The sequence below is a fragment of the Cryptomeria japonica genome, chromosome 7 (assembly GCF_030272615.1).
Source record: "Cryptomeria japonica chromosome 7, Sugi_1.0, whole genome shotgun sequence".
Taxonomy (NCBI): Eukaryota; Viridiplantae; Streptophyta; class Pinopsida; order Cupressales; family Cupressaceae; genus Cryptomeria; species Cryptomeria japonica.
The window spans coordinates 567,111,334-567,399,691 of NC_081411.1; the positions used below are offsets into that span (position 1 = coordinate 567,111,334).

The 288,358-nt window shown below is 36.1% G+C and overlaps 2 protein-coding genes across 6 annotated transcripts; both read left to right on the forward strand.

Annotated features, from left to right (window-relative positions):
* Window positions 1-15,363: 15,363 nt before the first annotated feature.
* On the forward strand, window positions 15,364-203,853 carry LOC131036328 (uncharacterized). Of its 5 annotated transcripts, XM_057968180.2 has the most exons (9): window positions 15,387-15,712; window positions 58,407-61,379; window positions 61,467-61,570; window positions 71,223-71,292; window positions 89,394-90,164; window positions 137,708-137,910; window positions 138,103-138,223; window positions 177,982-178,188; window positions 203,395-203,853. In XM_057968180.2, the coding sequence occupies exons 1-9, from the start codon at window positions 15,566-15,568 to the stop codon at window positions 203,533-203,535; spliced, it is 4,737 nt and encodes a 1,578-aa protein (XP_057824163.2). In that variant the 5' UTR covers window positions 15,387-15,565; the 3' UTR covers window positions 203,536-203,853. The 5 variants fall into 5 exon arrangements, with proteins under 5 accessions (XP_057824165.2, XP_059065392.1, XP_057824166.2 ...); XM_057968181.2 differs by lacking the exon at window positions 177,982-178,188 and having other exon boundaries at window positions 15,374-15,712; XM_059209409.1 differs by lacking the exons at window positions 138,103-138,223; window positions 177,982-178,188; window positions 203,395-203,853 and adding an exon at window positions 101,089-101,235 and having other exon boundaries at window positions 15,365-15,712; window positions 137,703-137,791.
* On the forward strand, window positions 157,174-160,102 carry LOC131036330 (uncharacterized). The gene is made up of 5 exons (XM_057968184.2): window positions 157,174-157,921; window positions 158,034-158,332; window positions 158,442-158,839; window positions 158,963-159,374; window positions 159,485-160,102. The coding sequence occupies exons 1-5, from the start codon at window positions 157,191-157,193 to the stop codon at window positions 160,081-160,083; spliced, it is 2,439 nt and encodes an 812-aa protein (XP_057824167.2). The 5' UTR covers window positions 157,174-157,190; the 3' UTR covers window positions 160,084-160,102.
* Window positions 203,854-288,358: the final 84,505 nt, after the last annotated feature.

A 288,358-nucleotide genomic window follows, 5' to 3' on the forward strand; every position in this document is an offset into this window, starting at 1 on the left:
TTGGGAATGGGAGAAAAGCAAAATTATGGCATGACTCTTGGAATGGTCATGAAAGTATAAAAAGTTGCTTTGAAGAATAAGATTGGATAGAAGAACTGGAGGGAATTTATGGTATTTATGTGGCAGGCTATATTGAGGAAGCTCCATCAGGGTGTGGAAGACATGTGTGGAAAGATATAAGAACCATGGGCATGAGTAGAGAAACTTAGGAGAAACTGGTTGAAATTCTAAACCAAAGAAAGATTTCACTAAACAGGGATGAAGATGAGATCATTTTGTGTGCTACTCGATCAGGGGAATATATGGAAAAGCTAGGTTATCAACTGCATTCATTTGAACAAAATAGGTGTGAATGGTCTACAAGATTATGCTGGGACAAACTAGTGGCACCACGAGCTGGGGAATTTTTATGGACAACCATGCATGGAAGAATACTCATAGGGGAAAGGCTGAAAAATTACGAAATAAATGGTCCCTCGAGGTGTGTACTGTGTAAAGCAGAGGAAGAAACCACCAAACATCTACTATATGATTGCAGTTTTGCAAGAAAATGTTGGAATTGGTTTCACTCAAATTTGGATTGGTAGAGTGCTTCGGATGAAGATTTTAGGAATCATATTAAAGGATGGCCTCTAATATGCAAAAGTTCATTATGGGGTTCTCTATGGTTAATTACCCCATCGACAGTGGTGTGGAAAATTTGGAAGGAATCCAACAGAAGGATTTTTGAGGATAAGGAAATGAGTGTGGAGCAAGTCATAGAAAAAACCAAAAAAAATGATATCAGAGCTAGCCACCACCAAGGCATACAGAAGGAAAATAGAATGTATCACAAAATGGGATAGAGAAATACAGGCAAAATGGGACTTGAAACCCCCCAATATAATCATCAGTCCAAGTCATAACAAAAGGAAGAATGTCAGATGGAATGTCCCGGAGTTAGGGCATTTCAAGCTGAACTTTGACGGAGCAGCCAAAGGGAACCCTGGAGAGGCTGGATACATATGTATAATTAGGGATAGTAAGGGTGAGATAGTGACTAGTATTGATGGATACCTCGGAATGGCAAGCAACAATATAGCTGAATTTTCATCGCTTGAAAGAGGGCTGAGATTTTGTGTGGAGAAAAAGATTTACCCTTTGGAGATCGAAGGCGAATCACAAATTGCAATTAATGCAGTCCAAAATGGTCACACACACAATTGGAAACTGGGAAGAAATCTAAAATCTATATTAGAACTGTTAAAACAAATACCAGAGTACAAGTTAAACCACATCTTTTGGGAAGCTAACCATGGTGCGAACTTTTTGGCGAATGCAGGTGTCAATTGAAAATGTGAAAATGAAAGTATCATATACGAAGCACAGGAAGAGGATCTTGTGAGGATTCTATGGAATGATAGGGCATATGATCTGCAGAACAACAGAACTGGCATCGACTAAGGGTGATGGAACAACTCATTGTCGACCGTAGGGGAAATACAATTGATTCATGCCCAAAATCTTTCCTTTTTCATCTCGAACTTAGAGATGAAGCAGTTTTAAGTTTTTTTTAAATGAAATCACTTGCCAAGTACAATGCGGTGGCTCAACAAAGATCAAGTAATGGATTTGCTCAAGATAGTAAGTACTGGAACAGATTGGATGTCAGATTTTGACATATCAATACAAGAGATCATCATAGAAAAATCAGAATTATTCTATATAAAGGGAGGCTTGGTAGAAGAAAGAAGGAATGCAAGGCATTTTGCTTCACTTGTAGGCATGGTGCATCATTTTGGCTTAAGCTGCATGTGCAAAGATGAGACCTTCCAAGTGCAATGTAGGAGGTTATTTCATGCAGACAATAGAGCAAGTGATGCGGTATGGAGGCTGGCTTTAGCATGCCTTGGTGGAGGCAGGCATTGGTGCGATGGTTTCATATATGAGGTAGTGATATGCCCTATGGTGGATGTCTTGGATTTTAAGGAGATGTGTATCCAAAAAATTGGTGGATTTATTCACACCGTAGATGGGCAGGTGGTTGCAAATGAAATTCTCAATCTAGAATCCGGCAAGTGGGCAAGTTTACTGGGCTTGTATTTCAAAGCCGCCAACTACATCTCCTCAGAGTCTGAAGAGGAATCTGACCAGGAGAATATGGGGGAGAACTGAAAAAGATAGAAAAGGAGAAGAAGAAGTCTTTCATCGAGGAGGCTTGTGAGGTGTACTATATCGGGGTCATCAATAAGGATTTTTCCCCTTTCCAAAGGCTGCTAAACTTGGATGAATGCTGGCTCTCAGCTGCCTCTGCGACAAAAGTAATGGAAATTGGTGAGAGGCTGGCGGTAATCCTTCAGACACTCTAGGTTTAGTCTTCCTATTAAGGTTTCTACAAAAATGTATCAGGCTAGTACTTTCTTTGGTATGGCCGAATGTAAGGGAGCTAACCCTCTTCTGGTTAGTACTTATCAATAAAAAAAAATTATAGTTAGGATTAATGTTAAAGTTAGGTTTAAGGGTTATTTAAAATTAAGGTTTTCATTCTAAGATAAAGTTTCAGGTTAGGGTTACAATTTAACTAGGGTTAGGGTTATCATTAGGATTGAATTTAGTGTTCCTAATATTTAAATTAGGGTTAAAGATAGAGTTAAGATTAGGTTTCAATTAGTACCAAGTTACAATTAGTATTATGGTTAGAGTTAATGTGTGTTATGAAGGATCTTAGGGAGCTTATGAGGAGGATCTCAACTATTGGTGTGTGTAGATTACTAACCAAGGCAACTACCCAAAGTAAAGATGCACACATCTTTTTGAACTACAATATATCATATCAACAGTTGATATTTTTGGCTTTGGCTAATCACTCATATTATTATGGTTGGACAATCGTAGTCAATGAACATAGCTTGCTAGACAACATACTTAAAATTTCATTTGATGCATGGACATATTGATGCAATGTGAGTATGAAAGACAACACAAGGAATTTAATCAAGCCACTCCTAATTTTTTGGCTACACTCTTACACAAATATCATTTTTTATTATACTCACTATAACATTCTTAGGGATGCCAGTCACTACCATTGTTGATGATCATACTCTTGAATATAGCACATGATTTTTTTCCAGCAATAGACTTATTTTCAACTACAATCAAGTATTTGTTCAACATCTTTCATTGAAAAAGAAAAAAAATAGGGAGAAAAACTACATATCCTTGAAGTAAATAACAATATTTTTTTTCTTTCCCAAATTGTGACAGTTGTATATAAGATATCTTAGCAACCAACGATAAATCTACTCAATGTAATCAATATATTAAGTTAACCGTTTTCATACATCATGTTGGTTCCTCCACTTTCTTCTTCAAATTCTCTTAAGAATTAGTCCTCTTCTATCACCGGGAATTTGAAACAAGTGGCCAATTAACAAGAATTTCTTATAGAGCAAGCAATTCTCCTACTCTTCGGGCTCTGCAAGACCCGAGTAGGTAAACCTATACAATATTGTCAAATTTGGACCATATAATAACACATATTGCTTGTAAATAGATGGCTCACAATAGTATAATCCAAAACACATGTAAATACATTCATAATCTGCTCCATTCTGAGTACAGACCATTAGATTAATCACTGAGAGAAAAACCTTCTACCCAAAACACTAACAAAATAAACTAATAAAGAGATAAGATATTATGATTTTAATTGGTTATTGAAAGTGTATATAACAAGACCACTACATTATCTAGTGGAACAGAGTCACAAATCTGATAGATTTCACACAAGTTGTACGCACAATTCTGGATACACATGCCTTATAAATGTATCCCATTGAGATAGACATAAATCATACTTATTAAATCACCCAATCATCCCAAAGCTACTGTAATACATAATCAGTATTTAATTTCCTCCTTGAAGAAAACCCAATTAATGTATCACACATCTACAAGAAATTCGTAAAGATAATTTCATTTATCCTAAATAAATGAAATCATATAACCAAAGGAGAACAAATTGTGAGACAATCCATGGTAATGCTTTCATTAATTTTCTGTGCCTGTAACAATACAATTCACCAAAAATAGACTCTATCAAAACTCAGTATACGACGAACATTCTATTTTATTACTATGTCCATACAAAACATTTCAAAACCCTTTGCAAATGACCCTAAATTCCCTTTTATAGAAACAAGGGAGCAACAAAGCTTTAGGTTGATTTGCCACTTGGTAAAATTCAACTTACAAAAATAGAAGAATGTACGAGGGACATCACATGATACAAGATGCATGAGAGAAAGTAGAAATAACTCACAACTAACAATGATTCTTCTTAAACCACTTCCTTGGTTGTTACAATTTTTGCTGAGTTGGAGAAGAGAACAAATATGATGTCAAGGTGGCATCTAAAGATTATGTTAGAAATGATATGTAAATAAAACAAAAATCTTTGGTTAAGAATGACCAAGGCACTGAAACTTCTCCCCATTTCATTCATTTACTTCTCCTTGAGTAAAAGTTGATGACAGGCATCAAAATGAGCGCTATACGCTGGGCTTATTAAAGAGGGATTCAACCTATTTAAAGAATTTAACAAAGTATTCTAGCTCGTATAAACTACTCAGTTGCATCTGCAAATTTTTCTTCTAATTTATCCACATCATTGGTTATTATATCAATTATGTTGTGCCAAATATGTTTCCCGATCTCCTTCTCCATTCATGCTCTATTTTATATTCCCTATTGTCCTTTATGAATGAAGGAGGAGGAGTACCTTGCAATTGATCAAACCTGTACAGATCCTTTCCTACTTGCCCATGATATTTGCGATGCTCAACCAATCATGCATCAAATTTAGATATTGCAGTGTCCAATTCATTCAACATATTTTCCCAAGGCTCCTTTCCTCCATCCTCAACAACCTCATAAAAAATTTGTAAGTAATAGGGTAGTTGCTTCTTTTTGGACAAATATTTGATTACAATCTTTAGATGAATATCTACTTCTCTTTGTCTCTGCATAACTTGAATAATCTCTCGATTCCTTGTCAATAAAACTTACATATGAGGTAACATTTTCTCAAATTTGGCCTTAATGAGATTTTGAACCAACCTAAACTTATTCATCTTGAGCTCCCTCTTCAATGATACTATTTCCTGTTGCACCTTGACCAGTTGTCTCTTTGCTTCTTCTCTTTTACCCTTCTCAAGGATAATATGTGTTTACAATTTTGATGTTGTAGCTTCTTCTTCGAACAAAAGGCCCTTTCTTGCAGACACTCCCAATGCCTCTCTCAAGTCATTATTCTCCTTCATGATTTGTGCAATCATTTCCTCTTTCTCTTCCCATTGTCACAAAGATTTGCACTCGAGTACTAAGCATGATGCTCAACAATCTTGTGAAACATTAGAACATCTTCGATCCTATGGGTTGCTCATGGAGCTAACTTTTGTGTATTCTATCTTCAAACATGCATTCTATTCCATGAGAGCTCTGGTTTGTGTCTTTCACAAATGTCACATGGCTCTTTTCTCTTGACTGTGCTGCAAAAAGTCCAATGACTATACTTGAATTGTTGTAGAGTCTTTAGCTTGCTGTCATTAGATTGTGAAAAACCTCATCTCTATTATATTATTGGAAGATAGTTTCTCTATTAGTGACACCTATTATTGATGCAACAAGGTCATTGTTTTTGCACTAACGATTCCTAAGGCTTTCATTCATTGCGACACCATCCTCATGCTTCTATGACTATCTTTATCATTGGTGTCAAACAAGCCTTTTGAAGATTTCTCATCCTCTCAGATCTGAAATGTGTTTATTAGGGGCATCTTTTGTTCATGATAGTCATTAAATGGTGTTTTGATTGTATATTGTGATATCATGACTGCTTCCTAACGTTAAGACTGACACTATATTGCCTTTGTATTCTCAGATTTTAGATCTTCTTTTCTCTGCCTTTGATTTGCTTAGGGTTTTGAGAAGGTTTTGTAAATGATTTATTTTTGTTCAAACTCCTCTTATTTGAGATTTTGAAAGAGAACATATTAAAAGAAAATCACTACTCAAAACAAGAAAACTAACACAAGGCCCATTCAACTCCATATTCATCAAGATATCATTATTCATAGGCAAATTCTTCAAATAAGCGAAAGATGGGCATTGAAAACCTCTCTTATGTGTGGAGTTTAAATCTGAAATACCCTTGAATACTACTCAACATGTGGAATTTAACTACTACACCTTCTTCAACACTCCTTTTGTGCATGCAATGTGTTGTTAATCTTGAATCTTTTTCGTTCAAGGCTGCCATAACAACATCAAACTGCAACTTACAAGAGAACCCAATAGCTTGGGGTTTAGTTACTCTACAAAATAGTATCTTTCATAACATGGAAGTTTGCACTCTTCATGTAATGTGGAGGTCAATCTAATGACTTAGCATGTTACATGTTAGAGGTAACTTAAGCTATTGATGTCTCCATGCAATGTGGAAATTCTTGCCCTCTTTTTTTAATTTTTTTTTTATAAACCTCCCTTCAAAAGAAACTATGCATGGGCTTTATTGACTTACTTCAACATGGGAACACGTGATTTTGGAAAGCTTGACAAGTTTGAACTATCAAAAGGAGAAAAAAGATGCTTTAGAACTTAAATATTTTAAACCAAAGGCATTTTATTTAAATCCCCTCTAAAATTTGACTAATAATACCAAGGACCCTAGGTGAGACTACTTTTGACCTGAAGGGTAAAACATAGGTAACACTTCCACATTTGCTTTGTTGAAGAGAGTTGTGTTTACATTTAACTTTGCTACCTCAGTAGCTAAAATATCTTTGAGTCTATAAACCATAAACTACCCCAAGATTTGTTGTGGACCAATAATTGTTACTAGCCTCTTACCTTCTAGATATAGGCACCATATTGATAAAGTTTTATTTGAAGGTCTGAACTTTGATCCAAAACATAGCTTGTCAAGTCCTTCATCCGTGAGACGACAATCAAATCTTTGGCTTCTTCTCAAGTTGTAAAAAAAAATACAAGAAGAAATGTCCATCCTTGGAATAATCAAACAACCAACTTATTTTAACAATTCTCTCCCCTTCTCTAGTGTCATGCTCTCTAATTCTTCCTTTACACCTTCATAAAATTTCTTGTTATATTCTTCACATTGCTCATTGGGGACGTCAAATTTTTTGTTTATTAACACTCTTCCTTTCCTTTTGTATCAGAACAATTTTAATTCCATAGAATTTATAAATTCATCATCAAATAAGAAGGCCTCAAAATCCTTTCTTCTTAAATCCTCACCTAGGCAATTACTTATTTCAACAACGTCATCATTTTGGTCACTAGGCAAGATGTAAGGCTGCAACCTCACTTCTTGTTTCACCTCCTCTTCTTCTTGTTGCTCTACTCTTTCATCAATTCCTTATGGCATTGCAACATTAGAGGATGGGGCTAGAGACATTTGTGCTAATGGTGGGGCTACCACCAGTCCTCCTACTACAAATATTGATGGACTTAGGGATTAAGGTGAAGGAGTGGACAAGTTGGCCAAAATAGTAGGGGCACTTTGAATGAACAACTCTATTTTATTGACCCTATCAAGTTCTTCTTTAAATATACCTTTATAGGATGGATCCTCCAACCTTCGTCCACTTTCAATCTTCTGCACTTTAAAATATACTGACGTTCTTGCCTTGAATTCTTCATATGACTGACAATTCCTGGTTAGTTCTTCACTCAACACAAACTCATGCTCAACTTTCCCCAATGTAACCACCTTCTTAGTAGAAGAATAATATCCTTATGGCTCAAACTTTTTGGTTGTTAACCCAATTGGTAAATGGAGATAATTAAGCAATTCAATCATTTCCTCATAACCTTTATTAGAGTTAATAATAAAATCATTAATCTCAAGATACAAGGGAAGGAAGGATCCCTTGGATTGCATCCTAAATGGAGAAAATGCCAAAAATATCTTCCAAACTATCTCTAGAGCAACCGTTCTATTTGACACAACGAATGGTAAAATGGGTGGCATCCCACTGAATCCATACATTTTGATGTAAGTGTAATCCTCAGCCATATACCAGTCTGCCCAATTGTGGTCAATGTTGACTTTAAGTTCTTGCTCCTTTTCCTTTGGTCTCAAAAAATTCATTACTTATTTTGTTAACCTTGGGAGCTCTACACCACATGAAACATAAATTCTTTTAACATAATGTTGCTTGAATATGAGGGCCAATGAGTACTCATATCCACTATCCCAAATTGAAGTCCACAATTGGACTAGTTTCTTGATACCATTTTGGTCAAGCACTTTTTCATGGAGGGATGGACACTTTAAACTTTTGTCCTTGGTACAATAACATATGCATTAATAGAGAATACCATTTGAATGTCACTATGGCACCACCTTGTTGGATTTTGACCAACACATCATGAATTGTATTTGCAACAAATTAGGGATAATCATGTCCTATAGCCAGTACCACTTTGAATATCGCAGGCTAGCAACATTATTTCTTTAGGCATGAGATGATCTCCTTCATATCCTTTGACAAATTGCATAGTATGTCATTTCAAAATATCTGCAAAATAATCTACTTTATAGGGAGGTTTCTTTGTTCTAGCAAATTGATGCAGGTTACCTCTATATCTAGGTTTGTGCATAGGATAACATTTTCCTTTGTAGAAACCCTTCGTACCATCATATTTTGCTTTTAAACTCACCAAGTTAATTCTTGTGGTGTAATCTCTATAGTCCTCCACGCCAAAAACTTCCAAACTCTTCTCTTTGCTAATATCAAGCAAACTTCCATTTATGACTCTAATGTACCTATCAATAGGGTTATAGCACTAGGCCAAGGCTTTGATTAAATCTAGGTTGACAAAAACATTTGGAACTTCCAACCTTGCAAGCCCTGGCCTCAAAGGATTACACTTTGGGATAGCAGACTTTGACTTCAAGAAGAAATACTTGAAAATATGATGTCCCTTAACCTTAAAATAACTCTCTCTACACCCTGTTTATCAAAAAAATTTGGGACACAAACCCCTATCTTTGGCCTATTCGATGACCCAAAATAAAGCAATTAGATCACCATGAAGGTTCTTTTCCCTTTTTTGCTTTTTTGCTCTGGGCTCATTTGACTGTGAAGCTTTTGAAGAAGTGGATATCTTGTTCGCATTTTGAATATCCCTCTCAAATTCTATAGATAAGTTGACGTAGGGTTATGGCTAATTACCCTACTCTGCTTTAGAAAGAACTCAAAATGACAACAAAGAATGCAAAAAAAAGGACTTACTGGCTTTTGACGAATAGGCTGAAAACTTTGGGGTGGTCAAATTTCTTTGCAGTAACCCTAACTTTTCACTTTCTCTACTCCGAAATCTGCTCTAGACTTTGAAAATGAAAAAACAACACAGACAACAACTTTTAATCTATGATCTTTTCTTCATAAATGTAAATCATGTGAACTTTGGTGGCATAAACAAACATTAACCAAGGGGGCCACTTTTGACCCTTCAATTTACTTATCACTGACTTTACTTTTACTCCTCGGATGCTCATTGAATTCCCTCAGACTGTCTCGGTGCATCCTGAGTTGACATGTTGGATCCTTTTCATCCACTGACAAAGCATTCTATCTTTACCTACTTGGAAACTCACCCAAGAGAAGGAAAGCCTTTTAACAAGTGCCAAGTTACCTTTACAGATCACTTTGCAATCATTCTTCCTTGGACAATTTCCCAACAACAAATAAATAATTCATCGAGCTCCGAGTAAAATAACACTTGCACCCGTGGCATGACTTAGGACTCGACAAGAGCTACAAAACAACTCATTGTGTTTGAGTTGCAAATACTTTGAGATCTTGCATAAATAAAACCACTCGAGACTCGGTAGAATAAGAGGAAAGGTCTCATAGAGTCCCGATTTCCCTTTTGGAACACTGCAAAGCTGCCACATTAGATAACACTCGAAAGCTCGGTGATGCATATAGAACCTCTCAACGAGTACCAAGGGATTTTAAAGACCAGGGCCCACACAAAAACAACTTAAAGCATGTATGTTAAGTTATGTCCCTTGAAGGTCATGCGGAAGGGGCCAAAAACCTAAGGCCCATTAAAACAAGAGGGGCATAATAGACTCAAGACTTTAGAATTATCGGCCAAAGAAGAAACATTAGGACCTTGAGTCGGTTTTGAATGACATTAAATCCTCGAGGGACGAACTTAAGCAAAGGTCAATCGAGAAAACAAGTCACTACTAGAAAAGAATACCCGCCAATATAATTCAAACAAGAGCATTCTAGGGCCAAAGCAAGACAAAATCCCAACCTTAGAAAATTCAAAAAATAGTCCTAACACATCATGAAAGCATTTTGTATTACAAAAACATTTTGCACAACTTGTTTGTTTAAACTATAAGTTTCATCCATTTATATTTAGTTTTCTTCCACATTTCAAGATCAATTCAATTGTATTCTAAATAATTACTCCTAGCAAAGGTAATGTTCGTTTCTTCCAACTTTTGCTTGCACTCCAATATATTACTCAAAGGATGTCTTGCTATCAGTGTAACCATTGCACCTCATTGAGGTGCAAGTGCTAGTTTTTAATCACATAGCTAAATATATCTTGTTTTCTTATATATTTTTATATATATGTATTTTTAATTTTCTTCTATAATTACATATATAAATATATCTTAAATAAAAAATAATAATCCGTGAGGTGTAATGCATTGTATACAAAGTAAAACCAAATTCTTAAAATAAAAAGCTTCACATACCAACCTTAAATTGTTTAAACTTGCTTAACACTCGAAGAAACATTTGAAAGGTGGAGGTGATTAACCACATAGATATAAGTCAGAAAGGTGTCAATGATCAAATTTCCAATTTAACATTCAATTCCTTACACATTTTATATGATCATTCAAAACCATTATTCTATAATATTTTTTTTAATAAATTAGACCCAAACTATTAAATTTAAGTCATTAACTTTTAAACAAGATAATATAAATATTTCAATCATTAAAATTATTATAGAATGAATGAATAAAATATTTTAATAAAATCTATCAAATCAAAAGCATCAATTAAACAAGAGCTGTGAGACAGCATGAGTCTCTGCCTTTAGCTAAAAACATGCTAGCAATGAGTGAAGTGTTGAGAACAATTAAGTAGTTGTTTATCTAGCAATAGTAAATTGATAACAAAGAACTAATATAAAATTTTCATCTTTAATTCTAAAGTTAAGTATATCTATCTCCCCATTTATTTATTTTTATTTTTCAATTATCTATGCAAATATTTATTTCTAAATTACTTATTTTTTAATTCATTATATTTATTTACTTAACCAAAATATCAAAAAAACAATAAAAAACCTTACCTTTTCTTTTTTAAATTTTCAGAACATTAGATTTCTAGATTAAATACAAACATTTTGATGAAATTCTACTTATACATTTGTAAGACATTTTTTAAAATAAAGAAATTATTATTTTTAAATAATTGAATCATATATTTCTTAAATAATAAATATTTTCATAATATTTAAATAATACAATTCCACTCTCATACAAATACTAGCTAAATAGTCTTAAAATTAGTTTCCTTTATTGCACCCATAACTTTTTAAGGAAGTTTTGCATAATGTCAAGGAAAGAATGCGATAAAAACATTTTAATTTTAATTGCAAAAGATTCGCTCAAAGAAAATAACATTAATAAAATTATCATCATTCATTTAACATGAATGGTAAACCAGGTAATGGTTTACCATTTTAACATTCTGCCAATGACAAATAAAAAAATTAATAATTTTAAAAATAGTTTAATAAGAACAAAAATGAAACTTTGATATAAGATTAAATTTTTCATTTTGCACAGTTATCAAAGCATACTAATGTTGGAGATGAAAACATTAGTTCCCTTAAGGCAGGGACTAAAAATGGAGTATGTTTATATCATTTTATTTTATTTTATAATATTATATGTTAACAAAATTATATTTCATAATAAAAAATTAAATTTTGAAAAGTATAAGAATATAAATTATTGATATTATAAACAATAATAACATTAATCAAAAGATAAATTCAATATTAACAAATAATTTTTTATTATAAAATTGAACATACATACAGTTAAATTCTTAAATAAATTAAATTTAAAAAATGAAAACCGTCATTCAAGTAAAAAATTAAAAATAAAATAAACTATTTTAAAGTTGATACATTAAAATTTTTACTTTTACATTAAAAATTACAAGTAAAATCATAGTAAAAAAGCTAAAAATACAAAGAAACATATTAACAAGGTTTTAAAAAAATAATTTTGTTTAGATAATCTCAAATATTATTTAAGTTTTTCTAAATTTTATAATCAACGTTTTATTTTAAAAAAAATATAATAATTAATATTAGTTTTTTTAAAATATAATAATAATTTAAATTTTTAGTGCTACTTAAATTAATACAAAAAATTGAATTAATAGAAGATCAAAATTTAAAATCAATGATAATGAAAACAAACTAAAATTATTTAATATTTCTATTTCAATTTTCTAACTTTTTTTATCTAAATTATTTTATATAGTTAATATCATTAGTGTATGTTAAATTTGTTAATAAAGTTCAATTTTTTATTAATGATAAATAAATTTTGTGTTATAAAGAAATATCATATAGTAATTTGTGAGAAATAGAAGTAATGATTTGTTTGACATTTGTATTCATGGTACTAATTCTATTCAAAGGGTATTTGTTTCTAATCACTACATCTACTATGTAATATTCTGGCTTTGGATGGCAATTTTTACACATCAACTTATTCAATAATAGAAGATAAATTTGGACAAGTAAAAGTGAAATAATTATATACTTTTTGAAAATAATAGTAACAAGAGCTGTGAGGCAGCATGAGTCCCTGCCTAGTGCCAAATTAAACTATATTAAAATTGATACAATTTACATTTTAACTTTTACATTAAAAAATACAAATAAAATTAAATTGCAGGTAATTAAAAAAAACATTTTATACACATTTAATGCAAAACAACACGAGTTTTTTCAGTCAGCCCATGGGTTTTCCGTTTTTGCCTATAAAGCTCATTAAACCAGGGATGTTGCCTCCTCCGAATCGAAGCTCTTTACGTACGCACATCATGGTCTTGTAGATCGATAGTCTTGGTGAGGCCGCTGGTTGTAGATAGCGTGTAAATTCTTTTCAGAAACATAGGTAAAAAAATTTAGAATTGTGAAATTAATCATAGTTTCGAAAAAAAAAATTAACGGCAACAACCAATGATAAAAGCAAAAACTAATTTCATTTTAATTATTAATTCTATTAAATAGCAAAACATTAGAAAATGTGAGAAAAGCCAAAAAATAATTAAATGTGATTGGTTGTCACGGATTTCAAAGCAAATTAATAGGCAGAGATGAAAACATTAGTTTCCGCCTATAGATAGGCGGGACTAATAAAATAAAACTTTAATAAACAAATTAGTTAAAATATCTATACTAGTTTAATGGAATCAAATCAGAATTACAAAATATAGCAACATTTTTTTCAATGAATATTCCTATTAAACAGTGAACATATATTTGCATGCATTTGAAATTGTTCGGAATTATCATAAGGGAATCGCAATCCAGTAGACATTTTAGATCCTCCGGAAAATATTTGATTAGCTCTATAGATTATTAACAAGGTTTTTTGGAGTTTTCTGAACGGGAATGTCAATATGATAGGAAACCCTGAAAGACCTTCAGCTGTAGCAGCATGATGGAAAATGCGGACGCAAACATTACTCCATTCTACAATATACCGAAGCAAGGATTTTTTCCTCCACTACCCACTGATCAAAATGTTTCAAATTTACATATCATTTATTCAAGAGCAAAACTACTGTACTGTCAACAACAATACATCTCAATACCTGCAGAAAAGACAGTTTCGCCCATCGGGAAATGGGCTCCTCAGCTTAACACAAAGTGCTGTATGCAGAAACCGTAGGTATTTCATTTGTGGTTTTCCCCCTTTTGATGGAAGTATTTCGGTACTACATTTGAGGAGTTTTTCTGGTTATTTAGATACAAATTCCAAGCAATGCTCTGTTATCAGGGCAGTCTCTTCAGTTGGGTCAGACTCTCAGGATGGGTCAAAACCAGAGGATGATGCCAACGAGCATACTGTCGCTGGTAATTAATCATAGTTTCGAAAAAAAAAATTAACGACAACCACCAATGATAAAAGAAAAAACTAATTTCATTTTAATTATTAATTCTATTAAATAGCAAAACATTAGAAAATGTGAGAAAAGTCAAAAAAAATTAAATATGATTGGTTGTCACGGATTTCAAAGCAAATTAATAGGCAGAGATGAAAACATTAGTTTCCGCCTATAGATAGGCGGGACTAAAAAACATTAAGAACCATCTTTCAAATAAATGTGATGAATGAAATAAAGACTTTAAGAAATTATGAACTTTCCATATCAATTCATTAAATTTTTTTAACTACTCTGAATTTCTCACAAAATTATAAGAAGAATTTATATAAATTTTTTTAAAAAAATTCTACAATTTTAAAATTATTTTAATAAAAGTTAAAAAATTATAATTAATATAAAAATGTTTTTTTATTTTTAACATAATATATAATTTAATTAAATTTAATAATTTGTAAAAATATAAAATAAAATTGAAGTCTAATGGTAAAGGAATGTTTACTTTATAAATGATTGAAATGTATTTTTAAGGGAATTTTTTTTTAATAGGGCAGTATTTTCTTTTGGAAAATTTATTTTCAATATGGTTAAATATTTGACTATTATTAAAATTCAGTTATCCTTCAATATAGTAATGAATATCTCTTTTAGTTCAGCCTGGAAGCAAAGGCGGTGAGAAAACTTAAAATGAAAGACTCATAAATGCGTATGTCTAATGTTGTCAATTTATGGTGTACAGTTAAAATTTTCTATAAGAGATTAGGAATTCATCTAATTTTTTGCTCTGTCACATTTGATTGGTCATCTCTTTTTAATTAAAAAAAAAAAAAAAAAAAAACCCAGTAAAAAATATACCAGCCAATAGAAAATTGTAAAAATGGAGAGAGAAATTGATATTAATAAATAAATCAGAGCAAACTATAGAATAACCTATAAGATAAATATTCAGCACAGCGTCCAAAGCAAAACTAATTGAAAGAGGTGAAAACATTAGTCTCCGCCTATAGATAGGCGGGACTAATAAAAAAAAACAAACCCAAACTTTACTAATCTCCCTTTGATGTGAGCTCTTGTACAATGAATGATTTACCCGAACTTACCTCCTCCACTAATTGTTCGAATTAAATAAGCCTAAATAGCTGATATGCAGATTGGCTCTTCCTTCGTTTATATAGCTGATATGCATATTGGCTCTTCCCTCGTTTATATATATATATAAAGAGAACACATAAACTATACTTCCGCACCAACACTGCAAAGAAAATTCATCTTTCCAGAATTTGCATTGCCATGGCAGTTATTTGAAGATTGGGCAATTCAGCATGCGATGCGAGTCTGTACAGGCCTTATGGGCCTCCTCTCCTCCTCTCCATCACGTTGTGGACACTGCAGTGCTTAACCACCCTCCAAGTCTCTACACCGGCGGATCAGATGGAGCCATCGTCTGGTGGAAGCTCTCTTCCCAACAGGTATCCATTTAGAAATAAAACAGAAAATCTCTAATACAATTTCGAGCTGCATATAAGGTTCTGGAGGTTTTAATTGCCAGCAAATAAATTTAATAACTGCACAGTTTTCGCAGCTACGACTGTTATTTGCCCAACCTGCAATTGCAGTAAAATTTTGTTGTGGAGATGTAGTGGGAGCCCTTGCGGCAATATAAATCTGCTGCATACTATTTATCTAAGAGGCCGAAATAAGTGATCTTTGTTCTTTTGAAATAAGTTTGTGAACCTGTTTCCCGCTCGTATTATGTCAAAGTATTGCAGAAAATATAAAGTGGATCGATCAACGATAATTTTAGAACAGTGAAAAAATTCATTGGCTCGTGGATCTCTAAAGATTTAACAAAAAGGATAAAACCCATTAAGTATTTTGTACTAAGCATTCCTTTTTCGTTAAATTGGGGGTCTTTCTGGATCTTGCACCCCTAAAATATAATTCCCCAATCAAATAAAGGAGCTGCATTCACAAAATGGATATCATTAATTCTGGAGCTTTTACAATCAGTATTCTTGGAATAATGACTACCCAATAATCCTTCCACATAAACTGAACTGAAGACTTACCATTAATTCCTCTATCTCAGCTGGCCGGTACTACAACAAAACTTGAAAGACTTCCACCTTACAGCTCTGTCAGTGAGTACCAGAACACATCATCTTGCCATACAATGTCAAGGGCTTCTATGCCTTCCAAAGACAACAACTTAGAGACCATAAACATAATTAAAGGAGGAAAGCAGAATCAGTTGCAAGTGCCCACATCAATTCTGTGCTAGCAGCACGCCCTTCCGTAAAACCTTAATGATCTTTGTCCAACGCCTAATGATAGCCTAAAAAATCCAGACACTAATAACAACAACAAATATCTCAAATGCCATAGGAAATAATATCTCGGAAGGAGCCATGTTTGACATGACTGTTTGTTTGTACCTTATAATCATTTTTGTATGACCGTATTCCAGTGTATCTGGATGAATCGGATATTTCAGTGACTGGTCAATCATATTTATATTTTCCATACAATGCTTACTGTTTCCTTTATTAAGGATCGACAGGATGCACTTTTTTCCATAAAAATATGATTTTCATTAAGAATCAAATTCACTTGTCTTCCCTCACAAGCTAAGCCAAGAGATCATTGAGGAAGAGGGCCATCCCACCCATCATCATTAACAGGATATATGTACTAGGGGCTTGCGTGACTACCGCATTTGCTAATAGTTCCACCAGTTTATTAGCGTCTTTGGAGCATTATGTGAACTGTAGCATTGGAAACTTAGGAAGGGGGTTCCTTCCTTCCTGAAGGATGCTTTTTTGATTCGAATTGGGGTCCTCCCTTTGACCATTGCATTTATAGTGATTTGAAACTCACCTATTATGATTCAGATTAGGGAATCCACAACTTTTGAAATTGCCATTGCAACCCTTTAACATGGCCTATTGCTTTTCCACTTTGTTATCTGTGCCAGCTTCCAATGAGGGGTCATCCATTTGACCATTTGTAATGATTCGAGAATCAGCTTTTATGATTGGGGAATCTGCATCTTTGGAGATTACCATTTCTGACCCTTCTACAAGGACCATGGCTTCCACTTGATTATTTTGCCCAGGAGTATGAAGATATTTGAGCCTCCATAAATATCCCATTACCATCTCTTATAAGGCATCAAGCCCTGCCATCTTCATCGGTAAGCTTTTTTGTGTCTTTTGTAGCAAGGTAAGCCACTTCGTCAGCACTATGACTTCAGCAGCATACCGACAAGATAAATTTGAAAGGCTATTAGTTTAGATTGCATATATTCTTAAAAGGGTGCTACAGGGTGTAATGTGGATCAATTATCATTACACAGTCAATGACAGGATGAACGAGCAGCAGACTGAATGGAAACAACAGCTGGATGATGTGTCTTCTGCGATCTTCAACCAAGATTTTGGGACAGGGATGGCAGGGGATGGAATGGATTTATTTAGGCCATTTTAGGGGACGGTAGGGGATGGCAAAAGGGACAGCTATATAAAAAATAGGGAAATTTCAAATGTTCATTTGATAACATTGATAAGGCATTCATCAAATACATTAAAATCCTTAAACACAACATTAGAGCTGAATTAAGAGTTAACATGAGAGTCGAACAAATTAATAAATTTCAAAATTAATTGCTTCTATAATTCATTGTCAATGTGCATATGATGTAAAATCAAGGTAACCGGTAGATCGGTACTGTACTAGTACGGGAGACTGGTACCAGTACCAGTATCAGTATGTCTATTTTTGAAAAATAGGAGACAGGGATACTTGGAGATGCCATTTTTTAAATAAAATTTAATAATTGATAAATTTGCATAGTTGCAGGGAGATCAATATAATTTAATAAGCTATTATATATCCCTAGTTGCATGAATAAATACTATTGATAGGTGAAAATAAGCTCGCCTGATGGAAATAAACTTGCACAACAAGCAAACACGGATGAATGTGCCATAATTTAGGTTTTTTTTTCTGTTTTTTGTTTTAGGTTTAAGTTTCATGGATCTTGAGATGTCTTTGGTATAGGAAACACATCCCACTCCTCGAGACACGTTTCCCTACAACTATATGTAAAATTAAAAAATACAACCAAATGCCCAAAGGCAAGTTTGAACTACAAAATAAAAAAAGTCACAAAAACATTGTGCTATAAATTATGAGGTTGCCCCTAATTTGCATCTGTCAACACTGCATCAAAACTGGAGTCTACCTTTGAGCCACTACCACTATGAGGGATTGCCTCATCCAAAGAACTCTAACCAATCCATTTTGTGTCTCCTCATCAATTTGGGTGGTGTCTTCAAGATCAACATCCCTTTGTAAAGTTGGAGTTTGCTAATACTTTGAGGTTTGATGATCTTAGTGTTGGTGTTGGAAATAAGCCACACCCGGACTGATGATGGACTGGTCCAAGAGGGGCCAGTAGCTCAGTGGTAGAGCACTCCAGCAGCGTATGGAAGGTCCTAGGTTTGAGTCCTAGCTGGTCCATGTCTCAACATGGTATCAGAGCTCTAGGTGTTACTAACTTCTGATTTTAGCAGATCAATTGTTGCATATAGCTGTTGTTTGTGTTCAGATTAAAGATGTCAGGTTGGTATCAGAGCTCTAGGTGTTACTAACTTCTAATTTTAGCAGATCAATTGTTGCATATAGCTGTTGTTTGTGTTCAGATTAAAGATGTCAGGTTTAAAGGCTGAAGATAGGCTTGAGGGAGCCATTGACTTTGCTGCTTGGAAAGTTCGTATTCTGTTGATCCTTGAAGAAAATGACCTACTGAAATTTGTAGAAGAAGAAAGGCTGTCTCCTTCAGAAGATGCTGAAGAGCTGAAACTGTTCAAGAAATATTCCCTCAAGGCTAGAAGGATCATAATTGAGTCTGTCAAGAATCATCTTGTCACTGTCATATCAAAGTTTACATCTGCCAGAGAAATGATCAAACACTTGGAAGGGATCTATGAAGTCAACAATCTCAGCAGGGCTCTTGCCCTAAGACAACAACTTCTACACATGAAAATGAAAGAAGAAGACTCAATCATAGCCTACTTCATGAAGATCAATGAACTAAAGGACAAGCTAAGCACTCTTGATTGCCAAATCTCAGATAAAGACCTTGTTATGATTGCATTAAATGGTCTACCAGATGAATGGGAACCATTCATTCGTAGCATTGGTGGAAGAGCTGATCGTCCCAACTTTGAGCGTCTTCAATTTGATTGCATCGAAGAGGAATCTCGAATTGAGGTAAGAGGAAAACTCAAAAACTCTCTCAAAGATAATCATGTTCTCTTATCTAAATCTAGGAAAGGTGGTCATTGGAAGAAAGAAAAGAGAAGCAAAGATTTTAGATCCTCCTTCTATGATCCAAGGAAAAAGTCAAGAGATTCCTCTCACATTCGTTGCTTCAGATGTGATAAGTATGGTCACTATGCCAGAGATTGTCAAAATGACCCAAAGGAAAGGGAAGCTAACTTAAATGAGGTTGCCGAACAAAGTGAAGACTACCTTCTTATCTCTACTCTTTCCAGCAATGTTCCTACGGATAGCAATTCGTGGATACTTGACAGTGGTGCCTCCAGACACATCTCAGGATTTCGTGAGCATCTCTCAGATCTGATTGAAAAAGACACCAATCTTCATGTTGTAATCGGTGATGATGCTTGATACTCGGTAAAAGGTTCTGGTACTACCTCTCTAAAACTAGATTCTGGTATTTCCTTACAACTCTGTGATATTCTATTTGTACCTGGTATTAAAGAAATCTTATTTCTATTTCGGCTTTAGAAGATAAGGGTTTGCAAATAGCATTTTCTGAAGGGAAAGTACTCGCTTGGTCTAAGAAATCTAACTTCAAATCTGCTCGTATTATTGGAAATAGATGTGATAGTTTATATAAGCTTGCAGCCAATCCAATTCAAGCTCTCATTCATGAGACCCCTGAATCATGTGAGCTATGGCATAGAAGATTGGGTCATCTTCACTTTCAAGCTCTTCCCACTCTCGGTAAAATGGTCAAAGGTATGCCTAATCTCAGTTTATCTCATGATGATGCTTGTAAAGGTTGTGCAATGGGTAAGAATGTAAAGAATCCCTTTCATAAAAGTGATAGTAGGGCTAAAGAAAGGTTAGAGCTTATTCATTCAGATTTATGTGGTCCCATGTTAGTAGCATCTCCTAGCGGGTTCTTATATTATGTTATCTTCATAGATGATTTCTCTAGGAAAACATGGATCTATTTTCTTAAAACTAAAGAGTCTGAAGAAGTCCTAAACAGATTTAAAGAATTCAAAGCCTTAGTTGAAAATACTACAGGAAATCGAATTAAATGTTTGAGGTCTGACAATGGAGGTGAATACACCTTAGGTAGCTTCTATGACTTTTGTGTTAAAGCAGGAATTAAGAGGGAGTTCTGTGTTCCCTACAACCCTCAGCAAAATGGAGTTGCTGAAAGAAAGAACAGGACCATTGTTGAATCTGCAAGAGCCATGATTCATGATCAAGACTTGCAACCTTTTCTATGGGTAGAAGCATCCAAAACCGCAGTTTATATTCAGAATAGATGTCCTCATCAAGTCCTAAAAGATGTAACACCTGAAGAAGCATTTTCAGGAATCAAACCTGACATCAGTCACCTAAGGATATTTGGAAGCCCTGTGTATGTTCATGTGCCTAAAGAAAAACGAACCAAGCTAGATCCATCTGGAAAGAAAGGCATCCTAGTAGGATACAGCGAATCTTCCAAAGCTTTCAGGATCTACATTTCAGGTCAAAGGTATGTTGAGGTAAGTAGAGATGTAACTTTTGAAGAAGATATTGCTTTCAAAAGATCTAAAGGTTCATTAATCAACAATGATGATATGATGATGGAAAAACAAGATTCAATTGTTGATGCTAACCCTGAGTTACAGGAGGAGTCTACTGATCTCCCAGATCAGGAAGTTCAGAATGACTCATCAGAACCCATGCAATCTACCGATATACCTCAGGATATTGTGGTTTGCAAGAAGAGACCACTCTGGGTTAGAAATACAATTCAAGATGCTGAAGGGTTTGCTGCTCCCAGAGGAACCTTCAGAAACAACAAGAGTGTCTAAAATCACGCCAACTACATTTCTGTGATGTGCAATATAATTGAGTCTGAACCCCACAATATCGGAGAAGCTATGTCCATCATGCTTGGAAATTAGCCATGGATGAAGAGTATGGGTCTATCATCAAGAATGATGTCTGGGGCATTGTACCCAGACCCAAAGGTAAGTGTGTCGTTTCCTCTAAATTGTTGTTTAAAATTAAACATAATGCTGATGGTAGTATTGAAAAATATAAAGCTAGGTTTGTAGCTCGTAGCTTTTCTCAAAAGGAAGGAATAGATTATGAAGAAACCTTTGCCCCTGTTGCTAGATATACCTCTATTAGGTCTATAATAGCTATTGCTGCAGCCAAAGGTTGGGAGCTGCATCAAATGGACGTTAAGACAGTCTTCCTCAATGGAGTCATTGAGGAGGAAGTCTATATTGAGCAACCAAAAGGTTATGTAATCCATAAAAGAGATTCTCATGTTTGCAGGTTGAAGAAAGCTTTATATGGGCTCAAACAGGCTCCTCGCGCTTGGTATGAAAGAATTGATAAGTACTTACTAAGTTTAGGGTTTTCCAAGAATGATGCTGATGCTAACATTTACTTGAAAATTTATAATAATGAGATGCTTATTTTAGTTTTGTATGTAGATGATTTATTTCTCACGGGTGAAAATAAATTAATCATAAGATGTAAAAAGGAATTAGCCTCAGAATTTGAAATGAAAGATTTAGGTCTAATGCACTACTTCCCAGGGTTAGAAGTATGGCAAAGAGCTAATGAAATCTTTCTAAGTCAGGGAAAATACACTATTGATATTTTGAAAAGATTTAGAATGATAGATTGTAAACCTATGCGTACTCCTATGGAATCTAACTTAAAGAAGTTAAGTGTTTCTGCAGCTAACTCAGATTTTGTAGATCCTTCTGAGTACAGGCAGTTGATTGGCTCCCTAATGTACCTAGTCAACACTAGGCCAGATATCTGTTATGCTGTGAATGCTCTCAGTCAGTTCATGAGCTCACCGAAACATGTTCACCTGGTTGCTGCCAAGCACATTCTAAGATATCTACGTGGCACGATTGGTTATGGGCTGAAGCATACACTTAATACCCCAATCCTCCTGAAAGGCTACTCAGATTCAGATTGGGCAGGAAGTGTCAAGGACAGGAAAAGCACTTCAGGCATCTGCTTCAACTTGGGCTCTGCAGTAATCTCTTGGGCATGCAGGAAGCAATCTTCGGTAGCATCAAGCACTGCAGAAGCTGAGTACATTGCCGCATCTGTTGCATCCAGAGAAGCAGTGTGGCTCCGTAAGCTTCTTGTTGGATTATTTGGTCAAGTCAATGATCCTACCACCATTCATTGTGATAATCAAAGCTGTATAAAGATGTCAGTAAATCCTGTATTTCATGATCGGTCCAAACATGTGGAAACACACTATCATTACATTCGGGATATGATGTAGAGAGGCGCCATTCATCTAAAGTACATTAGCACAGATGAACATATTGCTGACATCCTCACCAAACCCTTATCCAGAGTGAAGTTCGAGTACTTCAGAGATAGACTCGGTGTCATGGAAAACGGAACCCTGATTGAGAGGGAGCTTCAATCTCAGTGACTATTGGTAGCACTTTGAATCATTCTTTGCTTGTGTGCAAGAATGAATTTCATCCAATCAATGCTTGTGTGCTAGATGGATAGTTGTAATAATGTAAAGACCCACTGATGTATTACACTTTCTATGCTTGTGTGCTAGAACCATCCTATGCTTGTGTGCTAGGTGGAAGATGTAATTCTATGCTTGTGTGCTAGATGGAACGTAAAAGGTTCAGATTATGTATTCTCCTCCTCCCTAGTTAAGAGGGAGTGTTGATTGTAACTAGGGGTATAGGGGTTCGGATTGCCTTAAGGCAACATCCGAACCCCTTTAGGACCAGGTCATACCCTAACGTGACCCTATCTTAAATGCCACGCTAAAACACACCACAATTAAATATTAGCCCCAAAATAACATTAGCGCCACAAATATCAAGGAGGCCGACTTACAAGGAGGCCGACTTTAATAGAGTAAAGAGGCATATAAGTAAAGGTCATTTTGCAAGTCAACATCATCAAGTTCAATTAAAATCAGAATGCGAATTAGCTCTGCTGTGCGAACCTAAGGAAGAGGGCGAATTATTCAGTTTGGTGTAATATTGTCCAAGGGGACATAGCATATCTTGAGGCAAGTCATTGAAGCATACAAGGACAGATCTGATATGTGAAGATCAGATTCGAGCTAAGTATTGTACTGTTATTTAGAGGAGAATATATAATCTGACCTGTGGGTCTTTCATGTTGGGTTTTTCCTCCTTGGAGGTTTTCCCAGGGTATGCTTGTTTGTCTTCTATTATATTTTTGATTTATGTTGTCTTACTAAGTACTGCAAATCTGATTACAATCTAGGGCACAATTTAATGCATGTTGGTTCACTAAACTACTGCAAATCTAATACAACCTAGGGCATAATTAAATAAGATAAATCTGGTTATCATACCTAGGGTTTAAATTAACGTGGTATCAGAGCTAGGTCCAGGCTAGGAGCCCCAAGCACACGAGAGGTGTGGCTTAAGGGGGTGTGTTGGTGTTGGAAATAAGCCACACCCGGACCGATGATGGACTGGTCCAAGATGGGCCAGTAGCTCAGTGGTAGAGCACTCCAGCAGCGTATGGAAGGTCCTAGGTTTGAGTCCTAGTTGGTCCATGTCTCAACACTTAAGAGTCACAAAGCACTATGCATGATCACCAACTTCTTTGCTCATCTAGAGGTAAGCCTTTTCATCTTAATAGAGTAGATGAAGTTGTATGTGGACCAATTCCTCTCAGCAATAGAGATATAGGCGACCTCTGAAAGGAGGTGAATAGCAAGCATCCTTAACTTTGGTGTAACCTTCTTGTTCCCTGTCCACCATCCAATAGGATTAGTTTGAGCTAATGTAGCTCTATCTGTCTTCGCCTATGTTTTGTGTAAGAACCACAAAAGGCCCTCAACTGAGACAACTAACGTTTTGCTGAACTTGTTGCGTTTCAAGTATGTTCTTTGCAAATAATGACAGCAAATAGAATTTTGACAATCTTAAGCACAAAAAGCAACTAATGGTATTTGCTGGAAATCAATTTATATTCAACAACACTGATCACAACCTCATTATATTCGTTCATCATTTATTAATACTCAAATAAAAAATAACAAGAAGCTAGAGAAGAACTGATAAATACCATTATATTCTGTTAAAACCCTTATTTTCCTATTGCTGGTCATACACAGATTTTATGACAGCAAGCTGCAATTTATTTTAAATTGACCCGAAATACTTGCATGTTAGCCCGATGGAAAGACATTGGCAAGGCGTCCCTTCTGGCATTTGTTTCGAAATTTTTGGACTCCTCCTCAACAAAAATCGTACCCTTTCAAGGAAGAAAGGTACGGCAGACCAGCAAGCTGTACATGCACAAAACCCCCATTTGTCACACACTTATCCCTGCCTCTGTTCTGACTCTGCGGCTGCAATCAATCTTTTGCATAAAAAATTAATAAACCTCTTTCCAATTTGTCCAATCTTGGTTTCTGGATAAAACCAACTGAAAGAGCAAGATCAGTTGATATTTCACAACCTCTGATGCTGTTGCACAAGAATCCCATGTTTTCCTGTATCGATACCTCTGATCACTACAGAAGAATCTTCTGCTGAAACCCTAGGCGAAAACTCCTCTCAGAGCTCCAAAGCAAATTATCCAAAACTCAGCATAATGAAAGAAGACCTAAAATCTTCTTTAATCATCTCCATTTAGGGTTGGCGCGATTCCCAAGAAAGGTGCGATTTGGCCTTTAATAATGTTTTAACTTTTATTATATATTTTTGACTATTGAAGTGTCAAAAAAATAAATCTTTTTCCATTTAATATAAAACTGGCCCCATCTGATGAGAAATAGACCCTCACTTAAGTCATAACTTAAAGTGACTTTTAAAACATTAAAACATTAAAGTTCGCCATTTAATATTTAATTAAAATAATTAAATATTAATCTCTCTAAGTATTCATCAGAAATGCCTGCTGTCTGAACTAGAGATTGCTAAACCATAATCTGTCCTTGCCCAACCTACTGGCTATAAATAGCAGGACTGCTAAAAATAGAAAGTATCTCAAACGAAGTCCTGGAGACCTCAAACGAAAACCAGACCTGGAGTGCTCGCTCTGAAGATGGTGAATCAAACTCTGGAGGACCCTCTACCCAACCTCATCAGCCTACAAGGGTCAGTGATAGGCTAATCTACTCAACTGACAGATGTCAACTAGAAGGGGACATCACAGTCCGCCCCTCCTGAAATTGCTTGTCCTCAAGCAATCTCAACTCCGGATGCTGTAAAATTTCCTCGCTTTCCCAAGTAGCATCGTCTACCGGCAAATCCTTCCATTTCACTAGGTATTCTGTGATAGTTCGTCTCTTGAAATTCCTCTCCCTGAACTCAATGATAGCCTCAGGTACGAGTATCAACTTCCCCTCATCATCCAGGGGTGGTAAGACCGTGGAAGGAACAATACGGTGTCCCAACACCTTTTTGAGATGTGACACATGAAACACATTGTGTACTCTGCTATCTGCCGGTAAATCCAACTCATAAGCCACCTTACCTATACGCTGGGTTACTCTGAAAGGGCCATAATATCGAGGCTTGAGCTTCTCTGCTCCACTCCTCTTGAGAGTAGATTGTCGATAAGGCTGCAACATTAAATACACCATGTCTCCTACCTCAAATGACCTTTCTGTCCTTTTCTGATCAGCATATTGTTTTTGCTGATTTTGTGCCTTGGCTATATTTTCCTTAAGAGTCTTCACAATGTCCTGACTCTCCTGTAACATGTCTCCCGCACTAGGCACCCTACTGTCACTCAGCAATAAGTCAATGAAACTGGGAGGTTCATACCCGTACAGTGTTGTAAATGGAGTCATCTGAATGGACATGTGGTGAGTGGTATTGTAACAGTACTCACAGAGGTAAATCCACTTCACCCACGCCTTTTGCTGCCCTGAAATATAGTTCCTGAGGTATCCCTCCACCCATTTGTTAACTATCTCAGTTTGGCCATCAGTCTGAGGGTGGTAACTGGTGCGCGGTGTAATCTCGGTCCCACAGAATCTGAAAAGCTCCTGCCAAAATTGGCTCAAAAACCGCGTGTCCCTATCACTGACAATAGTCTGAGGCAACCCATGTAATCTGAATACCTCTCTGAAGAATAACTTTGCTACCTGAATAGCTGAATAAGTGGTGGTGATCGGATAGAAGTGAGCATACTTTGTCAAACGATCCACAACCACAAATATGCAATCACGTCCCTGCGCTCTCGGTAACCCTGTGATGAAATCCATAGACAAACATTCCCACTTCCTGTCAGGAATTGGAAGTGGCTGAAGTAAACCAGCAGGGTATGTATGCTCCTGTTTATTCTGTTGACAAATAGGGCACTCTCTAACATACTGTAGAACATCCGCCTTGAGCCCTTTCCATGTGAAGCGCTCACGAACTTGTCTGTAGGTTTTGAAAAACCCGGGATGTCCAACTATCGGTTCATTATGACAAAACCGTAGTATCCTACTCCTCAACTCCGATCCTGGGATCAAGTACACTCTCCCCTTGTAAATGATCAATTCATTTACAACTGTATACCTGCTGTCCACTACTAACCCCTCTATCACACCTGCAGCCCAGCTATCTTTGGCGTACTCTGCCACTATAATATGCCGCCAATCCTCTGCTATCTGGACCATAGAATTCAAGTGGGGACGACGTGACAAGGCATCTGCAACTACATTCTGTGTGCCTTTGATATAGGAAATATCAAAGTTGTAAGCCTGAAGTTTGCTGACCCACTTTTGTTGCCTGTCATTTAAGTCACGCTGCCCAAAGAAATGTCTCAAACTATTGTGGTCAGTCTTAATGCAGAACTTGCTGCCCACTAAGTACTGTCTAAACTTGGCCAGTGCATGCATTATGGCCAACATTTCCTTATCATAAATGCTGTAAATTCTCTCAGGTCCACAGAGTTTCCTACTTTCATAAGCAATAGGGTGCTTGTACTGCATAAGCATCGCCCCAATGCCCTCACCAGAGGCATCACATTGTAACTCAAATGACTTCGAGAAGTCAGGTGTAGCAAGTACTGGACATGAAGTCATGAGCTCCTTGAACCTCTCAAAACACTCATGGGCCTCAGGAGTCCATAAGAAGGCACCCTTTTTCATCAAATCTGTCAAAGGTGCTGCATGGCGCGAATAACCGTTAACAAAACGGTGGTAGAAACCACATAGGCCCAAGAACCCACGCAACTGAGTGAGGTTCACTGGAGTAGGCCAATCTACAATAGCACAGATCTTCTCGGGATCCATCCGCACTCTCTCTGCACTGATAATATGGCCCAAGTACAATAACTCAGTCATTCCAAGATCACATTTGGATTCCTTGGCATACAAGGACTCCCTGCTCAGAATGCTCAGAACTGTATCTAAGTGACTGAGGTGCTCCTCCCAAGTACGACTGTAAACCAATATATCATCAAAGAACACCAGTACTGATTTCCTCAGCTGATGTCTGAAGACTTTGTTCATTGTGGACTGGAAAGTAGCAGGAGCATTGGTTAGCCCAAATGGCATAACCACAAACTCAAAATGTCCATAATGACAACGAAAAGCAGTCTTCTCAATATCCTGCTCACGAACACTGATCTGGTGATAGCCTGATCTCAAATCAATCTTTGAAAAATAACAGGCCCCATGTAATTCATCTATGAGCTCATCAATACGCGGAATGGGATATCTGTTTTTGATCGTCCGCTTATTAAAGACCTTGTAATCAATACACATCCGCAAAGTGCCATCCTTCTTCACCAAAACAACTGAAGAAGCAAAGGGGGACTTACTAGGCTGAATATGTCCCATGGCCAGAAGCTCCTGTGTGGTTTTCTCTATTTCATCTTTTAGGCGCTTCGGATGTCTATATGGAGTAATCATCATTGGCTCCGCTCCCTCCTCTAGCTCAATGATGTGCTCAAAACCCCTATCTAGTGGCCTCCTTGATGGTATGTCACTGAAAACCTTGCTATGTTTGGTTCTGAGTATCTGAATGTCAGGATGATATTCAACTTTTTGAGCATCCTGCTATATGGGCATGATCATACACTCTGCTGCCCACTCAGTCTGATCATGGCGTACAAGCCTTTCCATCCGCCTGAGTGTAATCATTCTGAAATTGCTGTCCTTAATCGCTTTCAGCACATGTGTTTTCTTGTCAATGGTGAAAGACATCTCCATCTCCTGCAAGTCAAGTGTAAACTTGCCTAGTTCATGCAACCACTTCATATCAAGGACCAAATCTGTGTCTCCCATCTGAACCACATAGAAATCAGTCTTGAATTCATAATTGTTTACACGTAATGGGAGTTGTGTAATCATCCTATTACACTTTAAAGTGTAACCATCTGCCACCCTCACACGAATGCCCTCAAACTCCTTTGTTTGGATTCCTCTCTTCTCCACCAACTTGGCATCAATAAAGTTATGTGTGGCTCCGGTATCTAGCAGTGTAATAACTTTCTGACCAGCAAGTACTCCTCTCATTCTAAATGACCCTTCCTGCTGAATACTTGTGAAAAGTGCCTCCTTAAGGTGCTCATCACCTTCTACATCCATTTTGTCAAGTCTCGGAGGACCCTATGTGTCATCTTCAGCCTCTAAATTCTCATAACCAGCAGGCTGACCTTTATGATCAGATTTAGAATCTTCATAATATGCTCACATTACTCTGTTTTCCCTGCCCTTAGGCCTCAAAGGATAGTCATGGTTGGCATCATATGGACCTTTGCAATAAAAACAGAGTTTCTTTTGCCTTAGATCGTTAAATGTCTCTTGATCTAAGGGAGGGGCTGCTGGCTTTGGCTTGTAACCATTTCTAAAGTCTGATTTTTCTTTCCCTTTGCTGAAATTCCTATTATCTTTGAAAGATGTTGACCCTTTTGTCCCAAATTTATTATGAGTGGCTGTCACATCCATACTCCGTGCCTTTTTATTGGCGAGTAGAAGTGTTGGGGGATCAAATGCCTTTACCCAGCCTCTCAAAGGCTCCATGAGTCCCTCTATAAACAAAACTACTAATCGCTGATTTGACATGTTATTCACCATGCATGACAACTTCAAAAACTCGGAAACATACACCTCCAAGTTCCCTGTTTGTTTCAGCTGTGCTAACTCCCAAAAGTATGACTCGAGGTCTTTCTTATCAAACCTCTCTACTAACAAATCAGCGAACTCCTGGTAGGTGGTAATCTCATCATGTTGGAGAGTGATGAGTCCATTATGCTCATGTGCAATATCGTCCAAGTGTAAGGTTGCAAACTTAATTGCATCCCTTTCAATCATGGGTCTCAGTGTGAAGTATGTATCCAGTTTATGGATCCAAGATCTAGCTGTAACTGCACCGCTGCCATCATAATAAGGTAGAGTGAGCTTGCTTGTGGCAAACTCAAGATCTCTATGTTGGAAACGAGGCCTCTTCTCTTGCTTGTTTCTCTCTACCTCCCGTTTTTGCCTCATGAACTGATCGAAATTCAGATTCTACCTCACATCAGGTGGAAGAAGACTCCACTCATCATGTACCGTCATAACATTATCAACAAAGATAGGCTCTGCCTCAGCTTTGGCAACATCCTCAGGTTCTTTTGCCAAGAAATTAGGCCTTGAAGGCCTGTCAACTGTACGTGTAGCTACCCTGTGAGGTCTAGGAATATTGGCTACACTCCTATTGTCCTCTGGTTCTTGATTGTTTCGGTTTGGAGGATTCATACGCTCCATCATGGTGGTGAGTGCCTATAAAGCCTGAGCAACTTGCTGCTGCCCCATAGCCATAGTCCTAAAAAATTCTCTTGTCTCCTCATCCTCAGCTCTGTGACCTCTGGTTGGGCTGCCTGTATGCCTTTCACCCATGGTATTTGACTGCCTGTTAAGACTCTGTTCTCCTTCACAAAAGGCTCTGCTGCGTGTGTAATACCTGTGTGAACCCGTTTCCTGCGACTGCATGTAATTGCTAAACCCTTAGGATGGCAGGATTTAGCTCTGATACCACTGTAAGAACCACAAAAGGCCCTCAACTGAGACAACTAACGTTTTGTTGAACCTGTTGCGTTTCAAGTATGTTCTTTGCAAATAATGACAGCAAATAGAATTTTGACAATCTTAAGCACAAAAAGCAACTAATGGTATTTGCTGGAAATCAATTTATATTCAACAACACTGATCACACCCTCATTATATCCGTTCATCATTTATTAATACTCAAATAAAAAATAACAAGAAGCTAGAGAAGAACTGATAAATACCATTATATTCTGTTAAAACCCTTATTTTCCTATTGCTGGTCATACACAGATTTTATGACAGCAAGCTGCAATTTATTTTAAACTGACCCGAAATACTCGCATGTTAGCCCGATGGAAAGACATTGGCAAGGCGTCCCTTCTGGCATTTGTTTCGGAATTTTTGGACTCCTCCTTAGCAAAAATCGTACCCTTTCAAGGAAGAAAGGTACGGCAGACCAGCAAGTTGCACATGCACAAAACCCCCATCTGTCACACACTTATCCCTGCCTCTGTTTTGACTCTGCGGCTGCAATCAATCTTTTGCATAAAAAATTAATAAACCCTTTTCAATCTATCCAATCTTGGTTTTTGGATAAAACCAATTGAAAGAGCAAGATTAGCTGATATTTCACAACCTTTGATGCTGTTGCACAAGAATCCCACGTTTTCCTGTACCGATACCTCTAATCACTGCAGAAGAATCTTCTGCTGAAACCCTAGGCCAAAACTCCTCTCAGAGCTCCAAAGAAAATTATCCAAAACTCAACATAATGAAAGAAGACCTAAAATCTTCTTTAATCATCTCCATTTAAGGTTGGCGTGATTCCCAAGAAAGGTGCGATTTGGCCTTTAATAATGTTTTAACTTTTATTATTTATTTTTGACTATTGAAGTGTCAAAAAAAAAATCTTTTTCCATTTAATATAAAACTGGCCCCATCTGATGAGAAATAAACCCTCACTTAAGTCATAACTTAAAGTGACTTTTAAAACATTAAAACATTAAAGTTCGCCATTTAATATTTAATTAAAATAATTAAATATTAATATCTCTCTAAGTATTCATCAGAAATGCCTGCCGTCTGAACTGGAGACTGCTAAACCATAATCTGTCCTTGCCCAACCTATTTGCTATAAATAGCAGGACTGCTAAAAATAGAAAGTATCTCAAACAGAGTCCTGGAGACCTCAAACGAAAACCAGACCTGGAGTGCTCACTCTGAAGATGGTGAATCAAACTCTGGAGGACCCTCTACCCAACCTCATCAGCCTACGAGGGTCAGTGATAGGCTAATCTACTCAGCTGACAAATGTCAACTAGAAGGGGACATCACATTTTGCTAAATGTTGGACCACAAAGATTAGTAAATGCAAGCCATTGTGTGTGAAGTATAGTTGACTCATCACTTGAATATATTTGTTCAAAGGGGCTTCATTAACTCTTCTTTCATCTCTTTGTTGTGACAAGAAGGCAACCTACTAGCCTTTGGTGCATCCCATTTGGGATTTAGAGCAAAGGTTGCCATATGAAGCAAGGTGTTCATAGTGTTCCACCACCACATCACAATGTCTATTATATGTTGCTCATATAATCCCAAATCAAGACCCCTATTACAAATTGCTTGCTTCATTTGTCCAAGCATGCTATCAAATGTCTCATAAATCTCTCAAAAACTAGGAGAGTGTGTATCAACATATCTAATGACATTTACAATAGGCAAAATGAAGGAGCAAACATATCCGCAATTTTTTTTTTCAAGAAAGATAGGTTAGAAAATTAGAATCAGAATTTTGATAACAAAGTTACCAAGTTATCAAGAATCAACAATTTCTTACCTCATAGTGGACCACTAGTCATCATCAAGGATCTTTTGTTTGACACTTTTTCCTTTAGTGATGTTTGCAACAAGCCATCTACTCCACTCTAAATTAACCATCATTAACTGCAGATTTTCTTGCACCTCAAGAATCCTCTCTAACAAAATAAAATAACTAGCATACCTTGTCTCAATAGGTTTGAGGAATTCATTTAAAAAAGTCTTGAAAAGAGCAAGTGATGTGTGATGGTTGCAAACGAACATCTAAATATCTCTAGCTTCTGCCACCACTTTTTGCACCCAATCTATCTTTCCTATGTCTTTCAATGTATTTCAATGCATGAACACAATAGGGGGTCCAAAAGATGTGCTTGGAAGCACCCTCTACCATCACACTAGCTAATTTGCACACATGTGCCAAATTACTGACCACTTGCACGACATTTGAGACCCAAATCTCTTGTATGACATTTCACAAAATATGAAATTGGAAGTTCACATCTTTGCACTCCCCAACACAATCAATAGCTCTAAAACAATAGAAGCCAACTAAACATGTTCTATGACGTCAATGGGTGACCGATGTCCAATATCAATTCACCCATTAATGACAATAGAGCAGCACATCCTGATCAAGTTTTCCTCATGTCCTCCATCACCAAGCTCACCTTATAATATTTTTTATGAAGGAGGGTAGGGCGTAGTTTATATTCTCTATGGGGGCAAATGAGGGACCAATAGAAGCTATAGCTTTGAACATTTGTTTGAAGTAAGGAGAAGGTGCTATATGGAATGGGATGGCATGGGCATAGAAAAAATTGGCAATGGAAGAAACTACCACATCCCATGCTTGCATATTGAACATACCTACAATTGCCCTTGCCTTCTCCCTCACCTTCTCACTAGCAATAGTCTTTCTCTTCCTCTTGTAGTAACAACATCACTACCACTACCAACTATATAGGGCATGTGCATAGGTGATAATGCGGATTGTGTTAGCATTGTCACACCCTTAGACTTATCTTCTACCTCCATATGTAATCAATGAATCTCTACCTTCTCATCCTCTATTTTTGAACAGTCTTTAATCCCATGTCTTGGAAGGCCCGATAGATGAGCATATTCTTTTGTGTAGCTCCCTCTAAAATTTGTTTTACAAATGTGACACAAGCATATGCTACAACCCCCCAAAATTTTCTTTCTATCTTTGTCTAGAGATGTCACTAATTGAAGAAGAGGACTTTTGGAATTGAAAGAGCCCATTGCATAAGGTTTTCAAATGGATTTTGTGGCTGTACCCCTTCACCCACAACACTCGCACACCTTGATGAACACCCAACTAAGCTTGAAATTCTCACATTTTGCTGTCTTTTTCCTATCTTATGTTCACTATTCTTATTAGAATAAGTAATTCTTTTAGTCAGTTACCTTTTTAGTGGTTCTATTAATGGTCATTTAGTTAGTCATTTAGCTTTTTAGTTCGTCATTTTAGTTGTCGACTTATTTAGCTTTTTAGTTCGTTTAGTCTTTTAAGTGCAACTATTGCTTCTTTTATAAGAACGCATTAGTTTTCTTTTTAGTGTTTAGCTTTTTAGTTTTATTTAGCGTTTAAGGCATTTTAGCTTCATGTTGAAGCTTTAGTTTAACGGTCCGTTCTTTTTAGAACACCGTCTTGTAATTCCATTATATACGGTTGTATGCTCGTAATTAATTTATCCGATTATTTATTCAATTTTTTTTCTTGGTATCAGAGTGGGTCGATGGGATTTTTCAGAGTTTGGTGAATTTTTTAATAAAAATTCTAGCCTCTACCTGGAATTTATTTCCAAAATTTAAAAAATTGTTCACAGGTTTTATAATTTTTGCCCCTTCAAAAATTATTTTCAGGTTTTCCTCTTCTAGGTTATTTGATTTTTCTCCACAAAAAATCATGGGAGGGTTTTGCTTGATTTTTTCTTCAAAAATCAGGGTTTTGCCGTGTGATGTCTGGTGTTTTGCCGTGCGATGTTTTAGGGTTTTCATGATTTTTTCCTCTTGTTTGTGGGTTTTCACGATTTTTTCCTCAAAAATTGTTTGTGGGTTTTCACAATTTTTCCTCAAAAATTGTTCGTAGGGTTTATAAATTTTCCTTAAAAATTATGATCTGTAATTCGTGATGTTCACATGGGATTTTGTTATTTTAGGGTTTTACCATTTTTTTCCACAAAAACGATGATTTGTAACCTCAAATTTATTGGTTTCTCGATTTTGTCCTAAAATATCGTGGTTTGTTGTAGTCAATTTTGGGTCGCACCTGGAGTTGCTAGAGCAAATAGTGCTTAGTACTCTTCTGCAAAAGTTTTTGTGGTTTTTTGCTAAAATCATGTTTGTTGTTGGTCTTTGGAGGGTTTGCCGATTTTTCCTCAAAATCATGGTTTCAGGCTTTAGTAATTCCCGTGTGAGGGTTACATTAGTCATCCAGAATCAGCTATTCTTGGTCATTAACACTTTGCAGATCTTGGGAGGGTATCCGCAGCAGCAGAGTGTTCTTGCGTTTGTGATCAAAAGACCCGAGGTGTCTTCTGTTGGGTACTTAGTTGATACAATGACCATTAAGGGAGGGTATTAAAATAATTAATTCTTTTAGTCAGTTGCCTTTTTAGTGGTTCTATTAATGGTCATTTAGTTAGTCATTTAGCGTTTTAGTTCGTTTAGTCTTTTAAGTGCAACTATTGCTTCTTTAATAAGAATGCATAGTTTGCTTTTTAGTGTTTAGCTTTTTAGCTTTATTTAGCGTTTTAAGTATTTTATTTTAGCTTCATATTGAAGCTTTAGTTTAATGGTTCGTTCTTTTTAGAACACCGTCTTGTAATTCCTTTATATACGGTTGTATATTCGTAATTAATTTATCCGATTATTTATTCATTTATTTTTCAATTCTCATTGTTGTTGCTTGTGTTGTTTTATGAAACAAATGCAAGTGCAAATTGAAAATAGAAAAAGAAAATCACACATTTCTTCCTCTAAACTTTGGAAAAAAAAAAGAAAAAGAAAATAAATGGAAGAATCACTTACCTCTTCCACTTCTCTTGCTACCTCACTCATTGCTCACTAATGCTGATTTTTTCAATTGCACCTTCTAAACTAGTTCAAAATGGATTTTTTGGCTCCAACTTGGCTGTAATTGTATATGCCATGTAAAAATGAGTTAGAAGGAGATAGGGTAGCCTTTTTTGGATTTTTTAGGATTAAAAGTGTTGTGGGGGTATAGTTAAGATAAGAAAAGTAAAGCTTTGCAAATGGAGCAAAAAAAAAGCAGGTGAGGGTGAAAGACAGGGTGGCAGGTCATACTGCCAGCAAAACCGGTCAACATTTTCAGAAATTACAAAATTTGCCACGGGGGCAAATACAATTCCACTCGGGAATCGCCAGGCACAAACAAACAATGGTGACGAAGGCAGAAGATATGGGGGAAATATGGGAGGAAAAATTTGGGGAAGAAGGTGCCAAAACTACAAAACGATCCGAAAGAATTTACCTGGTCCTAATGCAAAACCTGATCGCTGCCCTTGATAAATCTGAGTCGGCCCTTATACTTAATATCCGAGGCCGGCTCATAATATTGAATGCCTACTCAATTGCTAGCACTTATACTTTATTTCTAGGGTTGGCCTCCATATCATTGCCTTGGGTTGGCCTTTATTTAAATAATTGTTGCTAGCATTATTATTTATATATATATATATTTTTAATGTCTTTAATACTGGTCGACCATATCCATTTAGCTGCCTAGGAACTATTATTTATAAGCTGCGTTTATTGCTGTGAGGGCTGCGATTTGTATTTGTAAGGGCAGTAAGGCTGCGACCTCTTTCAGATTGGCGGGGGCATGAAATGAGTGAGGAGGATTGGTGAAGGCGCTTCATCGATGTCTTTAGAATGGTTGCTATGATCAACTCTTGTAGTGCTCCACCCTTTGTTTGGATTGATGTAATAGTGGGGTGGGAATGCTTGAATATTGCATTAAGTTTCATTCCATTAGATTAGATTAAATAAATAAAGATTAGTGTTTAGTCAATAAAATAAATAGTTAATAGTTGGTTGTTTTGGGAGTTATTCTTGTAAGGGAATTTGGGGTGGTTATTCACAGGTGAATAATATAAAGCTGATGTATTGAAATGTAAAATCAAGTTGTGATCCCGAAAAATCAACATATATTTTATGTTTTAATTTTGTTGTGCAACAATGGTGTGAAGTAATTTTGTTTATGTCCCATGGTCTTGTTTTATCATTTTTGTATCATTATAAATCAAAATGTCATGTTTTCGGCAGTCATAAAAGGTACACATAAGTGACCCAACCGAATGAATTACTAACTAACCACCAATTAGCCATAAATTACCAATAACTTTTTGTTTTCATAACATAGTACACAACGTGATAAGAAAGGATATGTATGAATCATATCATGTGGTCACTAACAATTTCAATATTCTTTACCAAATTCATTCATGCATCAATAAGTAACATCACAAAGTAGTAATCATAGCAGCTTATATTATCATAGTCATCATATTCTGAATGCACACCTTTGTATGTGTAAAATTGTAATTCCCTTCATATAGTCTTTCTAACAAGTAATTCATTTGATGGCATACATGTCACAAATGTGGATGACTAGTACACATCACAAATGCACATAAACAATGCTCCCCACACATCATCCATACCCACATCACAAGTGTCGCATCACAAATACAATAATCAGCTCAATGATCAAGTACACTAATACTATATATTTCCACTCCATGGGACAATTGAAGTCAATGATCATGCATCTTATACTACACGGTCACCTTCCCTTCCCATACTTGGTTAACATAGTTTGGCTACATTGGGTTGGCTCCACAAAAGGATTTGGCAACATTCCTTTGACTACAATGAGTCAGGACCACAATGCTCTGGCCCAAAATTTATTAACTGCACATTTCCTCAACGGTTTATTATTAAAGCATTCCCTCTTAATTATTATAAATAACGCATACCTCGAGGCATCCCCTCCACAGGTCAAAGTATGGATAAAATGTATTCTCTTGCAAGTCACACAACTTGCAATACATGTACTCTCCAGCTTTCCACAAGTTCAATATTGACATCAGTAAATTTGTGTTGAGATTTCACAAATGGGTATGCAACACAATTCACCTATAAATTGATTCAGGAACCCAATTCTAAAAATAAATATAAAACACAACACAATATTGTTGACATGGAACAAATAGAATTAACACCTATCCAATCCAACACAATAATCCAATAACACCGTTCATTTCTTTCACACAGCATTACTAACTCACTTTTCATCATACAGATAACATGATATTAGTCATCATCCATTCATTACTATTCAATAATTTCATTTAGGGTTTTCATATAATCCAAACCAGTTTTTGAAATTTAGTGTCTTATTTTAGTTTCAGATGTAGGAACTAGGTTAAATGGATTATGGTTAGGATTAGCTTGGGTCCATTATTTTGGGCTACCTACATATCCATGTTAGAAATGAGGGCATGTAATTCTCCTAATTACAACATGTGTTATGATACAACTCCTCAAAAAAAGCATCAAACATGTCATAAAATAGCACATACAGTGTCTGATAAGCAATTCACACAATTATAGAAAATTACAGGTTCATCATCATCATGTAGAGGAGACCATGGGTTATCAAAAAATTCTATGGTCCAGGTCATGATCAGATTATTGATTTTCAGTCTTTGGCCTTAGTAGACCACCGATTTTCAAGAATATGCACAGCTTGAGCCAAAAAGGACCAGACCATGGGTTATCATAAAAATCTGTGGATTTTTGGGATAGGGGTAATCTAGTAGAGTACCAAACCTTTGGTTTTTGGAAAAAGTGGCAGTCTGGGTGTTTTTGACAAAAAGCAAGGTTCCAGAAGCCAAGGAAACTTTTTTTAGGTGTAATCTTAATTTTTCTGTGTCATATAGTATCACAAATGGTTGACACACCCAAAATTTCAAGCTTAGTGTTGTCACACAGACTTGCATCCTTCACTGAGCTATCAAGTCAGCAGCCTTGTGATACATGGAAACACCCCTGGACTTGTGGGTTGCCTGTAAGTTGGAGTGGATCTCCAAAGAGGGCTGGTTCACTTGGATTCTCACCTAAAACTACTACTCGCTGGGAAAAGGGAAAGAATGCTGAAATGTGGCGACTGATCAGCAAAGTACTGTACACTCAGCATATATCCTCGCCGGGGTCCGGGGGTTCGGAGGCGGCAGCCTTTGAGAATTTCTTTTTTGTCGTTTTTTGTTGATGAAAACCGACATTGTAATAAAACCCTAAAAAGGCCGACTTTGTTTTTGCCCTAAAAACACATGTTATAAGCGGCTGGGATGCTTAAGGCATTGTAAGGTTGATGTACTATTTTTGCTGGATAATAAGAAAGATTGGACGGCTATGTATGGTGGACGTAACCCATTTTGGGTGAACCACGTTAAATCTCTGTGTTATCTGTGTCCTGTTTTATTTCTTTATCTTTTGTATTTAAATCTGCATATAATTGTTAGTTCATATTTGCTTCGGATCTGCATGAAACCCTAACAATTGGTATCAGAGCGAGGTTTTCTGTAAATTGGCAGGACTTTCAGATTTGAGTGGGAGCAATGGAGGATTCCAAATTCAAGGTCGAAAAGTTTAACGGCCAGAATTATCAGTTATGGAAAATGCAGATGGAGGATTACCTGTATCAAAAGGATTTGTGGCGGCCATTGGAAGGAAAGGCAAAGAAACCGACCACAATGTCAGATGAAGAGTGGGACATTTTAGATAGAAAGGCACTGGGATCCATTTGATTGTGCCTTGCGCCTTCTGTAGCATTCAATATAACAGAAGCAAAAACGGCTGTAGATTTGATGGCAACATTGGCTAAGTTGTATGAGAAACCCTCGGCTTCAAATAAGGTATTTTTTATGAAGCGTTTGTTTAATTTGAAAATGAGTGAGGGAGGATCTGTAGCGGAGCACTTAAATGAATTTAATACAATTACCAGTCAATTGTCTTCAGTAAAAATTACCTTTGCAGAAGAGGTTAGGGCTCTCTTGATTTTATGTTCTTTGCCAGAAAGCTGGAATAGCTTGGTTATGGCTGTAAGTAACTCTGTCTCTGGTAAAAATACTTTGGTATTTGATGATATTGTTGGTATTATCCTAAGCGAGGAAATGCGAAGGAAAAACACAGGTGAGACTCCAACATCATTGGGTAGTGTTTTGAATGTGGAGAACAGAGGAAGATCAAAGGAAAGAGGAAAAGGCCCTAGGAATGAGAAGTCACGAGGGAAGTCAAATAAAGGACGCTCTAAATTTAGAGGAAAGAAAGATTGCTGGTACTGCGGAAAGCCTGGTCATCTAAAGAAAGACTGTTGGTCTCGGAAAAACAAAGAAGGAGACAAAAATGAAAATGACAGTAAGGAAGCTAATATTGCAAGTAATACTTTACAAGATGCTTTAATCTTATGTTTGGATAATGTTAATGATTCCTGGGTAATAGATTCTGGGGCTTCATTTTATGCCACACCCCATAGAAAATATTTTCTAAATTATGTTCAAGGTGATTTTGGACAGGTATATTTGGGTGATGATGAACCTTGTCAAATTGTTGGAAAAGGAAAGATAAAGATCAAGTTGCAGAATGGTAATGACTGGTTTCTGCAGGAGGTAAGACATGTTCCTAATTTAAGAAGAAATTTAATTTCTGTAGGGCAACTAGGTAGTGAAGGTTGCATAGTTACCTTTTCAGACAGTATGTGGAAGGTCACTAAAGGATCATTAGTAGTAGCTAAAGGTGCGAAGGTAGGCACATTATATCTGTGTACTGGTAACACTTACTCTACCTTAGCTGCTACAGATAAAGTTACTGCAGGGACAACAACAGTAATGTTGCAAGAACAGATTTGATAATGTGGCACTATAGGCTTGGGCACATGAGTGAGAAAGGGATGAAAATCCTTCACTCCAAAAATCTATTGCCAGGACTAAAGAAGATTGATTTAGAGTTTTGTGAAAACTGTGTTTATGGTAAACAGAAAAGAGTCAGATTTCTCAAGGTTGGGAAAGAGAAGAGAAGTGAGAAGTTAGAGCTTGTACATTCAGATGTATGGGGACCGGCTCAGGTATCATCTCTTGGTGGCTCTTGTTATTATGTTATTTTTATTGATGACTCAACCAAAAAAACATGGGTATATTTCCTAAAACAAAAATCAGATTTTTTTGAAACTTTTAAGAAATGGAAAGCTTTGGTTGAGAATGAGACAGGAAAAAAGTTGAAGTGTCTCAGATTGGATAATGGAGGTGAGTATTGCAGCAAAGCATTTGAAGATTACTGTTCCTTAAATGGGATTCCAAAGCAGAAGACAGTTCCAGGAACTCCACAGGAAAATGGTGTGTCAGAGAGAATGAATAGGACCATCATGGAATGTGCGAGGAGCATGAGATTGCATGCTGGATTGCCCTTACATTTTTGGGCAGATGCTGTACATACTGCTATCTATTTGATAAATAGAGAACCTTCAACCCCTTTGGATGGTGGTATTCCAGAGGAGGCATGGACTGGTAAAAAGGTAAATTATTCTTTTCTAAAAACTTTTGGTTGCGAAGCTTTTGTCCATGTTGATAAAGAAAATAGAACCAAGCTTGATGCTAAATCTCAGAAATGTACCTTCATTGGATATGGGATAGATGAATATGGCTATCGGTTATGAGATTTTGAAAATAAGAAAATAATTAGAAGTAGAGATGTTATATTCAATGAGAAGGTTATGTATAAAGAACAGATGCAGGAAAAGAAGCATGAACAGGACAAACAAGAATATGTGGTGTTGGATGAGATTCCTTAAAATGAAAGGCCACAGGTATCTGATGCTCAACAACAACAGATTGTCCCACAAACTCCTACAAGTGTTAGACGTTCTACGAGGACAAGTAGACCCCCTGAAAGATTTTCTCTTTCTTTGTATTTTATTTTATTAACGGATTCTGGTGAACCAGAAGAATATGAAGAAGCAATGCAGGTAGATGCCAAACAACAGTGGGAGCTAGGCATGAAAAAGGAGATGGACTCCTTGATGAAAAATAAGACTTGGGACTTAGTCCCTTTACCTGTAGAAAAAAGAGCCTTGCCTAACAAATGGGTTTATCAGTTGAAGGAGGAGGAAGGAGGTCAGAAAAGATATAAGGCCAGACTTGTGGTAAAAGGTTTTGCACAGAAAAAGGGTATAGATTATGATGAAATATTTTCTCCAGTTGTAAAAATGACTTCAATTAGAACTGTACTTAGTCTTGTGGCTGTAGATGATTTACATCTTGAACAATTAGATGTCAAAACAATTTTTCTCCATGGAGATTTGGAGGACGAAATTTTCATGTTGCAACCACAGGGATATGAGGTCAAAGGTAAGGAGAACTTGGTGTGCAGGTTGAAGAAAAGTCTGTATGGCTTAAAGCAAGCACCCCGACAATGGTATTTAAAATTTGATAGTTTCATGGTTGAACACGGTTATCATAGATGTCATTCTGATCATTGTGTATATTTTAAGAGATTTGATAATGGCAGTTATATTATCCTGTTGCTTTATGTTGATGACATGCTTGTTGTTGGGTTTAACATGCAACATATAAATGATCTTAAACAAAAATTAGCTAGGTCATTTGCTATTAAGGATTTGGGTGCAGCTAAGCACGGTATGAGGATTACACGGGACAGGAAAAATAGAACCTTGAATTTGTCCCAAAGTGAGTATATAAAAAAGGTGTTGAAAAGATTTAACATGCAGGATGCAAAAGCAGTTAGTACACCTTTGGCTAGTCATTTCAAATTGACTAAGGAGATGTGCCCAAAGACACAGGAAGAGGTTAATAAAATGTCTAACATCCCGTATTCATCAGCTGTTGGCAGTCTGATGTATGCAATGGTATGCACAAGGCCAGATATTGCACATGCAGTGGGAGTTGTGAGCAGGTTTATGAGTAATCCGGGTATGGAACATATGCTGCTCTGAGTGGATTTGTTGACTCTGATCTGGCGGGTGATATTGATTCACGGAGGAGTACTACAGGGTATGTTTTTACTATAGGGGGAACTGCAGTCAGTTGGATTTCTAGGTTGCAAAAGGTTGTTGCACTTTCAACCATTGAAGTTGAGTATGTTGCTGCTACAGAAGCCAGCAAGGAGATGATTTGGTTGCAATGATTTTTGAAGGAATTGGGTCAGACACAAGAGGATAGCCCATTGTATACTGATAGCCAGAGTGCCATTCATCTTGCAAAGAACTTTGCTTTTCATTCAAGGACAAAGCACATTCAACTCAGGTACCACTTCATCCGGACTGTTTTGGAGGAGGGTCAGTTATGACTTGAGAAGATTCACACAAGTGAGAATCCTGTCGATATGTTCACAAAGGCAGTTCCACAGGAGAAGCTGATTTCTTCATCAGTTTTTGTTGGTCCTCTTGATTGATAATTGTGGAATTTATACCAATCAAGTCCTAATGTTTTATCCAGTGGATGTTGCATGTATAGTAGTGTCATGTAGAATCAGTCTCCAAGTGGGAGATTGTTCGGTGTGGAGCTTGATCAGTCTCCAAGTGGGAGATTGTTGAAATATGGCGACTGATCAACAAAGTACTATACACTCAGCACGTATCCTCGCCGGGGTCTGGGGCCGGGCCGGGCCCTAGGTAGGGGTTCGGGGGCGGCAGCCCCTGAGAAAAGCGGGGGTTTGGGGGTGGCAGCCCTCGAGAAAATTTTTTTTTGCAGTTTTTCGTTGATGAAAACCGACATTGTAATAAAACCCTAAAAAGGCCGACTTTGTTTTTGCCCTAAAAACACATGTTATAAGCGGCTGGGATGCTTAAGGCATTGTAAGGTTGATGTACTGTTTTTGCTGGATAATAAGAAAGATTGGACGGCTATGTATGGTGGACGTAACCCATTCTGGGTGAACCACGTTAAATCTCTGTGTTATCTATGTCCTGTTTTATTTCTTTATCTTTTGTATTTAAATCTGCATATAATTGTTAGTTCATATTTGCTTCGGATCTGCTTGAAACCCTAACAAAGAAGGAATGAAATCTATGCTTTACTAATGTGATACACCAAATACTTCTGTGACTTATATTGCTGTGTTAAACACTCAAACTCCCAATGATTCAATTGTTCGTGCACAACTCAAGTTTCTGCATACTCATATATTAGTGTTTCATAGAAAAGTTAAGTTTTGACAGTCCTAAAAGGAAGGAAATGAAATATTCTTCACAAATAGAAGCTGTTTGCATGCTAACACTAACTATAACCTACACAAAATACACTTTTTTTTTCAAAGGTGTTTGAGATAAGACATTTAATTGAGGATTCATGAAATGAAATCACAGAAATAACATCAACTATCAAGTTACACACAATAGAACAAGCTGTTGAAGGCCAACATGCTGAATTTTATTGATAGACAGGTGCTACAGTAGCAATACAAGCCTGAAAACTTTTGAGAAATTGTAAATACATTGTTATTTCAGTCACAAAATGATTGATATCTTGAGTTACATCTAGTATTTCTGCTAAGAAAGAGCTGCAAGCTACAATACTCAGCAAAAAGAAAGCAAGGACTAATTTGAAAATTGAGCCAAAATTGTGCGTTATAGCTTACAATCATTCTCCACATGGGAGAGAATCTAGAGCATGAATTGAATGCTTAGGAGCTGAGTAAACCTACTTTGAGTGCTCAGCTGGAGTATTTATTGACGTGTCTTCAATTGCCTTGTCTTGGTGAAACTCCTTCCACTTGATGACCTGCTACTTTGATTGCTAGATGCTTGGAGTATTCTGGGACTGAGTCAAAAGTTTCCAAACTGCCCCTAGATCTGCTCCCTCAATCCTATATTCTTGTTCCACCTCGCCAAACTGCCTTACCATCTTTCCAAAGAAATAGGACATGCGTTTTCCCTTTCTTTTGAAGTTGGGAAAGAGCTTAGGGTCGGATTGAACTGAAATAGGTCATTTATGACCTCTTGGACTGCTTCAAAATATGTTATTATAGCTCCCAACTGCTGCCCACATGTATACCTATCCATAGAGGAACCCTTGCACATGTGAAAATGACACCTAAGAGTCCTAAAATTTCTCTTTAACACCAAACGTTAAACCTCTGCCTCTGTCAACTTCATGGTACTTGTCTTGATGTGCTCATGTCACTGTCTACTATGCATTTTCCAGTGTCACATAGACATAACAACCTTTCTTTTGCTGTTGTATCCTTCACTCATAACTTCTTTTACTAGCTAACATTCTCTCAATCATTTCATTGCCTTCTTTGTGACTTCACCATGTTTGGTATCATATCTGTAATATCTTCTTCATATTGCGTTCCATGATTCTTCATGAATCTCATGCTTGCTGGTGTGTGATGGAGGCAGATGACTGTCATAGAAGTCACTGTCATCATCCTTTCGCTTCATTGGTTATCATTTTATAGGCTTCACAGTTTATCCTTTTTGGACTGTCCCTTTCCCCTTTGGGTCTTTCCTCTCCATTTATGACATCTTTTACATATATATTGGACTTCCACTTCCACAAAAATCTCTGCCTTCAGCCCGCTCAAGACATAGCTCATGATACCCTTAAAATACACAAAAGACTTCTTTATAGGCCTGCTACTTCCTTTCACTGTAACCCTTCAAAACACCATCTTTGTACTGCTATTTTCTTCACAATCCATGAGATATCTCACACTAGACTTTCTCCATGAAGTTTTGAACTGTCCACTTCTTGTCTTAGATCTTCTATGCAAATTCCTAGTAGAACCATGTACCATTTTTATGGATTATTATATAACCACATCTACCCAACATTGCTTTGTGTCCTTGGATATTATTATGAGTTATGGATGCAAACCTTCACAAAAGTTGCTAATACTGACACCCTCTCATAAAGTTTCTTCTATGACTCGTAATTATTCATTCACAAGGCATATCATTGCTTCTTTGCTCTTAACTGTCTTCATCAAACATCTTGACTGATTTTGGATATTATGAGCAGCACTCTAATCTCTTTCCACTTTCATACCTTTTGTCTTTTAACTGTTTGGAAAAAGATCCGTCTTTTAGCCTTTTAGCCGAGGCTGGTATCTTTCAAATCATGCCATTTGACCTTCATATCCTTTCAAGCAACCTTTGCTATGTCACCGATCTTTTCAAGGTCTGTCTCATCATCACTCCATTCACCATTCCAGACTCTTTAGCCCCTTTTTTATGTATCTATGTTATAGGTCTTTGCTTCTTGCTTAGACTCCTGTGATTGTCATTATGCTATCTTTCCATGGAGGGTTCAAATATCACTGTTATGCCGGATTTCTCATTGTTTACTGTCATGTGTCACTTGGTTCAAGGCAGAGACACACCAATTCAGGAAGAAAAAACTAAGAAATAAAACCCCAAAAGTTAAAACAACAGTATAGAGATTCTTGTAAGAGGCATTAAAATCTGTTACAAATACCATCCCTGCATAAAATGCAAATTTCTATATCTCTTATGATGCCTCCTTAAACAGTCTTTCCTTCCAACTACAAATAACATGAAGCTAAATCAAGTACCCAAATCTTAAAGTAACAAATATGCTTAACTTTGCACTATGGATCGTTTCGTCATCATAGACATGAAAAATAACAAGACAGGGTGAATCTTGATAAATCCCTTTTGCATTTTTATTCTCCTCACGCTGTGATTTCTATGACACAAATGAAAAGGTTTGTGTCATAATGACTGTCTTTTCTCACTGGCTCTTCATTATCTTCCACATACCCTATGATTCATGAGCTGGAAATCACTACTTTCTTGATCCGAAAACCTTCTGAAAAAAACTTGACCATTTTATCATGAAAACCTTAGCTTAAGAAGAAACTTTCCTTACCTTGCAACAGTCACATGGATCTGTTGTCATTTTCCATAGACAGAAACCCTTTGTAATCCTTCACAAACCCCTCTCTGCTCTTCTCTTTAGACTTCTACCTTGCTGTCCTGCGAACATTGTAATCATTTTAAAGACATTGTCACAAAACTCTCAGAGCTATCATATTGTGCCATTCTTTTATTACTGTAGCAAACCATTGTGACCTTTTGTCTCTTGGACATTATCCTATGCTCTACCTCTTAGTCCTTAACTGTACAGAAAAATGCTTAGAGGTTTCATGCTAAGAAGCTTGCCCTTGATATCTGCTTGTTCACTATCTTCTTCTTTCCATAGTTTCGAACCTTATAACTTCCATTTTAATGAACTGTCATTACTATGCTCTCATTATGAGTTCTTGACATTGTTTGGTGGCTTTTCTCCTTTATAAGACTGTCTTTTTGGACTATCATCATTGCCTTTGCTTTCAGCACAATGCCATACCAATGAATCTACTGCCCATCACAGCCACTGCTTATCCTGACATCTTGATGACTGTCACCAGTTGCCACTTGGTCTATAAAACCCTGATATTTTCATCTCATTGCTTGCATTGTCGTAAAACTACCGTTGCATGTAACTCTTCATTTACTTGACAATTACAGCTATCTTTCCTCGACTGCAAACTGCCCTTTTGTTGGTTTTATGACAGTCCCTTTATGACTGTGAGCTCTTTTGATGTTTGTCCAATGTGCTTGTAAGGCTTGTCCATGGTCTCTTCTCCACTTCAAGAAATCTGCTCTTTTACCTTTGTTTTCCTGTCTTCAACTCCTTGTCATAGGCTTTGATCTTATTCTCCAAAAGGAGCTATATCTTTTCCACTGTCATTCATATTTCTTCTTATGCCTTTATTGCATGGTTGCTGTCCATATCTCTATAACTGTAGCTTTCATATTTCTGTTTTGGCTGTCATGAAATTTACTGCCATCATGTATTTGTTTGCTTAAACCCTCATAGCTGTGCCTTATTCTTTCATTCAGGCTTTCTTCTTCCCTTGTAATTTATGTATTAAAAGCATAAAATATGGATGCACATACCAAGAACACATAAATATTTTCTATTCACATACATCTGTCATTACAAACACTTAAAAACTCTTTCAAATAGCAATGTCTATCTCATGATTATTACCATTTTTGTTACTCAAACTGGGATTGTTACATATCAGGTCTTAATAGGATACTCATGTGGGGTATTGTCAATTAATACAAGAGTTTTAGAACTTACTCCTACACCCAATATTAACGGTTATTAATGGATGTTTGTGATAAGGAAAAAGTGTTAAGAATGAAAGCTATAGACCTGTCATTCAAGCTCCCACGTTTATAAGGTATATGGATCGAGAGAACACATCTTTGATACTTCTTCATATTCTCCCCAAAAATCTGCAATGTGGGTTTGAGTGAAAACCCCCATTTGCTATTCTTATGCCAGGGTTGGAGCTTTTCTCTAAACCAAAACATCATCTCTCTTCTTAGCTGTGTGAGTGCAAGACAAAAACCTAAAATCTCCCCTCCTTTTTTGGCATGGGAAGAGGTCAAATGGCAAAACGTGCGAAAAATTTAGAGATGAAACAGGCTTGCAGAAAAACCAAGACCTACACTCAATAATATGCAACAAAACAAAAGAAATGGGTAGCAGTTATTTAATGTTTCCATTGGTTTTAAGACTATTATTCAAAGTTTGCCACATCAAAACCCAATGCTCAGATCAGATGACAGAACTACTGACCTGATAAAAAGAAGTATTTGGGTTTGGTAGTTTTTCCTTTTAGAATATTTGTATTTCCTTTCTTTTTGAGTTTGCTTCTATTTTTTTCCCCTCTTCCTTCCTTTTCTTCTCTTTCTTCTAAATATTTACTTGTCAATAGTTGGCCTACTTTCTCTCCCCTCTCCATTTATAAGCTTCTAAATTCCCTAAGGAGGTGGATTACACTATTCTATACTAAGATTAAGTCCACCAACTTAGAACAGACAATTTAAAAAAAAAAAAACTCAGTACATTTAGCTATTTTTAAGAATGACATTCAAATTAAAAGGGGTGATGGTCAGTTGACAGTCACGTGCCATAATTAACTCAACATACTGCCCATCAAATTTAAGCTTAAATGTTTACCTATGTAGAAGGCTCCAAAAGTTCTAAACTTTCAACTGGAGCTTGCTAAGGCGTATTCCATCCTTCCATAAAGTGTTTAGCCCAAAATATCATTTTTTTCTATTTATTTCAATCTCATATTTTTCCTACTTTGTAACATTTATTTTAGCATATCTATAAAAGATCAAACACTTTTCTTGCACTCTTTACAATTAATTTCAACCATAGAAAGGCACTTATGTTAATTATGGCATTGGATGTCTAGTTTTTTACTTTATTAGTTTTTACCTGCTATTCTATTGTTTAATTTTGCACTTTGATTTTAACCCACATAGGAAATTAGCAATACGAAAGAATCAAATAATACTGGTTTATACCAGGGTCATAATTTAATTAAAACCATAATTTGAGAGGCATTACACTTTCATCATTGAAAATTTTCCAAGGATTCTCTTCCTTTTCCTTCCCTAGTGCTTTTCTGGTTTTCTTGGTTGATATCATAGAAGTTTCTGGCTCATCAAGATTGGTAGCACACTCAAGCTCCATCTTTGGGGCCATCATAACTGAGGGTTTCTATGACTTCTCACAGCAAGAGCTTCAAACCAAGTTACTGGTTCGGGTTTGGGCACGTGAAACTGGTTTATGGATTCAGGCAAAATGTTTTTGCCCTTTGGGTTTGTGTGCCGGGTTCGTCCGTATATATATACAAAAATTTAAAGAAATATACAGAATTATAAAACTAAATACATTTGATGGTACTTCATCATTGATCAATGCTAGATGGCAATTGATAGTTCAAAATTGAACTGGACAATGGAACAATGCAAAATGGCAGAAGAAAAAACAACAGAGAGCAGTTGGAATGCCTGGGGTGAACCTGAACCCGGATGAACCCGGTTCGGGTGCATGGACTTAAACTGGCGAACCCGGTAACTAAGGCTTCAAAAGTTCAAACTTTCAAATCCAACAAACTATAGGGATTCAAATATCTACGTCAAGCACCTGGTTGCTCACCTTAAATTTGCTGTAATTTCCTGGTTTTGTTTGTCCTTTGTGTTCCAATCACTAAACTAAGCTTTCTGATTGCTCTGAAATGCTCGAGCTTGTTTGGAATGAATTTGCAAATGGCATGGTGAGAAATGCAAATGATTTTTAGGTTTTATCAAGCCTTCCCAGTAAGGGTACACTGATGGTGGGGGCATTTAATTCGGACTGCATAAATTTGTCAATTACCTATTGAAATTCAGATTGGCTTCACTCATTTTGGCTTTTCTTTTTGGGGATGGACATTGATTCAGTGATAGTTGATTGGTTAGATCAACATTTCATGTGCCATCTGTCAGACAGTAGTTGTTGGCTGAGTCATTGGCCTTGTTTTATCTGCCTAGCTTGACCATTTGATCAAGCAACTTCTTGTCTATTCTAGGACCTGTTGTGACCTTTTCACACATTGCCCCATTGCAAATGGGGACCCCTAGTTTTTTCTTTTTAGGGTTCTTAGCCGCCAATCTTTGAGAGTTTGGAGTTCGAGTTTTTGAGAGCTCATCTAGGTCAGTCAAGGAAATCATGCTTAAAACAATGTTTGGACATCATCAAAGTGCTTAGAAGGCCTGTAGGATGAAAAACGCAACTGCTTAGGGTTAATTCTGACACCTTCCTATTTTTGTGGGATTATGCGTTTTTTGCTTTTTTGCTTTTTTTCCAGCTTTTTTCGAAAGTTGACCTAGGATTGGGTCACTTAGGCCATGGCAACAGGGTTCTTGTCTTCAAAATAAAAAATTTGTATCTCTAAGTGTGAAAAGCAAGGTAAAATCTCTAGACAGGGCATTGATCTAGATGTTCTAGACAAACATGAATGGCTAAACAAAAGAAAACCATCTAAGTTCTCATGGCATGAAAACGTTCTAAATGGAGATGGCCATGTCTCAGGCCAATATAAGATCCGCCATGGCAAAGTTGGACGTATCTTGGGCAATGGCAAAGTCTGCCATGCCATATGATTGAAAATGTCTTGCCATGGTTAAAGTCCGCCAAGGCTAAACTCAAAATGGCCAACCTATAATCAACTCCACCTTGGCAAAATGGCAATGCTTTAGGAGGTGTCAAGTCCGCCCAAGGTAGAAAGTGAAGTTGGCTTGCTAAGCATGAAGTCTGCCCAAGGGGAGATGGCAATGTCGAAGCCATGTTCAAGTCCGCCAAAACATGGCCAGCCAATGATAAAGTCCGCCAAGGCCAAAATGTGGCATGACAATCAGCAGTTCGCCCAAGGCTAAAATGGCTTAAACCAAGCAAAGTCCGCCATGACATGTGTGGCATATGTCCAAGCAATGATGAACTCCACCTCGACACTTTTGGAAGAGTAGTAAATCTGCCAAAGAAAAATGTGAAATGGCATAACACATGGCAAAGTCCGCCATGGTTAGAGGTATGACCAGGTTTGGAATGTTAAAAGGAAAATTCATCCAATACAGAAAATTTTAAAAAAAATTTTTGCCCAACACTTGGAAAATTTTCGAATACAAGAAGAATCTAGAAGATTCCTTGCCAACTCATTCACGTACATGGACAAAGAGAAGATATTTTGGCTAAGTATGAAGTGGCGCCATAAGTAAAAATAGAAACTTTCTTTCAAAATCTTTCAATGAAGATTAAGTTGCCATTTTGGAGGAAATGAAAGAGACTTGGTTCAATGAATCTCTAAAAAAACATGAAGTTGCCAAAAGGATCGAATTTCTTCAGCCTTATATCAATTCGACTTGTCATTTTCACTTCATTCTTCTTCAAGTTTGAAAATTGAAGAGCTCTCTCTCAAGGTTAAGAAAGGTGGAGTTTTGAAAGAAAGATTTTGAAAGGATAAAGGGAATCTTCTGAGTAAAGGCCAGAATTTATCAAGAATTTTCAGAAGAAAGGACATATTTTCACCAAAATCAGTCAAAAGTAAATTTGAGAAGTTCAAAAATCCAAATTTTTGACTGATTTCTTTTGTTCTTTTTCTGTCCTATTTGTGTATTTCATGAATTTTACCAAGTTGTACAGATTTCTTTCACTTTTACAGTCTGCTTTTTCACAGATTTTTAATCTTATGACAGGCCGAAGGTGAAATTCTAAGGCAAAAGGTCCAAAATCAGGGTTAAACTTTAAGTTTCCTTGAAAATAATGTTAATTTTCCATGTTTCTTTCAGGTTGATGACCACTCAAGGGGGACTCTTGAGAAAAGTCCAGATGAAGTTCGCTGAGAAAAGTCCAGATGAAGTTCGCCAGCAAAGGGTTGCAGCTTGAATCCAAAATCAATACCAAGTGGAAAAAGGTTGGAGACACCAACCTTGGTCACGTAGACTTCAAGGATTTTAAAAGAAGAATGTATGGGCAAGATGGACTCTTACCCACACTGATTGCTCGATGAATGATGAGAAATGGCCTCGTCTAGGCAGTTGGATTCCCACCAGCTATGGAATGCGCTGAGCTGATAGTTGAATGTGCTATGCATTATAAATGCTCAAGAAAGACAAATTATTGTGTCGGATGGGAGAGTGTTGACTTATCTCGGGGAACTGGCCATCTAGGAAGCATTTGGGATCCCAAGTTACAATCGAACTTCATTCAAAACCAAGGAGGAAACCAAGAGAATTTATGAGGACCAGCTTGAGCCTTGTGCGGCAACTGTCAATAAGCTGTGGCTGGAAAAACCAAAGCCCACCCTCAAGAAGGTGCCAAAGAAGTTGCTTCGCACTGATTTCAAGGAGGATTATGCGGACATCATTTTGTTATTGAACAGATTTATGGGCAGCCCTTAGGGTGCGCCATTTGAAACTTGGATGTACTATTTTATTGACGAGATCACCCCAGGTGTCAAAATGTTCAATTGGTCTCGGATAATCAGCGAAAACCTAGATGAACAACTGAGAAATCTGGAAAGGACAAGGTCCTTTTACATGAGCTCCTACATTATTTACCTACTGACAAGAAACTACAGATATACAAGGCTGATTTGCAAATGCATAGTAGGTAATGGCGAGAATGAGTTCAAAGCCTATGACTGTTACACACAGCTACAACTTCACAAAAAATACCATTTCAAACGGGTGAATGATGCATTTTTAATGTACATCACTAGGATAATGCAAGGATGAACCCATCAGAGGCTCACTCAGGAGGCCAAGAGCTTGATAAGCAAGGAGCCCATCATAGGCTCACTCAGGAGGCCAAGAGCTTGATAAGCAAGGAGCCCATCATAGGCTCACTCAGGAGGCCAAGAGCTTGATAAGAAAGTATGGATCCTGGTTTATCCAGTATGCAAGATTCACATATGTAAGAGTCCAGGGATTTACCGAATGTCCTTATCGGCTTCCGATTTATCCCACCAACAGAATGATCTTGCTTGAAGTTTTGAGGCAATTAGAAACATATGAGGGCTTCCAAAGAGCAAAAACGAAGATTGCCATTTCCTTTCCATTTTTCATTTGAAATATGTTGGAGTCTTGTCCATTAACACATGCAGCTGAAGGTCCTAGGTTGGAGATGCAATGGTATCCCTTCATTTTCAACTGATCCAGAGCTAATTTTGACCCTCACAATCACATTGGATTGGTGAATGCAGAGGAGTACAGGCATAGAGTGGATCTCGAGGACTTTTGGGCAAATGCTGCGGATGAATTTGATTTTAGGAAAAAACTATGGTCCAGATTACCTATAAGTTTGATCAAAATAACTGAGCTTTTCCGTGTACCTAAACAACTAGAGGATGATGGAGAGTACACTCAGCCACGCTTTGATGAGAATAGGTCTCTTCCTCCTGTGAGACGGTCGAAACCAAAACTCGTAGATTTAGCCACCTTGATGCGGCCAATTGTTAAGTATTCACAATGGTGGGTTGATCAGCAAGTCCAAGAGCTAAAGCGAAAGAATATGAATCTCACTTATAACTTGATGGGCGTAGTAGAATCATATTCTTCAAATGAAGGAGCGTCTCAAAGTGCTAGGCCAATTGAAAGCATTAATTCGAGGAAAAGAAAGGAAGCAGTTGAGGGCTCTACAAGGTCAAAAGAGAAGAAAATTATGAATGAGGAACCTTCTCAAAAGAAACAGAGGTCAGAGCCATCCCATTTTGCCACATCCAGGAATGTGAACAATGTATTAACTATTGAGGATGAGTCAATAGCTGAAATAAAGATTCCTTCCCCAATCCATGTGGGAAATGTGGAATCAATCTAGGAGAAGGATCAAGATCCCCCATCTCCTACAGACATGGAGATACTTGAGTTAGACAATGAGATGGATGTTCTGGATGAAGGATTCCAAGAGGGAATGATTCCCGCTCTTTGAGGGTTCGGGGATAATTTGTGTGAAGAAAGTAATCAGGAAGAAGAAGGTATTGAACAGTCCACAATTCCTGATTGGTTAAAAGAAAGAATGAAAATAAAAACGCCTATGGAAGTTCAGGAAGAAGATGACATAGCTGATTTTTTGTCTAGATTAGAGAGGGTGGCAGTAAAGAAGACAACAAGAGGTTTTCCACAATTTAGAGGGATGAAACGGGCTGCCGTTTAGTTCAGATTGCTGTGCCGAAGGTTGATAGGGCAAAGGAAGACATTACTCCTTAGGAGTATGTAATCACTGCTATCAACTTGGGACCAACCACAAAGGGTCAAGAAGTTGAGTACTTGGACAATTTAGTCACTTCCATCAAGGTGAGGTTGGATAAGGAAATAGGGAAGAAAAGAGAATACAAGAAAGAAATTGAGCGCTTGAAGAAGTATATTCAGCATTTGACCAAGCCTCTTGATCAAGGGAATACATCAACCCCTCCACTTTTGACGCTTCCTCAGGAAACAATTCGAGCTTCGAAGAGGGAAAGGTGACGGCTACAAAGGCCAAAGAATGGATGGTAAGCAGCAGTGAAGAAGTTGCTACATTTGTGGAAAAGCTAATGTTGACATATGGACAGATTTCTTCTTTACTCTCCAGAATTGTAAACTTGGCAGAAACTTGAGATGACCTTCATGATATTCGGGATAAAATAATCCCGTGCCTTAGGGTGTTAGAAGGAATTCCTAAGCATGAATTGATTGATGGAAAGATAATTGCAGCAAGGGCTGCATATGATTTCAACACATGGTATTGGGCATTGGTTGCATGAAGTGAGGTCCTAGAAAAGTTGAAGGTTGATGGTATCAAAGTTGAGGAACAGATTAGAGAAATTCAAAACAAGATTTTCCTTTGTAGTTGCTGATGTACTTGGGAAAGAGACTATTCGAGAAAATGACATGCAGGTGGAAAATCTAAAGCTCAGGACCCAGGAGAATTTCTTCGCCATCACTAGGCCAATCCTGAAACAAAATTTGACTAAGGCATCGAATTTCTTGTCCATCCGGGATGCCTTCTAGAAATAGGAGTTGGAGTGGAAGAGTGCTTTTGCCATGCATGTAGATGATTTGGATGGAATGGAATTCAAGGTGAATATGCTGCCACATGTCACGATGAAAGTGGTTAGCCCAATCGTGTCCAGGTTCATTGAACATATTGCCACTCAAGAGGATAAGGATGCACCTTCCTAGAAGATAGCTCCTCGTGCCACTTGTCCTTCATGGATTTGTTCTTGTTGCTATTATGGGAAACCCTAATTAGGGTAGTTGTGTGTTGATCTCGACCGTTGATCTATAATTGATCTCAGCCTTTCATTTGTTTTTTGGAACTCTATATAAACTCCTTTGCTCTGATTTTGTTGTGTGGAGAGATTTATGAAATTTTTGCTAGGAGCTACTTCGATAATGAAAGTTCATTTGCAATTTGCTTGGAAACCTCGTTATTTTCACGTGGTTTTATGGTTGCATACTTTCTTCAACATAGAATAGATTTGCTTTACTAAGTTGTTAGATGAATGAAGGATTTGATAGTATAGATTGGTGAAACTGTTGCTCATTCTTTTTTTGCCAAATGATTTTTGTTCATTGTGTAAAGTTAGCCTGACCTTATATTGTGGATGCTTTAACTTCTACTTTGGATAAATATTGTTCGTTTGATGGTATTTTTCATAGTATGAAAATCTTTAGCACAACCCTGGAAGATTGCACTTACTTTGTGTAGTTGACCTTAGTGTGGCGAAGCAAAGTGTTGTTGTTAGTTTCACCTAATCTTTACCATCTCTCGAGTTCTTAAACTTTTCTCCTTTTTATCCTTTTTTTTGAAATCTAAAAGTAAAAATCCCCCCCAAAAAAGATAGCATTTATTTTCAAATTCGTCTAAGTCCTAACTTGTGGATGATATAAGTTGAGTGTAAGTCCCCCTTGTATTTCAGCAAACATCACCAAGGAAGCTATCCAACATAAAGTCGCTTGTTCGCATATATAAACCTTGGAGTTGCCGTGTGATCTTCACACAATCTTAGCACATGTAGTGATTTTGTTCAAGAGAGGGTGGAGTGTCCTTGGACCTTCTATTCTAATGTTCGGTGAATGATAAAATGTACACCAACAAGACCCATGGTACATGTAGGATCATCCTAGTTGTGGATTGTGTATTTGGTCTTTAACTTAAAAATCTAAAACTCAATCCAGTGATTGAGGCTTCTTTATGTTACAGATTTGATAAAAACTGAAACCCTGAACTCCCCTAAAGAGCAAATCACTTTCAAAAACACAAAAACACTTTATCACCATTGGGAATTTTCAACTGGGACATTCTATGAACCAATACAAATATGCATTTTGATGCAACTTATTCAATATTTCCATCAACTTATTCTTGATAAGTGATTTCTGAGTCTAAGCACATCCCTTTTAGCATCGTTGACAGTGGTTGGTCAAGCTACAATTAATTAATTGATATTTATTAAGTCGAATCTGGTTTAGGTTCGATCTAGTCCACACTTGCCAGTTAAAACAAATAAAATATTTGCCAAAATTCCTCTGGATGAAATGCATAAAAGTTTATCTGTGGAAGTTTAATTTAAAACAAATAAAATATTTGCTAAAACTCCTCTGGATGATCATCTACACACTTACTTTTGTCTAACAGAGTTTTGGCAGATGTTTAATTGTGGAAGTTCAATTTAAAACAGAAAGATGTCTTATGGAATCATCTTGGAATTTGTGTAAACATGAATCTCATAATTCCAAGGTGTGGTAAGATTTTAATCAACAGATCTGGTCCCTTTGGATGGACAAATAATTAAAGGAGGAATTCAGGTGTTCCAGTAGTGAGCGCTTCTAGATCCCATTAGTTGTAAAAATAAATTAAAGTCCTGTAAAGGTGTGTTCTTTTAATGTCAGTGAAAGTGGGGCTGGTTTGCGTCTTGTGATGATCACTGTTGACACCCAAAACAATGTAAAGGGTACAAAATGTGCTGGAGCAACCCCTGCACTTTTTCAATATTGTTATGGTGCACAAACAATGAAAATATTTATGATCAAGTCCTTTTTATTCCTAGGAATGAACTACTTCTAGTTGGTGGTATTGACATTAATAAGTAGATCAAATTTGCTGTGGAATGGTTTGAAGAATATTTAATTGTTTTCCAATTATGAGGGTTAGCAAGTAGAACAATATGATTGGTCTATGGTTCTAATATAATGGATCTTCTTTCTTCACCGACTTGTGAAACTTAGCCACTTCATTATTCCTTGATCTTCCTTCCAGGCAAACCTTGACACTGAACATCAATACACCATATTTTGCTATGCTCTCACCATTCTCCACTGCTGCCTCTTGACCAAATTTACCACTATGCTCATGGTCCTTCATGTTTTTTTCTCAATCCCACCTTTTCCAAAAGTTGTGCCTTGTTTAACATATACATTGCAGTGAGTTTTTTCTGCCAACCTTGCTTGGTCTGCAGTTTGGCAATGATTCATTCTTATAGACTATATTCTGCCATTCTAAGCTCAGGAGAAATTCCTCTTTCTTTCATATGTTTCCAAACATGTTCCCTGAAAATAGTGTGGAAGGATTTTCTGAAATCAACAAAGCAAACAAAGAAATCTTTGTTATTACAAGAGTGTTTAGCAATCATCCTATGTGTGAGCATATTATATCTATGAAATATTGACTTCTGAATTCCATGACACTTAACTCTTAGTCTGTTGTCATCTAACCATTTCTCCTATTTCCTCTTTGAAAATGATTCTAAAAGGTTTAGTGAGGAAAGAGAAATGATTATTGCACTGTAATTAGAGGGATTGCCCACCTGCTTTATATATAGTTACAATAGAGTTGTCGAGTCCCTTGATTGGGAAAGCCTTATTTGAGTGCAATTTTAAATATCATCTGAGTATGTGGGGTGAGTATAGCATCTGCAGCCTTAAGAATTTCGACATGATATCTTTCACCATTTTTCTGTTCATATATGAAAGTTTCTTTATCTTATTTTTGAATAATTGGATGAATTGTTTTTGAATATAAAAGAATTAGCGAAGAAGAAACTATGGAAGCAAAAAATAAGAACTTTATGATATGTTTATTGGTATAATATTTTATCTATTCCATTAGCAAACATTTAATGATAGTTTTCTGAGATTGGCAACAATTTCAATGATTTTTGGAAAAATGCACCTTCTCTATTTGCGATTGCATCTCTAATTAAGGAATAGAGAAAATGACATAAAAAGGAATTTGTTGTTCAACAATTTTCTTACAGTTCAACTTTGACAAAGAGGATTTTAAACAACATTCTATATCAGAAAAGCTTGTGACATGTTTTCTATCGTTTATTGGTCTTCCTCTCTTATGCTGCAGGAAATACTTCTAGACAAATTAGTGAAACTACAATTTTATGCTAGCTATAACATTCTATTGCTACCATAGCATATCAGGCATTTATTAAGATTATTAAATGCACAGATTTGATTTGTGACATAAATATAATCAGTATTCATAAACTTTTAAAGATTCAATGAGAGGACTTATATATGCTGTGTATGTCAAAACTTGTCTCTTACCAGAAATTTTCATGATGACATCTTGATTACCACTTTTATGTAACAGGAAATTTGGCCAGTAGCAATGCTTTGTGGCCATACTGTATCTATAGCTGGTTTAGCAATATGCACACCAGGTAATGATCACAAAGAGACACACAGCTTGGTAGATAAATCTTCACCCTCTGAAATCAGTGAAGCTTTGATCAGCGCATGTGTTGATGGTGTCTTGTGTACTTGGAGCAGCCTTTCTGGGCACTGTAGGCGTAGGCGGAAAATGCCTCCATGGGTTGGTAGTGTATCTGTATTGTCTTGTCTTCCTAGTTCTCGGAGGTATGTTTGCATTGCTTGCACTTGTGTAAATGCAGGGCAAGCACAAACATGGCATGCCAGTGAGGTTATTGCAGATAGAAATGCAGGAGCAAGCACCAAAGAAGCTACCCTTGATGGAGAAGGTATCTTGAAAAAGATGGCAAAATGTGCTATTGTGATCATTGACTCATTGAATCTCAATATAGTGAAAGTTATATTTCATGGATTTTTGTCAATAGGGACAGTAAATTCAATGGCTATTGTCCCTGATATGATGACAGAAAGAACCGAATTGGTCATGGTGTCTGATCTTTTTGGAAGGATACAATACTTTGAACTTAATGAGGAAAATATTACAGCCACTGAAGCAGCAAAGAATTCAGAAAAAAGTGATCACACACATGTTTCAACCATAGATTCAACAAATGCCAATCTTGATGGAGCAAGTATTGTATCGATTGCACCAAATGGGAAGCTTGTACTCTTGATATATAAGAGTCAATGGATAGTTAAATCCTCCAAAGGAGGTGTTTTAATAGATGAGTCTTGTGTTGATAGCCTGCTTTGTAGGAAATGTCCTTCAGGTCCACCTTTCTTGATAGGAGGTATGTTCCTAACTGAAGGTAACTACAAGTGTAATGAGTTAAAAGTGTCAGAGACAGAATATAACATTGTAACCAATGTTGTCATTTGGAACAATCAAGGGGCAGCAGTTATATATGGCATTTTGCAGTTGGGGCATTCATCTTATGCCAGGGCTCTATTTCAGGTACCCCCAATTTCTTCTGTTCCTGAAGGGGATTTATGTATTAAATTTGATCTGATGCAAGATTATCTCATCCGTATAGAATCTGTGAGGTCAGACTTTGGACTGTCTACATTTCGAGAAACACACATTACTATTTGGTTGCCTTTGCATGCTGCAAGTTGCGTCCAAAGCCAGGGAGATTTAGATGCATGCTCAAAAGTAAGCACATATAATATCCATTTAGATGGGTGTTGCATGGCAGTTATGCTCGGGCAAGGTGGGTTTTGGGGTGATTGGTCAAAAACTTCTTCCTCATCTTATGGTGACATAAGTCCAATAAACAATTGTAAAGAAATGACTGATTCTTTTGAAGAGAATCTACAGAAGGTTGTGAAAGTGGGCTCTAGCGATGCTGAATATTCAGGTTGTTTAGGGAGGGAGACCAATTTCATTGATTGTTTTAGCGGAAATGAAACAAAATTAATAGAAAGAAACCAGATTATTACATCTTCCATGATTTTGTCAGGGAAATTCTCTGTTCCTTTGGCTCTAGTATACGGGTTTTGTAGTGGTGAGATAAAAATTGTAAGGTTTGAATGTCTTTGTCCAAGTATTTTTACTGGAGAGGATAAATTACAAAATAAACATAACCCAAGTATGGCATTGCAATCTTTTAGAGGCCATACAGGTCCTATACTTTGCTTAGCTGCACATAAAATGCTAGTTACTACAACAGAGAGCAGTAGACACATACTAGTATCAGGAAGTATGGATTGTACCATACGTCTGTGGGATTTGGAGGGTGGCAGTTTGATTTCAATAATGCATCAGCATATTGCTCCCGTGCGCCAGATTTTGTTGCCAGCACCTTGGACGGACCGCCCTTGGGCAGAATGTTTTCTTAGCATTTCTGATGATGCATGTGTGTCCCTTTCATCCTTTGAAACATTAAATGTTGAAAGAATGTTTCCAGGACACCCTAGCTATCCAAAGATGGTGGCTTGGGATTCTCTGAGAGGATACATTGCTTGCTTATGTGTGCAGTATACTACTCATGGTGGCCATAATGATATTCTGTATATTTGGGATGTAAAATCAGGTGCTCGTGAACGAATTCTTAAGGGTGCTGCAGCACATTCTATGTTTGACCATTTTTTAAGATGTATTCATATTAATTCTACTACAAGCAAAGTACTTGATTTATCAACGTCTATGTCATCATTGATGTTTCATTCTAATGAAGAAGCAAATCTTGATCTTCATGGGACTATAAAGCCTGAGAAGGGGTTGGGTTCAGCTGGCTCCAAAAGTTTCAGCAGAGGAACTGGATCAACTGAACTGGTTGATCTGACTACAAAAAAAAGTGAAGGGAATTTTGAGAAGCTTTCGTCTAAAATGGTACAGGTTTTTGGTCAAGGTGTGAAGGCAGCATCATCTGCATCTTCTTCTGGAGATGCTAATAGTAGCAACTACTTAAGTCAAATTTCCTCACAGCAGATCTATAATAACAAGCAACGGCTGATCAAGGGAGCTTGCCCTTATCCTGGTGTAGCTGCTTTGCAATTCGATCTTTCCTCCTTGATGGCTTCTGATTTAATACAGCTACCAGTTTTTGAGAAACATGAGACAAAAAATAATCAGCCTGATTTATCACTAGGATCTTCACACACATCCAGAATAGAAAGTCAAACCCAAAATACCTGTAACACAGCATCTAAGGATTCCCAAGTTGTGATCAAAGATTCAGAGCATCATTTAAACTGTTGGGATGAAAATGCATGGCTGGGAACAATTGAAGGCCATTTACTTCGCATGAGCTTGTCATTTCTACATTTGTGGGGTGCTGATGATCATCTTGATAAATTACTCATAGAGGAAATGAATATTTCTAAACCTGAAAATGTCGGTGTAGCTGCAGGATTGCCTGGTGATAGAGGTTCACTTACATTGCTCCTTCCTGGTTGGCGAGCTACATTTGAGGTAGATGATCAGGACATGAATGGAGAGTGAACTTACGTTATCTGACATTTGAATTGTTTTCTGATGCATGAATCTGGTGGTTTGCAGCTGTGGAAATCTTCTGCAGAGTTCTGTGCAATGAGGTCACTGACAATGGTGTCTCTTGCTCAACGCATTATCAAATTATCTAGACCCAGTTCTGCTGCCAGCAGGTAAACATTGTATATCATCCCATTAGATATTGGATGTTTGTATGCATACACATAGAATATGTGAAAATTAGATGATAATGATTTAAAATTTTAAAGCTCAGTTAAGTCAAAAGGGGCAACTGATATCAAGTTCCTATAAAGGGTTGGGACTCATTTGTCATTTTGATCAGTTTTCAATAATAGAGTGGTAGGCATTTCTACTCTTGTTAGGTCAATACAAAAAACAATGCTTTGATCCCATTATGGGGATACTCATACAACCTAGATGTGAGAGGTGTCAGGTGTGAGTCTAAAGTATTTTTTTGATAATATCAAAGAGCTGTAGGAGCTCTCATCATTGCAGCAAAAAGTGGCACTAAAACCAAAATGAACTAATTGTTCCATAGAGAAGGACCTGAAATAAAATTCCAAACATAAAAGTTTTTCACAGCGAATTAGATAAAAGGCTGGAAATAGTCCATAGTGCAAATTTATAACACCTCAATCACCCACCCCACCAGAAAGGAACTGCCTCTAGGAACATAAGTCACTTGGACCAAGCCACATGATCTGCAACACCTAGAGTGAGCTGAGAGAAATTGATGCCATGAATAACCTTTGGCTTGTGAATATCCTGACACAAACTATCATCTAGACAAGAAAGTGGTTATGTGCTAGAAACCTCTAGGGTATCCCTAGAGTGAATAACCAAGAGGTTATTTTACTACCATCTTGAAATCAACACAGAAGGCCTGAATATCATTGAGCTGATGAAAGACTGCAAGAAGCTCCTTGTTCCAAGACCCTTATATCACCCATTGTAGCTATTTGATTCAAATTGCCACAAGTCACCAACAAAGAGTCACCAATGTCCTCTTGCATTGGGCCAAGGGATGGAACTTTAGAGAGCAAGAAATGAGACTCATGCTTGCTTAAGCCATCTTTCTTTAAACCACATTTCACTAGACTCATGACTTTGTGGTTTGAACAATTAAAAAACACCTTAAGGTGCCTATTTGAAGCAACTCCTTGATAATGTGGGTCATTGGTCTTAGAGCATTTGCAAGCCATAACAGTGTAAGCCATGGGACCCACTCACACCAACACTAGCAAAAATAGGTCATCTAAGAGAACATATGATCGAGGAAATGTTGCTCTACTATAGTCCTGTAGGCACGATACAATACCATCACTCTCATAGATAGAATGAAGCAGAGATTGAAGAGCTTTACATCCCACATGTAATGAACCCATATTATGATAATCTTAACAAAGATTTTCCACCTCCCACAAGATCAATAGAGAAGTGAGGAGTAATCATTAAACAAGATGCTTGGGAAATCTCACAAGCATGGTGATACACTTAAAAAGAGGGGTTGTGCCATAAGGGTGATTTAATCCTAAATTCACTAATCCCAAAACAACTTCCCAAAAGAACAAAACAAGTAGAATACAGAGGTAAATCAAGCACCAAAAGAGTTTCTAGATTTGTCAAAGAGTTAACACTATATGCAATGATAGCTTAGAAAGGTACTTGTTCAATCCCATCATTAATCATCATTTTTGCACCTTATTACATTAATGAGAGCATTGAACAAGAATACCTCATCAAAAAACTTACACATAGCAAGGGCTTCCTCCAAAACCTTGATGCTTTCCAACTAGGTAAGGACTTATTGAAAGGCTCAAAATAACCATTGATGAGTCCCTTTCAACGTTAAGCTTTTTCCAACTAGCCACTTTGGTTAATGCAAGATCTTGCGAGAATGCCAACCACTCAGGATCAGTATTGGAACGGTTTCCTAAGAAAAAGTCACAAACCTTCACCAAGCCACTTTGTTCATCATGCAAAACCACACCTGCAATAGAAGACCCTGGATTGCCTCTAGAAGCACTATCGTTGTCAAGTTTATGAGAACCAAGAGAGGCCTCCTCCACACAACCATTTAATGAATATCCTGTTTAATAATCAGTGCTTTAATGTTGGCAAGAGGGGAATGTTCAAGACTTCTAGAAGAGAGAGCTCACATTGGGAAAGATTACCTTCATGCTTTGCCACTACTGAGTATAAGCTATTATAGAGTATTCAATTTTCAGCCAACATTTCTCCAAAGAACAAGATTAGTCTCTTAAGATCTTGCTGTTACTTTTTAGTGAAATACCCAAAAAGAACAAACCAAAGAGATCTACTAAATACGGAATAGATTCTTAGTACCTTTAGCTCAACAAAAAATATGTTTGTGAATAGAATCAAGAAACACCTAGTCCATTCCTAATCTCTGGGCCAGTCTAAATCAAATAGTAGAGAAGTCACACTGAAGCAACAATGGTTGATAAACTCTACATTTTTATATAGATTACATTGAGACTGCGGGAGTCATTCTTCCTGAAATTGTTGGAAGTGAGAATTTTGTTTAGAGCTGGTAACTAGACAAAGACATTGCATCTAGGTAGAGTAGACGTACTCCAAATCACATAGATTGACAAGTTAGCCAAGGGGGAAGTAGTTGTTGCTGCTCAGAGAATAATCAGATTTACTTTTTAAGAATGTGATAGATCACTAATCCACCTAACTTCATCATTCCTATCCACGTGATGAATAAAGATGTCCATCTCATGAGAACTTAAAGAAACCTTTTCTTCTCAAGGAAAAGGAAGAGAAGCAAAAGATATCCAACACTGTTGGAGCTTCCCATGCATCCACAACAATTCCCAATAGTTGTAGACTTTTGAGCCCCACTTTGTACTCAAACAAGATTGAGCCTCATCCAAATTAGTATGATTGCAAGGAGCCAGAAGTCTGCTCTAGAATCATCTTCTCAATCTTGTGAAAGCCTGGACCCAATTAACTCATAGAATTCCCCTTGAAATTGCAGATGAAGCTGTCACTAAATATATCTTTGTACAAGAAGAGGCACAATGGATCCAAATTATTGAGGCATTCATTGCTCAATACTGAACTTCCACCAGAAAAGATGATGCTAGTTTAGCACCTAAAGATACATTGTGCAATTCCAAACTCTTGTGCCAGCACTTTCTTAAAGTTTGCTTGTACACACCTTCAGCCAATTAAGCAAAGTGAACTTCTTATCATCTGCACTTTCTTGGCATGGAAAATGTCTACAAGTTCCTTAAGTAATGGAACAAGAGGTTTTTAAATAGAGAGAATTGATAAAAGATAAATCAGGATCACCCAGAGAACACTTTAATCTTAGTAAGGCAGCCCACAAGGATAAGTCATTTTGCTTTCTAGGTGGTCAACTTGGCCTGAATCATAGTGATTGTTTACTCCCACAATTTTTCCTGACGACTACCTAAAAAAGGGGAACTCCAAGATACTTTCAGGGTAGAGAAGCTGCTTGAAAACCCACAACTGCACATTCTACACCCTAGGAGTCACATTAAATAAATATATCTTAGATTTGTTGGTATTCTTAAATTGACCTGAAACATGTGTATAGAGTCTAGACATCCAAAATATATTTAAAGACACGCTTTTGTCACAGAAGCTTCCTCAAAGAGAGTAGATTTATTAACAAATTGGAGATGGGTTAAAGGATGCATATTAGGAGCAAGAGAAATACCCTTGATCCGGCCAGCCTTACAATGCTAAGTTATACATCTATTTAAGGATTCCACCATAATGATAAACAAGAAAGGGCAAGGAGCAAGAGAAATACCCTTGATCCGACCAGCCTTACAATGCTAAGTTATAAATCTATTTAAGTATTCCACCATAATGATAAACAAGAAAGGGGAAGGGGGGTCCCCTTGCCTGACACCCTTTGAGTGGCTAATGAAACCCAAAAGACACTCGTTAAGAAAAGCTAAAAACTGTTAAAATAATATTAATATCTTCTATAGTGGTCATCTTCTATTTTTAGCAATCATCTTAGTTGTCGACTTATTTAGCTCTTTAGCTTTTTAGTATTTAGCCTTTTAAGCTATATTTAGCTTTTTAAGCTTTTTAGCTTATTTGATTTCACTTTAACGACTAGTTCTATTTATAGAACATCGTCTTGTAACCTCTATATATACGTGTGTATATCATTCAATGTAATTATCCGATTATTGAATCATTCATTCAATTTATTTTTCATGGTATCAGAGCATGAAAATTAAAAATTTCGAAAGTTTTTGTTATTAAATTTTTTTGAGTTTTTACTGAAGAGATTTTAAAAAAAAAAAGAGCAGGTTCTTTTTCTCTTTTTTTTTTTTTTTTTTGCAGGTTAAAAATTTTCCTAGGGTTTTTGCAATTTTCGACTAGGGTTTTGACCCTTCAGTTCAAGTCGAAATTTTATTCTGGTTGCAGATTCTTGGTGGGTTTTTCGAGACCTCAATTGGGTCGTCGTCATATTTTTATGGGTGCATCGTTTTCTATGCCTCAATTTTTGATCGATCAGATCTGCATTTTGTTTTCAGATTCTTGGTGGGTTTTTCGAGAGCTTTTCTAGGTTGGTCTCATATTTTTATGGGTGCCTCATTTTCCATGCCTCAAATTTTGTGCTAGCGAATTAGCCTTGGAATTTAAAAACAGTCCGCGATTTCTACTAATTTTGTGGATATCAGGTATTTTGGTGTTTTCTGGGCGTTGTTTATGCTGTACATCCTACCTAGGGTTTTAAGTTTGCAGAAATTTTTAATTTTTGGGTTTCTTCCAAACCTTGAAATTCGTGGCTTGGAATTTGTGCCAGAATTCTTCTCCAGGGTTTCAGTTTTTTCAGCAGCTGCTTCTATTCTGATTTTGTTGACCTCATGGAACAAAGTCAGAATTTCAGTGGCCTCAACTACAACACCTGGAAACAATGCATGTTATCGATATTTGAATATCGTTGCCTTGATCAGATTGTTCTTGGTAAGGTTTCTCAGGAATAGGAGCAGGCTCATGTCGCAGAGCATTCAATAGAGGAGTCAGCCTTCTATGCTTTGTGATAAGCAAATTTCCTGTTTGGTTGGTTTTCACATTTTTTTCCTCAAAAATTGTTCGTAGGGTTTAGAATTTTTTCCTTAAAAATTATTATCTGTCATCAGTAAAGCTTGCGTGGAATTTCTAGGTTTTCATGATTTTTTCTTCAAAAATTGTTTGCTGCTTTTTATGATTTTTTCCTCAAAAATCATCTGTAATACACGAAGTTCGCGTGGGATTTGTGATACGCAAAGTTCGCGTGGGATTTGTGATACGCGAAGTTTGCGTGGTATTTGTGATTCACGAAGTTCTCTAGTTTTGATCAATTTTTCTCCTCAAAAATTGTGCTTTGTTGCAATTAGTTTTGGGTTGCACTGTCAGGGCTAACATGGAGCAAACATCGCTCGGTACTCTTCTGCAAAAGGGTTTGCTGATTTTTTCCTCAAAATCATGGTTTCAGGTTTTAGTAATTCGCGTGTGCCAGATCTCTAATTTGCATGTGAAGGCTACATTTGATTGGATGGCTTGGTCATTTACATTCTGCAGATCCTGGGAGGGTCTCTGTAGCAGTAGAGTATTCTTTGCATTTGTGATCATAACACCTGTAGTGTCTTCTGTAGGGTATTGAGTACGATGACCATTAGGGAGGGTGTTAAAATAATATTAATATCTTCTATAATGGTCATCTTCTATTTTTAGCAGCCATCTTAGTTGTCGACTTATTTAGCTTTTTAGTCGACTTATTTAGCTTTTTATTATTTAGCCTTTTAAGCTATATTTAGCTTTTAAAGCTTTTCAACTTATTTGATTTCACTTTAACGACTAGTTCTATTTATAGAACATCGTCTTGTAACCTCTATATATACGTATGTATATCGTTCAATGTAATTATCCGATTATTGAATCATTCATTCAATTTATTTTTCAAAAACCACATACCTGATGTCACATTAAGAGCCCAACCAATTCATTTTGCATCAAAACCAAAGGAGACAAAAACTGCTTTAAGAAATGATCAGCTAACCTTGTCAAAGGACTCAGCTATATTCAATTTGACTGCAATACCTTATAACTTACTAATAAAAAGTGAGTGGGAATCATCACAGGTTCAAAGAAAACCATCCGACAACATACGCCCCTTGCTCAAGAGAGATAATTTTAGGGATAATAAGCTTAAGTATTTCGTCAATAGTCTTAATTCACTTTACTAACCATGTTATAGAGTGCAATGAGACAAAAATCCAAGAACAAGGCTGGATTAGCTTTCTTTAGAATGAGAGCAAGGAGTGTGCAGTAAGTACGTTTGAAAAATTTCAACTCTCCTAAATAACCTTGATTCATTAACAACATAAAGCAACTCCTTTCCAATCAAATCCCAAAATGTCTGGAAGAAAAGATGAAACTTGTTTGGGCCAATGGTTTGATCACCTTAAAGAACACTTCAAACCTCATCCATGGAGAAGGGCCGCATGAGCATCACAATTTGGGTCTCATCTGCTGACTGTGGGATATACTTCAAGAGGGGGACAAAGGAGTCACTATTAGATTATTTTGACGTCAAGTTGAGGTCCCTAAATAAGCGAATTGCCTTAGAAGTAATCTCCTCTAGATTGGTCAAACTAACACCAGAGCTAGATAATATGGAAGAGATATGGTGAGCATTTTTTTTCTAGCAAGCCACAGAGTGAAAATGCCTAGTGTTGTGATCCCCCTCCAAAATCCAACAGCCATAAGATTGTTGATTCCAAAATATGTCTTCATGGATTAAAACCTTCTCCAACTGCAAGTGCAACAAGGCTTCTTGCCCCAAAAGTTTAGCTGTGATACCAAACAATTGGGTATCCATGCATGCTTTTGGGAGATGTGAGACCAAATGATTGGATATCCAAACCCTGAGGCATTTCTTAACATGCCTCTTCAAAAAGACATAGGACACAGGAGCTGAATTGCCCCATTCTTCCATCGCAATGGTCAGGTCTTTATGCTGCAACCAAATAATCTCAAATATAAATGGGCATCTAGGTGGGGGAATGACTAGACGATACTTATAGCAGAATAGCAAAGTGATTAAAACCAGCCACTGAGATAATAGAAGAGACCAATAACAAAGAGTTGCTCATCCATTCTGCTGAGCTAAAAATTTCTCTACCCTTTTTGCTATAAAGCAAAGACTATGCACTTTTGATTCCAGAACCCACCAGATTTAGGGATCACATCAAACAGATTTTTCGGAGAGTAATTTCATTAAAGTCCAGTTCTAATCTAGAGAATGAGGAACACCCCATCTGGCTTCAACACTGAAATAGCATTAAAATCAACTTCTAAAAGCACATTCTGATCCTGGAGAGACTCGAGCTGAGAAAAGATCTCACTGCATACATTTTGTTTGCGAATGGGACTATTAGGCCATATACATTGAAAAGGAAAATCAAGATCTATTCTGAACAAGAGAAAAAGGAACAAAGAATCCAATTTGAATCCTTTGCTAAAACATGAATATTTATTTTCCAGCCTTCTAAAGAATACATAAGCCCCTAGACCTGCCAGTAGCATCAAAAGTAACCCCTGGCTAAAGTTTTCAAAAGAAGGAGAGAATAAATTCAAGCTTAGAAGATATTGGTTTCATTTCTTCCAACAACACCACATCCATAGGAAAAGAGGCTAGATAGTTCTTGACTACTAGCCTTTTTTAGGGGTGTTAAGGTCCCTCATGTTCCGAGAAAGGACTTTCATTTTTAGCTTGGAGGGTCTATCCCCCTGTACCCTGGAATAAAAGCATCTAATGTTTGTTGAGCACCAGCACCAATATTTTCAAAAGTAGCTTCCTTGAGCCATTCCACCTAACTTAGTTTCTCTGTTTTTCTTTCTACTCAGATGAGAAGATTGTTTGAGAAAATTAGTGCTGGAAATTCCACCTAGAGCTTTCAAAACCTACTCAATCTAAGTATCTGAACTACTCACTATCATCTTCCTCTAACATATTGATAAAGGGAGAAGAATATGCAACATAAAAAAAAATACGAGGCACATCCAGATCAACAGATGAGGAGGCTGGAGACAGACCATAGAGGACTCATCTCCCTTGTTGGATAGTTGAGCTGAGAAATGCATAAGTGGCTTCCTGTTCCTTGTTTGGAAGAGGAAAAAACTGGAGTGTCAGGAAGACAGATGGGAAGGCAGTTAATTGATGGGTCAGATGCAAAACCCTCAGCCTCTTAGGGATCAATTCCATCACATTGAAGATCTGCTGTCGAGATTGTTCCACATAATCCAGAACTGCAATTTGTACACAAATTTGAGTTTTTCATGCAACTTATAAACCGTAACATGGCTGTATTCCAAAATTTCAACGATAACCAAAATCAATTTATTGAAATTCTTCAAAAAAATCTGAACAGAGAGTGAGAAGATTCATCCAATCCTAAGGGTTCTCAAGGGAACCAAATTTTCCATTAGTAGCAATGGGACTGATTCCAACACTAATGACTGAGCTTTAAAATTTCAACATCTCCTATTAGTTTCTTGCCTACTTTTTCACATACAATCAATATGCACTTCTGTTCTAAAAATAGCAAACCAGTTGATGCTGATTGTCCAGAAGCAGACTAAATGATTACTAGTCGGTTCTTTCCTACAGAGATCTACTTCTGACATGCAAACTTCAATGCTATTAATAATTGATGGTTCTACATGCATTTGGTTTTCATAACCCATAGCGAGTCAGAATGTCACATTTTGTATGCCTTTGTTTGATAATGTCTAAACCTTTTTGACAAAATCTAGTAACTCAATAGTATAATGTGTTTTAGCTTGTTTTCTCATAATAATAGCAAAGTTGCCGTGTATTCTTCATATTAATAGGAGTGGTCTTTTCTGGTAAAAAAATATAACATACACTTATCCTGTTCATCTCCTATGAATGGACCTAATGTTAAGATAGGTAGATTAATTATCTTTTTAATATCTGTGAACTTGAAAGAATACAAGCTTAAGCTTACCAAAAGATAATATACTGATAAAAATATGAGCACATAAAATTATGTCAAAAAAGGCATGAAATAACTCTCAATTATGCAACACATGACTAAAACTATTGAGGAAAAACAAAAAAGACTATTTTAAAAATATTTAATTAGATAAAAACTAGTGTTTGTTTGAGTATTGGGGATGACAAATTTTTTTCCAGCTTCTAGGGATGGCAGGAGAACATCTAATAAATTAACGTAGAAAACTAATATTTGTAATTTTGAAAATAATTATATATGACTTTTAAATAATTCATCTATCATAATATGATTTTAAAATTTTATGTCACAATGAAAAGTACAAAGTATAGACAAGCTGAGAATCACAATTGACAATCATTAGAAGGACAGAATAGTAAATCAAGATATGCATAGCTGGTTTGAAGAACAGGCTCAGAAATTAGAGTAATTGTCCTGCCAAACCCAGCCATACCTAACCCGGAGGAAAAAATACTGCAAAACTGCTGAACCCAACCCCAAATTTAAGCCAGCAACAAAGTTTTTGCTTAGGTCCTGTTCTTTTATAAGTGTTTTATCCAAGTTAAGTGCTTATACTTATTTTAATAATGTTTATAGTTTATACCAATTTCTTATTTCATATTGTGTTGTTGAGATTTTGATTTAAAGATGCTGGAGCGCCTTTTGTACGTTTATAGTGCTATTTTGCTTTTCCTAGCTAGTCCAAAGCTTCTTTGATATTGTACTATATAACATATTTTCCTTGGTGCCAAGTAAATGACAGTGCCCTAGCAGCTTTTTACACGAGGAGCTTTGTGGAGAAATTTCCTGATATAAAACCACCATTGCTTGAGGTTCGACATTGTGCATTAAGAAATATTTTTTAGGTTTTCCATTCCTATTGAATTCATTGAAATTAATAGCCATCTTGTTGTAGTTGATTACTTTGCTGAACATAGAAAAATCTGATATGTTTTCCAGAATTGAAATGTTTTAGTTGGTACTCATTTTTATCAGCATTAATATCCAATTCCTTTATTACAAATGTTTGTGTTCAGTTTGGTTCCGTTTCATTATATTTCATGTTTGGGTAAATTTTCTTTAAATTGCAAGTTGAACTATAAAATATTATTATGTTCTGCAAGGAATCTTAAAGATATTATTGAATGCAAAATGGGGGCTTGATTTTTTATGTTGCTAAACAATGTAGAAAATGTGAAATAGTACGTTGGTGCCACGAAAAACTAGAATCATATCCTGAAACATAAGACTAGCCTGGTGATTTTATGGGAGCAGTTTTCTCCAGTACTAGTGAAATTGTCATCTCAATCGGATACTTTCAACCTCTCTTCACCTTTCTAATATTTCAACGATTTGGTCCCTGAAAAGAAGGAAAGGTAGATAGACTCCCAACAATATAGGCAAAGACAGCGACCATTATGTTTACAAGAATAAAAACCTCACCATTTCTAGACTTGGAACATAGCTTCTGCTACAGACAGAATTTGAATGAATTCACAATTACATGGATTTAGTTATTAATTCTTGATCCTGAGACTTGATCGATCAGAATGGTGTTTGTACAGCGAGCATGTGCATTGTTTTAATCTGTAATCCCGTATAGCTAAATTATTTACCACATCTACTTGATTTGATTTACTTCTTTGATCTTGTTTGATGGTTCTGTTTAGACTAGAACTATTAATTCATAGTGAATGTTTAATGTATGAAATCCAGAAGTTATATCTTAAGGATATAATGTACTTTATAAAATTAAGCCATAATTTTGGATCTCCCTACTTGTTATACCTTATATGATGAATTGCTTTTTAGTCACACTGATCACTTCTGGTAATCTGGAACCATTCACAATTTCAGTTTTACATCCTGTTCAATTTGTGTGCTTTGCCTTCAATACATTGAGCTTTTTGAATTTTCCAAGATAACTTGATGGGCTTATGCCAATTGAACGCTGGTTTTCCTTTTACTATATTATGACATGTCATACAAATCTTGATCAAGGTGAATTGCATGCTTGGATTTTCATACCTACTTGTTAAGCACGTTTATTTGTTTTGAATGGGCCAATCTCAAATCCATTTTAATTATCTTGGACATGCAATCAACTATCCTTGTGTGGAAGTAAGACAATGGTGAAAATTGATTTTTAGAGGCCATCTCTTGAATTTTGTTTTGCATCTTTTTGGAAAGAGTATCTATACAATTGCAAGTAATGTTCAAACATAAGATGCAAATCCAATAGAAATGTTTGGTGTGCCTACAAACATTCCCTACATTTTGTATACTCTTTGTTCATGGAGATCATTGACAAAGCAAAACAATACAATCTTGGGGTCTCCATTATCATAGAAACAACCAACAATCAAACTGCAATCAAACCTGCAAGAACACCGTTTTGCCCAAGCTGAGACTCTGAGCGAATCCCATGACATCAACCCTGGTGGATCTTTCACCACCATAGCCAATCTTCTTCAGAAGGGTTTATGTCCTTCAGAAGGCTGAAACAATCAATTCTTCAAACCCCAAGGGTTTTCTTCAGAGACAAAATATCATAATCTTTCCCATAGAAATGAGCTCCAAAAGTGCTTTTAAATAAGCTCCTCAAGCCCATCACTATAATTAGGGTTTGCACTTTTTAATTTGAATTTAAATAAATCTTGACTCCTTGGGCACCGATATTATAAGTTACTTTATAAAATCACTTTATTAAATTAAATAATATAAAGTTAAATATTTAATTTAATTTTAATATTTAAATGTTACTTAAAATAATATCCTTTAACACCTTTAATCGCCAATAAATTAACAATTTATGCAGTTGCTGACTATTTAGAAATAGCAGTACTGCGAACTGACCTAATTGATGACTCGACTAACACTTACTATAAATAATAAGTATGAACAAGCTGTCTGAAATCACTCCAAAAAGTGTTGTTCCTCTCCTTTAATCCATCTAAATTCACTAACAACATCGAAAAACTCCTCAGAACTGGTTGACACAAACCTTGTAAGTCAACTCCAGCTGCACTGCAAGAGACCCCAAAAATTGGGACATTACGGTCTGCTCTTCCCAAAGATTGCTTGTCCTCAAGCAATGCCAAAACAATCCAACAATCGTTGGACTGACCCAAACTGAAACTAGGAATGATCTGAGGGTCTCAAGTCAACCTAGGAAGTTTGCAACACCATCTACTGAAGGCACTGTCCTGCAAAGTGCCCAAACCAGATGCCTCCGGATAAGCTCCTGTAAGAAGAGAAATCAAATACCGCATAAAGTCAATCATTTCCTCAGGAAACTACTCTGTGAAAGGCCCAAACTGAAATTCCATAGGAGCAAAATCGGGAAAGGCAACATAGGTTCTCACATTCCTATCCACTGATGAGCTGCAAACCCAAGTGAACCTAGGGTTACATATCAAACTCAGAAAGAAACCACCATGTTGCCGCTGCGCCACTCTGATCACAACTGTTAAATCATCATGCAACAACAACACTCTCCTCTCCTTGAACCCAAAAATGTAATCACTGAAATACTTGCATAGGCTGAAATCTATACCATGAAATAGGTATCTTAGAAAAGACTGTATCAACAATCTCACTGGCAAACTTGATCTTGGGTAGTGGAAAAAACAATCCACTCAACCATAAACCATAAATCTTAGCCTCTACCCTCATGAAGTCCCAAACACGAAATTGATCTATCATTGTTGAGGGACTGGAATAGAAAAAGTCAGCATAACCAACCCTAAAATCAGCTAACCAAGTAGTGCCTCTGTGGTCAACAACTGGAATAATACAACCAACACTTAACCTCCAAGTGTCAAAGGAAGAAACTTGAGCACAACAACAAACCCAACTTGCTGCAATCAACCAATCATCATCTGGAAGCGTGCATACTAACACCATGAAACGACCACAGTGACCAATTCTCTCCTAAGTGGAAGTGGAAAATAACTGAACTATACCTAGAGGATCTCCCACAAGTAGTTGCATTGAAGCCTGCAAATACTCAAAATCAAACTGCCTTAAGACTGAAGTCACCATAAACAATGTGAAAAATCTAGGGCAACAGTAAACAATCTGAAATCTCACTAAATACATAGGAGTCGTGAGTAAGGGAGTAGCTGAAAAGTCATCTCCTTTGATCAAATCATCTCTACTAACCAGCCTCAACCATAAAGTACTCAATTGCTGTTCTGAAGAAAAAATCCAACATGTCTGCCGTCCAAGAACTGAATGACGAACCAAAACATGCGGAAGCTCACTGTCCTGTGCTAACACTGAAAGAAGACTACACAAGTTTACATCCCAAACCTTCATGATATGAACTCTCTGAGTTTAGAAGGTTTGAGATAAACAATAAACACTGCTGTTCATGACTGAAATCAGTGAAGTAAATTCTGATCTAAGTGCTCTACACAGAGGAAAACAGCAGTACCAATGTATAAGGATGCATGAAAAACATAGGGCTGCCCCAAATTCAACTCAGAAGTGCTTGGAAAACACCTCCAAGCAATCACCAACTGAAAATCCTAATAGTGTGCCAACGCCCCTGAATGAGAGCAAACCATGATGTAAAATGACTAATTTGCAAACAATCAGCAAGCTCAAATTTGAAAATCTAATCCATTGTTTGTCAAAGAGCTCTCCCAAGAGTATCCATTTGATCAATGCTCCAATCTTTACTTAAGATCTCTCTCCAGTCCACTTGTAGATGGACCAATGGAATCACATAATGGCTGGTAAGAAAAGGAACAGTTCTCTTAAGTCTGAAATTTTGATCCTTATCACTCCAAAGATCACTCTTACCATCCCCAATAAACTCCATCAATTCTTGTTGAAGATCCCAAACATGGATAACCAACCAAGAATGTTCTGCAACATATTTAGAGAGGTACACATCAAGACTCCAAGTGCCATCAAAAACAAAAACATCATTACTCCAAGTGCCATAAAAAACAAAAATATAATAATCAAGATGGAAGTTTGTGACCTCCTTGCTACTCTCGTGTAACCCATCCATGAAAGCATCAACAATTGAGGTGCAAGGAGCAATTGTTATCTTCAAAACCATCCCCAAAGAAAGATTAGTATAATACATATCATCACTCAATCCAAAGGATGGATTGTCAAACATGTAGATGTCATGTTTAAATACTTCTTTCTTTAGAACTATATGAATATCAAGTTGGTAGCCACCTTTCCTTGCTGCTGTTTTTAAAATTCCAGCAAGCTCTAAAACCTTGAAGAAGTCTCCATGAATCAATGCATCCCATGAAGCTACTACATCTTCTAGTGTCATAACACTCTCTATGCAATCTTCATTTGATTCCTCCTTAGCACATTTCATAAATGGTCTCCGAGGAGGGTAGCCAATTACCTCATAATGTTCTTGTATTGTTCATGCTTATGTGATAGAATACGCAAATTGGAATGAACATAAACCAAGTCTTCTGCTTTTATTGCAGCCAACTGGTTACGTCTCATAAGTGGATAGAGGAGTATGTACTCCAATTCCGTTTAGTGGAAGAAGAATTTGCAACCTATTGAAATTGGAGAGAAAACCAACATAACTTAAAAAAAAAGGAAAATAAATTAAAGAATGTTAAGTACTAAAGTCTACAATATAAATGTAAGAAAATAAAAAATACTTGTGACAGAATCTTGATTGCAAGAGGTTGGAGGAACAAATAATCTTGTCCATGGAGGTACCACCATGTACAAGCATCTACAGTGTATTGGTCATTAAGAGCACAGGGACTATGATCTCGTCTTGAGAAGATTCTTTTGAATGCTCGCTTGTACCTATTAGCAACTTCACTATCTCTATATGGCGGAGTTCTCCCTGGCAAAGCAAGTATTTGAGAGCTATAATATTTGGGAGATAATGCATATGCATGGAGGCGCAATGGTGTGTTCATCTTGTTCCAATGACGATGAATGATTTTTTTCCACGCTTTGGAAAAATGTTTCTTTGGGGTCATTCTCTTTTTGTGCTATTATGCCTTTTATATTTTCTATCACAGAGTCCATGCCATCATAGATTTCCCCCAAACATGGCTGATCTGTATAAGAAAACCTGATCATACTCATGATAGGCTTGGTGAAATTCAAGAAATATTCCACATGAGCCCAACAATCATCATTTAGGATCAATGACCTAACCTTTTGGGCCCTCTTTGAATTTGATTGCTTCCATACACTCCATTAGTTACTAAAAATCATGGCACCCAATACCTCTCACACCTTCACAAGTTGTCTCAAAACTATTTTGTGTGATGCAAATCAAGTCTCAACAACCTAGGATCATGTAAAAATATGTTAATAACACATTAAAAAATATTGTATACATATTAAATATGACATAAATAAAATTAAAAAATAAATTAAATTTACCTTCAACAATTCCAACCTTGAGAAAGTTGTAAAATTGTCTTGTGGCATATGGTGGTTTGTCAAAAATATTTGGATCTCCTCACTCTCTTGGTATATAACTTTCACTCACTCTATTTGAGTGCCAATTGCTTGCATCAAGATAGGTGTCCAAAAAATGTGGTCATATCTTTCCTCAACCAAAGCACCTGCAGCCCTGGAATATTTTGCATTGTTTAAAAGATTTGGACAACATTTTTAGGACCCACCATCTCTATGGACTCAATGAGGATTTTAAAAATGGATTTTGCATCTTTGATTTGCCCCTCATAATCAATTGCCTTTAAAAATATTACTCCTTTTGGGGACACTGCAATAACATTTATTAAAGGATGTTTTTTGCTATCTTTTCATCCATCAGAAACAATAGAAACTCATGTTTCAATCCAAGAATCTCTAATAGGTTTGAGTGATGTATCTACAAAATTCTTTTCTCTTGCCAATAAGGTAGTGCATACCTTTTCATAACCAGGACCTGTGAAACCAGGTGCATTATTGACTGCCGACACCATTTTCCATCAATATGGTGATTTCACCAAGTTGAGAGGAAGACCATCGACATAAATACAACATGCAACTTTTTCCTCTACAATGTCTCTTGCTTCATGTTGTGCGTATTGCACACACACCCTTGTTTTAGGGGACCACCCCCCCCATTTTCACCCAGAGAAAGAGAAATGTTTAGGCATTTAAACAAAAAACTAACTTTGCACATTTCACGAAAGATGGCCGAATTTCCACTTAAGGCATCGAGCGATTAGAGCAAAAGTTCGTTGAAAAGCATATCGCGGGGAGAGCAAAGTCGCATGAAATCACATTTTAACCCAAGCAGCCGAGTTCAGCTATTTTGCCAGCTAGCAGAAGCTCAACATGCCAGAATCGCAATTCGGCCTTTTAGGCTGAAATTTGAAGGCCTAAGGCAAACAATTCACAATCGCTTCAAAGGCCGAAAATGAGACCATCTAAAGTCGCGCATTCTAACCATATAGGCCGTAAAAGAGAAGCAAAACTAAATCATGAAAAGGGGGCTCATCTAGCCGAAAACTTCTGCGAAGTCCAAGGCCAAATGACTGAAGAAGCCAAAACTAAACTTCAAAGGGTAAATTCGCAAAATCCTCTCATTTGCTCGAAATTTGTAAAAACTTTCAAAATCCCCTTCTAAGCCGAAAAGTGAAGGCTTCTGAATCACTCAAAAGCTTCATTCGCCCGAAAGCAAAAGCAAGTGTAAGTTCACAAATACCTCATTTTGGCCGAAATAACTTAAGCCTCCAAATCGTGCAATTTTGACCAGAAGGCCGAAATGTAACAAAAAAATCTCAAAGCTTCCAAATCGGCCTAAAAGGCCGAAGTGTGAAGAAAAGCTTCCAAATCATGCAAAACAACTTATTAAGCCGAAAAAGAAGAAAAAGAGCTTAGATTTCTCAAAGTAACCAAAAATGACCGAATTTTATGAACAAGTAAGAAGACACTTTGTTTTCAAAAGTGGCATCTCACATTTTAGGTGAAATGTTCGAAATTCAAGAAGAGGTTTTTTTTTAACGTAGCTAAAAATCTTTCATTTTGGCTCAAGAGCCCGAAGTTAGCAAAAAGGAGACGTTTAACTAAAATCGCACATTTCACCTAAATTAACCCAGTTTGCTAGACCGAGTCGCTTAAATTGGAATCACAAATTTAAATTGAAATAGCCGAATTTTATCATAAGACAAAGGGCGTTCAAAACAAAATTTCGGCCTTTGATTATATTTTGGGGGAAAGGAAACAAAGTTCACTCAGTCGAATTTCACTATCAGAGAGGAGGCGTTTAAACAACAAAGCCCGACATTGCCTAAGATGGATTTAATATTTGTTAAATTAATTTTTCAAAATGATTAATCTAGGTTGAAATTGATTGTTTGCAGATTGACGATAACCTGAAGTGCAAAGTGAAGCCTCGATTGTGATTGACGCCAAGAAGCGGAAATGCAAAGCGAAAGATTAAAAACGATAATCTAGAGCACTGCTAAAGCAGAGCGCATCGAAGAGCGCAGGGTCGAAGCAACGAAGCATGGGGAAGCTCGCCACCACTAAACCGGCCAGACCAAAGGCAAAGAAGACTCAGAATGCAACAAAAATATGCATTCTCAGAAACATAGCTGGAATTAATTCCAGAAAATCAATTGCAAAACTGAAATGCTTTATTGTACATGACTACTTGTGGGCCCCATCTAATGAATTTAAAACAAAGGGACAAGTCAGTTATTTCCAACTACCAGATTGACCTAAATTGATGTCAAACAGTTGTAGGTAGTTGAAAATATGGTTGGGAGGATAACTGAGGATTAAATGGGCATGGGTTAAGGCTGCCAAGTTCTAGAAGGCAGATCGGGATTGTTGGATGTAGTCAATCCTGGCCCTTGGTTTGAATTGTAAAATCTATAAAAGTCAGGAGCCTTTCTCTTGTAAAGTGTTGGATTTTTTAGAGTTAGACAGTTAGAACAGGTTAGAGTTTTTGTAGAAGGTTAGAATTTAGTAGTTAGGAATAGAGTAGAACTGTTGTAGAAATTGTTGTAATGACAACCAAAATCAATATATGAATATTGAAGTATGGTGTTTGTTATCTTGGTTTTCTTTTGTTTGCATGGTTTCCTTCAGCAGGTTTAGATAGATCCTTTCTGGTATGTAGGTATTTGATGGATTTGGGTTCATACCATTGGGGATATGCTGATTGTGTATCCCTGTGTATGGTTAGTTTGAGCCTTTAAAATCATGCTTAGCTCAATTGCAGGTGTCCTTCTGAGCTGCGCCAAAATTGGGTGCTTAGGCATGCACCTGCAGTCTGAAAATCTTCTAAGTCTCCCTTGAAGATTGCACCGTTCTTGTGAGGTTGTGAGTTATTCTGGCCAAGTAGGGATTGGTTATGTCGAATCCGTCTACTCGCACACCAGTCTTGTTAATTTTAGGTCTCCTAACCCTTCTTTTTTGCTTTTATTTCACAGTTTGAGAATCGCAGCAGACCAGCTTGTTGTAAATGTAAGGCCCCTTGTGCTCCCAACAAAACACATCAACCGTTGAGTTATCCCACAGTCATGACCTGACATTTGGAACCTTGAGGTTGTCCCCGTTGATCAATTCAAAACAACATTAGGGATTCCTTATACAAGAGAGGATAGGATACTCATCGAGAACATTCTATTCTGCGTTGGCCGGATAGAGTTGTAGCAATACGATTTTAGCCATAGATGGAACACTCGCAGATAGAGTTGTAGCAATACGATTTTTGAGCTTTGTGAGTTTTTACGACTTTAACTTGCAGCAAAAACTCGACTAGACTAAAAAAAGAGGCCCAAACATGTCAAAAAATTATCAATTTTTGTTTTTTCAGGTCAATTTCATTCTCTTCATCAGAATATACACATGAAATATAACATTTAAGTATAAGTGGTGCATAGTTTTAAGACTTGTGGACTCACCACGGACTCCCGAGTCCATGGGAGCCACGAGTCGACTCGCCAAGGACTCGCGCGAGTGTTTTGCACGGACTCGTGAGTCTTTTAGATGGACTCGCGCGACCCAGAAAAAAACGTCATGCAAGCTTTAAAAGTGATTTTAAAAATTTTTGTTTTGCCTTCATTTGGCATAACTGAGGGAGTGAAAAATAAAAGAAAAATAACACTCGACGCCTTTATAAAATAATAAAAGTATTTTTGGCCTCGCACAAGGGGCGATGCCCCTTGACCCCAACTTGGGGGCATTGCCCCCAAACCCTCGTCGAAAAATATAGGAGGAAACTGCGCTGATGGAAGTAGGGAAATTTAAACCTCCGAGTCTGATTAGGCTCCATATAACAACATAATTAGCATTGAAGAAATCTTGGTATTATACATTTTAGAGTTGAAAGTTTGAAACTATGAGTATGAATGATGAAATTTCAAATATTGCGCGTTTGTAAATCATATGACATGTGTAATGTTTCAATTATGGCTCTTATGTTCTTTAAATGCATTAATTTCTTTATGCTTTTAAAATTTTTTGTAAAACTCCGGTTTTTTTTTGTCGAGTCTTTCGCGAGTCTTTCATGAGTTCGAGTCCGAGTCCAAATTTTTGGTTTGCCGAGTCTGTGGCAAGTCCGAGTTTTAAAACTTTGATTTCATGTATATATTGTCAGGATGTTTGAGATCTCTAGGAGTTATAATGCAAATTCTAGGTTTTAGAAGATCCTTTAATTTTTCAGACAGTCAAATTTCAGTAATCATTATGCTCCTATCAACATTCTCTCGCTCTCTCTATCTCACTCACTTTATCTGCCTCGAATTTTAGACCTATCTATCTCCCTATCACTCTTCCTCTATCCCCCTCTCTACCACATTCCATCTCACTCTCTCCTCTCTCCACCAAGATCTAGACCTATCTCTCTACCCCTCTTTTTCTCACCCTCAGACCCCGACGAGCGGTGCTACTTTCAACCTAATTTTAATTTGCAGATGCTTGGTGGCAGAGTTGGGGTGGAAATACCCCAAATCTAAAAAAATTTGCCCTTAGAATCTTATGTCAACCTTGTAGTTCATCCAGTTGTGAGCACAATTAGAGCTTTGTTTGAAGCCATCGACACGAAGAAGAGGAGCAAGCTAGCTCAAAAACACCCCAATGACCTTGTCTTTGTGCAATATAATCTTCGATTGCGCGTAAGGAAGGTAGAGGAAGTAGCAGGTGGTCCACTTGACTTGGATGATATAGATCCTTACAGTGATTGGACATCACAGAAGCAACCTCCATTGTTTTCTGAGGATGACAACATTGATTGAGGATGACAACACTGGATGACATTGAGGAGGAAGAGGATGAGGATGAGGAGTCATTGCCAGTGCCACAAGTAGGTGGAGACATAGCTTCATCCAGGATGGAGGATGAGCCAGCCATACCGAGCGAGGAGGCATAGTCACGCCCACTGCAGACTTCTAGGACTAGACCCTCTAGTTTTACCTCTCCCCTAGTTTTAGCTAGAGCTGGGAAGAGGAAGTTGTAATTGTAATTTGTAATGATGTATTTACTTTTGGTTTTACAAAAACTATTTACTATTTTGCTTCCAGCCATCAGCATTCCTCATGAGGATGCGATTTTGTAGACACTTTACATTTAAATATATCTAGAATCAGCTTGTTTCTTTTGTGTTATCATTTATTGACTCATTGGATGCATCTTCTCATTAAATTTTGCAAAAAAAATGCATTTTTTATTAAAATTAAGCGTGTTTTTCGCCAAGTTTTTCTGAGTTTTTGCCGAGTTTTTTTCTCAGGGGCTTGGCGAGTCGAGTCGAGTCGCGAGTAGTCCAACTATGATTTTAGCCACGTCAACACTTCATCTTAAAATGCCTTGTCCAATGTGCCTCTTTTGTGGGAAGGAGTAAGACCTTCTACTTGGATAGAGGGTGTCTCCAAGAAAGGATGTTGGGAGGCCATTATTGGTTGAGAGTCTGTTGGTAAAATAATTGATTTTTTCTTTGCTGAAAGATGAGATCTTAGTTTTTCTCTTTCAACTATAGTATTAGCTTCTTCTTGTTCTCTAATGAATGCCACAATTTTTCCACTTGACAACTTCTTCTTATTTGTTCCTTCACATACTCTAATCCCAGTCCCCACTTATGCCACAATTGTGAAGTCGCACTCGATAATACGATCTCTTAAAGTTGGTTTTACACTCACTACGATTCCAAAGGTAACCTCTTGGAAGTTGTTCAAGCATCATAGTATGTCTCCATAAAGGAGATGCTTTATCAATTTTAAATTTTTTGTTTGCATCCACACCCATTGAACTTGAACTACTAGCCATTCTTGCAATCTGATTTTGCTATCACAAGAAATTATACAATTTTAATTAGAAAAAAAATGCAAACCTACAATATTTACAAAGTAATAAAAGTTCAAAACAAAGATAAAAAACGTTATAGTAAATACTGAACTTGTTTCTTTTCTTCTAAAAAAATAAAAAAATAGAAAAAAATGTTAAGATACTATAGAATAGGGTATTTTCTTACCTTAAATGATTAGATCTTCTTTGTGGAAGCTATCTTTCCTCCTTTAGCACTCCTCGATCGATCATCTTCGGAAAAAAACAATTGCCCTTCAAAATGCCAAGATTCGAAAATAGAGAATGAAGACAAATAAAATGCTCTTTGTGTTGGGCGAAATGATCACTTTATTGGTGTTTTAGGGTTTTGGATGTGGAAAAAAATTAAAAAGGCTTTTTTTTGCACTTTTTGTCGCTCAACGCCTATGAGTGCGCCCGAGTATGCCTGGGTGCACCTAGGGTACACCTCAGACGCCTTGGGTTCATTGTGGGTACACGGCCCACCCGAGCGTAGCTGTATCCAAACGCACTGGGTATGGGTGGATGACACCTCAAGGGCAGGGCATAAAATTAGCTGAAAATACCTCCAAAGGGTCACCCAACACCAAACACAAATCGAACACTTTGTCACATTCTCAAAATGATAGGAATGTCAAGTTTTCAGATCTGCTATGAGTTTCAGTCATTCCCAACATAGAAGTGGTGCTAGAAATAGGGTGGCCAACAACCCAAAACTGCAAAACACCTCCAATTACTTGCTCTATAAAATATTGTTTGATATGATCAATACTCACTTAGGTGCCACTAAACAAGCAAGGAACCTGTCAAAAATGCAAGCAACTAGTCTTTGGAGTCTCATGCCAAGTTCCATGAGTGCCTGCAACATGTATGACCTTGAATAGAAATCCATGCCATCCACAACAAGTTAGAAAATCCTTCAAAATTGAGTCGCCCAACCTTCAATAAGCATAACCAGATCAGTTTTGGTTAATTTTAATCACGATTTACAACTCCACAAGCATTTATAGACGGTACAGCCTTGTTAAGGCATCACCTAGTAATTTCATTTTGTACGACCAGCAATGAAAACTCTAGAAACACCTTCAAACACTACCAAAACTTTGCGAAAAATAACAAACTCCATCAAAGCATTAATTCTGAAGTGAAATCAACATAAACCACTTAGGGAGGATCTTTCACCACCAAAACTAGCAACTCAAGAGGGTTTTCATCCTCAAGGTTTTTTTGAGAAGAACACAAGTTCTTTCCAAAATGCAGAAGCTACATCAAATTCATCGATAACCAACAATGAGCCCTTAACCTCCTTTTATAACTTTTTGAAGCAATAAAAATATTACTTGTTTCCTTATTTGCTCCAAAACTCTTTTTATTAAATAAATAATTAAGTTCATGGAGCACTTTTCACTTCTTGGGGGAATAATAATGTTTTCTCACGAATAAAGGCCCGTTTTCAAGTTGTCCATTAGAAATAACTTTTCAATACCTTTAAAATGAGCTTTTACACTTAGTTGTCTCTTTTATTTTTTCCAACGTTAGACAACTTAAGTGAAATATTAATTAAATAACTCAATATTATCTCAAAGTTGCGGAAAGAACCCAATGATCCAATTTCACAATATTCATCATACCAAAGTGATATTGAAGACTGAAAAATTGATTGCTCAACATGATGTTGGTCAAAGATGCCATCATGAAAATCGAGGTTGAACAAGATCAACCTAGTGAAGGCACGAGATAGAAGAATCTGATTTAAAAAACCAGAATAGAAGCAGCTGCGGAAAAAAAATGAAACCTTGGAGTGGAATTCTTGGCACGAAAAAACCCAGAAATTAAAATTTCCTGCAGATTTGAACCTTTAAATTTTTTTGAAAAAATCAGAAAAATAAAATAATTTACAGAAAAAACACATCTGAACTGGCTTGAAAAAAAAATAGGGAAAACCCTAGCCGCTGGAAAAACCTCTGTTGCAAAAAAACTCGCTGAATAAAATGCCGAGTGTAGAAAACTTGGCAGAGAGGCGTCGTAGAAAATACCAAATCCGCCCAAAAAATCGCGCAAATCATAGAAATAGATCGCAGGAAAATCACGCATATTGCTGGAAAAAAAAATCACGGAAGGCACGAAATAAAGAAACCCAGATAACGACCACTGAAAACCAGACGATTTTGCAAAATTGGTAGAGAAACCCACGCAGGTCTGTCGCCAAAAAAACCTAGATCGTAGAAACATCCCACGAAATTCGCGGAGGTGGCTGAAAAACCCTAAATCGCAAACAGAAAATCCTGCAAATCCTGTCAGAGAAGGCAGAGACAGGTTGCGGAAAAAACGTGAGATCTGTAGTCTTTCGTGTCTGAATCCCATCGTGTTGGAAGAAACAACGTCGCCCAGCAGACAAAATTGTGCTGCAAAAGCCCTTGAAAATCCCGACAAAAGTCTCGAAAAAAAACATAGGCGTCCAACAGAAAATTGCTGCCTCAGCGAAAATCGCACGCCACGAAAAAGACATCGCTGGTAAACTTCGCACAAAAAAATAAATCTGCCATCACTGCTGGAAAAATGTGAAAATCGCGTCGGTTTGAGAAAACCCTTCCTTTTTTTTGTTTCCAGACCCGAAAATCGCAAAAACGTGGGCAGAGTGGTGTGAATCACAAACTCGAAAAATCACCCCCCAAAAATGACGCAGGTTTCTACACCCAAAAAACGGTGCTCAGAATAAAAATTGTAATTTGCGAAAATTCTCAAACCCTAGCGCCCAAACACAAATGGCTTCCAAAAACGCGATTCAGACCTGAAAAAATCCGTGAACCAGAAACCCTCAAAACCCTCGAATAAAAAGCTTTTCAAAAAAACAATTAAAAAAATCTGGAAATTAAATCCAGGTAGAAGGGCCTACGAATTTTTTATTATTAAAAAATTTGCCAAATCCTGACAAACCCCATCGACCCGCTCTGATACCATGAAAAATTGATTGCTCAAATAATTGGATAATTCATTCAACAATATACAAGCGTATATATAGAGATTACAAGACAACTTTCTAAATTAAGAACAAGTCGTTTAAGTGAAAACTAATAAGCGAAAAAGTTTATAAAGCTAAATAAAGATTAATATTAAAAAGTTAACTATGCGTCTTTAATAAGAAGCAATAGTTTCACTTAACGCGCTAAAAAAGCTAAATAAGTCGACTAAAAAGCTAAATAGCTAAACAAGTCGACAACTAAGATGACCACTAAATATAGAAGATGAGCATTACAAAAGATATTAATATTATTTTAACAAAGACTAGGGACAATGATTGGAGGTAACCGGGTAACTTTTTAAAAATAGCCCACTCCTCCAAGAAGTTTGGAGAGCACCCAAAAGGTCAAAAATTCATTCTAAAAGTATCGAAGGGCTCCATCTAGCCAATTAGACTTAAACACAAGGACAATTTCTCTACAAGATTGGTCAAAAGCTTCTTCAAGAATGTTGGAGTTCTCGCTAACTAACTAGTTAGCCTTTGGAAGACTTGGGAACTGGCTAAATGTGTGCGAATTGGCTATAAACCAAAAGGGGACATTACAATTGTAATCATTTTTATTTATCCTTCAAATGATACTCAACATAATCAAATTGTCTATCTAATTGTTTTCTCTTAAACAATTAATACACAATAATTCAATAATTGAACTAGGCTAATTAAATGGGTTGTGATGTCCTTCCCTTGTAAGGATAGTCATCGTCTTGATGATTATATGAGGAATGATCATCACAACGTTAGGCATTCAAAATCAATTTTATTCTACATCATAAAAAAAATACAAGATTCATACTTCTGTTTATCATATCTTTACAACTTGATTAAGTGATCATATTGCTAGGTATTTCTCGACAATGTAACCAATATTCTTTAGTTCTAATTTCCAATTAAACAATTTCACTGCTGTTAGCTAATTACAAAAGACAAAATAGCTTACAAGATCTCAAGAGTGAATCATTTCAATATGCAACATTATTAAATGTTTAGGCAACCACATATATATTTCAAATAAATCACTTCCAGAGTCACACAACTGAAAGTATCATTAAGCTAGATCATAATTTGATCATATATCCTTCATAAAATACATGTACTCTCACTCTAAATTATTTATAATGTCTGTAGGCAGCATTAAATTTTCACAACTGGAAAGTATGCTACACAAAACTGAATTAATATGATATACTCGTTCGTACCATGTGAATGGAACTTTTGAGATTCAACTTGCATTCAAATCTTGGGATCACCATTTTGCTTATCTCTTTAAGCATGGTTAGTTGTTATACAACCAGTTTATCATCTCAATACATGCCTTCCTTTTACAATAGAGTGGAAAAATAAAGTACTTAACTTTCATTAGATGAGAATCAAGCTATCCCATTCAAAGAAATTCATGCAATTTCACAGAAAAGAATAAGTTCTTATCATGAATACCTTCTCATATGTGGCACTATAAATGTGTTCATGTATCATTCGTGACTACTCACATGTGATTTGAAGAGTTAGTGAATAAATATGTTCATCTCTTCAACCATGTGACCTGGATAATATGTTGATCTCATCATTCATGCCTACTTACATGTGACCTGAACAATATGTCCATGTCTCATGAAATCTGTGCTATCACAAAGTAGTTGACTGTTGCAACTTATTTAATGCTTTCTAGCACAAATATGTATGCAAATGCCCTTTACTCTTGAAGTGATTCAAACTTTGGCGAAAGCAATTTGTGCTTTATTTACTCCCTTAGGTACAACTTGGGAGCCACTTAGCACTTTCTTGACACATGCCTTTTTTTTTGGAATTTAGTTACCCAAGACTATCATTATATCTTGGTAGCATTGTTATTACCTTGATTTTTATATTTAATGATTAATTGTTCAATTGATTTATCATCCTTATTTGAATAATAACATGGCTATATTTCTAGTTATCATACCAAGTCTATTAGCCAATAGATTACACAAAATGGTATACCTTAAACAAATGATGATCACACAGTTTAAGTACAAAATCACTCATTGCAGAAGATTTAATCAGATTGTAGCCTCAAAAATGAACTCAGCCTATTCAAAAGTTCACATGAAAAAATCAAAAGTATTACTGGAATAATTTCCTACTCATATCAAAACAGATCCTGTACTTTTGTAGCGTGAGTTGATTGCAATAGTGTCTGTTACCTGTGTGGAATAACAATTCCTAAATGTGCATTCTAGAGTTTCTAAGAGCAAGGAACAATGTAATTAAGCATGTAACTACAAGCAAAGAGCACAAAAACAGTAATAAGAATGAGAGATTGTGGCCATATGACCTGGAGAAACACAAAATGGAGATTTTTATTGAAGATTAAGGTGTTGTTATTTCTCAAGTCACTATCTCATGAGCTGTTACTATCGTTTCATTCCTGAAACAAGGTTTTTATGGATTCTTCTTTGCCTAAGAAAGTAATATCCCACACCATACTAGGTCTCCAGTGTTTCATACTCCTCAAAATCTCTGCTCCAACTCCCTAGGAATATAGCCTAAAGCAACATAACCCTCTACAACCAACTAGATATGAACACTAAGGAAAAAATAGTTACAATTACCTCTCTTGGAAGTTGTTAATAAGATAAGTTAAAAAGAGGAGTTGAAGAGGAAGCCCAGGCATCCTTGTAACTAAAGAGGAATCCTTAGACATGTTCTAAATCCTTCACACTCTGCAGCCTTTCTTTGTTGTCTTCTATGATGTGTTTGACTATGGTTGAATCCACTCTGCTTGTCTAGTTATGGCAGGGATTCAACCCTTACCCAATTACTGAAATGTGTTAAGTTGCAGTCGAATTCATCATGTCTGCCTCCTTTCCTTGTCAGGTCCAGTAACTTTGAGCAATCAGATTTTCCAGTTCATCTTCCTCTATTTCGTTCAACAGGCATTTTCCTAATACTCAATTAATGTGTCATTTTTCAATAATAAGCCTTCAAGTTGTTTAACATAAAGGATTGGCTTCCATGACAACATTAAGTGATCAAGTTAGCTAACTTGACTTGCTTAACTGATCAAATTTTGGATCAGACTGATTGCTTCTGATATTGGAGTTGGGATTGTATGTGGTGTTTGTGTCATGCAGTGTCTTGTTCATACTATGTAGTATTAGCTGCATTGGGTGTCTTTCATCCCTACTTATTTAATTTTTTGACATGCTATAACTAATAAATCTCTGGTCTTATAAAGCTGGTTTATGTTTCAAACAGCTGCTTCAAGTTTTCCAATAGCTTAGTGTGTGCATTGTATCCAATATAATATAAATTTAAAAATAAATAAATAAAACTCTTCCTTAAGTGTCAGATACAAGAAAAATTAGAAAATTGTTTTTTTCAACTAAAAAATGCAAAGCTATGTGGTATTCAGTAAATTGCAATACAAGGCTGCCATTATGACTTAAGTTTCATAGACCAAATTAGTTGTAAAAGAGATTGTTGTACTTCATAGGCAGGTTCTAGGAGGAAACTGCAGCTTTATATTTTCTCTTCTTAGAGCCAACTGGTGCATAAGTGTATGAAAGACAGAGATGGAGCAAGGGTTGTCATCTGATTGTGTTGACAGTGAAATCATTTTTAAGTTGTTTGACTTCTAAAAATATCTTTTTGTTTCTGCAGCTTTATGCATGTTTCTGGCAAGATCCAAGTGAGCATGTTCGGATGGCTGCACGTACCTTGTTTCACTGCGCAGCTGCAAGAGCAATTCCTATTATTCTCCGTTGTGAGAGATTAAATATAATCAACTCTCCAGAACGCGAAGGGACAACTCTTGTTGCTAATTCAGATTTAAAGATGGACTCAGGACAAAGTTCTCTATCTGAACTGACTGAAATTTTGAACTGGTTGGATTCATATGAGGCTGAAGATTGGATCCCTATGATTGGAGGAACAGATGGAGATGCAAAGGCTTCACGCATTATTGTAGGTGCAGCATTAGCAGTCTGGTATCCCAGCTTGGTCAAATCAAATTTGGCTATAGCAGTTGCTTCTCAGCTTGTCAAGTTAGTCATGACTGTGAATGGTAGACATAGCCCAACTGCAGCAGAACTCCTAGCAGAAGGGATGGATACTACATGGCACTCACATATTGCTTCAGATATACCACATTTAATTCGTGATGTTTTTCTTCTAATTGAGTGCCTAAGTGGAAGTGCATCTGGAAATGCAGGTTCTATACAAAATCCAGTGATTGCCATGACAATACGAGAAACTCTGACTGGAATTCTCCTTCCAAGTTTGGCAATGGCAGATGTATTAGGATATTTGCATGTTGTTGAAAATCAAATATGGACTACAGGTTCTGATTCACCTGTCCACTTAGTGTCACTGATGACTCTTGTAAGAATTATACGAGGTGCCCCAAAAGCAATGGTTCCCTACTTGGACAAGGTATGCCTACTTTTCATATAGGAAAATCAGTACAACGGATTGAGCATGTCTAGAATGTGGCTGTGCTTTTTTTTGTAGTCAACTTTACCCAAAAATATCCATATCTTTGTTATATAGTAATCATTATTTGAGCTGTGGTTTTATTTGCATGTGTTAACAAGCAGAACTCTGAAAATTTACTGTTGATTATTCCTGAGTTTTGACATTCGATATTGTTGAACTGATATCTGTTACTTGTGACTATTATTTGGACAATATCTCCATACACTGGTCTTGGCCAATTGCATGGAGAATATGGAAGAAACATTATCGTTCTATCTTATTCTTGCTTTTATCCAATTCACTAGGGACCCTGTATCTTATTTGGAATATCACAATCAGTTCCTTGCTTTTTTCAGCACTCATCGAGTCATTTGTTGATGCCTTCATATTTTTCTTACTCAAATTTGCAACTCATTAGATGTTTGAAAATAAATTGAAAATCTGGTTTTTGTAGTTAAAAATACTACTTAATCTAAAACCAAAATTACGAACTAATTTTCTCAAGGGCCTTTGCAAAAATCTAAATATGCATAGAAATCCAAAAACCAGTCTTTTATGGATGTTGAATTTGTTTCATTGGAAAGCTACACTCTTAAAGGAGATTACGGGTAACTTAACACATTTTTATCTTTACTGTAAGAAAGCAATGCCTGCTTCTCTGAGGTCTTTTTTGTACTGTTTTTATATGATAAGTTATTAAGTCGCAGACTCACTTGGTGTTGATATTTTGAACACCTTTTATATTCTTGCAAAATATAAGATCTGGCTAGGCAGATTAATAATAAGCATACCCATAATTACACTTAGCTACCTCCGTATCGTTGATCACAATTAAATATTTGGGTGACAATAGAATATATTGATGTTAAATAGTCATATCCAGAAATAGTAAGTAAATTTTTATTTGAAATATGGTGTCTAAGGGTAACGGAGCCTTAATTTTTATTAGACATATGCTACAGGTAGTAAATGATATTAACAAAATTTTATAGAGCTTCATACTAAACTAATCTACAACTGCATGAATCATAAACAATCAGACTCAGGGCGACATTAAGATATCAGAAATCCAAAAATAAGTTCATAGAGCTTGATAAAATGGATATTTTGTTTCTTGATCCTTCTCAGGCATGAACTTCTTTGATTGGATGTATCTCAAACTATTCTCTCAAAAAGTAAACAAAGATGCATACACTGCAAGAGAGAGATTGAAATTATTTTGATGTCCAGGAATGACAATTGTAGATCAATTGGGATAAATATGACATTCAGTTACATAGAGACATAAAAGGGTAAAAGGACCCTATGTTATGAAAAGTAACTAAACACTAAAAACTAAGAAATTAAACAAAACAAAATGAGTTGAAGTTAAAGATATAAAACCCTGAACCATAATAACCAAGTTGAAATAGAAATACCCATGTAAGGGAAGAGCATTCAATGAAGAATGAAACTGATGAAGATCAAGTGGTAATTCATGACAGGAGACCAGCTCTGCTACATGTCTGTAACAATGCTTGGGCCATAAGAACCAACTTAACATAATTATAAAAAAATATAATCTTCTTTGAAATGGGTTATGAACTGCTCTTTCTTTTCAAACTTTTTTGGTCAATATATTGATACAAGGCAATACTGACCTAATACTCCTTAAATGGCTGACAAATGACAATTCAATTAGACATTATCCATGAACACCCATTCCTAAATGTTTGTTTGAAATAACAGTGAAACTAATTAAATATTATAATTGAATCCCCCATTCCTAAATGTTTGTCTGGAATAATGTAGAACCTTTGTACAACCAATGTTTTCCTGTTTGGTCCACTCATGTACACATATTTGTGAGATATGGAAAAATTTCTGGCCACTCTTTAAAAGCGTGATCTAGTTTGTTCAACTTAAAACTAGCCATCGTATACAAACGTATCATCATATCATCTCTGCGGCTGCATCAATGATAAATTGGGATGATAAACTATAAAACTAATAGCAACAGCAGTTCTTATGAGTTATATTGACTTTGTACCTAACTTCATGTCAGCTGTAGCTACTTACATTAGATGAAATTACTTAGTAAGATGTAACACTCCATCCCTAGGGGTTTGGGTGATGTCTGGGACATCTTGGGGACATGGAGACTTGGAGGGGATGTCCTCTATTTTCAAGACTGGACAGCCTGATTCATTTGATGCATGAAAATTAAAAAGAGGAGTAACTTCTTAAAGAAAATAATGCTAAACCCCTCACAAGTAACACAGGGAAGATTGTCATTGCAAATTTAGCACATTGTATTTACTGTTTAAAATCTCAGTTTCTTTTAATTTGTTTTAGTTAGTTTTAGCCACTCCCCTCACTTTCCCCAAAATTTAGCACATCGTGTTTACTGTTAAAAATTAGTTGGATTATAATAAGAACACTGCCTATCTATGAAGATCTCTATTGCAAAATAAAGATCATTTTATTGGAGAGGATCTATTTGCACCAGTATTCCAAGGTAGATAGTATCATCTATAGTCCATAACTATAATACTCCTATATTTTGCATTTTGGATAAGTGGGAAGGAAGACAAGCATTAATAGAAAACATCACATTGGTTCTTACACAAATGAGTCAATCAATGGCTGATCGGAAATTCACCTACAAGATTGTTTGGGCTAATAAAAGTCAAATTAAAACTACACAACAATCTAATCACAATCAGCCAATGTGATGAGGCTAAAATGGAATGCCTAAAGATGGCAAAAGGATTTAGGGAAAGTAAATCAAAATTTCTCATACAAATCAATATTTATACAAATGTGGGCTGACCAATTGACAAATTTTTGTTTGAGTTTGTCCATATCAATTTTCTTTGGTTTCAAACTATGCTATTGCAAGATGTCCTTTGTTTCTTCTCTTTGAGGATAAGAGAAAACTTATCTTAAATTACGGACCTTGCAAATTTCCAATTTTTGGTTATGTTATTGAGAGTTATTGGGATAACTCACTTTTTGAATGAAAGACAAAAACATATCCTGGTTCAAGTTTTGCAACTTGTGATAATATCAGAGTAGTGCAGCAGTAGTCGAACTGTGAAATAGATCTTCATAAAAAAGAATTCCCAAGAAAGTGACCAAACCATTAGCAGAGTTAGGTATGACTCAAGAAGTTTTGCAAAGCAAAAAGGGAAGTCAAGTGAAACTATTTGAAGATGAAAAAGACAAAGTTGTCCAGCAAGACTCAACAACAAATAGCTAGTTGAAGAAAGACACTGCAAGATTCATTGTATTTCCCAAGATTGATTTGGGATCCTGGTTACTTTAGAAAGATTAAATCAAGAATAAATGGAATTAAATGAAAGGGGTTGAATGAAGAATTGGTGAATGAAACAACCTACTCTTGCAACATACTAGAAAGCTTTCATCCATCAACAAATTCATTGAGCTGGGTGTTGCTGGGAAATAAATAGGTTCACTACCAAAAATTGTGAAGAGCAATCTCTATCCAATAAACCAATCAAAGGATGAGATACAAGGCCTGGACAGCTACAACATGAATATCTGAAACTTATATGCAAATCTGAAAATTAAGCTACCTTAATGTGGAAAACCATGATTAGATCCTTCTTCTTAAAGATGCCAAAAATCAGCCTACATATCATGCTTAATAATTCTGTCTTATCTGAACTTATAACAACAATTAATAAAGAATAACATCACTGTAAGATAGTAGCAATGAGAGAGGCCAAGTATGCATTATCAACAAAGAAATGTGATTACAGTATATTCATTTCTGTTCTCTTTGCCTCCAACATAGCAGTAGTTGTGTACCTATGAAGTTGAAATATTTATTGGTCCATTGGGAACAATTGAGTGCTCCCTAATAGAACATTCCAAGGAGATGTTCCTTTTACAGTGGGGGTGTCCTTCAAATCCCCATTTTCTAACAAAAACTTGGAATGGCGGGGAGACATTTTGTCCCTGTCTCGCGTCCTTGGTGTTCTCATTTTTGGAAGTAGCAAAAAACTAGGGGGGAGGCATCCTCAAAGACCCTTTAATAAAAGTTTTCTAAGATATATTAATTTTAACTATTAGAAATATTGCAAGTTGCATTCATTTGTGCGTGGTAAGTGGTCATATTATCAATAAGTGATGATAATATCATAAGTCGTATTTATAAAGGGCAATAGTAATATTTATAAAACTATTAAATTATCACTAACATGAGATATCTATAAATCATAAATGCATCATGAATGGAATTAAATTAGTATATGTTTTACTTTAGCTATATGTATAGATATTTATAATTTATATATAATAAAATGTAATTTTATTTAAATATGTTAGTATATTTTATTTCAAATTTGTAATATTTATTGTAGTTTTGCTTGGCAAATGCATGATATGTGGTATTCAGAATTTTATTCTTGTTTTTAGGCTGCAAATATGGATATATGCATGATTTTTATATAATTTTTGAATGGATGTACCTTGAACATACCCAACCCCACAATTATGTACCTTACCCACATACCCATACTTGATTTTGATTCCGACTCAGCAATTCAGAATGATATTCTAGCTCTCTTATGCTTTTTAGTTGCTGTTTTGAAAACAAAAGACCATATCAATGATAATGTCAACATAAAATGTGTGAAGGAAATGGAACCTTCACTTTTTTATCACAAAATTTGTAGCCTCATTTAAAATATTCTCATTGTTCATCATAACAAGGAAACTTGGAAACTAAGAAGATACAATTAGGAATCTATTGATGTGTGTTCTGACATGCCAACATGTGGAACAGATTTTCTCCCTACTTGAATGTACGTGACCTCTCTAATGTCCCCAATGTGTCTTAATTAAATTAATTAATTAAGTTGTCCAAAAAATTAAAATTTATTTCACGAGGATGACTTAAATTCATTATTCTTTTTCTTTTTTGCTTGGTAATGTGCAACGAAGCTTTGGTAAAAAATAAATTGAAACCAAAAATGATTACATAGGGCATTCGCCCAAGTCAAATTGGTTATTGTAGCAACATATATTAATATAACCAATGCTAATGTAAAGGTAAGCAAAAAGCATACACAAATTTGCTTGCATAAGGCTTGCAAAACACCCAGCCAGATGGCTGAGCATAAATAATTACATATCCACCTTTCCCCCATTCTTAGTAGACCTCGAGATCATTAATTGCTAAGGATGTTACTTCCTCCTCTTTACTTCTATCCATCCATAATCATTTTGATGGGAGCTCTCCAAATCTGAACCAACACGAGTCTCCGTCAGTGAGTGATTTCGTAGCGGTTTTGGAAAACAAGCCAATGTGCCGTCAATTAGTGTGGGAGTCCTTTTGTGAGATTTGAGATTCCATTGTAAGCCCATTATCATGGTGAATAATCAAAGGGGAAGGAGGACGATCTCCTGGTGGGGAAGAACAAGCCTTTGTATTTTCATGAGCATGAGAAGGATTTGAATCTTGACAGGTAGAAGGAATGCCGTGACGGTGAGGCTCAGCCCCAGCCCAACAAGAGGGTTTGCCAGAAGCTGTTAAATTGCCCACAACACGTTGTTTTTGACTTTGGGATGTGAGTTGATCTATAGAGAAGCATCTTCTACATCTAAAGGCATATTTCTCATGGTCCATCGGTTGCTTCCATCCTCTACTACCCATCCTTCAGCAGTACTTTAAGAGGGAGACCTTTGGACAACTCCAATTTAACACAAATTTGAACATAGATTGTGTTTTGGAAGTCAATAGTTTCCTTGGAGGTGCAATGATATTTCCCCAAACTATTCTCGATGGCTCAAAAACAATGAAGTCCCCAAAATTGTAGAGGTAGATAGGGTAGCCGCACCCAAAGGTAAGCTATGGTAAAGATTTTTGTGTGCGAATCAAAGGAAGGGAACTGTGGTTTCATACACAAGAAATCGCCCTAGTAGATCCATGGATTGTTCTCTAGTATCAACTTTCTATCCTCTTGAGAGTCAAATTCTAGAATAAAAAACCCTTGGCACAACAATAAATCCAGATTTCTTCCTCCATGAATGGTTTCCACTTCTCAGTAATCCAAGAATGCAGATCACAAAGTTTGGGCCACACCTCTGTGAATCTGCAAATAAGGGCATAGTCCTGCAAGAATTCTTCCAGCTCCATGGCCAAAACCCCAAACATACCTTGGGAATTGAGGATGAAGGATGAAGAGCGCACAATTGGGAAGCATACCTAAAGCTCGACGAATCGAGTCCATTATGGGAGTAGTGAGCACCACTGCCCCCAATACATGGCAAAGCCTTGTGGTTCCAAGCAGTTGCTGCAGCATTACTCATCTTTGAATGCACAAAACTGGTAATCCCACATGTAGAGACTGGGGGCATAGTGTTACAACCCCCATCTACACAGCGTGGGGCTTGATTGGAGAGTCGTGGGCAGGGGAGATGGCGTCGAGTTAAAGGAGGTAGATTCTCACAAACCCTAGGCCTAAGACACACCAGATCTACAAATTACTACCCACCGTTTGGTAAAGAAGCCTTCTTAGAGGATGGCAAGGATTCCATCCCACCTCATCCACAATCCCAGACGCCTTGGTTGGAGCTTCAAGGGTAGGAGTCATGGGGCATTGAATGTTGTAGGGGGGCTCTGCAAGCCTAAACACTAGACTGTGAAACCCTATCTTCCATTTTTTTGTCTCCAACTTTTGTCTTAGAGTCCACACAAGTAGGGGCAATGAAATGTAAGTTATCATTGCAACCACAAACGTCAACAAATTCACAGGCGCCACCATTGTTGGGAAGTGCAGGAGCTACGCAAGGCAGAGTAGACCGGAAAATTTCGAAGTAGAATGAAAAATATCTTACAAACCATGATAATTCATTAATTTAACTAAAATAAAGTGAAAATAATAAAATAATACAAAATGTCACTTTACTAAAATAAGGCTCTCCAAATATGATAAAATTTAAAGTCGGCTAAGTCGGTCTAATGTTCTAGATCCTTCCAAGAGTTCTTTATAAGGAGGCTGGCTGGGTGAAGTGAGGTATGCTGGTGAATTTTATATGTTGAGAATTAAAGGACAAAAACCTTCAATTGATCAGAAGGGTTGGACAAAAACCTAGCTCCTCCAAAAGGGGTGGATTTGTAATAGAGTCTACATTTGTGCAAATTTGTGAAGTCTCCTTTGGGGTCCTTTGGAGACAAATTTGTAAGGGTTCATTTCAGAAATAAAGATTATTTGCATATGTTTCTTATTTAGGGAAAAATAAATTAAGTTTTGCATTACCTTAGATTGGTGTAATATTTGAGACTAAGCTATTCTATTGGTTGCCGATATGATTCATATTTGTTGTCTAAAGCTCCATAATAGCTAGATGTTAAGGCTGCGGCGATTCCTAATTATTTGAGTTTTAACATTTGATGTGAATATTTAATATGTGGGTGATCTATATTGCAAAATTGTGGAATTGAGGGATTGTGCAAAGGAAAAAATAGAAAACATTTTATTCAGGCGGAATCCAAATAAGAGGAAATATTAAATCGCGGCTAATGTTTATTTGACAGTTATTTTGAAAGCTCTGTCATTTGCGATTAAGCTAAACTTCACATTTATTGTGGCATCAAAGATAATAAGCGGAAGACTTAATCTATCGAAGACTGGCTTTTGAGCGCAGGTTTCACTATTTGTATCACAAAGTTGTTCTGGGCGTAGTAATAAACATTCCATCCACTGGGGATATTATATTCATGCGAGCTTTGCACATTCAGATTGCTTCACAGCTGGTCAAAGTTTGCTTAGACCCAAAGCCGTTTGAGTTGAAAGTTGCCCTGGAAACTGAAGAACAACTTCCTTCAAGACCTGGACATTCCTAGTCTGGCGAGGCCTTCTGTAATCCTTCTAGAGCATGAAACATTGCTGAAGACAGGTTTTTAATTATTGTATAGGGACTTCCAATGCTATACATGGAGTAATTGATTCAAGACAGGTCTGATTACCGGCCAACTATTTTATCCTTGCTTCAATCCGTAATAGGGATCAGAATTGTTAATATCTGGCATTTGTATTGAAACCATTGTTGGTTTATGCTTCTATATATCAAATTGGAAAAGACATTGCATTTCTAAGCTTTGTATACAAGGTGAATTTGTTAATTGTTGCACTCAAGTAATTCTTTTGTAGTAGGTTACCATAATATGTAATGAGTCCATGATATTATACCTATCTGATCTAAAAGAGCAACAATTACCAGAAAATCGGTACAGTTCCAATTTTGGTACACTTTCCGGTTTATTAATTGTGAACAGCAGAATCTAAGTCAATACTTGAACAACAAATGGAATTCAAAACTAAATGTGCCTAACTGTGAAAGGAAATAAAAGAGCAAGGAAAGGAAAATTAATCCAAGAAAGTTTATGATGAAGTAATTGTTACCATGAGAAAAGCAAAGACCTTAGAGCATCACCCAAATGTGAAGAAGGAGGCACAAGAACTTTTGAAAGGGGAAAAGCAAAGAAAAACCCCTTGTGATATTATGAATGAGGCAATGCCTAAAAATGAGTGAGAGAGAGAGAGAGAGCAAGAAGCTCTTTACAATATTGTCATTAAGAAGAAATGAGAGAGGAGGCATCTCTTAAATAGAGATGAGGAGAGGAGTTACAAAGTAACTCCCAAATCTATGAATGCCACCATTCATAAAATGTGTGTGCCATGTGTCCACATCCTCTTATGGAGGAAATCTAATATTCCTTAATAAAGGAAAATAAAAGAAATGACTTGTCCTCACACATGTACTAGAGGACAAATTACATGTAGGAATTCCAAAGGAATATCCTAAACTAAATAAAAATAAACCTAAGCTAAGTAAAGATTAAATATTCTAACACCCCCCCTTAAGCTTTACTTGGGGAGCTTACATCAAACCCTTCAATGGGTTGTAATCCAAGATTTTTACAATGAAATTGGAACTTTTCTTTACAAAGTGGCTTGGTCAAAATATCTGCAACTTGGTCTTCCACCTTGCAATAGAGGAGTGAAACTTGCTTGTCTTCAATTTGTTCTCTAATAAAGTGGTGTTGGAGAGCAATGTGTTTTGTCCTTGCATGGAAAACTGGATTTTTAGCCAAGGCAATGGCACTTTGGTTGTCACAATACAATGGAGTTGGTTCATGTTGAGGTAGACCCAAATCTTCTAGTAGTCTTCTAAGCCACAAGACTTCTTTGGAAGCATTAGTGCATCCTTTGTACTCAGCTTCAGTGGATCCAAGAGAGGTAGATTGTTGCTTTTTACTATTCCAAGAAATTGCTCCTGAACCAACAAAAAAACAATAACCACAAGTAGATTTCCCATCATTGGGATCTCCACCTAGATCGGAATCAGTAAAACCTTTTAAAGTAAAGTCAGAATTTACATCATAAAACAAACCTACATTAATTGTTCCTTTAATATATCTTAAAATTCTTTTAGCAACTTTAAAGTGTGTTTGTTGAGGTTTAGACATGAATCTTGAAACCAAACCAACACTATAAGCAATATCTGGCCTAGTAAGAGTTAAATAATTTAAACTTCCAACTAATTGTCTATACAAAGTAGCATCAACAAGAGGAGTTTGCATATCAAGCATTAACTTAGTGCCTAATTCAATAGGAATTGAAACATGATGAGCATCATTCATTTTAAACTTATCTATGAGATCTTGAGCATATTTACTTTGAAATAAGAAAATTCCTTTAGAGGTTTGCCAAATTTGCATTCCTAAGAAATAATGTAAAAGACCTAAATCAGTCATTTGAAATTTTTGATTAAGTTGAAACTTAATATCAGAAATCAAAGTATTGGAACTTGAAGTAAGAATCAAATCATCTACATACAAGATAATAATTATAATATCATCTTCACTATGTTTAATATACAAGTTAGGATCATTTTTACTTCTAATAAAGCCTTGAGAAAGAAAGAATTCATTAATCTTTGAATACCACTCCCTAGGAGATTGCTTTAATCCATAAATTGATTTCTTTAATTTACAAACTAAGTGTGCATTACCTTCTTTAATAAAACCAGGAGGTTGAGACATATAAATTTCCTCATGTAAATCACCATTAAGAAAAGCACTTTTAACATCCATTTGGTGAATAGGCCAATTCATTCTAGAAGCTAAAGCAAGCACAAGTTTAATTGTAGGCATTTTAGCAACAGGAGCAAAAGTTTCAGTATAATCTAAGCCTTCAATTTGAGAAAAACCTCTAGCAACTAATCTAGCTTTAAATTTACTAACTTGATTATTAGCATTCAATTTAGTTTTATAAAGCCACTTGCAAGAAACAAGATTTTTACCATGAGGCAAGGGAACTAAATCCCAAGTTTGGTTAGAAGTTAAAGTATCATATTCTTCCTTCATTGCTTTTTGCCAATGTGGTTGATTTTTAGCTTGATCAAATGTTTTAGGATCATTAGAATTCATAATAGTAGTCATTAAAGCATAATTACAATAATTAACTCTTCTAGCTTGAAGTTTATCCATTCTAGCTAAGTATTCATCACTATCTTGAATTAAAGATTTAAACCATTTAGGTCTTCTTTTAGAAGTAATGGATTCATCACTAGAAGAAGAGTCATGAGGAGTAGAGTTATTATTATCATCATCACTATCACTAGAAGGAATAGAAAGAGATGCATTAGGAGTAGGGTTAAGAGAAGGAGGTTGGTCCTCCACAAGCACAACTTTGGTTTGACCAAGTTCATCATCCTCCACTTTAGAACAATCATGAATGCCTCCTTCTTCACATTTGGGTGATGCTCTAAGGTCTTTGCTTTTCTCATGGTAACAATTACTTCATCATAAACTTTCTTGGATTAATTTTCCTTTCCTTGCCCTAAAATTGGGTGGTAAATATGACAGGGAGCTCGAGATTGCAAGGAGAGAAGATTTTCAAGACCAAATGTGCACAGTGTCATACAGTTGACAAGGGCGCTGGTCACAAGCAAGGGCCAAATCTTAACGGGCTAAGAAGAACGTTGAAACGGCACAATGACCAGAAAAGATAATGTGCGGTAAACCAAAATGCAAATGAACAGAAAAAATAATGTTGAACGATTTCCAGGAATAGATCAAAGCAATGTTGTGTTTAATTTAACTGTTATCTGCAGTGATAAAATCAAATTTCTTATGATATGCAAGGTTTCGATTTATATGTGTGAATGTGTTATATTGCTCAGGTTCATGAGCACAGAAAACATCTAGTTCATAGTGAGGGTTTTTTTATATTAATTGACTGTTCATGAACCTATATGCCCTTAAAAAAAAATTGTATCGTATTAAGGTAACTAACTTAAAAAAAATTTCTTTCAGAATACAAAACTTTGACAAATAGAACAAGGACTGTTTTTTTTTTTTTTTTATAATAACTTTGCAGACAAGCATTCGAGTTGTCACAATAAATACATGCAAAAAAAACAGAACCTGTGCAGGGGTAAACAATTTTTGGTGTTGATTATCAATACGCTGCAAATTCCAGCAGTGAATGCAAACTTAACCCACACAAGAATGTAAGCCAAGCTTACCCAGAATTGTAAACAGGACTTATAGACGCACTCAAGAGCTACTGAAAACGAAATGGTTTCTAGATACACAAAAATGTAAGATTTATTATGTAAAGTAAACCAGGCTGAAATAAGCACAAACGAAGATTGAAATAGATCAATAGATATTAAAAAAAGAGTTAGTATTCTGAGAAAGAGGTTAGAAACTGAGAAAATTTGATAACAAAACCCTGCAAGGAAGCTTAAATTTCTTTTTTTTTAATCAAAAAAAGCTTGCAAGTAAACAAAATGTGAGAACCTGCAATATGAATCAGAGAAACAACTTTATAATGAAACTGTTTTGGCGGCAAGCCTTCCAAAACAAATGAATACGAAATCTAAAGTATGCAGGAAAGGAAGTTAGCACCGGAGTTTTGGCGGCAAGCCTTCCAAGACTTTAAAAATAATTAAATTTAAACTAGAAAGAAGGAACTTTGGCGGCAAGCCTTCCAAAGCCCTTTTTTTAATAAAAACTAACTAGAATAGGAGATTAAACCTGCAGGCAAACTTGTTAACAAGTTTGAAAAAAAAAGGTTAAAATTTGAAACCAAAACCTGCACAATAGAAAATATTAGAAAAGAACTTCTTCTCCTCTCAAGAATGCCTCCAACAAGGTGAACTCCACAGAATGGTAACCTTCATCAATGTCAACTTAAAACAAGGATTAGAAACCTGCTCTGATACCATGAAAAGAAATAAAAGAGCAAGGAAAGGAAAATTAATCCAAGAAAGTTTATGATGAAGTAATTGTTACCATGAGAAAAGCAAAGACCTTAGAGCATCACCCAAATGTGAAGAAGGAGGCACAAGAACTTTTGAAAGGGGAAAAGCAAAGAAAAACCCCTTGTGATATTATGAATGAGGCAATGCCTAAAAATGAGTGAGAGAGAGAGAGAGAGCAAGAAGCTCTTTACAATATTGTCATTAAGAAGAAATGAGAGAGGAGGCATCTCTTAAATAGAGATGAGGAGAGGAGTTACAAAGTAACTCCCAAATCTATGAATGCCACCATTCATAAAATGTGTGTGCCATGTGTCCACATCCTCTTATGGAGGAAATCTAATATTCCTTAATAAAGGAAAATAAAAGAAATGACTTGTCCTCACACATGTACTAGAGGACAAATTACATGTAGGAATTCCAAAGGAATATCCTAAACTAAATAAAAATAAACCTAAGCTAAGTAAAGATTAAATATTCTAACATTTGAGTGTGATATTGACAAGGGACATTGCAGTGGTATTAGAGCAGTGAATCTGCCAGCCTGAGGGAAATTTGATGAGTGAAAGGGAACTGCGATACCAATAGAGGGAAAAGTAGAAGGGAACCACCGTGTGGGACAACGAAGATAACACTGTTGAAGCATTCTTCAAAAGGACTTGAGAGTTCCACAATAATATGTCTAAGACATTAAGGGAAACGGTTTAGTTACTGAGAGGCTTAAATCAGCAACTAAGTGTTGACAAGCTTGCACATAATAGAACCAAAGGTAGTACTTCTGATGGGAATAAAACTTCTGCTGAAGGAGAAAGAGCCTCAGTATACACCAGATCCTCTAGGGTTAAGTTCTTGTAGAAAGATATAAAGGAAGAGCAGTCTAATCAGGTTAATGAAATGAACAAATTTCATGATGAATGTAACGCTTTGAGTGCTGCAGTTTTCAATGATATGACTTTCATGGATTTTTATGAACTGAAAACAAAAGGTGGGCATAGGAGGAGGTATGATGAAAGAAAGGATATCCAACACCATTTGGGGAAGATTACAATCCCCAACTTTGATGGGATAGGTAGTACATCAGCAAGGTCGTACATACAAAATTTAGATACATATTTCTCCTTGAACCCAATGTTCAAAGAAGCAATAAAATTTGTCACCTTGCACTTGGAGGGGATAGCTCACGAATGGTGGTACCATGGCATGATAACTCAAGGGCATGACTCTATCACCACTATGGAAGATTTCAGCCAATGATTGACTGAAAGATTCGACAGGAAGGATCTAGAAATCCACTTCAGAGATTTAGCACAACTGAAGCAAGAGGGTAAAGTGGAGGATAATGTAGCAGAATTTCAAGGGTTTGTAGTAATGCTTCCGAATGTAAAAGAAAAAAGACTCATTGTCCTATTTGTTGAAGGCTTAGCTGAACCTCTCAAGGGTTTAGTAAGGGCATTCAACCCAAATATCTTGCAAGACGCCATCACAAGAGCCCTTAATTTGGAGGATTCGGAGACTAAGAATAGCTATATCTCTAAGGGAAAACACATTCACGAGGACACTAGCACCAAGAACAAAATGATATCACAAGAGGAGCCCAAAGTCCCATCCAAGCCTAGTAAGGAAGATGATAAGAAGTTGAGATCAAGAATGAGCTGCGTAGGAAGAAGTTGTGCTTCACTTGTAAGGAACCATGGGTGCCCAGTCATAGATGTCATGGGAAAGGTCAATTGTATTATATTAAAGTTACATTCGATGTTGATGATGCTATTGATGATACTTCAGAAAGTGACAATGAGGAGCAAGATACTATGGCCTTAGCACATGATGCCACAGTTTTACTTCCAGATACTCCCAAACATCAGCCATTTAGTGTAAGAGGAATGGTTAATGGACAACAAGTGACATGTTTGGTTGATAGTGGTGCAACTCACAATTTTGTGAGTATAGTTTGATAACAAGAGAAGGGTTGCCATTGGAAGACTTTTTAGGATTTCATGTCATGATGGCTGATGGGTTTACGAGGTGGTGCAACAAGAGGGTACCACAAATGAGCATTGAGTTTGATGACTACACAATCACCGATAATTTCTACGTGATTGGGATTGTTGATTCTGATATCATACTAGGATTCAATGGTTGCATTCTCTTGGACATTCAGGACTTCCAGCAGATGGAGTTGGAGTTCATGGAGGATGGAAAGGAGATAATACTCAAGGCCTTGGTGAATGAAGCACCACAAGTAATAGCAGCAAGGATGACCAAAATGAATAGCCCTACCAGTGGATCTTCCAAGGAGTGGAGGTGATATTGATGCGAGAGATTTTTCAGGTATGACATTTCATGATGAATTGCCTATGTCTTATGCATCTATAATGCACAGATTTGAGTATATTTAATGGATGAGTATACAAACACTCATGAGTATGCAACACATTGTTAATCAATTTTTAGTCTACACGAGTATGGGGTGGTGGTATTATGATGAGACATTTTTGGTTGAAGAAGGAATAAGACCATTGATCAATATAATGATAGGAATACTCCAACATGACAGAGTTGTAGGTTTCAGTAATGCTGATTGCATTGAAGTGAAGCAATAGATAGATATAGTGTTCATACGGCTAGTTTGGGATCTTGGTGGTGCAACAAAGAATTGCTTGAGGGCAAGCAATGTTTGGGCTGGGAGGACTGTAATGCCCCGAAATTTTCATAATGTGATTTAATTAGATTAATTAATTTAGTTGTCCAAAAATTAAATTTATTTCATGAGGATGACTTGATGAATTAATTTAGTTAAAATAAAGTGAAAATAACAAAATAATACAAAAAGTCACTAGATGCTTCTGGGAGTTCTTTATAAAGAGGTTGGCTGGGTGGAGTGAGGTAGTGAATTTGATATGTTGATGAGAAGTTGAGGAGGGAAGCTTTCAGTTGATCAGAAGGGTTGGCTGAAAACCTAGCTCTTCCAAATGGGCTGGATTTGTGACGGAGTCTACTTCTGTGCAAATTGGTGAAGTCTCCTTTGGAGACAAATTTGTAAGGGTTCGGTTTCAAAACTAAAGATATTGCATATGTTTCTTATTTAGGGAAAAATAAATTAAGTTTTGCATTACTTTAGATTGGCGTAATATTTGAGACTGAGCTATTCTATTGGTTGCTGATATGATTCATATTTGCTGTCTAAAGCTCCGTAATAGCTAATGTTAAGGCTGCGGCAATTCCTAATCGAAATACATCAGTTTTAACAATTGATGTGAATCTTTTATATGTGGGCGATCTATACTGCAAAATCGTGGAATTGAGGGATGATGTAAAGGAAATATTAGTAATCGCGGCTAATATTTATTTGGCGATTATTTTGAAAGCTCTGTCATTTGCGATTAAGTGAAATGAGGGATTGATTTCCAGCAAAGTGAAATTTCATATTTATTGCGGCATCCAAGATATTAAGTGGAAGACTTAATCTTTGAAGGCCGGCTCTTGAGTGCAGGATCGCAAAGTTGTTCTGGGCGTAGTAATAAACATTCCATCCACAAGGGATATTATATTCATGTGAGCTTGGCACATTCAGATCGCTTCACAGCTGGCGAAAGTTTAATCAGAGCCAAAGTTGTTTGAGTTCAAAGTTGCCTTGGAAATTAAAGAACGACTTCGTTCAAGACCTGGACATTCCTAGTCTGTCGAGGCCTTCTATAATCCTTTCAGAGCATGAAACTTCTCTGAAGATGGGGTTTTTATTATTGTATAGTGACTTTCAACTCTATACATGGAGTAATCAATTCATGACAGGTCTGGTTACCGGCGCACTATTTTATCCTTACTTCAATCTGTATTAGGGATCAGACTGTTAATATATGGCATTTGTATTGAAACCATTGTCGGTTTGTGCTGCTATATATCGAATTGGAAAAGACATTGTATTTCTAAGCTCTATATATAAGGTGAATCTGTTAATTGCTGCACTCAAGTAATTCCTTTGTAGTAGGTTGCTGTAATGTGTAATGAGTCCATGATATTACACCTATCGGATATAAAAGAGCAATAGCCACCAGCAAATTGCTAGAATTCCAGTTTTGGTACACTTTCTTGTTTATTAATTGTGAACTGCAGAATCTGAGTCATGCTTGAACCGCAAATAGAATTCAGAACTAAATGTGCCTAACTGTGAAAATTTGAGTCCATGATATTACACCTATCTGATATAAAAGAGTAACAGTTACCAGCGAATTGCTAGAGTTCCAGTTTTGGTACACTTTCTTGTTTATTAATTGTGAACTACAGAATCTGAGTCAGTACTTGAACAGCAAATGGAATTCAGAACTAAATGTGCCTAACTGTGAAAATTTGAGTGTGATATTGACAAGGCACATTGCAATCTCCAAGGTTCATATCTGAGTTTTGAAAGCACTTGAGTAACCCAGCAGGTGAGCATTTTGATTGTTTGGTTCAAGGGGCTGCAATAGACTCCTGATGAAAAACTACAGGTTGTTTGCTTCTTTCATTGTAAAGGTGTTCATTACTTGTTTAAGAATATGTACAATTTGACAAAATTCCTTTCTCAATTGTCAATTATAAATACAGATTTCAAACTTGCAAATCAAAGTTGATTCTCCAAATTGTACATGACATGTAAAATCGGAAATTTAATTCTCAATTAATTCTAAGCTAAACTTAATCTCATGAATGCGATAAATATTGCAAAAGGCAAGTGAGAACAAAAGGGAAGAATGACCCTAGTAAGTCTTGTCCTATAAACAACACTCCGCAAGTAGAAAAATTTAGATTGTAACCACTACTGTGCTTGCCTCAATAATTCACAACTAACATAGAATAGGGTACTTCTTTTAAGGGTTTGTGAGTAGTGACATATATAGTCACAAACCACCCTATATTTGGTGTAGATTGCAGGTATAGCTGCCACAGTCATTGTGCGAGATGTGTTTCATTTTAGGACTGAACACCGATGTTCAGTTTGACAACACAAAGTGCCTCACAATCAGAAAAAATAGCAGTGATGTGAAACATCTTTCAAATTCATCCGATGCTCATGAATTTAATGTGAAGAGTTTAAGAAATTGCGACCCATGATTGAAAACCAGAGAAAGGAAAGAACAAAAATAAAATTGAATTTTATTTAGAGAAACAAATGCTTTGGTTCCCGATTCCTTGAAAGTTGAATTTTGGTAACAATAAATAGTTGTGAGAATGAGAAGTTGAAAGAACTTCCCTCCTAAACGACTATGTAGGACAAAAATGAATTTAAAAATTACAAATAGCCCATTTATGAGAGGAAGGCAGTTATGACTCTCACTTCATAAAATGACAAAAATACCTCTAATAGCCATTTTAAATTCCCCAGGTCATGTAGCACCACTACTGTCCTCTTAAACATCATACAACTAGGGCCTGCATAATTTGTCTTCAGCTTCAATCCTACACTATGGCAGTTTCTATCATTCAGGTAAAGCTGGTCATCTCTAACCTCATCTGTTTGTGGTTCAACACACAACTATTTGTTGAAGTGTAAAGTTGGTAGCATGAACCAAACCCTTGCAGAGTAAAAAGAAAACAAAGTATCTATATTGATTTTAATCACTGATATGAATCATCAACACTTTGCAGCATACATGTGAATATGGGCATGTACTGTTAATTATCATGTTCATTCAAGCATCTAAATTTCCATGCCATGGTATAAATATCAAACTTCACAAAGCCATAATGGTGCTGAAATCTTATCTTAATACAGGCTTGCAGGTTTCAAAAGTGCATGCGCATGGTAAGCTTTGTATGGACTCACAAGGAGCACATGCATATATAATATGGGTTGTGAAGTTGCAGAATATAGAGGCACATGAGTTTCAACGATTTGAAGTGCATGGTTGCATCACAAATCCACCCTCTCACTAATTAGTATTAAACTGCTTGGCTGAAGATTTGCTTTTGCACATCAAAATCCTACACAGAAAATGTGGTCAGGTTTGTGGGTTTCAGTTGCAAGTTAGTGATTATTGCAAATGGACAATGCAAGTGCACTTCTATGTGTAGAGGCAGGTTTGCAGGGATTAGATTCATGTTAGTAGTTGGTAGTTTGCAAAGTTGCAGAGGAGGTCTGCAAGTCCGAAAAGTATAGGTTTAGTGGGATCACGGAACAAGAGACAGTTGCATTTTGCCAGAGATGTGCAAAGTTGCACAAGAAATCTGCAAGTTTGCCAAGTGGATGGGTTGTGTGCATGCATGTTGCAAGCAGAGGGATCAAGTTCGTAGGATATAATATTATAAAGCAACTCAAGGTCATAAGATTGGGTGGCTGGCCAACACATGAAAGTTATGCAATGCTGCAAATGAATTTCATCTTGTCATCTGTATAGAGCTTGTGGAATTATAGGAAGTGGAAGCAAACAAGCAATTTGCAAGTTTTTGCAATTTTGTGATTGGAATCCAAAAATCCATAGTATATGAGCGTTATGGGGTCATTGGTTTCAGAGGTAAGCTAGCTGTTTGCAAGCTTTTGCAATTGTGGAAATAGATTCTGAAGGCATATTAGTATTTTAGAGTCAGGGGGTTTGGAGGCAGGTTTGTAGTTTGCAAGTTTCATTAAATTGGAAATAAAATGTGCAAGCCTATCATTAGCGGGATGTTGAAAGTGGAAAGAAAATTGCAGTTTGCATGCAAATGGAGGGTTGCATCCTGAGTCTTGAAGCCTGCAAAGAAGGGTTTGTGAGAAAATGTGGGGATGAAACACATGAAAGCATTCACATGCAAAGATGCAATGTTGGAACTGAAGTCTACCACTTGCTTTATAATTCTACTGGGTTGCAGGATTAGGAAACATGTTTGCACGTCTTTCAAATATGTAATTGGACTCTGCCGCTTCAAAAGGATGAAAACTTGAAATTTTTGTTGAGCTTTTGGTTCAATTTAGAAACAAAATTTTCCTTGAATCACTTTGACTGATTTCAATGTATAGTTTGGCATAAATTGGACTGGACGTTGAAGGGTTTGCAATCACTACAGAAGATTATTACTAAGTCCACTCAAAACAGTATATCTTCAATCTCTAGGACCAAAATCATTGGTAATTTTGAAAACAAGGGTCCTCGATTTTGGTAGAATGGGAGTGGGGGTGAAGAGGGAGATGATAGGGAGAATGTAAAATGCTGAAAGAAAAAATCTAAAATGACTGCCAATCAATGAACTCAATTAGCTGAAAATAAATATTTTATAAGCTTTCATGCATAGGTGGAAACCCTTGGAAGATCAACCTGCAGAAAAATCTGATGGAATCTTTCTAGGACTGCCACCTTGGTTACCTTCAAAATAAGAGAACTACTCGAGATATCACAATCTATTTATGAGCATAACCAAGAACAAAGAAGTGCAATCATAACCAAGTTAGTACGGTCCAATCATCAAACAAAATTTAGCATAATTTTAACCATAATGTCTGCACTTGGATTCTTAACCTTCTTTAATTTGCTAGGCTTGATTATCATAGCTCAGGTGTCAAGTTATGATAGTACATTTGCCTTATAATAGGCAGAGGTCTTCTGAAAGCATGAGAATCTTTGGACATGTTTTTTGATTACCTAAACATTGCTCCACTACCATCTAGGCATCCATAAACTAACATAGTTAATTTTTTTTCTCACCGTGAGTAGCTCTATTGCCAGCCAGGCATATATATCCCTAGTAGAGGATACCTGAATTATCTAGTTATATTGAGATTTTTTATTTTCTTTTCTTGCTCTTTACACTTTCAAAAGTTTTTTTTTCTCCTTTTTAAGCTCAATTGGCGTTGAAATCTATTTCTAGGCTGGGAACCGCTATAGATTGTTATGATATTAACTTGATGTCTCAACTATGATCATCTTGCCTTGTCAAATTCAAGAATTATTAATGTGGAAATGGTGAGGTTGAAAATGATGAAAAATACAAGTTCTTGCTGCTTTGATTGTAAAGATGTTCCTGGCTTATTCTTGAATACATACAATTTGACAAAATTCCATTTTCAACTGCCAATTAAATAGTAAACTCAAATTTCAAACTTGCAAATTAAATTTGATTCACCAATTCATACATAACACATGCATAAAATTCAAAATTTAAACCTAAATTAAATCTAAGCTAAACCTAATCTAATGTATGTGATAAAAATTGCAAAAGGCTAGAATGAGCCTTGTAAGTCTTGTCTTCCAAACATTGTTCAACGAGCAGACAAATTCAAGTTGTAATTACTCCTATGCTTCACTTGATTCTTTGCAACCAACATAGAAGATGGTGCATCTTCTAAGGATTCGTGAACTATGAAAGAAATATTGGCAAACACCCTATCGAAGGCACATATTACAGGTACAACTCCCTCAATCGTTGTGTGAGAAATGTTTTTATTTTAGGACTAACAAAGATGTTCAAGTTGACTGTTCTCACAAAAGTTTGCACCCTTGCTAAGCTATCAACTCAACAACCTTATGAAACATGGAAACAACCCCGAAGTGTGGGACCTTACGCAAGGGGGTTGAATCTTCGAAGAAGGCTGATTTCCTTCTCAATCCAAATGTAGGTGTTGAACCAACTCAACACTCCAAATTCTACTTCTAAGCCTATCCTAATAGCTTGCAGAGGAAAAGGGAAGAAGGAAATGCTAAAATGAAAGGAGGTGATGCACCAAGATAAGAGATGTTTCTCTCCCAACCCAGAAACGACACAAAGAATCAATTGAAATACACAGGAGATGCACAAACTTCAGTTGCATGAACGACCCTGAACACATGTATGGAGGTTAGAATTTGCTGAATGTCAAAGGGGAGGTTTCCCACAGGTCACACTCAGAAGCAAGTTAACACGGCATATACATAAGAGAAAGCCACAAAACATACACTTACAATGAATGTAAGAAAACATACACAAGGTCGGACGTCGGGTCTTGCCGCAAGGGGAGAGGAGTCTTGGAACCTGGGGGTTTTGGGATTCCGGGTTCAAGGAAGGAAAAAGGTTTGAGAACTTAGAATTTCGGGATTTCGGGTTCAAGTAAGGAAAAAGGCTTGAGAATTGGGAATTTTGGGATTCTGGGATTCTGGTTTCAAGGAAAGAAAAAGGTTTGAGAACTGGGAATTTCAGGATTCCGGGTTCAAGGAAGGAAAAAGGCTTGAGAACTTCCACCTCCTTACAAGACAACACTTAACATTTCATGATTCCATTGGTCTATCCACCTTGATCAACTAGGGCAGCGTTGGTCCATGGAGCATATCTTTGATCGGTTCTCACTGATGGACCAAGGATGTCATAAAATGACAACATTGACCACACAAAGTGTCTTACAATTGACAAAATAGTGGTGATGTGAAACATCTTTCAAATTCACTAAATGCTCATGAATTTAATGGAAATAGTGCAAGATAGTGCAACTCATGCTTGGAAAACAGAGAAAAGGAAATGAAAGCTCAAAAAGAAAATTCAATTTTATTTAGAGAAGCAAATGTTTTGGTTTCCAATAATTTGAAAGTAGAGTTTTGATACATAAATATAATTTTGTTACATAAATAATACTTTGTGATAATAGGAAGTTAAATTGACTTCCCTCCTAAATGACTGTATAAGATAAAAATGAATTTAAAATTTATAAATTGCCCAATTTTGATAGGAGGGCAGTTATGAATTTAATCAAACATAATGAAAATAATGCTTCAAGAGCCTCTTCAAACTCACTAGGTCATGTACCAACACTACTCCATCAGCATCATAGAACTAGGACCTGCATAGTCTTTGTCTTCAATGACAACCTTAAACTATAGCAGTTTCTAGTATCCAAGTAAAGCAAGTCATCGTCAAATGCCTTTGTTTATGGTTCAAAATGTACATTTCTTTGTGCAGATGTTCACATGCTAGCACATGAATCTGTAATGCCCCTTACTGGGATATTCCTAATTTTTGCCCTAAAACAACAATTCCAAATTAAGATGAGGATTGCAATATATTTATACATATAATTTTATCAAAAATGAAGAAATTTATTATAATATTCAACTTATAATTGTATGACTACAAAAGATAGAACTTATCTTGATGTTCTGCAATAAGTCTCCTTCAGACTGTCATGTCAAAGATCAATAATACTCGGATCAATAAATCGTAGCATATTCCTCGCAGCCAATCACATTGTGAACTCCTTGGAAATGCTATCAAATGGCAATTATTAAGGTTGTCGTCCTTGACTTGCCAAAATTATGGAAGTTGGGCCGCCCTTCCATCTTTCAGTCCACCTTGGAGGATTTCCATCCTCCCTGATCAAGCCCAAGAGCATGGAAAGCTGGCTGTCCTTCCAACTCCTGTTCAACTTGATAGGAGCATGAATGGGGGGCCATCCTTTCATCTCTTGTGGACTTGGAAGGGATTTCGTTCTTCCTATTTGCAAGACTCTTAAATTCAAAATTGATTTCTCAAGGAATTTGCTAGATTATTGCTGATTGCTTGATTTCTCTTTATTGTCATTTCTTGAAGGATTGATGAGTGGATGCTAAAATGGTTGGAATGGATTGATTGATCGATTCAATGAATTCCTTTGTTTGATGATTTGAGGTATTGGTGAGTGATGATTAAGTGATTATTTATTAGATAATTGATGAGTGATGATGTAATGAATGCTGGTTGAATATATTGGTAAATGATGATTGAATTTATGCTGATTTGATGGAGCAATGATTGAATCCTTGCAATGATCTCTCCTTTATAATTTATTGGTGAAAGAGTCACCACCTTTCACAAGAATTGAGTCACCACCCTTCATTGCTGCCTTTTGAGAATAGTAAATTATTTTCCAAATTCATTCTTCCATATTGATATGCTTCCTTCATTAATCCTTCCTTAGTTGATATATCCATTTCAAATGAACTCTTCTCCCTTTTATATCTTCCAATATCAGGGAGAAGTCACACCTCTTCATCATTTCTGCCCTTCAAAAGAGTCACAACTCTTCCTCTGAATTAATGGCTTGAACCTTAATTATATTCTAGTTAAATATCTTTTATTCTAGGAGATCGCTGCCCCACTTTTTAATTTCCTTAGCCTTGGTTGGTCTCTCACATGGAATAGCTTTTATCATTTATTCCATCACCTATGTTTGATATATTAAGGCTTCGATCTGTTATGGAAAAACTATGATCTCATGGCAGGAGCATGATAGAAGCAAATCCCTACAACCGCAAAACAAAGCAGAGTATATATATTCTTTTAAAACACCTCTATGAAATATCATCTTGCAGCATACATCTGAAAAAGGGCAGGCACTTTGAATCATTATGTGCATTTGGGCATCTAAATTTCCATGCTTTAGTATAAACATTTCTCTTCAAAAAACCCTAACGGTGCTCATGTCTTATCTAAATATAGGCTTATAGGTTTCAAAGGTGCATGCATATGCTAGCTCTGCATTGACTTACAAGAAGCACATGCACATATAATGTGTTACAAAGTTGCAAAATTTGGAAGCACATGACAGTCAAGCATTTGAAGTTGTACCACAAATCTGCCCTCCCATTAATTAGTAGTAAATAGTCATGCTTAGGACTTGCTTTTGCACATCAGAATCCAGCGAAGCATGTGCATTCAAGCTTGTGGGTTTTGTTTCAATTTAGCAATATTTGCAAATGGTTGATGTAATTCTGCTTATATGTAGAGATGCAGGCTTGTATGTTTCGGATTCCTCTTAAAAGTTGGTAGCTTGCAAGGCTGCAAAGGTGGCTTGCAAGTTTGAAAAGTATAGGTGTAATGGGGTTGTGGGAATGGGAGATAATGTTTCATTTCATAAGAGATGTGCGAAGGACATGTGAATTTCACAAGTACTAGGCTTGTGGGATTGGGATGTAGGCAGACATGTTGCATGGAGGAGCATCACGTCACAAGGTATAAAGCAACATAGGTTTGCAAGATCAGGAGGTAGGCTAACAGTTTTCAATTTACATGGAAGTTATGTGATGTTGCAAATGAATTCCACCCCACACATTGCATAAAGCTTGTGTAATTGTAGGAAGTGGGAGTAGAGAAGGAATTTGTATGTTTTCGCAATTGTGTGAATGGAGTCTGAAAATCTGTTGTATAGGAGTGTTGTGGGGTCATGGGTTTCAAGAGGCAATTTAGAGTTTTCAGTTTTTTGCAATTGTGTAAATGGAGTCTGAAAGTATATTAGTATTGTGAAATAGTGGGGTTTGGAGGTAGGTTTGTATTTTGCAAGTTTTGTAAAAGTGCTTATAGGCTTTGGAACTCCACAAGCCTATTAGTAGTAGGATGTAGGAAGTGCAAAGAAAATTGTAATTTGCATGCAGATGGAGGGTTGCATCTTCAGTCACAAAGTTTGCAAAGAAGGGTTAGCACAGGAATGCTGGGATGAAATGCATGAAAGCAATTGCATGTAATGATGCAATGTTGCAAATGAAGTCCACTACATGCTTTAATGATGCTATGGGGTTATGGGATTAGGAAGAAAGTTTTATGTATTGCAAATATGTAAATGGACTCCACCATTAACAAGGGTGAAGAGCTTGCAATTTTCCTTGAGCTTTTGCTCCAACTTGGAAAGTAAATCCTCCCTAGAATCACTTTACTCATTTCAATACATAATTTGGCTTAAGTTGTATCGAACATTGAAAGATTTGCAATCGAAATGTAGAGGAAAAATTATTGCCAAGCCAATTAAAACTAGCACATCATCAACTTTAGGACTGAAATCATGGGTAAGTTTAAACACAAGGTTCCTAACTCTGGAAGAATAAGGGTGTGTTGTGGAGATGACAATAAAGCCCAACCATCCATCCCTTACTTTTTGATTGAAATATATGATGTTTTAAGACTGAACATTTCAGTTATTCTTACTGTTTAAATCTGTTGATATATGTTTAAAGTCAGCACATTGTAAGGTGTAGAGTAGTAGCAGAAATCACACTTTTTTGCCATTCAGCCAGTTTGCTGATTTTTTCAACTTGACAATTGCAATTTCCACAAAAAGTCGCCCTGGCTGAGCTTTTGGCAATAGATTGGTGAAAATTATTATTTTAACTGATTTAAATGCCCAAAGTCACACAAAATGATTATTTTGTCAGTCATTTTTTGGTTCAAATTTCATGTTGAGTTTGATTGCTTGATTGAAGCAGTGCACCTTCTATTTTATTTCTTCACTTACCTGATCTAATTTTCAGTTGACATTGAAAAATTCCACTTTGTGTTACTCTAGTGTTATTTTGGCTAGCAAAATGATAGAGGACTCCATAGGGGCAGTTTGAAGATTATTGGAGCCATTTTTGTAGTGATTTTGGCCTTCTAGCATGATTTTATCATACTTCGGCACCTTATGAACTACCTACGTGTCGTTTCTTGGCATAAAATTGGCTTGTAGTATCTTTCTCTTTGTTGAGACAACTCTTTGAAACCTTGCCATTTATTTTCCTATCTTAGCACTTCACTACCTTTCCTTTCTTTAATTGTTTTAATCTAAGTTGCCGGTTCAGGGTCAAAGAACCGGTACGCCGGTACGGCAAAATTTTGAAAAGGGATTTGGGTTCATTAGTACAAAAACATGTAAATTATATATATATATATATATACATGCAGACTATAAGCATGAATTAAGATTAGCATGTCACATAGCATCATATAAACAACAAAACCAACATAAACTTGTAATCATAGCATCATGATCATACCATAACAACATCATATACATCAAGTTTAATATCAAAATGATAAAATATTCAAGTATCATTGTTTCAACTTTCAACAATTTAATGTTTGATCATCAAATGGATTCTCTAATTCATCATCCTCATTCTCCTCCTCCTCATCATTGACATTGGCATTAGATGAATCAATGCCAATGCCAATGCCACTTACACTTGCACTTGCACTTTAAGTTTGCTCGCTATCTGAGTCATCAAATGCAACAAGCTGGGAAGTGAAAGCATCCAAATTAGTATGCTTTGGCTCCATATCCCACATCTTCGTTTCCCCTTGTTTGTAGTCATGTTGCTTGTGTGAAATGAGCCAAGGTAATGCTTTAAAACTTACTTTTAGGGTTATATTTTAATTTTTTATGTGGTGGAATTAAAAAATAAATAAATTTTGCAAAAAAAATGCCATTTATGGGTTGTCAGACCCCTAGGTTCGACCTGGGTCCTCTTGGGTTTGATCTGGTCCGAACCAAACCTATGAATCACGAACCTTGTCTTGACCACAAGTGAACCGGACCAGAACTGGACTGGACCAGTACCAGGGGTCTAGGGGGCCGGACCCGGTAACCTAGGTTTTAATTTGTCTTTTGGAAGACACCACAAAATGTAATAACTACAAGCCAAAAGGGAAAGATCCTTGAGACCTAAACTAAACCTAAACCTAACCTAAACGTACTCAAAACATGAAACTATAGATAAGATATACAAATATACACACCATACAATATTCACTGGGGGGGATTTACATAAATGAAAACAACTACTGGCATATATTTTTCCTTGGACACATGCATTGGATCATTCATAGTCATGCCTTTCAAACAAGATTTTGAGATATTGAAAGAAAGAAATTGCTGCTATAAACACATGCACATGACACCTTAAACTTAAAACAAAGACCAGCTATTCAGTGCAAACAAGATTAAGAAGGAATATGACATGATTTGAAAATTTAATAGGTAAGTTGTATTCAAAGCCACTAATTAGATAGATGTCATCAGTTCAAAGCTCGACTGTGTAAAACCTAATTTTATTTTACTTCATGAAATAATTAACACAGTAAATGCAGACACAAAATAATCAACTTGAATAATAGTTTCTGCAACATAGGAGTAGCCTCAACTATTATATATGCTCAAAGCACTTACTTATAGGTTGCAAATGCCCAATCGTTGAGGCTTCAAAATTTATTTTGAACCCAAAAAGTGAATTTTAAAGTGAAATGCTTAAAGGCTATTGAAAAGATGGAAATAAAGGAACTTGGAAGAAAATACTGGTACGGGTCTCCAGGGGTAGGAGACGGGTCTCCTGGTAACATAGGTTAACACATATTGAAGATCAATCATGTTGTCTAATAGGAAAAGGTGAGTATATACATTGAGTTTCGTAGGGATGTAACACATTGTATCTTGTTAATGCATTAATATCTTCTTACATGTTTGAAAAACCTTCTTATCTTAATTCCTGTATATGTGTTAGTGCAAATTTGACCATGATGACTTAACACTTATTGACAACAAGTCCTTAGAAACAACTTATTGGTGATAATTAAACAAATTTTATGCTTCAAGATGACTCGTGAACTAGACAAGGTGACTTGTGTTTCGCAACTTGACCTAGTACAATTTTTTTCTTTTGTTTTGTTTGGATACAACATTTTGTTGTGCAGTTACTGCAACTCAACAACTAACTTTTGTGTTCTTGACTCGAAATTTCAAGAACAAAAAAGAAACAGATTAATCAATGTTAGTAACAGAGATTATATAACTTAGTTCTTTGACTGAAGCTCAAATTATGTTGGAAGTAATCCCAACTACCCTGTTTGTATTGTGTCCTCCATATCATCCGTACACTGAAGCAAATCCCTCTGCATTAAAGACAAAGATCAAAGCAAATCTTCACTAGATTCAAATGGACTTCTTTCTCATTACCTTGTCACATCAGCGTCTCACACATTTTGTGGACAGTATGAAATATAATTTTATATTGCTATTCTAGATCCTTCTTGTATACTTCTTCATGCATACCCCTTTCGGTGTATTCCAGAAACTTCTAAAGACCTAATTAAAAAGGATTTTGTAATCATTTTGATGAATGAAAAATATGGATTGATAATTTGTCTTTCTTGTATTTTGCCTTGTTTTGTGGCTCCTCTGTTTTATTTTTGCTCCCCTGTTTTCTATCAGTGGTATCAGAGCCTATGGGAAGTGATTCTGGAGAGGTAGTTTGAAATCTGGGTATATAAAGCTGCAAGTTATGAGCTAGCAGAAGATTGTGTTTAGGGAGAGATTGTTAAATCATTTTGGAAAGGCCTATATATGCATAGAAAATATTGCAGTGTCTGTTGTTGCCAAAGAAAAGCAAGAAGAAAAGGAGGTCGTTAAGGAAGCAGAGCAGCAGGCTAAGGATGTAGATATTACACTTCGGTTGGAAGACTAGTTTGGCAAGCATGATGGTTTGAATGATAATCATTTTTTTTTTAAGTTGCTTGGTAGAAGAGCCCAAGGAGTTCAAGATCGATGATTCTAAAGACAAAAGGTGCAAAGTAAAAGAAAGTGCAGGTAGAGCACTTGCAAAAAGATGCAGCTAAAGAAAAGATGAAGTTGTTCAAGTTGTTCAAGCCACAGCTGAAGTAAAGAAAGCTATCTAGTTAGCAAGATAAGTGAAATAAGAAATGCAAATTGGTATGGAATTGTTCTTAGTTGTTCGATAATGAAGTTTATTTTTTGGGTGAAAGATACAAGTCTGAAAGTTGTTTTGATAAAGAAGGAGGCTTGTCCGTAGTATTAAGAAGGTGTCATAGTACATTTATGTTTATGTTGTCTGTTGATTTTTTTAAGTTGGTTTATGAGATTAAGAAGTGTGGCAGTTTTCTAGAAACAAATAATCAAGTGTATAAGTAGGGTACATTAAAAATTTGTGTCAATGGGAAAGATAGGAAAGAAGGTGAAAAAAGAAAATGGAAATTTAATCAATGAAATAGATGTTTTAAATAAAGAATTAATGGAAATGAAGAAATCCAAATCAGAAATGATAGCAATCATAAAAGAGAGGCAAACTGAAAAATGCAAACTCTTGGATGAGAATTATGAGCTTGAAAAGGAATTGAACAAAGTAAAAAAGGAAAATAAAGAGTTGGAAGAAAAATTAAAGTTGTTTGATGAATTAGAAGAGAAACTGAAAAAAGTAGAAGAAGAAAACAGTTTACAGAAAAGGGAACTCTTAAATCTGAAACAAGAGAATGAATGTTTGAAGTTAAAACCACTAGTTAGTAATGCTTCATGTGACACAAAAGATTTGTGTTCATCATTTAGTGAAGGTGATTTAGTTGAAACTATTTGTGATAAAGAATGCAAGAAAGAAGATGAGAATATTGGTTTAAAAATCATGAAGAAAATGGGTTATAAAGGGGTCAAGGATTGGGAAAACAATGTTAATGCATGGTAGCTTATGCAAGATAAGATCTTCCTAACCTTCCTTGTTCTGTTATTTATCTACATGCTTCATGTCTGATTTATATTGCATATGATTATCGGATTGTACAAACATTACTTATCATTATGCTATCGGGCTCTGATTTATATTGCATATGATTATCGGATTGTACAAACATTACTTATCATTATGCTATCGGGCTAACAACCCGATAGCATATTAATGTCAATTGTTAATTGGCATTAATATGCTATCGGGGTATTAACCCAATAGCATATTAAATGCTATAAGTTATCGGGTTAAATTCGCCGATACATACTTGCTATCGGATGCATAAACATTGGCACCGATTCACATCTATTATCGGGCTTAATTATATCGAGCATATTTGTTATCGGGTTTAATGAATAGACCGCTTCATTTGGCATTAACATTGGTTAACAAATGCACTGGTTGGATTATATTCATCGTGCACTTTGAATCATCGGTGTTTATATGAACTGATTCATTAAATTGATCAGTCATTATATTATGATATTACAATATGCTATTGGGGTTTTTGAACCGATAATCAGCATTGTGTTAATGGTATAATTGTAAAGGCACCGATCAATGGGTGCATTGATCGGTCATGCCTAAAAGGCATGACCGGTCAATACACCAATTGACCGGTTGCCTAAATAATATATATGCCAATTGAATTCATTTGGAGAAGACATAGAAAATATTAAATGATCTCTCTCCTTCAGACCTGTAGATAAAAAGCAGAATTATTCGACATTGACATAATTCTTCATATCCATATATAGCATTCATAGTTCATAACTTGTTCTTTAATTAAAATTGAAATAACTTTACATGGTATCAGAGCCAAGGTAATCGAACCTAAGGCTATTCAATTTTGATAAAATTCAAGGACTAAGTTACAAACTACATCACATTTCCATAATGGCCAACGCTATCAGATTCGAAGATAGACTCGGAGGTAGCGAAGATTTTTCAGCTTGGAAGTTTAGAATCAAAATGATTTTAAGAGAAAACAAAGTTAATTCATATGTCCAAACTGAAAGTGCACAACCAGAAGATGAAACCGAGAAATCCACATGGATCGAGGGAAATGATAAGGCTATTAAAATAATAGTGGATGGGGTAAGAAATAATATAATGCCCATCATTAGAAAGCAGGAGACAGCTTATAAAATGTTCAAGGCACTTGAAAGGACATTTGAGATATCAAATGCAAGTCGTACTCTGGCATTAAAACAAGAGATCAACCATATCAGTATGAACAAAGGGGAGACAATTAACTCCTACTTCATGAGGATATCAAGCCTAAGAGATGACCTAGCTTCCCTTGGATACGACATCCAAAGCAAAGAGTTAACACTCATTGCTCTAGATGGATTGCCTAGTGGATGGAACACATTCGTCCAAGGCATCAGTGCTAGGTCCAAATATCCTAAGTTTGAAAGACTAAGAGATGACTATCTACAAGAAGAATCCCGATTGAACAAGGTAGGAATAAAATAGAAGAATATAGATGAAGACTTGCAAGTCCTAAATACAAACATCAATAAGAAGCACAAAAAGAAGCAATTTAGGAAAAGAAAAACTAAACAAGGCAAGAACACTTCTAAGAAAGACCTATCACATGTTCAATGTTATAGGTGTGACAAATTCGGACACTATGTTGCAAACTGTCTGGAGAAAGGGAAGCAAGCCACATTTGCAAAAGTGAGGAAATCTAGAAGAGAAAATGACTCCGAGAACTATGTCCTCTACTCAACACTTACAAGCCATGCTTCAAACAAATCTAACTCATGGGTGATCGACAGTGGTTCATCTAGACACATCACCGGCTTTAGAGAAATACTAGACTCCATGATAGAGAAAGATGATGAGGAAGTAACCATCGGAGACGATTCTTCACATCCAGTCAGAGGAATTGGAACCTGCACCATCAAACTGAAGACAGGCATGTCACTACGACTTGAAGAAGTACTATATGTTCCAGGCATCAAAAGAAATCTAATCTCCATATCAGCACTAGAAGATCAAGGATATAGAGTGACCTTCATGGAAAACAAGGTGTTGGCTTGGCCAAAGAGATCCTCCATCAAAGACGCTAAGGTCATTGGTCGAAGACAAGGCTATTTGTATGAGCTATGTACAAAGCCCAATCTAGCATTGATCCATGAAGCAACTAATGCAAATGAAGTATGGCACAGGAGATTAGGCCATCTGAATTATAGAGCTTTGTCAACCATGGGAAACCTTGTCACAGGTCTACCTAAGTTGAAGCAATATCATTCAGAGGCATGCAAAGGGTGTGCCTTAGGTAAAAATACCAAAAATGCATTTCAGAATAGTACTAGGAAAACTAGCATAGTTTTGGAGTTAATTCATTCTGATGTATGTGGACCTATGTCCGTACCCTCGCTAGGGGGATTTTTGTACTATGTAATTTCTGTTCATGACTACTCTAGGAAGACGTGGATCTACTTTCCGAAATGTAAAGAATCAGAAGAGATCCTAAGTAGGTTTAAAGAGTTTAAAACATTAACAGAAAATCTCTCTGAAAACAAAATTAAAACCTTAAGAACTGACAATGGGGGGGAATACACATCAGGACTATTTAAAGACTTTTGTAAAAATTCTGGGATTAAGAGGGAGTTGACAATACCTTATAATCCACAACAAAATGGAGTAGCTGAAAGGAAAAATAGGACCATAGTAGAAGCTGCCAAAGCCATGATACTAGATCAAAATCTAAACTTGAACCTTTGGGCAAAAGCAACTAACACTGCTGTGTACATACAAAATAGATGTCCTCATTCACACCTTGAAGATAAAACTCCTGAGGAAGTCTTTATCAAGACAAAACCAGATATCAGCTATCTTAGGATATTTGGGTGTCCGGTCTATATTCATGTACCTAAAGAGAAAAGACTAAAACTAGAACCCTCTGGAAAAAGGGGAATACTTGTAGGATACAGTGAAACTTCTAAAGCCTACAGAATCTATGTACAAGGGCAGAGAAATATTGAACTCAGTAGGGATGTAATCTTCGAAGAAGATTTAGCCTTCAAAATGGCCCAAAATACAATAGAACCTGAAATTCATAATCCTACTCCTAACCTAGAAGAAGAACCTACTCCTGAGCTTCAGAGGGAGTATCTTGAGCAAACTATAAGTGAAACACAAGACCCACCTATAGATAATCGCAAGAAAAGACCACTATGGGCCACCAAAACTATAGCAGAAGCTCAGAAGTTCGTTGCTCCTTCAGGAACCTTCAGGGAAAACAAGAGGCCTAATAAATTCATCAACTATGTTGCACTTATGAATGATCTCTCTAAAGCTGAACCTAACAATGTTTCAAATGCACTCAAACATCAAGTATGGATAGATGCCATGACTGAAGAATATCAGTCCATTATGAAGAATGATGTTTGGGAGATTGTTCCTAGGCCAATCAAGAAGTCTGTCGTGTCTTCTAAATGGCTGTTTATAATCAAGCATGTTGTAGATGGCAGTATTGAAAAACACAAGGCCAAATTTGTAGCTAGAGGGTTCTCACAGAAGGAAGGAATAGATTACGAAGAAACATTTGCACCTGTTGCCAGGTACACATCAGTAAGAGCTGTCCTAGCCATTGCAGTAGCAAAGGGGTGGAAGGTACATCAGATGGATGTTAAGACAACATTCCTAAATGGCGAGATCGTGGAAGAAGTCTACTTAGAGCAACCTGAAGGGTTTGAAATTCATGATGCAAAGTCTTATGTGTGTAGACTCAAGAAAGCTCTTTATGGGCTCAAACAGGCTCCCAGAGTTTGGTATGAAAGAATTGACACCTATCTCTCAAAGCTGGGTTTCTCTAAGAATGATGCAGATCCTAATCTCTACCTCAAAAGAAATAAAGGTGATATGTTAATATTAATTTTATATGTTAATGACTTATTAATTACAAGAGATGATCACCTAATAGATCAATGCAAGAAAGATCGATCCACAGAATTTGATATGAAAGACTTGGGGCTTCTTCATTACTTCCTAGGATTGGAAGTATGGCAGAATTCTGATAATATTGTACTGAACCAAGGGAAGTACACCTTGGACATATTGACAAGATTTGGAATGCTAAACTGCAGACCCATGACCTCTCCTATGGAAACCAACTTCCATAAACTTAAAGAAGCAGCAGCAGAATCAAGACCTACTGACCCCAGTCAATACAGGCAGATGATTGGGTCCCTGATGTATCTAGTAAATACAAGGCCAGATATCTGCTATGCTGTTAATGCCTTAAGTCAGTTCATGTGTGAACCTAAGGAGATACACCTGGTTGCAGTAAAGCATATAATGAGATATCTACAGGGTACCCTAAAGCTTGGTCTTAAATATGAGAAGGTTGACATAGATCTACATGGATTTACAGATTTAGATTGGGCTGGCAGTGTGACTGACAGAAAGAGCACTTCAGGGTGCTGCTTCAGTTTAGGGTCAGCCATGATATCCTGGATCAGCAGAAAACAATCTTCAGTAGCTTAGAGTTCCACAAAGGCTGAATATATTGCAGCTTCAATGGCTGCCCGAGAAGCAGTATGGCTAAGGAAATTGCTCGTGGGATTATTTGGAGAACCTATGAAACCTACAGTCATTCAGTGTGATAATCAAAGCTGTATAAAACTCTCTGTAAATCCAGTATTTCATGACAGGTCCAAACATATTGAGATTCCATATCACTATGTACGAGATATGGTTGACAGGAATGTGATAAAGTTAGAATATGTGTGTACAGGAGATCAGACTGCAGATATTCTGACCAAACCACTTCCCAGAGTGAAGGTTGATCACTTCAGAAAGGTTTTAGGTATGATAGAAAGGTAATCTGCTTTGTAATCTATACTTACATATATTTAAGATGTTTAAGGTGTAAACTTCTTTTTGGACTACCTCTTGGCTTCTTGCCACCTGTGTTCATACCTAAGAGGTGACGATCTCTCAGATACTGAACACTTGTATGTAGACATCATAAGGTGACGATCTTATGATAGTCAAACCAGTAATCATGTTGGATCACTGGTAAGTCATGGATGTGCCATGACTATGTTGTGATACAACATTTGTACAAATGTTATTGCATTATCACAACATGGATATCATGAGAACTTAAGCACTTCTCATATGGTTATCCTTGTATTGCGTGTTAGGCAATACTGATATCACGTGTAGGTGATATCTCAACCATTGATCATGTTGGATCTCTGGTAAGTCATGGATGTGCCATGACTATGTTGTGATAAACATTTATAAATGTTATTGAACTTATCACAACTTGGATATGATGAGAAACTAACCTTTCTCATAGACTTATCCTTAAGTATTGCGTGTTAGGCAATACTGATATCATGTGTTAGGTGATATCTTGATGAATCTTACAGATCACATGTTTTGGTGATTTCTCACATGGTCAGGTGATGATTCTCTTACTTTTATCACATGTTAAAATAATACTTTATGTCACATGCTCAAGTGATGTTCTTCTATTTCGTATCATATGTCTTGATGGTACTTCTCATGTATAAATGATTTTTGCTGACTGACATTATCTTAGTTATGAAAAGGAAATGTGATGCAGGTTGCCTTATCTTCCAAAGCTAAGAGGCAGTGTTAATGGATGGTAGCTTATGCAAGATAAGATCTTCCTAACCTTCCTTGTTCTGTTATTTATCTACATGCTTCATGTCCGATTTATATTGCATATGATTATCGGATTGTACAAACATTGCTTATCATTATGCTATCGGGTTAACAACCCGATAGCATATTAATGTCAATTGTTAATTGGCATTAATATGCTATCGGGGTATTAACCCAATAGCATATTAAATGCTATAAGTTATTGGGTTAAATTCGCCGATACATACTTGCTATCGGATGCATAAACATTGGCACCGATTCACATCTGTTATCGGGCTTAATTATATCGAGCATATTTGTTATCGGGTTTAATGAATAGACCGCTTCATTTGGCATTAACATTGGTTAACAAATGCACCGGTTGGATTATATTCATCGTGCACTTTGAATCATCGGTGTTTATATGAACCGATTCATTAAATTGATCAGTCATTATATTATGATATTACAATATGCTATTGGGGTTTTTGAACCGATAATCAGCATTGTGTTAATGGTATAATTGTAAAGGCACCGATCAATGGGTGCATTGATCGGTCATGCCTAAAAGGCATGACCGGTCAATACACCAATTGACCGGTTGCCTAAATAATATATATGCTAATTGAATTCATTTGGAGAAGACAGAGAAAATATTAAATGATCTCTCTCCTTCAGACCTGCAGATAAAAATCAGAATTATTCGACATTGACATAATTCCTCATATCCATATATAGCATTCATAGTTCATAACTTGTTCTTTAATTAAAATTGAAATAACTTTACAAACAAGAACAAAGAATTAGAGAGCCTATTGAGCCTATAATGAGGCCAAAGTATGAAGGTCTTGGATATGTCACAGGAAAAGATAATGATGCTACTAGTTCAAGCAAAACAGCCCATAAAAGGCATTGTATTAGGTGTTCTCATTGCAATAGAGAAGGACACACAAAAGAAATGTGTTGGGACTTACATCCATGTAAAATTTGTGGTCTGAGAAATCATTCTGAAAAAATGTGTTGGAAGAAAGAATCAATACCAGGTTGTATAAAAATGGATTGTGGATGGACCTATGGACCTAGTTGGCAAAAGCTCACAGGCATGTTCAAAAGATTGTACAAATGTTCATATGTGAAGAACAATAGAAGTAATGAAAACTTTGAATGTCCAAAAGGAATTAAAAATGTTTTCAGCCAAAAGAAATCATTGTCTAGCAAGGCAACTACTGATTGTATGATGTTTTGAAGACTTCAAACCAAAGAGATTGAGAGACTACAACAGCAGTTGAAGCAAATTGGAGCTCAAGAAAGAAAGAGAAGTTGATAAAAGAAATCAGAAAATCAGAGGAGGATATCAGTTAAAGAGAAGACATTGTGAATGCTAAAAATTGTAGCAGCTGTAGCAAGAGCAAGTTAGCAAGAAAACCAAAGAAGAGATCACAAACAAAAAGGGAAGGTAGTTGAAGAAAGCTGGAAAGAACAAAAGAATGGATAGGATATTAGTAGTTGTGATTAAGGGGGAGTGTTGGAAGTAATCCCAACTACCCTGTCTGTATTGTGTCCTCCATATCATCCGTACACTGAAGGAAATCCCTCTGCATTAAAGACAAAGATCAAAGCAAATCTTCATTAGATTCAAATGGACTTCTTTCTCATTTCCCTGTCACATCAGCGTCTCACACATTTTGTGGACAGTATGAAATATAATTTTATATTGCTATTCTAGATCCTTCTTGTATACTTCTTCATGCATACCCCTTTCGGTGTATTCCAGAAACTTCTAAAGACCTGATTAAAAAGGATTTTGTAATCATTTTGATGAATGAAAAATATGGATTGATAATTTGTCTTTCTTGTATTTTGCCCTGTTCTGTGGCTCCTCTGTTTTATTTTTGCTCCCCTGTTTTCTTTCAAATTATTCAATTTGCAATACAATATAGTTTTATGTCCCAGACCACTAATGATTCTTTTAAAGTCTCCCATACATATGCTATCAGTAATATAGTTAATAAAACATGAGATAGAGTCTATCAGTAATAGGGTTATTTTTTTAGATACTTATCAGTTGAGTCAAGGCAGTGAAATGCACCGTCACTGACTCAATTCAGAACTCTGCAACCTTTGGACAGACTCTCAGAGTCTCAATACCATGCTTTGATGTCATCAAATTTAATGACAGACTATATAACCAATAATCATTTCTTTAAAAGAGAGATTGAAACAGAACTGTTTGGAAATACTTCTAAAATTTCCCACAAACTACTAAGATAAAGGTCTTCTAGAACTTGATAAACTGAATTGTTAAGTGCATGAAACATATCAATGTGCATCATTCTGGATGATGCTTTTTAACTCCTTGACATCATTCTGTTCTTGTGATGTTGATGCTTAATTCATGTCTAGTGTGATAAACATGCTGATGAATTTTTGGTTAAGTAGGAGTGCAAAATGTCTCTATTTAGGGTTGATACAATAAGAGTTGCTAATATACGTACATGCTAGCACACAAATCATTACAGGAGAATTTATCAAATCTCTTTGGATTGTGACGAGGTATATCCCTACGATATCCATCACTAACAAAAAAGTTGGCACAGCAGAAAAAAACCTCTATGCAGTAGCATTCCTCTTGTACAGGATTATCGTGGAATGGCTTATGTTGTGGCTAAGTTATCTGGTGATCCATGTTAGAACACATGCAGGCTCTCGAATATAAATGCTAGGATAGTTATACTAGTTTCTTCTCTTGCTACCGTAATAAGAAAAAAATTGACTTGCACTTATGGGTTTTCCAAGTCTTGTGATGCAGTTGCTGGGTCTCAAAGATGGAACTGGTAGGATGTTTGATTAATTTTGGTCATATTCATAAGTAGATGGTGTTGGTGTTGGAAATAAGCCACACCCGAACTGATGATGGACTGGTCCAAGAGGGGCCAGTAGCTCAGTGGTAGAGTACTCCAGCAGCATATGGAAGGTCCTAGGTTCGAGTCTTAGCTGGTCCATGTCTCAACATGGTATTGGAGCCAGGTCCAGGCTAGGAGCCCCAAGCACATGGGAGGTGTGGCTTAAGGGGGGGTGTTGGTGTTGGAAATAAGCCACACCTGGACCGACGATGGACTGGTCCAAGAGGGGGCAATAGCTCAGTGGTAGAGCACTCCAGCAGCGTATGGAAGGTCCTAGGTTCGAGTCCTAGCTGGTCCATGTCTCAACAGATGGTAGGATATTTTTCTATCAAAACTGGCAGATAATTCGATTGAAGGATATTTAGTTACTATGGTTCACAATATTCATTTTTGAAGTCTATGTCAAGAGGTAGAAGCAGGGGTACATGTATGCCCTTCCATTCGTTATTGTTATTGCACTTTATTAGAGTCCTTTCCAAGGCTCCACCTTTCTTCACTGAATTTTGAATCTTATTGCATTCTCATTTCCAATCTGTCTGATCTTCTCCAGTTTGTATGCTGTTTTATTCATCATCTGTATATCTATCTGTCTCTCCTTAGTTGTCTAGATCAGTCCTTGAGTGTTTTTATATGACAATATCTTCTAAATTTGTGTACCGCATATAATGATAGCAGTATAACTTTATATTTTTTGAACTTGTTAAAAAGAAGATACATGTTTCCTCCAAGGATAAAATTGCTGATTTAGAATTTTTATATTGATCTAGTGAATGCTATTGTTTCTGTACCATGTAGAGGTAGATTTAATACATTTTGGTATATATTACAGTGACAAATTAATTGTGGAAAACATATGTTACCGAGCTAAAATTTATAGGTTTGTAATTATTGAAAAGTAATTGAATGATTATATTTACGAATATACAACGTATATATAGAGGTTTACAAGATGATGTTCTCTAAAAAGAACAAATCATTTATGTGAAACTAAAATAACCAAAAAGCTAAAAAGCTTACAAAGTAAAACAACTAAAAAGCTAACTCTGTCTTCTAATAAAAGAAGTTGTAGTTAAACTTAATTAAACAAACTAAAAGAATTAAATGACGAACTAAATGACCATTAATAGAACAACTAAAAAGGTAACTAACTAAAAGAATTAATTATTCTAATAGCCTCCCTTAATGGTCATTGTATCAACCAAGGAAGCAAAAATCATTTGGGGAATTAATCGGCAAATCAAAATTATATGATTTTTTCAAAAAATTGGGAAAAAATCGGATTTACAAAAAAACGTAAAAAATTGTAGAAAAACAATAAAAAACTACTTTTTTTATATATATTAAGGTATTTCCATAGCATAGAGATATTGTAGGCAAATAAAATAGACACTTGAACACATGAATTGCAGGAAATGGATTTCCGTTGTTTATATTCATATCACCGATTACGTTGCACAAAATATACTACACCATAAATAATATCTAGATGGTGATAGATTGCAAAATGTCAATTACAATATAGTTTGTGACTTTGAACAAACTCAACTTGTAAACTAAGTACAAAATTCCAAAATATCAAATGTAGGCAATGACATGCTAGAGGGCAGGAGGCTCTGATGATGAAGCTCCGGGGTGAGAGCCTGTCCTAATTCAATCAATCCATTGAGGAGCAAAGTTGGCTTGCCTCATGATATCAAAATTGTCAGTCTCAAGTGGATGATCAACAACAACATCATCATCATCATAAACATCATCATCATCATCATCAACATCTTCAACAGCAATCAACTCACACTCTGGATATATCTCATCGAGGTCAATTGGCAAGCCATCCTCAATAGTTCCTGATTTTGCCCATGTAGAAATTAGTGTTTCCCTTACAAGTGAAAAACACAATGAATAGTGAATAGTGAATAGAATTTCAAAAACTGCAACTATATTTTAATATTCTCACCTTGAGCTTTCCTTATCTTCAAGCGAAGGTTGTGATGAACAAATACCAAGTCATTCATCCGTTGTTGTGATAGGCGGTTGCGTTTTTTGGAATGTATGTGTTCAAAAACACTCCAATTACGCTCACAAGCTGATGAGCTGCACGGTTGGCTCAAAATGCGCACTGCCATCCACCTTAAATTTGGTATTTCATCTCCAAAAGAAGCCCACCATGCAGCTGAAAAACACATCAGATGGAGATGATATTGTAAGACTAATAATATCTTATAATCTTAACAAGCTTAATGAGCATGTTGGCAAAATAAAGAGATTCTTAAAAGTTTATAGTCTACCTGATTGAATAGTCTTTCTGCTTTGTATAGCAGCCCTAGAAGAGAGAAAACCATTAGCATGCTTGTACACTTCCAACTCTACTGTAGCCGCATCAAATTTTTCCAAGTCAGGAAACATTTTTTCCAAGCACTTGAAAAATCCTCATTTGATCTTAGCATCAATTTCCAAGAAGTCAGTCTTATAGAATAACAAAGGATTGAGAAAGTATCCTGTAGCATAGAGAGGAGTGTGCATCTGTCCATCCCATCTCCTATCAATTATGTCCCACAATGGCATATACCTATCCCTGTTATTTTCCAGCTTACTCCTTATCACCTCCTTGGCCCTATCCATGGCCTCATACACATATCCCATGGGGGGTTTTTCCCCATCCACTAGTCTCAAGACTTTTACTAAAGGCTCTGAAAATTCTACAATCTGCTCAATTGATTCCCAAAAGGTGGTAGAATACATATACTCTGCCACTGCTATGCCATTTGCTTGAGTTGTGAAGCCAGACTCCATCCACTCAGCTGAAACAAACATTCGCCTCAAATTACCTTTCTGTTCACATAATGTTTGTAATGCGAGGAAATATGTTGCAAATCTTGTCACCACTGGTCGAACTAGCTCCTTGCCTCCTGTGAAAGAGCACATTATAGCCAAAACCCTCGTGTGATTATAAACAAATTTGGTAACCTTGTGAACCTTCTGAAAGGCCGCCTTAACCCATTCTATTTTTCCAATGTCCTCTAGGGTTAGATCAAGGCAATGTGCTACAAATGGTGTAAAAAACACAGAAGGGTATTTATCTGTCAGAAGTCTCCCTGTAGCAACACAAGCAACAACATTGTCTGTGATAAATTGAACCACATTTTGTGGCTCTACATCCATAACTACCACATCATACATCTCAAACAATGCATTTGTGGATTTCATCATATGAGATGCATCCACAGATTTTAGAAAAACAGTGCCAATCTCACAAGAGACAAGGAAGTTAATGAGAGTTTGGTTCCTTCTATCTGTCCAACCATCTGACATGATACTGCAACCAGTTCTAGCCCACTGTAACCAATGTTGTTTAACAACATCTTGAACATCGTCTACTGGATCATTCAACATACCAACCCTCAATGACTCATAAGATGGGGCTTGAAACCCAGGTCCTACAGCTGCAATAGCATCCACCATGGGTTGCCAATATGGATTTCTCGAAGCATGGAATGCCATGTGAGAGGAGTACCAAAAATTACCAATTGCCTTCTTTGCTTGTTCAGTGACAGTTTTCCTCCATCCTGTACTCTCCAAAGTGGTTTGTGATCCTGGTGTAGTACGAGGTTGGAAGAAAGTATTAATGTTTCCTCCACCTGTGTTTGGTCCACGTGCTATAGAATTAGGAGTTGACCCACATTCCCTGAAACTCCCATCTTCGCCATCCTCCTCACCCAAATGCTTCGTCTTGGGATCTATAGAACTAGAACCTAGTTCAACCCCAATTCTTGCCTTTTTGGCCCTACTCTCAGCAATCCCGTCAAGAGATTGCTTTGCCTGATACGAGACATCTGCAGGGCATGCTTTGCATATCACGGTGTTATTTCCTCGTTCTTTGGACAAATGCCATTTGAAATGATAAATTCCACCACTGATCTCTTCTAGACACCAATTGCACTTGACCATCATGCTACCAGGAACTATTGTGCAATGTGTCCACGCAAAGTCTTTTTGATTCGGCATTCTGATCAAGAATTAGATCTGTAAAAACATTACACTCAGTCTTAAACTTTTGAGGGATCTAGGGTTGGGCTTGTGTATAATAATTGCATTTTAATTACATTGACATGGGAAATTGGAAATCTAATTGTAATTGAATTTCAAGCTTACACCAATGGTATACTTCAATCATTGCTCAATACATAATCTAGTAGATGACCACAAACAACTGTGACATTAATTCATAAATTTACGACATCAAGACAAAGAACTAATAGTAGAAGTCACACACAGTTATATGGGCACCTATATTAGACCTTCGACACTTAATCAATGATATGTAAGGTAGATGTAAGAGCAATGTCTGTGACAATGTTAAGAGCAGTGTTAAGAAGAGTAAAATGACTATTGAAGGAGGATGCCATGCAAAGTTATATCAAAATCAAGATCAAATAGAATATTAGTTGGGCAAAGCTAAGACTTCATATTGTCACAAGTCATAATAAAGACACAATTTCATAAGCATGTTAAGTAGACTGGTTTCTAAATGCCCTATGACAAGTAATTCCCCATCCTTTGTCAGGATTGATGATTAGGAAATAAGGATTGGGGCTTAAGTCTAATAACTGCCAAATGTATTATGAATCCTAATTGTTCCTTCACTTATGAATTGTTTTCTATCACAAAAAACCAAAACAAGGAAATTCTTAAGAGATATGGTTGAGCAGTAGGGTTTCTGTGGTAGTCTACCCAATTTTATAAAAAATATATCTCTATTTTCTGTACAATTTAAACTGTATAAATTAATAAAGAAAATGGAGTTTAATATGATTTTTATTATATAGAAAATAGAGCAAAAATATATATACAAAAAACATATACATAAATTTAAAAAAAATATTTTATGTATAAATTTCCTATATATACTTTATTTTCTGTAAAAATTTATACAGAAAATATAGCCACTGTATAAATTACAGTGGCTATATTTTCTGTATAAACTTTTTATAGTGGCTACATTTTCTGTATAAATTTATACAGAAAATAGAGTATATATTTTCTGCATTAATCTATGATTCTATACTAATACAAAAAATATATAATTACTTCTGTATACAGCCATTAATATAGAAAATTAATACAAAAAAAATATAAAGAAAAATTAATACTATATTAAATAAAGAAATATACAGAAAAATACTCAGTTTTTAAAATTAATTTTCTATAAAATACATAAAATTAATATAGGAAAATTAATACTCTATTAATACAGAAAATCACATTAAAAAATTCTATTTAATATAATCTATTTTTCTGCATATAAATACTCTATTTTTTGTATTAATTTTCTATAAAATACATAAAATTAATATAGGAAAATTAATAATCTATTAATACAGAAAATCACATAAAAAAATTAATAATCTATTAATACCTAAAATTAATAATCTATTAATACAGAAAATTAATAATATAGTAATACATAAAATTAATGTAGTAAAATTAATAATCTATTAATATTTATTTCTGTATATTTCTGGCAAATCACATAAAAAATACAGAAAATCACATAAAACTTTGGATGTCATTCAATATAAAAAAATTCGTGTAAAAACCTGGCAATGGCGGAAGACCTCTTCCCGTTTTCGTCGAGCTCCCGTGCCTCTTCTCTTCCCGTCGAGCTATTCCATGACCCTGCAATGGCTTCCGTCTTCTCTTCCGATCAAGCTATTAAGCGACCCCGCAGTGGCTTCCGTTGTTAATTTACAAAAACCTTCCGCGTATTTATAAATATTATCACATTTTCTAACATTTCGCGGCATGTTTAGGGTTTTCGTGGGGATTTTTAGGGTTTTCGCGGGTTATTATTCCACGTTGGCGATTTTTACCGATTAATCGTGTCTAATATGTTTGTTTTTTTGTCGATTATTCCTGAAAAAATCGTTGACCGCGTTGATCGATTAAAACGCAATTTTTAGGGGGAATTAATCGGCCAGACACCCAATCAACGATTAATCGGGTATAATCGTGTTTTTTTCCAGATTGTTGCTTCTATGGTATCAACTAAGTACTCGATAGAAGACACTGTAGGTCTTTTGCTCACAAACGCAAGAACACTCTGCTGCTGCGGAGACCCTCCCAGGATCTGCAAAGTGTTAATGACCAAGAATAGCTGATTTCGTCCGACTGATGTACCTTCACACATGAATTATAGAACTGTCACATGCGAATTATTGAGCTAAAAACCACGATTTTGAGGAAAAATCAACAAACCCTCCAATGAGCAAAAAACACGATTTTAGCAAAAACCGCAAATTTTTTTGCAGAAGAGTACTGAGCACTGTTTGCTTGAGCAACTCCAAAACAAACTGCAAGATACCACTGTTGCAGATGTTCACCCCAACAACTCTAGGTGCGAACCAAAACAAACTGCAACAAACCACGATTTTTGTGGAAAAATCCATCAAACCCTGAAAACTAGGTTTACAAATCATTGTTTTTGTGGATATAAACGACAAAACCCAGATAACCAAACTCCCACGTGAACATCGCGATTTACAAATGATTTTTGAGGAAAAAATTGAAAAAACCAACAAACAATTTTTGAGGAAAAAATTGTAAAAACCTACGAACAATTTTTCAAGAAAAAATCGTGAAAACCCTCAAACAATTTTTGAGGAAAAAATCGTGAAAACCCTGCAAACAATTTTTGACGAAAAAATTGTGAAACTGCAAACAATTTTTGAGGAAAAAATCGTGAAAACCCTGAATAATTTTTCAAGGGAAAAATTTATAAACCCCAAAAATAAATTGTGGAAAAAATTATTAAAACCCTCCCATGATTTTTTATGGCTAAAAATCAGAAAACCCAGAATTTTTTTTAAGGAGAAAAATAATAAAAACCATAAATATAATTTTTTCTGTCATTGGATTTGTCAAACCCATCACTATTTGCAAGTCGTAGGAGAAATCCCAATTTGTGTGTTTGAATAACAGATCCTTCGCATGCACCGCCATGATTCTGCGCCTTTTAGTGAGCACAATCGGATTGCGCGAAAAGCGAAGGTCACGCGGGATGCAAAGGTCGCACGAAGAAAGAAACCCGTGTGACTAGAAAATCCACGGAAAAAAAAATAGAAACCGAAATGTCACACAGAGAAAAAATGTGGGCGTAGGAGAAATTGTTGCCACAAAAAAATCGCGAATAAATCGCGATTCAGGTTTGCAGAGAATCGAAAAAAAAATCCATCGATCGTGCTTAGAACCCAAGTCACTGCATTCGCCAATTTCTGGCTTCAGGTTTGGAATTCGGCAAATGTATAAAAACTTAATGAAGTTCGGAAAAATTCGGTCAAAATTCATAAGGAAGCCCAGCCGCCGCTTTTCTTGTGCTCTTGACCAGCCGCGACTTTCTCCTTGGCCTCTATTCCCATGCCCTTGCCCAACTGTGATTTTCCCCTCTCGTAGTGCACTACCGCCGTGGGGTTTTTGCTTTTTGTTTTTCGTAAAGACATTCTCAAGCGTTCGACTATTGAATTTTCCAGCCTGTTTATGCATTTGGAAAGCTCTTGTGTAAACTCCATTCTCATCCTCCATTCGAACGTTAGAGGGCTGAATTTCCCAAAACATGGGGACAATTGGAGCCCTAGTTTGAATAATGAGAAGGAGCTCATCCAAATACCATTCAGATTGAGCATATTTGGAAGAACTACGTATTGCTGATGTTATAGCTTGGGGTGTGTATAGTCTTGGACGTATAGAACATTTGTCCAAAAACACTTTGAATCCTCTATTCTCAAGATTATGATATGCGAAACTGGCAAGGGATTCATGAAATCCCCATTCTCGCTCCCCTATAAATGGCCCTTAATACCTATCTCGATGTCCTTTAAGCCTATCTCGCATCCCCGTTTAGCTGTTAGCCATGACAAAGAGGGACAAGCATGCATTTATGTGCTTCTCGAAGAGCTCGGCTACTTTTATTTTCGACCAAGATTAATGTTATTTTAATATAGTTTTAGTTATTAATATTAAATAGAATAGATTTATTTATTGTTTTATAATTATAATTTATATTAAATTTTTATTAAAAAGTTAATATTTAATATATTTTATTTATTATTGTTTTAATTTATTTTTAATCTGTTTATAAAATGCTTTCAAATCTAGTTTGCAATCTTAAACTATTTTGATAAAATATTAGATATATTATTTACATTTAAAAAAAATTATATAAGGCGAATTTAATGTCGATTTTTTTTTCTGAGTTTTTTGCCTTTGCCGAATTTCATCCGTATCTTATGGTTACCGAACTCGAATTCGAATTTGAACGCGGTGACTTAGCTCAGAACCCTTCGCGTGGAGAAAAAGTCCCAAAAAAAACAAATATTGCGTGGAATTTACGCCATCACGATTTTTCCGAGGTCGCGAGTCATAGGAAAAAGCGGGCAAAAAAAAACTAGGCCGTGACGAAATAATACACGAAACCCTCGCACTCAAATGAAATCTGCCCAGTAATAAAACGACCAAAATCCGCCCACGAACTGCTTGACAAAACAAAAACTCATGCAGCAGGAACCCACAGGTCCACGGAAAAGGAGCTAGACGTGCCAAAAACAGCCCACGATTGCAGACTAAACCCAGATCGCGCACAGCAGAAACCCCCCAAAAAAATCACGAAATTTGACCCATGAAAATCTGCCTCTAAAAAGAACTTCCAATTACATCTTAAGAAAAAGCCCATGAACCACCAACGATTTTTCAAAAAAAGCGATTAAAAAAATTCTGGAAAAAAGTTCTAGAAAGGGTTCTACAAATTTTAAAAAAATTTGCCGAATTCTAAAAAATCCTATCGACCCGCTTTGATACCATGAAAAATAGTTGAATGATTATATTTACAAATATACAACATATATATAGAGGTTTACAAGATGATGTTCTATAAAAATAACAAACCGTTTAAGTGAAACTAAAAAGCTTACAAAGTAAGACAACTAAAAAGCTAACTCTGTCTTCTAATAAAAGAAGTAGTAGTTAAACTTAATTAAACAAACTAAAAGAATTAAATGACGAACTAAATGACTATTAATAGAACAACTAAAAAGGTAACTGACTAAAACAATTAATTATTCTAATAATTATTGGAAGAAATTTGTAGACATTAGAATATATGAAGCTTGACATAATCTGTTCTTGCCATATACTCAAACAACGTAACTAGTAACCTTAATATTTGGGGTAGTACTCTTACCACATCTGTTTAATCCCTAACATCTCTGTATAATACTCTAGAATTTGGTGTTGAGAATCATCTTTCAGTGCAGGAGACAATTACAACTCCACTTTATTTGAATTTCGCCAGCTTAGTTCCACCTTTTGCATTTTTCCGATTTAAGCAGAAACTTTATTTCCCAATATCATTTAAAAAATCAATTTTTTTTTGTTTTTTGTGAAAATTAAAATCCTAATTATTTTAGGTTAACATGTATACTGTACAGTGCAGGTGACAAATTATATCTTACAGACTATGGATACTGGAAATTCTGTACTGCGTAAGTCTTGCTTACAGAGTGCTATGGCAGCATTAAGGGAGATGGTACGCATCTTTCCAATGGTTGCTTTGAACCAAAGTTCTACAAGGTTAGCTGCTGGTGATGCGGTTGGAGATATTCGCACCCTTTCCATTCAAATTTATGACTTGCAGAGGTAAGTTTGATACCATTTAGGTAAGATTATCTGGGTCTAAAGGTGACCTAGTTTTTTGATGAAGAATTTGGAGATAACTGGATTTTCTTCCTTCCAATTATTTGCTAGAAATTGAAGTAAATCTCATTGCTATAGCCTCACCACAATTCTCCTGTCCATCGGAATATTAACTTGTTTTTTTGTTTATTATAGTGTAACAAAACTGAAGGTTCTTGATGCAAGTGGACCACCAGGTCTTCCAACTTTACTAGCAGGAAACACAGCTTTAAGTACTGGAGGAATTTCAGCATTAAGCTTTTCCCCAGATGGAGAGGTATGGAGCTTAAGTCATTTACGAAAAAATGCTTACAGACTCATTTCATGCAAGAAAGATGAGTAAGGCATTGCAAATAAGCTTATATTTTTTGTGTGTCTGAGATAATAATCAGTGACTCAGAGATAATTTTGATAGTCAAAAACTTGTTTATGATTCCTTTGCTTGTATGTTAACTGTTTTGATAATTTTTTTTGTCAGAATCACTGTCTTTTGACAGAAAATTGATTGCAATAAGGCTCTTGGGTTTCAAAATCCATATAGAAGGATATAGTTTCTTAATGACATGAGTAAATTCAATTTCTATAGTTTATAAATGGCATACACACATTTAATAACTTAGCAGTCTGTGTTTGGTGGCGTCTATTGTTGGTTGAATTTGGTCCCTGTGCAGGTATGGTGTTCGCGGGCCTTTTGGCCTCTTTTGTGTTCTTGGGTGCGCTCTTGATGACTTGTTCTGGTTCTTTGTGTCCTCGATGCGGTTTGGCATCCTTGGATTTTTTTCTTTGTTTTGGTTCCTGGACTCAAACCAGGTTATATATAGCAAAAGAACTTACACTTGGGAGGTATGTTCATTTATCTGTCTTTTATTGTGAACCCTGTCTCCCAATCATGTGTTTGCAAGGAATATGCACCATCTTGTTTCTTGGAGCACCAAGGTGCCTTCAGATAGCCTTTAAGGATACCCCTTATGAAATGTGCCTAATTGGTGCAATTATCAGCCACAAAAGTCATAATAGGTCAAAGGATTTCGGCCTTAGTTTGGAAATGCATTGGCTGTGTTCATATTGAGAGCATTCAAACTATCACTCTTCAATGTACGATTCCTTGCAAACAGAGGGTCTTACAATGAATTGTTAAATCCAGGTTTTCCTTCCATCCACATTTCTCTAAGAGTATCTTATGGCATACTTTCTATCTTCACCAACACTAATCCCTAGGTGATTGTGCAACATACCTGTTAGTATTCAGATCACGGTAAGCAGATTCTTCACTCAGAAGATTAAATCCTAAAACGAGGCAGATTAAACACAAAAAATTAAATCAAAACAATAGTCTCTGAATATGCTAACATAGAAACACATGGTATTGAAGCCTCAACCCTGCAACTCTCTTCTCATTGAATCTGAAAAAAAAAATGCACTGAACTGCAATTTTATAAAAGAGACTTGTGGGCTTAGTGGTTCCTTCTGTTCACCTTCCATATGGATCATAATTAAAATTGGGATATGTGACCTTTAAATAGACAAGTGCACTAAGAATGTAACTAAGATACACTAGATGAGTTGTCAAGAAAATCTTCAAGTTAAGTTTACAACTCACTGGAGTGACACTCAGATTCACTAATCAATCAACTAGTTTGACTAGTCAATCAAATACTAACTCCCAATCAAATTTGTTGAGACTAAGTTGCATCCACAAATCCAACATTTTTCAAATGGTTAACTAGGTGCTAAACTCAAGCAAGGCTTCTTACATACCTGGGCCTTATATCCTATATAACTAGCTGATCTTTCTGCTGCACACAGATCCAAATGTGCTGCTGTCACTGTTGTGCCATCATGTGAGAACTTTAGCTGAGCAACTCAAGGTATAAACTCTAACAATAATACTTTGTTCTTCAGAGTCAATTGCCTCTTTCAACCCCAATGGGTATCAATGTTGTGGTTACTTTGAGACTATTTTGCTCTTTGAATTTTTTGACATATTCATTGATTGATTTCCTTACATTTATGTACTACTTGGATGCCCCTCCACACCTTGCACTCTAGAAGAAGAACGTTTGTATAGTTCTTAGAGAGGATGTTTGTTGGCAAAACATTCGGTTCACTTCATCTTCATAGCCATGCATCTCCTGATTGGCATCCCATCCTATATCAAGCATTTCTTACAGATTGTGGTTGGCACTATCATTTGACTTGACTATATCTAGCATTATGGGTTGTACAATAGAGAATAAATTTTGGCTAGTTGATGCTAAGTTCCCACTAGTTATGGGTTTAAACTGAACACTTTTTTCCAGGATGGTAATTCTGTTTTCTTTATTCCTCCAAGAATTAAAGAGTGGAAGGCACCTTATGTTTCATATTTTTCTGCCTATCCACTTTTTTCTACTATGGTGATTAGAGGTGCTTGGTCATTTTTTTTGAAGATGTTGTCATGCTTAGGTTTAGGCTTGAGATCCTTAGAGCTATCAGGGTGATTACCTCCTCCTTTGATCCAACTGCAAGCATTGGAGGCATCGAGTACCTTTACATTCTACCTATTCACATAGATGGGGGATAGATTAGTGAGGCAGTGCTCTTAGTTGCACACATTCACTATGTCTCCAAATATTGTCACTTTCACTTTAGGCACTATGGATCTGCTTTGTTTCAGTGTGAAGGGCCCACTTGTACTCAGGCCACAAGAGAACACACATTGCTATCTTTTGTTCCAGCTCCAAAGATTCATTAGCCTTTTGCATTAGGAAAGGTTCTACAGAGAGATTCCATAGACAGTGACTTGCTTCCCCCTTGGATTGTTTAGCTAGGTCCCCTTAGCCCTGGATACTTGGTAATGGGTGTTATAAGGTTCTTCATTGACCCTCTTGCGCAAGTGGATGATGATGTTGTTGATTGTTCAGACTTGAGTCTTGCTGCAAATAGTTATCCAGCTTTGTTCTTGTTTAGCTTTTTCTTCCATTTTATTGAAGAATCAGTTTCTTGAAAAAGTATTTGTCCTTTTATTTGGATCATATGATTTAGGGTTTAGAACAATTTAGGCTTACCCTCTTCTGTCACATTTTTCTAAGCCTCTTCTGTCACGTTTTTCTAAGCCTCTTCTGTCACATTTTTCTATTTAGTTATTTGTCATTGTTGGTGCCAAGAGTGCAGGAAAACTGAAAAAAAATTACATTGCAAATGCACTTATGAACATTATTAATTCTTTTATATGGGATTACAGATTATAATGATTACTGTAGATTTTAAATCCATTATTTTTCTTGTGAAATCAATAAACTAGCATTCCTGACATTCAAATTAACCCACTAATACTAACACAACATATTATTCACTAATCTAATATTAAAGTATCAAAAGCAATATAGAACAATAGGATATATTTGCAACCTATGTTCTAACACAAAAAATTAACACAATAACAAACATCTTTATATCACAAACTCTAGCAAACTCCCTTGACCCAAAGGGCTTAAATCGTTATGATCTAGAGCATCTGATAGCTGTTCTACAATTCTGTAAATCCTGGTCTTCTGCATTGGTATTGGTTAACCTATGTCTCTAACCCTGATACAATCATGTTGAAGTATCATTCATTCAACATGCCTTTGACCATCTATACTTGCATGCATTGTAAACAGCATACACCTTACTTAGCCACAATGATCCTGGCTTGCTGATTGACATCATCGAATAACATCCTAAGATTATTTGACCCCTTTGTGCCCCATTCTTTTGTGAGCAACACTTGTCAACCTGTATCAATCACCATGAATGACTGATCATCAAAACCTCCCCTGCTAGCAGTTGTAAGGGAAAAAAATTATAGCATGCGACTGCATTCACTCCTCATCAGAGCTCAAGAACTGAACCAAAATAAAATGCTTGAACATTGGTGGAATGAATAAAATTACAAGAGAGTGCATTGGCAAGAGGTCTAGAGTTGATATTAGAGGTTGTGAAATTGGGAAAGGAAGTCATTGAATGGGACAAATGATGAGAAAGAATATAAATTATAAGGTGCGAAGTAGGCAGATCAAACTAAAAGAGACAAAAGTTGTTTCTAATAAAGCAACAAAATTTGAGATGGAGCTGATTGAATTTATGCACAGGGAAGTTGAGCTTGAAAAAAAGATGGCCAAATAATTGGAAAGATATGAGGGCAATATATGAGCTAGGTGACTTGGGTGTATTGCTTGTAGATGTCCATTCTAGCAGCTTTGGCAATGGTCTCCTTTGAAGGAAGGAGTGAAGGAGTATCCAAGGAATACATGAAAGGAGGTAGTTTGTCAATAGAGATGTTGATGGAAAGGAGTGAGCTAGTCTTAGAGTACCAACAATGCCATTGCTAAATTTGGCGTAATGAAGCAATCCTCTTAGAAGGATGAAGAGTTATGTATGGATATTTGTCACAACCGGAAGCAAGATCTTTAATGAGTCTAAGATTGTGCATGTAGAAAGTAAATTGGATGATAGTCTTGAAACATAGCAGCTACTCAGCAAATTCAGCCTAGACAATATTTCAAGGAACAGTTTGCTTGCATCTAATAATGTGCTGCAACATGAGAGTCTAAACCCTCTCAATAGAGGCCTAATGAATAGATCCCAAAGTAGGCCCCCAAACCTCAGTGTCACACATAATGGTAGGTTTAGCAATGGTATCAAAAAGATGTATCTTGGAAGTGGATTTGGAAACATTCACATTTTAACACAGAGAGGCATACCCCTTATGAAGGTGTCAATGTGAGGCAGGCTTCATCTTGAAGGAGAAATAAAAATTAGACCCTCAAATATGTGTAAGTAGATGTGATCTCCAAACTTTTCTGCTTGTAAAAGAAGTGGAATCTAGAAAGGTGTTTGGAGATGTTGAAAATAATGACCTTAGTTTTACTAAGGTTGACCACAAACTAATAAAGCTCACAAAAGCGAACAAGGGCATCAAGTTGCCAATGTAATCCTTTGGCAAAATGAGAAAGAACACCATAATAAAAAAAAGTAGTGTAATGTCGCCATTTTCAAGTTCTCTATCAATGTAGTTGTCATTAACGTTTAGGGTTTGTGTCAGCTTGATTGGAGAAGTATATCTATGTCGCCAGTGAGCTTAGAGGATTTATTGGTGTTGTCTGACACTTTCTAGATGGATTTCAAACAAATTGTCCTTACTTACTATTTGTAGTAAGTGTCAGTTTGGACACCGATTTGGCCTATTGGCAAAGTTGCTATTTCTAGATTGTCGGTGATTGTTTAGATTGATGATATCTTGGCAACATATGGTGTTTTGAGATATTATTTTAAATAACATTAAAATATTAATGTTAAATTAAATATTTAACTTTACGTTGTTTAATTTAATAAAGTGACTTAACCCATGCCTTTTGCTACCTAGAAACATAGTTTTTGAGGTACCCTTCCACCCATTTATTCACAATCTTTGTTTGTCCATCAGTCTATGGGTGCTAACTAGTACATGGAGTGAGCTCAATCCCACTCAACTTGAAAAGTTCCTACCAAAAGATGCCCAAGAACCTGCTATCCCTATTGCTAATAACTAGTACATGGAGTGAGCTCAGTCCCACTTAACTTGAAAAGTTCCTACCAAAAGATGCTTAAGAACCTGCTATCCCTATTGCTAACGATGTTATTAGGCATCCCATGCAACCTGAATATCTCCTTGAGAAATAGTTCTGCTACTTGAGCTACTATATAGGTGGTTGAGATGGCAAAGAAATGTGCAAACTTAGTTAAGCTGTCCACCATCACATAAATACAGCTCTTCTTCTGGACCTTCAGTAGCCCTATAATGAAGTCAATAGAGATCGATTAGGCTTCTAGTTGGGAATGGGTAGAGGCTGAAGTGAACCAGCTGGATAGGTGTGCTCATTCTTATTCTACTGGCAAACAAGACACTCCTTGACATACTTAAGGACTTCATTCTTAAGCCCTTTCCAAGTGAACCTCTCATTAATTTGCCTGTATGTCTTGAAAAACCTCAGTTGTCCAGCCATGGGTACATCATGGAAAGTTCTCAATATCTTCTCCTTCATTTGAGAAGAAGGCAACAAGAAGATTTTGTCCTTGTAGATGATCAAATCATTAACCACAGTGTATCTATCATCATGCGCTAATCTGCTTACAACTCTTGCAGCCCACAGATCCTTAGCATATTTTGCTGCAATCAACTCCCTCTAATCAGTAGATACCTCAACCAGAGAACATAAATGTGGTCTCCTTGAGAGTGCATCAGCAACAATGTTCTTCCCTTTGACATTGTTCAATGTCAAAGTCATATGCCTGCAACTTACTGACCCCCTTCTGCTGTCTATCATTAAGGTCCTTCTGATTCATGAAATATTTAATGCTATTATGACCTATTTTAATCACAAATCTGCTCCCAACTAAGTATGATCTGAATTTGGCCAAGGCATGCATAATGGCCAACATCTCTCTGTCATAGATAGAGTAACTTTTCTCTACTCCTCTCAACTTCCTACTCTCAAATGCTATCAAGCGTTTGTCCTGCATCAACACTGCACCAATTCCTTCTCCTGACGCATCACACTCCAACATAAAAGAGTTTGGAAAAATCTGGAAGGGCTAGCACTGGACAAGATGACGTCACTTGCTTGAAGTGCTCAAAACACTTGTTTGTCCTATCTGACCATTGGAAAGCCCCTTTCTTTGTCAAGTCTATGAGTGGAGCTGCTATTTGTGAAAATCCTTTGACGAGCCTCCTATAGAAACCAAAAAGCCCAAAGAATCCCTTAAGCTATGTGAGATTGGTAGGAGTGGGCCATTTAATTATTGCCCTGATCTTCTCAAGATCCACTCTCACTCCCTCTACACTGATGATGTGACCCAAATAAAGAAGCTCAGTCATCCCAAAGTCACACTTGGACAACTTGGCATAAAGATACTCACTCTCTAGGATGCTCAAAACCTCCTCCAAATGCTACATGTGCTCCTCCCAAGTCTTGCTAAAAATCAACATATCATCAAAGAATTTCAATACAATTTTTCTCAATTGTCTCCTGAAGATCTGATTCATGCAACTCTGGAAAGTAGCAGGTGCATTGGTTAACCCAAATGGCATCATTAGAAACTCAAAGTGACCATAGTGACATCTGAAAGTAGTCTTCTCAATATCCTTTGCTCGCATTCGTATCTGGTGGTACCTGTTGTGACCTAATTCACACATCGCCCCACCGCAGATGGGGACCCCCAGTTTTTCGCTTTTTAGGGTTTTGTCCTAGCTCTACAGTTTCATAAGTCCATTTTCTGAGAGAGTTTTGAGTTTGAGTTTTTGAGGTCATCCGGAGCCAAGTTGAGAAATCATGTTCATAATCATGTATGCGTGGTGTCAAAGTGCTTAGAGGGTATGAAGGACAAGGATTGCAATTGCTTTGGGTCATTTTTGACAACTTTCTATTTTTAGGAATTTATGCTTTTTTGCTTTTTTTTTGCTTTTTTGAAAGTGGAATCTGGGTTTTGTTGCTCAGGTCATTTATCTCTGCCCATGTTGTCAGAATTTGAAAATCTTGTCTTTAGGTATAAAAAGTAGGGCTTCAAAATTTTTGCTTTTTTTTGAGAAAAGGGTTTTGTTCTTTTGGCCATATTATCAGTGCCCATGTCTTCAGATTAGAGAAATTTTGCTTCTGAGTATAAAAAGCAAGGGTTTGTTTTTTGCTTTTTTTTTGAGATTAGGGTTTTGATCTTCATTGCAAATTATTACTACCCATGTTCTCAGAATTGAAAAATTGTCTTTAAGGGTAAAAAGCAAAATGCAAACCCTAATTAGGGTTTTGTTCCGAAAGATCAGCCATATGATCAGTGCCCATGTTCTCAAATTTCGAAAATTAGGTCTCCAAGTGTAAAAAAGAAAGAGGAAACCCTAATTGGGGTTTCGTTCCAGATGAACTGCTGATCAAGTATAAAGGTAACAATGGGAGATGGCATATTGAAAATTTCGTCTAAGTTGAAGAAATGAAAATGGCAGATGATCAGTCAAGTCCGCACAAGAATGTCAAGCATGGAAGATGTCTAAGCATGATCAAGGTTCGCAAGGCATAAGGAAGTTGTCCAAGTGAAAATGTCCGACACTTGATAAACTTTTACCAAGGGTTAACGAACTCATGGCAGTGGTGAATCAAACTCCTACCAGAGGTTAAGCTCATTCACACACAAGGATGTCTGATAGTCTTCAAGGTTCACCTCATGATCAAGCAAAAATGTCCGACACTTGATAAACTCCTATCATCAGTTAACCAACTCATGACAAGAGTTAGTCAAACTCCTACTCAAGGTTAAGCAAGCAAAATCAAGTTGAAAATAAACTAAGGCATGAAAGTGTGAAGCAAGTTGGGAAGATGATTGTCCAAGTTCGCTCAAGGCATCAAGACATAAAGACATGGCAAAGCCTTTGCCAACTCTGCCCTATCTTGTCTAGGCAAACATGGTAAGAGTTATGCCAACTCCGCCTTGTCTAAGGCTCATCCAAGTCCACCGAGAAGCCTTCCAAGTTGGCAATGACATGTTTAAAGCAAATTGGTGACATGGCACTCAAGAATTCGATTGGCACAAAGTTAAAAGAAAGTGGACATGTCTAAAAAACTTTCTAAGTTGGAATAAAACATGATGACATGGCACTTAAAAAGGAAAGGATAGCAAATTGAATAAAGCCAAGCAAAGTTCGCATTCTAGAAGAAAGCAAATCAAGCTTTTTTAAAGTTCACATTCTAGAAGAAAACAAATAAAGCCTTCCAATTTCCCTCAAATTGAATAAAGCCAAAGCAAGACTTCATAAAGCTGCAAGTTCGCCCTCTAGAAGAAAGCATAGAGCATGGAAGCTTCTAAGACACCAAGGAGGTATAAAACATGGTTTCACTTCATCAAAGTTCTATCAAATTGGCAAGGCTTCTTTATTGCCAAAGGAGAAATCAAGCAAGCAAGCTTGGAAGAAATCAAAGCCAAACAAAGCTGTCTAACTACTGTCCAAGTCCGCCATGAACAGAAATCAAAGCAAGTTAAGGTTAAAAGATTGAAGATTCACTGAGCACACAGAGAAATGAAAGGCAATCAAACATCAAACTCCGCCTAAGGTATATCAAGGTTGCCACAAGACTCTCCAACTCCGCCCTATCCAAGGAAGTTCCAAGTTTGCTCAAAACATGAAGCATAAAACTTGTCCAAACAGCTTCATACTTCGCCCTCAAGAAGAAATGAAGAAAGTTGGCATAACACCTCCAAACCTGCCTACCAAAGAAACCTCAAACTCTGCTCTCTAGAAGAAAGCACAAACACTTGGAAAAGAAATAAAACTTGGCCTATGGAGATCAGAATTTGCCTAAGGCTGATAAAGCATCATGAAAGCGTGATAAGAGCATAAAGAGAAGCATGATAAAACTTGATCAGAATATGGTGGTCAGACTTTCAAATCAGATCCATGAAGACAGAGATAGCAAGATTCGCATGGAGAAAAGAAATAAAGCAAAAACTAATTGTCCAAACTCCTTCCAACCCTGCCAAGCACAATGAAAGACATGGAAAGAATAAATGAAGCTTGCCAAGGCATGGTAAGAAAGAATCCAAGTCCACCTTGGGACAGGGTGATCCAAGCCCGCCATGGAGAAGGTTGAACAAATTTGTCATAGAAAACATGGATAAAGAAAACACAAGGTGGTAATCAAACCTTCCTAGAAGACATGTTAAAATCTGCCAAGCACACGAAGAATGATGTCCAAACAGAAGCAAACTCCGATCTGCAGTTAATGAAGATGGTATGAGTCAATCAAACTCCTAGCTAGGGTTTAAGACAGCAACTTGATTAAAGGCATAAGGACGAGTTTGATCAAAACACAAGTTACACACATGTATAAAGAAACTTGTCCAAGCTTCTTACTTTCTTTGGCAGATTTAACATAAATTGACAAGAGGCCTAAAATTTACTCATTGATCAAGCATGAAGACAATCAAGCTGAGATGCCAAGATAAAAATATAAGTTGGCAAGTAAAACCCAAGGTATCCATAATCAAGACATAAGACAGAAAATTGAAGCAAACCCTCGTCCAAGCATCATGAAAATTTGATCAGACTTGGACATTCCAAAATATCCAGGCATAAATGGAATATGTGAAGATGCTTGACCAGAGACCTAAAATTGATCCATTAATCAGATATGAGGGCAATTAATTTGCCATGCCATGAAGAAAGACAACTTTTGACAAATCCACATGAAATCAGACCAGCAAGTTGGAAAATAAATTTGGCATGAAATAAATTAAAATTATTTTCCAAAATTAAAAATTATTTTCATGAAAACAATTTTCAACACTCGGAATTTTTTTTTATTAAATTCAAGAATTTTGGAAGATTCTAGAAGATTCTTTGCTTTTTGGCAAAGGATGGAATTTTGAGAGGAAAATAAAAACTTTCCATTTTAGAAAGATTAAAACAAAAAAAACACAAAAAAATAATAAAATAATTAAAAAACAAAAAAAAAACGAAAATAGAACTTCTAAGTTTAAGAACCCTAGACTATATATTTTCAACCAATTCATTTCACAATTCATTACTCAGGTTGAGAATTTCGAGAACATTGAAGAGAAGTTTTCTCTCAAAATTTGTGAATTTTGAATTTTTGAAGAGAAATTTTCTAGAATAAAATTCTTCCAAGTGTTGAAATTAAGAAAATAGGTGCTTTTTTTAGATTTTAAGACAAAATTTCAGAGTTGAAGGTAAATTTTAGTCATTCAAAGTTTCAATCCGACTAAATTTTCTTACCTTTCTGTCTTATTTCTCTCAATTTTATCGATTTCTTGGCCAAACCCTTCACTTTCAGTCTGCTTTTTGGCAGAAACTTAACCTTTTATATTTAACAGGCTGAAAGTGAAATTTTCAGAAAAGAGGATTAAAAATCAGAATTAAAATCTGAAAATAACATTAAGTTGTTGGTTGAAAATTTTGTACACCTGGGTGATGTACAAAATTGTGGTTTCAGCCATAGTTTAAAAACTCGTGGACTCGCCACGTACTCACGAGTCCATGGGAGCCACAAGTCGACTTGCCAAGGACTCGCGAGGTGAGTCCATTTGAAAGAATCACGAGTCTTTTGCACGGACTTGCGAGTCTTTCAGATGGACTCGCGCGACCTAGAAAAACCATCAAGCAAGCTTTAAAATGAGTTTTTTTCGTTTTTTTTTACCTTCATTTGGCGTAACTCCCCCCCTTTTTGACTTTTTTTGCCTTCATTTGGCACTGCCCCCAAACCCCCGTCAAAAAATATAGGGGGAAACTGCGCTGATGGAAGTAGGGAAAATTTAACCTCCGAGTCTGATTAGGCTCCATATAACAACATAATTAGCATTGAAGAAATCTTGGTATTATACATTTTAGAGTTGAAAGTTTGAAACTATCAGTATAAATGATGAAATTTCAAATATTGCGCGTTTGTTGATCATATGGCATGTGTAATGTTTCAATTATGGCTCTTATGTTCTCTAAATGCATTAATTTCTTTATGTTTTTTTGTAAAACTACGTTTTTTTTTTGCTGAGTCCTTGCCGAGTCTTTCACGAGTCCAAGTCCGAGTCCAAATTTTTGGTTTGCCAAGTCCGAGTTTTTCAACTATGGTTTCAGCCATAGTGTGTGAGTATGATACTCTTCTAATTTAGGGAAGGCTCCCCCTATCTACAAACTAAACTAATCTAATATGGGTGGGACAACAATCTTTCTTCTTCTTTCAAGAAAAACTATACTCTTTTCTCTTCACAAAAAAGTAATAGCAATTGGAAATAAATAATAGCAAATACATAAATGAGACTTTTTTAGGCTTTTTGGAACATAAAGGGAAGCAAAGTTTCCATGAAGGCACAAAGACCTCCGTCACTTCCCCGGGACGGGAAAACAGAAAGAAAGCTCAAAGTCTTCAACTATCTATTCCCCTATCAACCTTTTTAGATGATTTTCTGCTAACTAAGCACAATATGTAGCAATTCAAAGTCTAACTACATGATGCACTTCACCTTACATGCACAAGTCTTAAAAATAGAAGCAACACAAAGTCTACAAGCTATCTTCTCACTTTAGCTTTCCACACTAGTTTCAAATATGATAAGCAGCTCAAAGTCTGCAAGACCAAATCTGAAAACCAAACATATAACTCTAAATACAATTAGCAGCTCAAAGTCTGCAAGATTGAATTTAAATCCCTCTTTCACAATAGAGCAAAACTCACAGTCAACTCCAGAAAATGTCGTCACATAACAACTTGAATTGACACAAAGTGTTAACGCAACTTGCCTCTTTTATTGAAAGAAATCTGACTTACATCTAAGCTCAAAGTCTTAGAGTGCACATACAAACTGACAGAATTTTGTTGCATTGCCAAAAGATAAAAATTACAATAGACCCCCTCAAGTATTTATAGGAGAGGAGCCTTGAGAAAAAGGTGGGAGGATCCTAACTAACTTGAGAAATTCTCTCAACCACCAAGACTTATTCAACAACTAACTATGACTTATTCCAACTACAATCCTAATTGAACTGAACTTGTAGTTGCTTTACATGTAATTAAAAAAGTGCAAGTGATGAGTTAACTTGCAATTACAAAGTTATTTTTACATGTAGCTTGTCAAAACAAAATTACAAATGCATAATTAAAACTATTCATTGTCCAAAAACATGACTCTAATTGCATCATCCTTTGTCTGTGATGATCTTTATGCCGCTTGAGGATGCTAGAACTTGAAGTATTCTAGATCAGTGAAGACATCTTGAACCGGAACAGGAATTTGCATCCTTAATGATCTTTGTGTCCTTGGCCAACGAACTTCAACCTTATCTTCTTGCTTGGGGTTGTACTTGCTTTTCAGGAGGGAAAGGGCTGCCTTCCTTTTTTCATGTCATGACCATCTCTGTCTTGAAAGCATTCTATGCTCTCAACCATGAATTGTTGTTGTATCTCCTCTTTGCATCATCCTCCAATCTTGAAATCTGCTTGCAAAATAAGGCCCATGCCTTAATCCATTGATTTGGTGGATCGTGTGTGCAAACCAGATTGACAAGGGAATTTCGGGTTCTGGAAGCTGCATTACATGTGTGGGAAAAACAAGAGCATTAACTTTCAATTGTGGAAAACAAATGTGCAACTTCATAAGTGTAATGGGTAAACACAAGTTTGCACTTGTAATTGAACCTTTAAAACTCATTTTCAAATGTTTTTTGAGTGCCTTTTGGACCAATTTCGGGTTCTGGATGGCTAACTGCAAGTGAAGACTTTAAATGGGAAAAATGATTGAAGGTGTGAAATGAGTGGATGAAATGGTGGCAATGGTATGTACGGATGATGGAAATGAATATGAGCGAAAATGAAAAGATTTTGGGAAGATCATCTTTATGAAAATGGGAAGAACTTTCAACATGTAATTCGGTTCTAAAAACCTGATTTTGAAAGGATGAATATTTTCCCATTTAGAAATTTGGAGTTTCACCAAAAGATGGTTAAGATTTTCCAACCAAAGGGGAAGATCAACTATTTTTCATCTTACATGCAATCGGTTTTTTTAAATCCCGAATGCAAGTAAAGAGGGAAAATGGGAAAAGACAATGCAATTCACAAATTGCCTTGCAAACTTGGAACAAAAGGGAAAATCTCTCACAAAACTGATTTTAGGCAAAACCAACATATATACAAATTTACAAATTGACCAAGGAAAACCAAACAAACAAGAAATAAAAACAAAAAAGAAAGGAAAGAAACATACCTTGATCAATCAAAATGTCCTCCAAAATACAAGAAGCAATCCTTGAAATGGAAGATTGAAACTTTTAAATAGATACAAGGAGGAGATTCAAACCCTAGCCACTTTTTTCCAAAATACCATGTGCAGCAAAAACAACTATCAAAATGGCACAATAAATGGTCAAATCTCCATCCAAACCCCACACCTAGTTGAAGGAAGCAAAAACAACTTAGGAAAGAAAGGATTCGTGGCAAATTTCAAAGGCAAATTGTGGCTTTTCTCAAACACGTTTTTGCTATTAAAACACCATAAAACCAGCAACAATGTCTTCCAAATGGCGTGAAGAGAGTTTCAAAATGCATGAAATCAAAACGCCTTCCTCCTCCTTGAATTTCTCCATACAAGTTTTAAACAACTCAACAAAAGATTAGTAAAGGGAAAATAAAATTCCTTTTACAAGTCATAAAAACAATTTGTAATAGGGAAATAAAATCCCTATTACAACTAAAAGTGACTTTATAAAACTTGTAATGGAGGAGAAAAACCCCTACCATAACTTAAAATCACTTAAGTGGAACTTTTTAAATGAATTACAAGTTTTATTTAAACTTTATAATTTAAAGTTCACTTGTAATATGTCTAAAAAGTTCCTACAATGACTTAAAAAGCCAAAAAGCAACAAGGGGGAAATAAAAAGTAAGTTACAAGTTCTATTTTTCATAAAGTCCACTTGTAATTAACTGAAAATTTCTCTAGAACACTAAAACAAAGGGAAAATTAAAACTTGCAACTTAAGGAAAATCTCCCACCTGCAGTTAGGAAGAAAAAACCCGAAATTGAAGGAAAAACATAGCAAACAAACCCAAAATGCGATGAAATTTGAAACGTGGTTTGAGAATGGACTGAGGATTAGTCCAGTCCAGGGGTAAGGCGAAATTATGCCTCGGGAAGTGTGCCATAGAGTAAAATTTTCATTTTTTGACAATAAATTTACGTAATGGTCCATCATTTTTTAAAACAAAAATGAGGACAACATAAGTTTTGATGTGTTTTTCAGGTGGATGACCAAGGAAGCACCATGTATTTTTTAGGTGGATGACCAAGGAAGCACCAATGAAGTTTGCCAACAAGGGAGCACAATCGAAGTCCAATATCAAATCAAAATGGAAGAGCATCATTGACATAGACCTCAAACATGTTGATTTGGAGGAATTTAAGAAAAGAATGTATGGACATGGTGGACACATTCCTACACCTATTGCTTGCAAAATGATGCAGAGTGGAATTGTCTAGGTAGCTGGATTTCCATCAGCCAAGGAGTGTGCTAAGCTGATAGTTGAATGTGCCTTGCACCATAACGCACAATCAAGAGAGATAATTGCACCAGATGGAAGAGTCTTGGCTAATCTTTCAGAATTATCCATTCAAGAGACATTTGGCATACCAAGCCATAGTAAGACCACATACAAGACTAAGGAGCAAACCAAGAGGGTCTATGATAGTCAGTCTGAACACTGTGCTGTGAATGTTAACAAGTCTTGTTTAGAAAAGAAAAGACCTCAAGGGAAAGTGCCAAAGCATCTGCTGCGTTTTTACTTCAAGGAAGAGTATGGTGATATCATCCTGCTATTGAACATAATAATGGGCAGCCCTGAGGGTGCACCATCCAAACATGGATGTATTACTTCATAGATGAAATCACCTCACGAACCAAGTTATTTAATTGGTCCCGCATAATCAGCGATAACTTTCATGAATAGTTGATGGACTTGGAGAGGATGAAGACATTTTACATGAGTTCTTACATAGTCTATCTATTGGCTGCAACTTATAGATATTCAAGACTGATTTGCAAAGGCACAATTGGAGGTGGTGAGAATGAATTCCGGTCATATGATTGTTATCCATAGCTGCAGCTCAAGGAGAAAAGTCATTTCAAACAAGTGAATGATGCATTCCTCATGTATATCACAAAAACATTGCAAGGAGGTACTCATAAGAGACTTTCTCTTGAATCAAAAAGTCTAATCAACAAGTACGGATCTTGGTTTATCCAGTTTCCAAAGCTCACTTATATCAGAATCCAAGGTTTCACTGGCTGTCCTTACCGATTGCCAATCTATCCAACTAACAAGATGGTCCTGTTAGAAGTTCTCAGATAGTTAGAAACATATTAGAGCTTCAAGCAGAAGGCTGCTATCTTTTTTCCATTCTTTATTGGAAACATGCTAGAATCTTGTCCTTTAGCACAAGCAACTGAAACAGCTAGATTGGAGATGCAATCGTACTCTTTTACCTTTTACCAATCCAGGGCAAACTTTGATCCTCGCGGCAATATTGAATCAGTGAATGGAGAAAGATTTGGACATAGAGTGGATATAGAAGACTACTGGGTAGATGCTGTTGATGAGTATGCTATTAGGAAAAGGATGTGGTCTAGGTTGCCAATTTGTTTGGTCAGGATCACTGAACTCTTCCCTGTGCCAGATCAAGTGGAAGAAAGTGAAGAGTGCACTCAACCATGCTTTGATGGGAATGCGCCTCTCCGTCCTATCATATGGTCAGAACATGAACATGTTGACTTAGCTACCTTGATGCGACCAGTAGAAAACTATTCCTATTGGTGGGTTGATCAACAAATCCAAAGGCTGAAAAGAAGAAATGTAAACTTGACATATGACTTTATGGGAGAAGTAGAGGAATGTTCCTCAAATGCTGAAACTTCTCAAGGTGCCAGACAAATTGAAAGTGCAAAACAAAAAGTAGGAAGTTCTTCAAAAACTAAAGGAAAGGCAATTGTGACTGAAGGACCTGTTCAAAAGAAACAAAGGGTGGAACCATCTCGTTCTGCTGCATCCGCAAACATAGATGTATTGGCCATTGATCAGTCATTGGCAGAGATGGAAATTCCTTACCCAGTCCATGAGGAGAATGTAGAATCAGTCCATCAAGAAGATGAACAACCACCGTCTCTTACTGCACAAAAATTCTAGAATCAGAAAATGAAATGGATGTTGAAGAAGGAGAGTTTCAAGAGGGAATGATTATGCTCTCTGGGGTATTGCACGTAAAGAAAGCAACCAAGAAATAGAAGGCAACCAAGAAGTAGAAGGCATTAATCAACTCACTGTTCCTGATTGGCTGAGGGAGAGATTGAAAATAAAAACACAAGTAGTAGAAGAACAAGAAGAAGATGACATGGCTGATTTCTTGGCCAGATTAGAGCAAACTACTGTGAAGAAGCCAGCCAAAAAGTTCACCATCTAGAGAGATGAAATAGGATGCAGGACAGTACAAATTGCAGTGCCAAAAGTAGACAAGGCAAAGGGAGATATTGGTCCTCATGAATACAAAATCACTACATTCAATTTGGGACCTGTTGTCCTCATTTTTGTTTTAAAAAATGGACCATTACATAAAAATTGTCATAAAATGAAAATTTTACTCTATGGCACGCTTGTCGAGGCATAATTTATCCTTACCCTTGGACTAGAGTAATCCTCACTCCATCCACAAATCACGTTTCAAATTTCATCGCATTCTGGTTTCGTTTGCTATGTTTTTCCTTCAATTTCGGGTTTTTTCTCCCTGACTGCAGGTGGGAAATTTTCCCTAAGTTGCAAGTTTTATGTTTTCCTTTGTTTTAGTCTTTGTAGGGAAATTTTTAGTTAATTACAAGTTCACTTTATATGAAAATAGAACTTGTAACTTACTTTTTATTTCCCCCTTGTTGCTTTTTGGCTTTTTAAGTCATTGTAGGAACTTTTTAGACATATTACAAGTGAACTTTAAATTATAAAGTTTAAATAAACTTGTAATTCATTTAAAAAGTTCCACTTAAGTGATTTTAAGTTATGGTAGGGGTTTCGCTAGACAACCTTGATAGTCATCCTTTGACATTAATGACAAAATATCCAACAATTTCTGCCTCCCAAACCCCAATCATCCCCTTCTAAACTCAAGCGTCAAGCTCCTAGCTTGAAATCAATAACCAAACATGGTGCGACCAGCCAAAAGGGTACAACCAGCAATCAAGGAACAACAACTAATAATCTCTGTGAAATGTCTTTTCAAGTGGACCTCCTCCTTGACTGATATGCAGAGCAAACTCCTCTAAACTTGAACTTGGATTGATCAATATATGCAGCTGTACTTCTTGTATGAAAGCACTAAGTGATTCTCCAGACTGTATCTTCCAACAGTGTGAAGAATGTTGCTCATGAGGGTTTTCATCCTCATAAAGCTCTGAGAAATGATCTCTAGCAAACAAACTATAAATCTCCAACCAAGCATAAGGAATGAGCTCCACAAAATTGCTTTTTATATCATACCCAAGAAGTTCAACCCTCTTCACCAGGCCATGTGGGATTAAATAAAGTCAATTTTTTAAGTTTCCCAATGTGGAGTCCAAAATATTAAAGGTCTCATTCTTTTTTAAAATAAAACATCTTTCACTTTATAACTGGCCCTTATAATCCCTTTATTAAAATAACGGTAAAATATTTAATTTAACTTTATAAATCAATAACACATCGTTATTTAATCTAATAACTCCAGACAATATTGCATCTCGGATAAACATCAAAAGCAACTCTGCTGACATTACTAAAATTATCAATTGACTCTGTCAGTGCACATCACTGACATTAAAAATTGTAAGTGTAGGAGAAAGTGCCCGATAAGGCTCCAGAAAAAGGCGTTGCGCTCCTTATACCTATCTGAACAAGAAATTGCTTCTGTCAACACCTTCAAGATTCCCTAAACCCACTCATTAGCCTACGGGAATCTCATGAATAGGCTAATGGTCTCTTTGCACCAAATTGGCTTAGGAAGGGGACATTACAGAGGACCATAGATGACACACTCGCCGAAAACTCGGCGAGTGACAAAAACTCGCCGAGTTTTTGGGCCTGGCGAGTAGTAACGACTTCTACTCGCCAGGGAAACGCGGGCGAGTTTTTGGCAAAAACTCGTCGAGTTTTTGGCGAGTTTTTGCCAAAAACTCGCCCGCGTTTCCTTTACAGCCGAAAACGGCTTAAAAATTCATTTATTTTTTGTTTTCCAATTATGTTTTGGGCTGAGAAGGGGGAAATTCATTTGGAAGGCTTGGAAGGTGATTTGGGGTGGTTATTGAGTGATTCCAAGTGGATTTGAAGGGAAAATCAGATTCCAGGTAAGTTTTTTAATTTTTTTTTCTATGCTTTTTTAAAACAATTTGTTTATTTTTTGTTGCATTTAGATTGATTACAAATGATTCCTAGGTAGTCTAAATCATTTCTAAGTTATTTACACAAGATTTAACACAAGTCTTGTTGAATTTTCACAATTTTTTTGAAGAATCTAGTTTTCAAAAAAAAATTCAAACCCTACTTTTAAAAAAAAAAAACTTCGAATGATGTCTAAATTTACTTAAACTAATGTAGATAGTTTGCTTAGTGCTAAATTGTTTAACTAAAATGTTAAATTTTTTTTGCACTTTGTATGTGTAGGTTAAGTAAGCATTAATCATGGCAAGGGAGCAATGGCCACTAGATCCATGCCCATCTGGATTTATAGGCACCCGTCCTAGAGGTGCTAGAGATGGGGCATGGAGGTATGCCTATGAGGGACCCGATCCTGGGTCAATTATATGCATAAAGTGTGAGAGAATACTTCATGGAGGCATCAACCGCCTCAAATACCACCTTGCAGGAATAGATAGGCATGATGCTAGAGCATGCCCTGGGACCAATGAAGAAATAAAAAGACAAATGAATGCCCTACTTGCAGCTGGGGAAGAGAAGAAATTGCAAAGGGAGAGGGCAAAGCTAGCCATGAGATCAGCCATAGCTGAATCTCAAGGTGTTTCTATTGACCTTGAAGAGGAAGAAGAAGCACTTGAGGGCATAGTGGGCTCTCGGCATTGCCCACGTATCTGCAAACCCACCATCAGCTCGCCCATTGCTTTTGCTTCCTCTAGTAGAGTACCTGGCCCTGTTCCACTTCCATCACAACGATCAGGGTCGATAGGTGATTATTTTGTGCCCAGAAACACACCTGGAGCACAACCATCATTAGAGGCTAGTGGATGGAATAAGGAGGTACATGAGAAAACTGACATTGCAGTTGCTGATTTTTGGTACTTCAACAACATTGCATTCAGTGTGGCGGAGAATGCTTATTGGCTGAATTTGGTGATTGCTATGACAGTTTTAGGAAAGGGGTACAAGGCCCCTTCTCGCAGGGATTTGAGTGGGAGGTTAGTAAATTACTACATAGTCCACTTGATTTCATTTTTAATTATTTTTTAGATTTCTTGTTTATTAAATCAAAATTGTGTACTAATACCTAATTTCACTTTGCACTTACAGGTTGCTCACAAATGCAGTTGCTAGGGCAAGAGAAGTGATGGAGGATCAAAAAATTGATTGGGCAAATTATGGCTGCACCATTCTTTCTGATGGGTGGATAGATGGCAAGAACCGCACCATCATCAATTTTTTGGTCGCTTGCAAGGACAATGTAGTGTTCTTGAAATCTGTTGATGCCTCCAACAAGGTGAAAAATGCAGAAACATTGGCTGGAATGTTGGAGCGTGTCATCATGGAGGTGGGGGTAGAGAATGTGGTGCAAATCATCACAGATAATGCAGCAGCATATGTGTCAGCAGGTAGAATCCTTTTGAATTATCACCTTTAGGCATTAGCAATATTCTCATTTGTTGTGGGCTTTGTTTTACTTGGTTGCATATTTCTTAAGAATAAATTCTTCTTTTGCAGGAAGAATCCTCCAAGAGAGGCACCCCACTCTTTTTTGGACACCTTGTGCAACACATGTCCTTGACCTTCTTTTGGAGGACATAGGAAAACTTGAGTGGGTGACTCCAGTTGTGGAAGATGCAAGGAGGATCACCAAATATATCTACAATCACCCTTGGGTCCTAAATTTGATGAGACAACACACGCAAGGGAAAGATTTGGTGAGAGCTGGTGTCACAAGGTTTGCAACGATTTTCTTGACGTTGCAAAGCATTCTTGCTGCATTGACTTCTTTGAAACAAATGTTTGTGAGTGGAGAATGTCTTAACTCACCTTATTCAAAGAAGCCTGAAGGAGAGGCTGTCGCATGCATAGTCTTCGACAACCAATTTGCACAAAGGGCTGCAGAGATTGTGAAGGTTGTTACTTCAAAACTTTAATTATTAAATTTTAGTTATTCTTGATTCAAGTCTCTCATTACTAATTTGTAACTTCATTATTTAAATTTTGATCTTTTTGTAATTTGTATTTTTCAATTGTAGGTGTCAGAGCCCTTGGTTCGAGTTCTTCACTTGGTGGATGGGGATAAAACCCCAATGGGATATCTTTATGAGGCCATGGATAGGGCCAAAGAGTCTATCAAAAATTACTACAAGGGGGATAGGCTCAAATTTGATCCCATTTGGGAAATTGTTGATAGGAGGTGGAACAATCAGCTCCACCAACCCATTCATGCAGCAGGGTACTTCCTCAACCCTCGTTTTAGGTTCGGGGGTTCTTACTCAGATTCGAATGGAGAAGTCATGGAGGGCCTCAGTACATGCATTGAGAGGATGGTACTTGATGTTGAGGAGAGAGACCTCATTGTGAGTGAGCTCCAAAATTATGAGGGAGGAAGGGGTAAGCTATTCTCTTCAGAGCTGGCTAGGAGAGGAAGAACCACTCAAACCCTAGGTATAACATTTGCCATTTGGATTTTGGGATCTAAAGACTAAAATGATTGATAAATTATGTTTTCTTTTTTCTCTTTGCTTTCTAACTTTTCCATTTTATTTATTTTGCAGATGCTTGGTGGCAAAATTGGGGTGGAAACACCCCACATCTCAAAAAATTTGCCCTCAGAGTCTTATGTCAGCCTTGCAGTTCATCCAATTGTGAGCGCAATTGGAGCTTGTTTGAAGCAATCCACACAAAGAAGAGGAGCAAGTTAGCGCAGAAACGGCTCAATGACCTTGTCTACGTGCAATATAATCTTCGATTGCGCGTAAAGAAGGTAGAGGAACTAGAAGGTGGTCCAATTGACTTGGATGATATAGATCCTTACAGTGATTTGACATCACAGGAGCAGCCTCCATTGTTTTCCGACACTGACATCACTGATTTGGAGAGGCAAGCTATGGAGGAGGGGGGTGGATTTGGTTTCAGGCTGGATGACATTGAGGAGGATGAGGATGAGGATGAGGATGAGGATTCATTGCCAGTGCCAGAGGCAGGTGGAGACATAGCTTCATCCAAGATGGAGGATGAGTCTCAATCAACCATACCGAGGGAGGAGGTACAGTCACACCCAGTCCCACAGCAGACTTATACGACTAGACAGTCTAGACCCTCTAGTTCTACCTCTCCCCATGTTTTTGCTAGAGCTGGGAAGAGGAAGTTGTAATTGTAATTTGTAATGATGTATTTACTTTTGGTTTTACAAAAACTATTTAGTAATTTACTATTTTGCTTCAGGCTTCCAGCCATCAGCATTCCTCATGAGGATGCAATTTTGTAGACACTTTGCATTTAAATATATCTAGAATCAGCTTGTTTCTTTTGTGTTATCATTTATTGACTCATTGGATGCATCTTCTCATTAAAAATTGCAAAAAAAATGCGTTTTTTACTAAGTTTAAGCGTGTTTTTAAGTTGCCGAGTTTTGTCGAGTTTTTCTCGAGTTTTCGCCGAGTTTTTTTCCCAGGGGCTTGGCGAGTCGAGCCGAGTTGCGAGTAGTTCAACTATGCAGAGGACAACCTTGTTTAACCACAATGGTACTCTTCACCAAGTTGAAGAGATTGTGAGAAGTACTATTAGCAAGAAAAGTGGGTAGACACAAATTGGAGTTTTAAGCCCCAAGTAATCTTTGAGTTTGTATTTATACCCCAAACTTGGTAATAGCAGAGGGATAGGAGGTTAATGCATAATGTGGAATAGACAGGTTAATAGAATAACACATTAACTAAACTTAAATAACCCTCATATTGTGACACATATAATAACCAACTTTGTTGTATTCATATAGATGTCTATTCATCTTATACATTATCTCTATACAGTTCTCCTTTCTATTATATTGTCTTCCTTACATATCCTTTATATCTTATTTCTTACATCTATCTCCTCCTTTTGTTACTTATTATCCTACCTTATGCATATATTTGCATAATGGGACGTGTCCCTTACAATCTACAACTTATCTAAGGGCTGTCTTTCTAGCTAGGAGCTTTGCAATCTCCATGTGGTGATTTGCTATAGAATATTCACCTCTATTCTATTCATCGGCATATTTCCTACTAACATCACCCCCCTTCAAAACTTTGTCTTGTCCTCAAGGCAACTCTATCTTGGATTATTCTGAAAGATTGATTTCTATATGTCCTTAAGATTGGCAATATTTTTGTCCCAATGTACCTTAGCTTGCTGAAGAAGCTGATTCTAGACATCAATTTGTATAAGCCATGTTAGTTTCTGTGCATCCTTTAGTAGCACTATGACATGTGCTAATCTCAAGCTAATGGCCTCTCTTAGTTGTTGAAATTTGTCCAAAGTATACTCATGCTGATCTTGTAGTTGTTGGAACTGTGCATGCAAGGCTTCCATATGTGCTCTAGTTTTCCCATTTGTATCTATCTTTGCATCATAAGATGTGGCCACTTGAAGGATATGGATCTCAATATGATCCATCTATGCTTTGGTCTTTGCAGTGACTGTGGAACATTGGAAGCAAAATTAGTATAATGCATTGATATCACTTTTAGTATTGTTTAAGGTATTGATATGTCCAATGTAGAGTGAGTAGTTGCACACTTCTTTTTTCAATTCTACATGTGTGTTGTGTCGTATATTAGTAACTTGTAATTATGTATCCTTCATTACCTCTTAAACTAAGATTTCAATTTGTGCCGCATGGTGTTGAGAAGAATCCCCTTGCACATGAGGGCTCTTAGTCTAGGACTCTAGATATCCTTGATAATGTCTTCTAGCTATTTTCTAATAGCTACATGCTGTTTTAGAATATCCCCCAATTGGAACTTTTGTAAAGGGGGAATGCTAGATTGATTAACCTAGGAACCAACTAAGGGTAGTTGGAGCAACTCTGGAGTGGCTACTAGTTGAAGCTGCTTTTTCTTGGTCAAGAAGTCCTTAATGGATTACATGGGGGAAGTTGCAGTAGAGGAGGATGGATTATTTGGGGATGGCGAAGGAGAAGGTACTTGTTGATGTGTTTTTTAGGACCTCAAACACAAAATAAAATACCAAGTATTCTATCTTCTCTTGAACAAAGAAACCTCATGTGCTAAACTTCATGATCAAATGAGACAACTCCAAGGTTTACAATGCGAACAATGCGACTTTATGCTTGGGATAGACTTAGTGAATATAATGTGATAATGCCGGTAATCACAAAGGAACTTACGCTTATGAACACTGCTGAAACACAGAATTTTACTAACTTGCTTGGAAAATAAAGACAAAAGGATTATGGGTTGAGAGATCTAATCTAATCTTAGAAATGTAAGAGATGATTGTTGACTTGGTTCAACCAAACCAAGCGTTGCTTCACCATGGGGAAACAACTACACAAAGATGGTGCAATCTCCTAAGGATGAGCAGTTGATTTTCATATCACCTTATGCACACCAACATTATGAACAATGAGCATTAAGTAATTGAAGTTAAGCTTTTAATCAAGTTTAGTCTAATCACGCATTGCAACTTGCAATCAACAAATTCCAAGTGTTATGAACATTAGGCTTCACCATTCATCAACAATAAAATCTTCCATTCATCTACACATCTAAATTATGAGAAGTAGAGACCATGCAACAAGTTGAAATAGCAGACAAGATCCACCATGCCTTCAATGAAAATAGTATGTTTATTACAACGAACCTTGGCAACAATCTCCTTCCTCCTACTCTTCTTCTAGCTTCTAACTACTATTGATCAACTACTTGCTATCTCTAACAACTATTAACCTTTACAAATGAGAAGGTAATGCCTTATATAGGCATCCTTATTACAATGAAGAACCCAGATTGATTCAAGATCAATGGCCGAGATTACATGACAAAACCCTAATGAGGGTTACTTGTAACTAACACCTTCTTGACTAATGAGATCATTACAATGTTTAGGACACATGTCCATCTTGAAGTTCCAACCAATGAAACATGAGGTTAGGTACATCAACGTTTGTTCCCTCCACATGTGTGATTGTAGATGAATCTGGTTCAATGCACTTGGACACACTGATGTGGCACCTCTTGATAGGTTGAATGTGACTAAATGCCACCTCAGATTGCACATCTTGTAGATCATCACAAAGAAGTCCTTGTGTTTGAGCAATATCTCTTGATATTAAACATTTCCAATTGCTTGTTGTGATTGGGACATATTCCCAAATTGCGTCATCGTGATCAAGCTTCTAACTTTGATTAACTTTTTTGAAACTATCCTTCCTTGATCACATTTTCATTTTCATTTCCATACTTGGAAATTTACCTTCTTGTGATGCATTCCCAATCTCAAACTTGGAATCTTGAAATATTTCCTCGGTGCTTGAATTCCTTGGTGGAGTTCTTGACTTCTTGTTGCAACAGTCGTAACTTCTTGATGTCGTACTTGTGACAACCTTACTTTGCATTTCTAAAATGTGGAGCTTGACCTCTTGTTGTTGTTGAAACATGCTTTGATATTGTTCGTGTTTCACCATCATTTTCTTGATATTTTGGATACTCCTGACTTTGATCTTGGACTTCCTTCAAGATTGTTGTAAAATTTCTTCTTCATTCTTGCGATGTCCTTGAATTACTTCTCCTTCATTATGTGAACTTTTTTGTTCCATGTCCATAATCTTTGATGCCTTTGTCATGTCCCCATGACAAATGTACAAAATAAAAATACGTATTCAGTCTTTTAATCAGACTACGGATGTTGGTTGTCTTAGCTTTCTCCTCAAATGCTACCAATGAGTATTAATTCAAATAAATATTTCCCAAATTTGTTAATGACTGAAGTTAGTAATTAATTAATATAATATTTATAATAATATTAATTATTTATGTAAAAAAAAAACATAATAATAATATCGATATTAATAATCAATTATCAATATTAACAAGGATTTCCTAAGTCTATTGGGCAACGACCCTTTCTAAAGTAATATTAATAACAAATGTTAATATTAACAAATAGTTGTTATGCGACGGCTCTTGGAGTCGCTTACCATGGGCAGTGAGGACTGATGGTAAGACACGACTCTTGTCAGCGGTGCCTCTCCTCAGGAGTCGCGTCTGTATAGCTGACTATCCCAGAGTATTTAGGGATGGGGATAGGGAGAATAAGGGAGATTGGGAAGAATTCAGATGGGATATTTTATAAAATATTAAACATTCAGCAGTCCGGTCAAACTAAGACTGGAAAGGCAGTCGGCAATTTTTATTGGGATGTGTTTAACACGTATGCTTGATATGTGAAGCTTGATAATGTTTTATGCAGAATTTGATAGTAATATTAGTATAGACTGCAATACATATGTGTTGACGTGTATTTTGTACACAATCAAACACAGAATAAAATACCTAAGGGTACCTTATCCTCTCTTGAATAAAGCCTCTGATTGCTGAAGATATCGCGAAAAAGGATCAATCAGGATGACTCCAAGGTTCTTGTATGTAGGGTCTCTACGTGTGGATAAGCTCTCTGTGGTATGATGCGATTTGCTGGAATCACAAGGGGACTTACATTTGATGATTGAACGTCTGATCTGCTTTGAATACTGCTGGAACATAGGCTCTTACTGGCTTTGACTTGAAAAAAAGGAAAAAAGATGAGGGCGAAGAGAGGATCTAATCCTAATACTAAGAATGTAGGAGCAATGATTGATCTTTGATGAAACTCTAACTAGGTCTTGTTTTGACATCGCAGGACCATCTCCACAAGGCTAGTGCGATCTTCGAAGGGAAGCTTTATGATGTTCAAATCATCACTGCAGGCATAGACACCATCAGGTTGATGCATATCAATGAAGAAGCGACAATTGAAGTTAAGCTTAGCCTGAACGATTCCAGTTGACTACACAAGGCAAGTCTGCAATCAACAAACTGCTAGTAGTATGGATATGCGAATTTCACCATCAATCAAGCATATTTCTTCCACTCATCTAATAACATGAAATCAAATATGAGAAGTATAAAGACCATGCAAATTGTCGAATTGACCCATAAATTTCACCATTTCTTCAATGAAGTTACAAGTCTTTTACAACAACCTCTTGGCAACAATCTTTGCCTTCTCTCTCTACTCTACTCTAATTGCTATTCTAATCACCTTCTAACTACTTTCTATCTTCTAACTGCTTCAACTATTTACATACTATCTCTCATTGCCTTTACAAAATGAAGAGTCGGGGTTTATATAGTGCCCTCAATACAATTCGATGGCTAAGATCAATTCGAGATCAATGGCCAAGATTTTACAATGAAAACCCTAATTAGGGTTTGTTACAATCATTACATAACATTTAATGCTTGACCAATGAAATAATTGTATTGCTTGGACACATGTCCTCTCTGAAAAAATCGACCAATGGATAGCCGGGGTAGGTACATTGGAGTTCGTGCCACCTTCCATGAGTTAGGTACATTGAATCTGGAAATGCTGAGGTGGACCACACTGACTGGAGAAGTGATGACTAGGATGCCACCTTGTCTGACACTTGTAACTTGGTAAATATTCAACTTGGTGTTGTTGAGAAGCTAGCTTTAATTAATTCATCTGGAACTATTTGCTTCTTCAACGAACCCTTGTTCTGACTTCTTGTGTCCTTGATTTGCAGGATGATGATGTACCTCGCCTTGGAATGCTGGATTTGGAAGAGGTCGCCCTTGATGACATTAGTCCAAAGAAGATCGTCCTTGTCGATGCTAGGTTGGATCGAAGAAGGTCGTCCTTGTCCTTGCTTGATCGTCCTTGATCTGGCTTGATTTTCCTTGAGGAGAGTCTTCCGACTCGTAGATCTTTCGAGCTTGGAGTCGCCATCTTGATACCTACACAACATTTCAAAATTAGTAATATATCTTGAAATCTAAAAATTAAACTTTAAAAGGAATATTCAAGATTTTAATTAGGAAACTTCATGATAAATCTTGAGTTATCATTTCCTAATTAACCATGTAATACTTAGATTTTTCCCAAAAATGCTTAAAAAAATCAAACCTTGAATAAGGGTGTCAAGATGATTTTGCCATACCTCTTCTTGAGAATTAACTCTAAAAAAATAGATGAATTTTGGCTAGGCAAAGTGTAGATCAAAGCTCTCCCTTGGATAAAATGCACCTCCTTTGGCTTGGAAAAGAACTCCACCTTCCTCTTCAAAAAATCTAGAAATTCGCCTTCAAATACCTTCAAAACATCTGGATTTTATCCTCCAATCTAGCAAGAAATACGCCTCTCCAATAGCCTTCAAGATGAATTTCGCCTTCCTTAGTATCCACACTTGGTAGAAATTCGCTCCACACAAGCTAGATTTCGCACTTCTTCTTTGTCCTTCCAAATCGCATTTGAAATGATGAGTGAATGATGGATTAAAATCGCTCAACACACCTCTCTTATATAAGCGCTCCCCATTTCATTTCCCATAGGCCGACTTGAAAAATAGGCCAAAAGATAAATAAAAATTAAATAAAAGGAGAGGCCGACTTGAAAAATAACATTAAATAATACCCCAAGCGCTCCCATTTTATTTTTAAAATAATAATAATTAATTTTAAATGCCTTTATAATTAAAAAATTCGATTTTTAGGCTCAAAATTAATTATTAAATGTTAGGCGCACTTATTAAATGTCAATTTAATTTTTAAAATATCTCAAGGTTTCATCGAAATTGGCATTTAATGTGTCATAGATGATATTGGTGCCTAGGCATGGCAAGATAATGGACATCAACAAGATCGCTCTGGTCCCTTGGAGAGGGACAGGAGCGCCTTTTCATCTTAGCCTTACAATTTCTTGTTTTTCACATTCAACACTTCATCCTGGACGCTAAAAATGGGATTTTCATTCGTAACTTTGAGTTTGATCAATTCAATCTTTGGAATGAATGCTCCTTAGAACCATTTTCGCCCTGGTCCCTTGGTGAGGGACAGGAGCGATTTCACCTTTTGCCCTTGGTTTTTGTCTTTCAAATCGCCACTTCAAGTTTGGAGGCAAACAATGATCTTCGTTCGTCCTTTAATGCATGTTCAACCCGCTTCTTCAAGGCAAAAACGTGCTTTCCCAAGATTTTCGCCCTGGTCCTTGAGTGAAGGACAGGAGCGCCTTTTGCCAATTGTCATCAAAATTCGTGGTCCTTGTAACTCCTTTCCACCTCGAGGCATTTTAAACATCATTTCAAATTCGCGCCTTTGCTTAGATTTGTCCAAACTTGGCGAGAAGGACTGGATATTAAGTTTTTCGCCCTGGTCCCTTGGAGAGGGACAGGAGCTATTTTGCAAATCCAAGCTTATCCGTCCTTTGTTAGCCTTCCAAATTATATTCAATGGATAAATCATGTTTTCCTTGGTCTCTTCAAATCATAAAATTGTCTTGATCCTGCAAGAACAGTGCAAATTTGAAATTCAAGCTCCGGTCCTTCAGTGAGGGACGGGAGCACTTTTGCAATTACAAGCCAATTCGTCCTTTGCTAGCTTCGAAAATTATCTTCAATGGATCGATTGTGTCTTCCTCCACCCACCTCAAACGCGAAACTTGCTTTCCTTTTGCCAAAAACTTGCCTTGAGGGAAAATCGCTCTGGTCCCTTGGAGAGGGACAGGAGCGCCCTTTGAAAATAGCCCTGGTCCCTGGGTGAGGGACAAGAGCGAACTTGTCATTTAGGTTGGTTTTCTCCTTTGTGGCCCACTTAAATTATATTCAACGGACAGAGCACACTCCCCTTGGCCTCTTCCAATCGCAAAATTATTTAAGTCTTGTGAGGATAATGCAAATTTGGGATTCAAGCTCCGGTCCTTCAGTGAGGGACAGGAGCGAATTTTGCTCTCTAGGCCAAATCGTTACAATTTTCATCAAAAAATGTCTTGGCTAAGGAAGATATCATCTTACTTCATGCTATGAATAAAAGTTAATGTCCAAAAAAGGTCTAAAATTGTGCATATAAAGAAAAGCGCTCTGGTCCTTTAGTGAGGGACAGGAGCGAATTTGACCTTCTAGGCAAAAACTTCATCATTTCATTGTTTTTGATCAAGTCTGGATGCTCTATCATGCTCATTTCGTCCTTCACCATGCTTTTGATGTCTCAATTTAACCAAACAAGGCCAGGAATGGCTCAAATAAGTATTTTCGCCCTGGTCCCTTGGTGAGGGACAGGAGCGCTTTGCCTTGGTCCCTTGGAGAAGGACAGGAGCGAAATTCGCTCTGGATCCTCAGTGAAGGACAGGAGCGAAATTTTGACTTTTTGAACTCTCTATCAGGATAATTTTTATGGAATATAACATTTAAGTATAAGTGACATTTCACTTATACTTTAAGTTATATTCCATATATACTTTCAGGATGTTTGAGAGTGGTTTCAGACCTCCAGGAGTTATATTGCAAAATCTAGTTTTTTGAGGTTTTTCAATTTCCAGACTCAGTCAAATTCAAGATCAGGACATTCCAGACTTAGCCAAATTTCAGGATCAGGACTTTCAGACTTAGCCAAATTTCAAGATCAGGACATCACTCAAGCCAGACTTGCTATCCTATTGATCTCCCCGACAGCACTCAAAATGCAAAGGCTAACTAACAAAACCCTAAAAGACCCAAAAACAAACCCTAAAAAGCAAAAAAAAGCAAGGGTCCCCATTTGCAATGGGGCGATGTGTGAAAACGTCACAACAATATGACAGTCATATTTAGTATATAGTGGCAGACCAGATCTGACGCATGTCAGATTTGTCTGCCTTTACAGTCACAATTATACTAACAATTAATGTTTATTTGGCAGCATCCCATAAACCTTGAGGGCATGGTCCCAAGATAGGTAAGGGCTTGGATCTGTAAACTTATTATGGACGTATCTATCCTAACATGAATCAAATCAGTGATATTCCATAGTTCAATCACTTTACTTATTAATAAATTAAAGTGATTGAACTATGGAATATCACTGATTTGATTCATGTTAGGATAGATTTGTTTCCTAACCAATTTGGTTGAAATCATAAGTACATGGAAATAGATTAATTATGGTTATAACAGGTCTAAACCTAGTAGGGGACATTACAGCCTTTGTCATTGACCCGGATCTTCTTGTTGTTCTTGGATCCGACCTTTGTCTTGAAGTTGTGAAGTTCCAATTTCCACACTCCATATTCTCCCTCTTGAAATTATTGATCTTGTCCTTTGTCTTGATGTCTTCTTTCCTTGTTCATCCTTAGTTTTCCTTGCAAAAGATATGATACCTTGAGTTATAAACAGAATTGGAATTCTAATTTGAAATAGAATGCATCATAAAAGGATATAATAATTCCTTGACTTGCACCTTAACCTTTTTCCAAGAACTGAAAGATATTTGTGGTAATTAATCCTCAAGTAGAATTTGTAAGAAGAGATTGATAAACTTTTAAAATCTTTTACTTCTTATGTTTCACTTCAAAATTTCCAGAATTTAAACCTGATTTGCTTCTGATTTTACCTTATAAATGTGAAATTTCACTCCTAAAATCATAATTCTGAACATAACTTGCAAATCCTGGAAATGGAATCCAAAATTCTGCTCCTCATTTGTATCTGATCTGCTCTCTAAATGGTTTTGAAATGAGTTGAATTTAATTTGATTGCACTTCCCTTATGTATGCATTCAAAACATGGATCACACCTCTTCCTCTACCAAGCCAACTTGAAGATCTCTTTCCTTGGGTGGGTTTAAGAGGGCTTAAGGACAAAGCAAAGTGCTTTTGGAGTGTCCTTAAGGATCCTTAAGGACAAATTAGAGCGTTAACCCCATTAATGCAAATCTGCAGGCATGGATTTAATTTTCTTCCTCTTGTCTAGGTCGGCTGGCCTATTGACTTAATTTTCTTCCTCTTGAATGCATATAAAAATAAGTCCAGCACCTAGCATCAAAGCATCAATTCGTCCCTTACATCCAAGTCAATGAAGTGTGCTCCATTAACAGGTCTGCACTTTTTGATTTGATCTTGGCTGAATTTGCAGGTCTGATTTTCCATCTCTGACTGCTGGGCGCATTAGGCAGGTGGTCAAGGAATGATCCCAAGGCAAGGCGGGATTAAGGTGGTGTCAAGGACAAACGCTTATGGACCAAGTGAAGGGCACAATTTCATATAATGCAAGGATAAATGCAGATCGGCAATCCAAGGTTTGAATGGACAAAGCAAGGGCGCAAATCCTTGGTGTGAAGGGATAAAACAAAGCTGGGTGCAATTCCACCTAGGTCAAGGACAAAATTAAGCACAGGTTTTCATGTTGTGCAAGGACACTTGATCAAGAAATTCCTTCTTGGAGGTGAGCGCATTTGAAATAGCCTCAAGGACAATTGCAAGGGTGGAATTTTCTAAGTGGTCAAGGACAAACTTCAAGAGTCATGGGTGTAAATTCCATAGTCCCATGGACAAAACCTTGGATGCAAATTCGAGATGTCCAAGGACAAGGACCAATGATGAGTGAATTTTCCATGTGCTAAGGGAGTAATCCCAATGTGCAAGGTGCTTATGAGGTGAGAAGAAGAACAAGTCCTAGGTGCATATGAGATGTGCTCAAGGACAATGCAAGGTAGATTCCATGTTGATCAAGGACAATGATGAGCGATTGCTTGGATTGTGCAAGGTTTTGCAAGCGCATCAAGGAGTTTTGTAAGGACTATCAAGAGCGTATGTGAGGAGTCTCTAAGGACAAGATGACACACCCCTAAACAAGGACAATTTAATGAGTGATCTTAGGTGCATTCCTTATGAAGTCAAGAATTTGAATTCAAATTTTGAAATTTTTTACTTAGACAAAGACAATATACAAAATTCCCCTTATTTCCATCATGTCAAGGTCGGAAAATCTGACCTTGGCAAGAAATTCTCCTTGTCAAAACATCTCATCCCTAGACCTCATCACCCTCAACACTTAGTATTTTCAAACATCAATCCTCATGACAACCTTGCAACATTTTTTGCAATTTTGACAACTATGACAACATTTTGCAACCTTGACAATATTGATAACATTTTGCAACTTTGACAATATTGACAACATTGACAACTTTGACAACATTTGAAAATTTTTACAACCTTTAGCAATTTGTCCTCAAACCCAATCTTGACATTCGCACAACATACCTCTCACTAGTAAAGGTTAACAACTATGACTGAGAAGCTATTGCCAAGCTAAAGACGACCAACTAAGACACATAAACCAAACAAGAGTGGGGGTCCCCATTTGCAATGGGGCGATGTGTGAAGACATCACAATAGTTGCTTTTTACATATGGATGGATTTGCTTCTAAGGGGGAAGATGGCATCTCTTCATATTTTTCTTCTTCCTTGCAGATCTCCTTCCAAGCCTTCTTTGTAGCCTCTTGATTTCTTCTTGAATTTGTGTTGTTGTCCTTGGCTTCTTGAGCATTAATTTATCCAATCTTTGTTTTGACTGGAGTTCTCTTTTTTGTATTTCAGAAAGTTTTTTCTTTTGGGATGTGGTGGTTGAGGGGACTACCTCCACAATAGCTGCTTCTTTTAGTTTTTCTTCCTCCTATGCAACTTGTTCCCACTTTTGACGTAATGTGGTAGCTAATGGTGTGGGAATCGTTCGATTAGGGATTCCAATGTGGTAATGGAGGCCGCCATGTATCTAATATGAGCTTCTTTTGTTATGGCTCTATTTGGTGTTCCCATCTCCTCATATACCTATAAAGTATGTTGCACAACTCCTTTCTTGAATAACCCACTATATAAAGTATCCTCATCCATTAGTACCTCTTATTGTTCTCTTGTTGATTTCTATTTTTTCGTGCTTTCCTCTTCTGATGGAGAGGTGTCCTTGTGTGCTTTCCTCTTTTTCTCTACACTCATCTTTAAATTACCTAGAATGGCCATAACAGAGGAACAAAATAGTTAAGGGGAAATTTAGTTAAAAAAGGAGGAAGGCAATACATATGAATTTTCTTCATTATTCCCTAGAGGAATGTGAAAAGCTTTGGTATCATCCACAAAAGATATTTCTTCCTTCTTAGAGTCTTCCACTCCATTTGCATCGACGAACCATAATAGCCCAAGTAAAGCCTAGAATGTATTGAAGGGTTATTTCATGGCTACTACTTCAAAATTAACTATTACCTTGAGTGTGAAACCTTGTACATTGACCTTGACATTCTTCCATGTGCCCATTGTCTGCATCCCTCATTTGCTAGACTGTTATTGTAGGGAATGTTTGTTAGCTTTGGGCTTCCAAGTTTCTCCCTTGTCTTTTGTGATATGATATTAATGTCTACACCTAGGTCTACCATGATTTGTTTTACCTTTCAGTGATTATATTGTGCAGTTATCATCAATGGCCTATTTTTCCAATCCTGATCTCTTTATATATTGTGGATTTGTAGGTAGATGTTTGTTTATTCAAGTATTTACCAAATTGCTCTAGTGTCACCAAAAGATTCTTCTATTGGGACAAGGTGGTCAACTTCTTTAATGCAATTACTTCTTTTGAAAAGCATCCACTTTCTTTGTTTTATTGTTGGATGATTGTTTGTTTTGTGTTTTCAACAACTTATCATGTTTTTTCTTTGTAGGTTGGAAATAATCCGTTTCTTCATCCTCATCTAATTCTTGACTATTTTCATCATTTATAATCTTCTTATTTTTAGCAGTATCAGTCCCTTGGCAGGTGATTAGGGCAGATTTATTTTTCTTTTTTTTTTTGATATTATATTTTTGTTTTTCTGAAATTTTGTCCTCCTAGTACTCTTCTTCGAAGGTATTTTCACTAGTGGATTTGTCGAATGACGAATTATCTTGCTTTTGATACCTTCTAGCTCCTTGTGAAGGTAATTTCCTTGTAACTCTAGCCCCTCTACTTGGCCCTTGAAGTTCATCACTGTTGGATTTGGGCCGGGTGTTTTGAAAAATACTATCGTGCCCTTACAACTATAAAGGTCATGATCCAAATTACCATAAAATGCATACTTTTTCCTTTTGTCTAACCAGCATTCTATGACGTAATGTCTAGGCTTAACGCATTTATAGCTATTTGTATCATCTCTTTTGTGGTTGCCACCTCTGTAATTAAATGATCTGTTATCCTCCTGATAATTCTACAAAGGAGTATTTTGCAATGTGTTAGCATTTCTCGTCTCTCCATGGTGGTAGCCTATATCTAGTGTCTTTTGTATACAAGGAAGGTTCCACAAGGCCTTTTACATATGCCTTTGTTTGATCAATTTCTTTCTTATTGCCTTTGGTTTAGTGGACATTTGGATCTTGGTGTGTTTCTAGACTTCTAAGTTGGAAGCCTTTTGATGGACAGTCATTTGTCTCATGATCATCCCATTCGCCGCAAAGCCAACAAAATACTGATTGGAGCTTTTGCGATACTATTAGAAGTTCCACTTTTAGTGCTGCAACTCTCTTCTCACCTCGTGCCTTCAAGCTTTCATTTCTTAAACGGGCCCTTGAATAGTAGGAGCACCATATGTTCTGTTTTCCTTTGTTGGACTCTTCTCTTGCCATTATGTCGTGGCATAAAGTGAGTTGTTCAACTGCCAGTTGTAATTTCTCTATACCTCACTTTCCCTATCTTTATTTGCCTTCCTCCATGGTTGTGCCTTGATGCATTATGCCAAGGTTACTGCATCTACATATGTATCAAAGATTCTACCATGTAGTGCTGCCCATATATCTTTTTGAAGTCCGCTGATGAACCATTCTACTTTTTTCTTTTTTGTCAATGGTTCCTTCAATTTGTAGGATGCTACCTTGAACCTCTTATTATATTATTTTACTGATTCTCCTTTTCTATATGCCAATTCTCTTATCTTGCTTATACTCTTGGACAGTACTTCGAAAGTGTTAAAGTTCACTAAGAAGTCTTTTTTTACTACCTCCTAATCCTTATCATGCTTGGGGCAAGTTTTCTTGTACCATTCTAATGTGTCTTTTCTCAATGATGTGACAAAGTAGAGCAACTTAATTTTATCTTCATTGACATCTTTCCTTTGCCAGAGTGACTCTGGCAAAATATGTGTTCTACGGCCTCAACAGTATCCTTACTGAATACTGGGAGTTTGATTGATGGCTCCATTGTGTATCAGGCTTTCTCTTGTTTTAGTTTGCAAAGGGATTGAATCTCTTTATCCTCCGTTTAGTACTTCTTACTATTGCACGTTTGTTTTCTCTACCCTTATCTCTTGCTAGTTTGGTATCAAAGTACTCTTTACCCAAAATCTCTTCACAATATATTATAATTTTCTCTTGCAGACTCTTTTCTTTTACCTGCGATTCTCCTTCAATTGATATTCTTCTTGTTTTATACGTCATTGGGGATGTGTCCTATTCTATGGGTTGTTCCTTTTCATGACACTGTTTCATTTCCGGTGATGTTTTCTTGTTTATAAATGGCATTTCATTAGTTAGTGTTGACACTTCTTTCCCTATATTCAACATTGATTTATGTTCTTTCTCTATTCCTTGTTCCTCACACTTTTATTGAATAATTGTTCCAAATATTCTCCCTCAACTGATAAAATCTTTTCCATGGTTTTTAGAAATTCCAAGAATCTATTATCTAATTTTATTGTACTGTTTGATAAAAATGGTCTGATTAGCAGACTTTTATTGAAATGTATAGAGGTCTGGAGCCTCATTATTTCCATAGCCACCTACCAATAACTTCTTAAATTCCCCATATTCTTCTATACTCATTTTTAGGTTTGTCAAAAATTTTCCTAGTTCTTTAAAGTTTGAAGTCATTTGTCCCAAGGTCTTACATTCCTCTTCATGAATTTCTTTTCCCTTTTTTCTCTCAGCAGCACTCACATTAGCGCACTCAACAATACCCACCTTGGGACACTCACTCTTTCTCTTTTATGCATTTTCCAATCTCTTGCGGCCACTATTTTTCTTCCCTTACAGCATCCTGTCTTTTCCTTCTTTCCTCAATGTTTGGACTTGCCATGTTAACTTCTTTTGTCAATATAATCTCCTGTAGTCTCTCTTAATTTCTTGCTGTCTCCTTTTGCCATAGGAGTTTTTGATTTGGTGTTGTTAGATTACTCCTTTATTCCATCCCATGGCAATTATTTTGTTCATATCCTTTCAGGGATTCCTTTCAAAGATCCCCCCTTTCCATTCTCCATATCTTTGATGCCTAATCCCCTCTCACAAGGCTAACACCAAGGAGATAGTGTCGTGATTTATAAAAAAAAATTCATCTCTTTTTCTAGTATTCCTGTCCCGATTAGAATTTAAATTTTTCCCCTTAATCTACTCTATGCTACCTAACCAATTAGCAAGAAAAATGGGGAGACACACATGTGAGTTTTGAACCCCATGTATTCTCTCTGAGTTGTATTTATACCCCAAACTCGATAGTAATAGAGGGGTAGGAGGTAATGAATAATGCAGAATAGACAAGTTAATATAATAACATAAACAGAAATTAAATGACCTTCATATCCAGACACATGTAATAACCAACATCCCTATATTCATATAGATATCAATTCATCATATACACTATCTATACAATTCTCCTTTCTATTATATTGTCTTCCTTACATATCCTTTATATCTTAATTCTTACATAGCTTTTCACATCTATCTCCATCTACTTTTGTTACATATTATTCTGCCTTATACATATATGTGCATAATGGGATGTGTCCCTTACAATCTACAACTATCTAAGAGGTGTCTTTCCAACTAGGAGCTCCACAAACTCCATGCGGTGGTTTGCATTAGGATATTCGCCTTTGTTTTGTTCACTTGAATATTTCCTTCTAACAAGTACAAAGCTTCCCAATAACTGTCTCCTAAAGCCTCCAAGGAGTGGTAATGAGAACATCAGAGATACTAACATTGCACTTATACTGGGAAAGCAGGTGTCTCAAAACTGAGTCAAAGGCATTCCCGAAGTTTATGAAACAACGAAAAACCATGAGCCTCCTCAATAATGGCCCGAAGATTAAAGATGTGACCACAGGTTTGATAATCTCCTTTGAAGCGGGCCTGCCCTTGAGCTCAAAAATTACAAGTTCACTAAGAGAATTAAGGCATAAAGATTAGAGAAAGATATGTAAGGGTGGTGATATTCTTTTTTACTGGTCAACCTGTTTACACTAGCAAGCTGAAAGCATTCATCACCTTCAAAAGAGTCATGGAAACTTTGTAAATTGCCTTTGCTACATTATCCACAATCTAAGAGTTTGCAAAGCTAATCTGAGGCAGTTGAGACCATTCTTACCTCCAATAAACAGAAATCCCAGCTTGTGGAGGCTATGTAACAAACTACGTATGAAAACAACAGACAATAAATTCTCTCACCTTTGCCATGGACCAACAGAAGCATGAGGGGAAATGTTGACAAAGTCTCTTTAAACCTTCTCCAAGGCCAGAAAATTCCTTTGTTGTGTGATTACAAGAAATAAAGATGGACAGGCTATAGATGCTAGTGCCTCAAGGGACCCACAACGTAACTGCTGCACACAACTCGTCTCTTTGTTTGCTCACTTTACTTTAGAACTTTTTGTTGTAAATCTTTGTTTCAATTGGCTGATTGATGGTGCTTATACCTATGTTTAACTCTGACTTGTTATAGACTTGTAGTATTCTCTGTTTCATACCAGTTACTGTACTTTGATATTCACATTTTTTGTACTTTTGTTAAGGCCTATTGTTTTTCTGTGAAGGGCCAGATTCTGTTGATATAGTATATTGTCTTCTTATCTACCCTATACTTTATATAGGTGTAGAAAGAAGGAAATTGGGTCAAGCAGTGTGCAACACAATTGTACACAAAACTGTTAGGTTATGATGATTAACCATCCAAACGAAACCTATTGCCAAACCTTTTGTCAAGATAAGCACCATTTACTGTATTGGTTGGTGTTCAAGCTTATTCATGGCTACAACCGGAGTTTTTTAATTGTTGTATCATGTATGTGACCTAGCTGACAATTCAGGGGCCATGGAACTATCATTCCTTTTGAAAAGTGCTTTGATGGGCCATTGGGTCATTATCTTGGAAGAGTTTAATGGATCCATAAGGTTTAACTATTGGGGCACCAAATATACACTTAATGGGATTAAATGGTTTGACATGCTGAGAGAGTGCAAGACAACCAAGGGAACACCATTAGGTCTATATACCAAACAAGGGCATCATAGACACTATGATCACCTTCCCAAGGCCAAGGTTTAGGGCTTTCTAATGATAATGCAAGATAAAATCTTTGTGCGAGCGTAGGGATTATTGATTTCACATACAATACAAATATTTTTGTTGGATGCAGAGTAGAATAACAGCTCAAGCAAGATATTTTGAATCAATGTCTTGGTCCTCATGAATAATATTAATGTTCTCCAAAATATATGTTACTAGTTCCACCTCTTTACACAAAACTGGCTTACTTATATATCGAAGGAATATCAAAGGAATTTAACTTAGAGACAGATTTCCTAAGCTTTTGTATGTAGGGCACATTTTGTGTCCACACAAATTTAAATTTGATAATATTGCAATAATTTTGGGTTTATATCAAAGGAATATAAACTACATGTGGAGGATTGATTACAGGCAAATAGACAAGATACCCTGCTTCCAAATAAAATATTCAGCACCATGTCACAACTCCAAAACTATGTTTCATTTGTTTGCACAACTAGGGTTTTCTCTGTGTCAAATGGTTACTATGAAATCAAATAAATGGGAAACTGAATGTTTAAGATCAATAGTAAAGTACTTGCTTGTTTGATGTCATTTTTCCTCTGTGACAAATACCAAAGTTGAGCAGTAAACAATAAGTCCATTGAAATACAAGTTACTGTGTTCAGTAGTATCTTGCAATCAGTGCTTGGCAGGTACAAGATCAATTTATTTTTTCCCATTAGTTTATGTTGATTTTCTTGTATGGGCTTTTGTTTCAATGAAAAACGTCTTAGCTAATACATATTACACGTGCATATTGTTTAACTGTGTTCTATCTCAAGTATTTTTTATTGTTCAATGCTAATTTATAAGATACAGATTCTATTTGCAACTTTGTATGAAGACCTTTTCCAAAATCTAGTACTGTCAATTAATGTTTGGACATCCTTCAGGGTCTAGTTGCATTTTCCCAGCATGGATTAATGATCAGGTGGTGGTCTTTGGAAGGAGCATGGTGGGAGAAACTTAGCAGGAGTACTGTACCTGTACAATGTACAAAACTCATTCTTGTTCCACCATGGGCAGGCTTTTCTCCCAACTCTTCAAGGGCAAGCATCATGGGAAGCATTTTGGGATGTAATAGTCCAGATGTGTCACAAGTATGTTATTCATTTTATGCAACCTGAACTAACATCTATTTAAAATTTAAAATTCATTCATCAGACATATGCTTAACCATTACACAATCTTCTCTGAGTCATTTGTAGCAGTTTTATCCAATTTCAAATTTATTAAAGCATGTAGTAAGCACAAAAACCCGGTTTCAATCCTTGGTGAGCTGTGAGGCTCTTAATTGTGGGAGCAAGCTTGACCTCCAAACAGAGAAATGTTGTCAGCACTAAACATATAATGATATATCCACTCTTCTTTGGATATGTGCTTGTGGTTTTGATATTGGATGTGCATTTGTGCAAACATGTTTATCGTCTAGGAATTGTTGAGCTGGACAGGAGAATCTATCACGTGAAAGCATTCTGGAGTGGTCCACTGACCTGCAATTTCCCATTCTTGTGCTGATGCAACATATTAATCACAAGTCCCTATAATCATTAATGAAAGAGTAGTGTCTTTTCCAGGTTGTGATACTGCACATAACAATATTGCATGTTGGGAAACTGCAATTCAGCATGTGGCCAAGATGAAAGACAAACAGTTAATCCATGTTGAGGATGATAACGCTATGGAGCCCATGGACTGTCTTCCTGTGAAGGCAGGTATGGATTTTTGGAAGGATTCTATAAAGTAAGAGCTTTTGCATAATTCAATAAATTTCATGATAGGGTAGAGAATGGTATATGATAATCTTTCACTGCCAATTGTCGACTCCTCTAACCAAAGGAGCATTCCAAAGTTACCTCTTTTGATGCTTTTGGTCATTCATCCCCAGTTTCCTCACAATCCCCTGCTGTTTGTCTACACTTTCTGAAGCTTTGAATCACTATCCCACATGGCCAAAATAAAGGCTGTAACATGGCACGTGCAAGTGGAAGTATACTTCCTCTTAACAATCTTTGCTTTTGGAATATGGGAAATCAATATTTCCTCAATATATTGGTTAAACTCCTTGCATTGAGGTGACAAGACAGCCTCATGGGCAAGTGCATTTTATTAAATATGGTCAGATGGGTTTCTGTAATTCATTAATATCTACAATGTACATAGTCACGTGGGTTTAGCATTTATATTCATACTATGTACATATCTCCATGTACGTGTCTATTCTCTTCAAGTCTTTCTTCCTCTAGAAGCTTACTTTTCTCTTTCATCTCTTAGAAACTTCCTTTTGCCTAGGGCCTACAGATATAGTCATCTTCATGGTTTCCACCTCATACTCTTACTAGATCTAATACGCATAGGACTTTCTTGATCAAGGTCTTTGATCTTGTCTTCTTGACATTCCCTCTTTCCTTATACTTGGTCATCTGAATTTGTATCATAGCATTTAAACCCAATCCTCAAAGGTTTCCAACTTTTTACCTTTACTAGATCTAACATCCTTGGGCTTCTCCCATTGAAGGCACTAGATCCTCTCTTCTTGAGGGTTTCTACTTCTTTCCCTCAGATCTACCCTCTTCAACAAGCTTCAGATTTGGAGGATTACCATAGCATTGATATTCTAGTCATTATGTTGAAATTGTTTGAAGGAAATGCCTCTTCTTAAAGTGGATTTTTCTCAGAGCTGAATTTTTGGATCAATTTGCACTCTTTGATACTTTTTGAGAAATAATCACATGAAAAATTCTGAGCAGTATTAAGGGATATGCAACCTTAATATTTTGGCCTTTCAGCACTGTTGTAGTATTTTTTTGCCAACAATCACAACCCTGATAGAATGGATCCAAAAGCTACAAGGAATTCCACACAGAAACCATCACAAGAATTGATGAGTAGTAGCACTCTTGATCATATCCTTATTAGTCATGTTGGCACTTTTGAACAGATTTTAGCTATACATATTGAGAACCAAACCAACCTAATGTAAGAAGTGATGAGAGTGTTTCATATTGTGCTTAACCATACATCTCCACAATGGTTCAACCTAGCAATTTAGCTCAGCCTGCTCAATTATTTCATTTCCCCTTTCTAGAATTCTTAATGAGATTGACTATCCTCGTTGCCATCCTAACCATAATTCAGCATGCACCTATTGCACGGTTTGCCACACAACCCATGATGAAGATATTGTTTTCAAGTCCATACAGAAAATTCAGTTGTGAACAAGTCTGTCTTTAAATATATCTACCCTTTGTTAGTTCAATTAGAAATCAACAAAATGATGAGAACTCCATATTGTTATCCCCTCCTTTAGTGGGTAGTGAAAGTTATCCTAAATAGGTTTTCCCACAACTCCAAGGCTGAGTTTCATAGCTTCAATATTGGCATCTTCTCTTGCTTCTATGCTGTCTATTGCTTCAACTCTTAAGCATAGAGGACAACCAACCAATTTCCATCCGTTGACTTATTAAGTTATATGCTATGAATCTGATCCTAACACAGCAACTCTATCTTTGTAGTATTGAGGTGTTCTTTAATGCAAATTATCAATTTATCAGGTTTTAAACTTCACATTAGGATTGTTTTGGGATTAAAAAAGGAAAGAATCCATGTACCTACTACCATTTTCCATCAAATTTCTGTTACAAGGATACCTATTAACTCTTTTCTTTTACCTCTAGTCTTTTTACTTTTATAATCTTACTATAAATTAATTATTACAAAAAAAACCTATGGACTGTCTCGGTTGCTAGTTTTCTTTAGCTGAGTAGAATGTGAGCATATATTTCTTTATACGCTATTAAGCATGACTAGTTAGCAACCAACGGGTGGAGGAATTGATGGATGTGCATTTTAACATGTGACTCATATCACACAAGCAAGCTGAGTGTAGGTGGCAGCAAGATATTGTGATGTAGTGTTAGAGCATTCAGACTTGGATGCTTTCATTGCATTCGTTCCTTAGTCGACATTGATGAAATGGGTTAAAATCACATGATTCTAAATGCAAAGTTATTACATTTTTGAATAATGAGCATCAATACAGAAATTAACAAGGTTATTTAGTTCAATTTCACACACAATTACTTACATAGATTTAACAATAATTAAATAAAAATAATAGCTGAATGGTTTCTATAGCATAAGCTTTATTTTCACCATCATTTACTACACAAAAACACAAGGGCTTGACTTCCACTTTCAAATGTCAATTTTTGTAGCATAAGTCTGACATTGATTGCTCTTTTTTTTTGACTGTATATACTACTTTCTTTCATGTTGCCTCAAATATCTTCAACACATTGTAAAAAAAAAAGAGGAGTCAATGTCAGACATGCTACAAAAATTGACATTCAAATATGGAAGTCAAGCCCTTGTGTTTTTGTGTAGTAAATGATAGTGAAAATAAAGCTTATGCTATAGAAACCATTCAGCTATCATTGCTATTCAATTATTGTTAAATCTGTTGATGTGTTTTTCATGCACATGCAGACACAGAATAACATACCCAAAAGTATCTTATCCTCTCTTGAACAAAGTTAATCAAATGCTGAAGATTAGCTTAAGGATCAGTTGAGACAACTCCAAGGTTCATAAATGTTGGGTCACGACGTGTGGATAAACTCGTTGGTTTGATGTGATTATGCTAGAATCACAAAGGGACTTACGTTGAATTGTTGAATGCTTGAATCGTTGGAACTTAGACTCTACCTACTTGCTTGGAGAATTAAAAAAAGAGCAAAAGACATGGGGTTTAGGGAATCTATTCTAATCCTAAGAATGCAAGAGAAGAGCAAATGATTCGATGGAATCCTACCGGGCAAGGTCTCACTATCAAATTGAACAATTTTACACAAGCTCAGTGCAATCTTCTTAGGGATAATTCAAAGATATTCAAATCATTACCATCAGACATTGATTACCATTCAAGTTAATGCATAAACAATGGATGTATAACAATTTGAAGTTAAGCTCATATCATTCCAATTGACCATGCAAGGCACTCTGACAATCAGCAAGAGGCTAGTGGAATGGACTAATGAATTCCACGCAAATGCATTCAACAAATTCTTCCATTCAATCTAATCAACATGAAAGCAAATGAATTGAGAAGTAGAGACCATGTGCCTTGTTGAAATAACACATTAATTCACCATAATTCAATGAAATCATATGCTCTTTACAACAAGATTTTGGCAACAATCTTTGCCTTCTCCTAATCTAACTTTTATTCTAATTGCTATCTACTATTCACTATTCACTATTCACTATTCTATTCTCCATTATTAACCCTTACAAATGAAGAGCTTGACCTTTATATAGACAACTCTTTACAATGAATGGTCAGGATTGAATCTAATCAATGGCCAAGATTTTACAATGAAACCCTAAATAAGGTTTGTTACAACAAACTCAATTTTGGCCAGTGAAATAATTACAACAATTTGACACACGTCATCTCTGGAATATTTGACCAATAAATAGTGGGGGTAGGTGCATTGGAGTTTGTGCCATCATGGATGAGTCGGGTACATTGCATCTAGACATGCTGATGTGGAACTTCTTTGATTGATGGAGGTAGTGACTAGGACGCCACCTCATCTCGCACTTGCAGACTTGATAGATCATCATGAATGAGTATCATTATCCAACTTCAGAAGGGATGATGACGATCTTCTAACTTTGATTAACTGTTCTGAAACTATCCTCTTGAATGTCTAGGTGCAAGGTGTAGATATTGACTTCCTCTTGATCTTGATACTGTCTTGGAATGAATTCTTGATGTCATAGCTACTTCTTCACTCTTTTGGAACTCCTTTGTGATGCTGCAGTGAGGATTCCTTGATTCTTTCATTTCCTCCTGCAAAACAAACAAATGAACATCAAACACGCATGATATAAACCTTTATAATCTCCTAACTTGATATAATCTCTGATTTTCTGTGATTTGCAGGTTTGATAAGAGTGTATTTAGAGAGGAGGTTGCTCCTAAGGATAGGCAATGGAAGTTGGAGCAAATGGAAATCAAGTTCGCTCATAACAAGGAGCAAAGGAAGTTTAGCATCATTTCATCACTTCTCTACCAATTGATCCCTTGTACCTCCTTCATTCCTTAAGTCTTTTAGTCTCCTTGTGCAAAAACCATCAAGTTAGCCTCAATTAGTGGCTTAGAAGTGAATTCTCTCTCATGAAGGAGCTATTGAAGTGTTTTTCGCTCCTAGAGAGGAGCAATTGAAGTTCTCTCAAATTTCGCCCTTCATCAACTTAAATTCAAAAACTCTCTCATTAAGACATTGAATCAACTTAAGGCAATGCTCTATAAGCAACTTCGCTTCTTACTTTGGGCAAATGAAGCAAATTTCGTGGGAGCACTCGAAGTTGAAATCGCTCCAAAGAAGGAGCAATTGAAATGATCCCTCAAATCGAAGTCTTGCTCACTATCTTTCAGTCATGACAACTCAAACGCACTAAATCATATTTATTCAAGGCTTTAGAGATAAATTCGCTCCAAGGGAAGAGCAAATGAAGTAGATTTCACTCCAAAGGAACACTTGAAGTTTTTCGCTTTGAACTTAGAGCACTTGAAGTGATCTTCAAACTTGAAATTGAACTCGCTCTTACTCACTTCCCTTCGTTCAATGGGCTCAAACCTTAAGTATTTTAACCATTGATTTATGAAAACATGTCAAACTAACCACAAGAAAGGCTTTTAGGGGAATTTCGCTTTGAGACTTGAGCACATGAAGTAAAATTCGCTCCTATTGGGGAGCAATTGAAGTGGATTGTGTTGGTGTAAATAATTATTCATCTTGAATATTATTACACCTTAAGTTTACTTAGGAAATGCATTTCATAGTAGTTTGGGTATGAGACACTTGGGTGTTTGTGCCACATTGGGATAGTGTGTATAGGAGAATTTCCACCTTTTATGGTGTTGATATTGTTGTTACACTCCACATTCAGTTGGTTATCCACCTCATGTGGAATATTATATTGTTTCTCCTACCTACCCACACCTATTTCCTACCTACCCTTTTTTCATATTGAGCCACATGTCATGTTTGTGTGCTCACATATCCATATAGCCTTGCCTATATAAGCAAGCTCATATTCATTGTATGAAACGAACGCTTGATGATCTAGTTGATCAGTATTTTCTCTTGATAGAATACAATTTATTTCTATCATATATTTTGTCTCTCTTATTTGTGCTTTCCATTGCCTCTTGATCTTGGCAAAATCTCACATGGTATCAGAGCTGGTCCATGTCTCACAGATTGAAATTTGACATTTAGCAATTTCTTGTTTACTCTCCATTCCATTCATTCAAGTTTTTCAAACTAGGCTCAATATGCATTCTAGGAACAATTTCGCTCTCAACTAAGGGCAAAAGAAGTGAATTTCACTCCAACTAGGGAGCACTTGAAGTTTTTCACCCTCAACTTTGAGCAATGGAAGTGACTAGAGAATGCATCTTTGAGTTTAATCTCATCACTTTATGCCTTAGTTTATGCTTCCATACACTGAAAGACCTCAAAACTCACCTTGAATGTGACTTCGTCTTCAGCCTAAGGCAATGGAAATGAAATTTGCTCTGAGAAACGGGCAATTGAAGTTTTTCACTCCTAGAGAGGAGCAATGGAAGTGACCCTTACTGGCAATCTCTCTTCATTCCTTGGTTGAATTCATGATAGACTTCACTTCTTCTATGATCAAAATGTTATTAAAGGCTTATAAACTCACTCATTTCCCTCAAATATTGCTCAAGAAGTCCACATCGCTCCCAACTTTGGGCAATGGAAGCAGATTTGGCTCCAACTAGGGAGCACTAGAAGTTGCCTACATACCTAACCTAATTCAAGGTTATTGATCTTGCATTGCATTCCTTGCTTAAATTGAAACATTACAAAATGGTTAGAGGTATCTTGAGCGACTTGGAGAGCTTGGAAATGATTTCGCTCCTATTGAGGAGCAATAGAAGCAAAATTCGCTCCTACTAGGGAGCAATTGAAATTTTAATATACTTAGTCAAATTTTTGCTCTTGAAAGTCACCTTTCACTAGGATGCATATAAGTCACTCAAATGACAAAAGGAACACTTGCATTGTTGATTAGGTTTAGACTTTTAAGGATTCCTCCATCAAACCTCTTCCTCTGTATGGTCAATTTGACTTCTCCTCTTCACCATCTTGCCATTCCAGGGCTTGACCAATTGAGTTCATGACCACTTACTCATCTCATAACACTTCATTTCACATGTCACACAGGGCTATCTACCTAACTCTTGGCTTCTTGACCAACTATACCTCTCCAATGCAAAGGCTAACAGCAAAGGACTCTTAACACTATCCTAGAAAGTGAAAAAAAGTGAGGGTCCTTATTTGCAAAGGGGCGATGTGTGAATAGTGAATACCTCACAACAAAATCTATGTAAGTAATTATGTGTGAAATTGAACTAAATAGCCTTGTTAAATTCTGCATTGATGCTCATTATTCGAAAATGTAATAACTTTGCCTATTGTTTTAGCAATTATCTTTTTGAATCATGTGATTTTAACCCATTTCATCATTTTCTATTAGCATAGAAAATTGTTCTCAAATTTAACTAATAGTCAGCATCTGTGGGTATTAGTTAAATTTTTGTTTACAACCAAATATCGATCCTTGCTTTAACTGATAGAAGTTTGTGCTTGAAGTGTTTATCCTCCTTAATATGAAAATCTCACTACAAGCCTTGACTATTGACAATGCAATGCTACATCTGGGGTAAAAAAATAATCATTTAGATATTTATATTAATGCATGCCCCTCTATTGAAATCTTGCATAGTGTACATATTTGTAAATTCTATTAGTTTTAGGTTTAGTTAGATCTCAAAGAGCTTTCCCTTGTCATTTAAAGAACATTTCTACTGTACACACTACTTTGTTTCATATTGTCTCCAATGAGAAGTATAATCAATTTGTGCAAGTAATTTTTCTGAGCACAAAGAACCCAATAAGGAATATTACACATTGAAAATTGATAGTTGCACTTGCTAATATTATTATTATTTTAATATTAAACTTGAAGTTTGAACAATAAATAATTTTTCATTAATTTTTTAAATGACATTCAAGTTTATGATGGTTTTGCTGATTATATGATGCTATGTGGTATTATAAACTTAATTCCTTCTTTTAGGCTACAAATGTGTGTGAGAGAGTGAGGCGACGCAAAGAGAGAGAGATTTACATGTTTTTTGTTTAGACAAACCCAACCTCAAATTTATTTTTTGTCGGATTCACATATCAAATCCACAAACCCAAACTAGGATCCAAACCAAAATCAGCAACATAGCTTTAAATACAAAACAATATTGCTAATAGAAATGCATTTCATAACAATACAAAAATAATAGTGATTTGGGCATAATTCTTATTTGCTCCTGCCATATGGTAGGTTGGGTAGGTTTGCTTTTGGGGAAGCCTTTCGTCTTCCCTTTACTAATACTTTTCATTCACAAAGGCTTTTCATTCACAACTTTGAGTCTTATCCCCTTATGATTCTAAGGTCCAACTCTAGGATAGCACACTTGGGTTTAGAAAAAGCATGTCTCTATTGAGAGAATAGTCAAATTCTAATGCCATGTTGGAATGAAACTTCTTCAAATAGAAGTTAGGGAGTGAAGGAGCCATTTCAAGGCTCTCTTGCTAGTGTTGTAAGCTAACCTGGAAACTGAATAGTTGATATTTTGGTGGAAATCAATAGTTTCCTGGACTATACTAGGTGCTATAGTGGCTTTCCAAGGAGCTCAACTACCCATAGGGGGAAAGGATGCAACATTAGGAACCTAGTGACCCAGAGTAGCAGGAAACTCCTTTGTCTCTCTCTGGGCACACGTATCCTCGTATCCGTTCCCGTATCCAAACTGGATGCGTATCTGATACAGCCCGGATACACGTCGTATACTGTATCCACGCATGCCCAAAAAACCTTGATTTCCAACCATGCTAGATACTATGTGATTTTATTTTTTTAAAATTTTATGTAAATCTTCCTAAATTTAATTTCAAAAACTTCATTCATGCATTTAAAAAAAAAAATGGTATAAACAAAACCTACACCAAATGAGAAAGACAAATGAAATGTTTTTCTACTTCAATGACCCATTTTTTGGGTAATCTTCCAATGCAACTCTACTATTTTTGCATATTGTAAAATGTTAAAGCAGCTTATCATTATTTATGTAGCAATTATGTGTCTATATTGCTTTTGAAGTAATGAAAATCTCCTCAAATAACTTAGAAAATTGTGTTGAATATATGTGTGTGATTTTTTATGAATGACATATCCAGCCGTATCCATATTGGGGGTCTTAAAAAATGGCCGTATCCGTATCCAATACCGTATCCGTATCCATATCCATGCAACTTTGGAACCCACAAGACCTGAATATTGTTTTTGCATTTCCTAAGTCATATTCTTATTTACTATTGTGCATTGAATAGTGCAAATCAATACCTTGACCACTTGTTCAGTCTAGATTTGGTTCTATTATAGCTGCAACTTATCTATATATATTCATCTAGCTTTAACTTACAGATCTTGCTATTTTGGCATGATATGAGGTGGAAAGCATATCCATTCTATCTCATATATTATAATATATATTATAAATACATCCAAGTAATTCTTCAGCTTTTGTGTGTTGTAAACTATGTTCCACAGCGTTTTGGGTATGGAGACTGGACTGGGATGGCAGGGGATGTATTTTGGGGACAGCAATGTGTGTGTGCGTGTGTGCGCATGCCCACATATCTGCATGTGTGTTTTGGAGAGATTCAAATTTCTCCAAATTCATGGACAAGAGTATAACAGCAGCAATGCAACATGACAGTGTTGAAACAATGCTGGACAATGTCTGCAGAAACCTGCACACCAATCATGTTCCAAAAAAATTGTGTCTGCACTTTTCACACAGTACCACACTGTATCAAACCATGGCTAGTCCACCTTTAATCTCTTTTGCAACTGACAACAATAACTGACTCTATACCATATTGAAAATTTTGAAGTTTGAGAAAGTTTGAACATGAAATCAGAAATTCAAATAATTGCTCATTTCTAAACTGCTAGATAACTCATATCATTAGCTATGAATCTGAATCATGATATATTTATTGCTGTTAAACTACTGTTGCTGCTGTCATGATTAATTGTCTTGCTGTGATGCTTCTGTCATGATATATTTAACAGTCTGCTTTTAGTTCCATGAATGCCTTTTTTTTCAAAAACATTATAAAAACTTGCCTTGTCATTGGGGATGTTTGGCCATCCCCAGGACAGTCTAGGGACATCTTAGACATCCTCAGCCACAAAGTTACAAGACTCGGACTCGGCAAGCTGATTTTTGACTCGGACTCAAACTTGATGCCCAGACTCAACCGAGACTCGGCAAATTGAAAGACCCAAGAAACTCAAAAGATTTTTAACGATTTTAAACTTCTTTCATGCATTTTTTAATAAATAAACATTAAAGACACAATAATCTCATCAAATAGAAGCACATACACAAGTTTACATTGATCACATAAGTATAAATGCAAATTTTAGGCTTGCGCTGAAGGAAATAAGCTAAACTAAATAACACATTAGAAATATAGATCGTGTCAAATGTCTACAAAATTCATGGAATATGAAATCCATGTCATCAAAATTTCAAAACATATATCACGTTCAACATAAAAGATAGAGCCTAGAAGTCTAAGGCTCAGAGGAGCCAATATCAGTGATCATTGATCACTTGACCTTGCAACCATCCTACGTGTGCACCTAAGATAGGTCCTGGAACATTCTGCAGCCATGATATCTGCCTGTGTCTCAGGCTCAGGCTTAGCCTCAGTGACATCAACATCCTCATCCACTGTTGTTATATGGAGCCTAATCAGACTCGGAGGTTAAATTTTCCCCACTTTTATTGGTGCAGTTTCCCCCCAAATTACTCAACAGGGGTTTGGGGGCAGCGCCCCCAACACAGGGTCAAGGGGCAGCAATTCCTAACATCCATGACTTTTATTTCATTCCTCTGTTTAATCTTTATTTGCATTTAATTGATATTTTCTACATGAAATTCCTAACATCCACATCATCCGTGGACATATTCACCTTTTATTCCACTTAAAACAAAGACATTTTAAATTTTTTTGGCTTTTTTATTGTTGCCTGGGCGACAGAGTCCAAGCCTCGGGACTCGGCGAGTCTGCCAAGACCCGGCCAGATTTGGCTGAGTCCGAGTCCAGAGGCGCCTGGCCTCAGCAAGGGCGACTCACCTCGGGACTCGGCAAGTCTTGCCAAGACTTGCAGAGTCTTGTAACTATGCTCAGCCATCCCAGGGATGGCAAAATGCTCCCATGGCATTTCCTATTACTGCAATATGTTTTGGAAATATTTCAAAGATTTGAATTTTTTTGGGAACATCCCTTGCCATACCCAAAATGCCATTGGGGATAGGGACAACGGTTTGAGGGCTAGGGACGCATCCCTGTGGAACACAATCTATATAAGAATTTAGACTATTATGCTGCCATAATGTTTGTTTTGTGAGGTTTTTTGAGTGCATCTATATTTTGACTACAAAATTTTACACATAAATGTGAATATCCAATAGTTCTATGAAATATCATATTATACCAATTAATTATCACATAATTACTACCCTTTGATATTGAAAGGTCCACTATAATTCTTGTAGTAGGAATAACTGTAGTTGCCTTACAAATGCTTAATTAAGGGAAAAGACAATGTACGATCTTGACAAAGTTGTTCCCATTACCTGCATAAAAATGAGCTTTCACTAAAACGGTTTGAATCTTAAATGACCATAAGTTTGCCCCAAACACCATGTTATACATCCACCACTGACCCCATTTGTTGTCCCCAAGCCAAAATGGCATAATTCACATTTTAGCTTGTGTTTACTTGTGTAGGATAACAATATTTACCATAGAGTAAACGAGAATATTACTTACAGAACATAGAATATCAAAACATGACAATACCAAGTACAATATAGTTTCAAAAAGATAGATCATTCATTTTAGTATGCAATGTGTACAATAATGAATTGATTCCTAATACACACAAAATGAGTACATAAGTACTATCCCACGGGTGGTTAAGATTACTAACCACCAGGAACTACCAAACGCAACTACTCGTCGAGAACAATTAAACAACATAGTTGACTAATACTTATGCATTTAATACTTCAGCTAACAATATTTATTTATAAACAACTTGGCATAAGCTGCCCACTACATCAGCACCCTCAAAAAAAGAAGTTGTCTTCCAGACGACTAGAACAAAATGGGAGTTGGAACACACAACAAATTGAAGGAAAGCTCACTAAGAGGTATGAGAGGATGTCCTTGGAAGCATGGAGGATGTCTGGGTAGATGCTTGGGAGTGTTGCTATTGAAGGCGCTAGAGGTGTTTGTTGGCCGCCAATTCCCTCTCCCAGGCTGCCTTCACTATGTAAGCCACATCCCTCAACTTCTTCTTAGTCCTTTCGAGCTCACGGTCCTTCTCCATCAGCTTCGCATCCTTCTTTGCCAATTGCCTCGCCAGTTGAGTGGTCTTCTCTACTAACTGATGGTCCCTCTTAGCTATCTGGTGCTCTCAATCCGCCACGACCTGCTATAGAGTAGTAACACAGGCATGCTCTTGAGTCAACTACTCCTTGGATTTTGGAGCATATTCTGCTTGGTGGAGAGCCCTCTCCCATTGTTGAGCGGCCTCGTCTATGGCAATTGCAAGTCAATCATACCTAAGGAACAGGTCCCTGAAACATAGCTCCATGCCATGGAGTGCTCGCAGAACATGGCCATGTCAACCTCCCATTGTTGGCCATGGAGGATGCCAAGCATCCAATATCTCCTATGTTTCCACCCTTGACCAACCTCTGGAAGTGAAGAACCGAAAAAATCCTCCTTAGCATTCAACCTGCATGAAGGCCAGAATGCGCTCCGCGATGTGCACCACTAGGGGAATATGTCCAATAGCCAAATCTTTGGAAATATCCCCCACTCTGCCCATTAAGGTAGCCATGCCCTACAATTGGAAAATGTAACACTAGACCGTATCACCGAATCATGGGGGTTCAATCGATCCGGTCGTAAAATGGTCTCATCCCAACCCCCAAATGAGGACTCCTCTACTCCGCCTATATGTGACTATGAGATTGGAGGTGGGGTCGATTTGGCCATTGGCTGCGCCGACTCATGTGTCGATCCTGGAAGTAGATTTGGAAGTGGACCTAGAAATGACTCTAGCAATGGGCCTAGAAGTGGACCTGGAGGTGGATCTGGTAGTGACTACTTGCCTGGCACATCCAATACTGAGTGTGATTACTTGCCTAGATCAACTCATAATATGCTTTACGCATGCTAATGATGAAGGGCAGCCTTTGGCTTTGATCTTTTTTATCCATTCTTGAGTGATTTTGCCAAAATAGCTATCTGTCTGAACTTTAGTCATCATCAACTCTTTATTTGTATCAGATTTGGGATCCAAAATGAACTTTGAAGAGCTGGACTATTGTGAAGAGGGACCCAACAATGATTTTAAATAATCAGAAAGTACATTAACCAATGCTTTTAATTCCTCTTTGTCAATTTTTTCTTGTTTCGTCCTCTCCATAAGTTTAGTTGCAATGACTTGAAAATTGTGCAAATCTGCATCATGACTAGGCAGGCCCATGTCAATTCTGAACATATTAAAGTCAGCCACTATAGCTTGACTGAGGCCCTTCTGTGTGATAGGATGAGGAATTTTTATAAACAAATGGTTGAATTCTCTTCCTCCACTATCCTTGCTATGGTCTTAATCTTTTTTAACTTTAGGATAGGAGGTAGATTGCAATAATTGTATCACAGCATCTTCGGAAGACTTTTTAACAGATTCAATTTTTCTCTTTTTAGACAATGATGGTTCTAACCAAGACAGGGAGGACAAGGTTTTCATGGCAATTTGCATAGAATCAAGGGTAAACAATAAGCTTCTCTTCACGGGAGTATTTTTCTCAACAGTCTATAAATTAAAAGAGAAAGGTACCTTAGACTCACCACCTACAAGTTCTCTACCTAGAAGTGTATCAATCATTCCATCCACTTGCTCCCATTCTCCAACTATTTCCTTCTTATCTCCCTCTTGTTCTTTCCCTTTCTCTCCTCCACTATTTTTTGCTCCAATGTTTGGTAGAGAGCCCTCTCCACATGTTTTCTCTAGTGGCCTATACTCCTTGGGTGGCTCCCCATTTCCTCCACTTCCACTAGATGTGCTTGTTGGCTCTATTTGCACTCAAGAACCTGAGGAAGGAGCATTTACAGGTTCTCCCCCTGGATGTGTACCAATCGTTCCATCCACTTGCTCTCGTTCTCCAACTATTTCCTTCCCTTTACTCTTATCTCCCTCTTGTTCTTTCCCTTTACTCTTATCTCCCTCTTGTTCTTTCCCTTTCTCTCCTCCACTATTTTCAGCTCCAATGTTTGGCAAAGAGCCCTCTCCACATGTTTTCTCTAGTGGCCTATTCTCCCTAGGTGCCTCCCCATTTCCTCCACTTCCACTAGATGTGGTTATTGGCTTTATTTGCACTCATGAACCTAAGGAAGGAGCATTTACAAGTTCCCCGTCTAGATGTGTATCAATCGTCCATCCACTTGCTCCTGTTCTCCAACTATTTCCTTCCCTTTACTCATATCTCCCTCCTGTTCTTTCCCTTTCTCTCCTCCACTATTTTCTACTCCAATGTTTGGTAGAGAGCCCTCTCCACATGTGTTCTCTACTGGCCTATTCTCCTTTGGTGGCTCTCCACTTCCACTAGATGTGGTTGTTGGCTTTATTTGCACTCATGAACCTGAGGAAGGAGCATTTACAGAACTCTGATTATTTTAGCCCCCTGCCTTCTGTGATTTCTTTGGAGTTTCTGCCTTCTTTTTAGCGAGACAAATCTGAGTTCTTCTTAGAACTACTACAATTCTAGTGTCTAAGTCTATTTGTTTAGGGAAGCTCCAATCAATGGGGACCAGAGGTTGCATTTGGATATTGGTGGCATAAATGGGGTCAACCAAGTCATATTTGTCATCAATGACACCTTCAATGTCCAATCAAATCTATAATCAATTTTTTTTTTAAGCTCAACCTCATCCAATTCCTTTTCCTTACTTCATAATCGTTGGCACAGTTGGCCCAGTTGTCTTCTAGATGAGGAATGTGATTGAATGCAGAACCAAGGTGCAAAATGTTCTTGACGAAATCTTTACTATCTAAGTGCAGCTTAAGATGATCATAAGTGGTGGTAGAATATTTAACATCTCTCTCAATATTCAATGCATCTGATTGTGACTTACAAGTGTAAAGGCCCAAACTAATAGGGAACTGAATACCAATCTTTTTCCTTTCAAAACACCTTTTGTTAACTTTGAAAATTTGTCTACACAATTCAATTAGGATAAACTTATCTTGTAGGTACTTGGGAAGAACCTGAGGAAAACCATCATACCCTCCTACCCTGATATATGTGAACCTTTGGAATTGTATGAAATAAATTCCATACTGAATGATTAGTTGAACTGCCTCTAGTGAAATTCTTTTTCCAAGTCGCCTTGTAACTCCCTCATAGTAAATACATCATTTACTCCTAAAATTGGAGTAGCTCTTTTGCAACTGCAAATTCGAATAGAATTCATAAATCTGGATATTGTCATCATATTGTTCAACACGATTAACACCATACCAATACCATGTGCAGGCCAAAGCATAGAATAGGTAAGATAACATGTAGGAAAACTTGTTGAGGCAGAAACTGGTAATCATTCTATGTAGCCGGTCATTGATTAAGCTTGCCCAATCCAAGTATGACTCACCAACTCATATGACTTGAACAAAGAAATGCATCCATTCATCCAAATTGAAAGCATTATCATCGCCTCACAGCCTATGTAGCAAGATAATTATATCTGCTATTTCTCCTTCATGGTATGACTTGTGAATTGTTTTCGGCAACTAGGTTTGTCCTCTCCTTGATACGGCAAACCAAATTTTTAGCAATGACATTCTTGTAGAAGCCCTTCTCGTTGAATTTTGTTTGTGAAATGTCAAAATACCAATGTGACTATTCTACTTTGTTTGGGAGTCGAAAGCAAATTTTGAATTGTGGCTATATCTAGGGTTATGAGAACCCTGTCATCATTTGTTCTAATCTCCTGGGTGTTGGGATCATATCTATTGATACATTTCGTTACTAAATTTGTACACTGGATGGCCCCTAGGAATGTTGTCGCTTCTAACAGTCCACTCCACCAATTTTTGTGTAACTGGGTTTTGGTTAGGGTTATTTACACAATCCCATAATTCCTTCAAGTCACTGTGTCCTAGTCGGGTATCCCCAACTTTTGGTAGCAAGCTCTCCAGTCCATTTAGATGCTCGTACTCCAAATATTTATATATCATCGTGGACTATACTTCGGGATCCCGGAAAATTTTGGCAGTCTCCCCTTGTTCCAACCAGTTTGATTATGAAATTTGAAACCATAATGCTATGAAGATGATGGTTTCCAGATAACCTACCTTTTTTTACAACAATGATGGTGGTCATCAGCTTCAATATGCTTCAATTTTGGTTTTGCGAGCTTTTGCTTCACACTCAACTAATCTCTTGAATTTTGGTTCTAGAGTGATGAAATTAGGGATAAATAATCCCTCTTAAAGTTGCATTAATTGCCCACCTGCTTCAGCTCCTCATAATCAATGTTCAATACTTTGGTAGTAGTATCCTAACTTCGGCTCTACATTAGTTAGGATAACCCTTTAGATTCCGACAAACATTTTAAAACACCATTCTACCTCCGCTTAGCCCCTTTATTATGGAAGCCACCTTTACTTTCTTTCATTTCATCTTTTCCTTTGGTTTGAGATCAAGTGTCAGAGCCCAATGAGGTTTTACAACTCCCTCATGACCCGATCTTCATCTTAAGTTTCGATGCACTTCTTAACATTGAGCTAAGTAATGTGAATTTTAACTTTCTACGCCTCTCGAAACTTGATACAAATTAAATGATCAAGCTCTGACACAATTAGGAAATCATGTCGGAGTCCAATGCTCTTTACAAAACTCAATGGACTATGCCGATAAACACTTTGAGATTGAAACAAGCTGGACTCAACACAAGGAGCAAGTTAGGGTTCTAGTGTCAAACTCCGACAACGCATTTGAAACTCGAACACTTGAAAGCTTTTGAGACCGAAACGATACAAACGTTTTGAAGATTAAGTACTTAAAAGAATGTCGAGATCCGACAAAACTTCTAAAACAAAAGATAAAGGCCAACAACATTTAAAAATACTTTGAGAGGAATTTCAAAGACTCAACTAGTATGAGAAGGCTTGTCGAACTCCGACAAGAGTTTCTAACCAAGGGAAAACTCTAACGTGCTCTTAAAACTGATTGTGCCAAAACATTTAATAGTAAATATGGGCTTGTTTACACATTTAAACATGAATTGTTACCCTTGAACCCAAAGACTAAAATTAGGAATTAAATTTCGATAAAGGAGTAAAATTTCAGGCAACACAAACCATGTGGCCAATTAACTTGCCTTGGGGCACCATAAATCTGCACTTTTGCGGATTTAGCGCCAACCTTCCCCTTTGGCACTTCTCCATGCATTCTTTGAGTGTTGTCAAGTGGATGTCTTGCCCACTATATATTGACTAGTCATTCAAGAAGGCTTTAAAATTTCCTATCAATATCTTATCAAAAATGTGTAAAATAATCGGCTGGAAGGTAGGCAGGGTGTTGCATAAGTTGAATGGCATTTTGTTGTATGTGTACACTCCTACCACGAAGGTAGCCTTGAATTTATCCTCTTCAACAATACTTATCTAGTTGTACCCCGAAAATCCATCCATAAAGGAATATATCTCATGGCCTACATCCTCCTCCAGTATGGTATCGGTAAATGGAATCGGGATGGATCTTTGATTGTTGCTACATTCAACAACCTAAAGTCCACATGTATCTCAATTTGGTTTGCCTCCTTTGGGGAATTACCATCAGTGAGGTCCACTCGCTTGTGTTTACTTTCGAAAAAATTTCGCACATCTAATATTTTCTCTATTTTCTCATTTACTTAGGCAGCATAATTCTTATTCATCCTATAGGCTTTCTTTCTTAGTAGTTGTGCACCCGATATGAGGGAAATTTTGTGTATGCAGAGCTATGGTGGTATACCCTTCAAGTCCGTATATGTCTAGGTTAAGGTGTCCTTATATTCCATGAATACTTTGAATGCAAGCTGCCTTCAGTATGGGGTCCCAGTCGTCACTAACCAAGATGACCTTCAAGTTGTCTTCATCGCCCAGATTTATCTTCTTTACACTTGGCTCATATTTTATTGTCTTATCTCATTCAAAGTGATGGGTGGGCGTATCATCTACTCGTGCCACTCCTTCCTTGTACTCCTCATACTCTAAGGGAAAGGTAGCACTCTCAGCACCCTGGGCGCCTCCTTCGATCTCCTCAATCTGTAGCATGTTGCATTCATGATGGAAGACTTCGCAGTCTTCCATTTGCTAGCGGAATAGTCTATTCAGGGAACTCATCTCATCTTCAAAACAGTCTTCTAGCTCGAGTACCCCTTCATCATTGGGTTCCATGCCTTTCCTTCTTTCATCCATACTCGACTCTCCGTCTTCAAAGTTTGATTCGAAGGATGCAAGTTCCTCGCTTATCGCCCAATTTTTCAGGTTGATGACGTACTTCCTTCACTCTCGATTGAGAGTATGTTTCACTTGGAATTATTATTCATGGCAATAATCAACCATTCCCTCCTAAGGAGGGTATTGTACCCCTTCTTCTACAATGAGATGACCACGAAGTCCAAGAAAAAGTACTGTCTCCCAATCATTACTTTTTGTGCCATTAGTGTTCCCAATGACTTGATGCTATGTTGGTTGGCTCCCACCAGGTAGAAGGTTGGCAGCCAAAATGTTGGCTTTCCAAGGCATTTCCAAGTTTCTTCTGGTAGCATATTGACTCTCGAACCTCCATCAACAATGGTATTTGTCAGCTTCCTCCCCATTATTTCCATCTCAACAACGGCTGACTTCCTCTTGATGCTCATTGTTAGCAACATAGGATCAATGGCCTAATTACCTTCCTGTGATGGTTTCACTATTTATTCCTCCTGCGACTTACATTGTTTCTGGCCAGCTCTGTTGTCACCGACTTTACAGGTGATTGCCATTTTTAATTGTGGCATGGTTTATAGTTCTGTTACTTTCACAAGTGTTGTTGTTTGCAGCACTTGCCGTACTATTCTTTTCAGACTCCAATCGCAATGGAGCACTGGCGGCTTCATTGGAGGCTCTTCTTTCATTTGCCATCATTTGTTCCACGTCGCCTTTGGCTTCCCAAAGTCTCTCCTTTTCCTTACAAAGATCCGATTATATTGCTTTCTTTGTTTGTAGCTTGGTGGTTGCTAGAATTTCCTTATTTGATTCCTCCACGGCCAACATATTCACTCGTTTCTGCTTCGAGCAATTAGTGTCTCGTGATTCCTAAGTCCACACCACTTGCATAGCATGCCTAAGTTATTTTAACCGCTTTGGCACTCTTGGGCAAAGTGACCCCATTCATTGCACTTTTGACATTGAATCATCAATCTTCCCTTCACGTCGTACTATATTTTGCTTTGTGGGCCACTATTATGTTGTTGTAGTGGTTATTATTTCCTCTCCTGTTGTGGCATCTGAAAAATAAATTGAATGAATGATTCAATAATCGGATGATCTATTCAACAATATACAAGCATATATATAGAGATTACAAGACGGCGTTCTAAATTAAGAACAAGTCGTTTAAAGTGAACTACTAAAAAGCTAAACGCTAAATAAACCTTAAAAGCTAATTAACTAAAAAGCTAAATGACCATTAAACAAGGAACTAAATATAGGTGACTAAAATATAATTAAATATTCTAATACCCTCCCTTAATGGTCATTCTATCTACTAACTACCCTACAGAAGACACTGTAGGTCTTTTGATCACAAATGAAAAGAACACTCTGCTGCAGTGGAGACCCTTCGTGGATCTGAAAAGTGTTAATGACCAAGAATACCAGAATCCATCCAACCTAACATTGGGTAACCAAACTGAAAACTGAAACCATGATTTTGAGGAAAATCGGCAAACCCTTTTGCAAAAGAGTATCAACTCCACAACTGACTGCAAGATACCACGGTTGCAGATGTTCATCCTGGCAGGTGCGACCCAAACTAACTGCAACAAAGCACGATTTTGAGGAAAAAACCGTCAAACCCTGAAATAGGAACCCTCGAAAAGAGAATTTACGATTTTGAGGAGAAAATCGAAAAACCAAGAAATCTGAGGTTACAAATCATCGTTTTTGTGGAAAAAACGGTAAAACCCAGATAACTAAAATCTTACGCGAATATCGCGGATTACAGATGAGATAATTTTTAAGGGAAAATTATAAACCCTGCGAACAATTTTTGAGGAAAAAATCGTGAAAACCCTCCCATGATTTTTTGTGGAAAAAATCAAAAAACCGACAGACAATTTTTCAGGAAAAAATCGTGAAAACCCTGGGACCTGTAAGACGAGATCTAGCCTAAATCAATCTAATCAAGGCAACGATATTCAGATATCGTGAACATGCATTGTTTCCAGGTGTTGTGATAGTTGTTGAACTTTTGTCTGTGTTCCAACATGATGTTAGTCAAAGATGCCATCACAAAAATGGAGGTTGAACGAGGTCAACCTAGTGAAAGCATGAGACAGAAGAATCTGATTCAAAATCAGAATAGAAGCAGCTGCACAAAAAATCTGAAACCCTAGAGGAGAATTCTGGCACAAATTCCAAGGTGCAAATTTCAAGGTTTGGAAGAAACCTAGAAATTAAAATTTTCTGCACACTTAAAACAGCATAAATGGTGCCCAAAAAACAACAAAAATCCCAACGTCCATAGAAATAGCAGAAATTGTGAACTATTTTTAAATTCCAAGGCAAATTTGCTGGCACAAAATTTGAGGCACAGAAAACGAGGCACCCAAAAAAAACTGAGACCAACCCAGAAAAGCTTTCGAAAAACCCACCAAGAATCTGCAAGAAAAATAAAATTTCGACTTGAACTGAAGGGTCAAAACCCTAGTCAAAAATTGCAGAAACCTTAGGAAAATTTTCAATCTGCAAAAAAAACTCCAGGTTGCAGGCCCGAAAATCTCCAGACGCTAAAAAAAAAACATGAATTGCTGCCCAGCACAGAAATTTGCCCACGAACCAGAAACCCTCAAAAAGCCTTCTAAAAAGCAAAATCGGTTTTTTATAAAAAAAACAATAAAAAAAATCTAGAAAATATTCTAGAAAGAAGGGCATGAATTTTTATTTAAAAATTCGCCAAACTTTAAAGAATCCCATCGACCCGCTCTGATACCATGAAAAATAAATTGAATGAATGATTCAATAATCGGATGATCTATTCAACAATATACAAGCGTATATAGAGAGATTACAAGACGACATTCTAAATTAAGAACAAGTCGTTTAAAGTGAACTGCTAAAAAGCTAAACGCTAAATAAAGCTTAAAAGCTAATTAACTAAAAAGCTAAATGACCATTAAACAAGGAACTAAATATAGGTGACTAAAATATAATTAAATATTCTAATAGCATCCACCAAGCAATGCATTAGAATTGGCAAGTGGTTTTGGTGGTGTGGTCAGTGGGGTTGATTGTTCCCCTTGAGCAAAGAGCACTTGTGTGGTGCTTATTTTTTACATTGTACGAGCATTCCTTAATAGAATGTCCCACTACTTGAAAAATGTCACAAAAAACAACTTTTTTAGACAAGTTTTTATGTGACTTACTTTACAATCGATGCACCATATTTCTTTGTTTTCCTTGGGGTTCTTTTTCTCGACCGTCAATTCCTTCATCATGTGCAACATATCTCAATCTCAACGCTTGTACTATCTTTGACTCGTGGTCACTATTGCTATCCTTCATACTCTCGTTGTCACTTGATTTATTCTTTTCCTGTGATGTTTTGTTTTCATTCTCAATGTCCACTGCCCGATTTTTAGCATCGATGTACGAGGGTAGAGGTACTACCTTCATTTTCTTTTCCAACAAGTGGACCAGTCCCTCAATGAATCACCTCTTCTTTAACTCATCGACTGGTTGGTTCTCCATCGTACCCAATAGCTCTTTGAGCCTACGATTTAAGCTTGCACATTCTCATGCTTCCCCTATTTGGTGTTATAAATTTCAGCAACAATTTCATTATCATCCCTTAGGAGTTTAACTTTTACCTAGAACACCTCTTTAGCTTTTCCCAGGATTCTATATGGTCATCTTCTAGTTTTGGGAACTAGTCGATGACTATTCCCTGTGTGCTTTGTAGAATACAACCTCAATTGATAATCTTTATCAATCTGACTGCTTGCCAACCAAATGATTTCGCATGTACAATGCCTTACGTATCCTCTAATCCATTCCGCGTGAACTTAGGGAGTTTTTGCGTGTCAATATGTGGACTTGCTGGGGTAGTCACCATTATTCTCGATCGATATGTACCGTGTGTTGACTTGGTGGTCAGCACCTCCTTCGAGGTTTGCGACATGGCTTAACCGTATCTCGTGGATTTGGGTAAGTCTGGCGTTTGTAGCGGGCATTGATAGCTCGAGCTTTTGGCACAATGGCAAACATACCTACAATTGGTATTAGAGCATTGGGTCATGGGTTCGAATCCCAAGAGGTTTCCTTCATTCCGTCAGTGTGGAACCCTCAATCAGTGTTTTGCAGGAGATTGTTGACTTGGTGGTCAGCACCTCCTTTGGGGTTCGCGACATGGCTTAACCGTCTCCTGTGGATCTGGGTAAGTCTGGCATTTGTAGCACGTGTTGATAGCTCGATCTTTTGGCGCAATGACAAGCATACCTACACCATGTGCCTAGGACCTAATTGGACTGTTTTTCTCTTGACGTTCTTGTGCTACACTTGCACTCATGGCTACGTGTGAGCCCTCTACACATCCATCGTCAGTGCCCCTTGCACCCTGGTTACCTTCATCATTTTGGACTCCCTCCTCCCCGAGGTCTTCAGCTTGGGTCTCCCTATTCTCGGTTCTTCTGATATGGATAGGTTCTCAATGCAATAGAAATTATTCTCAAGTATTTTGGCAACCTCATTCTCAAGGTTCCCTCTGTCGTCCTCTTTGTCCCATACAGATTGATTGCTCTCCGCAAACTCGATCCCAAAGTCTTCTTCGTCCAATATTAGCTATATAGACTCATTGTTTACTTAATTGGCAAGATCTTTGTTTACTTCATCAAGGAGTGGTAGGTTTCTGGCAATTTCCTCCCACTCACTTCACCTACGACGTGTTGTGCCTTCTTCATCGGATGGTTTCTTTCTCTACCAACTATTGCTTCAGCTGACACTTCTACTTTTACTTCTTGCTATACTTTGGGATTCCTCAACGATTCTCTGAAACTATCATCATCGTTCACTTTGTTCTCTAATCTTGAGAGATCTCCTCACCGATCCCTCTCCCTCCTTTCGACCACATTACCCCGTATATTTGTGTTATGTTCTTCTTCCTCCCTTCAGTTCCTTTCCTCATATCATTGAAGTATATGTTGCCTTTGTTGCTCTTGGTCCCTTTCTTCCCCAAGATTGCAAAGGGCAATGAAGTTTCTTGCCAACAACCTTAGTTTTACCCAGAGAAGGTGGTCAACTTCGTTATTCACTGTCAGGCTATCTCACATAACGCTCTCAAGGACCTCTTACTAGAGAGCCTCCCCTTCAAACATATGAATTGATGGATACTTCCTACAAGTATACCAAATCTTGCGTCAATTTGTCCCCTACCATTTTTTCCTCTTCTTTATTTTCGGATACTTTTGGTTCTTCTATTAGTCGACCCATTACATTGCCATATTGCGTATCTTTGACTTATATTTCGAGGTTTTGTATTGGCAACAGCACCAAATTTTTACTTGCGTAGGGTAACAGTATTTAACATATAGAGAAAACAGGAATATCACTTACAGATCATAGAATATCAAAACGTGACAATACCAAGTACAATATAGTTTCAGAAAGATAATCATTCATTTCAATATGCAATGTGTGCAATAATGAATCAGTTCGTTATACTCGCAAAAGGAGTACTCAAATACTATCCACAGTAGTTAAGATCACCAACCACCAGGAACTGCCAAACACAACTCCTTGTCAGGAACAATTACACAACATTGCATAAAATAGCCGACTAATACTTACACATGTAACACTTGAGCTAACAATATTATTTTAAACAACTTGAAATTAACTGCCCACTACAGCTTGTACAGTCTGGTGGAAGCTCATTCCATTAGTAACTTAAAAAACTTTTGGACCGCCAGGATGCTAGAATGCAAACTATTTAACAACTTTTTCACATAAGCTATAGTCCTTCCCCTGAAGAAATGAGGATACTTGTGCATGGACTATTTCATGAAATACATGGCCTGGACAATGGATGTGTGGATTAGAGACATATGTCAGTAAAAGGACTTTCCTGATGGTCACATTCCACAATCTTGAAAACCAAAGCCCGCAATGTATCACCTATCATTGAAGAATTTGCTGGATCCGGTTCAAGACAATACGATATCAGATGGAGAGCCTAGAATAACAAAGTTCCCATGGACTGCTCTTTGCCATGGTCCAGGTTACTAAGTTCTTAGTGTTACTTCTACTTTGAGTCTGTCATCTCAAGTTTATTAGTGTAAGTAGTAATGTATGGGAAATCTGACAATATTAAAAGTGTTGGTCTGCTAGGTGTGCTTCCTGATTTTCTCTCATGCATTCATGAGAAAATCCTTCCAGACATTGCTACAGATCTATGCACATGGAGTACAGATCATCAGCCAAAAGTTTGCTGCAACTTATTTCATTTTACAAAATATATACTGGTTGATATTCTTGGATTTTACTGCAATGAACTGCTATAAAAGTTAAGATCTTTTATTTATGCATACTTAAGATTTGCGTTTTGATTATGGATCAGAGTTCAGTCAACTAGTTGTGATGCAATGGCTTTTACTTAATACTGAAATGTGATTAAATATTTCTTGTATTTGTTGCTTACATGTTTAAGTTTTTACTCAACTGCTTACTTGGAAGGAAAATTGAAGCCTCAATTATTTTTGTTTGCTAACGTAAAACTGTGGATTAACTTGTACTTATTCATTATTATGCAGAGCCATGAATGGGGAATGCCTGATGAAAGTAGCACAACTCCGACTCCTAAGTTTGATCTCTCATATCGATTAGAATGGAAACCCAGCAAAAATGTGGCGCTTCTGCAGCATGGCCAAGAATTAGGAATATTCCAACTTTAAGATACTATATATATTTATTCTGATCAGATCGATTTCATAGGATGTTCTTAGACATGCTGCAAGGGAATCAAGACATTCTTATTCAACAGCATCAACAATGAGGGACATCCACAGTTCAAAAAGATTTGATATGCTCCTCTTGGAATCTAAAAATGATAGAATTATACTTTCCCATTGATATTAGCGATTTTGTGTCAATGACAATGGGCGTATAGACAACAGTTGCAAGTAACTCTATAGCACTGTCTCGTAACGTCTGCTATTCCTTGTAGACATATCTTGCTCGTCTTTATTTATAAGGTTGAAGTTGAAATTTTACCCCTCACCTCTACCAATCATTTCGAAGTTTTAGATTCACATTTTTTAGGAGAAATAGACCAACAACAATAATGTTTATTTGAATATTTATCTTTAAAAATAAAATATTTTCTATGTAATACTCTAAATGAATTTTAACTACAGGTAATGACTCTATTAATGAGGATCTTCAGAACCTAAATTATATGAAATTTATACAAATTAGTTGAAATATTCGTTGGACATCCAGCCAACAAATTTATTTGCATAATGTAAAAAATGTCTTCAATTTTCTAACCAAAAATTGAACAAGATCATTCAACTACCAAATTCTAGGGTGCGTTCAACGTTTTGAATGTGCTTTAAAATAAAAATAAAAATATTTTATTATAAAATAAATTATATTTAAGTCTCAACTATTGAATGTTAAACATTTTGAGTAGGCTTTAAAATTTAAATGGACAAAAGTTGGCTTCTTGTCACACCTTTGCAGAATATGGGGCAGTTGAGAGTTACCACTAGTATCCAAGTGCTCGCCTAAGGTGCAGCAACTCTTTCAAAACCCCTCGTAAGCATGTTAATGGGTAGAGGCATCAAGATGCCAAGGAAATAGAGTAGTCAACAATGTTTACACGACAACATCCTCAAAGACATCCAATAGACATCCAATAGACTTATGCAGTGTACTCAACCATTCAATAAATTCAATCGTTCATGTGATAACTCAACAAGAATCATACAAAGGTCATTTTATTTATCTAAAAAGAGTATGCTCATAGTTCATATTACAACAACCAAGTTCACATGGGCATCCTAATATTCAGTTTGATTGTACTACATAGAAACCTTTAGCCTATAAAGACCTGGACTTAGTGTGCTATGCAAAAAAAAATCACTTTCCTCGGTAATTAATCAATTAGACCTGAAGCACTTAAGAATCTGCAACTTTTTTCAAAACCCCTTTAAGATATATTAATGGGTAGAAGCATCAAGGTACCAAGGAAATAGGGTAGTCAATAATGTTTGCACAACAATATCCTTAGACGTTCAATAGACTCAAGCAATGTACTCAACCATTCAACAAATGAAACCATTCATGTGAGAGCACAACAAGAATCATACAAAGGTCATTCTATTTGTCTAAAAAGAGTATGATCATAGTAGCTAAATGATTCAATCATGATAGCTTCGGTAAGATAAATGATTGAATGAGAGATAAATGAAGTCTCTCATTCAATCATTTATCATATCGATAACTATGATAAAACCTTCAAGCAATTAATTCCTCTTTGATAGCCATTCTACATTTGCATATAAATAACCTATTCATTGATAATCATACTATATATTTTGTTTATGTTCATCGATTTCTAAATCTTGCATTTCAATTTATATCGATTAACATAAATTAATGATAAATAAATGATTAATGAAAATATCGATTAATATCAGGTTGCATATCATATATCGGGTGGCATAATAATAAAGGCTACCGATAGGTATCGAATGTTAAGCCTACATTGATAGTTATCGGTTGTTAATGACCAATCAAGGCATTGCTTGATCGTACCCCATTTGTTATATACTTATATTGAGTGGCATTTGTGAGATAGGACATAGAAAATATAAAATGCTCCTCTCACCTGCCACAAACAAGAAGATAGTCAGATTCATACATTAAGGCAATAAGATATAAAACAAAATATATTTAATAGAATATAACTTGCATATTGAATGTAAATTGAACATCATTTACATGGTATCAGAGCTATAGTTAAATCGAACCTGAGGCTGTTCAATTTTACGTAAAATTCAAATCAAGTATATATTCAACATCACAGTCCTATCAATGGCTAGCACTATCAGATTTGAAGACAGACTCGCAAGGGGTGACGACTTTTTTGCATGGAAATTCAAAATTCAAATGATTCTAAAAGAAAACAAAGTTGAATCATTTGTAAAGACTGAAACTAAAGAACCTAAGACTGAACCCGATAAAGCAATTTGGAGAGAAGGAAATGATAAGGCTATCAAAATCATAGTTGATGGGGTAAGGAACAATATTATGCCCATTATAAAGAAACACGAAACAACCTTCAACATGTTCAAAGCACTTGAAGACACTTTTGAGATATCCAATGCCAGTAGAACCTTGGCTCTAAAAAGAGAGATAAATCATATAGCCATGATAAAAGGAGAATCAGTCAATGCCTACTCAATGCGAATGTCTACCTTAGGGGATGAACTGACAACCCTTGAATATGAGATCCAAAGCAAATAATTAACCCTCATTGCTTTAGATGGGTTGCCTAGTATCTGGGAAACGTTTGTCCAAGGCATCAGTGCAAGGGATAACTTTCCAAAATTCGATAGGCTAAAGGCTGACTGTCTCCAAGAGGAATCAAGGCAAAATAAGAAAGGGATCAAACAAAAGAATATAGATGAAGATCTTCAAGTTCTAAATACGAACTCAAACAAAAAGGGCAAGCAGAAGCAATTCAGAAAGAGAAAAGGTCATCACGACAAGAACTCCTTCAAGAAGGACCTCTCTCAAATTCAGTGTTATAGATGTGACAAATTTGGGCACTATGTTGCCAAATGTCCAGAAAGAGCTAAACAAGCCACATTTGTCAAAACAGGAAAAACAAAAAGGGAAGAGGACTTTGAGAAGTATGTGCTCTATTCGGCATTCACAAATCAAGCATCAAACAAAGTGAACTCTTGGGTGATTGACAGTGGCTCATCCAGACACATCACAGGATTCAGAGAAGTACTAGACTCCATGAAAGAGGAGAATGATGAGGAGGTAACCATCGGAGATGACTCTACACACCCTATCAAAGGAATTGGAAACTGCACCATCAAACTAAAGTCAGGTGTATCATTACAACTTAGAGGAGTGCTATATGTTACAAGCATTAAGAGGAATCTTGTCTCAATATCAACACTGGAGGACAATGGATACAGAATAACCTTCATGGACAACAAAGTGTTGGCTTGGCCAAAGAACTCATCCATCAAGAAAGCTAAAACAATTGGTCAAAGACAAGGCTACTTGTATGAGCTATGCACAGAGCCCAATTTAGCCCTAATTCATGAAACTATAAATGCCAATGAAATCTGGCTTAGAAGACTAGGCCGCCTAAATTTTAGAGCTTTATCATCAATGAGAGACCTTGTCACAAGACTACCTAAGCTAAAGCAATATCATTCAGGGGCATGCACAGGATGTGCCCTAGGTAAAAATACTAAGGGTGCTTTTCAAAGTAGTACTAGGAAAACAAGTAAAATCTTAGAGCTAGTTCATTCTGATGTATGTGGACCTATGTCTGTAAATTCATTGGGGGGATTTCTATATTATGTAATATCTATTGATGACTACTCTAGGAAAACCTGGATCTACTTTCTGAAATGTAAAGAATCAGAAGAGATCCTTAACAGGTTTAAAGAATTCAAATCACTAACAGAAAATTACTCAGGAAACAAAATTAAAACCCTAAGAACTGATAATGGGGGGGAATACACATCAGAATTATTTAAAGAGTTTTGTAAAAATTTAGCGATTAAGAGGGAGTTAACAATACCCTACAACCCTCAACAAAATGGGATAGCAGAAAGAAAAAATAGGACAATCGTTGAAGCTGCCAAAGCTATGATTCTTGATCAAAATCTAAATATCAATCTTTGGGCAGAAGCAACTAGCACTGTTGAATATATTCAAAACATATGTCCTCACTCTCATCTTGAAGATAAGACCCCTGAGGAAGTCTTTACTAAAACAAAACCGGATATAAGCCACCTTAGGATTTTTGGATGCCCTATCTATATTCATGTACCTAAAGAGAAAAGATTAAAATTAGAACCTTCTAAAAAAAGGGGAATCTTTGTAGGATATAGTGAAACCTCCAAAGCCTACAGGATATATATACCTGGTCAAAAGAATATTGAACTAAGTAGGGATGTGATCTTTGAAGAAAAGTTAGCTTTCAAAAGAGCCCAAAGCTCTCTAGATCCTGAAGTCTATATCCCCAACCCTAGCTTAGATAGAGATCCTACTCCTGAGCTTCAAAGGGAGAATCCTAAGGAAACTATGAGTGAAACTCAAAGTCCACCTAGAGAAAATCTCAAGAAAAGACCACTATGGGCCACCAAAACTGTAGAAGAAGCTCAGAAATTTGTTGCTCCCTTAGGAACCTTCAGAGAAAGCAAAAGGTCTAATAAATTCACTAGCTATGCCGCCCTTATGAATGATCTCTCTAAAGTTGAATCAAACAATGTATCAGATGCACTTGAACATCAAGTATGGAAGGATGTTATGTCTGAAGAGTATCAGTCCATTATGAAAAATGATGTTTGGGAGATTGTTCCTAGACCAACCAAGAAATTTGTGGTTTCATCTAAATGGCTTTTCAAGATCAAACATGTTGCAGATGACAGTATTGAAAAACACAAGGCCAGATTTGTAGCCAGAGGCTTCTCTCAAAGGGAAGGAATAGATTATGAAGAAATTTTTGCACCTGTTGCCAGGTATATACATCAGTAAGAGCTGTATTAGCCATTGCAGCAGCAAAGGGGTGGAAGGTACACCAAATGGATGTTAAGACAACTTTTCTAAATGGTGAGATCTTAGAAGAAGTCTACCTAGAGCAACCTGAAGGTTTTGAAATTCATGATGCAGAGTCTCATGTGTGTAGACTCAAGAAAGCTCTCTATGGGCTCAAACAGGCTCCCAAGGCCTGGTATGAAAGAATTGACACCTATCTCTTAGGACTAGGCTTCTCCAAAAATGATGCAGATCCTAATCTCTACTACAAAAGAAATAAAGGTGATATGGTAATATTGATTTTATATGTTGATGACTTATTAATCACAGGAAATAATCACCTTATAGATCAATGCAAGAATGATTTATCCAAAAAAATTGATATGAAGGACTTAGGACTCCTTCATTACTTCCTAGGATTGGAAGTATGGTAAAATTCTGACAACATTATACTAAACCAAGGAAAGTACACCTTGGATATTTTGAAGAGATTCGGAATGCTAAACTGTAGACCCATGACCTCTCCTATGGAAACCAACTTACATAAACTTAAAGAAGTAGCAACAAAGTCACAACCCACTGATCCTACTCAATACATACATATGATTGGGTCCCTGATGTAGCTGGTAAATACAAGACCAGATATCTGTTATGCAGTTGATGCTCTAAGTCAATTTATGTGTGAACCGAAGGAGATACACTTGGTTGCAGTAAAACACATTATGAGATACCTACAAGGTACCCTAAACCTTGGTCTCAAATATGAGAAAGTTGATATAGACCTACACAGATTTACAGATTCAGATTGGGCTAGAAGTGTGACAGACAGGAAAAGCACTTCAAGGTGTTGCTTCAATCTAGGTTCAGCTATGATATCTTGGATCAGTAGGAAGCAGTCTTCTGTAGCTCAAAGCTCCACCGAGGAAGAATACATTGCAGCTTCTATGGCTGCCCGAGAGGCAGTATGGCTTAGGAAGTTGCTTGTGGGGTTGTTTGGAGAACCTATGAAACCCACTGTTATACACTGTGACAACCAAAGCTGTATAAAAATTTCAATAAACCCACTGTTTCATGATAGATCCAAGCATATTGAAATTCCATACCACTATGTGAGAGATATGGTAGATAGGAATGCAATCCAACTGGAATATGTTTGTACAGGAGATCAAACTGCAGACATTCTGACCAAACCTCTTTCCAGAGTGAAGGTTGATCACTTCAGAAAGGGTTTAGGTATGATAGAAAGGTAATTTGCTTTGTAATCTATATTTGCATACCTATAAGATGTTTAATGTGTAAACCTCTTTGTCATAATAGGACAATTTTGGATTCTATCCCCTGGGTTCATATCTAAGAGGTGACGATCTCTCAAGATAGTGAACACTTGAATGGGGACATTATAAGGTGACGATCTTATAATGTCCAAACCAATTATCATGTTGGATCTCTGGTGTGTCATGGATGTGCCATGATTGTGTTGTGATAAAACATTTTGTATAAAATGTTAGTGCACATATCACAACTTGGATAAGATGAGAAATTAATCTTTCTTATATGATTATCCTTAAGTATTGCGTGTGTAGGCAATACTGATATCACATGCTTAGGTGATATCCTGCCAATCACAAGATTGATGTGATGGACTTCAGTATCACGTGTTTAGGTGATACTTCATATCATATGATTAGGTGGTATGATTTCCTAAGAATGTCTAAAATGCTAACTATCAATTGAATTGTGATGCTTGAATATATTGTCTGCATTCATCTTACCTAGCTAAGAGGGAGTGTTAATGCATGATAGCTTCGATAAGATAAATGATTGAATGGGAGATAAATGAAGTCTCTCATTCAATCATTTATCATATCGATAACTATGATAAAACCTTCAAGCAATTAATTCCTCTTTGATAGCCATTCTACATTTGCATATAAATAACCTATTCATTGATAATCATACTATATATTTTGTTTATGTTCCTCGATTTCTAAATCTTGCATTTCAATTTATATCGATTAACATAAATTAATGATTAATGAAAATACCGATTAATATCGGGTTGCATATTATATATCAGGTGGCATAATAATAAAGGCTACCGATAGTTATCGGATGTTAAGCCTACACTGATAGTTATCGGTTGTTAAGGCTAACATACCGATAACTATCGGCTGTTAACATTGTGCGAACACCGATAGACATTGATTGTTATAATAACTCCACACCGATTGACATTAATGTTGAAAAATGCATTTGTTTAGTATAAACAAAGAGGCACGATCAAGTAATTGCTTGATCGTACCCCATTTTTTATAAACTTATATTGAGTGGCATTTGTGAGATAGGACATAGAAAATATAAAATGCTCCTCTCACCTGCCACAAACAAGAAGATAGTTAGATTCATACATTAAGGTAATAAGATATAAAACAAAATATATTTAATAGAATATAACTTGCATATTGAATGTAAATTGAACATCATTTACACATATTACAACCACCAAGCTCACATAGGCATCTTAATAGTCAAATTTATTGTACTACACAAAACCTTTAGCTTATAAAGACCAAGACCCAATATGCGTTGCCAAAAAAATTCACTTTCCTCAATAATTGATGAACAGGCATTTTGTCAAACAATTCACATGCATGTCATTTAAGAACTTTTGATTGAAGTGCACTATGGTAGTTTTGATCACATTACTATTATATAACATTCACAAACTATTCCTGATACTCAGTAGTTGAAGGCACAATATATGTGATAGTTTGCATTGGACAAGATACCAAAGTACAATGTAATTTAGATGGAAAATCTGTTGTAATAAGAAATAGATGTACAAGGACAAATAAAATGACTTTTAGATCATTAAAGCATTAGGAAAATGTATTTAACAAAGGATGGAAATCCTCTACTCAGTCCAACTTTTCATCATTTGAAATGTCAAAAGAACCTACCAACTTTATCACCCCATACTTGATGTTAATACCATGGTATTTTCCATTGGGTTGTAGAAGTCCGCCCAACAATTAGAAATATTATCACCTAGTTCTATATTAATGAGACGCTAAAGTAATAATTGCCTATCTGGGTCAGTAAACCCTCATGCCATCGGCACCCACCCTTTATGCCCAACAAGTGATATCAATACTTCAAAGACAACATCCAACTACATATTATGAATTAACCAACTTAAAACCTTCGAATGCCTTGAGTCTTAAAGGTGGAAACCCTCAACCCGCACCTTTGTCTCACACCTAGCTTGGAAATTTAATGTGACTAGTTAAAATACTTCTATTGCTCGAAACTCAAACCATAACTCTATCGCCTAGCTCTTCGAATGATTGGCGACTACGTATGAAAATCACAATTAGCCACAAGTGATGTAGGAGCATCTAGTGGTGTAAGGGCAATCTTGCATCACCCAAAAATATTACATTTTCCTTTTGTTTTGTAGTTTTCTTTAGTTGTTTTGGAGCCCATGATGACACATACGAGTTGTAGGACAGTCAGAAGCTAGAAACAACAAAAAATATTCACATGTTATTTTTGGTAAGTCAACTTATTCAAGCTTGTATGGAAATGAAATCTGGCTCCAAGGAGTGAATTTGAGAAATGAAATGATTGGTGAAAGAATTATCTCAATAGCCTACACCATTTGGAAGATATTAAAGTTTTCATCTCAAGAAATTTCTCTAATGAAGTTTCGAATCAAAATTAAGGACCTTAGAAGCCTCAAAAAAGTTTGAAATTTGGACTAATAGGTCACCAAATGTATTGGGTGTAGTAGATCCCTTCGTGAGCTTTCCAACAATATATTATAATAGCAAATTAGATGCTTGAGTCAAAAGTTATGGCTTTCAAAAGTTGTGCCACCAAAACTCTAGTTGCAATGAAAAATCCACTTGAGTGAAAAAATGAACCCTTGAACCGTTGGACACCAAGAAGAAGAAAAGTTACAATTTCTAGAACATTCTAAGGTAGTTATTGGTGCTAAATAAAGGGGTGAAATGTGTTTTACAAGGGAACAACTCCATTAGTACAAATTATGGTTCTAAATTATAGGGTTTTCTCAGAGAGTTGCTTTTCTTTGTAATGATTTGAGCCCATATGGTTGTAGTATGTTATTTTTTTAATGTTGTAATTTCATTTCACTAGGATAATAGAAAGCAAGTGTTTCCTTTCTTGTACTTTTTAATTATTTCTCTACTTTTGTTATGTCTTTAGATTTCTAAGGAGAGTACCCATCATCAAGAAGTCTGAAATCTAACTTGGTTTTTCTTGTAAACATCTACAATACTCTAACAGTTTGTTTTGCCTGCAAGACTTTGCAAATTATCTAGTCGTTCCAACCAAGTATAAAACCTATATGATTTCACCAATAACTAATTAGGGAAGTAATCTCACCGTGGAAACCAATGTCCCTTAGGGTTTGCTCAAGCAAAGAGCTTGAAATCCACAATAGAGAAAAATAAACAAGCATATTTAAATGAGCTCCCAATTTTTCTTTTTATATTTTCCTTAGAACATTCCTAAAGGGCTTTTCAAGTTCCCACTTAAAATAGTTCATTAAAGCACTTTAACGGCAAGTCCCCATGCAGCTGCTTGGCTTATTTTGGCTAACAACAACTGCTCAACATTTTGAGCAATTTGTGGAGGAGGTGACCTCATGGATAGTAAAATTGCTGCTTATTTTTATGCAATCCTCTTAAATCATTTTGTAAATGAAATTATGCGTAATATTTCTTGCAAATAAAATTTGTAGGCAAATAAAAAAGGAGAGGAAAAGAATGATGAAGCTACATGTCATTTTTTTCGATAAGCAGTCGCTACTTATTTCTAGCCCCCTTTTTTTCAAAGTTTATTTTCAATTTTTAAGCAGTTGTTGCTCCACTAAAATAGGGAAAGATTTCAATTTATCGTTTTCTCCTAATTAAAATTTTGTATGGGAACACTCCAACTACTTAAATTTAAGCAGAAAATGTTCATAAGTAGCCGCATGGGGACATGGGGTAATAAAGTGAATTTTAATATTTCCTTTTTAATGTTGCATAAGTCACTTTACATTATTGGATAACTTGAATTAATTAATTTAATTTATGTCTTGATATCTCAAAATTAGCCTATGGGAATTAAATAAACTAAACAAGTCATCTCAGACTACTCAAAAGGGGACATTACAACCCTCCCTTCTCAAAATTGCTTGTCCTCAAGCAATCAAAGATTCAAATGCTGCAAGATTTGTTCACATTCCCAAGTAGCATCCTCCAAGGGAAAGTCCTTCTATCTGATGAGATACTCCTTAATCACTTTTCTCCTCAACCTCCTCTCTGACATCTAGAATAACTTCAAGAACCAAAATCAATCTACCTCATTCAATGGTGGAAGCTCTAGCGATGAAGTGATATGTTATCCAAGTGCCTTTTTGAGGCAAGAAGAACACATTATTGATTTTTTTGTTTATTTATAGGCAACTACAATTCATAAGCTACTTCACCAACCCTTCGTGCAATTCTATAAGGTCCACAGAAGTGAGGCTTTAGCCTCTCAACACCACACTTATTTAAAGAAGACTATCTATAAGGTTATTGGTACAAGAAAACTAAATCTCCCACCTCAAAACTTCTCTCAATTTTGTGCCTATATGCATAAATCCTTTGTTGATTTTGTGCACTCTGAAGAGTTTCCTTAAGGGACTTAAGGATGTCCAGCCTCTCCTCAATCTAATATTTTGTCTTAAGAGCCTTGTTGTCCCCAAATGCCAAATCTACAAAGGACATAGCATCATACCCATGCAACCCTCGAAAAGGAGTCATCCCAATCAACATATGATAGGTGCTATTATTACAATGCTATCCCAAATGTGACCACTTGATCCAAGCCTTCTATTGACCTTCAACATAGTTTTGCAAGCACCCTTCTGCACATCTATATGGGGATGGTAATTGGTGCTTAGGGCCAATTTTGTGCCAACCAATATGAATAGCTCCCACCAAAAGATATTGAGAAACCCACTATCTTGATCACTAATACTATTTTTAGATAACCCATGGAGTTTGAGCAATTCTATTGTTTTAACAAATTTTTAGTATCTCTTTTGAAATTAAAGATAGGAAAATAATTATATTATTTTCCTATCTTTTGATTGGTAACTCAAAATAAAGTGTCATTTTTTACAAAAGAGTAATTTTCCAAGGCTAGTCCACTTGAAATGATTTTGCATTATTGTTATAAAGTGTCATTTTCATTCCACATTGGACATGCCTACACTATTGTGTCATTTTTCATTCCACATTGGACATACCTATGCACTAAGTTTATAAAGAGCCAAATTTAAGGGGGTATGCAATTACATCAAGGGGAGTATCTTGTTTCATGCCTTTGAGAACTTCTACATTCCTCTTCAACATTTTCTTTCAACACTTCTCATTTTGGAATGGTATCTTGAGTTGCTCCTTTAGAACTTTTGTAAGTCATGCCCTAAGCACTTCCACTTTTTCCTTCGTCACAATCATTTGGAGATGAAAAATGTAGTTTGATGTCATTTATTAAGATCTCCTCACTTGTTTCTACTTTAAATTTCAAAGTTGTTTCCTTGAGAACTTTCAAGGATTCTTTTCAACAAGACATTCACACATGTTTTCTAGCGCATTGGGACATATTTCTACATGCAATTGCATCAAAGTTTGTAGAGCCTTGTATTACATATTTGGAAGATAGTACTAAGGAGATTAGTCTTACTTTTTATAGTTCTTGCACAGAGTTCACAAACACTTCACAAAGAGCATCTAGATATTCATTTTAGCAGAACCTCACTTATTTGATTCCTAATCTACATCAAAATTTAGCATTGTAGGACTCATCTTTCTTTTGAGGGGTTGTATTCACCTTGTCTCTTATATCTCATATGATGTGGAACATTTATTGTACTTTTTATTAAAAGTAGTCCTTAAAGTATCATGGTGACTCCTATCTCATATCTTCTACACTTGTACATTCACTTTACATCACTTCTCTTATGGAGAGGAGTTTATTCCCATTGGGTTTTCTCCTTTTGTTCTCTTTATGAGAAATTTATATATTATTACCTAACATAACCTCTTAGCTAGGTCTCATTCTTTTAGCATACATTAATCCATAAGTCATACATAATGGGGTGTTAGTGTAAATAGGGTCATTACATAACTAGTTTGTTAATATCACTTTATAGATTGACCTACTCACATTACTTAAGTCTCCACTTGGGGAATTTTAGAGTTTTGTCCCACCTTGTGGTTGAGACGTGTTCTCACTTTATGAGACGCCTATTTATACACACCACTTGCTCACAAACTTTTCAATTGAGCTCACGAGTGTTCCATATTTGGAGGGGTAACTAGTCATTGTATTCAGGCTTCTCATATGCTCATCCTTGCATGTGTATGCAAGGCTTCTATGTATATTTCTACATTGTCTCATTTATATATGATGGGCATTATTTATGTTAATTTGGTTTCACTTGTAAAAGGTTATATTGTGCATTTTAATTCTAGCCAATCCCAATAAAATCAAGATCGGTATCAAAACCATTTCTCAATTATTTTAATTTTTTAGAGAGTATTGACTTTTGTAATGAAAACATAAATTGTATAAAGAGATTATAGGAAATCTTTCAAAGGAAGGAGAACCCTTTCCCCAATTAGTAATAAGAGCTACTTCTTATGTTCAAGAAACCTTACGTATGCACATCATATTTTTAAAGTAGATTCTAAGATAGAAATTACTAAGGATGAAACTATAATTCACCACATGATCCTAATGATAAAGCATTTCTAGAAGCCTATAAAATTATTACTCTAGAATAATAAAATTTACTATGCTAATTCTTACATATAGTCTATTGGATGAGGAATACATAAATTTATTTGTCAATATTTTTTTTGAATGATTAGAAGTGAGGTCTTTTTATCTAGACCATGCAAAATCAAGTGGCTTGGTAGGAAAAAACAAAAGAATATAATCAAGGAGAGAAAATTGTGAGGTTATTGATGAGACACTAGCACCATAAACCACAAACATTCTGAATTCAATTTCAAAAAACGCTCCAATATCTAGTAATGATAGAAAAATACATCAATAGCTTGAAATGACTCAAAAAACCTTGCAAAATGTTATTCCTCAATGGCCCAAAATTTCTTTTGTGACCTAGGAAAAAAGGTTCAAATATTTATTTGTACACCTTAGAAGGAAAGAAATAATTTCTCCAAGGAAGACTATATGGTCCTTTTGATGAGACAAAATAGTAACAAAGATGATGCATTGGTTGATGTATAAATGAATTGGGATAAGGTTTAGGCCTCCTCTATTTCTTCAATCAGTATCCCCATTGCATGTCAATTATGCATAATTTGAATTAGAGTTTCAAATATGTTAAGTAGAGTGAAAGTGGTAGATCATGAATACATTATTGATCTTAAAGAAATTGATCCCTCTACAAATTTGATTTTTGAAAATAGTCAAAATTTTGAAGAGGATTGTAAGAAATGAGAAACAACTAGACAATAATAAATAGAGAAACAATAAGAAATAAAGAAGACCATATAGAAATAAATGGAAGCATTTGCATAACCTTAAGTATGGGGGAGTGATGAGATGTACATTGACATAATGCTTTGAATTTAATTGCATTTCCATTGTTACCTAAAAACCATGTCATACTAGTGTTAGTTTTGTTATATGGTGAATTATTGACTGCCATAATTTAGAATGGTGTATGTATTCTTTTTGTTTTTGTTTTTTTTATTTTTATTTTTTTATTTTTTATTTTTTTTTTATTTGTTTTGTTATTGTTGTGTCAAAAAAGAATTGTAATGATAACAATCTTGATGAATTGACTTTTTAATGAAACAATATAGTAAGAATATTCATGCTCTGGGAGAAGTGAGAAGGAATTCTTACATCTCAAATAACTTTTAAATGTTCACAATACTAGTAATAGAAAGGAAAACCCTAGTCATCACAATCGTCCCCTATTTGGTGAAGCATTGAAAGAATTTGTATGGTCTAGCAATAATTAAAAAAATTATACAAAGATGATGAATCTTCTTGAATGTCTACTTCCTCAATTTTTAATTTTTTTTATTGTGGGTAAAGTATTTCATTAAAATTGAATTAGTATTTATGATTTTTTTGTTAACACTATAAACAATAGTCGTGCATTTATTAAACAATGTTAAATCTTAAGCATTGGTGTGTAGATATATAAATTGTTGGTGTTCATTTAAATATGATTCTTTTCCAAATATATACAATAAGAAGTATAGTGCTATGCTATTTTTAAATGTATTTGACAATTTGTATGATGATATTGTAAGTCTTGATTTTTTCTCTAGATAGTTGGTTGTTTGATTAGGAAGCAAAACAATGGTTTGTTGATAAGTGTATTTATTTCTATCATTAGTATGAATTACTATGTTTATATTAGTATAGCTATTTTCAATAAATAAAATATTATGTTTTTATTAAAGTAGTTGTTCGTAGTAAATAAAATAAATTATTAAATATTCAATTATAAGATAATTTATTTTGCAATTCATATTGTTCTATGTATTATTCAATATATGTGTTGAATCAATGTATTTCATAAACAAAATGATGAACAAACTATCTTATAATTTTTATTCATTAAAAATGCCTTAAAGAATCTATTAGTATAGGCTTTCTTCCTCATAACAATCTATTAGTTTAAAAATTTATTTCACTTTTGTAAAAAAAATTGAATATTTTTTCTATTTAAAATTTTTAAATATTTTCCTACTACAAATTTTATTTCTATAATATTTACATAAGCATTTATTTTATTATGTAGCATAAAAAATAATTGTTGGATTGAGATATTTAATCATCTATTGTATACACCCATTAGACACCACCCTTATCACCAATATAAAAATTGACAAGTATGAGGTTTAATGATATGTCATCACAAAGGATTTAGGTATTGTGGTATAATCAAGTACAATTTCTAGGATTTTTATGCATTAGATTAAGCACATAGTAGGTGGGTAGGTTGTGTGAGAATTTGTGGTAGCTAAAAGGCACGCAACAGATGCATGTGGCAACAAGGTGCTGACCTTACTTAGGTTGCATAAATGAATGGTAGACAATTAAAGTTATGCATGCATGGAAAAAGTTAGAGGCTACTATTGATACTACATATTTGAATGATCAATGCACTCAATAGTTGATTGTCTAATATATATTAATAATTGTATTTTATTGGATTGGAAGTGGATTTATGTATCCCTAATGCATGAAACTAAGTTGGTGATTTCAACTATTGCAGTGGGTTGTAATAGTGATAGTTGTTATATTTTTGGTCAAATATTTGTATAAAATTATATAAATATTAAATTTTACATAGTCAAGTAGTTATAGGGGAATTGAGGATATGCATGCATATTTCTTACATTTCTTTGATATGTAATCTATGATTTCAATAGTAGTAAGATTATTGTTTCACCATTCTTTCTTGTGTTCCCTATCATAACATGTGTATTGTCTCCACTATGTCTTTGCGCTATGCATAGGGGTTTCCTTAAATACCTTTTCATGACCACACTAGATTATATTTTTTAGATGATGCTTCATAAACTTTAAAATTTACCACTTTCTACTCTAGGCTAATTTTATAACTATAGATGTGATGCTTCTAGCTATGGCCTTGAACATTTTCAAGAAAATAAATTTGCTAACATATTGTATCCCAATCCTACTTGTATTATATATTTGGACATGGTATTGTCAAGACATTGGTTAAGTTTGTTATACTTAGATTGGGAGACACCTAACTCCCCACTTCTTGCCTTCGTTAAACCCTTGGATTGATTCAAAAAAAAATTAATAAGATAAAAAAAACACTTCAAACAACCATTTATATGTCTACTCTATTTTGATTGATGTTGATGTTAATTCTATGTTCATGTAATGATGATTTACTATGTAATTGAGTTCTTTTTAGCTGAGTCTTAATCATTAGAGACAAGACAAAAACAATCATAAACATGTGTTCACAAATAGGTGCAAATTAATACAAAGGATTGAGATATTTAGCTCTAACATTTGATATGGAATATTATTTGGAAGGTGATCTTTTCTTTATCCATATTTCTAAATATTATCTTTCTACTAGACAACGTTATATAAACTATATATTTTATTATTTTCTTTTGGTTCAATTTTCTAATTGCAAATGTGATTCTCATAGTTACGACCTTGAACATTCTCTACAATAAAACAACATTTTTATACGAATTTTGTTTTCCTTAAGTAACTTAACATGGTAGCACTAATAGATACGAATACAATTTGCTATGGTTGGTGTGGAGGCACCCTTGAGGGATTCACTTGGTAAACTTATCATACATAAATTTTGAACATGAAATCTTAAACAATATCATTAAGTTTCAGTTTTACCCTTATATTTTAAATTTTTAAATACCCCTCTAGTACATAACTCCTATTAACACATATCTTAGGTCCCTATTTTTAGTGACACTTTTGTATGCATGTTTATTTATATCCTCATATGTTTAACGAAACATTTCATTTTCTTCACTGTCAAATTGAACTTTGAATTAAAATTCTTGAATGAATTTTAATAGAAGATTATGAAAATAAAATACACTATATATATATATATATATACACCTCGGTAACAAATTATAATCCATTTAACAAAATAGAATGAAATTGTGAGGAGTTCTAAAATAAGGATTTTAAAAAGAAAACATTCATGTAACTATTTCACAAAAATGAGTGAAGAAAAGAAATAGAAGAGAATCAATGAAGAGACTAGCTAGGCAATTCTTTCTAGTTCATGCCTTGTTTGAGACATGCTTTCAACCTTAGTAGAAATTAGAATGTAAGAGGTTAAATTCTTAGTGTAGCATCATAAATTATACACTTTTAATTAGGGTTTCCAATTCCACATTGTGTTAGCATTCATTTTAGTATATCTCATTATATTATGCATTATGGGACTCTCATATGCATTTAATCAATAATTAATTCAAAATATGAGTCCTTTTCTTGATTCTAACCTCATCACACTCTCATTTGGGGCCTTAATTTTAGGTGTGCCCTTTATCTTGCAATCATCTATATTTATCATAGATCTTACCCTATTTTAAATCTCAAGACATGTTTCCCTTACCTAAACATTATGTATTGTTGCACAAACTTAATTTTGGCATTAGAACCCAGTTATCATGCATCCCTAAAAATTTGGGCTAAATTTTTTGGGACTAGGCCGATAAATGCATCTCGTCTCACACTTTTTGTCCCAAAATTCAAGAGGATAATTAGATGGTCCTATCAAATTAAAATCTAGCTTCGTGTGAATAAATAAAAAATATAGGTTGGCTATTCATCAAATCAAACCTAGAATCTCATATATAAGCAACCCTTTTTCTCATTTGTGATAATCAATCTAGCATTATCAATTGAATGTGTGAATTGGTGATATCCTCATGAAGTGAAAGTGTTGCTTTTAGGAGAAGTTTAGATATGAAAATCATTCATCATCAAATATTCATCAACCATGGAAGATTCAAGAGATATTGGAGGATAATAGGAAATTATTAATTGATGATTGGCTTGTTACCTCTTCCTAAGACATTTGGTATGATTTCATGTTGTTCACATATTTTTGTTATTAATATTCAGAAAATTACATTTTATCATTCAAGTTATTTGATTCATATGTTGTTGCATTCAAATCATATCATTTAGGGTTTTTTTCTAACACATTTGAGTATAATCTAGTTTATATCTATGCACTTTAGTTCATAGCAATCTTAGACACACTTAAGGTTCAAGAGCACAAACATTATTTTGATTTTCTATCTATTCATGGAGGTGGAAATCACACCAAAATGGGGGGTTGACCAAGGCAAACCCCTATATAGCCATCACCATACCCTCTTTATATCGTTTAGGTGTAGCTACAGGTTTTTGATGGAGATAAGAAGAACTAGGGATAATCAGTAGACTGACATAGATCCAAATATGAAAGTAGAGCCAGAAAAACTAGGATTAAGATAGTCTAAGTGACCTAGTCTAGGACCAAGGTGGTCTAGGCATCCTAGTCCCCTGGAGTCCTCACCAAATTTGAACAAGGCAAAATGCACCGACTTAGGATGATCCAATTAACTTTGTGTGAACAAGTTAGAGGACCAGAACAATTTGGGCACCCTGATCCAGTGAATTCAACTCCAAATTACAATCACAGGTGCACCTTTGTGTTCTCATTCCTATTGTACCCATTACTATGTTTATGTTTGTATATAAGTTTGCTATCATCTTTTAATTTTCATTTACATTGTACCTAGATCTTAGTTTGACATCATCTCAAATCAATACACTTTCCAAAGTAGGAAAGGAGTAGAAGCCTTAAGTTACTATTTGACTCTCTTTGACAAGAGTTAGTCAAATTCAATTACATCTTTGTGGCTTTGTATTCCAATGTTTGAGTGAAAGTGGATCTTGGTCCTAATCCTACCTTGCTCCATTCTTACATTAAACATTTTATTGAACCCGACTCTCTTGCATTATATTTTCTAATTGGCATGTTTAGTTTCCTTTTAAATAAAAATAAAGATAAAAAATTTATGGTTTATGCATTGTGTGTGTTTAGATTTAAATCTTTGTTACATTAGATCATTTCATTTCATTAAAATAATTAGTATTTATTTTCAACAATGTCAAATTACTTTTTACAAGACTTTCATGCCTTTAATAACCCATTTGACTATGATGACTATACCTTCGATGAGCAATTTACTAGTGAAGAATTTTATAAGGCTCTTGATGATTTCCTCTATCATAAGACCTCATCTTCTAAACCATCTTTTTTCCAAAGGTTAATCAACATAATATGTATGTCATTTAGTAGTGATGACCTTGAAATGTTGGGTGAAACTCTTGATGACTTCACTCCTACCTCTAAATCTAAAAAAACTCATAAGAATAGTGTAGATGAGAAATTGACTTATGAACCTTTACTTTCCATTAAATCCAAATCACAACTGTTTAGTAGTGATGACCTTGCTATGTTGGATGAAGAACTTAATGATTTCATCTCTGCTAAACCTCCCTCAACTACTCATAACCATCTTTTTGCAAAATATTGATCAATATGATATATGTGAATGGTTATGAAACTTCTAACAAACCTATGATTGTTGTTAAGGGTGGTAGTAGTCCTCAAATTCCACAAACTCCTAACAAAATGGTGATTACGGTTAAAGGAGGTTATAGTCCTAAAAGTTCTTATGAGTATGCTAATAAAATCACTCAAGAGAGTTACAATATGGTTGCCCACATGTATAACACAAGAAATAATAGGCAACCTAATCCTTCTTTGGTTATCCTTTCTTCTCTTCTTATTTCTCAACCAATACTTCCTCCAACACCTATTCTTTATCAACATCTTAGAAAGGAGTACGGTCTTATTGAACAACTTCAAGCTACTCCTACCAAGATATCTATTTGGGAGTTGATTCAAACTTCACCCACATATAATATAATGTTGTAAGATGTTTTAAAGAAAATAGATGTCCCACCTGTCATGACACCTACTAATAATGACTTATTTGATAAAATATGTGAATGCAACTAATGCTAACATTGTGTTTTCGCAAGATGAGTTACCTCCTAAAGACATTCAAAATTAATATGATTCTCTTATGTTGTTGTCCTCATTAATGGTAATTCTATAAGAATAACTTTGGTAGATAATAGACATGTTTGTAATGTTTGTAGCATTGATTTGTTACATAAAATTAAAGAGGATACTTCTCTTATTCAACCTATTTCTCTTTCTATTTCTGAATTTGACAATTTTTCTAGAACATCGTTAGGTAATATAACCTTGACCATTAATGTGGGTCCTATTATTTTACCTATGTCTGTCCAAGTCATGCTCGATAATCTTACTTATAACCTTCTTCTAGGAATACCTAGGATTCATACTATGCAAGTCATTCCTTCAACTCTTCATTACAAAATCAAATTCATTTATGACAATGAGATGTATACTTTGGAAACCGACACAAATTTACAATCTTGCTTGCAAAATTTATCTGAATCACAAAGTCCTTTAAATTCTTCAAATCCTTCTCCAATTCAAGAAGAAACACCATCTCCTCCTAAATATACTCCTTTACTTGAAGAGGTACTCTTAGAAGTTGATTGGGGTTCGTTATATTTTACACCTTACTTTGTAGGAGAATATAAAGTCCCTCTAATTTAACCTAAGACCAAGGAAGATGATATAGTGAAGCCTAAAAAAGAGTCAACTTCATCTAAACAATTAGTAACAATTTTGTGGATGCTTCAAAAAAATATCTGAAACCTTCTTCTAAGTCATCTACTTATGACATTGAGACGGATGATGCCCTGTCATCCCTTTCCGATATGATCTTTTTTATAATCCTAGTTTCCATATTCTATCTAAAAGTGGATACAATGGCAATGGTTGTGGTGAAAATGAACAAGGGATTAGAGTTCCTTTAGAAAGTAACACATGTGAAACATAATTTGGACTTGAATATAATCCTTTAAATCCCTCCAAAGCATCTTGTAGACCATCTCTCAATGTGAATGGTATATTTTCTTTTAAAACTCTTTCTCTAGTAAATCCTCATCTTCTTGACTATGAGTCCAGTTCACCTTCATTTGACATCATAAACAAATGATTCCTTGGCTGAGTTCTTAAAGGTTTGTGATGATATTCTTCAATATCATCATAACCATGGATTTCCCTATTGTTTAAATGCTAAATCATACTTTGGGAAAGACATTGAATTACAAAATGATACTGAAGAGATAACTCAAGAATTTCCTCAACAAAGTAATATCCTTGCAAGTGATACTATTGATGTCAAAGGGATCCTTACAATAATGAAAAGATCATCAAGATTGGGAAGTTCCTAGAAGATAAGAACCAAGATGATCATTCTTCTCTCTTACATGAATTCCTTGAAATATTTTCTTGGACTTGTTCAAACATGCCTAGCATTAATCCTAAGATCATGACTCATAACATTGTGTTAAACCTTGATGTTAAGCCTATTAAGCAAAAGATAATGAAGATAAATCCCAAGATAGCATTGCTTGTTAAGGCTGAGATTGAAAACTCTTGGAAGTTGCCTTTATTTGTCCTATTGATTATTCTCCTTGGATTTTAAATATTCGGGTCGTTGTTAAATCAACTAATAAATTTGATTGTGTAGTGACTTTCAAGATCTCAACAAAGCTTACTTGATATTTGATTCCATTGTTGGTCATGTTCTATTGTCTTTTATGAATGGACTTTTTTAATACAACCAAATCTTCATTAATCCCCAAGATCAATATAAAACAACATTCACAACACCTTGCAGTACATTCTATTGGGTTGGCATACCTTTTGGAATAAAGAATGTCGATGCAACATATCAACATGTTATGACACTTATCTTTTATAACAATATACATAAATTCTTAGAGTATTATGTCAACAATATCTTAGCCAAATCTATTTCACACCAAGATGATGTCAAAATTCTTCATCTAATCTTTGAATTAATTCATAAATACAATGTGTGCTTGAATCCCTAAAAAATATGTTTTTGGTCTGCATAGTGGACAACTATTAGGATTAATTGTTTCACATCATGGTATTGAGGTGGATACAAAGAAAATAGATGCTATCATGAGAATACTACCTCCTCGAAACATCTCCCAACTTCATAGTTTAGAAGGAAAGGTCTAGACTATCCATAGGTTTGTTTCACAACTCACAGATTGTACTTTCCCTTTCACTCAATTATCAAGTATGATACTAATTTTAAATGGAATGACGATTGTTAAAAGGATTTTGAAGATATTAAAATTTACTTAGCTAATCCTCCTGTTTTATAACTTGCTATTCCTAATCATCTCTTTCTTCTTATACCATTGCTTCTTCTATTTCTCTTGCAGCCTTATTGGCAAAATATGATAGTGATAGTAAAGAACATCTCGCATACTAAATAAGTCACACTTTACTTGATTATCAAGTTCGATATACTATGATAGAAAACCAATGTCTTGCTCTTGTTTTTGCAACTCAAAAATTAAGATATTATCTCCTCAATGTTGAAATACATGTTATCATCAAATTTGATTTGTTAAAACATCTCTTCTTTAAAATAGATATATCAAGACACTTAGTGAAATGGGTTACGTTGTTAACTGAATTTGACCTTAATTTTATCTCTCAAAAAGTGATCAAAGGCCAAGATTTAACTTATCATTTGGTTGATTCTACTTCTCCTTTTACTTTTCCTAATCATGAATCTTTTCTCAATGATCTTATGCTTCTTTTAGAAGTAGTTAAAACTTGGAAATTGTGTTTTGATGGATCAAGGTTTCAGACTAGTTCAGGTGTTGATGTTATATTAATACCCCCTTCTAGAAAACTAATATCCCTATCATATCATCTCAATTTCCTATGTGCTAATACCATTGCTGAATATGAAGCCCTTATTGTTAGATTAACAATGGATTTATCCTTTAAAATTTAGCACTTGTATATGATTGGTGATTCACAATTGATTATAAGATAAGTTATGGGAATGTATCAATCCAAACAAAGTAAACTCTCTCAATATCATGACTGAGTCTCATCATTATTGAGAAATTTTGATTCTTATACCATACATCCTATCCCATGGAAAGATAATAGACATGTGTATGTCATGGAAAGTTTAACTTCCTTGATATCTCTCGAGGATCCTTTTGTGGATTATCAGTTTATTATTCAGAATTTTTTTCACCTGGTATTTATGTCAACTCTAGTGAGATTGCTTGTTGTTATAACTTAGATTTTGATGACTAGTACTCTCATATTTTTTTTATATTTACATGATGGTACTTCTCCTGATTCTACAAGTAAAAACACTAAAATTCAAATTTGTAAACTTGCTACAAGAGACATTATTCTCTTTAATTTTGGTTATAGAAGGGGTTATAATTGCATTCTTATGCATTGTCTTAACAAATTCAAGATTCCAATTGCCCTTGAGGAAGCCCATTAAAGTGATTTCAAGGGGCATGTTGATGGTAGATCTTTGGTACAAGGGTTTCTCTAAATGGGATACTATTAGCAGACCATAGAAAAGGATTCATTTTCCTTTGTCAAAAAGTGTCATCAATGTCAGGAACATAATAATTTGATCCATGCTCCTGCTTATGAACTTAGAACCCAAGTTGCTTCTTGGTCATTTTCTTTATGGAATTTGGATCTTATTAGAAAAATCTCTTCTCCTTCCTAAGGACATAATTTTATCATCACAACTACACAGTACTTTACAAAGTGGGTTGAGGTTGTGCCTCTTTAGTTCACTACTTCTGAAGTAATTCAATGTTTATTCATTCTAAACAATATTATCTCTCAATTTGGTATACCTTCCACTTTGATATCTATTAATGGTACTTCATTTAAAAACAAAAATGTTAAGAAGTTTCTCAAGAAATGCCACATTCAACATTAATTTTCTACATCATATTATCCACAGTCAAATCTTGTAATCAGATAATTGAACAAATCCTTGTAAGACTATCAACATGCATGGTAAGGATTGTCATACTCAGATATCTTATGCTTTATGGGTACATCAAACTAGTGTCTATATAGCTATGGGTACCACTCCTTATAATCTTGATTATGGTGTTGATGGAATTATGCCTTTGGAGTTGGAAATTCCTTCATTGATAAACTCCCTTAAGGGCATTATTGATAATGACTCTTATAGAGAACAACATCTTCAACAACTTGAAGTTCTTAATGAACATATCAACACTTTCCGACATAGTCAAGCTTATCAAAAGACTGTGCAATTAATTTATAACGAAAAGGTTGTTCAACACTCCTTTTCAGCTATTGATATGGTGCTCTAGGAGAATCAACTCAATGTGAACGCTCTACCAAGAAAAAAAGGAAAGTTTAGTCCAAATTGACTTGGGTCATACATCATCACTAATTTTCATGGATCAAGTACTTGCAAGATAGCAGATGTGGAAGGTACGCCTCTCAAGGAAACCATTCATGCTATGCACCTTCGTAGATATTATGCTTTGTTCTCTCTCTTCTTTCTCTATTGCTAAATTGCATGCTAGTGTTTTTATTATTAAAGTATGTTATAGTAGATAGTTTGATTATCTTACTATTTGATATATAATGCTTCATTCTTGACAAATTAGTTCCTATTTTGTCTTATTTTCATTTTTGTAATTTCTTATTTGTAGGAGATTACATTTCTTTATATTAGCATATTGCTTAGTATTTTGTGTTCTCATGTTAGTTAGATCAAGATGTATTTAGTTGGAAAGCATGTTTAACTAGATCACCTAGGAAATTTAATTTTAACATAAGCATGGTACATTATCAATTGGTTTTTTTGTTTTGTTTTGTTTTTAAAAAGGTGGCAGTGCCACTTAATATATTTTATTTATATGTTTCTTTAAAAAACTTGATTCAAAGAGCTCCTAGAAAAAAGAACCAGAAAGAAAAACTTTGATCCTTGCTCAATAATACATAGAAAGGTTGTGAAGCTTATATCCCTAATATGCCAAAAAGGTACAATATATCTCATAATGTCTAGAATACCGAATGCCACAAATCATCCCCAAGTATCAAATGCTTCTTGGAGTATGTTCAGCAAGATGAAGTCCGAACCAAAACATCACAAAAGATGTACACATTTACATAGAAGCCCACAACCTGCCTAACTTAAGAATTTATGCAGCTTGAAGTCCACACGCTTCATAGATGCCCAAATCGACATTCATTCACATCATTCAGATACAACAAAACCACGAAACCCAGCAATTATAATACCTCACATACAAACTTTTTATCATTATGAAAAGGACAACTGCACAACCATGTGCAATATTATCCTATACACATGTCCTCCAAAATTAGTTTTCTAAGAGTTGGAAAATAATCGAGATCACAATTCAGACCCATCATATTAAGCTCCACCATGGAACTTCCCATATTTGCCAAATGATCTGCAACCCAGTTCCCTTCTATATACACATGTGAAATGGTAAAGTTTACAAATGTATCAATAAGTGTCCATGCTTGTTCAAGCAAATATCTTATCTACCAATTGTCAATATTTCTCTTCATGCAAGCGTTGATAATAATAGCTGAGTCACCTTCGATGTGAATATAAGAAATATTCAATTTTTTAACTAGAGGAATGCCTTCAAGCAAAGCATATGCCTCTACGAAGTTGTTAGTACACGGTGGAATGGAAACAGATTTTAAAGCAAAAACACACCCTGTATGGTCCTTATGCATACTCCTACTCCTACATCACCCAGGTTCCCTTTAGAGGAGCCATCAAAATTCAATTTAAAATGCGTTGAATCTGGAGGATACCACTTCACTTTATTTCTATCAATTTTACTAATTCTTACTCTCAGAAAGCAAGGTGATACAGGACTAGAAATGCCCTTCCAGCAATTAATAACTTGGCCATCCCAAGAATTAAATTCCCTATTTGGATTTAAATGATTTGAAACATGAGCATTAACCAGTTCTGACACTAATTTTTCAATGTAATTGAGAACATTAGAAAGAGAAGACGTCTTCTTTCTAAAAATATGCTTATTTATTTCCCACCAAAGTGACCATACTATTGTGGATGGGATCACTTTCCAAATGCATGCAAAAAGAGAGGATGAGTATAAGACTGGACAAGACTGGAACAAATCCTACACATCATTTGGAAGAGGGATGCTAAAGGAAAGTTTAGTAAGCACAAACATCCAACAATAATGAGCAAAATGACATTGGAGGAGAAGATGATCTAGCATTTCATTATGCTCACCACAAAGTACATAGGAAAATGGAGGTGCAATATTCAATTTATCAAGTTTCTCACTGGTAAGTATTCTTTTGTGTAAAGAAAGCCAAGCAAACATCTCTACCTTGGGAAGAATATTGTTATTCCAATAGAAGTTATAATCTCTTTGTGAATAGGATTGAACAGACATCTGATGAATTGCCTTATACCCTTCCTTAATAGAGTACTTTTCGTTCTTAGCAGGGCACCATATCAATTTGTCCAAACCATTAGAAATAAATACAATGCGGTTCTTGAGAATCAAAGAAAACTTTACCTTTTGATCTGGGGAGATTGGGAGTGAAGCTGGATTCTTCCAAATGACACGGTTTGAAGGCTTCTCAAGGTCATCTATGTAATCATAAAGGTAAGATCCCCAATGAGTAATAAATATAGGGATCACATCTACTAGAGATTCCTCAAGATTAAGAGGGGGGAGACCACTCCATGAATCATGCCAAAAGTTGACATCTTTTCCATTATGTACTTGCCAAGATAAATATCTAGTAATCACATTCCTAGAAGCCATCATGAAGTTCCAAACTGTAGACCCTGATGGAGGATCAAGGATAGTAAAATACATGATGGGGTAGGAGTATCTAAATACTTTGCTTGCATAATTTGACACCACAAAGCATGTGGTTTTACATAAATATCCCAAACCAACTTTCCCCCAAAGGCCTTATTCCTTTTTGAAAGATCGTGTAGACCAACCCCGCCCGTAGTTTTACTGGGAGTCATTTTGTTAAGAGACACAAGAGGGGTCTTTTTATCTTCTGAAAGATTTCTTTTCCAAATAAAATTTTGAATAATTTTCTCGATATGAGAAACAATAGATAAACCCCAAATTTCTTTCAACCCCAAACAATCTTCCAATAAACAATTTGCGCCAAGGGGCACCCTTCAAACCAAAAAAGGTTACACAGAACTGGAGAAAGAAAACCCCTTGCACATCTCTTCCTGATTCTCTAGCACAAAATTTGGATACAGAAGGTAATGGGCAACTTTCAAATAATACAGCTAAAGAGGGTAGCCGTGTGAGGCCCTACCCCGATTCAGTTTGACATTTTCAATAATTTGCATATTGAGACTATTATGGATGCTTTATTTTATGCTTTATGGACTTAGAACTTATTTGATTCCATGATTTGGATCACACTGACATATGTTGATGCTCTATTTCATGCATGATGATTATGAAACTTTAGATATGTTACTAGAATAGAATTACATTGTGATGGTGAATGTCATTATTGGAAATTTGCAGGATTTCATTTTGATGATAGAAAAAAAATGATGCTTATTTGTGAATGATTCAATTTTGGGAAATTATGTTAATTGCTTATGTGAAATTGAATTTGAAACAAATGAGATATTGAATTATTGTTGTCAAATGTATGAGTGTTTGATGTACAATGAAATCCATGTATTTGATTATGTATAAATGTGAATTATTTGGAATTACTAATGTGTTAATTGAGATGCGCAAGAAGATTATCCATGTGACCATGGAATTTATATGGAGAACCAAGCCTAGACCAATGTACGTTTGTTAAGCCGGGAGTTGTCTATTTGGAGAGACAACACCCCATTGTAATGTATTTTATTTGTGAAGTGTATGATGCTTGAGTGTTAAAATTAATTTATATGTATATGTGTAATCCTACAAGAGACAAATTCCATGTGTGATTTTTTTATATTGTATTTTTATTGTGTCACTTGACACATGTGCTGATTAGTGTCATTAATTTGTGACTTGTCTCTTGGAGGGAGTTTTGTTTCTACCAAAGCCATTCAAAAAACATGAGTGTGGTCCCAAATTTGCCTTGGGTAGGGAGTCTTGGGAGTGGTCAATTCAAGTTTGACCCGTAGGTAAACTTCAGTTGGGTTTCCAAAGGGTTTAATGGACTCCTAGGGTGAGTTTTAAGGCTTTTACAAAGGTCCAAAGGGTATACCTATGGGTTAGGGGTATTTTGAAACATGTGGCTTCTCCCATGTGACTATGTAGTCACTTCAAAAAGTGATATTTCCAAGATGAACGAAAATTCAACTTAGAAGGTTCCTCCTAGGATAGACAACCTTCTCTTTTGATGTCAAACCCTCTTCCCCATCTTCTTCCAGCTTTTCCCTTTCCAATTTTGGTAATGTGTAAGAGTTTGGGAAGGGCAACCAATGGGAACTCACACCTCACCCAAGGGGTTGGGAAGTGTGTGAGAGGCCTTCTTAGGCAAGAATTTGGAGACTTAGTGAGTAATCACCCACTCTCCATTTTTGGAGATTATGCTTTGAATTGAGAATTTAGTAGGAGAATAGAATTTTTGGAGGAATTTTGGAGAAAAGTTTGTGTGGAATTGGGCAGCTCATCTCCAACTAATTTTAGCAAACCTATTGGCAGGATAAGGTTGGTTTATTCTTACCTCCTCTTGTTTATGTTGTATGTGTTAGTTATGTTGTTTTGTAGAAGAAAAGAGTTGCTTGTAAAGAAAGTGTTTTATTGAGTTTTTGTTGAAGTAAAGAATGTGTAGTTTTCTTTTCTATGTGTTTTGTTTTGTGTTCTTGTTGTTTTTTGGGAGTGTCCAAGATCTCCTACTCTTGGGAGGGTAGGAAGATCTTGAGGTGGAAGGAGTATGACAGCCATGGGTGAGAGGCTCTCCTTATGGAGAGTGATCTCAAGGGTGTCCTTTGTGACCCTTGTTGCATAGCCTTGTGTATGCATTTGGGGGTCATAAGGGGAGTAAATATGGCCTTGAGCCTTTTGGGGGGGCATAAGGATTGTGGAAGTATTTTGTTGCATTTGTATTGCCATGAGGTGGCTTGTGTTGTATTTTGGCATGCATTCTCCCCATTGGTACTTGGTCCACTTCCACCCATGGAAGAGTCACCATGAATGTGGTGAAAGTGTAGCTTGGGATGGGAAATTTGTATGTGAATGTCTTCCCATGTTTGTTGTGGAATTGCTTGTTTGTAACCCGTCTAGTGCTTGGTTCTCCAAGCTCGGGGGTGGCTTCTAGTAAGCCTAGGCTGGGAGGTGAGCTCTCCATGGTCAAAGATGTGTTTTATTGCAGGTTGCATGGGATGGGAAAAGAAGGATTGAAGAGTTATGTGGCTGTTTTATGTTGCAGAAAAAAAAAGGTTAATATGACAATGTATTCTCTTTTGGAGTTGTAAAGGAAAAGAAAAAAAAAAAGAGCCAGATTGTGTTATTTATAAGGAAAGAGGATTATGTATTCAATGTTAGCTTGTAAAAGAAGGAGATAGTCAATGTTGTATTTATTTTTCCAAAAAGTAAAGCAATGTATTTCTATTCCATGGAAAGGAAAATGTAAATGTTTTATTGCCAAAATCTTTGTGTTCATATTTACTTGTATTTAGATTGCAAAAAAAAAAATATGTATGTTGTTCTCACTCTAGTTAGTGTTGCAAAGGAGTGAAGGAATGTACTAAATAGGGTATGAATCTTCATGATTTACAAAAGGGAAAATAAAAGAAATTTTTTTTTATCAAATGCAAATTTAAGATTTCTGCACCTAGATGTAGTTTATTACTGCATGTTCCTTATGTTAATAAGCTGCTGCAAATAAATAAACTAGTTATGTATTCCTCTTTGAATAGCAGAAATAAAAAATTTCTATAGGAGTCTATTTTTCCTTTCAAAAAAAAAAACACTTAGTTTTAGGTTTATTTTGTTATTCAAAAGGATAACATTGTTAATTGCTAAATAGAATGCCTTGTTAGTGTAAAAAAAAAAAAAAATTGTGCTTACTTGAGTAACAATTAACCATATACAAAAATATATATATATATATATATATATATATATATTTACATATTTAAACATTAAGTATCATTAGAAGAATCTGTTTTTTTTAAAAAAAGATATATTTACAGATCTGGTTTTACTATAAAAAAAAAAGAGGAAACTAACCCTCTTGCTAATTAAGCCAATACACACACACACACACACACACACACACACACACACACACACACACACACACATATATATATATTCCTTATGGGAAAACTGTCCAGCTTCAGAAATAAAATTATATATAATCCTTTACCAAAATATATATATATATACATATAAATATATATATATACATATATATATAAACTGAAGAAAAGAAAAGAAACATATTATAAATTTCTTTGAATGTTTAAACTCTGTTTTCAAAACGAAATAAGCAAGTGAAAACATATTACAAATTTCGGAGGGTTTCAACCCTGTTTTAGCGCTAAGTAAAAAACGTTTAATACAACGAACTGCGCGTAGACCACGCGGGGGCCGCGCTCTCGGGCGGCGGCGGCCGCAGCCTGCGGCACCCGCAGACTGCGGGCGGCGACGTCCGCAGCCTGCGGGGGGCTGCAGCCTGCGGGCGGCGCCGTCTGCAGCCGGCGGTGCCCCGCTCCGCCTCCTCCCTTCCCCTCCGCAACCCGCGTGTCACTCAAGATAAAAAAAAGAAACGGCGCTTGGGTTTGGGTTGGGGTTTCCTCCGCTCGACCCTCCCTTCGCCCATCCGGCCGGCAGTTAAAAACCAACGCATTAAAAAATAAATAAAGGGGTGAGGGTTCGGCTGCAGGTTCGGCCCTGCACGCGGTTTCCGTGGCCGCCGACCCACCCTACACACAACCCACACACACACAAGTTTGAAAGAAAGAAAAAAAAAATAAGGGACCTCACACACCCAACTCATAACAAAAAGAAAAGGATGATATCAAACTTGCCCTAACCCTAGTCTCGGGTTAGGGCAACACACACAAAGCTTTTAAAATAAAAATGGGTGTGGAGGGAAGCATATTGTAAAAGGGGGAATTATGTTCTTAAAAAGAAGGGGAATATAAGTACCACTTTTTCCCCCTCCTTTTTGGTATATAATCATAAACTCACATATATATGAGGTTATAAGTAAATATATAGATAATTATGTAAAATATATATATATGTATATATGTATATATATATATATATATATATATATATATATATATATATATATAAGTAGAGTTAAATGGATATTTTATTGGAATTAAATTTGTTAGACGTAAAATTAAGTTTTGAATATTTTTGTTAAATATTGGGCAAAGGTAGAAGAAACTTTATAAAAGGATTTTAATACTTGGTGGATTAGACTAAGAAAGGAAAGTATAAGCCATAGTATTTGTAGGGCCAAGAGGGCCATTTAAGTTTAAGCTTATAAAGTATTTTTAAATTACGGGGGATTTATTTTAATAAGGTGTTTTAATAACGAGGATAATTAAACTTAGAATCCTAGTAGATTAAGAAAGATAAGATAAATTTTTAAACGTTTAAATTCGAAATTTAACGTTACACTTGAGATTTTAATTATTTATTAATGAAGCTTAGTGATTACCCTTTTGGAGAAATATTAGCTCGTTGATAACTTAGTAAACCTTGTTTTCCAATTGAATTTAATTACCTGTTCTACACAAATATAGTTAAGACCAAACCAAAGTTGCATTATTTTAATTAAGTAAGTCGTTAATTAGTTAAGTATTTAAAAAAAAAAAAAATCCGTTCGTGCCCAAAAGTTGGGCATGACAAGCCGAGTTCTAGTCTCGCCAAAGGTCACGGATGCTGCTAATAGTAGAGAATCAGGCAAGTCTGAGGGTGTGTATAAGATCGTTTGTCAGACCACCTTATTCGGCCTCAAATAGATTTGTTACACAATTTATTCTCACTCCTCCACCACCATGTTGATGCCTTTTGGGATCAGCACCTCTTGGAAAACGGTCATAGACATTGATCACATTCTCAGAGCGACAGCCATTGCAGACAAATCGGTTGGCAAAGAGATCACATACTCAGAGCGACAACCATCAATACCCTAACCTAAAATATTTTAACAGCCATTGCTCGGAGTGGCAGCCATCGATACCCTCAATAATGTAACTATAACAACTACCCAATCGAAAGCAAAAGCTTTTCTTGTTCCCATTGAACAATCTCAACAACCTCCCACTGAATGACTATTATCGCCATTGCTTGGCTTGCAGAGGTCACATAGCTCGCCGTCATCGCCCACCCTACAAATCTCGCTACCCACCTTGCAAATCTCATTGCCTCTCGGTTTAGGGTTGCAAAGGTCGCAGAGCTAATCGCTCAAATGACTGTGTGTAAAACTTCATCGCCCACCCTGCAAATCCTGCTGCTCACCCTGAAAAATGAAATGCTTATACCTCCTTGTGAAGTTTTGCTTGGCTTCACATGGAATTATAATTTCATGAAGTAAAATAATGATTTCCTCTTTAATTCTTAAAATCTTGACTCTATCACTACTCCAAAGCTTTAAGGAAGACTAAAAATGCTCAATTGCTCTTGAATTCTTGATCTCTTGAATGCTCGGATGTTTAATTGAATTTTATTAGTACATTATCAATTGTTACAATTAGTTAAATACTTATTAAGTTATTTAATAAATCACACATGTAACCATTTAAACATTATAGTATTAATTGAAACAATCTACATTAGTTGTTCAAATTAATCATGTATGCATTAAATAAGGACATGCATGTGCACCACCATATTTGTTACAATTGAACAAAGAAATATAAAAAACACATTGTTTTGTATTAAGATAATATGTATGAGAAACATCATTACATATAGATTTTGATACAAAATATACATCACATCACCACTCATACAAAATGTGGTGACTAATCATATCATATACTCTATGGGTGATGGTTTCCTATGCCCTCGGGCCCTAGTCCCAATGGTCCCATGGAAGTACATCTATGAGATGTCATCGAGTAAGAATGGCTCCTAGATGAGATCATCCTCTCACTCTTGTGTGATACCTCTCTAAAATGTGGTCTCCTCCCTATACTCTACGAGCTCACACTGTAGTTGATCCCTCTCCTCGCATGCAATCTCTAGCTCTATCCTCACTGGATCACATATATCCTTGTGTCGTCATGCACTACACTATACGAGTGATCTGTGAAGACTGTGGGATGTGCACAAATGTGATGATATCTCCAAGCACCTACCTCACGAATTTGTGCCATCCTTTTGCACTAACTGTAAGATAGCAATATTAGTAACTTCATCATGTTTATTAAAATCAAATATAACTAATGATCTCACAATTTCTTACTTGGGTCTCCCTTTTTCCATGTAGGGTGGAGTGTGGCTAGGGTGTGAGATAGTTTGGCTAGGGGCATAGCTCTACTACTTTCTAAATGCTTATATGGCTCATGTATCTCTGTAGTAGTGTTGATGGTGATGATATTTGTACCTTGGAAGTAGGCCTCTATGGGAGCACATCATCATCATCTACCCCACTTCCTTCCCTCACTACTCTATATATGGTGGATCGAGATATGCTTTCTCCTCCTCTACATGGGCAGGACCCTTATCATCACTCTACTCCTATGTCTCATCATAACTCTCTAGCCAACTCATTATCTCTTGATTTTGTTGCTAGGGTGACCCATGGTCATGGATCTCCTTGTTATTATTTACTAAGTTGTCATTAGTTTTATGTCCAAAGTCATCCTATATACTCTAATCGGTTAATACTACCGAAATATTCAGTCGATAAGCAATAAAGTAATCGGTTACAGACGAAAGGAGTCACAGAGTTAAGTATACACCAAGCTGTCTACCGAGTAACGTTCTATGTCTACCAAGCAGCAAAGAAGGTATACCGAGTAATCTGAACCAAGTAGAAACATGTTACCAGATTCAATGAACCTAGACACATATGTGGAAACGTGTTACAATAATCGAGGAACAAGGAACCGTTATCACATAGGAAATTGCACTTCAAGAATTTGTATGATTTTGAGGAAGTTTATCCAATGAAATAATTTCTATGTTTGTTCATTCGATGAATCTTGTTTGTAAGATCGAAGCATGAATAGATCACCGTCCCAGAGATCTATTTATACAGAGTGATTTGAGAATCAAAATGAGAGATGTGTGTGATAGAAGAGTTAAAAGGAAAATCATAAGAGGACACATTGAGTTATGACTGCTACGACTGACAGAGATATTCAGAGGTCACCGAGAAAGTCTTCAGAGAATAGTTTAAGGGACAGAGTAAACAGAAGGGTTTACCAAGTTGATTTATCAATTACCAAGGTATGCTATGAGCAAGGTAATTTCATATTGAGCACATAGAATCTGCTATAACATTTCAGATGTAAAGTTGCAGATATTTGTAAAGTTTTTATTGAATCATTTGAGTTGTAATAGAAACCTTTAACAGGGTAAAAGACTCTAACAAAGTCTATAAATTGTAAAGCCTTTAACCAGGTGTAGCATTTTGTATAAGTGTTGTAAAAATCCTTTAGCAAGGTAGATCTAAAGATCTTGATACTCCTAACAGGGTAAGCTATCAAAAATAGCTAAACATGTAGCTCTAACCAAGCAACCTTTATTATTGCAGTAGTGAAGTTGTGGGTGCCATCCCCACCATAGTTTTTCTCTCTAACAAAGATTTTCTACGTAACCAAAATATTTGTTTTATGGAGTGAAATGTGTATGAATGTTATTTCTATTATGTGTTAGCTTTATATTATGAGATCAGCAGTTTACAATTTATGTTTATCAGTAAGATTGTTTTTAAAGAAAAGTTTTGAAGTACTGATTCACCCCTCCCCTCTCAGTACATTAGCTTTCATTGTTGGACCTAACAATTGGTATCAGAGCATCAATCTTGGAAAAGGGTTCAACAGCCTAAAGAGAAAGATCTTATCAATGGAAGGCTACAAACAATCTTGGAGAATTGTGAATCTTCAAGAAGAATTGGATCATGCTAATCAAGTGATTGTAGATATGCAGAGACAAATGCAAAGATCATTGAAAGTCGGAAGAAGGTTGTTTGATGATTTACAGGACTCACAAGAGTTGGTGGAACAAATTGAGACATCATCTGAGAACAGTATATCAGAAGAGACTAAAGAAATGATTGGAGAACTGAAAGAAAAGAACAAAGCACTGACTGAACAACTGAAAGCAATGAAAAGAGAACATGAGAATTTCAGCACACAGATGACTGAAAATCTTGATGCATTAAGAATAGCTAAGGATAACATAAGAGACATGGAAAGGGAAAAACAATAGCTAGAAGCATTCGTGTCTGAAAAGAATGATGAAATCACAAGAATGATTGGAATTCAACATAATCTTTCTGGTCAATTGGGTTATGCACATCATGAAGCAAATCTAAAAGCAAATGAGAATCAAGCATTGAAACTTGAATTATCAAGATTGACCAATGAACTTGAAGCAAAGAAGAAATCAAAATAAACACTGAAGAAAAGTTATGAAGCATCAAGGATGTTGGATGAGAAACTAAATATAAGAAGACCCAACAAAGATGCAGGACTCGGTTACAAAGAAAAACACTCTACCGAGAAAGGGATCAACACCACCGAGAGAGGGGAATCATCAAAGCAAGCTGGAAACAAGGAGAACATCAAAGGAAAGAAGCCTATCTGCAACTACTGTGGAAAACAAGGACACACTGCCAACATGTGCCAAATCAGAAAAGGTAAGCAACTGAATGTCACTAGGTCTAATGGTTATTGTTACAATTGCAATAAGTATGGTCACACATCTAAACAATGTAGGACAAAGTCTGCTAGAAATTTTCAAAAGGCAAAATTCAAGGGGTTTTGCAAAAACTGCAATAGATATGGACATAGTACCGAGAAGTGTTGGTTTAAGCAGAAAAACTATATGAGGTCTTCACACTGAGAAAATACTAGAAGCTACCAAACTCACACAGATCTTAACCAATAGTATACTGTAGTACCATGGGATTACAATACAAGGATATGGTGTGAACGTTGTGTAAGGTATGGACATATAAGTGCAAACTACATGATAAGGTTTGGAATGAACAACCGAAGATCATGGAGAAATCCTGGAATGGCATGCTTTCATTGTCATAAAGTTGGACACTTGGCTAAGAGTTGGAGAGATCAACCCAAAGGAGATACTGAAGAGATAAAAATCAAACTACAGAAAATCTAGAAAAAGAAAGAAATTGAGTCAAAAAATGAAGAAAGCACCTTACCTACCGAGTTAGGTGCATCTACTTCAAATTAATCAGTAAAGGTATGAAGGAACTGCATTCTCTCAAGGTTAGATCTTAACAATTCCTATTTTATCATGTACTTAATTTCAAAATCTGCATAGCTAAGATGCATTAGCATGTTTGAAATTCTATCTAGTCTTTTGGAGTACCAGAGAAGTCGATAAGTGCAGGAAGCCTGTCTAGTCGGTAAAAGCGTAAAAGGAAGTTAATCGATTTAGTGGAACTGAGTGCATTTAATGTTTTCTTACCTAACTGCACAAAGCCCAATAAGGTAAAATGTGTACTTAAAGTTCTTCTCACGGTCATTTTACACTTACCAGTTATCAAAGAGCAGAGCTAAGTGATTCAAAGGCGATCAAACATCTCCCGAGCGAATTTCAAGGTATTTATACAGTAATCTCAAACGCATTTTCAAGCCAGTTAATGGGTCAATATTTGTTGTGAGAATCTGCATTATATTTACTAAGTCGAAAGCATTTTCTGGTTAGTTAAAACCCTAAGCTCTTTCATTAGTAGAAATCCAAGTTTGAAATGGCTCCTAAGTTGTAGAAGCCTATTGTAGTTGAGACTATTGAGAAGCCCTCACTGAAGTATTCCTTACCTCCCAAAGTTGCATCTAAACCCGATGAGAAAACTGTATTTTCTCTTATTCCAGATAGGGTTCTATTGGTTGAAGATGTCAGATTCTACACTAAGTGTCGTGTTGAAGAGCAAGGTCATACTGAGATCAAGGACATGTATGATGAGTTATGCACCGATGGAATCCTAGATAGCAAGTATGATCATATCAAAGTCAAGGGATTGACAGAAGCCCTAACCTACCCTTGAGTTTTCAAATCCCAATGGGTTAAATTTTTTTTGAGAAGAGTTCATGATGACTTTATGTGGTTAGAGAAGCAACCGTTCAAAATCACCAAGGAGATCATTCACATAATAACTGGATACCCTATATACGACCATGCCTGAGCACAGAAAATGATTTCACAGAAGGAATCGATAACTTTAACCGGAGTTGAGTCTGATTGCAGAGGTCTTAAATTGAATAATGTTACAAATGCAAAGCTAAAGTTTGCAATTAGAGTCATCGGTTATTGTTTCTTTCAATCGGCAAGAGAAAACAGTGTACCATGTGCAGCTGTAGATTTGGCCTACAAGATTGTGAAAAAGGGTATGAAGATTGATCTATGTGAAGTGTTGTTGAAAAACCTATTTGAAAATCTCAACACTATAAGGAAACCTAAGAAGAATAACTCGGCAAACACACTAAAGTTTGGGTCACTCTTAGTGTGCATGTTTTTCTATTTTCATAAATTCTTCCCATCAGTCAGTAACATAGTTTGGGAGTTACACCGACCAATCACCCATCAAATAAATGACTTTATCAATCAGTTAGGTGATAATTTCAATGAGATAATGGATGATTACTTCCACAAATTTCAAGAAAAGATGCATAACAGGTACAGAATCCCACCTCAGTTAGTGGAAAAATATAAGGATGATACATGTTTTGAAGTGGACACCGACTACTATTATGTCAATGCAGTAGATCCTAGAACTCAATCTCTACCGTCCATGGGTTATGAGATGGATCTTGATATTTCTCAACAGCAGATAGATGCCTTTCTGACACTTCCAAGGCACTCGACTGAAATCAGATATGGTACCTATGAAGAGGTAAAAGAGAATGTAAAAATGAGCATAGTTGTACCAAAGGCTACCAGAAAAGCCACTAAAATGATAAAAGACTTAACTGAGGAATTTGGAGAAGGTTCTACCTCCACACCTACTAAGCCAATAGGTAGGAAAGATGATCAACTTACAATTGAGGAAGAATCTGAGGGTCAAGAAGTAGCCATCACTCTGAGCACCGAGTTGCCAAAGGGCAAAATATTGAAAAGGAAGAAACATGATACACCTAAGGTATCACCGACTCTACCAGTGAAACGACCTAACACTAGATCATCTGCAGTGTCACCCGGTAAGAGGTAGAAAAATGTTGAATTGCCTAAAGTTACAAAGACTTATAGAAAGTCGACTAGGAGACTCATTTTGAATAAGGAGTCAAGTGACATAGAATCTGAAGACAAAAATAAATTTCAGATTGTTAAAAGCACAAAGGAAGATGTACACAGTGTTGACAACTTTTGTGCCAAATTGAAACAATATGGAGGATTCAGATCATTCAGGTATGTTAAATATGACTCCCGGATAGAAGAAGAAAAGAGACAAATAGAAGAGTCAATTGTATGTACACTTCTCAAATTCCAAGTAGTTCCATTGGAAGTAAGTAACTTTCTTCCAAATGCATTATACTCTCACATTGACAACAAATGGAAATATGCTATGGACTCAGAGAAGCAGATAAGAGAAAGAGTTTTAGTACATCTCTTTCCAAACATGTCGGTAGATGATATTAGAAATCATTTGAAAAACTAACAGACAAATTTTCAAGTGAAGCATAGAGCCTTGAAAATGATGAATGGACTTTATCTTGAAGTCGAAAAGGAAACCAAAGAAAAATGGCAAGAAATCTTCAGAATTCAGACTGAAGAAACTCAAGGTGAAGTAGAAATAGTTGACATTACCGAGCAAGATCATGCTTCAACTATTCAACAAGATGAGGATGTCATGGACACCGAGGCACAGGAACAAGAGATGATAGAAGGAAATGCCTATGCCAAACTGGTATCAAGTGAATCAGTTTTGGAACAAGTCAAGTCCTATCCTCTGGTAACTCAGCGAGTTTCAACCGAGAAACCTCAGGACACTGATCAAGGCAAAGAGGGTCAACAGTCTACAAAAGGAGAATCTACTTCTCAGGCCACCGGGGAACAGACTTCTCAAGCACCTGCATGCACTGAAACTGTTGCCACTGAGACCCCAAGCAAGGAATTACCGAAGGACACATCAGAGGCTAAGGGAACCAACAAAAGTGTTGCCTCTACCGAGCAACCTACCGAGGGTGAACAAGCCTCCAAAGCCATTATACTTGTTCAACCGGTGAAAGCCTCATCATCCAAAGAAAAGAAAGTGATGAAGCATAGTTTCAAGGTAGATCTGTCAAAGCCTATTGTGTTGCCAAATGTTGACATTTCAAAACTGAAAGGGCAAGCACTTATTGAATTCGGAGAACTATGTAAAGCCAAAGCAGAACAAGAAAGACAAATGGCTATTCAGAAGAAGAACCGAGTACTTCAGAAGGTTAAAGCATTATTGACAGACATGCTACCTAAAGCTACCGCGAAAAAAGATGTTGCCATCAATATGCAATTGGATGAACTACTCACTAAATTAGAAGCATCAGGAGTAGATGCATCAGAATACCTTAGCAAGTTGAACGACAAAGAGCTAAATGCCAAAATGATTGAAGAAGTGCAGAAAGCAATTGCTATGGGTAAAGTCAAGCTTGTTGGATTCATTGCTGAGTTGTCCCCTCAACTCAAACATATTATTTATTTATTTCAGAAGCTATGTACATTTACATTTTTTATTAAGGATATCAAGCATAAGACTGAAGTCATTGAACAAGAGATTACCGATCTCTCCAATAAATTGACCGTCGAGCCAAATTCTGTTCAGAATTTCTATACCAAGTTGCAAACTCTTATGGCTCAATAGTTAGAACTTCGGAATGAAGAGTACAAAATAAGGATGGATATCATGACTCTTCAGACCTTATTTATTCCCCACTTATCATCAGTCCAAGAGCAGATCAACCGAGCTACCCACTTATCTACTCAACCAGAGGGAAGCACTTTAGATGGTTTGATTTCACTGTTAGCTGATATTACAGCTCAGAATTCCCTAATGAACAGTGTCAAGGATGCACTCTCCACTGCTCTCACCAACACTAGTACAAAGTATAAATCTATTTTTGACCAGTTGCCTCCACCTAATGGTAACTAGTTTTGATGTTTGTCAAAAAGGGGGAGTGTACCGAGTATAAGAGGGAGTGTACCGAGCAGAACAGAACAGAGTATCTGAATGTATAGTTGAATTTGACAGGGGGAGCATAGAACACAGAGCAGTGAACACCGAGCATTGATCACGGGAGCATGCAAATTAAGTTATGTACAATATATTGATAAGGGGAGTATATACTATCATTTTAGTCAAATTTTGTAAGTATATAGATTTTGAGTTATGACTTTGAAAGGAGTTTTGTCAAACATACCAAACTAATGTCAAAGGGGAGATTGTTACTATTTACTAAGTTGTCATTAGTTTTATGTCCAAAGCCATCCTATATACTCTAGTCGGTTAATACTACTGAAATATTCAGTCAGTAAGCACTAAAGCAATCGGTTACAAAAGAAAGGAATCACAGAGTTAAGTATACACCAAGCTATCTACCGAGTAACGTTCTATGTCTACCGAGCTACAAAGAAGGTATACCGAGTAATCTGAACTGAGTAGAAATGTGTTACCAGATTCAATGAACCTGGACACATATGTGGAAATGTGTTACAAGAATCGAGGAACAGGGAACCGTTATCACATAGGAAATTGCACTTCAAGATTTTGTATGATTTTGAGGAAGTTTATCCAATGAAATAATTTCTATGTTTATTCATTTGATGAATCTTGTTTGTAAGATCGAAGAATGAACAAATCACCATCCCAGAGATCTATTTATACAGAGTGATTTGAGAATCAAAATGAGAGACATGTGTGATAGAAGAGTTAAAAGGAAAATCATAAGAGGACACATTGAGTTGTGATTGCTACGACTGACAGAGATATTCAGAGGTCACTGAGAAAGTCTTCAGAGAATAGTTTAAGGGACAAAGTAAATAGAAGGGTTTACCAAGTTGATTTATCGATTACCGAGGTATGCTATGAGCAAGGTAATTTCATATTGAGCACATAGAATCTGCTATAACATTTCAGATGTAAATTTGCAGATATTTGTAAAGATTTTATTGAATCATTTTTGTTGTAATAGAAACCTCTAACAGGGTAAAAGACTCTAACAAAGTCTATAAATTGTAAAGCCTTTAACCAGGTGCAGCATTTTGTATATGTGTTGTAAAAATCCTTTAGCAAGGTAGATCTAAAGATCTTGATACTCCTAACAGGGTAAGCTATCAAAAATAGCTAAACATGTAGCTCTAACCGAGCAACCTTTATTATTGTAGTAGTGAAGTTGTGGGTGTCATCCCCACCGCAGTTTTTCTCTCTAACAAAGAGTTTCTACGTAACCAAAATATTTGTGTTATGGAGTGAAATGTGTATGAATGTTATTTCTATTATGTGTTAGCTTTATATTATGAGATCAACAGTTTACAATTTATGTTTATCAGTAAGATTGTTTTTAAAGAAGAGTTTTGAAGTACTGATTCACCCATCCCCTCTCAGTACATTAGCTTTCATTGTTGGACCTAACACTCCTATCAGGTAATCTATTGGAAAAATAGTGCCTAGATATGTTGCATCTTGATTCCTCGTGTATGCATGTTGAACACCAACATCATCCTTAACTAAGGGATTTGGTGCATCTTGTCTATCATCCTCGTCATCATTAGTGATCTCTATATCTAGCATTATAGGTCTAGGTTGGGCTCTCAATTTCAGAACACTCCAAGAATATTCTATGAACGTTTGTACAATAGTAGGAACGCGTTGTACCTAACCAAGCTATCATATCACTCTATCATAGTAGAAAGGGACAATGATGTAGTGATGTTGTTCCTCTAGTAAATGGTCTTGTTGAATCCTCCATAGCTATCTCTTATTCTCATCCCATAAATACATGCATCTATAGGGCCTCCAAATGATATTAGCAAGCTGTAGATGATCTAATGCAACTCTCCAATAGAGTAGATCCCCTCTCTGTCAATGTCTCCCACACAAGTATGCATGTTCTTAAGGCTCGTCGAAGGTGATATTCATAGGGAATCACATAGGCCTCATATACTCTATATGGTCAAACATATAGACCTAATTAAGGGTGCAAGTCATCAAAATCTTACACTCATAATATATGAATTCTCAAAAAACATGGTAGAGATGTTAGCATGTTGTGTTCCCATGAGAAAATTGTCCAACTCTCTTCCATCTCTTTAATAACATGAGTGAGGCCTCCTGGAATGCAAGTGCCTCATCCATCAAGTACAATGGTAAGTGCTACTATGTTGATCAATATCATTTCAATTATAAAAATGTCTCCAATGGTATGTAGTAGCCATCATACTATGATTCGTCCATTGGAATCTTTGGGTTTCACTCACCCTGTGAAATATATTTGATCCTCCTTTACCACGATAAGTGTATGTGATTCCTATAACCTAATGGTCTTGCCCTACAATGGTAGCCACAAGACCCAGTAGACATCCTCCAAGGTGACTATCATCTCTCTTGTTGGAAGATGGAAGGTAGAGGTGTCTGCATGCCATTGTTCCATCAAGGCCATTAGCATAGTCCCATGGTACCACATATAGAGCATATAGTACATAGTCCAGTAGAGTCCTACATCTTGGAAGAAATTATTCTCTTGGTTGAGGTTTATGATTCTATTACAAAAATAGTTGAATATAGAGTGCCCAATATGTTCTCAACTAATCAGTAGCTCCTGCAATCACAATAAAAAAAATATTCATGTTGTATTTGTCATACCAAAACCTTTCATTTCTATCATTTTCATCTACCATCACCACTATGACCCTTTGTGTGTCTCATGGTCTCCATTCTAAGACCATGGTGCCTAGTTGGGACCATGGTGCCTAGTTGGGACCATGGTGCCCAATAGGGACCATGGAACCCATTCTAGAGGACTCCATGTGCTCGCTTAGGGTTACATGCATATCTACGGCTCAAAATATACAAAATCACACAATAGAGTTAATGAGCCTACCTCATCCAATGGAATGCCCTCCTCAACTAGTGCAGGAGCACCTACCTACGAAGACATGAACCAAGAACAAGATGATTTTATATTAGCTAGAAGGAATTTAATAAGACCCTATGGGTCCTTTTTGTAATCCAATGTCCTAGGAGTGTGACAAGTTTGTCCATGTTTGGGTCAAATTGTCATCTAGGGTCTGGTAGAGAAAATTGAGTCAATAAGGGTCACAATGGTCTAAATTGAGGGATCGAGTGACCACAAGTCTATTTGAGTTGTTTTTGATGGTTTAGAATCAAATATAATCATTCTGGGGGACTATGATAGTCTAGTGTCTAAGGTTGTTGAATTACAATTTTGCAGTTTTTGTAAGTCGTGATTCTCCAATGCTCAATCTGTTTAAAAAATAGCTAGAGGAAGTTGTGGTCATTTGTGAAATACCTTTAAAGGCCCAAAACACCGAAGGATGGATGTTGGTTGGTTGATTTGTAAGGAAATAAAAGCATCAAGAACTGTTGAAAACTGGAAAAAAAACGTCTAATTTTTGTTGTTTGCATACCGAAGGTGGATTGGAAAAAATTCTCATGGAATAGTTCCTGTAACTAGATCATTTTACCTTTGTTTTTCTTTCAGTTTGAAGTCTTGAATTGATCATTTCCCCAATCTACAAGCAAATCTCTACCAGGTAGCCTAAAACCCTTAAACTCCTAGGGTTTGACTGCAATAATGGGTTTTGGCCTATCAATCCTTAACTAAACATTTTTTTGTTATAGGAGATGGTAGGCCACTGTATCATATGTCAGTACCAAAAGCCATTAAGAGGATACAACGGGGTGAATAGGATGGAGAACTAACCCTAGGTCTAGCATCTCTATGTGATAGATTGATTTGATGAGTGCAGTGTGTGAGAATTGAGTGGTAGAGCACTGGAAAAGGGGTTGGATGTGGTAGCTGAAGAGTACTTTGCAGTTTTACATAAAACTTCATGGTCAGAGATGATTACCCATTAGGATAACCAAACTAGTTTGTGACAGGCATTCAATCAAATAAGTCTAATAGCCCTAGTAGATCTATTAGTGCAGCATTGGTTAGAATATCTGCAAGTTGGTCCGGTATCAGAAACTAAGATATTGTTGAGAAATCCCAAAAGGGTATCTGAAAATATAATTTTTTTCCATAGATCCTTAGGGTGTCAAAATTTATCACCTGATTCCTTCAAAGAGAGGCCTAATAGCAACCGATTTAGTTTGTGGGTGAGTGAATTAAAATTGATGTTCTGGTGGACCTAAACCATGAAATCTTGTTTCATTGATGTTAAGATGATGTGATAACACCCCTCCAAGGGGCATTGTATTGAATTGGTCAGGTGGTCCATTCAAACCCTAAAGCCTAGTAGTAGCCCACTCATGTATGCAAGGGCGTGTGTAGTCACACAAGAACTTGAGAAGTGTTAGTTGTCTATAATTGGACATGGTGGAGCCTTTGGGTTTTCCAATGTGTTGTTTAGAATCATTGAACCATTTATTGACTTGGTGTGGTGTAAGGAACTATGGAATCAGGGTTTACCGATTGAGTTTGTATGCCTTAGAGATTGGCTGGTTCAAGGTTCCCTCCTGTCGATTTGTTGCCTCCTCGTCATCAACTAATTGCCTAGAGATGTCCATCATCGTGTGTTGCTCTAGTCATTTGGACAATATTTTCTCCTCGGTAGACCCCTCTACATTCCAAAATAGAAGTTTGAATAAGACAAATAAATAGTGGAGGTTCCACTATTTAAAAGGTAATTCCTTTACAACCCTAATTTACCATGTTTTACAAATTATTTCATATCTTGACCTAGAGAACTCTGATTCATGTGTTATTTGTTGTGTTGGAATCATGATTCAGTCCCCTGTATTTTCAAATGCTCATTAAGTCATTTTGAATTCATTTAAAATATTGGTGAAGGAATTTATTATCACCTACCTTACATAGTTTGAAGTGGTAAACATGATACCCTGTTTCTACCTCCTAAATAGAAGTCAAAATTAGGGGGCATATAACCCTTGAATTTCATCACTCTTAGTAAGCATTCTCAGAGATTTTCAATTTCAACTAACAAAGTGGTTTTGCAAAATGTGGTTCCTAACATTATATTACAAGTATTGTTGGGGGATTTGTTTCACATTTACGAAAAATATACTTTTTACATGAATGTTTACTTTTTTGTACTTTAGCTTACATATGCACATAGTATCATATGACCACTAAAGTGCGGGCTAAATGTGGTGTCATAAATTGTACACCTTTAATTAGGGTGTCCAATTCCACATTGTGTTAACACTCATTTTAGTATGTCTCATTATACTACGCATTATAGGACTCTCATATGCACTTAATTGATAATTAATTCAAAATATGAGTGCTTTCTTGATTCTAACCTCATCACACTCTCATTTGGGCCCTTAATTTTAAGTGTCCCCTTTATCTTTTAATTATCTTGATTTATCATAGATCCTACCCCATTTTAAATATCAAGACATGTTTCCCTTACCTAAACATTATATATTATTGCACAAACTTGATTTCAAAATTAGAACCCTATTATTTCACATCTATAAAAATTTGGGCTGAAATTGTTGCGACTAGGTTGATAAATGCATCCCGGTCCTATACTTTTTGTCCCAAATTTTAGGAGAATAATAAGATGGTCATATCCTATTCAAATCTAGCTCGGTGCAAAAAAATAACAAATCTAGGTCAACTATTCATCAAATTGAACCTAGAATCTCATATATAATCAATTCTCTTCTCATTTGTGATAATAAATCTAGCATTATCAATTGAAGGTGTGAATTCATGATATCCTCTTTAAGTGAAACTACTAATTTTCAGGGAATTTTTTATTTGCAAATCATTCATCATCAAATTTTCATCAACATTCATCAACCATGGAAGCTTCAAGAAATATTGGAGGATAATAAGGAATTACCAACTGATGATCGTCTTGTACCTCTTCCTAATGTATTTGGTATAATTTCATGTTGTTCTTGTATTTCTATCATTAAGCTTCAAATCTATATTTTTATCATTCAATTTATTTGATTCATATGTTGTTACATTCAAATCATATCATTTAGAGTTTTTCTGTAGCACATTTGAGTAGACTCTAGTTTATATTTATGCACTTTAATTCATAGCAATCTTAGACACACTTAAGGTTCAAGAGCACACATATTATTCCAATTTCAATATTGGCTATCCATGGAGGTGGAAATCACCTAAATAGGGGTTGACTAAGGCAAACCCCTTTATAGCTACCACCATACCCTCTTTCTATCTTGTAGGTGCAACTACAAGTTTTTGACGGAGATAGCAAGAACCAAGGATAATCAGCAAACTAACATAGATCCATATCTAAAGCAGAGACAAAAAATACAGGACCCCAACTATCTAAGTGATTTGGTCTAGGACCAAGGCACTCTAGGCATCCTAGTCCCCCAAATTTTGCACTAGATTTTAACAGGGAAAAATGTATTGTATTGGGAAGCTCTAGTTAACATTGTGTGAATAGGTCAAAGCACTAGAATGCTTTGCACACCTTGATCTAGTATAATCTATGTCTGATCAAACCTTAACTAAAAACAAGTATATAATAGCAATCACAAGTACACGTGTGTTCTCAATCCTACTCTATACATGTTACTACTTAACAATTATCAACTCCATATTGCAATCACAAGTACACATGTTTTCTCAGCCCTACTTTGTACTTGTTACTGATTTTTTGGTTGTATATCAATCCACTATCATCTTTTAAGTTTTCATTTACAATGTACCTAGATCTTAGTTTGACATCATCTCAAATTAATACACTTTCTAAAGCAACAAAGGAATTGAAGCCCTAAGGTACTATTTGACTCTCTTTGACAAGAGTTGGTCAAATTCAATTACATATGTGTGGCTTTTCATTCCAATGTTTGTGTGAAAGTGGATCTTAGTCATAATCCTACGTTGCTCCATTTTTGCATTAAACGCCTAGACAAGACTTCTATTAGTGCAAGTTAGTTTTGGATTACACCATGTTGTATAATTTATTTTGTATCAACATTTTGGATCACACTTTGTGATCCATCATCAAGATAATAGATAGTTGTATGATAAAAATGGTTGTTAGGGAGATAGGTGGGGGATGTAGCATGGGATTTGAGGTTTACCCTCTCATGCTACCACCCCACTCTACCACCTCTCTTTTTATCTTGCAAAAAACCATTTTTTATCCTACAACTCTTTGTTATCTTGATGATGGATCATAGAGTGTGAACTAAAATATTGATGCAAAATAAATAATACATAGTGGAATCCAAAAAAACCCACATTGATAATTATGGACTGTAAAAAATTTGATGTCCTTAACTAATTATATTTTAATTCTATAAATACTTTTAGAGATCAAAGATCTTTTTTTGTGGTGTGTATGAGCCTTTGACCCTATTTTTTTAAATTGATGGGAAAAGGAACAATTATTGAAAATTTTGAAGGTGCCCCCCTTCCACTATAAATGTTAAAGATTCATTGATACCCATTAAAATCACCATTTCACTCTCTCCTCTCTTTTGGGACCTAGATTAGCTAACTTGACTTGCAAAGCTCTTATCAATAAATCCTTAAGCCTTTGGCCAGCTAAAGGAAAGTGAAAAGATGGATTCCTTATTATTCGGGAAATTTAGTCCATGCTAGAGTATTTCCTAAGGAACTTTCATTACCAAATATTCTAAGGAACATAAAGAAATAGAACTATGGATAGTGTTATGTGAGTTTTGGATGGTACAATTCATTTATTGAAGAAATGGTTTCAAAAATTTGATCCTATATTTTTATGCATTCCTAAGCTCTAGAATTGGATTATACATTACAACCTAATAGAGAGATATTGGGATAATTCACTATGGAACAAATCAAGGCTTCCCTAGGCAATTTTTTGAAATGTGATGAAGAAATTCTAAATAGTGATTTTGGGATCTACGCCAAGATTTGTATTCTAAATTATCTTTTAAATCCCTTTCTAATATACATCCTCCTGAATTTAGTATTATCTTCTTAGTGCCAATAAATATAAGTGGAGTTCCTTCACTCATTGTATAAGCTTTATAAATGAAGATCTCATTTCTCGTCTAGTTACATCTCCAATGCTTATAAAACACTTGAGATGCTACCATTTGTCGATGAACCACACTTTGAACTAGAACCCATTCTTGATCTATTGCTTTGTCCATCAAATAAGGTTAATTCCTACTCACCCTCCCACCTACTATCTAAGGTCAGGGTAGTTCCATGCCCCCTTGTTCTCTTTTAATTGAAAGCCTCTTCAAGTTCATCTAGAGGTTCCACCTTAGGTAGATAGAGTAGAAGAGAACAATGAGTTGGTTGATAAAGAGAAGGACTCAAATACTTTTGTCTCAAACATAATATATACCATATCACAATAAGAAATGTATAAAACTAAAAAAAAATTGGTCTTATGGGAAGGAGAGTCAAGAAGATGGTGGAAGTCACTATAGAAGAAATCAAAGTAGTCTCTCAATCCATCCTCAAACTTGATAAATAAAAACCAAAGTGAGGGGGTCTAGAGGCTCCTCATATTTATAGAGGATCCATTCATGGAACTTTAGGGGTTTAAATGCCACTAACAAAAGATTCTTGATCAAGCATCAAATAGAGATAAAAAAAAATTGGATACCATTCCACTTTAAGAACCAAAACTAAATATGGAAGGTGTGAACGCTTATTAAAAAATGGTACATGTAGAAGGGAATCTTTACCTCTACTTTGAGATCTTCAAGATGCTTGGGTATCTTGTCATATAATAGATTAATTAATATCACACTTGCTAATGAGAGAATGAAATGACGACTATGCCAAGTGTCTTGTTCCTCCTCCAATCTCATTTTTTTCTCTTTAATATTTATGGGGCCATTCTCCCTATGCAAAAATAAAGTTTCTAGGATATAATTTATGACATTTTGGTTTTGATAAATAAATACTTACTCATCCTTTGGCGTGATTTTGAAGTACTACAAATTATCACTGACCAAAAAGGTGGTTGTGGAAGAATCACTTAGACACAACATGTTTTTTCCTCATTTGTGAAATATAATTCTTGTTGATATTATATTTAATAATAAAGTTGTCACATTTAATAGTTGAAGTTGAAGGGAGGAAACTAGAAACATATCTAATAGGTTGGACCACTTCCATCTATCTCCAAACTAGTTGAATCTAAACTACATCATAGAAAATAACATGGTCCCAAATATAGGCTTTGATCATTTTCCCATCTCCCTTTGTTGGCAAGAGGACTCTGCTAATCCTAAATATCTATTCAAATTTTTAAAAATGTACTTTTAAGATAAAAAAATTTATATAATTCATAAAATTTTGGTGGAGTACCTCTCCCAACATTAGGGGTACCAAAATATTTTCCTTTGCAAAAAAATTTGTCTTCTCTAAAGCCAACATTAAGGACTGGAATAAGAATTTCAAAAAAAAATTAAAGAGACAAAATAGGTGAAATTAAAGATGAATTCTCTAATTGGAGAGATCCTATGGGGTGAATGTTCCAAAAACATTTCATAAAAGAGAATTTTTTTCTAGTTGATCTCAATGACTTGCAAATTAAGTAAGACATTTATTACTAGCAAAAGTCCAAGGAAACTTGGCTTTAGCAGGGTGACAAAAAAGCATTTTTTTCATACTTCAAAATAAGAAGAATTAGTAACATGATCACTTCCATACACACTATAAATGGATCTTTTCTCTATGATCTATTATAAATCCAAAAAAGGGGTGGATTTCTTCTCTAGTCTCCTTAGAAGTGAAGAGGCCTTCAACCTCCTTGAACAAAATAATTTTATGAGATTCATCCACAAAGTTCTTAATTATATTGACAACAAGATGCAAATGGACCCTTTCATAAAGGAATAAGGTAGGCTTTATTTCAAATGTAGCATGAAAAGGCCCCTAGTCTTGATGGATTCTTTGTGGCCTCTTTTGAGAAGTGTTGAAAATTTGTTGGAAGAGAAATTGTGGAGGCATGTAATGAATCAAGAAGGTATAGAATGATCTTGAAGGTCCTAAATTACACTTTATAGAAATAATTCTAAATTCTTTAAATCATTAGTTTTTTTCCAATTTCCCTTTGCAACTCTCTATAAAAATTTGGTTAGATCTTTAGAAAACAATCTCAAGACTGACCTCCTAGTCCTCATCTTGAGTTCTTAGAGTGGATTTACTCTTGTTAGGGTAATTTTGGAATGCATTATAATCACTCACTGGGTCATTAATTCTATTTATAACAAGAATAACAAGAGCATGATAGTGAAATTGGTTATTAGTAAAGCACATGGAAAGGTGGATTGATGTTTTCTAATTATTTGTTTGAAGTAGTTTGGATATAGGTTGGAAGAGAGAGAGAGAGAGAGAGAGAGAGAGAGAGAGAGAGAGAGAGAGAGAGAGAGAGAGAGAGAGAGAGAGAGAGAGAGAGAGAGAGAGAGAGAGAGAGAGAGAGAGAATATGAATATATCTTCCCTCGCATTTATATCTTGGTGAATGATAGTCTCTAAGGCTTGTTTGCACCTACCAAATGCATTAGACAAGGTAACCCATTGTCAAGTTTTCTCTTTGTCATCATGGCAAAAACACTTTGTAGATGCATTATAACTACAAGAGAAGGTAGTTGAAAATGAATCATTGCCACCAAGGACTTCAAAGACTTTATTCATTTATACTTTATCATTGACACTATCCTTCTTAAGGACACCAACTTGTAGGAATTAAGTATCATTGGGGAGACTTGGATGCTTGATCTTCCACTTTTGGGAGACTTGTTAATGAGATAAAATCAAAATTATTCCTCTTTAAGGTATACCCTAATATTAAAAAACATATTTATACGGTGCTAAGATACAATTGGAGGTCTCTCCCTTCCCAAGGTTTTCATCTTGAAATTATAACACTTAATCATAGATCACCTTCCCTAGGATGTAACAATCGCAAAAAAAATATTTGTTTAGAAGGGAATGGGAATCAATATCTAAAGGATAAAGATAACTTGTTTTAAATCAAGGAGCCCCTCATTTGACAATGGGGCTTAAAAGATACAATTCATGTGAATATCACTTATATTGATGATATCAAATTTCATATGTGGAAGGAAAATATTCAAGATTTCGAGCCTCTAGATCAAGTAGCTACAATCCAATCCCTTCTTTCTTAGTCCCACTTACACTTATGTGAAAAGGAGGATGAGATCAAATCTATTCTCTAAAAGTGGCTCTTATTTAATCAAAGTTTGGTATGAGTCCCTCATTTATAATCTTGAAGATCCTAATTAACTAATAATTAAATGTTGGCACAAATACCATTTCCAATATTATCATGCCCTTCTCAATGCCCCTTGTGTTTGAAGGCTAAGGAAATAAATGAATACTTGTTTATGTTATGTGACCTCACTTAAAAATGTTGGGACTAACTAGAAAAAAAATTAGATGGGATTATTTCCTTTCTAGATACTATATTGCAACTATTCAAAAACTAGCTAAAAGTAGATCCAATTCTATATTTCATGCTTATGGAACATTGTCCCTCTGAAATATGGAAGGACTATAATAGAGAAATGTTTTAATGAAAAGATTGTAGTGGAATAAGGTTGTCTCAAAATTGAAAGTAGTCATTTCAAATATCACCATGAGTAAAGTCCCTTCCTTCTCAAATAAAAAGTGCATATTTTCCTTATGGGTCAAATAAATGAGAAATTAGAATAAACTTTTCATTCCTCTCATTCTTGGCTTTTTTAAATCACCTAGCTTTTTTAATTTTTTAATCAATGGTCAAGTGGGTTCCTACCATAGAAGACTCTTGATAAATTGCATTTGATTATGCATCTAGGATAATCTAGGTCCATTTGCCACTAGGTGTATCATTCAAAAGTCTTTGGGATGTTTATTCAAAGTACTTATAAAAAAATTGAAGCATGGAGCCATTAAAGAGGTTGAAGCTAAAGCTTACTACTTGGTCCATAGCTATTATAATAACACAACCTTGATAATACTATTATTAGCGGAGTCTCATTGGTTGTCATTGTAAATTTAAAATTGTCGCTTGTCAAATTGGAAGATAATCATTGTTCTAAAGAAAGCCTTCAAATTACTGGATAATATTCCTTCTAACTATGTCAAACATTATTATTGAGAATGAAACATGCTGATAAATTTTCTTTTAAATCAAGATACAAGCTATGAGGTGATCTTAAGAATTGAAGCGTCCTAAAATTCTACCCTTTGTAATTTTGATCGTATTTGGGGCCCTTGCCTTAGTCTTCGCATCCTCACACTTGATCTAGACCTCTTTGTGCCTCTGCCATGCAATAAACATCACATTTTTATTTTATGCCTAGCTGGGACCCCTTAACCCTAGCCCAATTTGGGGTAGGACTAGGGTGTGGCACCTTGGTCCTCACTGGTACCATGACACCATGCCATGGTCCTCCCTAATTGGGGCCTCATTTCAACCCTTGGCCCTATCTCAAATTTGAGTGGGAAACTTTCTCTATGTCGTCCTATGTCAGAAAATTAATATGTTTGACGAAATGTAAGTATATAAGGAGATCTCCCCCTCTCATTTGGGATAATTTATGATAGGTGGAAAAATTGGGAGAACTATAATCAAACAATCAAGGATCTAAGCATTGAAGCATTCATCATCAAGCATCTCTAGAGGTCTTCAAGGCTACATATTCTTCATCTATCCATTGTGTTAGTTCCCAAAATAAATGGGTTTACACTACCACAGGGCAGAGACCAAGTTGTTCTCTTCAAAAATATCTATGGAAAGCCACTTCCAACTATTAATATCCTTCAGGCTTGGACCAACATCAATAAGGATACAAGATCCTTCTACACTTCGGGCTCTGCGGAACCCGAGAGGGTAATCCCTTCAGTGAATTTCCTGATCTCTGCAACAATACTCAGGAATTTACTGAAAATAAAGAAGATTATCTCATAAAAGGGCTCAACAAAAAGGGAGAATGCTCAAGGATGGAAAGTCCTTCAGTGATCCTCAACCTTAGGCTGGAGCATGAGATGGGCGGGACAACTTTCAGAAAGTGCATGAAAACTTAACAATGATATTCTGACATTTTAAAAGATTTGTAGAGATTCATTAGTTAAAATTGAAACAAGGCTGATTAATAAAGCTGGTTACAAGAAATGATTAGTGCCTTACTCCATTGGACACCTGAAAGATATAAAATATAAACCTAAAAAATGTGACAGAATTTGATCTGATAACATAATATCAAAGATAATACTGCCTTACAATATATCTCATTTGTAATCCCAACCCAAAACGACCTATCTAAAATCCTAGCACAAGCCCTATCATTCTACAACTCTATTTAAGAAATTTAATTTACTCCTTGGGCCGAAGCATAAACAAAAAGTTACATACATCACAACAATGCACTGAATGAAATAAACCCTTTATTTATTTCATTCAAAAATTGATAGAATCATGCAATGAAGAGAAAAGAGTCAGAATTCGGTTTTATTGGAATAAAATGCTATCTCTATCACAGGATAAAATTTACATATAGCTCCTTCAAGAACCTGTACAAAACTTGATACTAAAACATTTATTTATTTACTCTGTGAAATACTTTACGACTTGTTCGCTTCACCTAGACTCGCTATTGGAAAAAGACTAGGAAAAACCCAAGGAACAAGAAAACTGAACCTACAAGATATTCCCCAAAAATCTGAACCCTTCTTCTGGCCATGATTTCCCCTTTTATAGAAGAAAGGGAGCAACAAGCCTTCATTCAGAAGACACACGTCAACTGCAGATTCATTCTTGACAACTAGGCCTAAAAGGCCATATGTAATTCTGTTACAGAAATATTTCCGTATCCATGTGTTGGCACCTATGAATCGTCATTCTTAACTGAAAATTGGTAAGAGAAAAACCATTTGATCCATTTTGTTATCACCCTGACACCTTTGGATGGAGTGTGAGATGTTGTGCTTTTGTCCTATAGATCATTTCCCTTCTAGGAAGGCAAACTGGGTCCCAGCAAGAAGAAAATTCACCTCCACAATAGAAGAGGAGTTCAAGACTTCATGCCTAGGATCAGAGAAAGAGTAAGGAGGAGCAACAAGGGAAACATAATATGTTGGGGAGGGGTCACAGCTTCCATGCAGCCACATGGATGATTTGTTGCCATTCCCTACCCAAACATGTTCCTTTTTCATTCCTCTATGGGCTCTCTCTCAGAACCCCCTGCCATCCAGTGATAGAGTAGAAGTAGAGGTTGTTCCATGTGTGGCCTTTCTTCATAAGAGAAGGATTTCATGCCCCCTCTAGAAATCCTCCCCACTTTAACATCCCCTCTAGTAATAGACATACTCACACATGAGAGAAAACATCCATCTTGTATCATAGAGCATATAGCAACTCCATTTACGACCTTGCTCAAACATCCTTCTCCTTGCAGAAGAAAAAATTGCACTCAGAAAATGGAAAGGCTTCATTTGCTCATACCAGTTTGGTCACCACCTTGTTGTATTTATATTTAAAAACACTTCACCCAGTAGTGCTTGTTCATGAAAAATCATCACTCTGGTGCTCTTAATTCAACCTGCCAATTATGGACACTAGAAATCATGCCTATCACATCCACTGTATTTTCTTGTCAAGGCTCATTTGATGCGAGTGATTTTATCTTGATTTTATTCTTCTATGGGTGTACAGTCTTCTGCTTCAGGATTCCTATCAACAAGCAATCTTTGAATTCATTAGAGAACTCGTGTTCAATCGTATCTAAACCTGAAACTTATCCCAATCCTTTCACATCTTTGAGATATTATTGTTGCCTTGTCGAATTAGTCCTTTACACAATAGAAAAATTGAAAATAATCCTCCTAGACTGAGTCGGCAACCTAAATCTACCAACTTGTCATTAACTATCTTGAGTTGACAAGTTTGTATCATGTTCATCCTATTTCTCCTATGCAGGCTACGACCAATATCTTTAATGATCCCTTTTAATTTCAAATTTGAAACTCAGCCATAGATTTTGCCCAGCCTGGCAAATCTAATGATCATTATTTGTCGATGCGGATTTTGACCTTCCATATGTATTCCCTGACCCACAAAGTCATGACTAATCAGCACCATATCATTTTCGACCAGACTCTATCAATGGCCCCACCATAGGTCTTCCTGGTCAGTCTGTGACACCAGGCACCATCTCATAATGTCACGGTTCATAACCTCCTTGCAACTTCCATCGCGGGAATACGGGGGTCGTCGGATATGTTCACACTTTATTGCTTTGCACACTGCCCGTTAACCCTTTCAAAATTAAAAATCAGGCACCTTTTATTTTGGAACATAACATCATCATTCATCTTGAACACGTGTCAATTTATAGGACTGTTAGTAAACCAATTTTTAACACTTGAAAACCAACGGCAAAAGGCTTCAGCAAGTTACACTGCCAGCTTGTCCTTTTCCACTAAAGACACATGGCATCATCTCGCGATGTCACTGTCTTTATCTTCACTGCACTTTCAATGATGGGGAAGCATGGACTGTTAGATCTTCTCTACTTTTATCAACCGATTGAAATACTTAGGAATTTAGACTTAGGAAAAATGCAGGCGTGGGCACAAATATTAAAAGAAGTAAATTCTTGCACACGACTTTAGGAAAATCATTTCTAAAGCCGGTCCACCACCACTTAGCACCTAGGAAATGAAATGGCCTCACCCATGGTAAACAACCCTCGGCCTTAGTGGGAAAAAGTAACGAGGAGATATATCATTTCTAGGGTTTTCTTCACAAGACATAAGAAATTTTAATAAACCCAAAACCCTAGATCATGAACCTAGACAGAGGATGCAAATAAAACCAAAAAAATCACTATTTAAGCTCAAAATCAAAAATTCTCATGCAATCAATTTTTAGGACTATCAGTGGCTCTAGTTGGGGACGCTCATTTCACAGGAGTGAGATGAGAAACCAAAATCTTTGGTGAAGCAGACCAAAAAAAATTTACCTGGATAGGGTAACTTCAACAAAAAAGGAAACTACACTACCAAAGAAAACCTAACAAATGCTCATGGATAACAGCTACTTTAAAGAAAAAGTAGAACCTCAAAAATTGTCCATGAACAGGAAAATCAAGAGGGAATTATTAATCATTCCATTGGGCATAGAGTCGTAAAATTTACTCTACCCCAAATTACTTGTGGCATGCAGGGTCAAACCACATGTGATGGCCCCATGCCATCTGTCAATATCAATTAGTATTTTCCTCTGTCATAAACATGGTTCTCTTCTGAAAGCACCAAATTTAATTTAGTAACATAAGTGGAAAGCCATTTTTCATACCTGTTGGCTACTTTCGTCCAACTACTATGCTTAAAATTATCATTGCAGTCATTGTTGAAACTCTGAAACTTATGCAACGATATAGAATATTTGTCATCTTGTAATATATATGTGTTGTATTGAACATAACATACATCCCGACTGCAACCGATATCCCATTCTGTTAGAACATCGTCATGTTGAAAAAAGAAAATCTCATATTCTAGCACATAACTGAGAAAGCATGCCTCACTTGCAACATCAGCCTGCTTACTGAAATAGGGACTCCCTGAAAAATCCATTTTCTTACTGAGCATAACAAGCAAACTGTTATCAAGAGGAGGAAAAGGATCAGAGATGATCCTTTTATGTAACTGCAAATCATCAAATCAGACAAAAACTTCAACCTCCTGCTCTGTATCCCATTTGATGTCGATAATATCAACAACAGGAAGAAATGAATTATTGTTACTTATCATCAATTTACGTATCACATCTTTATCTTAATAATTATCTATTTCAAAAGTTGATGCAATAGTGTCTGGACTCTCACTTGTTTCTTCATACAAAGGGTTAAGAACAATATGAAAAACCTTCTCAAAAACATTATAGAAAAGCATCGACTGATCTTCATCTGCATCCTCATCAAATAATGCATTGATATTTTCACTAAAACCATTGCTCATCTTAACTTCACATTCATCAGGGGTCGAGGAATTAGAATCTGAACTAGAACAACACCCAACAATATAATCCTCACAGATATTGTTAGCAAAAGCTGATGGCATCTCATCATCTAAATTCTTATTATCATATATAACTAATTCTTGAGAGACTAAATTCATATCATAAATATCCTACATATTTGCATCTGCTTTAGACATACAACTTTCCAATTCTTCATACTCACTTTTGGATCTATCTGAGACACAAGACTGCAGACAAATCTTCTGTGAGATCTTCTTCCTGGAGTAATTATTGTTGTTGTCATTTCGTGAAGTGATTGACAGCATCTCCATCTCTATATCCAATATATCAGATAATTTCTCATTAAGGTTTTCTTCATCAATATGAGGAATAGCCACTGTCTGGGACAAGTCGTCTTCACTCACATTTTTGTTCAAATCATAATTAAAAAAATTGCTAATGTGATCAAAAGGGATGTAAATGCCTTGATATTGATATTTATCTTCTGACTCATGCCTTTCTTTAAACTCTAATATTTTGGGATAGCATACCCTTATAGATAGATAACCCATAGGGATTCCATACTTCAAGTTGTTTTCAATATCCATTGCTATCCTATAAGCCTGATGCAAGGTTTTAGGATCTTTATCTCTCAGCAAATAACTCTCTTCCTCATCAAATGTGGCCAAATAAACAACTAGACATACTGCATCATTTGGTCTATAATTGCTAGGAATGTCATCCAATGCCCTAGCAAACCTGAGATTAAAAGTGGGTACTAACTCATCTTCTTCCTTCTAGATACCCATGAATGTTTTCATAACTGAGCTTGGATTAATTCTTTCACCAAATTTTTCCATGAATGCGACCTTTAACTCATCTCGTGATGAGATAGAACATGTTGGCAGGTAAGAAAACCAATCTCTGGCATTTTCCTTCAAAGATCGAACAAATGACTTCATGAAAACATCTTCCTGATTTATCTCAAAATCTCCCATTAATTCAGAAAACTCCTACAAATGTTGGTGTGTTGATTCTGATCTTTTCGCACTGAATTCTGGCAGTTGTTCCCTATCCTTTGCAGGAACGGGATTTGGGAAACCTTGGATACCATTGAAACTCAATGGCTTATATCTTTCCATAAAGAAAGCTCTATGGTGATTTGGCAGAGGTTGCACATTTATACTCGACATTTCATAGGGAAGCACAGGCACATAATACATATTTTCATTCATTTTCCCTACTTCTTTCCTTTTGCCATAAATATTTAAACTATTGCATTATACAACTCAAAACATACTCCATCTAACTTCATATAGAATGTGAAAATTGCGTCACAAAAGTATGTAAAATAATCACTGCAATTCCCTTCCTTAGTGCTTCCTCACTTTCTAGGGAACATTTGTACACTTAATTTTCATGAAAATATACTTGACTCATGAAAATCAAAATACCTGGAAATGTTGAAGTTGTTGTTGCCTTGTTTAACTAGGGATTTGCAAAATCACCTTCAATACTTCAAATCTTTAACACTGATCTTTGACAAAGTCGCCACCTCCTTGTAGAGGAAAAATACTCAAACAACTAGAATTTCTTCATAGGTCAAATTTGTTTCAACACAACACTGCAACACTTCCTTATCATCACATGTCATTATATGGATTGTGTCCTTAGCTTGTCAGGGTACTTCATCATAAGAGGTCAAATTTGCTTCATCTCTTCTGCAAATTCTTTGGTTCTTCTTCATACAAATGTACACTGGTGCATAGATCTCAGAGTCTCAAAGTCGCCACTCACAACTTGTGAGGTATTACAAATAACCTTCAGACATGGATAGATCTAGACATAACTTTTTATCAAAAGATGGACTATAACATATCCTCTGGCAACATTTATGAAAATTGACTCAAACTGACTAGGGATACATTAGGAAACTCTTCACTATGTGTGCAAATATTTGAGTCATGTGATGTGGGAGCAACGCTCGACCATCAAATCACAAAAGACTCAGACAACTTTATACAACAATCCCTAGCAGAGTCACCATTTTTGTTGGTGACTCAAATGAGATTAACTCAACTATATATTGCAAATCTTTTCTAACCAGATATTCTCAACAGTGCATTCTCCCCAGCAGAGTCGACATTTTTGTTGGTTCCCAAAATAAACGGGTTTACATTGCCACAGGGCAAAGACCAAGTTGTTCTCTTCAAAAATATCTATGGAAAGCCACTTCTAAATATCAATATCCTTCAGGCTTGGAGCAACATCAACAAGGATACAATATCCTTCTACACTTCGGGCTTTGTAGGACCTAGGAGGGTAATCCCTTCAGTGAACTTCCTGGTCTCTACAATAATACTCAGGAATTTACTGAAAACAAAGCATATTATCTCATAAAAGCACTCAACAGAAAGGGAGAATGCTCAAGGATGGAAAGTCCTTCACTGATCCTCAACCTTAGGCTGGAGCATGAAATGGGCGGGACAACTTTTAAAAAGTACATGAAAACTTAACAATGATATTCTGACATTTTAAAATATTTGCAGAGATTCAGCAGTTAAAACTGAAACAAGGTTGATTAATAAAGTTGGTTTCAAGCAGTGGTTAGTGCCTTACTCCATTGGGCACCTGAAAGATATAGAACATAAACCTAAAAATGTGACAGAATTTGATCTGATAACATAAGATCTAAGATAATACTGCCTTACAATATAGCTCAATTGTAATCCCAACCCAGAACTACTTATCTGAAATCCTAGCACAAGCCCTATCATTCTGCAACCCTATTTAAGCAATTTAATTGACCCCTTGGGCCAAAGCATAAATAGAAATTTACATACATCACAACAATACACTAAATGAAATAAACCCTTGATTTATTTCATTCAAAAATTGATAGAATCTTGCATTGGAGAGAAAAGAGTCGGAATTCTATTTTATTTGAATAAAATGCTATCTCTATCACAGGATAAAATTTACATATAAGTCCTTCAAGAACCTATGCAAAACTTGACACTAAATCATTTCTTTATTTACTCTATAAAAGACTTTACAGCTTGTTCGCTTCACCTAGACTCCCTACTGGAAACAGACTAGGAAAAACTCAAGGAACAAGAAAATTCAACCTACAAGATATTACCCAAAAATCTAAACCCTTCTTATGGCTATTGTTTCCCTTTTTATAGAAGAAAGGGAGCAACAAGCTTCTAGCCAGAAGACACACTTCAACCATAGATTCATTCTTGACAACTAGGCCTAAAAGGCCATATGTAATTCTGTTACAGAAATATTTTTGTATCCATGTGCTGGCACCTATGAATCATCATTCTTAACTGAAAATTGGTAGGAGCAAAACCATTTGATCCATGTCATTATCTCCCTAACACCTTCGGATGGAGTGTGATATGTTGTTCTTTTGTCCTACAGAGCATTTCCCTTCTAGGAAGGGAAACCGGGTCCCAGCAAGAAGAAAAGTTGCCTCCACAATAGAAGAGGAGCTCAAGACTTCATGCCTAGGATCAGAGAAAGTTGAAGGAGGAGCTACAAGGGAAACATAATATGCTGGGGAGGGGTCGCAGCTTCTATGTAGCCACATGGATGATTTGTTTCCATTCCCTACCCAAACATGTTCCTTTTTCATTCCTCTATGGGCTCTCTCTTAGAACCACCTATCATCCAGTGATAGAGTAGAAGTAGAGGTTGTGCCATGCATGGCCTTTCTTTATAAGAGAAGGCTTTCACACCCCCTTTTGGCAATCCTCCCCACTTTCACATCCCCTCTAGCAATAGAAATACTCACACATGAGAGAAAACATCCATCTGGTATCACAAAGCATATAGCAACTCCATTTACGACCTTGCTCAAACATCATTCTCCTTCTAGAAGAAAGAACTGCACTCAAAAAATGAAAAGGCTTCATTTGCTCATACCAGTTTGGTCACCACCTTGTTGTATTTATAGTTAAAAACACTTCACCTAGTAGTGTCTATTCATGAAAAATCATCACTCTGGTGCTCTTAATTCAACCCGCCAGCTATGGACACTAGAAATCATGCCTATCATATCCACTGTAATTTCTTGTCAAGGCTCATCTGATGCGAGTGATTTTATCCTGATTTAATTCTTCCATGGGTGTGCAGTCTTGTGCTTCAGGATTCCTATCAAAAATCAATCTCTGAATTCATCAAAGAACTCGTGATCAATCATATCTAAACCTGAAACTTATCCCAATCCTTTCACATCTCTAAGATATTGTCCTTGCCTTGTCGAATCAGTCCTTTACTCAATAGAAAATTTGAAAATAATCCTCCTAGACTGAGTCGGCAATCTAAATCTCCCAACTTGTCATTAACTATCCTAAGTTGACAAGTTTGTATCCCGTTCATCCTATTTCTTATGCACGGGCTACAACCAATATCTTTAATGATCCCTTTTAATTTCAAATTTGAAACTCAGCCACAGATCTTGCCCAGTCTGGCAAATCTAACGATCATTATTTGTCGATGCGGCTTTTGACCTTCCAATTTTAATCACTGACCCATGAAGTCATGACTAATTAGTGCCATATCATTTTTTACCAGACTTTGTCAATGGCCCCACCATAGGTCTTCCTGGTCAGCTCGGGACAAGTGGCACCATCTTGTGATGTCATGGTCTGTAACCTCCTTGCAACTTCCATCGTGGGAATACGGGGACTGTCGGATATGTTCACACTTTATTGCTTTGCACAGTACCCGTTAACCCTTTCAGAATTAAAAATCAGGCACCTTTTATCTCAAAACATAACATCGTCTTTCATCTTGAACACATGCCAATTTATAGGACTATTAGTAAACCAATTTTTAACGCTTGAAAACTGGCAACACAAGGCTTTGGCAGGTTACGCCGCCAGCTCCTCCTTCTTCGCTAAAGACACATTGCATCATCTCGAGATGTTGCAGTCTTTATCTTCACTACACTTTCAACCACGGGGAAGTGCGGACTGTCAGATCTACTCTTCTTTTATCAACCAAACGAAATACTTAGGAATTTAGACTTAGGAAAAATGCAAGTGTGGGCACAAATATTAAAAGAGATCGAGTACAGGAAATTCTTGCACGCAACTTTAGGAAAATCATTTCTAAAGTCGGTCCACCACCACTTAGCACCTAGGAAATAAAATGGCCCTACCCATGGTAAACAACCCTCGGCCTTAGTGGGAAAAAGTAACGATGAGATATATCATTTCTAGGGTTTTCTTCATAAGACATAATAAATTTTGATATACCCAAAACCCTTGATCTTGAACCTAGATAAAGGATGCAAATAAACCCAGAAAAATCATTATTTAAGCTCGAAATTGAAAATTCTCATGCAACCAATTTTCTAGGGCTATCATATTGTGTAGCTACTTTAGATCATTCATTTGCAAGCATGTGTGTGTGTTAGTATTTTGTCATGTTCATGCCATTTCATACATAATATGTGATTAAATTCAAGAAGCAAAGCTTCATCATCATTCATTGCAGATCTGAAGGTATACATTTTTATTATTTATTTCAAGTATTTGCAATATTTCATTCAAGGTTGATTCCTCAACTGGGGTTTGACTTAGGAAAACCCCTATTCCCAGCCTTTTTCCCCTTTCTTTTTGTGTGTAGGAAACAGGTACGCAACTGTACTTCTGGAGATAAGCTTCAAACACATAGATGGACAAACCTTTTTTGACACGCAGAAAATTCAGAGGACCAAGAGGCAGCACCACAGTCCCTACTTTTTCAAAGCATTTTCATAGGATGGATTTGAATGAGCTCATATATCTCAAATCCAAGTGCACGACTGAATCCCAAACCTGCAACTCAATACTTTCTCAGCTTTGTCTTCAATTTCAACACTTAACCCTAAATCATCATTTCAACTTACAAAAGAGGGAAAAACACATCATAATCAACCAATCCACTTAGTATTCACTCCTTATATGATTTGTGATTAAATCTAGTGGATTCCTCCCCTCTTTTGAATGTAAAGGAAATCCCCCTTAAAAAGCGAAAATTGATTTGGTGATCTCTCCTTCTATGTTGAAAAATTGCCAGATTAAATTTTCCCCTTTACATGTTGGTGAACCCAACTCCTTACACCATTAATTCATATTTTTTGTTTTCAGATCTAAGTGTATGCAATTTAAAATTCAAGTGTTCATTTACAAATTTGATCTCCTTGCAAATTTTAAAAATTTAGAGGTTAATTTCATTAAAACACTAATTTTTAAATTTCAAAATTGAGCTTGTTAATTGTTTAGTTTGGATTAATTATTTCAGATCTGAGTACTCCAATTTCAAATTTCAAAATTTCATCTACAAGACAAATTTCGCAATTAAATTTTAAAATTCAGTGGTTAATTTCAAAAACCCTAATTCTTAAATTTTTTAAATTGAGCTTGTGGGTTATTTAAATTTTGAATTTCCCTCTCCAAATTTGATGGTTAATTTTAATACAAATTCAAAATTCCAATCTTGGGTCAAATTTCAAATATAGTTTTTAAAATTAAGAGGTTATTCAACAAAACCTTAATTTTAAATTTAAATTTTTATCTTCTAGTGCACAATTTTAAATTTAAATTAAGAGGTTATTTTCAAAAGTCCTAATTATAATTTTAAATTTCCTAGGAGATTGCATAATTTTTCAAAAAAAAAATTGCATTTTCAAATTTTATTCAAAATTCAAATCTTAAAAAAAAAAATCAATTTTGATGAAATAAAGAGGTTTTATCTATAAAATCTTAATTTATTTTGGTATTCATCGTGGCAATTAATGGATTGGACATATTTTCTATTTCACATATAATTACATTGATTTTTACGTACATTTATTACAATCATGTGTTGGATAATGGCTTCTTCCACTTCATGTTACTTCTTTTCATTCATAGCACTTGGACATATTGCATTTTTAGGGTTTCCAAGTTGCTTCTTTTTCATCAATTAGATCTCAAATCTTGTGTTTATCATATATGTTGTGTTATGGTGATGTTTCTAGGCAAATGCATTTCATATGTAGATCACCTAAAAGCTTTTGTAGATCCTAATCCTAGAGATGACAATGACAAACCTAATACTTGTACCTCTCCTAGGGTATCTAATGTAAATAAAGAATGAGCTAATACTCTTATCAATGATGTCTCTAATGGAGAGAAAGAATTGAAGAGAAACATGGCCCTTGTTGAAATCAAGGATCACTAAGAGGGGGGTGAATCAATGATCTATTGGTTAGTATATTTTCCAACTTAACTTTAAACCACTGGAAGCATACACATGAAACTGAAATGTAGAAACTTAAAACAATCAACCACAAAATCATAACATCGGGATTTTACGTGGAAACCCAAATGGGAAAAACCATAGTGGGATTTGAACCCACAATATTATTCCACTATAGCCAATAGAAAAACAATATTACAAAATGGGAATGCATAGGCATTCAGGCACACTGCCTAGAGCTCACTACTCAAATACAATAAGGGCTACAACCCCAGAAGGTTCACTACCTTACCAATTGGTTACAATGATGTATTACAGAAAAATTAACTCCAAAATAACATCTACAATGCTTTGATGAGTTTCGATTAAGTGCTAAATAAGCTGACTAGATCACCTCTATTGTTCTACTCTGTTCTGCCTTGTTCACTATCTTAGTCAGCTACTAGATCAAGAATGCGCACGTGAAACTATGCCAAAATGAATTCTCTATCACCACTAGCTCACATACAATCATAGCATCCACCAAAAAGATCATCTACACCGGTCTTATATAACTGGAATCACAAAATAGGTCATTTACCATGTCAACCTATTAGTGTAACGTGTAGTCACATGTCGGATTGACTGGATCACAAAAGATAAATGTGGATCATTAAAACAACAATAAAATAATGTTTCTATGTTGACCCAATCATCCCAAACATGATTCAATGCACCGCAATCACCGGAAAGCTTCTGAAGCAAGACTACTTTGTACATCCTAAAATACCGGTTAACACCCACTTCCAGTTAAGAAGAATTATGACTACCGGATCGAATCTCCATGAAGAGTTGCCATCAATGACAACCCTAAACCAATAATAAACCATCAAAAGCCACCGGATGAGTATCAATTGCCAACAATCTCCCCCTTTGGCATTGATGGCAACACTCATGAAAAATTGTTGTGTTGAGCACTGTATACCTGATAAAAATAATTTCTAAGGCTCCCCCTTAGACAGATAATTCCACTCTTCTATACTATACATTTTTCACCTTTTCTCTCCCCCTTTGACAGCAATGCCAAAGACGGGTGTTGTCCAAAACTTATATACAGAGATACTTGCTGGAGAATTTACAAATACTTGAATATGTCAGCAAAAATGGTCTTCAGAGATCCTAGGTGAGTATCCCACCCATTCTTCAAGTTATCCAAAATTGTAATAAATGCATTAAATACAATGGCATGAACCTCTACTTCCTTCAGATCGAATGACACAGGTTGAGCCATCGCCTTCATGTAGTCTACTTTATTGCTTAGCATGGTGTCCAACCAAGGGGCAATTAAATTTTGGATTTCACCAACTCTCCTCAAGATCCTATCCTTCTCTACATTGAGCCTTGAGATCTGATCATTTAGAACCAAAATTTATCCTTCCACACTGCTAGTTGGAGCTACATTGGGTTCAAAGGACTGAGAAATACTAGCAAGTTGTCTCTTGCAAACACTTATTTGTGTGTCTATATCTACAGTAAATTTAGGCAAATTTAGACAAGACTTATACATTTTACCACCTTTTGTCAAGGCATCAAAAATAACCTGCAGACCTTTAATTAATCTCACTCTATCATCTTCAATCAACTTTCTGGAATGTTTGCATCCTAACGTCCTTAATTCTATCCAAAACTCTTTTATTGAAAAAATTCTCTAAAGAATCAAAACTGGTATATACACTATTAATCAATTGCAACAATTTACCGGAGCAACTATTATTAGAATCTAACTATACATTCAGAATCACCTTCTGCAAAACATCAACTGACATCAAAATGAGCTTCTTATCTTTAGATTCAAACTTTACAGATCCTAGCTATTTGGAGCTTGAATAGTAGTTGTGAGCATGAGATTCTCAACAGGAGATATATGTCCAAGGTTGACAAGACCATCCAGACTAATGGAGATCTGAGGTGGGGTCATAGTAACTGGAGGAGTGACAATTGTTGGATCAACCACTCCTTTGCCTTTGTCTGACTCTGCAACCTTTGCTTATGCACCTCCAGCTTCTTTTTTCTCTGTGAATCAGTGATCTACTAGTTAGCAAATTTTTCAACTTAACTTTAAACCACCAGAAGTATACACATAAAACTGAAATGCAAAAACTTAAAACAATCAACCACAAAATCATAACACTGGATTTTTGCGTTGAAACCCAAATGGGAAAAACCACTGTGGGATTTGAACCTACAATATTATTTCACTATGGCCAGTAGCAAAACAATATTATAGCACAGGTATTCAGGCACACTGCCTAGAGATCACTACTCAAATATAATAAGGGCTATAACCTTGGAAGGCTCACTGCCTTACTGATTGATTACAATGATGTATTACAATAAAATGAACTCCAAAATAGAATCTACAATGCTTTGATGAGTTCCGGTTAAATGCTAAATAAACTAATTGGATCACCTCTGTTGTTCTGCTCTGGTCTGCCCTGTTCAATGTCTCAGTCAACTATCGAATCAAGAATACGCATCTGAAATTGCACTAAAATAAATTCTCCATCACCACTAGCTTGCATACAATCATACCATCCACCAAAAAGATCATCTACACCGGTCTTATATATCCACAATCACAAAATAGGTAACTTACCATGTCAAACTGTTAATGTAACGTGTAGTCACATGTCGGCTTAACCAGATCACAAAAGATAAATGTGGATCACCAAAGCAACAATAAAATTATGTTTCTATGTTGGCCCAATCATCCCAAACATGATTCAATGCACTGCAATCATCGAAAATATTTCAGACCAAAACTACTTTGTACATCTTGAAATACCAATTAACTGGCTACCAGTTAACACCCACTTTCGATTAAGAATAATTATGACTACCGGATCAAATATCCATGAAAAATTTCCATCAATGACAACCCTAAACCAATAATAAACCATCAAAAGCCACCAGATGAGTGTCAATTGCAAACAGCCCCATCTTCTTCTCATGCACATATCCTTGCGCAAGGGGGGCAAGGTCAAAATATTAGTGTTTCCATCTCTCTAGATCCTCCTTATTCTCCTAGAGCATATCTTAAATATTAAAAAAATTGTAGAGAAGATGATGTTATGCATTTCATTCATGATCTATCTCCTCACATAACATTAAGTAAAGATGAGGCCTTAGATGATAAGAATCTTTCTTCCCAATCTACCAAAGAAGATGTGCATGATGAAAGAAAGGAAAATCCTTCTCTACAAGATATTCCTTCTCCATCTACTAATACTTGCATTCCCTCTAAATATTCTTACACTACAAACTTCAAAGAAATTTATTTCAATGCCCCCTCACCTTCTCAATTAAAACATGCTTATAGGAGTGGTTTTAACATAATATTAAAACAAGGTTTTAAAGGATATGGACTTGGAAATTTTGAACAAGGAATTTGAGTCCCTATAAAACCTCCTGCAAAAATTACCATAGAAGGCCTAGGAAAAAATAATAAATCTCCTATGGACAACCACCTTATGATTAAAGAATTCAAAAATCATCTTGCAAGACAACAAGCCATTCGTGCCCGCAAAAAAACTTCTTCTTCAAAAACTCCTTTTTGCTCATTTCATCAAACTCATGATCACCATGCTGATGATTGTCTTAATTTTCAAAATTCAATAAAAGAACTTATTGATAGTGTCAAAGTTAGCATAACTGATGACAATCCTTGTCTTTTAAAAATAAATCTTGTCCTCAATCTCAAAAGAATAAGTCTACACTCATTAGTGATCAAGAAAGATTAGCAACTAGAATCTTTTGGAAATTGAAGTATGACAAGAATATGCTTTTTCCTTTTGTGAAGTTTAGCACTAAGCATAAAGAAAGTAATGGACATTGTCTTTTTCATCATGGTGGCTCTCATTCTCTTGTAAAATGTAAATTATTTATGAAATTTGTTCAAGAACAATACGATCATGCTCGTATATGTCTTTCAACAAATCTTGCTTTGTTTCTAGGTGAAAAGGTAGTGCCTTAGCACTCCTTTCACCCTCATGTTTCTCCTCACCCTATGACATAAGTAGTTAACTTAATTGGGGGCTCTTGGTCATTAGAGGTGGTGATTTTTCAACTTCAAACATCTTGGGGTAGCAACATGCTCCTCTTTTGTCTCTATCAAATCTCTTATCTTCTCACCATTTCCTTTTATGGATTTAATTATTCATAACTTGATGTCCTTTATTGCATGGAATTATCCTTCATGCGAGCACATGATTGTTCCTTGCTTTGGATGTATTCCTTGTTTGAAATGGCATGTCTCTTGTGAATAGCCTCTCCTTAGAAGTTGTGTAGTTCTCTCCAAGTTCTCTTGCTTGGGGGGCAAGGATGGTTTTTTCTATCTCTCTTTCAATCTAATCTATCACTATTCCCTTTAGGGGGTTGCATTTTTTTTCAAGTGTTGATATCCTTTCTTCCAATGATATGTCTCTTATGATTAATCCATCCTTAGCATAATATGAAATCTCCCTTCCTTTGTTTCTCTTTCTCTTTGAAGATTACATCTTCTTTTGATTAGAATTTTACATATACTAATGTCTTGTTCATTTACTTATGCCTAATCTCTTCTTAGAAGATTCTGTAATTCTTCTCATTGTCCTTACACTTGGGGGGAAATTATTTCTCCTCCTCTCTTCTCTCTAAGGATCTAATTTTCCTTTGTTGAGTGGTATTTGTTCATCATTTGATTTTATTCCTTGTGTGAAGTTTTTGTTTGCTCAAGGATCCCTTATACAAGAGGTATAGGTCCTTAGCTACAACCTCTCCTTCACTTGGCAATGTATATCTATCATTAATTTATCCCTCACATTGGGTCAAAAGTGTGTCATCCTTCATCAAGAATCCCTTCACCTAGCAATAGGGAGAAGGTATGAATTCTTCCTTCCCTTCCTTTAAATTGGTAGAAGATGTTAAGTTTGTTCAAGATAGCTCCTCCTGGGGGTAGATGTCTTTTGAGAAAATATCTCTTCTACTCCAAGTATCTCCTTTACAATTGTTGCATGATATCTCTTTTTCAACTATCTTATCCTTGCTTGAAGAGTATTCCCTATCTAGCTTGGATTTATGATGTTGTTGCATAAAGGATATCTCCTTAGTGTTGAAGGTTAGTATCCTTGTTTATGTCGTCCTTAAGAAATAAACATAAGGCTATGTTGAAATCTTAAGGGGAGGGAGCCCATATCTCTCCCTTTGTACTATATCATATTATACCCTTTTTGCATATCACTCTTGCATGTCTTAAACAGGGTGTTCATTCTCGAAACCATAGGAAAACTCTTATACAAGATGCTTCATGCCCAAAACCAGACACAGCATTTGATATATGACTTAGACAAGGAAACACATCACCAAAACCAGAGAAAAATTATTACATGGGATGTCCTCAAAACCAGGCGTGTACCCGTTTCAATTAGGGTTACACATTCTCGAAACCAGAGCAAAACTCTTAAATGAGATGTTCCCTAGTTTTCACTTTTGCCCCTTGGCATTACCACACACATTTGCACACACACTTGTCCCTTGGTATTTGCATTTTCATTACATGTCTTAAAAAAGTTGAAGCACACTCAAAATTAGAGGAAAAAAACTCTTATATGGGGTGTTATACACTTGAAACTAGACATCACTCGCACACATGCACGAGGATGAGTGAAACTAGCAGAATAAGGCTAGACTATTTCTACTCTCCTCCCCAACATGGATCACCTAGATAAAAACATCTAGGGCCGAGTATTTCATGCCCTTTCTCATCCTTCTTCTCATGGGTCACCTAGATAAACACATCTAGCGTGTATTGATGATCTCTCTCTTCTTCTTCTCATGAACTCATATCTTTGCTATTGATAGTTCATGGATGATGCTTTCTTTTCTCTTTTATATTATCGCTTGTGTTCGTGAGATGGCATTTTTCAAGAATGATATTAGTAGTTGAGAGATTTTGATATTGAGGTCTCTTTAGCTAGTTGACTTGAGGTCTTGTTTTGGTCTTTAGCTTTTGTTGTGATTCTTTTTTGTGTCTTTAGTATTTATTTGTCCTTTTGTCTTTGTTTGCCTTTTTTTATTTTGTCTTGTTTTTTTTACCCTTGCATATGTTTGAGTGAGTTGAGATCCTAATATTGGGGGTTTAGTTCCTCGAGACTAGCAATATCTTATACTCCTTGTAATCTTTCTCTGCATTCCTCTCTTCCTCATCTTCTTCATCTCCCTTTCTTCTACTTTACCATGAGTATTTGCATAAGCTCATACTCCCACTAAAGTGGGGCTACATGTAGTGTCCTAAAATTACACCCTTTGCAATTTTGACCACATTTGGGGCCCTTGCCTTAGTCTTCTCATCCCCACGCTTGATCTGGACCTATTTGTACCTCCACCATGCAATAAACATTATATTTTCATTTTATGCCTAGCTAGGACCTCTTAACCCTAGCCCAATTTGGGGTAGGACCAAGGCGTGGTGCCTTGGTCCTCACTGGGATTGTGGTGTCATGCCATGGTCCTCCCTAATTGGGGCCTAATTTGGACCCTTGGCCCTATCTCAAATTTGAGCAGTAAACTTTCTCTATGTTGGCCTATGTTTGAAAATTAATATGTTTGATGATAGGCAAGTATATAAGGAGGTATTCCCCTCTAATTTGGAACAATTCATGATAGGTGGCGAAATTGGGAGAACTATAATCAAGCAATCAAGCATCCAAGAATTGAAGCATTCATCATCAAGCATCTCTAGAGGTCTTCAAGGCTGCATATTCTTCATCTATCCATTGTGGAGCAACTTTACATTATTCATTTGTAAGCATGTGTGTGTGTTAGGTTTTTTGTCATGTTCATGCTATTTCATACAACATATGTGATTACATTCAAGAAGAAAATCATCATCATCATTCATTCAAGATCTGAAGGTATACATTTCTATTATTTCATTCAAGGTTAAGTCCTCAACTGAGGTTTGACTTAGGCAAACCCCTCTTCCCAACCTTTTTCCCCTTTCTTTCTATGTGCAGGAAATAGGCATGCAGTTGTACTTCTGGAAATAAGCTTTAGACATAGAGATGGACAAACCCTTTTCGACATGTGAAAAAATTGGAGGACCAAGAGGCAGCACCACAGTCCCTTCTTTTTCAAGGCAGATCTGAATCAACTCATATTTCTCAGATCCAGGTGCATGACTGAATCTCGAACCTGCAACTCGATATTTTCTCAGCTTTGTCTTCAATTTCAGCACTTAACCCTAAATCAACATTTCAACTTACAGGAGAGGGGAAAACACATCATAATCAACCAATCCACTTAATATTCACTCCTTATCTGATTTATGATTGAATCTAGTGGATTCCTCCCCTCTTTTGAATGTAAAGGAAATCCCCCTTAAAAAGCAAAAATTGATTTGGTGATCTCCCCTTCTATGTTGCAGATTGCCAAATCAAATTTCCCCCTTTACAAGTATGGATGGTAATACTGTATTGTGGTCGAATTTCCAAAGATATAATGTAGAATAGTTTCACTGTTAAATATTAATTAATTCTTGTGAGGTGATATTGATGATTTGATCAGTATTATTTTGTATGGGAATTACTCCCACACATTTGTACTTATTTTAACATGGTTATGAAATGATGAGAAGTCTCATTCATTCAAATTTTAAAGTTCTTCCTCATTCTTGTGGTGTATCATGGAATTATGGTTACAATTTGGTGCATTTGTGAGAGATGGATTATAGTGATAAAATAATGACAAGTCACTTGAAGAAATTATTCTTCTTTCAAGAGGACGAGGTCCTCAAAGCTATTGTCAAGGTTTTGGGTAGGGATTTCAAAAGAGCTTCAAGGAATATTTTTAAATTTGAGGTTTTATCAATGTTTATAGATAATCTTCTTCAATTGACCAAAGATAAGGAGTCACAAAAGCCTCAAGGAGATGATTTGTTTGGGAGAAAATAGTTAATTTTGGATGCCACTATGGATAGTGTAAGCACTTGAAAATTGAATGAAAACATAATGTAATAGATAAACTAGGCAACCACAAAACCCAATTGTATCACAAAGTTATCAATTGCAAATAAATAAAGGAATGTAAAAGGGAATCAACAAGCAAATGATGAAAATCAAAGAAAACCAAACAAAATTTCCAATTCTTTGCATCTAGCTTCCATTGTTCTTCTTCTACTTGTTTTGTGTGATGGCTCTCAAAATTGTACTTTATGAAAACCTGCAAAATATTTGCACAAGAATACGAAGATAGTGGTTGTTGATAATAGAGATTGAAGTTGAATTTATAAATTGTAGAGAACTAATTTGTAGGTCAGGATAGAAAGTTTAGTAGAAAGATTAGCCTCTGAGAATGATTGAGACAAGTTGATTGGAGATAATTATGATGTGGAACTAATTGCATGATTCAGTTAGACTAAATTGATTGAGAGTTAAAAAGATTGATTGAATTGTTAACTAATTTGATCGATTTGAACACTGAATTGATTGATTAGTCAAAAAAAGGTGATTGATGACTCACTAGTGGGAATTGAGAGTGAGTGGTAGTTAGCCATTTTCAACATGTGTTATAGGAAATTGAGATGAAATTAGCATTTAGTTTAATTTGGAGGGAATTTGGATTTTTTAAATGTGAAATTGAAATTGAAATGAAAGGGAAATGAAGTTATTTGAATTTGGACAAATGAAATTAATTTAAAATGTGAGGGAGATGAAATTAAATAAATCAGGAAATTAATTTAATTGAGAGGATATTATTAGCTAATTAAATAATTTGGGATAATTATTTAATCATGGGAAGATAGAAATTAAATTTATTTAAATAAGAATATTATTTAATTAAAGCGATGTGGTGAAATAATTAATTAAATAATAAAATTATTTAATTAATGTTGGAGGAAAGTTAGATAATTAAATAATTAAAAATTATTTAATTATGAGAAAAGAGGGAAATTTTGACATTTGAATTTGAATTAGAAGGATGAAGTTAAATTAAAAGAATGACGTTGAATTAAATAATAAAACTATTTGGCCTGTTAAGGGGCCTAGCTAAGCTAATCGAGTTGTTAATGAAATAGTTGAGGTTGCATGGAAAAAACCGATGGAGGGATGGTAGAAAATAAATTTTGATGGAGCATCTAAAGGAAATATGGGACTGTCAAGAGAAGGTTTCATTGTACAAGACTGGAATGGGGATGTTCTGGCTCTAGGGGTGAAGAAGTTGGAAGATGGAACAAATAATATGGTTGAAGCCTTAGCAGCATTAGCAGCTATTAGATTTGGTAAGAAGTTGGGAGCTTTGAAATTTCATTTAGAGGGAGACTCTTTAATAATCATCCAGGCAATTATGAAGGGGAAAATTGATGCCTAGCACCTCCAAAATCCAATTACCAAAATATTGGAAGAATTGTCTTTTTTTGATGATTTTCGCATTAGCTATGTTAGGAGATCCGGGAATAAGGAAGCTGACATTCTATCAAAATGGGCTTTAACTTTTGAAATGGCTAGAGAAATAAGGATTGGAGATCTTAGGAAACTCCCTTTATCAGAGTGATGTGATTGAAAAGTTGGTAAGTACGCAACATTTAATGGCGAAACACCTATGTTAGATCAAAATGACTACACTGTCTAAAAGAATGTTTTTTTGATGGGCGGTGAATTAAAGAGGACACACTAAATTTATGGTGGAAGTGGTAGTGGTAGTTATGTTTAAAGCCAAATTTCCCTCTTTTCTTGATGTTTCAGTCGGCTTTATTAGGTGTGGAAGAGGGTGGCAGCACTGTTGTAGCAGAGAAACCATGGAGGCGAACTTTTCTCTGAAGACAAAAAAATAATTGTGCCCTTTTTTGGGGGATGTGACTAATAGAAGATTGAAGGGGATGTTTCTTTTAAATGATGACAGACTAGTTAAATATGTGAAGTTTATTTCGGGAAAGGCTTATGGTGATCTGAGACATAGATATTGAACAAACATGGATGTAAGAGAAGGTGTTGTCATTGAAGACCCTAAGATTTTTGAGAACTTCATTCCCTTTGTTCGCTGGTCAGAAGGACATTTCAAAGCTCATCATCGAGAGGAGGCCATGCATGATTGGGAGGCTCTAAAATTGTTTGTGCAATTGATGGAAGTGGAAGCAGTGATCAAGCAAGCCAAGGAAGAAGATGAGCTTTCAAGGTGAAGGAAGTTGCGACTAAGAAAGAGGAAGGTGACAAGTGAGTAGATGGAAGGAGAGGATCCAGGAAACTCACATGGTACCTGCAACTAATTTTGAAAACTCTGTATTTTAAATTTTCAGGTTTTGTTTGTTTTATCTAGTGACTCGGGGTTTATCCCTATTTTGTTTAAAAGGTCAATTTGTACTTGCTTATAATAGGAGGTTGATGTGTTTGTAGTTGTGTCTTTTAGAAAAACATTGTCAATGTTTATCTGAGCAAATTTTTGAGCTCATAAAACTTGTAATGGTTAATGGGCGAGGTGGTTTCTTATCGTTTGGTCAATTCTAGACAGATGGTTTGATGTTTTGGTGGTTTTTTTGGGTGGTTTTTAGGAAGTGTGAATGTTTATCTTTAAAATGGGATGTACTCTATTTTTGACATAAATGAAATAAAATCTTATTACCGAACAAATAAAAAAGAATAAAACTATTTAATTAATTAAAGAGACAAAAAATAGTAAAATTAGTACTCACAAACATGGTACAATTGTAGGTCTCTACATTTGCCCTTATTTGAGAGAATGCGAATTTGAGTGTTGTTTCAAAGAATAATAGCAAAAAATTTGGCCCAATAAGTTGAGAGATGGAGATAGGATGCCTCCTTGAGAGATTTTTTATGCATCAAAGGCATGAATGGTCTCTTGAAATAAAAAGAATAATGTTAGATGAAATCTATCGAAGAATGGAAAAATGGTCAACTTGATATCATGTATGGGTTTGATTGGATAGAAGAGATGGTTGGAATGATTCCAAAATTGATTGATTGATTAGATTAATGGTTAAAGATCAAATCTGGTTTTTGGAAGGACACATCTTGTATAAGACAAAAGATAAATGATCGTCTAGTTTTAGGAAAGATACATCTTGTATAAGACAAATGATATATGAACATTGGATGAAAAATGAAATATGATGAAAGTGAAGAATTATTGGTAAAAAGTGAAGAATGTTGATTGTAGAAAAGGGTTGATCGAGATTGAATTTAATTTAATCTTGAAAGATGATATCACAATCTTGAACTCTTATTGTGCTTTTATTGGTGTATGATAATATCACCATTGAGCCTTATCATTTGGCAAGTGGATATGATGCACCAAGGTATGGAAAGACCAAGGTGAGGACTATCCCTTTACGTAATAAATATAGTGCAAACAAGGAATGTCTTGACTTGTACTACTTACATTCCCTATTTGAATATGTGAGGAAATAACAACAAAGAATGTTAATCTTGATGCAAGAAAGTGTTAGGTGACCTTTGACTTGCACAGGATTTTTTTATTATGCCAAATGGAACCCCAATCACACACAAGGAACATAGTTGCCACAGCAATATTATCAAGACAAACTATAAATAGAAATCAAAGATAAAAATGATGCCCCATCCTCGCTCCTCTAATAACTTGTGGATATCCTTGAGTAGCATAGGAACATGATATAAAGATAAAAGAATAAGTGTTTCTTGATTTGATGATTATTTGATAGGAATCATGATATATGGTTCCAAACGTGAAGTATCTTGTATAAGAAAAATTTGTCTAGTTTTGAGTATAGTACATCTTGTATAAGACAAATGATAGTTGATAAAGGTTCATAATGTTGATTAGGCAATTGATCAATTAGGTTGTAGGCTAGTTTGGTGGGTTTGTCTATTCATGTGTGATTTGTTAAGCTCAATATTTTATGTGATGTTCTCATTGTGTATGCTTAACTATTTGTTGTTTGCAAAGGATAATTTATTGTGAATTGTGATTGATGGATTGTTTTTGTGTTTTGATTATGTTTCTAATTTTTTGGATTTTCTAAGGTTATTTGATTTTTTTGGATTTTTTATTTTTATTTTTTGCATTTTGATTTATTTTTTTGGATTTTGATAGATTGTTTCAACTTTTGGAATTTTTGAGATTTTTTTTTGCATTTTGCATTTTTTATATTTTTGGATTTTTTTGGATTTTTGAAAGATATCTAGATCACAAATTAAGGTAAAAGACATATGTCTGGATTTATTCTCAAGCAACATGTATTTATTTTCCCCAATGTCTAGCAAGGAATAGAACATTATGAGTGGATGAATGAATTGGTGGGGTGGAAATGGATAGGTGAAAGATGGAAGTAGCTTATTATGGAATCAGAAATGATTCAGTTTCCAAGGACTATCTCACGATGGTATTGCATGATTATCCAAGTTAAGAGATTTGTATGACAATGTAAGGTGTTAGGATGGTGCATTTAATGGTGTGGGGTCCACAATAATGGACATGTCAAGGGAATTCTAAAAATATGTTTTGCATTTTATGTCATTAGTTTTGATCAAGGTCAAGGGATGGATTTGGATAGGACAAAGATAGGATATAGATAGCATATAAAAGATCAAAGGTGATAATGGATAATGGAGGTGGGAAGGATAAGATAAGTGAAATAGAGTGGAAGGTATGGATAAGGTGTAGCTAATAGGATGTGTGATGACTACAAAGATCCTTAGCCTTGCCAAGATCAAAGGTGGAGAATGGGATATGGATGTAGATATTGGTGATGGATAGTGGATGAGGGATAACGGGAGATGTGTTAGCTAGGATAGAGTGGGTAAAACTTACCCTCAAGTGTAAAGTGCAAGGGGATGATGAATTGCACATGACACCTATTTGCCAGGTTTTCATCATGGCACTTGCCAAAGATGGCACAAGAAGTGGTTTCCACCATTGATGAATTATTTCTCTTTACTCTTTTTTCTTAAATTCCTTTTCTTTTATTTTGGAAGTTAATGGATGCGTGATAGGAGAAGGTGGAAGGACTCAAGCATATCGTTGTTTGGATGGTACCCTTAAAACATGTTCTACAATAGACCTTGGATATTGAAGGTATGCTCAAAGATGTTAGTAGGGTTGTGGTAAAGAGAAATGAAATGGATAATAACATGGAACAGGGAAATGATTTATGCAAAGGATTGGATGGGAGGGATGGAAGGATGGAAAATAGGTATTGGATAATGAATAGGATGTTGGATAATTTGTGCATGGGTGGATGAAAATGTTGTCAAGATCAATTTTGGCACACACCTTGAGGGCTAGTGGAGTGATGGAAGACAAGTGGATTTTAGATTTTGAGATCTTTATGGAGGATTAGATGTGGATTTTGGTACATAAGGACCCATAATGGATGAAGTAAGTGATGAAGTATTTAAGATAGTGGATCTTGGGACACAGGGACCTAGGATAGGCTTTAAAGGTGTGAGATGTTTAGATAGAATAATGAAGGAAGCCTTTAGAATAACAAGTTGGATGCCAATTTTGATTTTTCTTTAGAATAAAGTATTTCTATGAGAGACATGGGAATCCACATATTTTTTATTGTTCTTTACTTCTTGGTTCTTTGGAATGCATTACTTCTATAAGAAACTTAGGAATCCACTCAATTTTGAATTTTTATTTTTGCTTAATGGGCCTTTGTGGCCTTTTGGATTGTTCTTTTCTATTTTGGATCAGATTTTTCTTTCATTTTACGTGTCTTTTACATGGGTCATGTAGATCTTTGGATGTATGTGGATTTTTAGATTTATGGATTTTATGTTTGGCACACAAATTTATTCCAAAGGGAATAAGATTTATAGATGGATAGGAATGATATGGAGGCCTTTTGGATGGATTTCTATAGATGGATGTGTTGGCATCATGAAGTTTCGAGTACTTAAGAAGTTGTCATTTATGGAAATACTAGTTAAGATATCATCATAATCGATCGGAAAAGAGTTATAATGGATTGGTAAGGAACAAGGGACTAAAGACTTCCATTGGTGAGCAGAGACCGATTTACAAGAAGCAATCGGTAGATTAAGCTGAGTAAAGAAGGTTCACTGATATAAAGAAAATAACCGGCAGTAGATCACAATGGTGAAATGTAGATCCGTTTAATTTAGAAAGTGTCAGTTGAAGTCAGAGTGCTTGTTAGAGAACCGACGAGATTTGTGGCATGAATGGCTAGTCCCACCAATGTAATCGATGAGATTTGAGAAACAAACAGATTGGTGCATAGAATGATTTCTTGAGTTCAAGTTTTGGAGGGAAAGTTAGCGCCAAGATTGAAGACAGCTATATACATGTTTTTCATTTTTTAATTTGGTTGTTGATGGAGTTATGTGTGGATTGAGATTGGAAGTTAGAGAAAAGGTGTAGAATAAGCGAAGTGCAGAAAGGTTCCTCATGAATCGGTGAAGCCATCACCGAGTAGATATTGAAGCTGATACAAAACGAATCTATATGACAAAAAAGTGTCATCATCATATCAATGACTTGTTGCTCTCTAATAATTGTAGCACAGTAAAATCCCTTAACCGGGTGGACTTTAACAGGTCCCTTTGTAAAATTCCTTAACCAGTGGCATCCTAAATGATGATCCTATGTCCTTTAAAAAAGGCTACCTCTAACAGGTTAAAGGTTTTAACAGGCCTTGAAGAAAATCCCTTAATTGGGTGGAACCTAACAGTGTCTTTGTAATCTCTTAACAAGGATGGCTCCTCACTGGGCGTACTTAAGAATAGTGCAGATTTTGTGAGTTTCTACTCACATCATGGTTTTCTCCCATTTGGGTATCGATGTGATAAATCTTGATTATCATGTGTGTTTAATTTTGTGTGTGCATGTTTCTTATTAATGCTTCTTATATTGATTAGTGTTAAAGTCTTAACAAGAGTTTTGATTATTGTTAAATTGATAATAAACTGGTATAGTGTTGATTCACCCCCCCACCAGTCACTGGTTAATATTATCAATTGGTATCAGAGCTAAGGTCCTCTAAAGAAAATTTTAAGAGCTTGAGGAAAATATCATGGAAGAATATCAGTATTAGAAGCAGCTTGATGAATCTAATGAGATGATTGTTTAGCTGAAGGAGAGACTGAAAAAATCTCTTTCTAAAAGGAAGGAACTTGCTCTACAACTTAATGAGAGTCAGGATATCATAGATCAACTCTTTGATCAGAGTGGATTTGAAGAAGAAGAAGAGGCAGTCTCAAAGCTGATGGAAAAGAACAAGAAGTTGGCTGAAGAAATCACAAAACTAAAAAGAGAGCATGAAAGTCAGGCCCTAAGAATGATTGAAATACTAGAAGCCCGTAGGATAGTAGAAGAAAGAAAGAGAAATGCAGATGAAGCACTATCAAAAGATGAAAGAGCCAAAAGGCTTGATGAAGAAGCTCTAAGAGAGAATGATGCAATCATCATTGAAAAGGATGAAGAAATTTGAATCCTTACTCAAGAGAATACAGTTATGTTGAGCATCTACATGGCAAAACAGAGGAAAACAAGAAGATGATGAAGGAGATTGAACAACTCAAAAATGAGTTGAAAGCTGCAGATGAGAGAAATGAAAAGCTGAGAAAATTCAATGAAAGCTCTGCGAAGATAGATGAACAATTAAAAGCTCAGAAAAGAACAAAGGAGACAACTGGTCTTGGTTACTCCGGTACAAGTCCAATGGAAACTGGAAAATCATCTAATCCCAAGAGGATGAAGAATGATAAAAGGAACAAATTAGGAATGAAATGTATGAAGTTTTCTAAATCCTCTTGCAACTATTGCAGTAAACTAGGTCATAAGTCTGATGTTTGTAGAAATTGACCGATTAGTCACAAGATTCCATTCACCTTTGATGGTTATTGCTATAACTATCACAAGTATGGACACACTGCTTATGAGTGTAGACCTCGATCAAGTAGCATGTCTAGTAGAAGAAGATTTAATGGATATTGCTTCATGTGCAATAAATATGGACACAAAGCTGAAGAATGCATGTTCAAGAAAAATGCATCAAGATCTCCATCCAAACCGGTTAGCCCTAATAGAAAGAGTAATTAGCTCAATGCCACCAGTTCTACTTGTGGCAACTTTGGTCATGTTGCAATGAATTACAGGATGAGAATGGGTCAGAGAAACAATGCAGGACCATGGAAGACAACTGGTATGGCATGTTTCAACTATCAGAAGATCGGTCATTTGGCTAGAGAGTGCAAGAACTGATCCTACAACCGGTCTGAAGACAAAAACTAGTTTAGCAAGAAGAAAGGGACAAATGGTTTGAAAGGAAAGAAGATAGTTGAAGAGGTGAAGAATGAAATGAAAAGAATGTGGACAAAAAGGGAAGAAATCAAAGAAGAAGAGAAGCAGTCTGAAACTAAGTCATCATCCACTGGTGATGACATTTCTTCTTCAAAATAAGCAAACTGATGCTCGGGGGGGGGGGGGCACTTATTGAAAAATTATGGTTGATTCCCTGTAACCAAAGTGAGGTCATTCTTATTTGCTTTATTTAGATGTAGAAAAGGTCACATTTTTTTTTAATTCTTCATCAGTGAATTGTTAAGAGTATAAGTGTTAAAGGTTTCATTGTTACCGATAGGGAAGTAACACCAGTGAATTATAAAATGTTACCGTTTGAGGTTGTACAACTTAACCATTGTGAAAGCGTATCGAACAACTTAACCAATAAATAAGAAAATGAAAGCTCATTTTGTTTACCTTTCTCTCATATGTGCATTCGAGAGATCCTAGTGCGATCAAAGGCTTTCTAAATTTGATAAGTGCATTACATGCAAAGTTAGTTTGGAGATCAAGCAGTGAAGCTTTGGTGATCGGAAGCTCTAGTAGAAATAGTAGAGGAAATCAATCTATGAATTATGTTTTAATTCATCATGGTAGCTTCTATGTCGACTCCTGTGTTGGTTGAGGTAGTTAAGGAGCCACAACCTGAGTTCAAGTTGCATCCTATGAATGTCAAGGAAGTCGATAAAACCAGTGCCCTATCATCTGTGTCCTCCGGTATGTTACTGATTTAAGATTTTTGTTCCTTCATCCACTACAAGCTTGAATATCTTGGAGACAAATTCATTCAAGATGAATTCAAAGGGTTCTATGATAATGGTCTATTGCAGGCAGAACATATGCATCTGATGACCAAGGGTTTGTCGTATGTTGTTGATATTCCAAATCAATTCCATGTTGATTGGATCAGATATGTGCTTATTAGAGTGCATGACCAGTTTCTATAGTTGGAAGTTGAAGTTCCAATCAAAATCACAAATGATGTGATCCAAAGAGTAACAAGGTTTAGCGAAACAGGCGTAGCACTAACCCTAAGGACAATATCATCTAGTGAGGTCACTCGGTTGACTCAATCCTAATATGACAAGAGAGCAATGACAATCACTCACATTGAGGATGCAGAAGTAAGGTTTGCATCTATAGTGATGGCTTATAGAGTGTACCAATCAAGTCACATGAACAGTGTGTTGAGAGGTGTTATCCATGGAGCTTACTAGATCATTAAAGAGGATGCAACATACGACATTTGTGAGATGATAAGGAGTCTATTCCTGGTAAACATGGACTAAATTAAGAAGGACAAAAGGCAATCATTCAAGTATGGTTCAATACTGGTATGTATCTTCTTCTATGTGCAAAATTTATTTCCCAATAAGGGAAATTTAGTGTGGTCTACAGAAAATTCTATCACAATTTAGATAGGTGAAATGATTAGAGACTTAGGTGATAAGTTTGGAGAGACATTGTGGGGTTATTTTAAAGAATTCCAAACTAGAATGCATCAAAGAGAAAGAATCTCGATTGGTATAGTTCAAAAATACAAGGACACTATTTGCTTTCTTGTTGATATTGATTGTTGCATCATTCAAGCGGTTGAACCTAGAACTTTCTAGGTACCCACTATGGGTTATGATATCGGGGCAGAAATTGCCAAAATATATGCAAACATGTTACTATCTAAACTGGTAGATAGAAAAGCTAAGAGATTTGGAACTTATGAGGAGGCAAACTCCAAAATTGAGAAGGAAATCAAAGAGCTTATCATTAAAAAGAGAGTTAGGAAAATGATTGACACCTTATACATGAAATATGGAGGTGAAGCATCTGGTTCCACTATTTCCACCGGTACAAGTAAGAAAATAGATGAAAAGAAGAAAATGTCCAAGATAAGATCCAAGGGTGTTGCATCCAGTAAACCGATAGCATATATGAAAGAAAAGGACTTAGATAGTCCTACATCTTCCCAAGGTACAAGTGGACTGATAGGAGTCACATATGTAAGAAAGAAAAAGAGTGAAAAGTCAATCGACACAAAGGCTAAGAAGAAGCCCAAGAAAGGCAAAAAAGAGGATGATAACTCTGACACCCAATTTGATGTGGTAATTAAAGAATTCAGAAGAAGTGGTAGGAATATAGCTCCAACTGTTGATGAATTGGTTCGTGGGATCAAAGAGTATGGAGGTTTAGCTAGTGTTGGGAGAAAGTATCCTCTCTACAATGAGGAAGACAAAATAAAAAATTGAAGATGTACTCATCTGGAACCTACATAATTTCTGCAGAACCAAGTGATCAAATAATGTCTTTGACATAACCAAGTAGTTTCCAAGTCATTCCAAGTGCCGGTGAACAATATAACCTATCGGTGAACCAAATACCAGTGATTGTGCATGAGTCACCAAAGATCTCCAAGTGTTGATAAGTGTTGACAAGTGTTGACAAGTGTTGACAAGTGTTGACATTAATGACAAAACCATATCAATATATCCAAAATACCAACAATCTCCCCCTTTAGCATTGATGACAACACAAGATGGAAAAACCATCAAAGTGCCAAAACAAAAATGCCAAAACCAAAAAACTAACAATCTCCCAAAGAGATCATTAACCAGAAATCAAAATACATAATATCTCCCCTAGGAATAATCTCTCCAAAAGATAATGTGTTTTTCCATAGATTTCTCTCCCCCTTTGACATCAAATGCCAAAGCAATACAAAAACCAGATTCAAATACAAAATACCAACTAGTCCCCCTAAGAAGTAGCTCTCCTCATCAAAGTCGGAATAAAAGATTTCTCTGTTAATTTTGTCGATTGATGACAAACATCAACTGTCTAAGTCTCTACTGGTGGAGGTAGAACTCCAAGATGCTCTTTGAGATATTCAAAAGTCTCCTTAGGCAAAGACTTAGTAAAAATATCTGCAATCTACTCTTTAGTATTCACATAAACCAATTTCACTTCTTTTGCTTCAACATTCTCTTTCAGAAAATTGAATTTGATAGATGCATGTTTAGTTTTTGAGTTAAATACCAGGTTCTTAGATATATCAATTGCTGCCATATTATCATAGTAAATAGTTATAGGTTCCTTGCATTTTACCTTTATGTCCTTCAACATTTGTTTAATCCATAATACATGTGTACAATTAGTTGTTGTTGCAACATATTCTGATTCTATTGTTGATAGTGATGTACAACTCTGTTTCTTTCTCAACCATGAAATTAGTCTACTACCAAGAAAAAATGCTCCGTCGGTGGTGCTTTTTCTGTCATCTACATCTCCTGCCCAATTAGCATCTATGTATGCACATAAATCAAAATTTTCATCTCTAGGATACCATAAACCAAGATTTGTAGTGCCTTGTAGGTACCGGAAAATCCTTTTTACTGTTGATTCATGATTTTCTTTAGGATTACTCTGAAATCTTGAAATCATACATACTGCATTCATAATATGAGGTCTTGATTGTGTCAAATACAGTAAACCTCCTATCATAGACTTATATCTAGTCGGATTAAGGTGTTGATTCATCCTTCAAAGATAGTTTATCAGTTGTAGTCATAGGTGTGCTTACCGGTTTAGAGTTTTCCACACCAAATTTCTTTAGTAATTCCTTCAAGTACTTAGATTGACATAAGAATATACCTTTATTAGTCTATGAAATCTGCAATCCTAAAAAGAATTGTATCTCCCCAATCATAGACATTTCAAATTCTTGCTGCATTTTATTAGAAAAATCTTTACACAATCCATCTTCTCCTCCAAAGATTATATCATCAACAAAAACTTCAATAACCAAGATGTCATCATTAGTCACTTTTTAATATAGATTGATGTCAGCATTACCTTTAGTGTATCCAAGCTTCAAAAGATATTTGTCCAATCTAGCATACCAAGCTCTAGGAGCTTGCTTTAGTCGATATAAAGCTTTCCTTAACCTGCAAACCATATCTTTGTCATCTGTCAAAGAAAATCCATCAGGTTGTTCAATATAAACTTCTTCTTCAAGATCTCCATTCAGAAATGCATATTTAACATCCATTTGATATACTTTATAGTTCTTGTGTGTTGCAAAAGCCAATAATAGTCTGACTGCCTCAATTCTAGCTACTGGTGCAAAGGTTTCATTGTAATCAATTCCTTCTTTCTATGAATATCCCTTACACACTAATCTTGCTTTGTTTTTTATTACCTTTCCATCTTCATTAAGTTTATTTCTGAAAACCCATTTAGTTCCAATTACATTTTTGTCTTTAGGCCAGGGAACTAATGACCAAGTGTTATTCCTTTCAATTTGTTCCAATTCATCTTCCATGTATTTAATCCAATATTTATCTTCACATGCCTCATTAATAGTTGTAGGTTCAATTTGAGAAATAAGACATACCTCTTCATTTGCCAATCTTCCTCTAGTCATAACTCCTTGAAATTTATTTCCAATTAACTGATCTTCAGAGTGGTTCAATCTTACATACCAAGGTGTTTTTAC

Coding starts and splice junctions, on each gene's coding strand:
- LOC131036328 (XM_057968180.2), top strand. CDS start 15,566: ATGCGATGCGAGTCTGTACAGGCCTTATGGGCCTCCTCTCCTCCTCTC. Junction 15,713..58,406: donor GGAAGCTCTCTTCCCAACAG/GTATCCATTTAG, acceptor TTTATGTAACAG/GAAATTTGGCCAGTAGCAAT. Junction 61,380..61,466: donor GTTGGCGAGCTACATTTGAG/GTAGATGATCAG, acceptor GGTGGTTTGCAG/CTGTGGAAATCTTCTGCAGA.
- LOC131036330 (XM_057968184.2), top strand. CDS start 157,191: ATGGCAAGGGAGCAATGGCCACTAGATCCATGCCCATCTGGATTTATA. Junction 157,922..158,033: donor CGCAGGGATTTGAGTGGGAG/GTTAGTAAATTA, acceptor TTGCACTTACAG/GTTGCTCACAAATGCAGTTG. Junction 158,840..158,962: donor GGGCTGCAGAGATTGTGAAG/GTTGTTACTTCA, acceptor TTTCAATTGTAG/GTGTCAGAGCCCTTGGTTCG.